A 210,793-nucleotide genomic window follows, 5' to 3' on the forward strand; every position below is an offset into this window, starting at 1 on the left:
CCTGGGCACGGGCCAGCCTGGGCAGCTGGGCCTTCAGCACGGGAAGTCCCAGTGGAAGGGCCTTTGGCTGTTAGTCCACCTGCCAGGGAGCTGCCTCACATGGTGCACACCATGCCTGCTCCCAGGCCCCAGCAATGCCAGTCTGGCCCTGCTCCTGTCCAGAACATGGCTCAGGACTGAGGGAGATGGGCGACACTCCAAAGTCCAGGTCATGGTGGGAAGGGCATGGTGCCCAAGCCTTGGGAAAGTCTTCCTGGTGCCGCCACCACGAGTGACCCCTTGACTTAAGCAAAGGCCTTCACCCCACTGGGCAGTTGCTATCCCCCAGTGCCTGGCTGGCCACATCCGACACTCCCCTTCTCCTCTTTCATGGTCTGTGCCAGCAACCTTTGGTCTTAACCTCCTGACTTATCTGATAGCCGGCTATCTACAGAGGGCAAACTTCTAGATGCTTTGTAAAAAGAAAAAAAAAAAAAAGCTAGTAGGAATGAAAAACTTCTACTTTTCTACAGTGTTCTCTGTATCACACTTCTGGGGAGCACCATGTGCTGAGCCGCCTGCCAAGTTCTGCCATGGTGAGAGGGCAAGCCGAGCCCCCTACCCAAGTCCCGCCATAGTGAAAGGCCAGGCCGAGCCCCCCACCCAAGTCCCACCATGGTGAGAGGCCAGGCCGAGCCCTCCACCCGAGTCCCGCCATGGTGAGAGGCCAGGCCGAGCCCCCCACCCGAGTCCCGCCATGGTGAAAGGCCAGGCCGAGCCCTCCACCCGAGTCCCGCCATGATGAGAGGCCAGGCCGAGCCCCCCACCCGAGTCCCGCCATGGTGAAAGGCCAAGCTGAGCCCCTCACCCGAGTCCCGCCATGGTGAGAGGCCAAGCTGAGCCCCTCACCCGAGTCCCGCCATGGTGAGAGGGCAGGCACAGGCCCGCAGCCTCTTGTGAGGGGGTGAGGAAGGCCCCAGGGCTGGTCCACACTGCTCTGACAGCCGCGGGCTTCCAGCCCAGAGGTGAACAGGAGACACCCAGGCCCAGAGCACAGTGTGGCTGCACCTCCCATGGGGTGCAACCCTGAGGACAGCCTGATGGAGCAGCACTTAGTCCTCCCAAAGACGAGGAGGCTGGACACCCAAAGTCCCGGGGCCCGTGAGGGCAGTGCAGGGGTGAGTGCCTCCCTGATAGGCAGGGCCACACCCAGACAGTCATGCCCAGCACCCTCAGGCTTCTGCTCAGCTCCTGTGCTGTCCCCAAACGCAGCTCCAGGGACTCCAGGGGGAACATGTGATGGAGACAGGGCCGTGCTGGGCCGGAGGTACCACTGCACTCCTCCACAACCCCTTCCTGCAGGGGCCCCGGGAGCACCTGCTTACTGAGACTCTGGCCCAGATGCTGCCTCATCCCACAGGTTTCTATGGCAACGCCTCCTGGACCAGAAGCGAGACACTCCCCAGCAGTTAAGGGCACCGTGGACAAGCAGTGGGCCTGGGACAGGGCAGGGATGGATGCTGATAAGCAGCACAGCCAGAAGGAGGCAGGAGGGGGCTGGGCAGGTGCATGAGGGGCAGATTGCCCACTCTGGGCAGGGGAGCCAGGAGAAGAGGTGGGTGCTAGGGCCAGGCCGCGCCAGGAGGGCACAGAGGATGGGCAGAGAGCGAGTCAATCAATGGGGCAATATGCCAAGAATCCTGCCCGGGTAATCCCACTCTGGAGTTTTCAGCACAGCTGCTTCTCATACAAAAGCTAGCAGAGGGCCCGGCGCGGTGGCACAGTGGTTAAGGTCCTCGCCTTGCACGCCCGGGATCCCATATGGGTGCCGGTTCTAGTCCTGGTGGCCCCGCTTCCCATCCAGCTCCCTGCCTGTGGCCTGGGAAAGCAGTTGAGGACGGCCCAAAGCTTTGGGACCCTGCACCCGCGTGGGAGACCCGGAAGAGGCTCCTGGCTTCGGATCGGCATAGCAGTGGCCGTTGCGCTCACTTGGGGAGTGAATCATCAGATGGAAGATCTTCCTCTCTGTCTATCCGCCTTTCCAATAAAAAAAATAATAAAAAATAAATCTTTAAAAAAACAGGGCCAGCCAGTGACTCCCAGCAACTCTGCGGGTGATACCAGCTGCTGGCATAGAGGGGCTGGCCCACATCTGGATGCCATCTGCTGGTGGCCCAGTGGCTCCACTGCCACATCCACTGTGGCCATGGGATGGCTCTGGGCACCAGCAGCCAACAGCACTCCAGCCCTGCCTGGCCACAGACAGGGCACAGGCCCGGCTTCTGCCGCCAGACACATGCCTCCTGGCAGCAGCTGGGAGTGCAGAACAAAGAGGGGCGGTGGAAGGGGCACACTCAGCCAGCACCTGTGGCCCTCCACAGCAGCCCCCGCCTCGCTACGTGCTAAATAGACCACATCGTTCCCATAGTTGCCAGGAGACACTGAGAGCCCACCCTTGGTACGGGGACGGGGAGGACACAGCAATGCCATACCATGCCCGTGCTGCCTGGCAAGGCGATGGTCTGAGTCCAGACACCACCTGGTCAGTGGCTGGGGTGTCTGTGCAGCTGAGGGTGTGGCCGGACACTTGGGGTAGAGGGCCTGGCAGGTGGCACAGAGCCTGGAAGGGCAGCTGGGATGGAGAGTCCAGAGTGTAAATGCTGGGAGAGGGCTGGTCACACACAGGCAGGCAAAGGCCAAGGGCATGCGGGCAACAGCCAGCACCCTGGGCCAGGTGGAGGCCACAGGAGCGCGGGTAACAACCACCACCTTGGGGGTGGGGAGGGGGCACAGGCGCATGGGTGAGAGCCACCATCCTGGGCCGGGAGGAGGCCGTGGGCACGTGGGTGATAGCCACCATCCTGGGCCGGGGAGGGGGCACAGGTGCACGGGTGACAGCCACCACCTTGGGCCAGGGAGCTGGCTCTGGGGCTGATGGGAGTGTGACTCCCTCAGGAGGAGAGAGCCAGGGAATGCCTCATCCCACCCACCAAGAGTCTCCATGACGTCAGTGGATATGCAGGGCAGATACCAGCCCATGTGCCACCGGGCCACACCCATTATTCCAGATTCTCTCCCAAATGCCTGCTAGGTCCCTGGCATGGCATGAAGTGTCACAGATATGCAAAGAAGGCCCCTGGCAACAGGAAAGCCGCACGAGCGGACAGTCACACCACTCCCAGCAGCCCCCTTGGCAGTGACTGCTCACATGGGGTCTGTAGCACTTCTGGGAGGCATGGGCCTGGTGTCCCACAGAAAGGCGCCTCGACCCCCTGAGGGGCACCAAGACAGTGTGGCAGAGCAGCACAGCCTGGCCATCCTTGCCTGGCGCACGTGGAAGGCAGACAGGAAGCAGCAGCCACCAGAGACACTGGGCCAGGGGACATGGCAGGGACAGAGCTGTCCTGTCAGAGGCCACTGCATGGACGCTTAACTTCCACAAGGGCTATTTGGGGAACATATCCCTGAAGTTCCACCCCCTGCCTGGGGCAGGGGCAGGTTAGGAAGACCCTGACAATGGGGCGGCCTCACTGACTTGTGTGGCCATGGCTGCCAGGCCTCGCCATCCCACCTGCTGCTCCTCCTCGCTCTCTTTTCTTCCTGGTCTAGCCCCTGGTCACCCTGCTCTCACTGTCTCTGAGATACTGGGCCCTGCCAGACCCTGCCTCCCTCTCTGTGCTGCCACCACGGGGGCCTTCATACAGCACGGGCCCCTGCCAGGTTGAAAATCCTCTTTTCTATCCCTTCCCACACACCTTGGTGCCCCAGGAGCCTATCTGTCCAGAGATGATGCAGCCATGGACCAGCCCAAGGCTCGACTCACCTCCCATCCCAGCAGGAAGCCAGCCTGCAGCTCACTTCTCTTCCTCATCCTCACACCAAACTGGCAATCACACCACCACCTTCTGGTGCCCAGTGTGCTGGTCCTCAGTGCCACCTGGCACGCCTCTCTGGCACGCCTGCCAGCACCCTCTCCAGTTCCCAGGGCTGGCTCACAGTTTCTCCCTTCCATTCCCCCTTAAGAAGGGCTGTAGAGTGGGTGTGCCCTCCTCTCCCCTCTGGCCAGCTCTTCATCTGCATCCCAGTGCCACTGTGGGCACAGGTGCTATGGACCCAAACTCGTTGTCCTGCCAACCATGGCCTGCCACTACAGACAGGTCAGAACACAGAAGTGCCGAGGCTCCGCTTGGGCACTGTCCTCCCTCCCAGGCAGGGGCTTGCGAGGGTGCTCGCCAGTCCCATGCGTGTGTCCCTCGCTCATACCCCCTGAAGCAGGGGTATGGATGCCACTCACTCCCTGCTAGCCTTACCTCTGGCAGAGCTGCTCCCCGACAGCCTGCTGGAGCCTACCCTCGTCCTGGCAGAGTATCCTCCATCCCCACCAGCAGCTGTCCACCTGTCTCCTGTGTGGGTGGCCTCAACCAACCCTGCCTGGCCCCACCTTTCATGACACAGCCCTGCCAGCAACAGCTTCAGGATTCCTTGCCACCAGGTACCAAAGGCAATGTACACGCCACACTCAGGGGTGGCCCTTACATCTCTGATCCAGTAGCTGCCCTGGGTGAACCCCCTGGAGCCACGCACCTTCTTAGTGCTCCCCTGCAGCAGTCCCTGCAGTGACCTGCTCATCCGCTTTTATCCCAGCCTCACTCTGTTCCTGCCCACACAGGTGGAGGCCCCAGGCAGGAGGAAACCTGAGCAGCAGACAGGCAGACGCTCAGAAAAATCCAACCACCAGGGACAGGGTGACACTTTAATTCTGAAGGCTTGCCAGGATGAGTGGCATGGCCAGCCTGCCCAGGCACACCGGGAGGTGAGGTGAGGAGTGTGCCACCTAAGCCTGGAAGCCGACCAGAGGGATTTTCCAAATGTCAGTGTCGGCCCGCATTCCACAGGGACACGCAGAGCCAGCTGCCAGGGAAGCCGATAGTGGGTGCAGACAAAGGCAGGCACGTGTCAGTGCGTCTGTCCCAGCGCCAGGGGCCAACTGGCTGGCCTGCCTGCCACCGCGTGCAAGTTCACGTGCACACCCAGGCCTAAGGCAGGATTCTGAGCTCGGCACCTCTGCCCCAGGCTGGTCCACACAGGCAGGGCTATACTCGGAACAGGCCTTGTTCAGCTCAGGAGCTTCCTCTTTCAGCTCCAGAGGTCCTGTCAGCAGTAGTCCTGGAAACATCCCCACCTCCCTGCACCCCAAGACAGGATGGGAATCCGGGCAGGGGTGCCCAGCCCACACTGGCAAGCACTGTGGCGGGGGTGGCTGGGAGGCCCCTCACACCCTCAGGGAGTTCTGGGCACAGAGTCATACGTGCTTGCTCATTTCAGGAGGCATCCCAGCCATGCACCCCACACACCAGGCATCAAACGTGGGGAGCACACAGATCTGTGGGAACCCCCATCTCAGGCCAGGAGTACAACCATGCCAAAGTAGGCACAGGTGCCATGGCTGAAAAGCATGGGGTTCCTCTGCTCAGGACAGGTGCCCCAGAGCCACTGACTGACTCAGAGGGAACCTGAAGTGGCCACAGTTTCATCAGCGGGCAGGGACAGACCATGGGAAGGCCGGGGCTAGCAGCGAGCACAGGCTGGGAGCACTCCTGAGGGCAAAGGCAGTTTTAGGTCCGGCCTCACAGGCTTCAAGGAGCCACAGGTACCAGAGACGGAGGCCAGGGGTCCAAGGCCCTGCCAAGAAGGGACAGAGTGGAGAGCAGGAGCGTCCTCAGCCCTCAGTTCTTCTAGGACCAAGGTGGAACAGGGTGTGGAGTTCAAGGCTGAAGGGACGTAGGTGGAGCTACACTTAGTCAAGGGCCTCTGCTGGCAACAGAATCACCTGACAGCAGATGACCTGGGGGAGAACGGGTGGTGCCAACTAAAACTGATAAGCAGATACACCCACGGCTCAGGCTGTGTGCCACCTCTGAAAGAAGACAGCACCCTGGGGTGAGACGAAGGGAGAGGTCCTCGCTGCCCATGCGCGACCTACAGCCATCTGGGAGGTTGGCAGCCATGTGTGCTCCAGGAAACACACAGAAGGACAGCTCACAGACCCGTCCAGAGGCTTGGCCAGCCCTGAGGGGCCCAGCTGGGGAGACGTGGGGGGCCCTTGGAGGAACTGGGGAGGGGGCCCTGCCACACTCTGGGCTTGTGCATCTCTTCAGTGTGGACGCTGACACTGCCCATCCGAGGGAGGGGCGGAGAAGACGGCCAGCGTTTTCTAGAAGCATAATCCTGGGAGACCAGCCCAGCATCTGGAGGTAAACGGGGTTCTCTGTGATGAACACCCAACTCAGGGAGTCCCCAGTAGGCACAGGGACCTGAGGGACAGGAGGCCCCCAGAGGACACCTGCGCTGTGTCTGACCCCCTGCATTCCAAGCAGAAAGCTGAGTCTGCCACAGACACGAAGAGGGCAATCCCTCTCCCCACCTCTAAGGCAGCGGGCTGCCACCCGGCCGGTCACCTCAGTTTCCTTGTTTTAAGGACTAAGTCAGGGGTCTACGGGGTCCGGCCTCTGTCCTAACGCATGTGCTCTCCAGGAAAGACCAGCCCACTCCCTGGCTTCAACGGCCCAGCCCGGAACACGACCCACAGCGTGCACCTGTAGCCAGGACACTGACCCCTCCCGCACCGTGGCCACCCCGCATTGGCACCCTGCAAGCAGTCCCCCCTGGCTGCCCCTCAGCAGACTGTCTGGGTCACTCACAAAACCAAGCCACAGGGACAGGGAGGGCTTTGCCACCACTACCAGAAGAAAAGTGAACCAGGGGCTGCCAGCGCAGCCCCGACTCCCACCTGTGCAAGCTCTCCCCTGCCCTCCCCACAAGGCCAGTGTGCGTGCAGGGAGCCACGTCCTCGTCACTCCACCCCGCGCTGGCACCGGCTCTGCCCAGCCTCACATGCTCATTCTGTCCCCGCTACACCATAAACTCCAGGGTAGAGACCAACTCTCATTCATGGGGGTGTCCACACAACACATAACCCCAAAACAAACCGAAAGACATACAAGCAACAATAGGCAAGCAGCTCGGTGCGTGGGAACGCCAGACGCCCTAATCGATCCCCAAGGTTCTCAGCAGCCCGGGGCTCTGCTGCCAAGGCCCCGCTGGCCGGCCGGGCCTCTGGCTGGAACGGGGGCTGTTCTGACTCCACCGCATTTTCACAACACAGAAGGTATGTTCAACAGGGTAAATGTTAAGTGCTTTTTCACAACCTGCCTTGTTGTCTTTACGCACTGTAAACCAGAAACTCCAGGCAAACACTTGAGTGTGTCTTCTCAGTTTGTCTCGGTCCGCACCACGGTGTTTCCAAGGTCACTCTGACTGCCAGGCATTCCTGGCAAGCGTGCTGGGCCAGGTGCACTGGGCCCACCTGCCAGGGGGTGAGAAGGTCACCCCTAGCCAGCTTACAGCATTCACAAAGAAGCCCTAGGTCCCGCAGCCCCAGCCGGGCAAAGGGGGAACAGGGATTCAGGACTGTGAGAGCTTTATCTGGATGTAGGGGAGCTTAGAGAGGGATCAGGGCTCAGGCCTCAAAACAGCAGGACTCTCATACCCAGCACCATTCTGGGGAAACTTCTCAGCCTTTTCTTGTCTGGGTCGATATCTTCCCATTGAAATGAAGGGACGGAGGGCACAGTGTGGTGGCCTAGCAGTTGAAGTCCTCACCTTGCATGCAACGGGATCCCATATGGGCGCCAGTTCTAATGCCCGCAGCTCCACTTCCCATCCAGCTCCCTGCTTGTGGCCTGGGAAAGCAGTGGAGGACGGCCCAAAGCCTTGGGCCCCTGCACCCACGTGGGAGACCTGGAAGAGCTCCTGGCTCCTGGCTTTGGATCGGCTCAGCTCCAGCTGTTGCGGTCACGTGGGGTGTGAGTCATCGGATGAAAGATCTTCCTCTCTGTCTTTCCTCCTCTCTGTATATCTGACTTTCCAATAAAAATAAAATAAATCTTCTTTAAAAATGAAGGGATGGAGCAGGCAGGTGCCCAGCTCGGGGGTAGGACAGGGACAGGACACTGTGGCCCCTGCCTGCCCTCGACAGGAGGAAATGATCACACAGACTATGCCAACTGTCAGGAAGTCACCTGCCAGCTGTGGGTGAGCAAAACCGCGTGCGGGGTGGGTGGGTGGAATGGCAGTTCCTACTTCATCACCACAGCCACCAGCCCACGGCCACAGCACTGCAGCTCCGGGGCCCGTTTCCGCACGAGCCTGGCTGCCCCGATGCCCGCCATGCCCGCTCTACTCTCCAGCTGCACCTGCTGGGAGCCCTGCAGCCTCCCTTTCCTGGGTGCGGTCTAGCTCCAGGGTTGGGGTGTGGGGGTGCGTGGAAGACCCCTAGGCGTCAGGGGACAGCTGTGCTGGGGACAAGTAACGGGCAGGGCGGGGTGGCGGCCTGCATGGACAGCTGCAGCACTTCCCACCCGGCAGGGGCGGAAAGCTCCCCGGGAAAGAGTGACACACACACAGCTCCCACAACGCCGCTCGGCCCTGGGCTGGCCCCGAGGGGCCCCGCCAGGCGGCCATCCCGGGCTGCAGCACCCGGGCGGCGGGCAGCGCCGAGCCCCCAGCCCTCCGCCTCGCGCCAGAGCCGGGGTCCCTGACGGCGACGAGGGATGACAGCCGCCGGCGCCCCCGCGCCCCACCGCGCCCGCCCCACCGCGCCCCTCACCGCGCCCCCCACCGCGCCCCACCGCGCCCGCCCCACCGCGCCCCTCACCGCGCCCCTCACCGCGCCCCACCGCGCCCGCCCCACCGCGCCCCTCACCGCGCCCCTCACCGCGCCCCTCACCGCGCCGCACACCGCGCCCCTCACCGCGCCGCACACCCACCTCCGCGAGCCGCGCCGCCTGCTCAGCTCGTCTCACCACGGCGCCCGGACTGTCTGCGCACGCGCGCGCGGCCCCGCCCCACGGAGCGCGCGCCCCGCCCCGCCGAGCGCGCGCGGGCCCAGCCTGGCGCGGCCCTGGACATGCGCATTGACGCCCGGCGGCCGGAGCATGCGCCGAGCGGGGTGCGGGGCGCGAGTGCGGAGGGCAGCGGGCAGGCCGGCGGGGCTGGGTGGCTGCCCGTCGCAGTTGACGGACAAGGGGTACAGGGGGCTCGTGGCGGAGAGAGGCGCGGAGGAGCCCCGAGGCAGAGGATCAGAAAGGGGTGACAAACGAACCAAACCCAGGGTCCGGGGCGCAGACAGAGGGAGACCCGTGCAGCTGGACAGAGGCAGCGGCCCCGGGGGCGGCGGGCAGTCCCTGGGCAGTGGAGCGGGGGACGCGTTCCCCACGGGGGCGGGGGACGGGGCTAGAGGGTCGGAGGACACAGGCATCTCATGGGGCTCACGGCTTTTGGGGATTCCTCGGTGCCCCTTGGCGAGGGCAGAGGCACGAGGTGGGGGCATGCAGGAGACCCGCGTCCCCACGCCCCTGTGCGGGGCAGGGTGTCCACGCGTCCACCGCCCGTCCTGGGAGCCCTTAGCACCCAGAGGGGCGACGGCTGTGACGCCCCGGGAGGCCGCGAGCCTCCGAGCCCCGGCTCAGGCCGCCCCGCAGCGCCCCCGCCGCTCTCGCCGCTGCAGTCTCCGCAGGCGCCGCGTCCACGCGTCCCTCCAGGGCAGCACGAGGCTTCCGCGGGCGGCGCTGAGCCCGGGACCCCGACCTCCGACGCTCCCCGCCGCGACCCCCGGCCCGCTCCCCAGCAACAGGTAGCGGCGGCCGGGCAGCAGGTGCGGGCAGCCGCAGGCCGCGTCCTGGGCGGGCACCCACAGCGCGCTGCTCCCGCGCCGCGCGCGCTCCTCGCCGCTCCGGAACACGGCGAGCACGGCCACCGGGAAGCGCGTCCACGCGCCGCGCGCCTCCCCGCGCGCGCTCACCGCCACCTGCACCGCTGCGGGGAAGGCGGGAGGGCGAGTCAGGCGGGGCGCCTCGGGGTGGGGGGCGCGGGCGCAGCGCCCGGGCGCGGCTTACCATAGTCCTTGCGGCAGAACTTCCTCAGGCTGATGCGGTAGCTGCCGCGCGCGGGTCTGCAGTGCGAGTCGCAGTCTGGGGGAGAGGGGACCAAGGCCCGGTCAGCACCGCTCCCTTCTGGACCCCGCAGGCCCGCCTCCCTGCCAAACTGGGCTCCTGCCCAGCGTCCACTTACCCAGGGGCTCCACAGGGATACTTTCTTGGGTTGGTCCAGGGACAGGAATCTCTGTGGAGACGGCGGCAAGGGGCCTGTGATGCCGGGCGCAGGGGCAGAGGGCGCGACCGGCCACCTGGGGTGGGGGCAGGGTCACTCACTGACACAGGGTGCCACCGGGGAGCGGCTCTGCTGGAAGCCAGGGGCGCAGCGGTTGCAGGTGAGGCCAGTCACACCATCCTTGCAGGGACACTGGCCCGTGGTCTGGTTGCAGGTCTTGCCGGCCGCACCAACAGGGTGACAGTCACAGGCTGAGAGCAGAGGTGGGGAAGGCCTGCTGAGGAGCCCCCTGGGGTCCTGGCCCAGCAGGGGTGCTGGGGGAAGGGGGCAGGCTCACCTCTGCAAGCCCGCCGGTCACTCAAGGCCCGGCCAGGGTCGCGGTAGAAGCCCTCGCGGCAGTAATGGCAGTGGCGGCCCGCAGTGTTGTGCCGGCAGTTGAGGCAGACGCCCCCGCTGCGGCGGCCCGAGAGTCGGTACAGCTCCATGTTGAAGCGGCAGCGGCGGGCATGACCGTTGCAGGAGCAAGCTGCGGGAAGGTATGGGTCAGGGGCCAGCGGGCCCCGGCTGGGGTCCCCAGGCCTCCCTCCAAGGCCTCACCGAGGCAGGCGTGGGCTTCCCGGGATGTAGCCCGCTGCCACGGCCTGTCGTAGTAGAAGGGCTTGCAGCGGCCACAGTCAGGCCCCTCTGTGCCGTGCCGACAGTCGCAGAGCAGCTGGCCCTGGGTGTCCAACAGGCACCGTGAGGCGTGCCCATTGCACTTGCAGCGCCCGCCCACCTGCAGCTCAGTGGCCGAATAGGAGTAAGGGGCGGTGGTCTCTGGCTCCGAGGTGGCTCCCGGCCCTGCAGGCCTGGTGAGCACGAGGCGGATGTCGGTGGCGGTCACCCAGTCTTGGAGCACTGGGCTGCTGTCCAGTTCCAGGCCTGGCGGGCTGCCATCTTGCACACTGAAGGCCAGGAGGCCACCCCCGTCCGGCTGCACCTGGGGGGCAGGGAAGCACAGGGCTTCTGGCCCGGGGCCAGCCGGGCTCTGGGCAGAGGCCGGTGGCCGGCCATAGTCCAGCCCACAGTGGGAAGAGAAGAAGCCCAGAGGCGCCCAGCTGCGGCCGTGGTCCTGCGACTTGAGAAGAGCCAGAGAGGCAGGTGGAGCGGAGCAGAAGCGTAGGCTCACGAAGACCAGCTCAAAAGCCTTGCCCAGGGGCACTGTGAGGCTCACGTTGAAGGGAGCCTGGGACAAGGAGTCCGAGCGCCAGCACGTAGGGCCTGCGGGGGCCCCCGGCGTGGTCAGGAGCGTCGCGGGGTGCGCCCGCCGCGGGTCCGAGGCGTCGCAGGCCCGAGTGGCCGGCTGCCCGCACGTGCTGGACGCCAGCACCTCGCGGCCCAAGGCTGCGTTCACCAGGCCCGGCACACACCCTCGGGGCGCACCCCCCTCGTCGTGGCAGGGGTCGGCAGGCGCCAGCGGCCCCGAGCCCAGCGCGATGGAGAGGGTGCCCACCGTGAGCAGCAGCCCCCAGGGCCAGCCGGGCATGGCCGGAGCCGCCGCGGGTCAGCCAGGTACGTCGCCCTCGGGGAGGAAAAAGCGCAGCGTGCTGGCTTCGCCGTGCCCAGTGAGCAGAGCCCCCCAAGCGGCCCCAGGCCGAGCCCGGAGGAGGGAGCGGCGGCGGGCGCGCCCCGGGCCGAGTGCAGCCGCGGGACGTTGGCGCGTCCTCCCCCTGGGCCTGGAGCGGTGACAGGCGACGCACCCGCTCCCGGTGCCTCCGCCTGCAGAGGCCCCACCCGCCGCCGTCCCCTCGCACTCACCCTCCGAGGGCCGGCCCAAGCGGGTCTCCCGGCCTCCCGGGAAGGGCCGTGGGCGGGCGGGGCCTGGGGTGCCCAGGACCGCCGCCTCCTCCCGGCTGCAGCGAGGGCGCGCGAGCTATGCCAAGAGGGGGTGGGGGGCGCAGCAGGAGTAAGCCTGGGCCCAGCCGGGGGCGGGGCTGCTCGGGCGGGTAGGAGGGAGAAGAGGGGAGGGGGGCCTCGTCCGCACAGCCGGAATCAGAAGCAGATTCAGAGTCGGGCTGGGGCCTGCGGGGGGAGGGGGGCTGGGAGGCCCCGGGGCCGAAGGAGGGGCCGCGGGGCGCTAGGAATGCGTTGGCGGGAGGGGTCTGGGGAGGGGCGGCTCAGCTCCTGCGGCTGGTGGAGGACCACCCAGCGGGGTCTGTTGCCCGAGCCAGGCCTGCACTGCTCTTGGGGCTCTGCCACGTGCTGGGCCTGGATCCGGTGGTCTTCTGCTGGACGCTCAGCAGGCAGCCAGCCCGGGACCTGCAGGCTGGGACCCTGGATTCTTTCCCTGCCGGCGAGGTGTCTCCAGGGCAGCCAGCAGCCAGCTGCAGCGGACCAGCCGAATCCCTCCCCAGGTCTGTGTGCTGAGGGAATGGCCTGGTTCCTGGGGGTGTTACGAGGAGGCCCCACCTGGGAGCCGGACACCGTGGAGTCTTCTTCCCCACTGGCTTCTCCCCGGGAGATGTCAGGTCAAACTTTTTGAAAACATATTTAACTAATTTGGATGGCAGAGAAAGCTGGTTCATCTTCCATGACAACAGGCAGGATTGGGCTAGGAGACTGGAGCTCCGTCAGTCTCCCACGCAGGTGGCAGAAGCTCAAGCTGTCTTCTCTGGGAAGCTGGCTGAGAAGTAGAGCAGCCAGGGCTTCACTGGCATTTGGCTTAGGGACGCTTGGTCCCGAGGTCAGCCTCTTACCTCTAAGTATATCAGGCCTCTGGGCATCTGTTCCCGGCGGACTCTGAGCCCAGGTCTTGGCATGTCCTTGTGGATCAACCCGTTGGGCCCAGCAGCTGGGGCAGGCAGGAAGGGAATGGAAAGGGGGGGGCGACACAGCACACTAGGTCGCCCTTGGGCTTACAGGGCTTGCCCTGCTGCGGAGGACTTTTGTGGAAGGGAGGGCCTGTGGTTTGATCTGTGGGAAGAGGCGGGCTACAGGTGGCTCCTGCCAGCAGGCATGTACAAGGAAAGTGAGGCAGAAGTCCAGTTGGGGGCCTGGGGTGACCTGGGAGTTGCTCTAGCCAAGAGGGACCAGAGAAAGCTCTGGATGTTGACAGCCAGTGCCTGACTCTCACTGACAGAGAGGCACACATCCAAGAGAGGGCTTGGGGTGGCAACCCTGGGCAGAAGGGCCAGGGCAGCCCAGAGGCTGCACGCTCTGTTTTGGCCCCCAGGCCGAGAGCTGGCTCAGGCCTCATGGGCAGGTCCATGCAGGCAGTGCTGCCAACCTGGATGGGGCCACAGATGCTGCAAGGACTGGTAGGAAGATGGAAGAGGCCAGGAGACAGAGGAGGGAACGGAGGCCAACTGGGCCAGCAGGAACAGCTGCGTGTGGGGCTCCCCCTTCAGCCAGGCTCGGGGTCGGTAGAAAAGAGTGACAACCACAAACACTGAGCCCAGAGCCCAGTCCCTCAGCTTCGTGGTGACCCAAATGGACGAGGGACCTGGCACAGGGCTGGGGGTGAGGCCAAGTCCAGAAACTGCCTTGCCAGGATGTGATGAGTTCTGGGAGGGGAGTGAGGTGGCTGAGAGTGGTTATTCTGGGATCCTGGAGAGAAGCCTGATGTATGATGTAGCTCTGGGTGTTCACTGGGCCTGAGACCAAGTCCAGGCTGCCAGCCCTGCAGGCTGTCGGGGTGCCTCCTCCACCTTGGTCCTTGGGAGTGGGTTTTGTGGCCCAGCTTCCCCATGAGCTGGGGTCTACTGAACATGAGGGGTGGGCAGAAGCAAGCACCTGGGGCTCAGTCCTACTTGGGGTCAGCTGGTAGGGGTCTCCATCCACTGCTCTCCAGGGAGGAGTCTGTGGCAGGAGCACTCTACTGCACACATTAGCCACGGGTCCCTATTGTTGGTCTCCAGATGGCGTGATGGGAGTTGGGGAGATCCTTCTCCACAGCCTCAGGCAAGGCCCCCTATCCCCAGGGAGCTCAGCCACCTGTGCCCAGTCCCGGACTGGCGGCCTCTCGCCCCTCCCACAGTTGTGGCACCTTGGGAAACAAAGAGGCTGCACCTCCCCACCCTCCCCCAACCGCCTGTTCCAGGGGGTGGGGAACCCAGAGTCATCTGCTGGTCTTTCAGGGATAGGGGAGCCAGAGGTTTTCCCCCTAAAAGCAGGGGCTCATAAATAATTCCCAGCCCAGCCCAGGACCTAGTGTCACCTGGAGACACTGGCAAGCCACCACTTGTTCATATGCTGCATTTATTGGGGCCTGCTGTGCTTTGAGGGGCTTCCAAATCAGTGTGGGAGGTGGACAGCTGGGGGGGCAGGGGACATAGCAAGCTTGCACCTCACCACTGGGGTGGTCACACAAGTCCAAGTCCCATCGCTGCACCTCCCTCAGTTCCCTGTCCTCCAGGCAGGCGGGGCACACAGGCTCCCTCCCATCTCTGCAGTCGTGACCAGCTCCTCACGCCAAAGGAACTCTGGGTGGGTGACGGGAGGGGGAGGCAAAGGCTGCTAGCACTGTCTGTTAAGGACAGGGGGATAAAATAGTTTAGGGCGGAGGCTTCCAGGACGGGTGTGCACCAGGCCTGCCAAGTCGTAGTGGGATGATGCCCTGTTGTTGGGAGGGGGCTTCGTGCCCGCGGGCTCAGGGCATCTCCAGCTCCCGCCGGCCGCCACCCCCCTCCCTCCGCCTGCGCCACCTCCGAGTGTGCCAGCACAGGCAGGCGGCGATCAGGAGCCCCAGGCCTCCGCCCAGTGCAGCCAGCGATGCGCTCTGGGCCAAGTCCAGGAGGGGTCCGCGCAGCGAGAAGGTGATGGCTGTGGCAGCTGCCCCAGCCAGCGTAGCCAGGGCGCCGAACGGCAGGACACAGCAAGGCCAGGAGCTCCCTGCGCCGCCGGTAGCCAGGAGCAGTGTGCGCAGGGTGCCCAGTGGCTCTGGGGGTATGCGTCCTGGCGGGGACGGCACAGGGTCCGAGGTGGCCTCCTCGGCCTGCGACCCGGGTGTGCTCATGCCGCTGCCGCTGAGTTCCGGTCGGGGTGGATGCCCACTGAAGCCCCTGCTCACGTCCACACCCGCGAAGTCACAGCCGATTGGCTCAAGACGCGGTGACGCAGGGGTTGGCTTGCCCCCTTCCTGACCCGGGGGACGGCCATCTGAATGGGTGTGAATTTGCACGGGAGTGTTCACAAATGGGAACCTATTTGGAATCCCCCTCTCCACCCCAGCAGGCTGTTGTGTCTGCAGGAACGTGAGGGGCGGCTGACTTCCGGTAGGGGTGGAAGGCAGAAAAGCAGGTGGACCAGCTGCAGCGGTCCTGGGCAGCCGGTCTGCTGTGGAAGCACAACCGAGTGGCGGGAGGTTTTCCCCAGGGAAAGCTGGACATGAGCTCTGGCTGCGGTGAAGGGAGGACCAGGAGGGTGTAGCTGGCCTGTGCTGGGAACGCATACGATGTGGTCCCAGGACCCACATCACTTTCATGACAAAGTTTAGTTTTATGTCCCAATTTGGTTCTGTTAGTATGGATCCCAGCAACCCTTATCAGAGCGCCGTAACCGTGTGCTGGGGCTGGGTAACTACCCCAAGCTGCACCATGCCATGCTGCTTTCCAGGGGTCACCGACCTCCTGCCTGGACACAGCTCTGAGGAATGCTGGCAATGCGGCAAGGCGGTCAGTACTTGTTCCCTGAAGCCCCAGCCCGCAGGCCAAGCACTGCCCTCGGTGGGGACATCTGGGCAATGCAGTTTCACATTCTGCTACAGGTGGCTGCTGGAGCCTTCTTGCCTTCGCAGGGAAGTGACACCTGCTTTGCCCAGGACAGGTGGAAGTGGGAAGAGAGCAGCCGTGCAGGAAAACCCGGACAGGCCCGTCCTTCCTGGGAAGGGCTCAGCGTGTTGGAGCAGATGTCCCCCTGGAGTGGCCTGGCCTTTAGGCTTCTACAGAACGGATATTCACATTGTTGATGACACTTGGTGATTGACAAAGCAAACAAACAAATCCCACTAAGCCTAGATCTGTGGTGGGTTTAAATTATATTTAAAGTCACACAAGGAACGTGGGTACCAAGGCTCCCCAAGGTCTTGGGCACATTCAGGAAGCAGCCCAGACCCCACGTGAGGGAGACCCTCCGTCACCACTGAGGGGCTTCATGTGTGGAAGACACCCTGGAGGCCCCGGGCTGTGCCCCGCTGGGAGGGAACTTGCTTCTGTGCCCAGGCCTCAGTCAGCAGGGCCGTCCACTGGGTCATCTCGCAGGATGGTGAGGAAGTGTTCGCCGCTCTCGCAGAGCAGGCTATGCAGGGCGCGGCACAGGCCCAGCCTGGGTGGTTCCTGGGAATCCACTAGCGGGAGCAGTTCTGCCATCAGGACCTGGGTGGGGGGCAGTGAGGCTTCAGGGGTCCTGTTCTGAGCAACTAAGCTGGGGCTCCTGACTGGTGGCTGAGGGGCAGGGTTCCAGCTGCCCATGCTCCAGCATCGCCTAGGGTACCTGCAGCCCCAGGCCCAGGGGGATGGGACAGGCTCTCCAGTCCAGGCCACACCCGGGCTGGGACTACCATTTCCCCACTCCCTACTGCAGCCCCACGGAAGGGGGACAGCCACAGTCCAGCGCATTGGCTGTTGCTTGCCCAGGCACCCGCTGTGCTGCAAGTACCTTCTGTAAGTGGATCTGCTGGTCCAGCATGGCCACCCGTAGGCTGCGGGCCGCCAGGGTCTGCAGTTCCTGGGTGCCAGAGTAGAGGAGAAGCTGGGGGTGCCCGGCAGGGCCTGCTCTGTCTTCATGGGGTACAGAGGGCTGGTGGTGCCATCTTGCAGGGTGTGGTCCTGGGGGTTGTTCCAGCACTGCTGAGAGGGCAGAGGAAGCACCCTGCCCAAGGCCCAGCCCTGGCTCTGCTGTGGGACCTCCCTTTAGGACTTCTTTGGGAACTGGCTCAGTCCTTCGCTCTCTAAGCTGCAAACCCTGGTCCTTGTCACTCACGAGGGAGACTCCTGACTGCTGGCTCTGGCCTGGCCCTTGCAGACATTTGGAGAATGAAGCCATGAATGGGAGCTCTCTAGGAGTCTCTGTCACTCTGCCTTCCAGGTAAATAAAGAGATGAGTCTTTGAAAAACAAAACCTCAAAGCGACTAAAAATCACAAAGGGTAGGAGCTGCTGGTCTGCAGACGGCCGATCCAGGTAACACGGGGCAAGTCACCTGCCAGCACATGACTCACATGGATGCAACGCCACCAGGGGTGGACAGATCAGTGCACTCAACAAAGATGGCATTTGTCCCAAGACATGGGGATAGAGGGCAGCTGGCTGGCCCCAAGGGACAACTGGAGAAGCCAGTGCACTGTGAAGCTGGCACCGTTACAGCCTGCCTGCCTCTGGTCTTCAGGCTGCTGGCCTTTCCATAGGGCTTGGGCAACACTGCCCAACGCATCCCGACAAGGGTGTGGACCTCAGCCAGGGGGCAGGGTAGGGCCTCACCTGCTCGCAGCTCCTGTAGCCTCCGCAGACACTGGCCCACCATGGCCTGCAGCCCCTCCAGGGTGAGCAGGCAGTGGTACTCTTGCATCCAGTCGGTGGGCACTGTGTGCAGGGCAGGGAGGGCAGGCTGGGTCTCGGGAAGCCCTGACCCCCTTCCTGCAAGCACCCCTCCAGTGCTCACCAGTCCCTCCCTGACCTGTGGCGAGCGCCTCCTGCATGTGCAGTCTCATCACTGAACAGGCCTTCCGCAGACAGCGCAAATGCAGCTGCACCTCGGCATCACTGAGCCCCGGGCTGGGCCAGCCAGACTGGACACAGGTCAAGGAAACCTCTGTGGCCAGGTTCTGCCCCTGCCATGCCCAAGACTGGAGAGTGACCCTTCAAACCTGCAAAGTTTAGAGCCAGAAGCCGGCCACGGCTCCCGTGGGCCTGCAAGGATACAGCCACCTGCAGCTTCTGCAGGAAGTGGGCTTTGGCCGCCGCTGCAGCAGCACCATCCAAGGAGTCACTGGTCTGCACAGAGCTGAGCTGGGCCCACAGGCTGGGACACACACACCAGGAACCACAGAGGGTCAGGTTATTCTAGCCCACTGGGCCGAACCTTGCCTGGAAGTCGGCCAGGGCCAGGGGAGGGGAACTCAGGCTGAGTGCTCGCCTGCAGGAGGGGCATCCAGAGGTCTCGGGGCACCAACAGGACACTGGACCAGGACCAGGGGCAGAACCGTCCTGCTATGGGAAACTCTAAGGGGATGTGTGGGAGGAAAGAAGGCCCACTCATGACTGACAATTGTGTCTGTCCTTGGGAGACTGTGTGTAAAAATCCACGTATGACGTCAACGCAACTCAGGTGGCCGTCACCTCCAGAGAGGGCCTGGTAGTCTGCGAGTGGCAGAGCTGGGGGCCCGCCATGCCCGCCCACTCCTAGCAGGCAGACCAGCAGGGGACCTCCTAGAAAGTCAGGCCTGCCTGCTCCCGCTCGGGTGGCACTCCTGTGGCTTTCTCTCCACCCCAGCTCAGGGAAAGACCCAGGCTCACCGGAAGTTCTGGGAAATTGCCTTCCTGAGGGCCGCAGGCAAATGCAACAGCCTCCTGTCACAAAAACCGGGGTTCAGGGTGGCCCTGGGGGACCACAGAGCCCAGTGCCGAGATGAGGCCGCTGGTGCTGTTCCCATCCCAGATCCTGGTCTGCTCGGTGTGGTGGCTGCAGGCAGCTGCTCCTTCCTGCCAGTTGGGTGTGCCCGAGGGTCTCATGGCCCACCTCCAGTTTCACGGCCGCTCTCCCTGGCACCCTAATCCTCTGCCTGCTGGGGCCAGCCAGGGCCGGGGCAGCTAAACACAGAAGGCAGTTTGTCCAGTGAGGGTCTGGGAGACTTACCCGTGCTCCTCGAGTGTGAAGGCTGCTAAGGCCTGAGCAGCACTGAACGGGGCTGCCTGCTGGTCTTCAAGGCTGTGTCCAGGCTTGGCAGGTAGGACCCCATCCCTTCCGCCTGGCGAAGGCCTGTGCTCAGGGCCGTCCTTGGCAGGCGCTGCGGCCTGGCGAATGCCCTTGGTGGGTCCTGGCCCTGACGGATGCAGGCCCCCTTGGCTGGACGCTGAGGCTGTGGTCCTGAGCGAGGCAGCAGCGGAGGACCCAGGCTGCCAGCCAGCGGCCTTCTTATCTCTTGCTGCGGCCCTAGAGACACTTTCACGCACCCGCACAGCCTTCTCCAGGGCCTGCGTCAGAAGTTCCAGCTCTTGCAGGTCTTGGGGGATGGGGGTGCACACTGTGGAAAAGAACCACGGCAGGCAGTGTCCCTCTTCTCTGGCCACTGGGAGAGACAGGCCTGGGGTGGCATGCGGAGAAGATGGGTGGCTGAGTTACCTAGAGTCGGGTCCTCCTCTTTGGTTTCTGGTCCGGGAGGAAGCTCTGGAGCCAAGGTCTTGGCTGGTTCCCTGCAAAGATGTGGGAAAGCCCAGCGTGGCCAGGAGGCAGGGCCCTGGGTGCCCTAGAGCGCTGGCTCGGGCAGCCCACCCGTCTCAGAGCCTGCGAGTTTGCAGAGCTCAATTCCCAAGGGGTCCCGGGACCTGCGTACCAGGCTCGCAGGAGCCGTCGGCAGACGCCAAGGTTCCGCTCCAGCTGCTGCTGTCTCTCGGCGCAGGCGTCCAGCGCGCCCTGCAGCTCGGCCAGCAGGCTGCGGGGTGGGGGGACAGCGACGGCTCAGCAGCCGGCCGGCCCGCGCCCTCCCGTCCCCCCGGCCCCCGCGCGCGGGCCTCACCGGCGGGAGCACTCAGCCGGCAGCATGGAGGCAGGAACCGCTCCGCGAGTTCGCTGTACTTTGGCGCCGCCGCCAGGCACCGCCCCTTCCGGGATTGAGGCCCGCCCCCCCGGTCAGGCCACCCAATCCGAGGCCGCGCTCACGGCCCCGCCCCCGAAGGGCAGCTGCGGGAGGCGACCCCCGGAGCAGGCCTGGCCAGCGGGAAAGCAGGGATGGATGCTGGGCAGGGGGTTGCAGCGGCACGGGGCCTGCTCTGGGGGTGGACCATCGCTGAGCGCAGCTGAGAGGCTACTGGGACACAGTGGTGAGCAGGAACATCACTGGAAGAGAAAGCAGCAGGGCCCAGGGAAACTGGACAAACTGATGGACAATTCGGTCAGACCCCAAGGCAGCCAGGAAGGCAGTAGGGGTGTGGGGCCCTGCCAAGGGGAAGGTCAGGAAGGTGTTTCAGGGGACCCCTGTCTGTGAAATGGGTTTGGGGAGTGTGCCCTCAGCCACAGCAGAGGCAGGAGACCCCACATGAGTCAGGCACCTCCAGGGTGCCCCCCCCAGTGGCCACAAGGGACACACACAGAGCCTGGCAACAGTCCTTGTCACATTTAATCCTCACAACAACCCTGTGAGGTAGGAATCTCTGGCCCCTGTGCAGACAGGAAGCAGGTTCACACACGTCCAGGGGGCAGTCAGGGTGGGCGGCCAGGGCCCTGTGGACAAGGGGGGCACCACAGAATCAACCCTGCCTTCTGGCTCAGAGCGTTCAGGGCGCGCTGCTGGCCGAGTGGAGAGGCTGCAGGATGGCCCAGGCCGGATGAGAAGTGGACAGGCTGCCCGGGCACATGGCCGGCCCTGGGCAGCCGACCTGCCTCAGTGGCAGCAAAACCGCAGCCATCAGCAGTCGGACTTCTGCTACCTCAGACCCCTCAGCTGCCTTTACAGTCCTATGTCTGGCTAAAGCCTGTTGGACCCAGAGTGTGAAGATGGCACGGGGATGGGTTTTTGTTTCTCAGTTGAGCCTAAACAACATTGGTGATCTTTTCTGTTTTCATCTTGGAAGAGTAAGGAAGCATAGAAATAAGAATTGGAAACATTGGTCCAGGAATTCAGTGCGCAAAAAAAAAAAAAAAAAAAAAAAGAGTTTCCTGTGGACACCTTGGGGAGCACACATCCTTCTGTGGGGCGGACAAGACAAGTTCTAAAACATGGGCTGAGGCACAGGAAGGAGGACCTGGGGCTGTCTTCAGGACCCCAGAGACTGTCATGGTCCGGCCCACAGCAGCCCTTAAACCAAGCAGCTGCAGCAGGGGGGGGTGCGCGACTGCTAGGGGTCTGCACTTTGCAGGTAATGAGCTCCAGCTTTCCACGCTGACACCTGCCTGACTGGTCACCCGGGGCTGGACCCCGTGCCTCACAGGCCACCTGCTCTGCTCCTGGTGCTGGCCCTGGGGCTCCAGCCTCCGCCTGCCGCTCTTGGCAGCCCTCCCTCAGCAGACAGGCATGGCGGCAGACACATTGGCATTTCACAGCTTCAGGAAGCTCAAGTTCATGTCCTCTTCCTCCTCCTCGGCCCCATCGTGTGCTGACAGGTTCTTCCGCTTCACCTGTGGCCTGGGAACACTGCTGTCTGGGGAGCTTAGGGGCCGACACTCCAGACATGACTTCCTGGCCTGATGGTGGCAAGGCTGTGTGTGGGAGGTGCTGCCTGTGGCTGGCACTGAGGTAGAGTGGGGAGGGCCCCCTGAGCCACTGTCCACTGAGCCAGAGGGACTTGCACTGCTGACAGAGGAGTATCCTGAGGTTGTGATGTCCTTGGCCAGCACGGTCCTGCTGTGGCTGGCAGGCTCAGGTCCCGGTGACCGGCGGTCCGTGCTGCTTGAACAGTCCTCGTCGTCGCTGGACTCCTGGCAGCAGTGCTGCTCGGGGTTCAGATACACGACCGTGACATCGAAGACACCACTGGGAGCTGTCACTGCAAGAACAGTCGAGCATACGGGCACCAGTCATACTGCAGCCAGGGAGGCCCTGGGCAGGTACCCGCCCCTGCCTTGTCACTCTCTTTTGGGTGCCTACTGACTGAGCATGGTGACAGATGATAACAAATAGTAACTGGACTGAGTCACCAGTGGACACAACAGCAAGAAACACCCAATCTGGGGCTTCCCTGGGAGGCCGAGGTGGACAGTGTAGTTTGCAAGGCAGTAGGGGAAGGAGCGCAAGTACCCATGAGCTCAGCTCCAAGAAGGTTCGCGAAAGATCGGACTAGGGCTAGAATCCTGGTCATCAGCCTAAGCTGCTGCCTTTGATGTGGCATTTCACACGGGTGGGGCACCAGTGAATTCTGGCTGCCCCATTGCCAATCCTGCTCTCTAACACATTTGGGAAAACATTAAAAATAGCCCAGGATCTCGTCAGGTGGAGCGGGCTGGGTCGGGTTCATGCTCCTGCTTCCGCCCGGCCCTTTGGTTATTTACAGTGAGCCAGTGGACGGAAGGTGTCCCTCTCTAGGACTTTTAACAAATGAATTTCTTCTTCCTCAGAAGGACCTTAGGAGCTCCAGCCAGTTCTGCCCCGTCCCAGGGGCCTTTCTGCTGCAGCTGAACACGGACAGTTTCTCCTCTGTCAGCGCACCCTCCCTTCTGTGGTGGAGACACCAGACACTCCAGAAACTGGCTATGTGGTGCATGGGTCCACCTTGGCGTGAGCCTCTGGCATACTCACCGTCTCCCTCCTTCTCGCCCTCACTTTCCTGGTCGCCTTCGTAGCCGGAGCAGCAGTCCAGGCTCCAGTCCAGGAAGCTGCCCAGCAGGGTGTCCTCCTGGCTGGACAGCTCTGCCGTGGGCGTGGTGACAAAGCTGCCCCTGTCCTCCTGCAGGCTGTTCTCCCGCTTCCTGCAGTGGTGAGAAGGACACACAGCCCGGGAGCCCTGGTCACAGGCGGCCGTGCTGCAGGCCATCCCAGTCCTGACACCTGCCTCTACCGCCTGTATAGCCTGGGTTCTCGCTGTAGATTCGAGAGAGGAAGTCAGGGCAGGAGGGGGCCTGGATAAGAGGCCAACTAGCTCACTCCATAGCAGGAGCCAAGGCAAAGCACTGGAATCTTCTGGGAACTGGTAGGACCAGGACACTCTTGGGGACACTGACTGAATGAGATGCCAGCTGTGCCGGACAGAGGTTGCACGGGGCAGCATTGACCCATCTACCCGCTTGGGGTCAGGTGTTACTTGGGAGTGCGGGCATATTCCTGACACTGCCAGCTATGGTAGGGGGGTGGGAAAGGCATGTCTGGACACAGCAAAGCTGTGCTCGTGGTAGGGGCTACAAGCCCCCGCCCCCCGAGTGTGTGTGTGTGTGTGTGTGTGTGTGTGTGTGTGTGTCAGAGTAGACGTGGTGCCCCCTCCCACCTGGCACAGGGAGGGACTCTGGCTTAGCTGTTTATGTGCCTGCTGCTTCCCCAGGGTTCCCCTAAAGGGCAGGAGTGTGCTACCAGGGCCTGTGCCCCAGAAAACACCTGTGGTAGCCTTGCCTGGACCTGTACCCCACTCAACGGTGCTAGCCCTCAGCAGACAGGGGAGGTGGGGGGCCCTGCTGGGTTATGCAGGCTCAGTGTGAGTTCTCCAGGTGGGTGAGGAGCAGGGCTGGGCAAAGGCGCTGAGGCTGGAGTGCACACTCACCGCTTGGTCCTCCTCCCAGACGGCGAGCTGAGGAAGGTGTGGATGTCTCCTGTACCGAGGAAGGACGGAGGCTCCGGGCTGTCCTGTGTCACTCCCAGTGCAGCACACAACTGGCCATAGCTCAGCACCTGCAGGGACAGGCAAGGTGATGAGGTGTGAGGGGCACCAAGTCAGGGATGGGCACCTAGCCAGGTGTGAGGGGCAGTGGGTCAGCAAGGAGCACCTGTAGGGACAGGTGAGGTGGGGAGGGGCACCCGGCCAGGTGCGGGAACAGGGGGCTGAAGGGGGTACCTCTTCCTGGCTGATTTCCTCATAGCGCTTGTCTTCAAACCGCTGCTTCACGGCTGTCAGGGACACCTGCCTATAGTCCTTGGGGGCGTCATCATGGAAGCTGGAAACATGGACACAGAGGGCACGTGTGAGGTACCCTGCACTGGCGCCAGCCCCTGTTGGCCATCCTGGCAATGAGATGGGGAAACAGCCTGGCAGGGCCTCGGACAGGCAAAGCCAGCAGCGGCCCGCCCCATGCTCGAGTGTGCACCCCAGAGGAAGGAAGAGGTGTGCACCTGGTGCCCTGCAGCTGTGGGTGAGTGGGAACCCAAAAGGTGATGTGGCACATCATGGGCACACTCCACACATGCCATGACAGATGACCTGGCAACACATAATGCCAAGGGGCCACAGACAGGCACGCCTTGATGCGGTGCGACCAGTGTGGGCAGACCCAGGGACTGGCAGCAGACTATGCATGATCGCCAAGGCTGAGGTGGCTGGAGATATCTGAGTGACAGTAAGGGGCCCGGGATTCTGTCGGTGGTGGCGAGAATGAACTAAAATGGACTGCTGCTGGCCACACAACCGTGAGGATATCATGTCAGACAGTTTCGATCTCTTTAAACACAGCCAAACGATGTTTTTTGGTATCCACTTGTGGCTAGGGGGAGCGGGGGTGGGTGATGGCCACACTGCCTCCTGACCATTCTCCTCCTCGCTATCTGTCCATCGGTTCAGGAGATCTCAGTGGGGAAAAGCCTGCGTCAGATTCCCAGGGTGCCAATGGGTTCCCATGATGGGGGTACGGTGAGAAGTGGGCTGCCCCGAGGAGAGGCTGCCCTGCGAGTCCTGGTTCATCCTGAAATCACAGAGAAGCCCCTCCACTGGAGTACAAGGGAGGTGCCCACAGCTGGGGCAGCTCCACTGGGAGGTTGTGTTTGTGTGAGTGTGAGTATGAATGTGTGTCACAGGCAGCTGTGTCCGAGCACCAGACCCCACTGTGAACCAGTGTGTCACACCACACGGCTGCCTGGCTGCAGGGGTGAAGGAGGCAAAGATGGGACGCCTGAGGTTCTGTCAGGACTGCGGCCACAGCAAATGTGACCCGGGGGAGAGGCAGCTGGTGAAGAGGGCATCTGCCAAGCACCTGGGCAGGTGCGCCAGGCTGGGTTGGAGCGGAAACCTAGACAGCAAATGAACTCCAGAAGCGGGCCAGACTCCCAAGAGGCAGGCGGAGTCTCAGGGCAAGAAGAGCAAGGCAGCTCCCTGGCCAAGGACCCCAGAGTGTGTGACGGGGCACCCCAGGCTGCTGGGAACAGAAAGTGGGAGGCGTAAGTCTGTCCGTGAGGCTGCAAGGGGCAAGCTGGAGCTGGCCATAGCCTGACACAAACCCTGGCCCCTGGCTGCCCCACCGCACTGTGTCCCTCCCAGCTCAGTCTGGTGGTTCACACTCAGGCTGATCGCAGCTCTTCCGCTGCCCAGGACACAGATGCTCTTGTCCTCTGGGTCCTGGCTTTGGCCTGGTCCAGCCCCGGCCCCTGTGGGCACTGGGGGCATCAACAGCAGATGGGAGATCCTTGTCCATGTCTGCCTTTCCAATAAATAAAGAAACATGGCTCTGAGGAAGACTTTTTGTACAAAACCCAGTAGGGCAGAGCTGCGTGTGTGGACCAACAGCTTCGCGGGGAGCGACACCCTCTGGCGCCCGGCAGGAGACTCACCATTTTTTATGAAGGCTCAGAACACAGGGCAAGAGGTCTTCGTGGGAGAATCCAGTGAGGTCCCACAACCGAGGGGTCCAGGGCTGTGCTGGGGAGGAGAGCAGGTGGGGATGGATGGGCCACTGTGATGGCCACCTGACCCTTGCCACCCCATAGATTTTAGGATCCTGCGCTGGAGACTCCTGGAGAGTTGTGGTCCCTTTGTAACAGCTCTGGAAAGACCCAGGCTCACCATCCAAAGCCTGAGGATACCTCACCCGCCCCTTCTGGAGTTGCCTTTCCTTCCATCCCTCCAGCCTTCCCCACCGGGGGCTGCTCCTTACTCTGCCCATGGGTCAGCCTGGCCAGGAGCAGGGCCGCGGCAGCTAGGTGAGCTGGGGCGTAGGTGGACAGGCTGGTATGCAGAAGGGACAGCTCACAAAGGAAGCTGCAAAGGTGTTGGGTCCTTGGCGCCACAGGGACCAGTGTCAGCAGGACCTCTTTGTAGTCGACCACAGTGGGGATCTGGGGAGAGGCAGCAGGCATGGAGTTCAGGAACCAGAGGGCTCCCCACGCGATGGATGTGGGGTCTGGGTCAGCCTGGGTGATGTCTATACCACAGTGACGACGGAGCACACCATGCCCTCTTGCTCCATGGCTTTGGATATGGCCATGAGAGCTGCTGTCAAAAGCCTCCTGGGGGAACCCCTGGGGGTCAATCCCAAGCTGGGGGCTAGAGGGCCCCAGCTCCTCCTGTCCTACCCACAGCCTCAAAGCCAGACAAGGAAAGGGAAGGAGGGCACTTACTCGAATCTTGCCCTCCAGGGTGGAGACGACCTCGCCCATCATGCGCACCAGGTCCTCGTACTTGTACGTGTTGTCTGTGAGCCACACGGCCTCCCGGATCGTCAGGATCTCCTTACTGATGAACCTGCAGTACACAGGTGGCCACTCAAACTGGAGCCCAGTTACAGATGGGCAGGGTTGAAACTTGGGGCCTTGGGGTAAGGAGGGACGACTTTGGTGACAGGTGGTTACAGTGGATGCTGGGGCCCACAGTGGGAGACAGTGCTGGACAGAGGATGAGAGCCACATCATATAGACGAAGGCAGGGTCAGGTAGACAATGACCACCAGCTAAGTGTAAGTGACTTAATTCCAGAGGATGGTAAGGTCTTTGAACCAGAAGACAGGGTACAGGGCTGCAAGGGTGTCAAAGTCTGTACCCAGCACGGTGCCTGCACATGGGCATCTGTCTGCCGGAGGCAGTGAACACTGTTCGGCCAGCAAGGAGCAGCTTGCCCCAGAGACCCTGAAGGCTCCTTTGCCAGTGCCTGTGGGCTGCAGCTGAGCCCAGCTGCCCTGTCCTGCAACTCCACAGTGCTCATGCTTGTCGTCAGTTTGACAGGCCTGGAAGCGCAAGGGCCACTCCCTGGGGCACAGGCCTGCACGAGGCAGTGGGGAGGGCAGGCACTGCTCTGAGACAAAGTGGTTATCACACCCCCGTGAGCCAGCTGGTAGCCTGTGACGCGGCCTTACAGTCTTAGGTGCTGTCAGACACTGTGTGAGGGCCAGGCAGAAGACCTATATTAGGATTCCGGTCCAAGAACTCAACATGGAGTCCTGTGGACAGATGTGGCCAGGTCTGCTGACCCCACGCCCACATTCTCCCAATCTGTTAAAGTGGCCCTCCTTTGGGTGTACACGGCCACCTGGAGACGACACTCGTCGGGTCCCATGTTGGCCATGTGACTGACCTCGGGGGAAGGTAGAGGAGTCACCTACAGGTGTCAGAGCAAGAAGGAGCCAGGTCCTGTCCCCTCTGCCTGGCTCACCGCGTCTCTAACTCACAGCATGGTTCCTCACCCAGCAGGCTGCGCAGGTAAGGATGCTGGAAGGCATGTCCTGGGCGAAATGGCCAGCTGCGCGAGGGGGCCAGGGCAGGACAACCAGCAAAGGCCAGATGCATCGTGAGCCTCCAAAACCAGCCAGAGGAAGGTGGCCCAAAGTGAGGTCACAGGGGTGCTGGCTGATGTGCGGCCGCACCCCAATCCTGAAAATGTCCCAAGTTGGGGAGGACACGAGACAGACACCATGCTTGAGGACTCGCCTCGAACATTTTTTACGTGTGAATTCTGAGAACCTAGCAGGGGTTGTGACTCAGGAAACGGCGGAAGCACACTACACACCCCATCCTGCCGGCGGGGGCGGCAGCTCCTCACCGGGTGCAGATGACCATGCAAGCGATGCCCAGCAGCTGCAGCCTGTATCGCGGCACCACTCTCCTGCGCAGGTAGCGGTCCACACACTCCACCGTCAGGTGCAGGCACAGACTAGTGAAGTCCTTCATGGTGGCCACTTCCACCAGCCAGTCGATGAGAATGTATCTGTGGACAGAGCGGCAGTGCTGCAGCCACACCAAGCGCCTGGAGGTACAAGCTGTGGCGTGCAGGGTCCTGGCTCATCACTGGCCCCGTGGGCCCTGTGCCTCCATCGTGCACTGTTCACAGAGGCAAACACCTCAGAGCACCAAGAGAGAGACGGACCCCAACTCCCAGGTGGGAGGCATGCAGCTGACGCAGTCTGTTTGGGGCTGGATCACTGGTCCTGGGACAGGAGAAAATTCTCAAAGGGGAAAAGGGACTTAAGGCCAACACGGGCTGCCCTCACCCTGCACCATGGGGTGCTTACTGCATGGCTCCACGGCAGCCTGGAGCTAGAAGGGCAGCGCCAGCAACGGCCTGCTGACACACACTGGGGTCTCATCTCATCCTCACCTGCGCCCCCCAAGAGTTGAGATGTGCCTTTTCCCCAGATGGCCCGAGCTGGGGTCCAGGGACACTGGAGAGAGTGAACCCCTTTCTGCAGGAGTACATCCTGAAGCAGGGAGGTCACTCAAGAGCAGCAGGGACGCAAACTGTGCCATGGACAGGAGGGCGGGGTAGGGCAGGGGGTACGGGGGGTGGGAGCTAAGGGTCTCCCTGTGCTCCTAGAACAATGGGCACAGGGTCAAGTGCCCAGGTGGTGAACAGTGCACTCATTGTGAGCAGGCCAGGGGTTCCCCAAGCGCATGGACTGTACTGGATTGACAATCATACTAGACAATGGAAACAGTTAAATGAGCAAGCTGCAAACAACTCCTCCATTGGTCTTGTGGCCTCCTAACACACCCTTCTCACAGCAGTCCAATGCTAAGGCATGTTATGGCCAACCTCAGAGCAAAAGGGGATCCTGGGCTGATGGTAGTCACACCCACATGCTCACAAGGCCAGGACACAGGCCAGGCTAGGCCCCAGCTGCAGAAGCTGCTCGCTCTAGAAGGATGCCACCCTGCAGCCCCAAGGGGCCCAGAGGGAGGACGGACGTGTCCAGGGAGCAGGAAGCTGGTGGGCTGGCTGCCACATCAAGTCGCGCGGCGGGAAGCCTCACCTCATCGTGTCGTTGAGTCCCTTTTGCACAGCAAAGACCTGCTGCTTGCTGACGGCCTGCGACGCCTGGAAGAGCTGGCTCACAATCTCGGCGGACGCCTTCGCATCCAGCCCCAGCTGCTGCCCGTTGGCACAGACTTTGGCTAAGGCCAGCTGAGGAAGGAAAGACACAAGTGTGAAGAGCAGTGGTGGCTTTGAGGTCTGTCCACACGCAAGGGCACACGGGACAGCTACAGTCACGAGCCGTCACCGCTGCCTCCCGGGGCCTGCATGAGCAGGAAGCTGGGGTGGGAGCAGAACAGGGTATCAAGGCTGGGCATTCCATGGGATGCCAAATGCCCCAGCACAGCTGAGCAGGGTTGAAGGGCTACAACCGCATGCCAGGTGCGTTCCCACCTCGGCACAGGTGCTCAGTCTTTTGATTGCATGGTTTAAGAAAAAAAAAAAACAAAAAAAAACTAAGCTTTTACCCGTCCATTCCCAGGTGTGAGTTACCTGCTCCAGGGGGGAGGCCACAAGCTGAATAGGGAGCCTCAAGAAGGCTTCCGTGTGAAGGTAAATGGCAGGGTAAGGGTGGCCTTGATTTCCTTGATGGCAGAGTGGCCTGTGGCACGTGCTCTGGCAGGTGGTCGTGAGGGCCGAAAATCCTACCCAGCATGCACTATGACCTCAGACTCAACCAGCTAATGGAATGTTCAGAAAAATGCCGTGTCTGCCCTGGGTGTACCAACTTTCCCAACAACCTAGCACAACTGCTCCCATGGCGCGCACACGTCTGTCTGCTCCTAGCAGCTAGCCCAGGCAGGTGCTGAGGCTGGACGTGGCGGTGAGCAGGGCACCCTGGGAGCAGCCTCAGCGAGTGCTGTGAGGGTAAGCCTACCCTGCACCCCAACTGTGGACAGTGCGTGGGGATGAATCTGGCTGCCTTATGGCCTGAGCTCCAGCCCCATCTCCCTGCACCCCTTGGTCTCCTGCAAGAAGCCCAGGCAGGGCTGTCCCAGGAGGCCACCAAGACAGAGGCTCCTGCACTCCACTTCCTGTTACCTGTGCCTCCCAGCAGCCCTTGGCAGCATAGTCCCTGAGTTTCCGAAAGCTGTGCAGGCATCGTCCGGGATCTGACATCTGTCAATGGGAAGAGGCACCAAACCTTAAATACAGTCTAAGGAAGAACCCAGAATCAACTCAATGGGTTCTTAAATGTCCCAATACCCACAGGAGGTACCTGGCTGTGCTAACCCCAAGTGACAGTGGTAACTGGGAGTTGCTAACAGCAGATTCCCCAGAGGCCAGGAACATCAACCCTGGTCCCAGGGCAGTGTCCAGACTGTGCCTTTGGCTGACACGATCCCTCCCTTTCCAGAGCCAGCCACTTACGTCCACTCTCCTGTCACTTTCCCAGAGGAGGTACGAGCTGGCCAGGCATCCCTGGTGAGCAGATTCTTCAAAAAGTGCTCGGGCCTGCTTCTTCTTCTCTTCGTCCTGGAGTGGGTCCGAGCAGAGTGGGTTCTTTTCTCGGTCTCTGCTCCATACTGCAGCACTCTCCAACTCCCACCCCCGCTGCTGCCGTCCACCCCATTCCCAAGACACACGCTGACAGAACAGACCCTAACTCCATCAGAGGAAAAGGGACTTTAACTCTAAACACACACTGCTGGAGGCCGACGGCAAAATGGATTCAGAGCCCCAGTCAGGCCCAGCGCCCTTTCTTCTGTGTGGATTTGGCTTGGCTCTGGAGCTCCAAAACACCTGCCTTCCCGTTTGTTCCCAAAGAAAGACAGAGGCAGTTTTCCTAAATCTGCAACAGCAGAGCTTCCAGATCCCAAAGGCGGCTCACGCAGCACCTGTGTACCCCACGGGCTCCCAAGGGTGCAGCAAGGTGAGCTTGGCCACACCACTCCCCTAGCCCCGAGAGTGGCCCAGGCACTGCCCACTAGGGATCTCCAGGGTTGGACCTTGGGCCTGGGTGCCCTCTCCTTCTGCATCCTGACCAGGGACAGATTAAACAAGGTCAAGCACACTTACCTCGAATAGACTCAGCACTCTTCCCACACAGTGCAGGATGGACGCCCGGCGAGTCTTAAAACAAGAGAGGCATGGTGGGTGTCAGGTCTGGCCATTAGGGTACCTGTGGACCCAATGGGGCAGCCTGGCCCTTCTCCTGATTCCTAGCTTCCCACAAATGCCATCCTGGGAGGCTTAAGGACCTGGGCCCTGCCATCCACGCAGGATACCTGGGTCGAGTTCCCTGCACCTGGCTTTGGCGGGTTCTAGGATTGATTACCATGGGCACTTGCAGGGTGAATAACCAAACAGTTGCCCAAAGAGAAGCAAGTCGGGGCCACCTTCCTAGGTCTGCAAGCTCAGGGTCCTGTGCTGTCCACCCCTCTGCCTCCTGCAACGGCTGCTGGTTTCAATTGTCCATCAGCGCCCACAACTCTCTCTGTTACCTGGCACCAAGACCAGGCGGGTTGGCAGCACCCCCCAACGCGTGTCCTCTGTGCTGCTGCATGGCCCCAGCCTCAGGCACCAGATGCCTGTGGTCCACGGGGTGTGCCAGGACTTACCCTGGGCAGCTGGCATTCTGCCCTGAGACTTTCATGAACCACGGCCTTGCAGCAGCTTCCAGACACCGACCATGGTGGGCGGATGAAGAGCCAGACAAAGGGTGTTGCGCTTGCATTGAGCCGCTCAGCCAGGCTGAAGAAGCGCGAGGCCTTCAGGCCGTTCACTTCCGCACGGGCCTCGTCAGACACAGACACTGCAGGGGGATAGAACCGAACGTGGTCACACCTCTCGGGGGCGGGAAGTGCTCCAGAGTTTGACCTTATGCCATCATGGCGCAAGGTGCCCTGTGTCCTGGGAAAGAAGGACCTGCCATGGGGCTCCTTCCTCCTCTGTGCTGCCAGAAGTCCAGATGCCAGGGCCTGAGGCCAAGGAAAAGCACCCCTTGCAGCCAGCACCCCATCATCCCTCCAGGAGCTGTGTTACTGCCACCCAGTGATCGAGGCTCACTGCCCTCTGTGTCCCAAGGCACCAGCAGAGCCTGGCACGGAGAGGGGTTGCCCACACATGCAGCCCTCAGTGTGGGCAGATGCAGGCTCACCCGAGTCGGCTTGGGGCCTCCTGCTTGACCAAACAACAGGATTGGCCACCACAACAGTCGACTCTTTCGGAACGCAGTCAGTATGCCTGTGTGTTCCTAGGCCAACCAGCTCTGGGCATGAGCTCCCAGGAAGACAAGGGAAGTGGTGACTCAGCTCTTGGGGGACCTGGGGCTCACACACACAGGAAGAGTCCCCAGGGGCCGGGGCAGCACTTACAGCCTTCATTGTAGAGGTAGGCTATGCCCAGCTTCACAGCAGCTTCAAAGTTGCCCCTGTCTGCAGCCCTGCAACACGAGGAACACGCAACGTGGCAGTTTCTTACCCCCTGGGTCATGGCTTACCACTGCACTGGCTGCCAGCATACCCATTTTCTGAATGAATTTCTCCTCCCACCCGCCATGAGTTCAATATCAAAGGCTGCTTTTGGGTTTACGATTGCATGGAGCTCAGGGGAGGACGCAGCAGGCGAGCTGTCAGGAGCAGCAGTCCAAGGCACAGCAGAGTGAATAAAGGTGGCCTGGGCTTCGGGTGACTGAGTGACCTGGCAGTGTCTGCTGCCAGACCACTGAGCAAGCCCAAGGTCAGACAGGAGTGATGCATGTGCAACTCGGACCACTAACCCGGCCAAGCTGAGCCCTGGGGCTGGGGGAGTTCCTTGGTGCACGGCTCCTCCTGGGGTCCTGACAACCCTGTGGGTGAGGGCTGGAGTGGACCCAACCCAAGCTGTGCTTTCTGAGTCTGTTGAAACAAGGAGGCATTGGCAGAGCTACATGGTCCCAGGGGTGGCCAATGGCACAGGTAGCCGGCGGTCCTGGCGCTGACCCTGGCTCATGGGCACAAGGGAGTGAATTTGGCAATGAGTGATGCTGAAGCCACAAAGCTTAGACCCAAGAAAGTCTACCCACGCAGGCCACCTGTGCCTGAATCACATGGGAATGAGTCAACAGACCAAGATGGACCCGGGAAGTACAGTAGGTGGGGCTGAGTGATGGGGGGCCTTGATGGATGACATGCACAGTCTTGGGTTGCCCCTTGTGTGGGAATATGAGGGAAAACAGAGAAGGGGAAACAGTTCCGAGTCAGACTCAGAGGCGCAAGGAAGGGAGTGAGCTCAGGGCGTACCTCTCAAAGAGCTGCAGGTTTTTTGGTGAAGGCCACAGCTCCTGGAAGCTGGTACAGGCCCACACGCTGGCATGGTTGTCCACCAGGTCCCTCAAGTGCGAGTGCACCTGCAGAACAGTGGAGGAAGGAAGGGTCATTGAGGGACAGCGCAAAAGCCTGGCTCCTGAGGCTCACTCTCTGACGCTTACATTTGAAACGTAGAGTTACAGGGAGAAGGGGACAGAGCAAGGCCGTCCACCTATTGGTTCACTTTCCAAATGGCTGCAAACGGCCAGAGCCAAGTTGATCTGAAACGAGGAGCTTCTGCTGGGTTTCCCACGCGGGTGCAGGGACCCAAGGCTTTGGGCTATCTTCCACTGCTTTCCCAGGCCACAAACAGGGAGCTGGATGGGAAGTGGAGCTGCCAGGACACGAACTGGTGCCCATATGGGATCTGGCACTGCAACTGGAGGTTTAACCTACTAAGCCACAGTGCCAGTCCCACCCCCTAAAGATTTATTTACTTATTTGAGAGTCAGATAAATAATAGTATGGGTGCGGAAGCTAGAGAGAGAGATCTTCCACCCACTGGTTCACTCCCTAAACGTCTAGAAAAGCCATTTGTGTCTCCCTTGTGGGTGGTAGGGGCCCAGAGGCCCGAGTCAGCACCTGCTGCCCCCCGAGACCACTGGCGGCGAGCTGGACGGGAAGCCGAGGAGCCAGCTGCTGACCAGGAAGCAGGTGCCCTAGGCAGGACTTGTTCTCCGCAGCACGAAGCCTGCCTTCTGGAGGCGCCCTCCTGATACGCGTGTACCTCACGGCTGCAGGAACAAAGAGCCCAGAGACCAGCTTTTTGGAGGCTTTCATGGGGAGGGACATAGGTCCTGCAAGGGCAGCCAGAAGGGCTCAGATGAGGGGTGTCGGCTACCTTGTCACAGGCTGTGGCTCAACTTGCTGGGCTATGCCACCACCACAAGACTACCATGGCCTGCTTTCTTGTTTCTTAGGCAATGTAAATATTACTGTCTGTGTTAATGTTACCACAGACAAGATAAGCCCCACGTGCGATTCCTGTCACTAGAACATTCCTCTCACAAGTATCTATTGATAACATCCTTGTTTTCTCTATGCTCCTTGGAAGGCCAAGGTTTCATTCTGATATTGAAAATGTAAGGCCCAGGCCTGGCCTGGTGCAGTAGCCTAACAGCTAAAATCCTCGCCTTGCATCTGCCAGGATCCCATTTGGGCATCAGTTCATGTCACAGCAGCTCCACTTCCCATCCAGCTCCCTGCTTGTGGCTTGGAAAAGCAGTCAAGGACGGCCCAAAGCCTTGGGACCTGCACCTACATGGGAGACCAGAAGAGCTCCTGGCTTTGGATCAGCTCAGCTCAGCTCCGGCCACTGCAGTCACTTTGGGAGTGAATCATCGGACGGAAGATCTTCTTGTCTGTCTTTCCTCCTCTCTGTATATCTGACTTTCCAATATTAAATAAATAAATCAGAAAAGAAAATGTGAGGCCCAAGGGTGGGAGGCTGATGCCTTCGCAGTCCAAATGTGGACATCCCTCCTCGGGGCGTCTGGGCTTTGTGCCCATCCCCCTACCCCAGACTCCTGTCAGTGCAGACCCCACACACAAGACAGAGTTGGAGTGCCAGTCCTGGCTACTGTGGGCATTTGTGAGGTGAACTAGAGGATGGGGGCTGGCCTTCTCGCCACGCCGAGTGCTGCTGCAGGCAGGAGGGCAGGACTTACAGCTCGGATGGCCAGGATGTCCCCAACAGGAAGCCACTTGAGGATGTGGAAGAGCACGTCTTCAGGTAGACCCAGGATGGAGAGGTTCCGAGCGCGCCTCCTTATCCTCCGCTTGCTGGGATAGCAGAAACACTTGGCACATCGACAGTGGATTACTGGAGGGAAGAAAAAACTCAAGTCTCAATTAATAGAAAAGTTGCACCGGAAGTTAGCGGTTACTATTCCCTGCTCCACAGCGGTGCCCAACTCCAGAACCACCCTCCTAGCCCCAATAATCAAATCAAATTAAAAAAATACAACGCAAGACAGCAGATTTGTTCAAACACCCATGCAGAACTGACAGCCAACAGCAGGTACACCATGACTCGGCTACTGGCAACCTGCTCCTGGGGCCACAGGCCAACCAGTGCTGGGGGACAAAGGCAGCTGGGCTGAGGGCATGGTCCACCCCCTGGCAACCCTCCGCTGGATAGCTAGGCTTCTATCTGCAGACTAGGGAGCCGCTTAAGGATCTTCCTCAGTCTCCTGGAGGGCTGCTTTCAGGGAAGCCAAGAACTTGGGAAGGGCAGGCCAAGTGTCAGCGAGGTGCTGAGCAACGGGGCAATGGGCCCTTCCACGGACAGCTGCTTCCTCTCTTAGGCGACACAGACCCTCTGCAGCACGCTGGGATACCACCTCGGGTCCTCCTCTGCAGCGACGCCTCCGGGTCTTCCTGTCAGCAAGCACTGTGGCCACCTCACCCGGAGTGACCAACTCCCGAAGAGCTCTCGGATTTCTCTTCTCCTTTACCACTCAGAAAGCTTTCACCCCCTTTCACTCGGGAAGGGTCGGCAACCACTGAAATAACCCAAAGAACCGCAGGCGCCAGACCCCGCGGCAGAGCCCAGCAGCGCAGCTGACCAGGAGCCGCCAGGTGTCCGCAGCGCGGCACCAGGTGAGCGGGCGAGCCCATCGCATCGCTTCGCCCCTCGGCTCGCGCCATCAGCCTCCCACGACGGACGACAGCGATCGCATTTGCTACACCACAACTAACCCGAACCTTTGCTTGCGGGAGAACTGGAACAGGGTCGGGGGTAGGACAGCAGCCGCGCGAGACCAGCCGCCTCCCGGGGCATTTAAACCGCGCGTCCCTGGGCGCCGGCGAGCAGGAGGCCCGGCGCGCCCGCGACTCCCCGTCCCGGGTCCCAGGGGTGCGAGCCCGCCCTGCACCCCAAGCTGCCAGGGGCCGCCCCGCACTCACCGCCGCCGCTCCCCATCGCTCCGCTCGCACCGCAGTCCCAGCCCGCCCGCGAGCGCCCGCGCTCGGACCCAGCGCGCCGGCCACCCGCGCAGGCGCACACCGCGCCGCGCCGCCCGCCCTAGTTTTCAAACGCGCCCGGCGCTCCTATTGGCCGGGCCGCGGGTCCCCGCTCGCCTCGCCCCATTGGCCGGGCCGGGACGCGAATTCGAACGCGGGCGGTTGATTGGCGGAGCCCGCGCGCCCGGCCCGCCTCCTCCATCTCGGGGCTGCGTGCAGGAGCCGGGGCGCCTCCGCCGTGGCTGGCTGCGGTCGCCCTCCCGGCCTGATGGCTCGTCCCTCCTGGGCCCTGCAGTCGAGGGGACCCACCTCGCAGGGGTCCAGCGGGCCGTCCCGAGCTCGGACGCAGGTGGTCGCGCCACGGGAAGCCCTAGCGCCCTTCGCGGGCCTCGCCACGGACGGGACATGCTGCGCCCGGTGCGACACGGTCCCCCAGCAAGCCTGACCCGTTCCTCCCCGAAACGGGGTCTCCTCTCGCCTCGATTTCCGTGCTCTCCCCCCGTGTCCTGTCCTGCTGCCCCCCTCCCCCAGTGTCCTGTCCTGCTGCTCCCGAGTCCTTTCGGGCACTTGGCCTTCGCCGGACACGGATGGTGCAACGCGGGGGTGTGTGTGTGATCAGCAGGTCCCGGTGGCCCCAAAGAGCTCAAGGTCCCTGGACAGGAAAGAGCCGCCCCCTGCCCAGAATCAGCAAGCCCACAGTCCTCGGTCCCCCGTCCCTTTGCCCTACTGTTGCCCATTTGGTTACTCTGTCATTGTCCATACCCCCCAACACTGGGCCGTGTTACTTTGTTGTACGTCCCTGAGCTGAGCACCTGTAGGGCTCAAATGGTAACAGTGTCCCCATTGACAGCCTGCCCGGCCCCTCACGCAGCCCAGGACCAGCTTTGCAGTGAGATGAGCCCGGCAGGGCAACTCTGGAGAAGGCTAGGCTGTTGGGAGGAGCTCAGGGACGTTCCTCCCCGAGTTGGATGGCAGGGCAGGGGCCTGGAGATGAGAACTGAAGACCCCGTGGCGATGCACCACCGGTGGGAGGCAGAAGTCCCACCCCCAGGACTCGGAGCCTTCAGAGGTGGGGGGTGGCCAGAGCTGGGGGCACCTCACGGAGCAGAGGGGCACAATGTCCTGATGGCTGGGACACTCGGGCCTCAGTGTGGAACATCCTCCACAGAGCCAACGACCACAGGAACTTCTGATGCGATAGGTGTGGGGTGGGGGGAGACACCCAGGAGTCCACACCTCCAGCAGCTGCCTGACATCGTTAGTGCCACTGTGTGGAGGTCTCCGTAGGCAACAGCCTGCCAGGGTCCCATCGTGGTGCTGTAAGCATTGTGTGCATCAGGTCACAGGGGCCTGGGAGGACGGAGAACACCCTGAGTCCTGGACATGCAGCCTGCCCTGGGCCAGCACACGTGCTCCGGAAGAACGCTGTCCTTGCAGCTTCCGACTCAAGGGCTCCCTCAAAGCACCCCTGGGATGCAATGTGAGCCCCACCATCTGTGAGTCGGGTCACCCACTCTGGCCCTCCCCTGCTTTCCAAGGGGCCTGTGGACATTTCCTCACAGCCATCTAAATGAAGTCTTGCCCATGCTTCTGCAGAGAGGTCCCTGCCTTGACACACCCTGAGGCTTGATGTGTGTGGGGGACACGGCCCACCCCATGCTAGTGGCCAACTGTCTGGGGTGTCAGGGGATGGGAGAAAAGGGACTGGGCCTGGTGGGAACCGTTACCACTCAGACTCCTCACCCCAAGAAGGGTACCAGCTGGAGGGCACCAGCCGGGGGGCACCTGCCAGAGGGTACCAGCCAAAGGGCACCAGCCGGGGGGCACCAGCCAGAGGGTACCAGCCGGAGGGTACCAGCCAAAGGGCACCAGCCGGGGTGCACCAGCCAGAGGGTACCAGCCAGAGGGCAGGCCAGGTGACAGGATGTAAACGGGGTGCTGACTTCAGAGCTGGTCCGCCAGTGGTAACCACTGCCTGAGTCACCTCCAGTCACTGCTCTGTGACAGGACAGCCCAGATGTTACTTGGGGCAGCCTCCACAGCCAGGTCTTCCAAGTGACTGGCCCCGCCTGCTAAATGAGCTGCTCTGGAGAGCCTCGGCGGTGCTGGTGGAGACGGACCACGCACACCTGGGCTGTCTGGCCATATGGGGTTGTCTTTATTGCTGCTGGGAAAGGTCTGAGGGGGCAGCTGTCGTAGCGGAGGGAGGCCGTGTCTGCCCACGCTGGCCATGCGCTTGTGCAGAGTACACGGGGTAGGTGAAGCTCAGGAAGACGTCCTCCAGGGAGACCTGGCTGACCGAGTAGTCATCCAGCTGGTACTTGTTCCTAGCTTGCTCCAGGATGCCAAACACCTAGGGGAAGGAAGGGGGCTGCGCGTGTGGAGCAGGGGTGGGGACGCAGAGGGAGAGTGGGGACTGGGTTGCTGGGATTGTCACAGAAACTCAGGGAAGGGCCTGACCCACAGACATAGGTGTCTGCTGTTTGGGAACAGACCTGACAGGGTCCCTGACTTGCTCTGTGACCCGGGCTTGTGCTAACCCTCTCTCCGAAATGAGGGGTCCAGGAGCATATCCTATCAGTCCTTCACAACTCAGACTCTGTGTTCCATGACAAATGTTTCTGAATATTGCCATGGAGACAGCCAAGCAGGGCAGCAGCAGAGCGTGAGGCTTCCACACAACAAAGGCAACAACTGAGTCCCCCTAGAAAGCCAGAGACGTGCCACGGGCCTGTGCTCACCTTCGCCCAGCCGAGGCCATGGCCAGGCAGGTGGTAATGGACCATCCCCTGGTGCTCATCTTCCAGGATGCTTCCTGCACACAGATCAGACCATGCTGCTGTGAGCTCCATGCTGGGCTAGGGCAGGGCGGCCTGGGCACAGGGACCCTCGCCCCAGTGGCTGGGGGGCGGAGGTTCAGGCAGGGCAGCACACACCTGGGAAGGTCAGCTCCACAAACACCTTGAACGCCTCCAGCGCCTCCTGCTGCCCCTTGCTCCTGACCTTGGCCTGTAGGGAGTAGCCGCTGCCAAACTTGCTCTTGAGGTGCTGCGGGCTGCCCAGGCACTTGAACTGACCCTGCACCATGATGGCCAGCCGGGTGCACAAGGCCTCGCATTCCTCCATGCTGGGGACAAGGGTGGAGGCCTGAGACACGGCTGGGGTGCCGCCACCCACCCTGACCGCCAGGGTCTTGTGTGGGCGGGAAGGTGGCGACGCCCAGGTCAGGGCATTCCAGAGTGTGGCCACGGCCAGGGGCCAGGGAGTCTGTGGTAGGCACAGGCCCTGCTGCCCACCCCGGAGCCTGCCCTCCCCGGCCTCGTCTGCTCTCTCACTGACCCACGGGGACCCCCGGCTCTACCTGTGGGAGGTGATGATGACGGCCTTGCCGGATTCGCGGGCGCGGGCCACGGTGTCCCAGAGCAGGCGCCGGGCCACAGGGTCCATGCCAGTGGACGGCTCGTCCAGGAAGATGACGGCGGGCTCTCCGATGAGGGCAATGGCCGTGCTCAGCTTGCGCTTGTTCCCCCCACTGCGGGAGGAAGAGAGGGATACTTGGGGGTGAAGGAGTCATTGCTATCCACACCTCCGCCGGCTCTGTCCACCTCTGTTCCTGAGTGCTGTTCTACATGGGGGTGGGGGGCTGGTTAGAAATGGCCCCCTCAGTGTCACCCAGGGTTGTACTGGGGTTAGAGTGCCCACACTGTCCACTTCCCCTGACACAGGATCAGGCCACAGCAGCACACGGCCGGGGAGTCCTAGACACAGGATCAGGCCACAGCAGCACACGGCCGGAGAGTCCTAGACACAGGATCAGGCCACAGCAGCACGCGGCCGGGGGGTCTTCTTTGAGGGTTCCTGCCACAGCAGCTCGCGGCCGGGGGGTCTTCTTTGAGGGTTCCTGCCACAGCAGCACACGGCCGGGGGGTCTTCTTTCAGGGTTCCTGCCACAGCAGCACGCGGCCGGGGGGTCTTCTTTGAGGGTTCCTGCCACAGCAGCACGCGGCCGGGGGTCTTTGAGGGTTCCTGCCACAGCAGCACGTGGCCAGGGGGGTCTTCTTTGAGGGTTCCTGCCACAGCAGCACGCGGCCGGGGGGTCTTTGAGGGTTCCTGCCACAGCAGCTCGCGGCCGGGGGGTCTTTGAGGTTCCTCTGGGAATTAGGGAGCATTTCTTCTCCATCAAGGGAGGGCACAGCAACATTTAATAAACTTTTTTAAGCTTAAGAGCATTTCCTGTAGGTAAGGCCCTGTTCTAAATTTTCCAAAAATCCATTTTGATTTTTTAAAGGAAGTTTTATTTGCAAAATGACCAGCTGAATATAGAAGGGGAAGGCACCTCCCGGGTAGAGCCAGGAGCTGGCGTGCATCTTGAAAGCAGAGAGGAAGAGACACCAAAGGTTTGAGGATTTTAAGTGTTCCCTGATCCTTCCTTGTGCTCCTTTGATTTTCAAAGGACATGAGATTCCTGTTAAGATGGAAGAGTCAAGACCATCATCATTTGACCCAAGCCTGCCTTGCTACAGGCCAGAGGTTCCAGGATTGCAGTACCACTTTCACACAGTCTGAGGGGCCCTGTAGGACCCTGACAACAGGAGCCCGTGGTCCACAGAGGTGTCCCACCAGACCACTTGCAGGGAGCTCAGGGGCCACTGATCCAGCAGAATGGGGAACCTGGGGGCTTACGAGATGCACCGATCAAACCCAGGAAGCCCTCCAGGAAGCGAAGGACGCTGTGTTACTACCCACCAGGTACACAGCGCAGTATAGTTTGTCCTCTACCCTCGAGTGACCCTGTCCCTGACAGAAGGCAGTGCTTTAGGAGAAGGTCCCAAACACCCTCTGCAGGGCTGTGGACCACACAGCCACCTCACCTGTGTGCGGAGACGAGGAGCTATCCCATACCTGGAAGCCTCAGATCTCACCTGTAGGTCTTCACCAGCTTGTCGGCGTCCATGTGCAACACTAAGTCCTCCAGGATCTGATTCACACAGGCAGCGATCTGGTGCTCAGGCACGCCCCGGATGCGGGCATACATGACTAGGGACTCACGGCCTGTCATGAAGTTCAGCAGAGCATCAAACTGGGGACAGTAGCCGACCCACTTCCGCACCTGGTGTCAGAACACAGGCAGAGAGAGAGGCCCCACAGGTAAACCAGGTGTGGGGAGGCTGCCTAGTGCCCAGTTGCCTTTTCTCTCTCTGGTCACTAATCAGGTTTGCCATAAGGACCTATGTGTGCAAGCCACCACAGGGGCCACGCACGGGCTTACGCCAGTGTCTGTGAGCCTGGGATGTGTGCTTGGCTTGTCCTGCTGATTTGCTTCCTTGCTGTTCCACACTCACCCTTGAAGTGTCCGTCAGTAGAAGAGGCTTACATCTTCCCCTCTAGAAATATTTTTTACTGGGCGCCAGTGCAGTAGCTCAGAAGGCTAATCCTCTGCCTTGTAGTGCTGGCATCCCATATGGGTGCCAGTTCTAGTCCTGGCTGCTCAGCTTACAATCCAGCCCCCTGCTTATGGCCTAGTAAAGCAGTGGGAGATGGCTCAGATTCTTGGGCTCCTGCACCCAAGTGGGGGACCTGGAGGAAGCTCCTGGCTTCGGATTAGCTCAGCTCTGGCTGTTGTGGACATCCGGGGAAAGAAACAGCAGATGGAAGATTTTTCTGTTTCTGCTTCTCTATGTAAATCTGCCATTCATAAATAAATAGATAAATAAAAGATTTTACATCAGACATGTGACCTGTAAATAGATTTTCTCTGTGAACTGTCACACAAAAGGGACGCCAGGTGCTGCTGGTGTCTCCTTGGCTGAGGGCCGTCCAGGGTCAAGCTAGCACCTGCTTCCCAGTCTCCTGACAGTACAGGCACCTGTGCTGTCCAGGGAGGGGCTGACTGTGTGGTGGCACGGGACAGTTCCCATCCCCTCACCTCCTGCTCTGCAATGCACATCACTAACGCAGAGCGTCTTCTGGCTCCTGGCTGCTTCAGCTGCTACTTCACTGTCCAGAGATACTTTTTGGATTTTATTCAACTATTCAGAAAATTCAGGGGTAGATGCTGTGACCCAGAGGGTTAAGCTGCTGCTTGGGGCACTTGCGCTCTATACTGGGCTGCTGGTTTGGGTCTCAGCTGTAAGGCTGTACCTCTGCTTTTTGTTTGTTTGTTTGTTTTGTTTTGCTTTGTTTTATACTTCTGGCTTTCAAGTATATATATATTCAGTAACACTTATTTGAAAGGCAAAGTGACTGATACAGAGAGATCTTCTACCCACTAGTCCACTCCCCAAATAGCCATGGCAGCCGCGGCTGGGCCAGGCGAAAGCCAGGAGCCAGGAATGTCTTCCAGGCTCCCGTGTGGCCACAGGGGTCCCAGCACTGGGGCCATCTTCCACAGTTTTCCCAAGTGCATTAGTAGGGAGAGGATAAGAAGTAGAGTGTCTATGTCTCCAATTGGTACCCGTGTGGAATACTGACCTCACAGACAGCAACTTAAACTGTGTGTTGGTCCAAGCATTGTTTTTTCAAGATTTATATTTTATTGGAAAGTCAGATACAAAGAGAAGAGACAGAGAGGAAGATCTCCAATCTGATGATTCACTCTCCAAGTGGCCACAACAGCCAGACCTGAGCCCATCCAAAGCCAGGAGTCAGGAGCTTTTTCTGGGGCTCCCACATGGGTGCAGGTCCCAAGGCCTTGGCTGGACTCCACTGCTTTCCCAGGCCACAAGCAGGGAGCTGGATGGGAAATGGAGCTGCTGGGATTAGAACTGATACCCATATGGGATCACTGCGTGTTCAAGGAGAGGACTTTAGCCCCTAGGCTACTGCACCAGGTCCCCAAGCATTTTTTGTTTGTTTGAATGCAGATTTACAGAGTGAAGGATAAACAGAGAGAAAGATGTTCCATCCACTAGTTCACTCTCCAATGGCTGCAACGGCTGATCTGAGGAGTCAAGAACCAAGAGTCCCTTCTGGGTCTCCCATGTGGACAGGGTATCAAGGACTTGTGCTGTCCTGCCTGCTTTCCCAGGCCGTAAGCAGAGAGCTGGATCAGAAGTGGAGCAGCCGGGACAAGCACCAGTGTCCATTTGAGATGCTGGTAGTTTAAGCTGGATGATTAGCCTGTTGAGCCATGGCACCACCCTCTCCCCCCCCCAATATTTTTAAAGTTTATTTATACGATTTATTTTCATTTGCTTGATAGGCAGAATTTCGAACACACACCCCTTCTATCCATTGTCTTACTCCTCCAAATGGCAACAAAAGACAAGGCTGACCCAGGCTGAAGCTGAGAGCCCAGAATTCTATCTAGAGTGCCTGCATGTGACAGAGTGGAAAAACCTCGGGTGGCCCCGGCACCCTGTATCAGCCCTGGTTTAAGCATTGGAAGCCAATATGTCTGGGAAGGCAGTGGAAGATGAGCCACGTACTTGGGCCCCTCCACTCCTGTGGATGATTCACAGGAGTCAGTGGCTCCTGGCTTTGACCTGTCCCAGACGTGGCTGTTGTGGGAACTAGGGAAGTGAAACAGCCAATGGAAGATTTCTGTTTCTTTGTCTTTCCCCTTCACTCTCTCTGTCACTCTGCCTTCAAGTTAATCAGTGCTGGGCCAGGCTGAAGCTGGGAGCTCGATCTCAAGCTGGGTTGCACCACATGAGCAATACTGCCTTTTTGAGTATACCAGGGAGCTGGAACGGAAGTAGAGCAGCCAGAACTTGAACTGGTGCCCATGGGGGATGCTGGTAACTGCTCAGCCCATTATCGCATCCCATATAGAGTACCAGCTGGAGTCCCATATCCTCCGCTTCCAAATCAGTTTCCTGCTAATGCATATGGGAAAGCAGTGGGCGCTCACTCCAGTGCTTGTGGCCCAGCCACCCGTGGACGCTCACTCCAGTGCCTGTGTCCCAGCCACCCATGCTTGAAAGTCAGATGGAGTTCTCAGCTCTGACTTGGGCCTGGCTCAGCCGTAACCATGGCAACCACTGGGCAGTGAACCAGCAGATAGATCTCTCCTCTCTCTGTCTCTCCCTGTCTCTGTCATTCTTTCAGTTAAATAAATACATTTTGAGAGATGATACTGAATAAGAGCTTGATGCCAGTGTGAGTAGAGTCCCAAAGGAGCAGCTTAGGATGGAGGTATGGTTAGAGGCCGAGGGGATGATGGCAGACTTTTCAGAGACAAGTCTCATTCTAGGCCCCTGCCCTGCACCCTGCCAGCACTCCCAGAGCTGTCTCCAGCTGCACTTACTTTGTCTAGGTCAGATCTGATGCTGATACCTCGGACAAAGGCATCTCCAGAAGTCATGGGCTTATCCCCAGTCAGCATCTTGAAAATGGAAGTCTTCCCAGCTCCATTGAGGCCAAGGAGGCCAAAGCATTCTTTTGCTTGAATGGTGAAGGACACCTTGTTCACTGCCACCAGGGGCACCTTGCTCTCATAGACCTGAGATGCATGAGACAGGAGAAATGGAGATCAAGTCCAGCTCAGTCCAGCAGCTGCACTGTGCTCACTGCACCTGGTCTAGGACAGGGCCCAGGGGCCCTCCTGTCCCCAGGCCGCCTGCTCTCCGTGGTGATACACGGCAGGGATGGTAGGGTTTTCTCCCTAGCTACTGTCCTTTTCTAAGATAAACTCTCTGACCCTGATGCCAACACAATTCTTTTTTGGGTATTGTGGAAGATTTTATTTAAATTTAAACCACCAGGAGCTAGCGGGAAGCAGTACGATGCATGAACTTGGAAGAAATGGTACCACGATATCCTGAGGGTGGGAGGGGCCCTGAGCCCATCAGGCTGACCAAGGAGGCCTCTTCCCAGGGCCTCCTCCACAACTGACCTAGGTCCTGAGGCCAGGCACTGGGTCCTAGCCGCCCTGCTAGCCTTCTTCCCTTCGAAGCGCTGGTGATCTGCTCCTGCTTCCACTCCCTCCCCAGGCACCCGTTCCGTCTGCAGGGATGCGGAAGAGAATGGACCTCTCCCTGAGTCAGGTAAATCATCTGTGACTCATCGCAGGGGAAGCCCACTGAGAGTCCACCTCCTCAGGCCCTTGCCAACAGGAAGGAGGGTCGTGTCATGGGCCTTTGAAGCCAGGTCTGACTTTACCTTTGACACTTCTTTAACAACCAGTGGGTTCTTCTTGCGCAGCTTTTCCAAATGGGTCGCTATGAGTTTTGCTTCCTGGACCACGTCTTGGTCTTCAGGTAATGATGATACCTCCAGCAGCTCTGCCTGTGTGACCGAAACAAGGATCAGGACCTGTTTCTGCAGGGCAGGAGGTAGCTGGAGGCAAGGACTGCGTTTCAGTAAACTCAGGGCCTTGTTTCCACACAGCTGAGGGGCAAGCCCTCGCAGGCCACAGACAGCTGGCACAGCAGGTAAGAGTCCCAGGGGCTCGGCCAGACACACTCACCACACTCTGCTTCCTGCACAGGCGGGCTAGCCGGGCTCTCAGGGTCCAGAACACATTGGTTTCAATGAGGAACAGCAGGACGATGTACACGGGGCCCGAGATGGCCAGTGCTGTGAGGTACTTCCCTACCCCCAGAGGCTCCCAGGCATAGATGTTCTTTTGGACCACATATTTCTCTGCTGAAACAGGGTAAGAAGACGTTCTGGAGCTTCCAGGGATTGTCAGACGAATCCCTCAACTGCACATCTAGCAGATAAATCCCGATCACACAAAGTGTCACTTGGAAGACGCTCTCTCGTCATCGTTGGGATTACCACATCCCAGGCAGTGGTAAATAAGGACATGTTGCTCTCTTTAAGACTATAAAAATGATGTGGTAAAATAAGAGACCTCTCATGTCATCCATAATAGCTCTGTATGATTTCTGTCAATAAAAAAATAAAAAATGAATAGGTGTTGTGGTTCAGGGGTCAAGTCACTGCTTGTAACCACCAGTATCTCAAACAGAGCAACACCTCAGGTTCTGGCCACTCCCTTTCCAAGCCAGCCTCCTGCCAGCGTGCCTGTGGAAGCAGCAAAGGTTATCCCAAGTGCTGGCCCTGCTGCCCATGTGGGCAACCTGCATGGAGTGCCAGCCCTGACTGCTGCAAGCATGTGGGGAGCGAGCCAGCAGCTGGATGGTCATTCCTTGTTTCTCCCCTCTGTCACTCTGTCTTTCAAATACATAAATAAGTAAATCTTTGGGGAATAAAAAAGAAGTATTTCTTCTTGTTCATGTGACAGTTGAAATACAAGCTACCTATATGTTTGAGTCTTTTTTTAATCCTTAATTACCCTAGGGGCCTCTATTCTCTTTTTAATCTGGTCTGCCATGACATTTTTATAGTATTTTAAAATTATACAGTGTATGTGGTGGTCCAACATCATGAATTAACTGCTTAATCCCCACCTTGCAAATGCTGGGATCACATATGGTGCTGGTTCATGTCCCAGCAGCTCCACTTCCCATCCAGCTCCCTGCCTGTGGCCTGGGAAAGCAGTAGAGGACGGCCCAAAGCCTTGGGACCCTGCACCTGCGTGGGAGACCCAGAGGAGCTCCTGGCTGGCTTCGGATGGGCGCAGCACCAGCCATTGTGTACACCTGGGAAGTGAATCAGATCTTCCTCTCTGTCTTTCCTCCTCTCTGTGTATCTGACTTTGTAATAAAAAAAAATAAATCTTTTTAAAAAGATTTTTTATTGGAAAAAATATATACATATATATATGTATATATGTATATTTCAGATACACAGAGAAGAGGAGAAACAGAGAGGAAGATCTTCTGTCCGATGATTCACTCCCCAAGTGAGCGCAACGGCCAAATGCTATGCCGATCCGAAGCCAGGATCCAGGAACTTATTCTAGGTCTCCCACGCGGGTGCAGGGTCCCAAAGCTTTGGGCCATCCTCCACTGCTTTCCCAGGCCACAATCAGAGAACTGGATGGGAAGTGGAGCTGCCGGGACCAATATGGGATCCCGGTGCTTACAAGCAAAGGGCTTTAGCCACTAGTACCTCACCAGGCCCTGTATTAGGTATTATAAATAAATTAGGCATGAATTAAAGTGTAGAGCAGCATAAAAATAGGTTAAATGCAAATATGCCATTTTACATAAAAGGATCAACTTTGTGTGGATTATATCTCAATAAAAATATACTGCTACTCACAAGCCTCATTGCACTCGACCTGGCTCAGGTTCTTGATGCTGCACAACTGCTGCAGTTCGAAGTTGTAGTACAAGTTGCAGAAAGCCATGCCCAGACAGTGGCCGGGGAATACCAGGAACGCATGGTCCAAGGACTCAGAGAATGCTTCGTAACCGAGCTCTGCAAGGGAGTCCAAGCAATACAGCAGTAAGTTAGAGCAAGGAAAAAGCACACCCTTGAATCTAGTGTTGTAACACGACGGGTTCAGCCATGGCCTCCCTGGATGCTCTGCTTCTGATGCAGCTCCCTGAAAACACACCGGGGAAAGCAGTGGAAGATGCCTCAAGTGCTTGGGCCATGCCACGTGGGAGTCCTGGATGGGCATGACCTTGGTAGTTGTGGTCACTTGGCGAGTGAATCAGCAGATGTTCCATCTCTGTCTTGCCCCACCCCGACATCTCCCTCTCTCTGTAATGATTCACTCCCCAAGTGACCGCAACAGTTGGTGCTATGCCGATCTGAAGCCAGGATCCCTCCAGGTCTCCGACATGGATGCAGGGTCCCAAGGCTTTGGGCTGTCCTCGACTGCTTTCCCAGGCCACAAGCAGGGAGGGAGCTGGATGGGAAGTGGAGCTGCCGGGATTAGAACCGGTGCCCATATGGGATGCCGGCACGTTCAAGGCAAGGACTTTATCTGCTAGGCCATCATGCTGGACCCAAAAAAACAATTTCAGAAAGATGTTTTTGGGGCTCACATTGGTTGTGGTGCAGCACCCCTAGCAGAGCTCTGGTCTGAGAGTACTGGCTACTCCACTTGTGCTCCACCGCTTGGGCCACTGCCACCCAAAGGGAGATGAGGACAGAACGCCTGGTTCTGGACTCCAGCCCGGTTCAGCCCACCCACTGCAGCAGGGCCTGCTGCTCTCCCAGGCCACTGGCAGGAAGCTGGATCCAAAATGGAGCAGCTGGGATACAAACCAGTGTCTATATGGGTAACCAGCACTGTAGGCAGAGACTTAACCCTATATACTACAACACTGGGCCCAAATCATTTTTTCATTTTTCTTTTCTTTTTTTTTTAAAGTAGAAATCTGATTAATTGTGACAAACGAATAAGCTTACAAAAACAACACCTCGCATCACGATAGAGGCTATCTCATCATTCTCCAAAGTTCCCCAGTATTTTTTGGGATCAATGCTCTTTCCGGATCCTTAGGCAATCCCTTTTCATATTCTGGGGGTGGATCAGGTGTCTGTCCCTGGACTTCACCGGTGTCCCCACACAGCTGTACAATCCTCCTTCGCTGCCCAGCAGTCCATTGGATGAATACAGCCAAACATTTCCCTCGCTTGCTAAAGGGTGTTTCTCAGAGCACAGCTGCCCTGAATGGCCTCTAAGAGGCACATCTTCTGCAGCTGTGGCAGGGACACTCAGCTGCCATGCGCTCACCCTGTTCTGCTGTGACTCTGACGAGCAGGATGGGCCCGATGCTCAGGAAGGTGAGCATGATGACCAGCTTCATGCAGGCGTGGCTGGCGCTTTCAAAGGAGAAGCTGACAATGTATATGAAGGGCACTGTGGCCCATCCGTACAGGAGCAACATGGAGACCAGGGCAGTGATGTTCTCATAGCGTGTGAACACGTCTTCTTTGTAGTATAAAAACACCACCTCAGGAAAGCGGAAGAATTGGGGAAAGTCCTTAGGAACCTATCCTCAGCACTGGAGAAAGAATGACGACACAGAGAGATCCTCCATCTACTGTTCATTCCCAAATGGCTCAACGGCCAGAGCTGAGCCAATCTGAAGCCAAGAGTCAGAAGTTTTCCCTGGCCTCCCTCACAGGCCGTCCTCGACTGCTTTCTCAGGCTATAGGCAGGGAGCTGGGTGGGAAGTGAAGCAGCTGGGACACAAACCAGCATTCATATGGGACGTTGATGCTTAAAGGTGGAAGGATGGCCTGTTGAGCCATCATGCTGGTCTGTAAGATTTTGGCCCTACCCCACAGGTACCTTCTTTCCCAACACCCACCATCAGCAGAAGTGTAGTGAGGTAGGAGGGTCAGACATGCCTGCAGAACACACAGACAGGGGGCTGGCTCAGTCTTGGCTACTCTGCTCCTGACCCAGCTTCCCGCTAGGACAATTTGGGAGGAAGATGATGGCTGCAGTAGGTGCCTGGGCCCTGACCCGTGGGAGACCCAGCCGGAGTTATGGGCTTCTCAGTCGGCTCAGCCTGGCTGCTGTAGGCATCTGGGGAGTGAGCCAGCAGATGGAAGATCTCTGTCTCTGTGTTATCCTGCCTTTCAAATAAATGAAAACAAAACAAAACAAAAAAACAAGAAACAGCCCCCCCCCCCCCTCAGGTGGAACAAAGAAGGCATCCAAGAAACCCTTAAATAGCTGAATTCAACCACCATCAAATAGTTGATGAGTATACTGGAGAGCTATTTCTGGATGGCCAGTCACATCCTCAAGGCTTCTGACAGCCAGCGGCAGTGACTGTGACGCCACGTGAAGAGCCTTGGGCAGGGGCGGGCCTTGTGCCACAGCCAGTGAAGCTGATGTTTAGAGCGCCCACATGACACTGCAGAGCTGCTGGGACCCAGTCTCGCCTCCACTCCCAATCCTAGTTTCCTGGGAATCTGTCCAGAAGGTGGCAGCAGATGGTCAAAGTACGTGGATCCCTGCCCCATGCGGGAGACACTGGAGCTCCTGCTAGCTCCGGCCTGGCCCAGTCCCAGCTTTTATGGACATTTAGGGAGTAAACCAGCGCCTGTCAGAGTCTCTCTCTGTTTCTCCCTTTCTCTCTTTATCTGTCACTGTCAAGGAAGTCAATACAACTAAGAAAAATTACAGAACCTTAAAACACAAAAAAACAGAGTAGGTCTGTCAGCTCACAGCCACGCCAAGACTCAGTGAGGAGTGGCTGAACTGCCAGCCGGAGATGCCAGCTGCTTCTGGTCCTGTGCCAGTGTCCTCAAGGCAACATTCCCTGCCATCTGCGGTGGTGGGGGGCACCCCAGCGTGATCCAGCACTCACCACCATCAGCAGTGTGGGGACAAGGAAGGAGATGAGGTCCCAGAGCAGGGCAGAGAGCCAGTAAGCTACCAAGTAAATGCCACTGACAAACTGGATGTGCTTGGCTTTGATCCGTCTCTCCCGCACAATCAAGATGGAAAAGGAGCTGGACAGAAAAGCGACTCCAAAGAGCAAGTTGACCACGAGGTAATGCCCTTTAGGGCCCCTGTGAGGAGAGAGGTACCAGTGCAAGTGGAACTGCCGAGAGTTGCCATCTCCACAAGAACAATTTGTTATAAATAAGAGATGAAGAAAGAAATGGGTTATGAAGAGACAGATGCTTTGAGTCAGAGAGGAGGGAGGGTGCACCCACTGGTATAGGACATTCTCGGATATCTCCATCTCCGACTGAGGCTGTGGGTAGTTGGACGTGCGTATGGAAGCCCCGGCACCGGAGAGCAGCTTGAAGAGGAAGTTGTCCACCATAGTCATGGCCAGAGCAGGGGAATGGTACGCCTGGTTGTTGAACAGTGCGGTCACGGTGGTGTGATTGCCCTCGTCCCTGAAGGAGGCTGCCACGAGGTAGAACTTATTAAAATCCTCAGGTTTCTCTTTGGCCTTTTTCAATAGGAATGTCTCTATAGAACCTGGAAGGGAGTAGGACATGCAGCAGGCAGTAAGCGTGACTGAGAGCGTGGGAGTCGAGCACCCTCCCCACCGGCCCCCCATCCTGCTGCTCCCTGGATGGATCACCACCCCTTGCCATATCCACTCTCTCCTGCTGCGTCCCACCGAGCATCCCAGGCCTCTCACCCTTTCAGCTCTGCCCTTGGCCTCTCATGAAGCACCTTGCTGCTCCCACAGAGCCCTTCCATTGTCTGCCATGGCCTGGCTGTGTGGCTTGTCCCCTCAGAACTCATACTGGAACCTGGTCTCCGGGGCAGCAGTGCGCAGCCGCACCGAGAGCCCTAAGAGCCCTCCTGGGAAGGGCCTCCTGGAGGCGGGGAGGGGTGGGCGCTAGGGCAGGCTCTGCTGCCTCGGCTTTCTCTCACTGCTCCCCTCACCTCCTGCCCTTCTATCAGGCTGCGATGCGAGAGGAGGCCCTCCCCAAAAGCTGAGCACAGACGCCAGGACTTCTCAGCCTCTGGAACATTCACAACACAAGCTTGTATTCTGTAAAAATGACCCAGTCAGTGGCCTGCTGATACAGCAGCAACAGTGTTAACACGCTACACAGCCTCCAGGCCTTGTGTCTGCTCTGGCCTCAGCAGAGGCCCTCCAGAGCAGACCAGGTCCCTGCTGTTCGGGAGGCTCCCTGGGCTGCCTTCCCTGTTCACTGTCACTTACTCAGGGAGTGTCCTCTGCCCTTGCAGGGCTCAGCCATGCCAGGAGACCTTGCACTGCAGGCACAGTGCCATCCCTGTGTTCTGATAACTCTGTCACCTGTCACCTTCTTCACTGAAGCCCCTGGCAGACATTGTGCACACAGGGTCACGCATGGGACACCTGTCACCGCAGCTGATGGCAGGGACCTTCAACCCCAAAGACGTCAAGGGACCATTGCCAGGGGGCACAAACTGTGCCAAGTGCTGCGTGGACGGTGTCTCCCTGGAACCGTCCCAATGATGCTACATGGCAAGGTTTCTCACTCTCATCGTCTGGCACATGAAACATGCTGACAGAGGGAAGTGTGACACCAGCCATTTTGTTCCACCATTTTCTACAACTGCTCTCCTTGATTTAAAAAAATCAGTATCCCAACATTTCACTGGATCAAAACAATAACGAATGTAATTTCAAAAGTCAAATGATTAGACAAGACGTGAGGCACAGCACTGCCCCCATCTCCCCTCAGCCCTTGCTCTCTGAGGCTTCTGTAAGCCAGAGCTTCTCCACGCGGTCAACCGCACTTTTTCTCTGTTGATGTCTTACCATGGAAGCAAAAATTTTGTTCTCTTGTCATTTTTGCCAACACCCCTAGACTTGCCATCCTAGCAGGGCTAAATCACACTTTTGGTTACTTCAATAGTCAGTTCTGACATTATTAGGACTAAATGAAGGCTTTTCCAAGCATGTTTCAACTTTGTACAGTTTCCCCTGTAACCATGTACTTGCTTTCTTACCAGCTCTTTTCTTCACATGCGCCATCAACTCTCCCCCCGACGAAAGTGCCGACCTTTACACTCACAGAGCTGACTTCCTGACCGCCTCCGGGGCTCCCATCAACCCCTAGAAGGACACATCCTCTGTCTCCTTCCTAAGAACCCTCCTCTTTCCTGTCATTTCGAACCTGAAAGGTGTTTTTGCTAAGGGGCCCTACGGGGCCAAGAGGGCAACCAGCAGCCTGTGGCACGGCCCATTCTCTGCCGGATGCTTACCTGGGACTTCCAGAGGGATCTGCCCCTCAGCCACAAGCATGCTTGCAAAGCGCTCTGAAAGCTGAGGATCCAACCTGGAATTCTGAGGAACAGAGAATGGGACCACGGTCTGACCGTACGTTTTCAGGCTGAGCTCCAGGGGGACGCTGGCCGCATTCATCACTCTCAGATTGAAGAAGAAGAGACTTAACATAATGATCACCAGCGGCACCAGGATCTGGATCGACAAAATCAGCATCCAGTTGCGCCAAGAATACAGCGCTTTCTTCAGGAACATGGCATAGAATTGCTGGCAGAGAAGAAAGAACTGCAACACATCAAGAGGGCACAGCAAAAACATGGTCACCAGGTAGACACAGGCAGACACAGGCAGAGAGCAGGCACACAGGCAGACACAGGCAGACAAGGCAGAGAGCAGGCAGAGAGCAGGCAGACACAGGCAGACACAGGCAGACAAGGCAGAGAGCACGCAGAGAGCAGGCAGACACAGGCAGAGAGCAGGCAGACAAGGCAGAGAGCAGGGAGACACAGACAGACACAGACACAGGCAGACACAGGCAGTCACAGGCAGACACAGGCAGTCACAGGCAGACACAGGCAGACACAGGCAGACACAGGCAGATACAGGCAGTCACAGGCAGACACAGGCAGACACAGACAGACAGCAGCAGACACAGGCAGACACAGGCAATCACAGGCAGACACAGGCAGTCACAGACAATCACAGGCAGACACAGGCAGACACAGGCAGTCACAGGCAATCACAGGCAGATACAGGTAGTCACAGACAGACAGCAGCAGCCACAGGCAGACACAGGCAGTCACAGGCAGACACAGACAGACACAGACACAGGCAGACACAGGCAGACAAGGCAGAGAGCAGGAAGACACAGACACAGGCAGACACAGGCAGACACAGGCAGTCACAGGCAGACACAGGCAGTCACAGGCAATCACAGGCAGACACAGGCAGACACAGCAGACACAGGCAGATACAGGCAGTCACAGGCAGACACAGGCAAACACAGGCAGACACAGGCAGACACAGGCAGACAGCAGCAGCCACAGGCAGACACAGGCAGTCACAGGCAGACACAGCAGACACAGGCAGATACAGGCAGTCACAGGCAGACACAGGCAGTCACAGGCAGACACAGGCAGACACAGGCAGACACAGGCAGTCACAGGCAGACACAGGCAATCACAGGCAGTCACAGGCAATCACAGGCAGATACAGGTAGTCACAGGCAATCACAGGCAGACAAGGCAGAGAGCAGGCACACAGACAGCAGCAGCCACAGGCAGTCACAGGCAGACACAGGCAATTCTTGGAGCACTGCCTGTTGTACCCCTCATTATAGGCCTACCTAACTTGTTATCTATGTTCAAATTACAAATGTTGAACTCATGATCTCTTTGATCTTTAATGGAAAAAGAAGAACAAGGTGGGAAGATGGGCCCAAATAGCTAGTAAAGGTAACGATTTCTCAAACGGACAAAGCTGACAAACTTCAAAGTGGATCAGAATGTGGGAAATGCCGATGTTGGTTGGTTTTAATTTTTTTCAGTGTTTTTTTTTTAATTTCACTTGAAAGGCAGAGTTAGAAGGCCACAGGGAAGAGAGACCGCGACACAGCTCAAGACAGCTTCTTTCTGTTTCACTCCAAAAAATGTCCTCAGTGGCCAGAGCTAGACCGATCTGAAGCCAGCAATGAGGAAGTTCCTCTGGGTCTTCCACATGTGTGCAGGGGTCCTAGGTACTTGGCCCGTTCTCCCCTAGGTGCACCCAGAAACCAACCTGGAATTGGATCAGTCAGGATGTGAGCTGGCACTCATATTGGGATGCTGGTACCTTGGGTGGCAGTTTTACCCACAATACCACAGTGCCAGCCCCAATGTGTCTTATAAAAAATTTCTTTCTTTCTTTACTTTATTGGAAAGTCAGATTTACAGAGAGGAGACACAGAGAGAAATATCTGTTCACTGGTACACACCCAAAATGGCCACAATGGCCAAAGCTGAGCTGATTTGAAGCCAGGAGCCAGGAGCTTTTTCCAGGTCACCCACGTGGGTGCAAGGTCCCAAGGCTTTGGCCCATCCTCCACTGCTTTCCCAGGACATAGGCAGGGAGCTGGACGGGAAGTAGAGTTGCCAGGCTGGGATTAGAATCAGCGCCCATATGCAGTCCTGATGCATTCAAGGTAAGGACTTTAGCTGCTAGGCTACTGTACCGGGCCCATAATATATATATATTTTAAATAAGAATTTTTACACTCAGCATTCTGAAGTTTACCTTTACCTCCTTCATCACAAGGCATTACTCTTCTCCTGTCCAAGGCTGCAGACAGAAAACGGTTCTCAAGAAGGCTCGGGAGCTGGCTTCCCAAACAACACATGCTCAAGGCTAGCCCTGCTAGAGCTCGCTGAGGCTGGAGAAGGCCCCTCACACAGGACAGGGGCTCCCAGTGTGGAGGCTCAAGCAGGCCAGCGTCCTCTCCAGTGTGTGATTCCAGACCACGAACAATGAAGCTAATCTCCAGCCCAGGGAAGTGAGTCTCATTTCACGTTAACACCTAATAGCAGTGCTCACTTTGGTAGCAGACAGGCTAAAAAACTGGGACAATACCACAGCAGCAAAAGCAAGACAATTGTATGAAATACACACCAATATCTTTTTTTCAATGAAAATGTTACACATTGTCCATGTAGCTCATACAGGTGTACTGTGAGAATTTAAACTCCAGCTTGTGTAACACAACACAGGGAAATAGAAAATACGGCTCCTGGCCAGTAGATTTGGTGTTTTTCCTTCTCGTTCTTACTAGCGAGAAGAAAAGTCCAGATCTTTCCTGTGACCTTATCTAATATCTTCTTGCACCGGGCTCATCTCCACCCAAAACACGGCACCTAAAATATGCACACTTTTTCTTAAGTACGTGTAAAAGTTTGGTTATACTTTTTGATAGAAATAGAAATGCTGTGGTCCTCAGAATTAAATCTGCGACTGTTCCGAATGCTTTGCTTACCCCGGTGTTTAGTCTCACTGGGAGGCCAGGGTGGATTGAGTAGATCCTGGAATGGATCTGTTTAATTCTGTCAACAGGAACTCTGCTCGTCATGGGGTGAGGACGGAGAGACGAACGCTTGCTGCTCAGGGCATTTATAGTGGAATCTGCCAAAGTACACACCCTAAACCAAATCAAAATGAAAAAAACAAATTCTCAAAGCACATTGCATCTGGATTAAAAGAATAAAAGCTATATATAACATTTAAAAAGAGTAAGACATTTAAGAATAATGAGAGGGAATCATACTTAGATTATGTACTATGTAAAACATATACTCTAAAGGTCTTAAATAAGTGCTAAACACTGTTAATTAGCCAATGCTCTTGTCAGAGAACTGTGGCAATAGTAACACTAGCGGGTACAGGGGCCCAAGGTCTTGGGCTATCCTTTGCTGCTTTCCCATGCGATTAGCAGGGAATTGGACTCTAAGTGGAGCAGCTGGTACTCAAACTGGCACCCATATGGGATGCAGGTGCAGGCGGATTAGCCCGCCTGGCCATGGCACTAGCCATTTCTGTTCAAGTCGTTGTTCCATTATTCTGCTACTGGGAAGTTACCGCTGCAGAGACATGCAGCATGTTGTGGCTTCTTTATTGCTCTTGGAAAAGTAGATTGATGCAAAGAAAGAGACACAGAGAGGACAATATTCTGTCCACTGTTTTATTTGCCAAGTGGCCGCAACGGCTGGAGCTGAGCCGATTTGACGCCGAGAGGCAGGAGCTTCTTCTGGGTATCCCACATGTGTGCAGGGCTCCAAGGCTTTGGTTCCAGGCCACAAACAGGGAGCTGGATAGGAAGTGGAGCAGCCAGGACACAGCCCGTGCCCACATGGGATCCCAGTGAATGCAAGGTGAAGATGAAGTCAACAGGCTACCACACCACACCCCCTGGCTCATTTTTCATTCCGTTACAGTTCCACAGAGGATGGTGTATTGGTTATGTGCTGTTAACACAGATTATCTTGAAGGTTAGCAGCTTTAAGTAGCCTAAATCATTTATTTTCTCACATAGTTTTTGTGGATGAGGAGTTTGGGAGTGACATGACTGGGCGATTCTCTCTCAGGTTTCCTCAAGTTGTTGGCCACAGGTGTGGTCGCACAGAGGCCTGACTGAGGCTGCAGGACTCACTTTCGAGGGCAGTGACTCACTTTCACCTCCACACCCAATTCCTTCACCTTTAGTCAGCATCTTGTACCACAGTTGATCAGCTGGCATGCCAGCAGACAGAGTGCCAGAGTGAGAAGAGAGGTCTTCTATTCCTGGGTCACTTCCCAAATGGATGTAACAGCCAGGTCTAGGTTGAGCTAATGCCAGGAGCCAGGAACTCCATCTGGGTCTCCCACATGGACCTGGGCCCAGTATTTTGGCTGCCTTTGGCTGCCTTCCTAGATGTGTTAGCAGGAAGCTGGACCTAAAGCAGAACAACTGGTACTTGAATCATCACTCCATATTGGATGCTGACTTCTTGAACAGTGCCTTACACTGCTGTGCCACGGTGTCCATCCCTAGGGAATTATTTTTCAGCGAAGTGATATTTTTAAACCAGAGTTGCCAGGTAGGCAAAAACATCCCAACTGATATAACACAGTGTTCCACCCATCTTTTGATTCCTACAAATTTCTTTCAAAATTGTTGAAAATTACAGTTAGCATTATCTCCATTATCCAACACGCCCATTACTGGAGTGCTAGTCTAAGGCTGGAAGACCACCGAGTTTGTAGCCATCACAGCATGGGCAACGCTTAGACAGACGGGCTTTAGGGAGCTTTACAAAGTGAGCTCTGCCCTCACCGAATGAACACCTCCTCCATGGTGGTGACCGAGGCCCCGAAGCTGGCGATGCCCAGCTCTGTCTGCCGTAGCTCCAAGCTGTTGAACAAAGATTCGAACCTGGAAGGAAAACACAGTTTTGTTACTGAAAGTTGGAAGGTGAATTCCTCACCAGCATGGTTAGCTTGCTAAATGAAAAATGTGTGAGCTTTGCGTGAGGACAATCCAAAGCTTTGGGATCCTGCACCCGTGTGGGAGACCCGGAAGAAGTTCCTGGATCCTGGCTTCGGATCGGCATAGTATCGGCCGTTGCGCTCACTTGGGGAGTAAATCATCAGACGGAAGATCTTCCTCTCTGTCTCTCCTCCTCTCTGTACATCTCACTTTCCAATAAATAAATAAATCTTTTAATTGGAAAATCAGATTTACAGAGAGAAGGAGAGATAAACAGAAAGATCTTCCATCTGCTGGTTCACTCGTCAAGTGGCTACAACGGTTGGAGCTGAGCTGATCCCAGGTCACAAGCAGGGAGCTAGAAGAAGAGTGGAAAGCTGGGATACAAACTGGTGCCCAAATGGGATCCTGGGATATGCAAGGTGAGGACTTTGGCCAGTAGGCTACTGTGCCAGGACTCAGATAATTTACCTGAAATAAAGAGAAATGGAAGTTGTGGAGGGAGACAGAGAGAGAGAGAGCTGCCAATCCCTGGCTCACTCCCCATATGCCTCCATGAGAGGCAGCAGGTGAGGTTGAAGACAGGAACCAGGAGCATCCAGGTGCCTAACCGGGTGCACCTAAGCCATGATTATTGCCTTCCAGGCTCTGAACTGGCAGGAAGCTGGAACCAGGAGCAGACAGTGCAGGTACGAGCATGCCAAGTGCCATGCCAAATGTCAGTCTTGAGGAGCTAGTTTGGTTTGCTTATTTGACTATTTGTTTGAAATATTATTTATTTCAAAGTCAGAGTCACAGAGAGGGAGTTGAGAGAGAGAGAGAGAGAGAGCGAAGATAACATTGAATGGCTCATACCTGTGCATACTCTCTTTCGGGAGTATGAATATTATTTCTTCACCAGCACTGGACTCTAACACAGCATTGGGTATATGATGATAAATCAGGTGAGAAAGTGCCTCCGTGTTACACTGTGGTGTCTTCAGTAAAGTGATATAATATCCTGAACCTGGAACACCATTGAAAAGATATGAAGCAACTTCGTTGTGTTAGGCTTCCCAGACCACACTTAGCATGGACGGCTCCCTGGGAGAGAAGCCGAGTGACCCACAACGTCACACTGAGGCCACACGGAACTTACCTGGGACGCTCTGTAGAGCCAGTCTTCAAAACGATGGGTTTTTTGCTTTATTTTATTTATTTAAAAGAGAGAGAAGTGGGGATCCTCTTCTGGTTCTCTCCCCAAATGCCTGCAACAACTGGGGGGGCAGGGCTTGGCTGGCCAAGAACATGGAGCCTGGAACTCATTCTGGGTCTCTCCCACGTGGGTGTCAGGGACCCAAGGGTGCGGCCTGCCCCTGCTTCCTCTAAGAGCATGAGTTAGCAGGACACTGGAATCAAAGTGCAGCTAGAACTTGGCATTCTATTTGCTTTTCCCTGCCACTTCACAGACCTGCTCCGGAGAGGCCATTGTTGAGTCTCCACTGCCACCCCAGGACAGGGAGGTGAGCAATGCTACACAGAAGGAAGAAGGCTACGCCCCAGTGTGTCCTTTCTGTGGTAACTAGGGCCTTGACAGCTCCAGTACAAGGATTCCCGTGTGACAATCACCTCACGCTCCGTGGAGGCCCGTCTCACGGTCTCACAAACACTTCAGAAGTCAGTAATGCTCATGACTGCTGTGCTGAGTGTGTATTCATTCAGTAAACATGGCTGAGGCCCTGGGATGTAACAGGTACTGCTCAAGGTACTGAGCATACAGCTATGGGTCAAACACCACTCTCCAGGCAGTGGGAGGCAAGCAAATCTGCCGCTTGGGTCACCCACATCCCACAGCAGAGTGCCTGGTTCCAGACCCGCCTTCCCTGTCCCCCAAAGCGAGAGGCACACATCGGGTGCCAGGATCTGAGCTTTGGCCTGGCCCAACGCCGCCGGCTGCAGCACTGACAGGACGCACCAGTAGATGCGTGATGCATGTCTGTCTCTGACTCTGCCTTTCAAATAAACAAAAATCAATAAATGCTAAGGATCCCAATTTCCGTGTCACTTTCACTACAGGAATGGGATCAGACAATGAACAAGATAGAGAGGGGACATGCCTGGGTTGTTAGTAACAAACACTCAGGGAAAAAGCAGAGGGGAAAAAGATTTATTATTTTTATTGGAAAGGAAGATTTACAGAGAAGGTGAGACAGAGAGAAAGATCTTCCCTGCACTGGTTCACTCCCTAAGTGTCTGCAATGACCAGAGTTGAGCTGATCCGAAGCCAGGAGCCTCCTCTGGGTCTCCCGCACGGGTGCAGGGTGCCAAGGCTTTGGGCCGTCCTCGACTGCTTTCCCAGGCCACAGGCAGGGAGCTGGATGGGAAGTAGAACAGCCCTGACACGAACTGATGTCCAAATGGGATCCCAGCAGATGCAAGGTGAGGATTTAGCCACCGAGCTATCACATCAGGCCCAGAAGTGTGGTTTTAAAGTGATGAAGGCAGCTCTCACTGTGAGCATGAGAGGTGTAGCCATGTAAGATCTAGAAACCTGTGTCAGCAAGCGGCCTTAGGGAGGGGCACAGCCTGAAGACAGGAGGGTCAGGGACACAGGACCAGGCCGATACAGTCCTACTGGCCACTCCTGACTTCACCATTTTTGTTTTTTTAAGATATATTTTTACTGGAAAGGCACGTTCACAGAGAGAAGGAGAGATAGAAAGATTTTTCATCCACTGGTTCCTTCCCCAAATGTTCACAATAGCTGGAGCTAAGCTGATCTGAATCCGAGCGCCAGGAGCCAATAGACTCCTCTGGGTGTTCCTTGCAGGTGCAGGGTCCGAAGGACTTGGGCAACCTTCTACTGCTCACCGAGGTCAGAATCAGGGAGCTGGGGGAAGAGGAGTAGCTGGGTCATGAACTAATGTCCATATGGGATCCCAACACTTATGGAGGATTAGCCAGTTGAACCATTAATCCAGATGCTCTGAGTAGGAGGGCAAGTCCCCGGAGGGTCTGTGCAGCCTCAGCAGAGTGGCACGTGCTGTCATGTGTGCATGGTGGGTTGGGAAAGAGGAATCAGGGCAATAACAGAGGCACCTGTGGGAGAAGAGGGCGGCCTGGGCCTGAGTGACTTGGAGGCTATGAGTCTGCAGGGGCAGACAAGGGCTAGGAGGAAATAGGACCCCGCTCCCCCACCTTGTCAACTAAGCATTAGAGGAAGGGGCTCCCTTTCCTGGGTGTCAGCTAAGCACCTGTGGAAGGAGCACAATGGGTACACAGCAAAGACTGGGGGCTTTGCAGGAGTCTGAGTGTCACTGCACTCAGTATTCAGCAGGCCCACACTGAGCTTTGGTGCCCAGTGTCACAGAGCCAGGAGGTGGCCCAGCCTTCATGGATCCATCAACGCCTTTCATGGAGGAGGGAGTGCTTGCATCATTCCCTGGAAGAGCAAGTCATTACAAAGCAGTCAGCTTCCCTAGCTCTTTTCCTCTTTCTTTTTTTTTTTTAAGTAGGATTTATTTGTTTATTGGGAAGTCAGATATACAGAGAGGAGGAGAGACAGAGAGGAAGATCTTCCGTCCGATGATTCACTCCCCAAGTGAGCGCAACGGCTGATGCAATGCCGATCCGAAGCCAGGATCCAGGAACTTCTTCCAGGACTCCCACACGGGTGCAGGGTCCCAAGGCTTTGGGCCGTCCTCCACTGCTTCCCCAGGCCACAAGCAGGGAGCTGGATGGGAAGTGGAGCTGCCGGGATTAGAACCGGCACCCATACGGGATGCCGGCGCGTTCAAGGCGTGAACTTTAGCCACTAGGCCACGCCGCTGGGCCCAGCTCTTTTCCTCTTAATGCACACACAACCTGCCCTGCTGCCAGTAGGGAAAGCTGCCCCAGGCCCTCAGCAGGTGGGGCCATAGCACGGAACTTCCCAGCCTGCAGACTTTTTTGTTTTTTAAAAAATATTTATTTTTATTGGAAATGCAAATCAGTTACCAGAGAGAAGGAAAGACAGAAAGAAAGATCTGTCTGTCCCCAAATGGTTGCAATAGCTGGTGCTTAGCCGATCCGAAGCCAGGAGCCAGGAGCTTCCTCCCAGTCTCCCATGCAGATGCAGGGTCCCAAGGCTTTGGGCCATCCTCAACTTTTCCAGGCCACAATCAGAGAGCTGGATGGGAAGTGGAGCAGTCAGAACACAAACCAGTGCCCATATGGGATCCTGGCTCTTGCAGAGAGGATTTAGCTATTGAACCATTGCACCAAGCTCAGGACAAACCTTTTCTTCTGATCAATTAGTCAGTTACAGATCCTGTTACAGGTTGTGCAGTCTGATGTACAGACATGGGACGCAGGCCAAGGGTTATTCAGGCATTTTTCATGAACATAAGAGAGTAGATTTAGTGGATAGATAAGACAACTGGGTCAGTAAGCAGAAAAAGGGGACAGAGGCTGGTGAGAGATAGGAATGATACTGAGCACAGCAGGCCAGCAGCACTGACCACATGGTAGGCGGCAAGAGGACTGCCCGCCCTCTCACTCATGCTCACCATATTTCTGCTTGAGGAACAGCGGGGACCCACAGCACTGCAGTTTCCCCTGGGCCATGATGGCAATGCGGTCCCCTAGCAGGTCAGCCTCATCCATGTAGTGGGTGGTCAGCAGGATGGTGCGGTCACTTTTCTGCTGCTGCAGCAGGTCCCAGACAGCCCTCCTGGAGATGGCGTCCATGCCCGAGGTGGGCTCGTCCAGAATCAGCACCTGAGGGTGAGTGGGGGAGACAGCCTTGGGATGACACCAGAGCCTCATCCGAAGGCTCGGGCTGGAGGCACAGAGTGTCAAAGATGACCCACAGCTGCCCGTGTCAGGCTGCTTAGTTAGGGCATCAAGGCCATCGCAAAAGCCAAGAAGAGCAACAGCCCGCTGTACCTGCGCCCTCCTGCCCGCTGCGCCTGCCCCCGAGGCCCCATACCTTGGAGCCCGCAATGAGGGCGATGCCGATGGACAGCTTGCGCTTCATGCCCCCACTCAGCAGCTTGCACCGGGTGTGGCGCTTGTCCTCCAGGCCGAGCACATGCAGTATCTGCTTGACCTCCTCGGGGCACTTGTGGCGCGACAAGCCTTTCAGCTGAGACCACAGCAACCAAAGAGAGTTGGGGCAGGCCGTGTGGTGGGAAATGGTTCCATGGAATCAACACTTGTGAATACACAAAATACAGCCCAGAAAGGTACAAGGGCAGGCATTAGGTGAGGCGGCTGGGATGCCGCCCTCCTTGTCGGAGCATGGGTTCAAGTTCCAGCCCCGTTTGGTTCCAGCTGCACACAGTTACGTGGGAGGGTGCCTGTCAACCAAGTGAGCCAGCACATGGAAAGAGTGTTCTGTTTCTGTCTCTCTGCCTTTCAAATAATAATAATTATAATGTCCAAAAAGTTAAAAAGGTTTTAGAAAATATAGACATTTGAAACTTACCCCCTTTAGAAAAGGGGATAGGCAAAAGGGTTTTACATTCTGAACCTTGAAAAGGAATCTATGGCTTGGTAAACGTGAGCACGAAGCAGCTGTTCAGAGAATCACACCTCAGGGCCAGGTGAGACATCCTCAAAAACTTAAAAAGAGCTAATAAACCATTTCAGCAAAGCTGCAAATACAAAATAAATACACGCATTTGAGTTGTGTATTGCTACACACCAGCAGTGAAATTACAGAAACAAGTGTGTTCATATCAGCCTCGCAGGGATGCAGTGTACAGACTTATTGCAGGACGAGGGATAACTGTACACTGAAAGCAAACAGGAAATAGTGAAAGAAAACAAGGCCTAAATTAATGGAAATATAGTTCTTGCTCTCAGTGGGTCCTTAAAATATTAAGAGTAGCATTACTGGAGACGTCCTAGTGCAATGGTGGGCCGACTGCTACCCACAGTGGAATGCCAGCGGCAGCCCTGCCTCTCTGCCAGTGCCGTCCAACAGCAGGAGCCTGTCCCCATGCGGGACCAGTGGGGGAGTTCCCGGCTCCGCCCGGGGTTCTGCCAGGCTCGCTCCTGGCTACGCTGCGGTCCTGGCTACGCTGCGCTCCTGGCTATGCTGCGGTCCTGGCTACGCTGCAGTCCTGGCTACGCTGCGGTCCTGGCTGTGTATCAACTATAACAAGTAAAGTCAAGCTGTAGACCTGTGGGTGACACAGCTTAGAAACCTGCCCCAAGGAGAAAAATCTGATAACCAGAAGTACAATGACCAAGAGCAAAAGAAGGGACAAAGGCACAATGAATATTACTGAATTCTCTTCTGCAAAGAAGCAAAAGCCTTTGCCAACCTCAGAGTTCACTGAGGAAGAAAATGGGGATACAGAATTCAAAACACTTGTCATAAAGCTTCTTGTCTACAATATGAAGTACATAAAGCAGGCTTTCAAGCAATTTAAGGAATATGTCACACTGGAAATGAATCAAATGAGAGTTGATATTTCAGAAATGAAGAATACAGTGGAGCAAATTAAAAGCAAAGTGAAGAGTCTACAAAATGGAATGAAGGAAGCAGAAAAAGACTCTCAGAATTGAAAGGTATTTCCTGTCACCAGGGGGAAACAAAGCAAAAGCTGAAAGCAGAGCTGAGGCAACCTGAAAAAAATATTCAAGAACTGAAGGAGTGCTCACTTCGGCAGCACATATACTAAAAAGAACACCACTAAAAGGCCAAATAAAGGAGTTATGGGAGTCCCAGAAGGTGCAGAAAGAGAAGCTGGGTTTAAAAACCATTTAATAAAACATTAAAGGAAAATTTCCAGAATCTAAGGAAAGAATTGGGAAACAACATGTAGGAAGGCACAGAACTCCCAACAGGCTTGACCAAAAGTGATCTTCACCATGACACATGATAATCAATCTCTCTTCGATTGAACGTAAGGAAAAGATCTTTAAATGTGCACATGAAAAAATCAACTGACAGACACATAAAGGAATGCCAATTAAATTCACAGGAGACCTCTCAGGAAACTCTACAGACCAGAAGAGAATGGAACGATATATTCCAGATTCTAAAAGCAAAAAATTGTCAGCCCAGGATAACATACCCAGCAAAGCTTCCCTTTGTCTTTGATAATGAAATAAAATTCTTCCACAGTAAAGAAAAGTTAAAAAAATATGCCTCTCCCAAACCTGCCCTACAAATGATGCTTAAAGATGTTCTCTTGACAGAGAAGAGGAATAGGGCCCACCAAAACCAAAGGCAAATGTGAAGAACATCCCAGTAAAATAACAGCAGAAGACTAAATAAATAAACAACCCATTGCTAAAATGACAGGAACAAATTACTACCCAATCATATCAACCCTGAATGTAAATGGCCTAAATTCATCAGTCAAACATCATAGATTAGTACACTGGATTAAAAGCACACAACTCATCTATTTGTTATTTACAGGAAACATACCTCACCAACAAAGATCAGCAGAAACTATATCTCATGGATTTTGATTTTTTAAAATTAGTTTCATTTCTTCAAAAACATTTTTTCATTAAATTCTTCATCACTGACTCATAGATCATACAGTAACATCATTTTCTTCAAGAAGGTTCTTTTCTTTCACATTTCTTCAGTGACACATTAGTCATTCAGCAGCATGTTATTTACTTTATGGTGTTTTTAATTTCTTCTTTTCTCCCTGTTGTTGATTTTGTATTGTGGTTTTTCATTTAAGGGATGTACAGTAACTGTGTAATGGAGCCTATCAAATCCAGATGGGAGCATGCAATGCAGTCTGCATCTCTACTTATACACCAAAGATGGACTCCCAATGAAACTGTTAATGAAGTCTTGAGTATAGGATGCTGAACTCTGCCACTGTCCATGCCCGCAACGATGGACATACGACTTTTTATGTTGGGGGAGGGAACTTGGGGAGGGATAAGGGAAATCCCAAGGTCTACAGAACTGTATCATAAAATGATAATAATAATTTAAAAAGTAAAAATGAATAAATAAATAACTCCATTAAAAAACGAACTAAGGACATGAATAGATGTTTGTTTGAAGATGTACACAAGTGGAAGGCACAAGCAAGATGGCCAGCACCGCTAGTCACTGGGGAAGTACAATCTGGTGTCACAGCAGTTACTCAAAAAGTTAAAAACAAAACAAAAAACTATAAAGACAACCAGAATTAACATACAACCCATGAACTTCACTCCTAGGTATATTCCCAAAAGTGAACATAGATGTTCAAATGAAAAACAGAATTCTAATGTTCACAGCAGTACTATATGTATTAGGCACAGCCAGGAAACAAGTCACATATCCATCAACTGTAAACAAAACGTGGCCTGCCTGTGCTCTGGCCTACTATTCAGCTGTAACAGGAGGGGAATATTGTGGCCGGTGTGTGGTGTGAGTGGGGTAAGTCACCACCTGTGATACTGGCATCCTATAGGGAGGATGCAATGACAGTATCCCTCAAGCTAGCTGGTGAGGATCCCAGTTGCCTCCTGCTGATATGGCTGAGAAAGCAGCACAAGACGGCCCAATGCCAGAGCAGTGCCACCCCAGGGGAGTGTAGGATGGGGTGCCAGGATCCTGGGTTCAACCTGTCCCAGCCTGACGGAGAGTGGTGTCACCCCGGGGGAGTACAGGACAGGGTGCCAGGCTCCTGGGCACAGCCTGTCCCAGCCCGACGGGAAGCTCCTCAGGAGATGGCATGTCTCTGCTTCTGCCTGCATCGCCGTAACTCTGCCTTTCACAGTAAGCACATCTTTTAAAAAGGGCACTAAGCTTGTAAGTGCTAAACCATTGAGAAATACTCCATGAAATAAGCCTAGCATATATGTAGACTCCATTTCTGTGAAACGTGCAAGGCAGGCGAAGCCACAGAGATGGAAAGCCGGGAGTGATTTTGGAGGGACAAAGGAGCGAGGCAGCAGGCCTGCTATGGTGCAGCTACTTTGGGATGATGGACACGTTCTGAAACTTTAATCACACGTTATTGTGAGAAAGCCAAAAACCATTAATCCAGACACTATAAAATGAGAAAACTAGTGAATTTTGTGTTATGTAAATTTCATCTAAATAAATAGCAAAAAAAAAAAAAAAGTGAAATTAAGATGCAATAGTTTTGGACATATTTGAACTGATAAGTCTGACAGCCACACTCTTGCGTGAAGGAACAGCATTCAAGAGAGGTCTCAGAACGGTAACAGAACAGAGAAACTTGCATTTGGCCTCCCCAGCTACTGCAGCGCAATCAGCCTCTTCCTCACGCCCCTCCCCCACCCTGCAGCTCTGCCTCTCAAATGAATAAACAGTCTAAAAAAAAATCTGTCTCTGTCCCGAGGACTGACATGGAACCCCTAAAGCCCTTGTCATTTCCTGAATGAGAGGATTCTAGAAACATCTTTCATTTTGATTTTTTAAACACTTGGTTTGGTTTATTGCATAGAACTCTGTTCTTAATGATTTATTTCTTTGAAAGACAGGCAGACACAGACACAGAGTCCCCATTCCTTGATTTACTCCCCAGATGGCCGCAACAGCCAGAGCTGGGTTAATCCTAAGCCAGGGGTCAGGAGCTCTTCTGGGTCTCCCACGCGGGTGCAGGGTCCCAAGGCTTTGGGGTGTCATCCACTGCTTTCCCAGGGCACAGGCAGGGAGCTGGATCAGAAGTGGAGCAGACAGGACTTGAATGGGTCATACACAATGCTGGCTCCACAGGGAGCAGCTTCACCCACAATGTCACAGCACTGGCCCTATGACATAGAACTCTTAAAACCTTTGCTTCCCAGGTGACTGGGTATCCTTCTCTCGGAGGAAGTGACCCTTGGAAAGGCCTTCAAGGTAGGAATCGGTGATCAGTGACCAGGAGACCAAGCTGCGATTATAAGTTAGAACATTCAGCCCCACTTCCTGTCCTCTACAGATTGAGTTAATAATTGGCTATGCTGGACCTGGCGTGGTAGCCTAGTAGCTAAAGTCCTCACCTTGAACACTCCAGGATTCCCCATAAACACCAGTTCTAATCCCAGTGGTCCTGCTTCCCATCCAGCTCCCTGCTTGTGACCTGGGAAAGCAGTTGAGGATGGCCCAAAGCCTTGGAACCCTGCACCCGCGTGGGAGCCTCGGAAGAAGCTCTTGCCTCCTGGTTTCAGATCGACGCAGTTCTGGCCGCTGTATCTGACCTTATGATAAAAAAATAAATCTTTAAAAAATATAAATAATTATTGGCTATGCCTTTGTGGAAACGCTTATAAAAAACCCTCTAACCTAGCTCTGGACTGGAGCCACAGGACGGGGGCTGACTTCCCATCCCTGCCCCTTGCTGTTGCCACAGCTACAACACCCTAAGCTATGGACTTGTCTGGGTTGCTGAACTTAAGTGCCCGCAACATGCTGCAAGAGAGCACGTGGAAGCGGCAGCTCCTCCCCTGGATCTACCGTTCACCTGCACCCATCATAACACCGCATTTCATAAATGCTTTCCACTTAAGAAAATTGCTGAACCTAAGGAGGAAGTTCATGGGAGACCTGATTGTGACACCCTCAGTGGGGGCATCCTTGTGGAACAGAGCCCTTCGCTGTGTGGTCTATTTCACTCCAGGAGGAGGGCATCACAGGGGACTGGCGGACATCCATCTAGTGTCTGCAGAGAATTAAAGAACTGGCTGGTATAAGAAAACCCCTCCTCTCTACAGTTGGTGTTGGAAGTGTTGAGATCAGATAAAAATGACCTTTGTGTTAAAAACAAACGAAAACATCCTCCCAGTTTGTCAGAGAGCTGCTGCATTCCCAGGAAGGGATGCAATGGCAACAAATCCTTGTCACCCACCGACTCACCTGAGCATAAAAAAAGAGATGCTCCTCCACTGTGAGGTTGTCAAACAGGATGTCATGTTGGGGGCACCAGCCCAGACTCCTCCTGATCTGAGCTATGTCTCTTGAAATTTCGTATCCATTGATATACGCCCGTCCACTGGAACAGGGAGTAAGACCTAGAGCCGGGAGGAAGAGGCATCAGAGTACACAGCCGAGTGAAGGCTTCCCGACATCCCGCCTCCGCCTGCTCATCTCACGCGCATCACCTGACTACTTCCGTTGGTGATACAGAAGCAGCACACAGCAGACGCGTGGCAGATTGACGGGAGCAAGCAGTGTCCTTGCTAAGACTAGTGATAAATGAGTAAAACACACATGGGCATTTGGAAAGCAAAGTCACAAAAAGAGGGAAACAGAAACACATGTTGCATCTACTGGTTCACTTCCAGAAGGGCCAGGGCTGAGTCAAGCCAAGCCAGGACCCTGCGACTCCATTCACATCTCCCACAGCCGCTTGGGCCTTCCTGTGCTGTTCTCCCAGGCAGGCTGACAGTGAGGTAGACCAGCAGTACAACAGCCAGGATTCAAACCAATATTCCCACGGATGCCTACACCACAGGCGGAGGCTTAAATCACTGCCCCTCAATGCCACCGGCCCCTGGTCCCTCAAGTCCTTAATGACTGTGTACTAGGGCTGCGCCTATGGTTCTAGCATCCCACATGGGAGGTGGTTTGGACACGACTGTTCTCCTTCCCATCCAGCTCCCTGCTTGTGGCCTGGGAAAGCAGTGGATGACAGTCAAAGGCCTTGGGACCCTGCACCCGTGTGGGAGCCTCGGAGGAAGTTCCTGGCTCATGGCTTCGGATCAGCTCAGCAGGAATGTGTTACTGATTGCTATGTGCCATCTACTGAGAACCTCCTGACCACAGGATTAGGCCGGCTGATATCCTGCCTCAAGGTGAGACAATCGGAAGAACTGTCCTTAGGAATGCCCGCATGACCAGGTGTGAAAGTAGGTGCCAGAGTTTGTGACTGCCTCTGTATAAATAAAGGGGACAGTTTTCTTGCATGGTCCATTATGATCCTGAAATCGTAGTGGTCCGTTTCTTTTCTCTCTACGCCTATTCCACGCACCCTTTTCGAGTTCCGAACTCTGCTGGAGCTGGGCTCGGGCACGTGGACCAAGGGAGGAACAGTCCTCCTCCTCCTGCAGCCTGGTAAAGTGGATGATCGGGCACTACGCAGAGCAGTGTCCGAGACCTCCAGCAAGGGAGCACACACTGCATGCTTGCTCGGGGCTCCCTGGGAGCGCTCTGCCGTGTACCTGTGAGCATCCAGCAGGTGATGGTCTTCCCCGCTCCGTTGTGTCCCAGCAGCACCGTGATCTGCCCTCTGTAGAGATTCATCGTGAGCCCTTTGACTGCTACGTGCTCGTCCCTTCCTTTGTGAAACACCTTGGAGAAGTTGAAACAAGACACGTACACCAGGCGGCATTTCACAGAGGCCCTGCGGGGCTGTGCGCCAAAATCAACCTCCCGCCCAGGCTCCTCAGTGGGAATCCGAGCACGCAGCTGTCTGGGGGCCATCACAGGGGCCTTTCCCTTGATCCCTGCAGCCTGGTAGTGGAGAACCTGAACCCAGAGGCCGGGCCAGCAGCCCTTGGAAGGTGAGCAGCAGGCATGCTCCTCCCTGCTTCTCGGTTCTGCCGAGCCTGTGCTCGTCCAGGGGTGCTGGGCTGCACAAGGAATCCTAGGAACAGCTGACTGTTTTCCAAGACAAATGTCTCCACTGTCTTAAATCCCGTGTACTTTTTTTCTTATTATATGAGTAATTCATACACAGGAGGATAAAGACATAAATAACAATCACCCACAGTGCCACCCTAAGGAAGGTGCTGCTTCTTTGTGTGTGCCTCAGTTTCTGTTCTGTCCAATGGATTTCGGGCTGCACTCGAGATCTGGCACCCACACGCACAGCCAGGTGGACTCGGTGCAATTCCTCACGATGCAGCTGATTATGCCAGCAAGCAGGGTGCTGCCAGAAAGAAGCTGGCAACGAAGGCAGAGCGTGGGAGCGAGGAAGGGAGTATCAGTATATTCTTAGAACTGCATCCAGGAATTATGTTGAATGTTAAAAACATTAAAAATGAAAATTGAAAGAAAGAAGAAAGAAAAGAAGGTGGCAAATGTTCTCTGCTCCCACACTCGTGTGGTCCTATTTTACGTCAACCCCCGTAAATCTGTTGCAAGTTCTCATTATCTCCGGCAGCGGAGATGGCTACATGACCATGACGACATTTTGAGAGGTCATCTGTGGAAGGGAAGGAGACAGGAAGGAAAGAACAAAGGGGGGCAGGAAGAAGGAAAGGTGGACAAGTCCTGCCCCCAAAGTCACTGTGTCCATGTTCCCCACGGCTGAGCTTGTCGCCATCTTGCAACCAAGAAGTGGGGAGCCCTGGGCAGTTGGGATGTCACAGAGGGGAGAGTCTGACCCAGCAGTGGGGACACCTACATTCCTTATTGGAGCACCCGGGCTCAGCTTCTGCATTCACTTAGCTCCGGCTTGCTGCTGGTGCACACCCTGGGAGGCAGCGGGTTCAGGTGCCTGGGTTCCTGTCACTGTGTGGGAGACCTGGCTTGAGTCTCCAGCTGCCAGCATCAGCCCTGGCCCAGTCCCACGTGTTGCAGGCATTTGGGGAGTGAAGCAGTGGATGAGAGCTGCCCCTCTCCCTGCCTGTTTTAACTAAATAAACATCTTTCAAAGAATACAGGAGAAGCACATCTGGACAAGTCCTTGCACTCTTGGAAGGAGGCTTGTGAGCTGATACCTTGTACAGATGTTGGATCTCGATCCCCTTCATCAGGTTGCTGGGCTCTTCTTGAAAGAACCTGTATGTCGGAGACTTTCCAGGAAGCTCCACAGGCAGCAGTGTCTGGGTAGCAGGTGCAGGCTTCCCAGTCCAGTAGGAGGGCTGGAGACAAAGCCAATGCATACGTTACTCGTTTGGGGAACTGGACTTTTTTTTTTTCTAGACAATAAGTATTTTGGTGATCTATATTTCACTGCCCTCACAGCACATTTGCATCAACTCCTTAATGGTGCCTGGAGAAGGTAAGTAACTTTCATAGGTACTCAAGCAAATCACCTGCATTCCATCCTGTAACCCCTGGTCCCAAGCACACAGGGACTCATGCAGCCAAGATCTGGACAAACACTGGAGTGAACCACCTGCCTGCTCTCTCACCGTGGTCCAGACTGAGCACTGCGACAGGAGCAGTCACCTGGGCAAGCCTGTGGTCAGAAAACAGCCACCATGCGGCAGTGACTCTGAGGCTCTCCCAGGGCTGCTGAGGAAAGCCATGCCCCTGCAGCACCTCCAGGAGCCAGTGAGCTCAGGGACACCCTGGGCTCTTCTGCGAGCGCAGCTCAGCGGAGAGAACGGGGCAGCACGAGGCTCTTGCAGGTTGGGACCTGAGGCTTACAGAGAATACGCGACCTGATGTTCGAGTGGACACATGTGGGACATCTGCAGGTACTCCTGGCTGGTGGGAGTGCATGCGGGACAAATTCTCCAAACCCAGCCCAGCAAGGTTCAGGGAAGCTGACACTCACTGTTCATTATACTGTACTGGCAACCACAAACCCAACATGGTTAGGATGCCCCAAGAGAGTTCTCAGGGTCAGCACATTCACAAGAGGCTAAGAATAGTGAAGGTCAAAAAAGCCTCACATCAATTTGTACAACAGCAGCATCAGAACTCACCTTGAGAAAGAAGTACCACGGCTTAGGTGTACCGAACTTCCCGGGGAAGACGGCCTCCACATACCAGGCCACCAAGCAGTAGAGGACAGAGTCCAGCAGGAGCATCAGCAGCACGTGGCTGAAGGTAAACTCTGCACGGACACTGCCCACGCTCTCCCACTGCAAACCTGCACCTGTTACAGAGGAAGGAAGTGCCCATGACATCAGCAGGAGAGAGGACTCAGGGCCCGGCCAGAGCCTGCACTGGGCGGGATACCTGGACTCAGGGCCCGGCCAGAGCTTGCACTGGGCGGGATACCTGGACTCAGGGCCCGGCCAGAGCCTGCACTGGGCGGGACACCTGGACTCAGGGCCCGGCCAGAGCCTGCACTGGGCGGGACACCTGGACTCAGGGCCCGGCCAGAGCCTGCACCGGGCTACTTGTGGCATCAAGGCTAGGAATGGGAAAGAGGAAAACTGAAGAGATACGCCTTTTATTTTATTGTTTGTTTTTAAAATTTTTAAGCCTTTTTTTTAATTGACAAAAAGTGGTAGTACTTCCACTGGCTCTGGAAGCAAGAACTGTGGCTGTCCACGACACTGTGCGTAGCTCCTGCACATGCTTTCGGGACTGTACCCACCTTGCTCAGCCCCCTCCTTCCTGCCTCAGAGCTCAGCACAGGCAGTGCCTCACCAGGAAACTAGTACGTCAGCTTTCCTTGTCTGGGTCGGAAGCCAAAGCCACGTGTGCTCAGAGCACCCTATTTTGATTCCCCAAGCTCCTACGTTGCAGTGTGAGTCTGTCACTTATTACTGTCACTACTCTGTATGAGGATTCTTGGACCAGGGGCTGTCTCTTATTTCAGCAACTCCAGCATTTGGTTCGGTCCATTATGAACCCCATCAAATGCTCATTCCAGCACTAGGGAAGACATGGAATAGAAGCTTAGGACCAGCTCCCAGGTGCACACGTGTCCTGTGTTAGCCAGGTGTCTAACTGGGACACACACTGATGGAGCTTTCCACTTAGAGCGTCCAAGATGCTGCACATTCACCGCCAGTCTGACTGGTTTAAGCAGGTGGGAAGCAGAGACAACAGGAGACTCAAGTTTGGTGAGCAGAGAGCCTGCATCCGGGTTCCTCAAGCATTAACGTGCTTACCAACCACCAGGCAAAATGCAAATTCTGCAGCTTCAGGCAGGGCAGGAGTGGCTGCTGTGATCACCCAACTGGCTAATATTCTTCTACCTGTGTCACCAACCCATACGGGTGCTAGCTCGTGTCTCGCGTGCTCCACTTCCCATCCAGCTCCCTGCCTGTGGCCTGGGAAAGCAGTCAAGGACGGCCCAAAGCCTTGGGACCCTGAATCTGTGTGGGAGACCCAGAAGAGGCTCCTGACTCCTGGCTTCAGATCAGCCCAGCTCTGGCCATTTCAGCTACTTGGAGAGTGAATCAGTAGATGGAAGATCTTTCTCAGTCTCTCCTCCTCTTTGTAAATCTGCCTTTTTAATACATAATAAACAAACAAACCAATAAATGACATGCAGATTCAGACCAGGTAAATGTGGACATATCAGAGACCAGGCTCTGTGTTTCTTTTTCTCTTTCCTCCTTCCTTCTTCCCTTTCTTGTTTTATTTTTTAGAATTTTTTGGGGGTAGATCTCTTTCCTCCACTGGTTTCCTCCCTTGATAGCTAACAGCCAGCGCTGGGCTAGGTAGAAGCTGGGGGCCAGGAGCTTCCTCCCAATCTCGCAGGTAGGCAGCAGAACACTTGGGCTTTCTTGCACTGACTTACCTGACCATCAGCAGGCATCTGGGCTGGACTCAAACAAAGCTCCAATGCTGACATCCACAGGGGACGTCAGCAGGACAGGGGTTGCTGGCAGCTCTGCCCAGTGCACTGGGATGCCAGCCCCCGGCCCTGCACTGGGCAGGCCGAAGCTTCTGGTTCACTGTGAGCCAAGCAAGGGTGAGGTCCTGGTTTACTGACTACTGAGAGCTCTGCTCTGTTCTGTCCTTTCCGCTCCAGGCACACAGCTCAGGGCTGATTCTGAAGTTGCAGCGCACCACAGTCAGAATACAGCTCTAACCAGCCAAGGCAAAATCCGCCATGTCCAAACACAAGAGAAAAAGCACCTCTCTCCACGGGCAGACATTACATGCATGAGCATTACAAGGCAAACATCTGTGAAAAACCTCTGCCCAAATTGGTCACCCCCAAAATGCTACAGGTACACCTCCCCATTGTAAACCCAGCCCTATAGTATGTCGATAAGCAGCATATACTTGAATTCTGTCATTTGGAGAAAAAGAAAGGACGGGGGAAGACAGACAGAAATATCTGCCACTGAAATGGATGTAGCAGCCAGGTCTGGGTGAGGCCAAAGGCAGAAACGGCAAGAATTCCACCCTCCTGGCCTCCATGAACAAGTGCCACCCTTCGCTGCCTCCCCAGGTGCCTCAGCAGGGAATTCCAAGTGGAGCATCTAGGACTAGAACCAGTGCCCACTTGGGGTTCTGGTACTGCAGGCAGAGGACTGGCCTGGTAGGCCATCACACCAGTCACCTGACGTGTTTTTTTAATTGCTATGCTTAAACTATCTACATATTATGCAAGTATTAATCTTACGGAAAATTCCATTGTGTCAGCTCTTCCCTGCATGTTCTTCCTCATTTCTTACTTTCTGCCCTTCTTGCATTAATGGAGAATTTTCTGATGATTCCACTTTTTTCCTGAAGTTTCTTTATTTGAGAAGCAGAGTGACAGCATACATGCACAAGAGGTATCCTCCATCTACTGGCTCGCTCACGTCCACCCTAGCCAGGCCCGGGTCAGGCTGAAGACGGCTCTGCCCAGGTCTGCCACACGGGCGGCAGGGACTTGAGCCATCACTTGCTGCCCCAGGGGCTGTGTTTGCAGGAAACGCTGCAGCTCAAAACTTAAGCACTTGGATAAATAGTGACCCAAGTGGCATAAGGGGAGAGCGCTGCTTGGGATGCCCGCGTCCCGTAGCAGGCTGCTAACTCTGGTCCTGACTGCTTCATTCATTTTCATTCTCTCTCTCTCTCATATATATATATATATATATATATATAATTTATATATATATATATATAATTTATTTTTATTGGGAAATCAGATTGACAGAGAAAAAGAGACAAAAATCTTTCATCCACTGGAAACCCAGAAGAAGCTCCCGACTCCTGGCTTCAGATCAGCGCAGCTCCAGCTGCTGCAGCCACTTGGGAAGGGGCCAGGGGATAGAGGATCCTTCTGTCTCTCCTTTCTGTACGTCAGCCTTTCCAGGAAAAATAAGTAAATCTCAAAAAGAAAGGAAGTAGACCCTTAAATATATAATTAGCACTGCCATTGTACCATGTATGTCCTTTGTGAATCTGTTCTACTCTCTTCTTTTTTGTTATTTTTTGGTTTTATTTATTTATTTGTTTTTCTTGGAAAGGCAGATACACAGAGAGATAGAGAGAAAGATCTTCTATCCGATGATTCACTCCCCAAGCGGCCGCAACGGCTAGAGCTGAGCCAGTCTGAAGCCAGGAGCCAGGAGTTCTTCCAGCCCTCCCATGCAGGTGCAGGATCCCACTTTCGGCCATCCTCGACTACTTTCCCAGGCCACAAGTCAAGAGCTGGATGGGAAGCAGGGCTACTGGGATTAGAACCGGCGGCCATATGGGATCCCGGCACGTTCAAGTCAAGGACTTTAACCACTATGCTATCACGCCGGGCCCCTTTTTTGGTTCTCATATATGATGTTTCGTTTCCTCTTGTCTTCAAGTACTTCTTTTCCTCTGTGTTGCTGCATCCATCACAGTGCAGGTGAAGGTGCCTCCCTGCAGAGAGCACATTGTCTCTTCCAGGCACCTAGGGAGGAGCTCAGTCTTTGCAGCAGCCTGAACCAGCGCACTGCGTGGTGCCAGGAGCAGGCGTTCAGCCTGGGTGCTGGGAACCCACACCCCATCAGTAGGCCCAGGTTCAATCCCCAGGTCCAGCTGCTGGTGCAGCCTCCTGTTAGGCATAGAGACGCTGGCATAGCCAGTGATAAAGGCTCCACCCACTGCATCCCTGCCACCCCTGGGACGGACCTGGACTGAATCCCCGGCTCTGTGGTTTCTAAAGGCATTTAGGGGAGAAAACCAGAAGCAGGAATTGCTCTGTTCCTCAGCATGCATGTATCTCTAACTGGCTCTCAAAAAATAAATAAATAAAATAAAATAATAAAAACCAAATAGCTGCCAGGACTCCTGCAGAACAAATCCAGCCCAGGCTCAGCAGGGTGGCCTAGGGGCTATAAAGTCTTTGCCTTACACGCCCATATTCCCATATGGATGCAGTTCTAATCCCGGCAGCCCCACTTCCCATCCAGCTCCCTGCTTGTGGCCTAGGAAAGCAGGACAACCGAAAGCCTTGGGACCCTGCACCAGCGTGGGAGACCTGGAAGAAGCTCCTGGCTCCTGGCTTCAGATTGGCTCAGCTCCAGCTGTTGCGGCCACTTGTGGAGTGAACCAGTGGAGGGAAGATATTCCTCTGTCTCTCCTCCTCTCTGTATATGTGACTTTACAATAAAAATAAAATCTTAAAAAAAAAAAAAAAAACAGCCCTAGACCACAACATCCCAAAGAGCTGACTTGAACAATTTCACAGGAGGTATTTTTTTGGTTTTAATTTCTTATTTAAACTTAATTAATTTTTTTCTGTTCTAGTTTCTTGATGGCCACCTTCCCTAAGGTCCTTTGTGGACACCGTGATGCAGCATGCTGTACACCAGCTGGGAGCCCCAGTGGCAGAGCAAACGCAGGCTGCCTGGGATGCAGGCATGCAGCCTGCTCTGTGCAGCTTTAGTGCACCACCCAGCTTTGCAAGGCGTCTGAGAAAGCTCCGGGTGTGGAGGGAACCGTGCCAGTTGAGCAGATTTGGCTTGCGCCGGGTGAGGCTCACCTTCTGCCTCCAAGGTAGCGATGAGTCGGACTCCCACCGCCATGGCTACATTGGAGAAGAGGCACAGGAGGATCTTCTGGAGAGGACTCCGCTGCAAGTAGTTGAAGCCGAGGTACAGGTACGGCAGGTAGGTGAGGAAGAAGACGATGCCTCCCACAGCAGTTCCAACATGGGCTGCAAGAGAAGGGGGCAATAGGGCACCACCCACTGTGGCTCAGGCGCCACTCTGGGTCAGTCAGGTTAGTGCTGTGAACTCAGCAGTTTCACAAGGAGGAGATTTTTGTAAGCGCTTTGATTGAGCCTGTGTTGGGGCACAACCTGCTACGCTGCGCCCGTGCTGCCAGCATCCCACTTGGAAGTGCTGCTCTGAGTGCGGCTTCTCCACTTCCAACAGCAGGAAGGCAGCAGACAGCTCCAGCACTTGGGCCCCTGCTGCCCACGCGAGAGCCCTTCCTGGACTTCCTACATCCAGTTCCTGGCTCCGGCTTGGCTCAGACACCTGGATGCTCTGGTCCTTTGGGAGGTGAACCAGCAGATGAGAGATCTTTTCCTTTCTGTTTCTGTCTCTTTTTCAGATAAATAAAACCTTTTATTGAGATATTTAACAAGGTTGCAGAAAACAACAAGTTTGTTTTGGTACAAGTAATTTTTAAAAAATGATTTATTTTCATTGGAAAGGCAGATATACAGAGGAGAGACAGAGAGAAAGACCTTCCTTCTGATGATTTACTCCCAAGCGACCACAATGGCTGCAGCTGAGCTGATCTGAAGCCAGGAACCTCTTCGAGGTCTCCCAAGTGGGTGCAGGGTCCCAACGCTTAGGGCCGTGTTGACTGCTTTCCCAGGCCATAAGCAGGGAGCTGGATGGGAAGCAGGGAAGCTAGGATACACACTGGCACCCCCACAGGACTCCCTACTTGGAGGCGGAGGATTAATCAGTTGAGAAAATGCTCTAGGTCAAGCACAAGTAATTTTTGAAATTCATCCACAGTTTTTTCCAATAATATTAAATTCCTATGAACTTTCTGAAGGCCTTTCATAGTTAAGACTCTTACCAGTGAAAGATAAAAAAGCAGATCCTCAAGAAAAGGTACAACACCACCCAAAACATTTTCCCTCCAAAACCACAGCAGAGCCCCGTGGAGTAGTCTAGTGGCCGGGATCCCATAGGGGTGCCAGTTCATGTCCCGGCGGCTCCATTTCCACCTGGCTCCCTGCATGTGGCCTGGGAAAGCAGTCGAGGACAGCCCAGGGCCTTGGGACCCTGCACCCACCTGGAAGACTCAGAAGAATTTCCAGGCTCCTGGCTTCAACCTGGCCCATTTCCGGCCATTGTGGCTATCTAGAGAGTGGACCAGCAGATGGAACAGTCTTTTTCTATCTTACCTTCTCTCTGTAAATCTGGTGTTCAAATAAAAATAAATCTTTTAAAAAAAATCTAAATCTTAAGATAAAACCCAAAACATATTATTGCTACCTTTTCGTCAGGAAAGTAGTGGCTTTATGTGGCATTTACTAAGTGGGGCCTGACTGAGAAGCATTTTGTAGACACCACCTTATCTCGTCCTCCAAACCTCCCGCTGGCAGAGGAGGAAGCTGAAGCGGGGCTGCATTGCACAGATTTGCTCAACCTGGGCCAGCAGCACGTGAGGGGGTAGCACGCCGGGGGAAGCGCCAATCCTAGATGCTCCGTGCTAATGTGCTTTGGGAAGCAGCAGCAGACAGCCTAGACCTGCATCAGCACATGGGGGATCCCGCAGAGCTCCAGGCCCGCTTTGATTCTGCTCAGATCCGGCCTTTGTGGCCATCTAGGGAATGACCCAGGAAGCGCCCGCTCTCTTTCTCTCCCTCTCTGTAACTACCTTCCAAATAAGTGAAGAAATAAATATATATTTTTTAAATTTCTGCTAACACCAGGGAACCTGATAATTATTACGGAGTCAAGGTTTTCCAGGCCCTACAGAGTAGCTTCAGATTTGGAGATAAACCCAAATTTTTCATTGAAATTTGGGGACTAAATTAAAGTTTGCAAATGTTTTAACTTCTAAAAAGTTACAACCAATGCTGGTGCCGCAAACATAGTAGGCTAATCCTCTGTGGCACCAGAATCTCACTCAGGTGCCAATTCTAGTCCCAGCTGCTCCACTTCCCATCAAACTTCCTGTAAACGGCCTGAAAGAGTAGTGAGAGATGTTCCAAAGCCTTGGGCCCTGCATTCACATGGAGGACCCCGAGAAAGCGCCTGGCTCCTGGTTTTGGAATAGCTCAACTCAGCAACCCAATGGATAGAAGACCTCTTTCTGTGTCTCTCCTTCTCTCTGTGTAATTCTGCCTTTCAAATAAAAATAAAAGCAAATTTTCAAAAAATAAATTGATAATAATGATGGAAATGTGAGGACTGTGTATGTAGAAGAAACAGCCACAGTTAAGCCTCGAGGCCGTCCTGGGCTAAGCATGCCTCATGCAGCACTGACAGGGTTTCTGTCATTTTCTGCATTTGCACTGTTTCTTTTGTAAAAGTTGTCAATATTTATGAAGCTCCTACAACATAACAGGTACTGTTTTCAGCGTTGTATATGCAGTATCACATTTAATCTTTCACACTGAATTATAAGAGCCGTCATTCTCACAATTTTACGGAAGGCAAATGACAGGCTTGACTTTAGTGAGACAGGCGCCACACCTGGATGCAAACACAGCACGCTGAAGCCCTAGGGAGGAAGGGACAAAGGTCCCTGTCCACTTGAGGAGTGGGAGGAGGGGAAATGGTTGCCCTCAGACAGACAGGGTCAGGGTAAAGAGAGAATGTGCCTAATCTGAAGCAGCCCATGAGCACTTCGCAAGGGGCAGAGCCATTGGGCAGCACGATGGGCAGCATGGCGCGCTCCTGCCCTCACCTGCTCTCCACTCATCTCATTGTTCTTTGTGTTTTATTTCTAGCCCTCTGCTTCTCTGTATAAGATTTGTTTGTTTAGTTTTAATCAACGTTAGTTACAAAGAGAGAATAAGAGGCAGATCAAACTGGCATCTGTATGTGATGTCAGTGCCACAGGAGCCACAGAGCTGGTTTCTTACACTTGACCACAGTTTAAATTTTCAGTTTTCAACCACTTGTATCCTGTAAGTCGTATGACACAGGCACTCTTAGATGCTGCTCATGCTCCAAGTTCACTTCATACCCGTTACCTCCTCCAAGCTCACCCTTATACCAGAGCAGTGTGTGTGAGAGTATGTGTGAGTATGTGTGAGTAAGTGTGAGTGTGTGTGAGTGTGTGTGAGTGTGTGTGAGAGTATGTGTGAGTGTGTGTGAGTGTGTGTGAGAGTATGTGAGAGTGTGTGTGAGAGTGTGCGTGAGTGTGTGAGAGTGTGTCAGTGTGTATGAGTGTGTGTGAGTGTGCGTGAGTGTGAGTATGTGTGAGTGTGTGAGAGTATGTGTATGTGTGTGTGAGTGTGTGTATGTGTGAGTATGTGTGAGTGTGTGTGTGTGAGAGTGTGTGTGAGTGTGTGTGAGTATGTGTGAGTGTGTGTGTGAGTATGTGTGAGTATGTGTGAGTGTGTGTGAGTATGTGAGAGTGTGTGTGAGTGTGTGTGAGTATGTGTGAGTGTGTGTGAGAGTATGTGTGAGTGTGTGTGAGTGTGTGAGAGTATGTGTGAGTGTGTGTGAGAGTATGTGTGAGTGTGTGTGAGTGTGTGAGTGTGTGTGAGTGTGTGTGAGAGTATGTGAGAGTGTGTGTGAGAGTATGTGTGAGTGTGTGTAAGTGTGAGAGTGTATGTGAGTGTGAGTATGAGTATGTGTGAGTGTGTGAGAGTATGTGTATGTGTGTGTGTGTGAGTGTGTGTATGTGTGAGAGTATGTGTGAGTGTGAGAGTGTGTGTGTGTGTGAGTATGTGAGTGTGTGTGAGAGTATGTGAGAGTGTGTAAGTGTGAGTGTGTGAGAGTATGTGTATGTGTGAGTGTGTGTGAGAGTGTGTGTATGTGTGAGTATGTGTGAGTGTGAGTATGTGTCAGAGTGTGTGAGAGTATGTGTGAGTGTGAATGAGAGTGTGTGTGAGTGTGTGTGAGTGTGTGTGAGAGTATGTGTGAGTGTGAGTGTGTGTGAGAGTGTGAGTGTGTGTGAGAGTATGTGTGTGTGTGAGAGTGTGAGTGTGACTATGTGTGAGTGTGTGCTAATCTTCAAAGTGAACACTCGGCACTGAAGCAGTAACTGCTGAGGCTGGAGCTCATGGGAACTGCAAAGCTGGGAGAAAGGAAATGCAGAAGCCCTGCCTGGCAGAAAGTGAAACACGACTCACCTCGTTGGAAGAACGTGCTGATCATGAATGCAAAGAAAATTGTAGCAGTGGCAAAACACATTAGAAAAATGAATATCAAAGTGGGTTCACTATTCCTGAACACTGCGACACCATTCACCTGCAAACCAATCACAAAGGGCAAACTTTACAAACAACGAGGCAAAAGCGTGAGGCGCCTTAGTCAACGCACTGAAGCTTGACAGTACCTTCAAACAAACAACTAGCAGAGATTTTTAAACATTTTTAAAGATTTATTTTATTTTTATTACAAAGTCAGATATACAGAGAGAAGGAAACAGATAGGAAGATCTTCCACCCACTGGTTCACTCCCTAAATGAGCGCAATGGCCAGAGCTGAGCCAATCCGAAGCCAGGAGCCAGGAACTTCCTCCAGGTCTCCTACACAGGAGCAGGGTCCCAAGGCTTTGGGCCGTCCTCCACTGCTTTCCCAGGTCACAAGCAGGGAGCTGGATAAGAAGTGGAGCTGCTGGGATTAGAACCGGCGCCCATATGGGATGCCGGCGTGTTCAAGGCGAGGACTTTATCTGCTAGGCCATGGTGCCGGGCCCAACTCACACGGAAGGCAAAACTTCAGTTTAGCATCCACTGCCATTTATATATTATGTTCTATACATAATATATATATATATATAGAGAGAGAGAGCCTATGTTTGGATTTAGTTTTTGGCCCAATCTGAATGTTTTATTTTTTAAGAGATTGACTTGTTTATTTGAAAGTCCTACTGATGGACAGCATGGGGGAGAGGGAAGCAGAGACAGAGAACTCTCCTGCTCTGTGCTCACTTCCACACGGCCGCAGAGCCACCGCGGGCCAGAGCCGCCCAGGCCCCATCTGGGCAGCAGGGCAGCCGGGTGCCCGGCCTGCACTCAACACACGATACTGGCATTGCAAGCAGTTGCTTAACGCACGCACTGTCTCCACTCACTTTAACAAGTGACTTTATCCCATGTCATCTTCAGATCAAAACTTTGATACCCCTTCTGATAGATCTTCCCTTTTTAATATTTCCTGGACGTTTCCTTTACTTTATATATTGTATTATTATTTTGCTTTATTTTGTCCAAACTATCACAATTTGGATAATTCAGAGGACAGGTTTCCATATACTCAAACAATAGCGGGTTATAATTCAGTCATTCATTGAAAGATGACATACTGGGCCAGGTACTGCCCCAGTGGATAAAGTCCTCACCTTGAATGTGCCGGCATCCCATATGGGTGCAGGATCTAATCCCTGCACCTCCACTTTCCCTCCAGCTCCCCGCCTGTGGCCTGGGAAAGCAGTCGAGGACGGCCCAAAGCCTTGGGACCCTGCACCCACGTGGGAGACCCAGAGGAAGTTCCTGGCTCCTGACTTCAGATCGGTGCAGCACTGGCCGTTACGATCACTTGGGGAGTGAATCATCAAATGGAAGATCTTCCTCTCTGTCTCTCCTCCTCTCTGTATATCTCACTTTATAATAAAAATAATAAATAAATCTTAAAAAAAAAAGATGACACACTATCAAATTGAAAAAAAAAGGTATCAGTTCTCCAGCAAATTAACCTACAAATAAAAATCAATTCAAATGAAATTGTGAATGATAAAATGTTTCCACAATAATCTCACTTAAATGGGGGGAACTATCCAAGCCACTTGGCCAGAACCCTTGGAATATGAACACAAGGAGACTCTGGGTTGATGTGAGGGGGCGGTTTCTCATCCCTGGGTACTGAGGCGTGTGGAAAGTCGTGAGTGGCTTTCCCCTTTGTTTCTCCCCTCCCCCCAGGAACAACAAGAAGAACTAGTTAATTTGGAAGCAATGAATTCACCCAGTTTTCCCTAACCCTCAATCTTTCCCATCCTGATCAACCATGTAATCATTATTCAAAAAAAAAAAAGTATCCCACTCATAGTCCCTACTTGAAGGAAGGTGAGGATGGGCAGCCGCTGCCCCCAGTCCTGAGGGCCAAAGGCTGACTGCCCAGTCTCAGTGGAAATTAATCACTGTGCTTCCATCCCCTTCTAGATATCTGCACCCGCCCCCACTGGATCACATGTATTTTTCACTGCTAGCTTGGCACACCATGAAGGAAGAAAGAGACACATACCTCTACACAGAACAGAATGGTCATGACAAGAACTGCAACGGAGACGGAAACGAAGAACAAGATGAACCAAGCAACCCAGTGCAGCCAGTTGTCCAGTCCCATCATGCACATATACTCCTGACAGGAGAGAAAGAATCTGACATTACACTTCTAACTGGTTTGGCTCATCAGTCTGTTCCTGAGATCCCAGCACACTGGGATGAGAACTGGCTCACAGAGAGACTGAGTCAGCTGGAAAGAAGAGTACAAACCAGTGAGTGCCATTTAGACAGTTTAGGTGTGAGAGAAATAGACCTTGTATTACAATGACTCTTCATGGGCCCAGCGCAATGGCTCAGTGGCTAAATCCTTGCCTTGAATGCTGCCAGGATCCCATGTGGGTGCTGGTTCATGTCTTGGTTGCTCTACTTCCCATCCAGCTCCCTGATTGTGGCCTGGGAAAGCAGTCGAGGACGGCCCAAAGCCTTGGGACCCTGCACCCACATGGAAGACCCAGAAGAAGCTCCTGGCTTCGGATTGGCTCAGCTCCAATCATTGTGGCCACCTGGGGAGTGAACCAGTGAATGGAAGATCTTTCTTTCTGTCTCTCTTTCTCTCTGTAAAGAATCTGCCTTTCCAATTAAAAATAAATTACTCTTTATTTATAACAGCAAGTCGACTGCCAACACATTCATTGTTTGAATACTGCATGACTCCAGTGGTTCTGAGGATAAAAATAAACATCTTGGGACTGGCATCACAGTATGAAGGGTGAAGCCACTGCTGTGACACCCAAGTCCCACATGGGTGCCAGTTCAGGCCCCCGTGGCTCCACTTCTGATCCAGCTCCCTGCTGATACACCCTGGGGGAGCAACGGGAGAGCGCCACAGTGCTCGAGCCCCTGCACACCTGGGGAGATTCGCTTCAGCCTGGCCATTGTAGACACTTGGGGAGTGAACCGGTGGATGAAGATCTGTTTCTGTCTCTCCCTCCCTCTCTCTCAGTGACTCTGTCTTTCAAATAAATCATTTTAAAAACTGAACCTAAACACTTATTGGGTTCTCATTTAAATTCTATTGATGGTTAGAATTGAAATTTTTCTTTTAAAAGTGGTCTGTTCTCTACAGAACAGACTAAAGGATAAAATAGAAAACATGATCAATTTGATGAAAAAAGTCAAGCATGTCAGCACTAGTTTGTTAGGTAATCTCCAGTCAAATCTGAAAACTGAAAGGAAAGTCCAGGAACACAATGGAAAATCCTGGTTTCCTGAGGTTTTTCCATAAGTGTCCCGGTGAGCACAGGGTCTCACTACGTCTATCATTACAGCAGGGCCGCTGCATCCCACCACCGACAGCCTCCTCGTGCCACCGCCATGTGCCTGCTCACCACCCACAAGCCTTTCCTTTACATCTGCCCTCGGAGGGCAGTGCCCTTCCCGGTGGGGGGACAGTACTCTTGCCATCCAGGGAGAGTGGGGCTGGACAGTTCCAGTCCATAAGCAAAGCGAAGGTGCTTCAAGTTCAAATTCAACCTGGAGCTCATTCCTACTTGCGTGATTTTTCACGAGTAGTGTCTGCACCGCTCTGGGACAGGAGCCAGAATTACCTTCAGTTTTCTCTCTTTCTCCAGTGAAATGGAATTGATGATAATGAGCTCGAAACAGATGAAGCTGAGCATGAGGAGCAGCGGGAAATCATTCTGGAGAACCAGGAAGAACTTGTCTTGGATAAAGGGTCCGTAAGGGAATCTCTTCAGGAGCACGCTGAGGCTGTCCAACAGGCTGACTGCCGCGGTCTGGGCATGGTGCCACATGATGGCTTTATCCACGGCATGCTGTATGGCCAGGAAGCCTTCTCTGTTGTATCCTGTAAGAAAATAGCACATCTCAAGCACAAGAAACTCTTTAAAAAGGCACAAGACACAAAACTAATGACTCAGATGGAGGCCAGCTAAGTCATTCTGACGGACAAGGCGGCATAAGGAAAGGCATTCCCTATAGATCAGACACCCACTGGGAGAAGGCCACAACACAGAGCCATGGGTCTGAGGGACATCTGCAGGGTAAGAACTGCCCTTCAGGGCTCAGGCTTTGGGCAGAGTGTACACTGGAAGCAGCTAAATGACCTGTCTCTGAGTCGGCACTGCTGCCGTGCTAAACACTGCATCACAGGGGACCTGCACTTCCACAGAATAACTGGCTTTTCAAAAAGACCAAGATCCCTGCTCTGGGAGTTTTATAAGAGATGTTGACTCCACCTCCAAGCAGGCTGGCCAGTCCCCAATGTGGGCAGAGTCGGGGTGAAGTACTACTGGAGCAGAGATGACCATGGCCTTTGGATGGCCTTGATCCTGGTGGACCTCTGACTCACACTGCTGGAAATAAGCAGCTCTGGAAACTACTGCCGGTTCTTGTTGGTGGGGGTACTGTGAATCTTTTCTGGGACAGTTAGTTGTCTGGAGGCTGTACCCTTAAGTCCCTCACAAAGAGGGGTACCAAACACCTAACGTGAGTTGCCGAGCATGTCTGTCATGAGAAGATGAACTTAGGGATGTTCAGTCAGGCATAGGACCCTCACTGTAGAGGACAGAGGAGCAGCTATGCCTGGTGCTGAGCCTCTGCTTCTCCAGAAGCCACAATAGAGGGCAGCAGCGATGCAGGACGCATGCCCCTGACACACACAGGTGTCTGCTCCGTCAGATCCATCCAGACCCCTGTCCATGGCAGGGAAGGGGCTGCTGCGAGAGAACCATGGTCAAGCCTATCTTTCACATTCAGAGAAGGATGCAGGAGCAGAAGGAACAGCTATTCTACGGGACAGCATGAAAGAGGCCAGAGCACCGGCCTTGAGACCAACTCCATGTGCCAGAATCATTCCATGTCCAGGACCACACTCCATGTCCAGGACCGCACTCCATGTCCAGGACCGCACTCCATGTCCAGGACCACTCCATGTCCTAGGGCCAGTTTATGACTCAGGACCGCACTGGACAATGGAAATCCCATTTCCCTTCATGGAGAAATCCCAACCCTCTGGGTAAGTGGATTTTTATTTGACAGAGTAAATATATGTTCTATATTCTCAATCTATATTCTATATTCTCTAAATCTATTCTAAATCTATATTCTCTATTGGGAGAAAGCGATACAGAAAGAGAACATATGTTGGTTCACTCCCCAAATGTCCACAACTGCTGGAGCTTAGTTGATCTAAAGGCAGTTACAATCTGTGTATGTGTGTGCATGTCTGTGCACATGTGTGTGTGTTTGTGTATGTGTGTTATGATGGTAAGCAGGGGAGACAGAGACTGGTTCATTTCTAAATGGTCACAGCAGCCTGAGCTGAGTACAAGAGCCTGGGGCTGTGTTTGGGTGTCCCATTGGGAAGGAACCCAGGCACTTGGATGATCTTCTGCTGCCTTCCCAGACACATGAATATGGAGCTGGAATTAGAGTAGCCAGGACTCAAACCGGCACTCACATGGGATGCCAACATTCTAGGAATAGCTTAACCCAGTACACCAACACTGGCCCATCAGTACATTTCTCAACAAACGGAGTTCTTTTTCAATGCTTTTTCTGTTGATTTATTTGAAATCCAGAGTTAGAGAGAGAGAGAGAGAGGAAGGGAGGGAGACAGGAAGAGAAAGAAAGATACTTTCTACCTGCTGGTTCACTCCCCAGATGGCTGCAATGACCAGGGCTGGGTCAGGAGCAAAGAGCCAGGAGCTTCTTCTGGTCTCACCCATTGGTGGCAGAGGCCCAAACGTTGGTGTAAATTTCAGGAAACTGGAACCCACCAGTGAGTGAGCCCACCAGAGGGTAGAGACGTGAACCCTAGACCGCTGACACAGGTCGTGGGCATCACAAATGACATTTTAACCACTAAGCTAACCACCTGTTCGTCATATACTTTTCTATAAACAGAAGTTCCTATACACATTAGCCTAGAGAAGGGGTTCATAGTTTTTGTTCCTGTAGAACGCTCCTACCCTTCCTTCAAGCAAAATTTTTACAGTCAGATCTACTTTAGCTCACTTCATAGCACAAGTGTTTTACTGAAGGTCACTTTTGGAAATGCTATTTCTTCAGCCTCCTGTGAAACATGAGTTCAGCAAGTACCCAGGCAGGAAAAACAACAACAGAATATCAGCAGAGACACGCAGCCGGACCAAGTGGTGGGATAAAGGGGCAGGGGCCCTTACCAGGGTTTCCTCCATCTTCCTGCGTGAATGCCCTTGGTTCTTGGCGTGGGTTTGGAGGATAAAGGAAGGATGTACACCAGCCTTCAGGGTTATCACGCAAAACAAACAAATTCTTGACTGGTAACAAATTCCTCTGGATGTAACTGAAGCGCAAGGTGTACTTCACCTATGAAGAAGAAGGAGAGGCTCATTCCATCCCAAGGTCCTGGGATGCAGCGATCCTAAAGCACAGCAGAGCCGTGCCTGGGTCAGGGCTTACACTGGCAGGGGCCATGTTGGGGGATTCTTCCTGTGACTGTTCTGAGAAAGCCGCAGGAGAGACAGCTGCAGGGATGAGATCTGGGATGAGGCACGGAGAGCTGCAGCAAACGACAGCTGGGACTCTGCATCCAAACAACCTGTCTAAGCCCATAACTGCCCACTGGAGTCCCATGTCACCTTGGCAAAGTTAACTTTATCTTTGTGCCTCTATTTGCCCTTCAATGAACTGGGGATAATAACAACAGCACTTGCCTCAGACTGTCGTAGAAGTAAATGAGACAGTCCCTACAGTGGGCCAGGCATTATTAAGTCCTTGAAAAATATTGGTGTCTATTCTATTAACCTCTTTCTTCACCTACCCACATTACATCCAAATTCTCACAAGTAATCATCAGACCAACACAGCGGCGTGATGGCTCCGTGGCTAAATTCTCTCCCTGCAACTGCCGGGATCCCATGTGGGCACTGTTTCATGTCCCAGCTGCTCTACTTCCCGTCCAGCATCCTGCTTATGGACTGGGAAAGCAGTCGAGTATGGCAGAAAACCTTGGGATCTTGTACCCGTGTTGGAGACCCAAAACAAGCTCCTGGCTTCTGGCTTTGGATTAGCTCAGCTCTGGTCGTTGTGGCCATTTAGGGAATGAAGCAGCAGACAGAAGATCTTTCTGCCTCTCCTTCTCTCTGTGAATCTGCCCTTCTAATAAAACTTAGGAAAATAAATACTAAAAAAAATAGATCATCTACACAGTACAAAAACTATGTGCGAGGGGTTTTCTCATCTCCAAACATAAATCAAATATTCTTGGGTTCTGATTTTTCTTTGAATAAACACCGAGATCCGCTATCTTTGAAGTCTGTGACGTTAGTAATAATGACCACAAGAACTAATTTCTCTGGAAAATTCCTCTAAGTATTTTTATAGGCATAAGCTCTTTTGCTCCTCCTAACAGCTCCATCAGCTGGGGAAAAACACCCACCATAGCACCCCACTGTGGACACTGAGGCTCAGAGCTATAACTTCTCCAGGGTTGCACAGCTAGTGCGTTGTAGAGTCCAGACTTAGACAAGACAGGTGTCGGAGTCCTGATCTCTCATGATGGATGCTTGTTCTTGTCAAGACTCTGAAAACTAGTGTAGGCTATAAGCCACAACAGGGGCCCATCCTCTTATCCCCTCTGGAAGTGAGATGGCTGAAGCGCCGCAAAGGGAAACGGGGGGACGTGTCAGATGCATGGACAGCAATGGTGGGTGTCTCAAGGAGACTGTTAGCAGTAACATGTTCTTACCACAAGTGGCAAAGGTTCGCTGCTGTTAATGAATCTATGGTCAAAAACGATTCCTGTCAAAATGTAGAAAGCCTTTTGTTCCTTAATTATGAAATTTTCAAACACAGGCACCGAAGAGAAACCTAGAACTACAGAGAAAAATCTGATTCGTGTGCGGTTAGTCCGAAATCAAACCTGCTCCAATGCTTGCTCTCTGCCCGGGAAGTGCCAGCTCACTCCTGCACTCAGTCACCCAGCTTACCCTGCACTCACAGCAGGAGAGAGGGTGTGAGTCAACAGAGGGGAAGGCGCACAGGCTGAGAGACAGAACTCCAACTGGGAAGTCCAGGCTCCCAGGAACTGCAGTTAAGGAAGTCACGTGAAGGAAGAAAAGAATTTAAGTCCCACTTCACATAGGTTTGAAACACAGAAAAAGCTTTGTGGTTTCTTTTCCTTCAACACTGAGCTCAGGGGCATCGTGGCACAGCTGGTGAAGCCACCAATTCTGACGTCAGCATCCCATGTGGAGGTTCACTGGTGTCCCAGCTGCTCCACTTCTGATCCAGACCTCTGATAACGACCCGGGAGGCAGAGCAACATAGCCAAGTGCTTGGGCCCCTGTGTCTGTGGGGGAGACCCAGATGAAGTTTCTTGTGCCTGGCTTGTCCACTGCAGCCACTGGGAGTGTGAACCAGCAGACAGAAATCCTCTTTTTGTCTAAAACTGCTTAGAAGTAGGCATTTGGCACAGGCTTTAAACTGCCGCCTGGGTTCCCACAGTGGAGTGTGTAGGTTTAAACCTTGGCCACTGTGCCTTTATCCTGCAGATGTGCACACTGGGAGAAGGCAGGCCGCTCCTCCCCTGGGCTCCTGCCTGTGGCCTGGGCTGTCCAGCTGCAGCAGGCATTGAGGGAGTAAACCTGTGCATGGGAAAAATCTCTCTTCCTCCCTCCCCCTCACCTCTGTGTCTCTCAAATAGAGAAATAAAAACTAAAAACAATGATTAAAATAAGTAATCTTTGAAAGGTAATGTAGAGGCTAGCTGTGTGACACAGGATTAGCCTGCCATCTGTGATGCCAGCACTGTGATGTGAGCCCTGCATGGAGCCCTAGCTGACCCTCTTCTGATCTAGTCAGTTAATGTGCCTAAGAAAGCAGAAGACAACTCACGTGCTCCCAGAACCCACATGGACGTGGAACTGAAAATAAATGAGGCAGCGTGGATTGGGGCGTCCCAGGCGCTGACACCAAATACCCAGTCCTTGACTCATCACTTGCAACCCCAAAACCCATCTTTAATCCTGCTGTGTCTCTCCATTTCCCTTGTTCATCTTTGTCCTCCTAAATTTTTAGATACTACTTCCTCCTAGTTACAGTTGCAGAGCTATGTCTTACAGAACATGCAACAGGAGTAGGTGCCCCAAGTGGTAGTCTAGTTACAGTTCCAGAGCTATGTCTTACAGAACATGCAACAGGAGTAGGTGCCCCAAGTGGTAGTCTAGTTACAGTTCCAGAGCTATGTCTTACAGAACATGCAACAGGAGTAGGTGCCCCAAGTGGTAGTCTAGTTACAGTTCCAGAGCTATGTCTTACAGAACATGCAACAGGAGTAGGTGCCCCAAGTGGTAGTCTAGTTACAGTTCCAGAGCTATGTCTTACAGAACATGCAACAGGAGTAGGTGCCCCAAGTGGTAGTCTAGTTACAGTTCCAGAGCTATGTCTTACAGAACATGCAACAGGAGTAGGTGCCCCAAGTGGTAGTCTAGTTACAGTTCCAGAGCTATGTCTTACAGAACATGCAACAGGAGTAGGTGCCCCAAGTGGTAGTCTAGTTACAGTTCCAGAGCTATGTCTTACAGAACATGCAACAGGAGTAGGTGCCCCAAGTGGTAGTCTAGTTACAGTTCCAGAGCTATGTCTTACAGAACATGCAACAGGAGTAGGTGCCCCAAGTGGTAGTTTAGAGACCTGCACCCCACGCTGAAGGGCTAGACTTCAGCCTCGGACTCCAGCTCTCTGTTGGGTGCACATCCTGAGGAGGAGCAGCAGCCGTTTCTCCAAAAATGGGGCCTCTGGGGTCCCTGGGGTCCCTGTGGCAGACTCGGACTGTGTCCTGCTCCTGCCAGGCCAGCCCTGACTGTTGGGAGCATCTGAGAAGTGAACCAGAGGTGGCAGCACTCTCTCTGTGGATCTCAAATAAATAATAAATTAAACTGCATAACTTTTTCCCCCTAAAATCTGTTTGATGGACAGCCTTTTGCATTAAGAAGAAATAAAAGTGTTTTAACAAGGCTCGAGGCTCTCGATAACGTTGCTGCTCCCAGCTCTCGAGCCCCGTCTCCAAGGCACTTCAGTCTGGCTTGCGGACTTTAAGCTCTTCAAGGCCTGGTCACCTGAGGGCTTCCCGACCCCAAGAGCCTGGAGAGCCCTTTACCCCTGAAACCTAACACTTTTCCATTTCTTTTTTTTTTTATATTTATTTTTTATTGCAAAATCAGATATACAGAGAGGAGGAGAGACAGAGAGAAAGATCTTCCATCCGATGATTCACTCCCCAAGTGATCCCAACGGCCAGTGCTACGCTGATCTGAAGCCAGGAGCCAGGAACTTCGGGTCTCCCATGCAGGTGCAGGGTCCCAAGGCTTTGGGCCATCCTCCACTGCTTTCCCAGGCCACAGGCAGGGAGCTGGATGGGAAGTGGAGCTGCTGGGATTAGAACTGGCGCCCATATGGGATCCTGGTGTGCTCAAGGTGAGGACTTTTTCCGCTGGGCCAATGTGCCAGGTTCACACCTTTCCATTTCAAAGTGCTTGTTCAGCAACTTTCATATCTCAACTCTCTTATCAGTTTTCTAGTGAAGATCTTTCTGTGTTTTTTGGTTTTTTAATGTGGTAATCCCTCCCAAGGTAACTAAATCAGAACAGTATTCCAGGATTTCAGGGAGGCCCTTTCAACACATTGTCCCCATTGAGTGGTGCTAAGGTGGGAAAAGAGAATTTTCTTTTCTACTTTATAGCCACATAAAGGAACTTCAATATGCTCATGGTAAGTGCTTATTATTAAGAAAATTCACAAATTTCAAAATTTCTTTCAGTAAAATAAACTTATCCTTTAATTCTATTTTTCATGATCCTTCTGGAGCATTCTTATATTATTAGACCCCTTTTACAATCGCATATAATAATTGTAGTAATTTTTTAAAAGTCTGCATCTGGCTTACACGCAGGCACACGGGAGGATAGGCCAGAGCACCTGTAGGAGAATACCTAAATCCTGCCAAGCTTTCCAAGATCCCGGCAGCTCCACTTCCCATCCAGCTCCCTGCCTGTGGCCTGGGAAAGCAGTGGAGGATGGCCCGAAGCCTTGGGACCCTGCACCCACATGGAAGACCAGAAGAGGCTCCTGGCTTTGGTTCAGCTCAGCTCTGGGTGTTGTGCTCACTTGCGGAGTGAATCAGTGGATGAAAGATTTTCTTCTCTGTCTCTCCTCCTCTGTATATATCTGACTTTCCAATACAAATAAAGTAAATCTTTATTTAAAAAAAGTATGTGTGCTAGTTTGTATCCTGGCTGTTTCACTTCCCATCCAGCTCCCTGCCTGTGACCTGGGAAAGCAGTTGAGGACAGCCCAAAGCCTTGGGATCCTGCACCCATGTGGGAGACCTGGAAGAAGCTCATGGCTCCTGACTTTGGATGGAGCTCAGCTCCAGCCACTGCCAGCCACTTGGGAAGTGAACTACCGGATGGAAAATCTGTCTCTCTCTAACTCCTTCTCTATGTAAATCTGCCCTTCTAATAAAAATAGGTAAATCTTTAAAACACACACACACACACACACAACAAACATTTAATAGTTAACATTGTTCTGCAAAGAAATGTCTCCAGTGTGTTGCTTGAAAAACTAAAAATGCCACATGGACGGATCTGCTAACTTCTAACTCCAGGACTTGAGAGTGTGGAAAGCCCAGACTCAGAATCATTACCGCAAGAATCCATAGGGAAAAAAAGACAACTTTGAACTTCACACTGCTCCCCGTCCCTCCCTGCCCTGTCTCACCTTCCAAGTCCACATCGAAGGACTGCCTCACCCTCTCGGTGATTGTCCTCAGCGTCTCACTCTGGGAAGGGATGTAGGCCAGCTGAAGTACACCTTTCTGAGGGTAACTGTAGAAGAATTCTGGCAGCACGCTGATATCAAAGGCACTGTAGTTAGACGGAGGCCTTTTTCTTGCGACACTGTTGCAACGAACATACAGTATGATTCCAGAGAACAGAAACGGCATCAAGATTTCAAGGATTGAGACCAGGGTCTTCCTCTTCTGGAACAAACACAAAAGTTACACGTTAGATACAAACACCAGTGAAAACCACCCTTCTACTGGGAACCCTGAGGTCTCCGGCTTCCTTGTGTAACAGGTGAAGGGGTAGAGGGCGCCCAGAAGGAGAAGTAGCTACAAAGCATCTACAGTCAGCATTTCTAACACCTGCAGCACATCAACAACAACGATGTCATCTTTCAAAATGCAGGCTGATAAAAGTACTATGGAAACATGCTTTGACCACAGGAAACAGCTCTCTATTCACCAGAGGCCAAATCACCTCGAGCATCCAGTGCTTTCCGAGGAGCTGCCTGGCCCCCAGCCCCTTGTACCCACCTTTAAGATGAAATTCTTCCACAGAAGCAGTTTTAACTTCTTGAACGCTGCCATTTTTTCAGGTGAGGAGGTGGGCTCAGCTCACTAGCTAGGAAACAAAGAGGGGAATATAACACGAGACAGTAATGACAAGGAAACCTTGTCATTCTAAAATTCCTTCTACTTGTGTGACAAACATTCTGCTTGTCCACGCTTCCTCAGTCAGCTGCTGCGTTCTTTGCCTCCAACCCTTCCACCTTCCTCGCCCACCAAACGTCAAGTGCCCAGGGCACAGTCTGCGCAGATTCCCCGCTTCCAGAAGCTCTGAGGTGACCTCACCCCGCTCACTCAGGTTGCAATCCAGCCATATGCTGATGGTTCCAAAAGTCTTCACTACCAGCCTGGAGCCTTAACCCATCCCTACAGCATTGCATCTCAATCTTTTTTTTTTTTTTTTTTAAGATTTATTCTAGGTCCCGGTGCAGAACGGTGCCCCTATGGGACGAGCAGCTGGAGGCTGAGCCTCCAATAACATGGTGTTTGTCCCTCATCTCAATCTTGACATGACCAGATTGACCTAGTCACATTGCTCAAAATGCACATTATTCTCTGGTCTCCCTCGCCTCAGCTAACATCACCTCTGCTCTGTAAGTTGGACAGACATGTGAATGAGCATAATTCCCGATGCAGAAAGTTTGAAAAGCCTGAAAAGCACACTACGGGATCTTGTAGCTATGAGCTAACTGAGGCCTACATGAGTGCAGAGGCCCAGGCACTCAGGCATTCTTTTTTATGATTTATTTTATTTTTATTGCAAAGTCAAATATACAGAGAGGAGGAAAGGCAGAGAGGAAGATCCTCCATCCGTTGATTCACTCCCCAAACGGCCAAAATGGCCAGAGCTGCACCAATTCAAAGCCAGAAGCCTCTTCCTCTTCGAAGTCTCCCACGCAGGTGCAGCATCCCAAGTACTTGGGCGATCCTCTGCTGCTTTCCCAAATCATTAGCAGGGAGCTGAATCAGAAGTGGAGTAGCTGGGATTAGAACCAGTGCCTATATGGGATGCCAGCACTGCCAGTGGAAGATTGGTCTGTTGAGACACCACAACAGGCCCCATATATAAGCTTTTTTTTTAATTGGGTCAACACCGTGGCTCAACAAACTAAACATTTTGCAATGCCAGCATCCAATATGGGCATTAGTTCATGTCCTGCTCCACTTCTGACCTAGCTCCCTGTTTGTGGCCTGGGAAAGCAGCAGAGGCTGACTCAACGCCTTGGACCCTGTACCTTCATGGGAGACCCGGAAGAAGCTCCTGGCTCCTGGCTTCAGGTTGCCTCTGCTCCAGCCACTGCAGCCACTTGGGGAGTGAAACAACAAATACAACACCTTCCTCTCTCTTTCTCCTTCTCTCTGTAAGTCTGCCTTTCCAATAAAAATAAAAATAAATCTTTAAAAAATACGCCTTTCCAATAACAATATATATAAAAATCTTAAAGAAAAAAGTAATTAAAAATGGATGACAGACGTAAATGCAAAACTAACCACTATGATAAAACTTCTTAAAGAAAACGCATGAGAATGGCCCTGTGAATATTCCTTAAACACAGCATCACAGCTTACAGGAAAAAATGGTGAACTGGATTGACCAAAATTAAAACCCTTTGCTTGGTAAAACATACTCCTTAAGGAACAAAGACAAGCCTCTGACTGTCAAAAAATATTTACAAACAATTATCTGACAAAGTCAAACCACAATACAGAATTGTCAAAACTCAACAACATGAAAGCGAAGAACCAATTTTTTAAAACTCAGAAAAAGTTCTGAAGATGTTTTACCAAAAAGGATATATCCAAACAAGGTCACAGAAAGACACTCAATATCATTAGTCACTAGAGATATGCATATTTAAACCACCCCTTGGCTATCAGAATTAATGAGTAATTTTGGCTTAAGGTACAGAGTACGGTGCCAACGGGAATGTAAAAGCTCTCCACCATAGACAACACTTAGCAGTTTCTTATCAAGCTAAACGTATGTTTATCATACAACTCAACAATCCCAATCTTAAGCTTTTGCCCAAGAGAAGTGAAAACTTTTTTTTTTCACAAGAATCTGGACACAATTACAGAAAACTTGTAATTACTACAAACGTGCTCAATCTAGGAATAAATCACAAGCTGACACGCTACTTCCAATGAATTCTGCTCCTTTAGAGGAGGAACATACTATTGGTCTACAATTACTTTTACCTTCCTCATAGGTTTAAGGCATTATCCATGACCTTAGTTTACGAAGACTACATGATCTAGTCTATGAAATATTCTGGAAAATACAAAGCTGTAGGACTACAGGAGGAAATCAGTGGTTGCTAGGAGGTGGCAGGAAAGGCTGACGACAAGCAGACATTACAAGTAAACTTTCGGAGGGTTGTGTCTGGATTTGGTTGTGGTAGTAGTTACATAATACTGTGTCGGTCAAAATTTACAGAACTAAAAATAACCACGAAGAATGGAGTTTAATATATGCAAACTGAAATTTTAACGATTAGTTTTTGTATTGAGAAACGATAATGATAGTTTTAGTATTAAGAAAATTGGTTAGCTCATGTCAGCAAATAATACCAGATATATAAATGTGTAAACACATAAAAATTTAATTATGAAGGCAGTGAAAGACAACCTGAGTAATATTTTTATATCCTCAGGGTTAGTTCTTTTAATAAGCCTGGCTATGACCCAGAAACCACAATGAAACTAATAAATCAAATTACATAAACAGCAATAAATTCCCTTTGAAAAAAAACCAAGGGAGCCCAAGGCAGACACCTGCAGCGCACCTGTAAAGCCCTCTGGCCCCTCCCAGCCGGAATCCCGCCCTCCACGCAAAATCCTCTGTCCCGGAGCCGGGGTTACAACCATCCATCTTACACAGCTAAAAAGAAAACTTCAAAATAACATCTACAGAATACCATTTATGGGAAAAACATGAAATAATGCTACATATATCAACAGGCCAATTTATATAAGGGTACGTCAAAAGTCCGTGGATGATTGAATCAAAACAATTTCAATTAAGTTGAAAATTAAAAGAATTTCATTTGCTGCTGGCGGGTCCTAGCTTTGGGAAGGGCATCTGCTTGGTGGCCATGGCCTCTGTCCTGGGACATGGTGTGCTCCCAGTGAAGGCAGGGGAACTGAGCCCAAGCCATGGCCAGTACAAGGGTAGCAGTTGGACTGACCATTACTGCTGCAGGATTTGTAGGCCCTTCTATGTCGCAAGCTATCAAGCAAATGGAACCTCAAGCAAAACAAGTTTTCCAAAGTCTTCTAAAATCCACCTTCAGTGCTGGTGTTACAGAGGTAGACTTGAACCCAAGATGATGAAATGAGAAGCACCATTAATATTTAGGTGTAAGCCCAACTGCCAATAAAGGAAAAGTAAGAAATGCACACCGACAAATTATGCTCTTAAATGACCCAGAGAAGAAAGGATCTCTTCACATCACAGTCAAAATCAATGAAGCTAAAGATTGACTAGAAGGTCAAGCTAAAAAGTAAACATGAATTTTCAGTTCACATCAGCATGCGTGTACATGGGCAACAGCTTTTCATAATCAAATAACTGTTACACAAAAAACATTCATGGACGTGCATGACATGAAAAAGATAGGCATGGATTTCAAAAAATTTTACATCAAAATAAAACGACTTTCATTTTGCTTTTCCACTGATGTGTTCAAGTACCTCTCATACATGTGCAAATGCAGAGGAAAACCTTAAGACGTGTATTTAATCCATGCCCACAGAGACTCAAGGAAGGGGATGGTGGGCATCACAAAAAAGCTGGTTCGTCTTGTGCTTTGAATTCTTCAACAGGCAGTTTCTTTGGCACATCTGAGTATCTCTACTACGTGAAGGTGATCCAGCATCTGACCTGAAGTCCCGCTACAGCCCTGCGGGGTGACTGTCACACAACGCACACACCCAGCCTCCGGCTGGAGAGGCAGCCTCTGGCCCTGCTGGGTACTTTTGTCAGCAGTGGGCATCGAACACAATGTGATGACTTCTTATTGACTGTCGGACAGCATCAAAAGCATCCAGCTCCTTACAAGCAACAATTCCCAGTCTGGAATCTGTGCACGGCACACTTCCTTTGCCTCGACGCTTATGAGTATAATAATAATTCCAACAGCGGGCATGTTGGCAGAGTTAAGAAAAAAGACGCCGCATCTGTACTCTGCCACTGTTAGTCTACTTTCACTCTCCCCCTTCTAAGGGAATCCTGCGGCAGACTGCAGACCAGGAAGGGGTCTAGCCACGACGGACGCCGGGGCGGGGTGGGTTAGATGAAGAGCAAAGCCAGCGAGCAGATTCACAGGCTACACTGCCACGTCCCTCTCACCAGGCAGCGCGCCACACACAGCCACCCTCAAACACACACCTCTAAGCTTTCATTATTACTACTGTTCTCATTGCAACTTCAGGGATAGGGAAACTGAGGTTCACAAAGATAAGACGACACCTGTACACCAGCAAAGACGCCGGACCAGTATCTGAAGCCAGGCGGTGTCAGGAATACAGGGACGCGGCCGGGGAGCCTGGGAGCCGGGAGCCGGGAGCCGGGAGCCGGGAGCCTGGGAGCCGGGAGCCGGGGAGCCGGGAGCCGGGAGCCGGGAGCCTGGGAGCCGGGAGCCGGGAGCCGGGAGCCGGGGGCCGGGAGCCTGGGAGCCGGGAGCCGGGAGCCGGGGAGCCGGGGAGCCGGGAGCCGGGGAGCTGACGCCGGGAGCAGGGGAGCCGGGAGCCGGGAGCCGGGAGCCGGGGGCCGGGAGCCTGGGAGCCGGGAGCCGGGAGCCGGGGAGCCGGGAGCCGGGAGCCGGGAGCCGGGAGCCTGGGAGCCGGGAGCCGGGGAGCCGGGAGCCGGGAGCCGGGAGCCGGGAGCCGGGAGCCGGGGGCCGGGAGCCTGGGAGCCGGGAGCCGGGAGCCGGGGAGCCGGGGAGCCGGGGAGCCGGGAGCCGGGGAGCTGACGCCGGGAGCAGGGGAGCCGGGAGCCGGGAGCCGGGAGCCGGGGAGCTGACGCCGGGAGCCGGGGAGCCGAGGAGCTGACGCCGGGAGCCGGGGAGCTGACGCCGGGCCTCGGCGCCCCTCGGAGCACACAGACCACCCGGGATGGGGCGCCCAGCGGCCCACCGGTCCGGCCGCGGAGACTGTTGGCCGCGAGCCCCCCGGCCCGCCCCGTGCCCCCGGACCCCGACTCCCCAAGCCCCTCGGAGGAGCCCCCTCCCTGCCTGAAGGGACCCCCAGCTCCTCTCTCTGGGGCGCTCCTGTCTGAGGTGGCTCTGCCCCATCCTCCTTCTCAAGGCATGACCCTGACCACTACAGACCATCCTACTTGCAGGTGTCCCCCCCCATTCCCTCTTCTGGGACTCTCAACCCTGAGGTGACCCCCGCCTCCCACCCTTCTGCCTGAGGTGACCCCGAATTCCCTCCTGAGTATACCCCGACCCTCTGGGACCCTCTCGGCCTGGGGTGGCCTCACCTTGGGGACCCCCTTGACCACATGGCCATAACTAATAGTGTCGGGCCTCCCTGAACTCAAGGCCCCCATGAGGGCTGGTTTCCAGAAGGTTTCTCTCTGTCCTAGGTGACGAGAATTAAGAGCCAGGCCAAACAAGAGGTCTAGGAAAGACAGCGAGGAAAGGGAAATGGAAAAACTACCAAGAGATGTCAAATGTGCCGAAGTGACTGCTTCCACTGCTCAGAAAAACATATGGACCAAAGGATTCTTGGCAGTGCGGGAATCGCGTCCTTCCTCACGCGGGAACCCGGCCGCGCGCCCCCTGCCGGACACGCCACGGGCGCGGCCACTGCGCAGGCGCGGCCGAGTGGGCGGGCGGCAGCGGTGTGCCTGCAGGAGCGGCCGGCTGCGCACGCGCCGTGCAGCACGCTCCCAGTCGGACGGCGAGCAGGCACGCAGCACTGCGCAGGCGCAGATCCCGCGGGGCTGAGCCCGCCGGGGTGGCGGTGCACCTGCAGGGGCGACGGTCTGCGCACGCGCGAGCCGGGCCGCCTCCTGCAGGAGAGGGCGCCGCCCCGCGCGTCTGGCCGGTCTCCGGTGGCAGGTGCCTCGTCTCCGCCAGGGCGGCCTAGCAGCTGTCCCCGCCGGCCGTCGCAGCCTCCGAAGGGCTGGAGCGGAACCAGGGGTGCCGAGGGAAGGGACGCTGCGAAAGGCGCGCGTGCCGGCCGCCGCCCCGGCGCTGAGCGTCGGTGAGTGCCGCCGGGACCCCTGTTCGCGCGCTCGCTCCCGGGCTGGCTCGCGGCTCCGGGGCCGCCTCCCCGCCCGGCCGGCTCTGCCCGCTCTGATCCTTTCCCGCAGCCTTGCACACCTCAGCCCCGCCAGCCCGCACGGAGTCTTTGCGGGTTGCATCTCGCAGCCCCCCGCCGCCGGGCTGTTCAGATTCGGGGAGCTTTGGGTGTGTCCGCCTCACTGCGGACAGGAGCAGCCGCAGAAACTTGTGCTGCCGGGGACTGAAGCCCTGAGGGGCCCTTTGTGCGGGGCCAGGAGGCTGACCGACAGCCTTGTCGCAGAAGGGCGCTGGCTTTGGTGCGGCGGCGCCTGGCATGGCGCCGGCGTCCCCGGCCGGGGCGAGGCAGGGCCAGGGCGGCCAGCTTCACCTCGGCACAGGTTCCTGAATGAGGGGAAGGGAGGCCTCCAGGTGTTCCACTGGCTCCTCCGTTGTGCCCTCAGTGGTGTGAGTTTCCGAGACGCTCCCCCCGGCCCCCGGGTGGGACTGGGAGCCGCCGGTGCAGCCGGCAGAGTCCTCAGGTCTGCTTGTTCTGTGCTCATGGTCAGTGCAGGCACCTGTCCCCTGGCTGCTTCCTAGGGGCAGCCCAGGCGCCTCCCCCATGGATGCTGGGGTGAGCGGCCCTCTGCACCTCCTGGTGGATGACACACAGTAGAAGCTGCTCCCTCAGGGCTTGCAGGTTTTGCCCCTGAAGATGTGGGTTTGGTCTGGTGCGGGGCACATGACAGGGGCTGGAGGGATCCTGAAGGGTCAACCGACAGGTGACTGTGCAGGCCAGGCACTGTGCAAGGGCTTGCCCTCCACTCTGCCTAAGAACTGTTGCATTTTTTCCCCAAAAGCTGATGCACTTTTTAACATTTTATCTTTATTTGAAAGGCATAATTAAAGAGGAGGAGAAGCAGAAAGAGATCTTCCTTTTGCTGGTTCACTCCCCAAATGGCACAGAGCTGGGTCAGTCCAAAGCAGGAACCAGGAACTTCTTCTGGGTCTCCCACGCTGGGTGCAGGGGCCCAAGGACTTGAGCAGTCTTCTGTGTTCCCAGGCATGTTAGCAGAGAGCTGGATCAGCAGTGGGACAGCCAGGCCTTGAACTGGTGCCTGTATAGGATGCCAGCATCACAGATGGAGGCTTAGTCCAGTATACCAGGGCACCAGCCCCTGTGAATGCCTGTTATAAACTTCGGAAGACAAAGACTGTTCTAGAAAGTCTGTCTCCTAGAGATACAAGAGGAAGGGAAACAGGTGGGAAGCTGCCCCCTCACCCCACATGCTCATGAACTAATAGAGAAGTCTGAGTCCCGCGCTTGCTTGATCTGACAGGCAGAATGACACTGTTGCCTCTCAAATCTGTTGTCCTGCTGCCCTGACAAGCAACCCACAGGACCGAAGCAGCATGGTGCCAGCCCTTTCCAAGGCGACCGTTGGCCTCAGGTGGCGTGTGAACCAGGCTGGCTCATGGTAGCAGATCTGACCCAGGTTGGACTCCCACCAGCCAGCCCTGCCCCCCAGGAGGAGCACACTTGCCTGTTCTGCCAGGGGAGGCCTGCTCCCTGCCTGTAGGCAGCCTGTGTGCGTGGAAATGGTCCTTAGGGACCTCAGGGTGAGGTACAGGGATGGGTCCTCTCTAGACTATTGACGTGCAGTGAGCGCAGTGTCCCACTGGCCCAGGTGTCCAGGCAGGATGAGAGTGGCTCGAGCCCAGGCTGCATGCTGCGTAACCTGTGGACAGGTGTCTGCAGGCACCCAGAGCCCACGATCTCTGGGGACCTCGGGCATGGGCCGTTGTTGTCTTCCTCCTCATTTACCGAATTCCATTTTGTTTGAAAGGCAGAGAGAGACCTCCAGGAGGAAATCTTCCAGGGACTAGCAGTAGGGCGTGGTGGGCAAAGCTCCCACCTGCAGTGCCAGCCTCCCATAGGGAGCCTGAGGAAGCAGTGAAAGATGGCTCAGAACTTGGGCCGCTGCCAGACACAGATGTGCTGTTCAGGCTATTCGGGGAAATGAACAGATAGTAGACAGTGCTGTAATTCTGCCTTTCAAATAAATAACAAATAAATCTTTAAAAAAGAGTTTCCATTTTCTGCTTCACTCCCCAAATATCCACAGTAGGCAGGAGGTGGCCAGGCCACGGCCTGGAATGTGGGACTCCAGCTCTTCCACGTGGGTAGCAGGCCTGAGCGTTTCGGTTGCCATCTGCTGTGTCAGCCAGAAACCGGGATTGGAAGTGGAGCCAGGACTCAGTTGAGGCCCTCTGATAGGGGGGATTGTGCAGCCAAGAGTTCCCTGAAATCAAGCTTAGTGCCCAGGGGGTGGCCCTGGGAGTGACAAGCAGCTGTGTGACCTGGGCAGACAGATACACTGAAGGCCCACACTTCATGGGAGGGAGGCAGGCCTGGCTAGCTGGCGAGTGTTTATGACGGGGAAGGCCTCCCCAGGAGCCCGTCGTGAGCTACAGGAGCCATGGTAACTTCTCCTGGGACCTGTGCCGCCTCGCTCCCTCCTGCCCTGCGCCTCAAAGTGCTGAGCAGCCAGCGGGTGGCAGTGGGACTGAGGCTACAGCCACAGGTAGGCTGGTGGGCAGTAGCCTGCATCCCACGCCCCCTGCTGGACCTGGACCTTTCCACCCCCTGCCGGTAACCCCAGAGCCGTGGGGTCCTAACAAGGTGACACTTCCTGGCGTGAGTAGATCTCCACCCGGGCCTGCCCTGGTCTTATGGACACAGAAATTCACACCGCTGTGGGCCTTTGAGAGAGATCCAAGGAGAAAACCATGTGAAAGGATTTCCCAGCATGTTAGTGAGACCAAAGCTGTCCCACACACCTGCCTATCCAAAATGATCCATCAGGTCCCACATTCCTTTAATAAACTTTGAAGAACCTAATTTATTTGAAAGGCGGGAGATACAGAGGTCTTCCATCCACTAGTTCATTTCCCACATGCCCACAGCAGCCAGACCGATGCCAGGAGACAAACTGGATACACCTTGCAACACCACGTGCACTGTGGGGGACTCGGCTGTCCCCTGAGCATGGCAGCGTGAGCTGGGTCCGCTCTTTCTGGCTCATTCCCCGCTCAGCAGCACTTCAATCCATGTCCCTCTCTTCCACTTAGTTCTCCATGATCCTCTGGTGCCCTTCCTGGCCAACTGCGAGTAGCTGGGCCTGGCTTCCTGAGTCAACAACGGGGCTGCCACCTTCCAGGATCACACGTCATTCCTGTCTCCAGACTTGCGACACTGAACTTACATCACAGCAGTCCCAGGGCGCCCGATGTCCCTGGGGACCACTCACTCCTTGAAGTGAAAACACCACCTCTGCAGCAGTACACTTGGGAAATGTTTGTGGCATGAATACATTTTGTGTCATGTGTCCTTAAAGATCACGGTGGCTACTGACAAATGGTGATAGGCTTTCTTGAGGTCAACCCTCAGCCTGGCCAGTGCCTCCTGATAGCCTTCCCTGAGGTCCTCAGTTTAGCCAACACCTCCTACTAGGCCATCTGTGTTTTTACACCTGTGGCAATAAGCAGGGTGGCATCGGGATGTCTGTCTGTGGCTCCATACATGCCATCCCCCAGGCCTTGCTGCTGGTGTCTCTGGTGGAAGGGGTGCCTGGGCTTGGGGCACACCTGACATGACCCTGCTCTCTTCTCGTCTCCATTGCCAGGGACCCCAGGGGGGCATGACCACCCCCTGGCACCAGGTGTCCAGAGGTAACAGCTGTGTTTGAATGGGCACAGAGGAGTGGGCCACTGACACAGCAGCTAAGATACCACTTGAGACACCCCTCTCCCATCTGGGGGTACCTGGAGTTGAGGCCCACCACTGTCCCGCATCCAGCTTTTGGCAAACATGGATCCTTGGTGCAGGGGTTCTTGGCTCCCTGCCGCGGAGAACCCGGTGTTGGCTGTTGCAGGTACTCAGGAACAAAACCACCAGGTGGACAATCTCTCCCTCTGTCTCCCTACCTTTCAAGTAAAATGAAAATAAACAGATTTTAATTACCATGGACACATAGAAATTGGGCGTCAAATTCAAGCTTGTGATGGAAGAAATACTAGGAGGAGCACACATTTGAAGTGCTGGTTTCAGGGCTTCTCCACGGGGTGCAGTACCCAGACTCACAGGTGCCCACGAGCTGGCAGGACTGTGGCTCTGGAGGAATTCTGGGACCCAAGCAGAGCCTTCTCAGAGATTGGCAGCCCACAACCTGTGCACACTCTGTGCCCAGTGGATTGCTCACCTAAACATCAACCCGTGAACTACTCAAGGACTTGTGTAATATTTAATGTCTCAGCCGCAAGCAAACAGGCTCTTTGGCGGGAGGAGGGAGCGCCTGCAGTCCCCTTCCGGCCTGTGGCCCTGGGAGGCGGGAAGCCAGCCCTCTCCAGCAGGAGTTCTCGGAGGCTCTTGAGGTGCCTGGGGGGCGGTGGCAGGCGTCTCCGTCCTGTTGGCCTTGGCGCTGCAGGCGACAGCTCTGGATCCTGGCCATGGCCACTCTGACGACCTCGCATGCCTGTGTGGAGTGTCTGAAGAAACTTTACTTCCTCTGCGTGTACATGTTCTTTCATAACCAGAGAGCTTTCCAGATTTTGTAATTCCGGGATTTCCTCTTTTGGATCTTTTTTTTTTTTTTTTTTTTTTCTCAAACAACAGGTTTCAAGTCTAGCTTGGGGTGAGGCCTAGATAAAGCCTCATGAGGTGGTAGGCTGAGGGCTGCATGTGTCCTTGGGGTTTGCTGGTGTTCTGGGAGCCCCACGTGGGTCTGCAGGGACAGATGCTGTCTGCAGTGATGCGGTGATGAAGAGCGCGGATTTAACAGCCAAGGTTCAGATCCCAGCCCCGGGCTTCCCTCTGTGCGGCTGTGAGTCATGCTTCCGTTTGGTGAAGGCGGAGCATGCCAGAAACCAGAGCCAAATTCGGAGGCTGGCAAAGTTGCAGTGCTCGCCCAGAAGTGTCTCCCAGGTGCCCACCGAGAGCTGCCACGGGGGCGTCTGTTCCAGCCATGTCCATTGCGTGGCTCCTGGCTGCTCTGAATGCCAGCACCCTGGCTGGCCTGCTCTTTTGTTCCCTAACTTGGGTAAGAGATGCTTTATGATCATTTCCAAGTCACATCAGTGCCCTGCGTCTTCCCACAGGTGCCGGAGAGTCATGCCCTGGAGGTTGCGGTCCCTCCAGATGTCCCTGGAGACGTCAGCTGTCCCACACCACAGAGCCACCCTGTCACCCTCAAGAGACTCGCTGGCCCCGCCCCGCAGCCCTCTGTGCAGGGCCACCGCCTTCCAGCCAGTCCTGCCGTAGCCCTGTGGGGACACTGGCTGTCGGAGCCCCTCAGGATTCAGGTCAGTGAAGCTGTGTCACAGCCTGGGTGGGAAGGTGGGTGGCCTGGCCGTGTGCCCGCCCCTCTCGGTCTGGCCCTAGTCAGCACCGGGGAGCCTGCTGTTACGGGAAAGGAAGTCACCTTTTCTGAGCAGAAGACCTTGTTTGAGCAGTGACCCCTCTTTCCAGCACGCTCCTGGTAGAGGGAGAGGGCTCATCTTGGCTAATTCAGCTGCCTGCCTCTGGACAGCTCTTGCTGCAGGTGGCTGGTCCCCAGGCGCTGCCCCATTCCCTTCTCTGCCTAGACCAGTTCAGGAGCTGTTCATGAGCCACAGGCCTCTGCGTGGTTCATGGGTTGCCGCTGCTTTATCAGCAGTCTGGTGACTTTCAAGACAGAGTTCACCCCGTTGATTTTAAAACAGACGGGGCAGTTGATTAAAGCTGCCACTGTGTACTGCTGCCTACTGTGTTAGCTTTAATTTCTTTTGAGCTGGGTGGTTCGTTAAAATTCATATTTTAAATTAATCTGAAATAATTTTTTTCAATTGTGACTTCTCCCAGCATAGAGAGGGAACTCCCATCTGCTGGCTGCGTCCCACCTGCCTACAAGGCCCTGGAGTCAGGGAGCTGAGAGCTCCGAGTCCTCACTGCCACCTGGGCTCTGCATGGGCAGGGTGCAGGGGAGAGGAGTGGGAGGCGTCTCTGGACTGGGGTGCAGGCATGGGAGATCTGCGTGGTCCAGCTGACACCAAACCTGCCAGCCGACTGCCCACCCTGAGGGAGACGATACCCACGCCTGAAGCCGCCAGAAGAAGGCTCACTTTTAGGGACCGGCCGGCCATGCCTGGGCTCTGGGCCCCCAGCTCGTGTCTGTGCCTGTTAGTGAGAGAGGCTTCCCTGAGGCCATGCACGCCGCAGCTGACTGAGGTGGCCTTAGGTCAGGGTTTGCATGGATGCAGAGCTGAATAACCAGACCCAAAACCCTTTCACAGTGAGTTGCCGAGCCTTTCTCCACTTGAAGGAGGCCAGACGGGGAAGGGCTCTGCTCTGCCTGTGGCCCCGTCACAGACAGCGCCCCGAGCATGGTCCATGCCAGGACTCCTGCCAGGGCTCCTCCCATGGCCCCATCGCAGACAGCGCCCCGAGCAGGGTCCACCCCAGGGCTCTTCCCTGACCACCTCCGCTCCCTCTCCTAGCCTGCCACCTGCCTCTGCTCCCTCAGCTTTGGTTTCCTGGGTTCTGACACCCTCTCTGGCAGGTTCACCTCTGACTAACTCCCAGTTCAAAGCTCTGTGTCCCGGGTGTGAACTGTGGTGAGGAGGATCTGCAGACGAATGATAGCTGTGTGAATCTAAATGCCGCCATCACTCGTCTGGGCATCTCTGAGCTCCCCTACATGATGCTCCAATTTACATGTATGTGCTTTGTGGTTTGGAGGGAATGCATTTGCTCCGGCAAGTGGTAGAGGAAAGATGAGCTTGGCTCTTAGTCCGGTGGAGGTGGCCAGTCCTCCACTTCCTCTGCCTCGTCCTTGTCCAGGGCCCCCCATCGCAGGCCTGAGCATCTGTCTCCCCCACAGCAAGGACACCCAGTGGGCTGTTCGTCCCCTGGTTCTCTGTGAGCTGAGCGTAGACTGGTCAGGAAGAGCACTTGTCCCCCCAAGTGGGGTGTTTGCTGGTAGCAAGTTCTCTGTGGCTCAGAGAGTAAATGTGCTGTCTTTGGCTCCAGTGCCCACCACCCCCTGCCCCGCCCCCTGGAGAAGATGGCTGCGCTCCGACAGCTGGCACTGCTGCTCTGGAAGAACTACACCCTGCAGGTGGGTCTGGCCCCACGGAGGGCGGGGGTGGTGCTGGGCCAGGAGCGCTCGGCCGCATCACCCTCGGCTCTGCTTTCGCTTGCAGAAGCGGAAGGTTCTGGTGACGGCCCTGGAGCTCCTCCTGCCGTTGCTCTTTTCCGGGATCCTGATTTGGCTGCGCTTGAAGATCCAGTCAGAAAACGTGCCCAATGCCACCGTCTACCCGGAGCAGTCCATCCAGGAGCTGCCCCTCTTCTTCACTTTCCCTCTGCCAGGGGACACCTGGGAGCTCGCCTACGTGCCTTCCCACAGCGATGCCGCCAGGACCATCACCGAGTCGGCCAGGGGAGCGCTGGTGATCAACATGAGAGGTGAGCCTGCAGGCCGGGGGCTCCAGTGGGACCTGAGCCAGGAGCTCCCCTGCCGGCTGTGTCACCGAGGACTGCCAGGCCCCCGAGTGTGCCACACTTGGTTGTAACAAGTTGTGGGTGCAGGCCAGCCCCTGCCTGGAGCTGGTGGGGCCCAGTAAAGTAATATGTGGGACAGTATGAGCAGTGCCTAGTTTGGGGACCCAGCTGACAAGAGCTTCAGGGACTGTGCCCACCACCTGCTGGCCCGGGAAAGCTGCTGCATTGCAAAGCCTCTTCCTGGGGTGTCTGGTGGCTTTGAGGAGGGTTCGGGTTCAGAGGTCGCCTGTCCTCCTGCCCTAGATGCAGGCCATTTCCTGTCTCAGGAGAGGCTTACAGGGCCCTAGCGAGTCTTTGTGTGCAGGTGACCGGGTCTCCCAGGTTCCCTGTGTGGGTGGGGCGGGGCTGAAGGACCACGGGCTCCCACGCTGTCTCTGCAGTTCGCGGCTTTCCCTCGGAGAAGCACTTCGAGGACTACATCCGGTACGACAACCGCTCCTCCAACGTGCTGGCCGCCGTGGTGTTCGAGCACAAGTTCAGTCACAGCACGGACCCCCTGCCCCTGGCGGTGAGCCTGGCACCGCCGCCCCTTGCTGCGCTGGCCGCTGAGGCTGCCCGCTTCGCCTCTTCCTCCCTGGCGGCTCAGCGTAACCCCTAAAGGCCGTTGGCTTCCGCCCACCCCTGTGCACATGGTGCATGCGGGGATCTCGCCCGAGGGGAGCTGCTCGGCCTGGAGGGGCTGCCCTGCACACAGCTCTCTGCGTCCCTGAGGTGTTTCTGGGGTGAGGGAGTGGTGAGGTGGGGCAGTGACCACGTGGTCACCCTGGGTGACGCTCCCCATCCCCATCACGTGCGAACTGTCTCCACAGGTGAAATACCACCTGCGCTTCAGTTACACACGGAGAAACTACATTTGGACCCAGTCGGACTCCTTCCTCCTCAAGCAGACGGAGGGCTGGCATACCACCTCCCTTTTTCCACTCTTCCCGAACCCAGGACCAAGGGAGCCTTCGTCCCCCGACGGCGGGGAGCCCGGTGAGGAGCCCCCTGTGGCCGCTGGGAGGGTCGTGGGTCTGGCACCGCTCTGAAGTAGTTGTCAGGCGCATGTGTCTTCCTGTTTGGAGGAGGAGGGCAAAATATCACAAACGCAGAGTCCTGGCTATCCCCTGGAGTAAGACATTTTAAGGGTGCTTTTTTTTTAAGGTTTATTTATTTTTATTAGAAGGGCAGATATACAGAGAGGAGGAGAGACAGAAAGGAAGATTTTCCATCCAGTGATTCATTCCCAAACCAGCCACAATGGCTGGAGCTGAGCCAATCCAAAGCCAGGAGCCAGGAGCTTCTTCCAGGTCTCCCATGTGAGTGCAGGGTCCCAAGGCTTTGGGCCATCCTCCGACTGCTTTCCCAGGCCACAAGCAGGGAGCTGGACGGGAAGAGGGGCCCCCAGGATTAGAACCAGCACCCATATGGGATCCTGGTACATTCAAGGCGAGGACGTTAGCTGCTAGGCTATAGTGCTGGGCCCTCAGGGGCTTTTTGTTTTGCTTTTTATGATTTACTCATTTGAAAGTTGCCATTACAGAGAGAGGGTGAGACAGAGATCCTCCAACCACCCATTCATTCCCCAGACGGCCACAGTGAACACAACTGGGTCAGTCGGATCCCAGGAGCCAAGGAGTTCTGCTGAGTCTACCATGTGGGTACAGGGGCTCAAACCCTGGAGCCCTCTTCTGCTGTCTTCCCCAGCACATTAACAGGGAGCTGGATCAGAAGTGGAGCAGCAGCCAGGCCTTGAACCTGTGTCCATGTGGAATGCTGGCATTGCAGGTGCAGGCTTGAGTTGCTGCACCACAGTGCCAGCCCCCCACATCTGCTGTTCTAAAACACTTGAGCCTACACTGAGTCTTGTGGGCTTGGCTTTGCATTTCTGTCCGCTCAGCCTCCTCCGTAGGGCTTCATGGGCTTTTGAAGCTCCGTAATCCATGGCTTAATCCATTGAGCACACCTTGTATAGAGGCTGGATCTTGGCTTGTCACATACCCTGCCAGTGATTGTCTTGGCTGCCTCTGAAGCGTGGGTGTGTCTGGCAGCCAAGCTTGGCAGAGCCAGGAAGACACGGCCCGAGGGGGCCAGGCCAGCTGCAGGACACACTGGAGAGCGGCAGGGCGTCCCACGGGTCTGGCAGCACAAGAGCCCACCCATTCAGGTGTCAGTGGAGAAGCACAGATGCCAGCAGAGCCCGGGATGCTGAAACCGTGAGCAGCGGGCGGGGGAGGGGGGGAGGGGACAGCGTTCGGACAGGTCTGTCCCAGAGTAGGAGCCTGTTGGCAAGATCCTGCATCCTGAGGAGGACCTGGGGCGGTCCAGGCCCGGTGGCAGGAGTGAGCTGGCTCTGGACAGTTCCCCAAAGCTGGGGCTCAGGAGAAAGGGTAGTGGCTGACAGTGGGATGCACTGGCTCCCGAGCCCAGCAGGGCTGGAGCTCCTCCGTGCCCTCCCGTGGCTCCGAGGACAGTGTCCCCAGCTTAGAAGCCGCAGGGAAGATCTCCAAGCAAGGCGAAGACACAGGTTTCAGTGGCCTGCCAGATGAGAGCAAGGCCTCACTCACCACGATTTCTGCAGCAAACAGGATGGCAGTGACAGCAGGTGGGCAGGTGTCTGGTGGGGAGGAGGACTCTGGTGTGGCAGCAGGCACCCATTCAAATCCAGGCCTATTCTTGCCCTGCCTGCCCCACCTCCCCGTCCACATCTCAGACCCCATGTCTCTGCTGTGAATGCAGCCCTCAGCGGGATAGTTGGAAAGGAGGGGAGCCCTCAGCAGGGTAGTTGGAAAGGAGGGGAGCCCTCAGCAGGGTAGTTGGAAAGGAGGGGAGCCCTCAGCGGGGTAGTCGGAAAGGAGGAGAGCCCTCAGCGGGGTAGTCGGAAAGGAGGGGAGCCCTCAGCAGGGTAGTTGGAAAGGAGGGGAGCCCTCAGCGAGGTAGTCGGAAAGGAGGGGAGCCCTCAGCGGGGTAGTCGGAAAGGAGGAGAGCCCTCAGCGGGGTAGTTGGAAAGGAGGGGAGCCCTCAGCGGGGTAGTCGGAAAGGAGGGGAGCCCTCAGCGGGGTAGTCGGAAAGAAGGGGAGATCCCTGGCACAGAGATGCTCCCTGTGGCTTCTCTTGATGCCACAGACACCTCCGCAGGGGGCCGGGCTGACCACATCCCCACTGCCTCCTGAGAGTGGCATGGGAGCCTGTGGCAGCCAGGCTGCATCCAGGAGGGCCCCAGGCTCGGCACAGCCCTCCTCCACTGTGCTACAACTTTCTGGGCCACAGCGCCCCCTCTGCCCAATGGCGATGTCACCAGCCTGGCCCTCACAAGCACTCAGTAGGTGCTACTGCGATTGCAGATTCAGGAGACTGAGCCTAAGTGGGCAGAAAGGTGCACCCATGGGAGCCCCCAGCCAGCGGAGTGGGCCTTGTGGCTCTCCTCTTTCCTGAAGGTTGGGACTTAGATTATTCTGAGTGTTTCCGTGCTTGGTAACAGAGGGTCCCGTGCCACCCACTCCTGAGGCCTTATGGCTGGGCCCAGAAGCAGGCCTGGGGGGATGGGGTGTTGCTGCCAAGTTAACTTTGCCTGAGCCAAGGGCTGGGCAGCCTCTGAGCGGATCCTGCCCTGTCCTGCCGGAGGGACGAAGCCTTGCAGCCAGCCTGAGTGTGACTCTGTATTCTCTGAGGGACCCCAGCCTCTGGGATAAGTACAGAGTGCCTGCTGATAGCACCTGCTGTGGGTGGGGCCTTGTCACAGCAGCAGGAAGCTCATGGACTCCCGACTCCTCAGCTTTGCAAAGTGCTTCTGTGCCCCTGGCTACTGACTGTTTTTTCTTTGAGCACTCAGACTTTTATGGGGTGCTAGGGATTGGCTGCTTCTCAGGCCCATCTCTTGTCTCTCTCTTCCCTAACTCAACTTACCACCTCCTTCCTGGTGTATTTTTGGCCTCATTCCTGTTTGCTTGTTTAAATCCCACCCATTTTGGTTAGGCCGTCCCAGTTTCTCTGAAGGCATTGTTAAAGCGTGATCAGGCGTGTGACTTCTGTGTAGTGTGTGGATCACAGCCCCCTCTCAGTTGCTACGGGTGTGTGGGTGTGTGATGCGTCTGCTCCCTCCTCCCATGAGGCCCTGGGCAGCCCAGAGCGCCCCTGGGCACAGTGGGTGGCAGCGGGTGAAGTCCTCCAGGGCTCCCAGGAGGCCCAGTCCAGCTGGGTGCTAGCAGCTCTCCTAATGCCAGTGTCATCTGCTCTGTCCCCAGGGTACATCCGGGAGGGCTTCCTGGCTGTCCAGCACGCAGTGGACCGAGCCATCATGCAGTATCACGCCAACGCATCTGCACACCAGCTCTTCCAGAAGCTCACGGTGGTTGTCAAGAGGTTTCCATACCCACCGTTCATCCAGGACCCCTTCCTGGTGGCCATCCAGTACCAGCTGCCCCTGCTGCTCATGCTCAGCTTCACCTACGCCTCCCTCACCATCGTCCGGGCGGTGGTGCAGGAGAAGGAGCACAGGCTGAAGGTGACCTGGGCCCGGGCTTCGTGGGGCAAGGCCGGCACGGGAGGCAGGTGGTTGTGTCCTCGTGCCCCTGGAAGAAGCGGTGCGTGTTTCAAGGCTGCCCTGTTGTTGGCCCACGCCCACAGCTTCGTGGCACCCAGCTCGTCTTGGGGCTTCTCTGAAGTCAGCCTGGTGCCTTGATTTTCAAATCTGGACAAGGCGTCCAGTTTGGTATGCCGTGCACCCGGGGGGAGATGGCCATTGGGCCATGTTGTGCAACATGAGGGACTCTGTACGCTTGCAGGAGGCCTGGCCCAGCTGAGATGTCCCAAAGGGACAGCAGGCACGTGGCAAACGTTACTGTGGACAGCCCGGCCCTCGGCGTTAGCAGTGCGTGCTGGCGCGGAATAGGGAGTAGCTAGCATTGTGTGTAGCTTGAGCACTCCGGGGTCACCGGGAGTGACATTGTGTGACGGGTCGCCACGAAGTCACACGGGACGTCAGATGCGTGTGGTGAAAAATCCAGCCAGGAGCTTCAAGAGTCTTTGTGCCAAAATAAGGTCACTTCCATTGTCTGCCTTCCTCCTCTCCAAGTTCCCAGCGAGGTGACCTTGAGAATATCATCAGTCGTGCTGCTTCGTCAGTCAGGCATGAGGCTGAGCGAGTGGCAGGGAAGGGGGGACCTGCTGGAATCCCTTACAGAGCTGCGCTGAGTTAGCCCAGCATTGAGCTAGGTAGGACAGACCGCGGTGACTCCAGGAGGGGCCCACAGGTGAGCCCAGCGGGGCAGGCTGTCGTGGGGCAGTCAGGTCTGTCTGGCGTGGGGCAGGGCAGGCTGTATGGGGCAGTCAGGTCTGTCTGGCGTGGGGCAGGGCAGGCTGTATGGGGCAGTCAGGTCTGTCTGGCGTGGGGCAGGGCAGGCTGTCGTGGGGCAGTCAGGTCTGTCTGGCATAGGACAGGGCAGGCAGTGGGGCAGTCAGGTCTGTCTGGCATGGGACAGGGCAGGCTGTCGTGGGGCAGGGCAGGCTGTCGTGGGCAGTCAGGTCTGTCTGGCGTGGGGCAGGGCAGGCTGTCGTGGGGCAGTCAGGTCTGTCTGGCATAGGACAGGGCAGGCTGTCGTGGGGCAGTCAGGTCTGTCTGGCATGGGACAGGGCAGGCTGTCGTGGGGCAGTCAGGTCTGTCTGGCATGGGACAGGGCAGGCTGTCGTGGGGCAGTCAGGTCTGTCTGGCATGGGACAGGGCAGGCTGTCGTGGGGCAGTCAGGTCTGTCTGGCATGGGACAGGGCAGGCTGTCGTGGGGCAGTCAGGTCTGTCTGGCATAGGACAGGGCAGGCTGTCGTGGAGCAGTCAGGTCTGTCTGGCATGGGACAGGGCAGGCTGTCGTGGGGCAGGGCAGGCTGTCGTGGGCAGTCAGGTCTGTCTGGCGTGGGGCAGGGCAGGCTGTCGTGGGCAGTCAGGTCTGTCTGGCGTGGGGCAGGGCAGGCTGTATGGGGCAGTCAGGTCTGTCTGGCATGGGACAGGGCAGGCTGTCGTGGGGCAGTCAGGTCTGTCTGGCATGGGGCAGGGCAGGCTGTCGTGGGGCAATGATTGTGTGAGAAGCCGTTGACATCTTTCCGTCAATCCCAGCAGACATGGGCAGCCGGTGGGAGCGGGAGGGTGGGGGGGTGAGGCCGGGTTCCTTCCATGGGAGCTGAGAGTTGCCTGACGGGCAGACCCCAGTCTCAGCCTTGCTGCCCAGTGCCCTGCAGCCTGCAGTACAGGTGTGCAGGACCCAGCTGTGCAGGTGCGATGTGAGGCTCTCCCTTCAGGAGTACATGCGCATGCTGGGGCTGGAGAGCTGGCTGCACTGGAGCGCATGGTTCCTCATGTTCTTCCTCGTCCTGCTTGTCGTGGTCTCCCTCATGACCCTACTCTTCTGCGTCAGGGTGAGTGTGCCCTGCCCGGGGCTGTTCCCGTCAGCAGCAGTCTGTGGTGGGTAAGCTGGTGTGGTCATCGTGGCAGGACGCCTGCCCGGGCCCAGTGTGGCATCCTGTGGCCCCCAGTTCAGGCTTGGGGAGGGACTGGGGCTTCCCACAGGTCCTCAGCTCCGAGCGGCACCCTCCATCCTGGGGCTCCTCCTGGTCCACACCCCTTTCCTGCCCTCCGCACACTGACAGCCGGCTGGCCTCTGCAGGTGAAGGAGGGTGTGGCCGTGCTGACCAGCAGCGACCCTTCACTGGTGCTGGCCTTCCTGCTGTGCTTCGCCATCTCCTCCATCTCCTTCAGCTTCATGGTCAGCACCTTCTTCAGTAAAGGTGAGTGGGCGGGTGTGCTCAGGCCCCCAGCACTGAGTGTGTGGGACTTAGAGGGGCAGGCCGGCGATGGAGCCTCTGGAGCCTGAGAAGCAGGAGGAAGACACAGAGCCCACAACCTGGCGGGAGTGCAGGGTCGGGGTGCAGGGCACCTGTGTGCTGGCTGTGCTGGCCCAGGAGCTCATCTGTCCTGTGGTGACTCCCAGTTTACCAGTGCTGTGTGTGCAGGCCCCCTGCCCTTCCAGGCCTGAAGGACAGCCCACGTTGCCTGGCTATCCGTGAGTCAGCTGCTGTGAGCCATGCTCCGTGAACACGCCCATGGGGAGGCCTGTCCGGCCCCTGCTTTGAGCTCGCTGGGTCCGTCTTGGCTCTTTTCCGTTCATGCTGATCCCCATGGATTGCCCCGTGCTTACTGATGTCCCTACAAGGTTCAGGCTGCAGCTGAGCCTGCCGGCGCGGCAGTCAGACACTCGGCCAGCAGAGCCTCCCTCCCATGTGGATACGTCTGCCCCAGAGGGCCTGTCACTAAACCCTAGTTCTTAGACTGTTTCCCTCTCTGCCCCCATGTCTGTGGCCCTGTCATCCTCCCTGGACTCGTCCCTGCCAAGTGGCCAGTCACTGGAGCAAGAGGGACAGACTATATTCCAGCTGCATGCCCGGACCCTGTGGTTCTAAGTTCCTTCGTGTCCTTAAAAAAGCAAGGATGCCACAGCATCTCTCCATCTGTCTGGAAGTCAGAGTTAGAGAGAAATGCAGAGACAGATTTTCCATCTGGTTTACTCCCCAGATGACCCCGACAGCCAGAGCGAGGCTGGGCCCAAGCCAGGGAGTAGGATTCCATCCATGGTTGGCGGGAGCCCGGGCATTTGGGCCGCCCTCTGCCGCTTCCCAGGCAGCTTAGATGTGGAACAGCCAGGACTTGAACCCATACCTTCATGGGAGGCCAGCTTTGCAAGGAGGTAGCTCAAACTGCTAAGCCACAGTGCTGGTCTCGAAGGGTTTTTCTTACATGAATTTTACAGACACGTGGATCTGTGTGTATTTAATCTGTGATAGCTGAATATAAGCAAACCTAAGATGCTTTGAATCTAAGGAGTAACCACCACATGCCTGCTGTGTTTCCCATGTGTTAGCAGCAAGCATGAAATGTCACATTCTCCCCAGCTTCTCACTGAGCAGTGGGCCCAGCTGGGCCCTCCCTGTGTCCAGGGTGTCCCGTGACACACACCTGATGCATATGTGCAGCTGGGCAGGGGACTCCCGAATGCCCAGCCTGGTACTTGGCCCAGGTGGGTGCTCAGTGCGCGAGTAGAAGCCATGAGGCCAGATGAGAGGCGAAGGAGGAGCCCTCGGACGTGTGGTGATGACAGGGAGGCAGCAGGTGCCCCTGAGGCCTCTGCGCAGCTCCAGGCAGCTGTGTGCAGGAGGCTGCAGGCTGATCCTCGATCTCCCGGAGCGAAGCTTGGGTCATGCACCCTCTGGCCGTGAGCACCCACGCTGCACCCTGCCCTGCGAGCCGTGCACAGCGCCTGCCTCCTCTCACCCACAGCCAATATGGCGGCCGCCGTGGGAGGCTTCCTCTACTTCTTCACTTACACCCCCTACTTCTTTGTGGCTCCTCGGTACAACTGGATGACGCTGAGCCAGAAGCTGCTCTCCTGCCTCCTGTCCAACGTGGCCATGGCCATGGGAGCCCAGCTCATAGGCAAATTTGAAGCCAAAGGTGAGTGTCATCTGCTGCGTTCCCTTGGGGGCAGTGCCACTAGCAGTGGCCAGTGGAGACAGCCGACGTCAGGGACTAAGCCGGTGCAAGGGCGCTGTGCGGGCCAGTGGCAGGAGCTCTGGTCCTGGGTGGTCCCGGAGGCTGCAGAAGCCGAGGGGTGTGGGTCAAAGACCCTGAGCTCAGAGGGCAAAGGGTGACTGTGTGGTAGCAACTGTGTCCACCGATCTGTTTTTAGATTTATTTATTGGTTTGAGAGATAGAGAGGGGAGAGAGGTAGGTCTTCGACTTTGTGCTTCACTCCCCAAGTGGCCAGACGGACAGAGCTGAGCTGATCCAAAGCCAGGAGCCAGGAGCTTCTTGTGGGCTCCCACACTGCTGCAGGGTCCCAAGAACTGGAGCCATCCCCCGCTGCCTTCCCAGGCCACAAGCAGGGAGCTGGATCAGAGGTGGAGCACCTGGGACTTGAACCAGCACCACAGACAGTGACTGCCCACTAGGCCACAGCATTGGTGCCTTAAATACTTTTTTAAAAGCTATTTCCGGGCCCGGCGCGGTGGCGCAGTGGTTAAGGTCCTCGCCTTGCACGCCCGAGATCCCATATGGGCGCTGGTTCTAATCCCGGCAGCCCCGCTTCCCTTCCAGCTCCCTGCTTGTGGCCTGGGAAAGCAGTCGAGGACGGCCCAAAGCTTTGGGAACCTGCACCCGCGTGGGAGACCCGGAAGAGGCTCCTGGCTTCGGATCGGCATAGCACCGGCCGCTGTGCTCACTTGGGGAGTGAACCATCGGACGGAAGATCTTCCTCTCTGTCTCTCCTCTCTGTATATCCGCCTTTCCAATAAAAAAAAATAATAAAAATAAATCTTTAAAAAAAAAAAAAAGCTATTTCCAAAGAGGACTGTTCCTCTACACTCCAAAGTTCTGCCGTGAGTTTCCTTAAGCAGACGAACTCATTGTCTGAACGTAGACACTGACATGACTGGAGAGCCACCATTTCCCTCAGGGTCCAGGGTCCTCGAGCCGGCCAGGATGGGCGGGACACACCAATCCCAGACACCTTGGGGCTGCCACCGCGGCACGCTCCATTAGGTCGCACTTTTTACATGTGTGCGTGGGTTCCTGCGTGTGGTTTTGTGTATCTGCGTACATATTGGTTGTATGCTGTGTGTATGTCTTTCCACACACACGTGTTTATGCTATGTGTGTATGTGTGATATCAATTAAGTTTGCATGTGTCTCATCAGTAATGAGCTTCGGCTGGCAGGGAACTTGGGATTTTTTGTTGTCCTAAAGATGTGGAGAAAGTTCCCAGACTTGTTAGGAAGCTGTCGGGCCAGAGTCGGCTGCCTTCGCAGTGCCGGGGGCGGGGAGAGGAGACGCCTGGGACGTCAGGTCGTGTAGGGCTTTTCTTCCTGGTACTCTCCAGGCACGGGCATCCAGTGGCGAGACCTCCTGAGCCCAGTCAATGTGGACGACGACTTCTGCTTTGGGCAAGTGCTGGGGATGCTGCTGCTGGACTCCATGCTGTACGGCCTGGTCACCTGGTACGTGGAGGCCGTCTTCCCTGGGCAGTTCGGCATGCCCCAGCCATGGTACTTCTTCGTCATGGTGAGTGCCTGTGTCCGTCCAGGCTGAGGTTTGCCTGGACCCCCTGCGAGCCCCTGCCATGTGGTACCTACATGGGCTGGGAGAGAAAGCCCTGCCCTGCTTCCAGGTGCCCAAGGAGAGGATTCACAGCAGGAGACCGCAGACTGACGTTCATGGCGTCTGCTGCCCCATCCCGTCTCCTTGCCCAGGAGGCGTATTTCACAGGGTTTTCCACCCACAAAACCATGCAGGTTTAAATGGCTGCCTATGGCTGGAGCACGGAGGGCCTCCCGTCCTGAGGGGTGACTCTGCGGGCACCTGGGTGCCACATGGGCCTGGGCTGCATTCATTTTACAAAGGTGGGGTTGTAACAAAAAATGCTTGACATACACCTGAAGCTAATAACACTTCTTAAATGCTTTAAATATATGTATGAGTATTTATACTATGGCTTTAGGGTTTTGTCTAAGCATACATATGAATGCTGTTCTATTTATATATTTAAGATCGGTTTGGGGCCCAGCACGATAGCCTAGCAGCTAAAGTCCTTGCCTTGAACGCACCGGGATCCCATTTGGGCGCCAGTTCTAATCCCGGCAGCCCTGCTTCCCATCCAGCTCCCTGCTTGTGGCCTGGGAAAGCAGTGGAGGACGGCCCAAAGCTTTGGGACCCTGCACCCAAAGAGGCTCCTGGCTCCTGACTTCGGATCGGCACAGCACCGGCCGTTGCGGCCGCCTGGGGAATGACTCAGTCCTCGGAAGATCCTCCTCTCTGTCTATCTGCCTTTCCAATAAAAATAAATAAATCTTTAAAACAAATGAACAAAAAAAGATTGTTTTTATTTGTTTGAAAGGCAGAGTGGCAGAGAGGGTGAGGCAGAACCGGATCTTCCAACTGCTGGTTCACTCTCCAGGTGACCTCAACAGTCAGGGCCGAGGCTGAGGCCTCCAGGTCGGCTGTGGGTGCAGGGCCCTGGCGTCCCCCGCCTTCCCAGGAGCGCCGTGGGAAGCCGCGCCAGCAGACAGCCGCCTGTCATTGAGGCCATTTGGAGAATGTGCCGGCGGACGATCTCATTCCTTTTGATCTCTAACTCTGCCTTTCAAATAAGTCAGATCCACCCGTTTGTGCTGGGACTGGGTCCAGCTTTTCGGAAGGCAGTTTAGCTTGCTGCATGGCAGCACCAGTCCCCGGTTGTTTTGTTTTTTAACATCTGCTTTTAAGTAGGTTTGTGTATCTAAGTGTACACCTTTTGGGGGATCCAGTTCATTATGGTGGCTTCCAGTCGTCCCTCCCAGGTGTGCACCCCAGTGTGTTCAACTCCTGCCCTTTCACTCCCTTCATGCTTGGGTTGGACAGACAGCATCGCACTGGTGCCTCAACCCCGGGTGGCCAGAGGCACCCATTTCTTTACTATTCGGAAAAATGTCGCAGCCGAACCATGGTGTTTGGTAACGTGAAGCACACTCTGAATTCAGGGTCGCTGTGTGTGGGACCGTGTTCCTCCAGCGGAATGCAGTGATCTGGGCACAGCGACAGGGCTGGATATGCCAGGCGGCCCCCACCCCCTGCCCCAGCTCACCCGCCACCATGCACCACCCCTGTGGAGGGACGCCTTGTACCTCTGCCCCAAGGCAGAGGCCTCTCCCTGATCTTCGGGGTTCACGTGCAGCTTGAGCGGTGAGGCATGTGGGATGCACTGAGACTGGGCTGCTCTCCTGGGCACCCCTTTTCCTCGGTGTCACATGCAAGCCTGCAAGTGACTCTTGCATCAACCTTCCAGCCCGGAAATGTGAGGCTCCAAATTGGGAGTGGGCTGGGCTGGGCTCCCGCTCTGCTTCCCCAGCAGGCAAGGACACGGTGGGCACCCCGCATGTGTCTACTCGTTGGCTTGTTCATCACCTGGAAAGTGACACACCTGTCCCCACGCAGCCCTCCTACTGGTGCGGGAGCCCCAGGACAGCCAGGGGGAAGGAAGAGGACGCCGACCCCCAGAAGGCCATCCCCACGGAGTACTGTGAGGCTGAGCCCGAGGCCCTGCTGGCTGGCATCAAGATCAAGCATCTGTCCAAGGTACCATGTGCCTGTGAGGCCAGGCCGCTTGCAGGTGCCCTGCTTGCTCCCCAGTGCCGGAGGAGGAAGGGCAGTGCCCCCAGCTGCTCTCTGCCTGGTTCTCTGGGCACAGCCCCCGTGTCCCTGTCGGCTGTGCCTAGTGTGGGTCAGCACACGTAGCTCGTCCTGCTTAGCTGTCCTGGACACCTTGTCGTCGTGCGTCCCCAGTCCCCCCCCCCACACCAGGACACTCACATGGGAGCAGGGAGTGGCCGGAGATAGCAGTAAGACGTAGAGGCCACTGCACCCCAGGGCCCTGGGCATCCAGGGCAACCTCTGCCTTTCCCACAGGTGTTTCAGGTGGGGCACAAGGACAGAGCAGCTGTCAGAGACCTGAGCCTGAACCTGTACGAGGGGCAAATCACTGTCCTACTGGGCCACAATGGTGCGGGCAAGACCACCACCTTGTCCATGCTCACAGGTGAGGGGCAGCTTTGTGCACCCTTGCTCGGCACCAGCCCGATCTCTGCCACAGCTCCCAGCCCTCCAGGGGTGAGCCCCAGTCCCTGAGCCCAGAGGGCTACATGGCGACCTTCAATCCCCCTTCCTTGGTGAATACTCCAGCCCAGTGGGGTCAGTAAAAGACCACCAGGCCACCTGAAGCCAGACGAGAGCAGGCGCACTCCATGTCGGTCTCATCCTGGCCAGTGCCCTGGCCTGTCACACGGTCCTCCCCGTCAAGGCTTCCACATCACCGCAAGTGCCAGAGCCCTCAGCCAGCAGCCCTGGCTCAGCTCTGGGGCCTGGGCTGCACATTTGAGATAGCTGACACTCTGGGCTTCTCGTCCTTAGCAAGCTGGGATACCCTGGTCATGGCTGCGTCCCTCTCCCTCAGCAGGCCCCCGGCAGCCCAACCTGGTGGACAGCGGGGGAGGGGGGTCACCCATGAGTCAAACAGGGAGACCAAGTGGCGTGACTGGGGCAGGCCCTGCCGGCTCTGATACTTAGGATTCTCACGCCGCTGGGGCACCTTCTGCTTGGTCCAGGTCTCTTTCCCCCCACCAGTGGACAGGCATACATCCGCGGCTACGAGATCTCCCAGGACATGGCTCGCATCCGCAAGAGCCTGGGCCTGTGCCCCCAGCACGACATCCTGTTTGACAACCTCACGGTGGCCGAACATCTTTCCTTTTATGCTCAGGTGAGCTGTAGGGGCAGGGGCCCCTTGGCTGGTGGACTCGGCTTTCCTGGGCGGGGGGCCTCCGGGGCCTGCCGTGAGCTTTCAGGAGCTGGGACAATAGGGGCGTGAGACAGACTCCATCGGCCGGGAGCCTGCTGGGGTGGGGCTGGCCTCACCACACGGCCTGCCCCATCTCTCTTTGGTTGCTGTGGTCTCAGCTGAAAGGCTTGTCGCGCCACAAGTGCCCCGAGGAGGTCAAGCAGATACTGCATGTGCTCGGCCTGGAGGACAAGCGCCACACCCGGTGCAAGCTGCTGAGTGGGGGCATGAAGCGCAAGCTGTCCATCGGCATCGCCCTCATCGCGGGCTCCAAGGTACGGGGCCTCGGGGGCAGGCGCAGCGGGCAGGAGGGCGCAGGCGCAGCGGGCAGGAGGGCGCAGGCGCAGCGGGCAGGAGGGCGCAGGCGCAGCGGGCAGGAGGGTGCAGGCGCAGCGGGCTGGAGGGCGCAGGCGCAGCGGGCAGGAGGGCGCAGGCGCAGCGGGCTGGAGGGCGCAGGCGCAGCGGGCTGGAGGGCGCAGGCGCAGCGGGCAGGAGGGCGCAGGCGCAGCGGGCTGTAGCTCTTCTTGGCTTTCGCGATGACTCAGGTATCTCAGCCATAGATACCCTCATCGCGGGCTCCAAGGGACAGGGCTCCACATGTACAGGATGCCAACCAAGTCTAGCTCAAGGAACCGGCCGGCCAACCTGGGCCTAGGGTGTCTGCACCTGCTTCCCATGCCCAGGTGCTGATGCTGGACGAGCCCACCTCGGGCATGGACGCCATCTCCAGGAGGGCTGTCTGGGACCTGCTGCAGCAGCAGAAAAGTGACCGCACCATCCTGCTGACCACCCACTTCATGGACGAGGCTGACCTGCTAGGGGACCGCATTGCCATCATGGCCAAGGGGGAGCTGCAGTGCTGTGGGTCCCCGCTGTTCCTCAAGCAGAAATATGGTGAGCATGAGTGAGAGGGTGGGCAGTCCTCTTGCCGCCTACCATGTGGTCAGTGCTGCTGGCCTGCTGTGCTCAGGCCAATGCTCCTTGCTTGTGTTCAGGAAAGGCCCTGAGCTCAGACTGCGAGAGGCCTCCCCCAGGCTCCCTGCTCCGATGCCCTCCACCCCTGACTGGCCAGCCTCTTTTCCCTGCACCTACCGAGACCCCAGTGTGTCTGGGAGGAGTAGGGGCACCCCCAAAGCCTCACGCCAGCCACATGTCCTAGGCGCTGGGTACCACATGACGTTGGTGAAGGAGCCGCACTGCAACCCTGCCAGCGTCGTGCAGTTGGTGTGTCATCACATCCCCAATGCCACACTGGAGAGCAACGTGGGCGCCGAGCTCTCCTTCATCCTCCCCAAGGAGAGCACACACAGGTACCCCCCAGGAAGGCTCCCGGCCACCCACCCGCCTCTGTCAGGCCAGACACTCAGCCCCGCCCTGGGCCCCACAGTCAGCTTCCTTGCTGGGGCCCAGCGTGCCCGGCCTCCTGGGCAGAGCTGGCTCATTCGGAGGCGCCCAGAGCTCACCAGGTCTGGCTGCTGCCTTTCCATGCCCATGCTGCATTGGGGGAGCCGCTCGTCTGTGTCGTCTGCCGGGGTGCGGACAAGGCCTGCGCTGTCCTGTCCGTGTCTGCTCTCCACAAGCACCCGCAGTGTCCCCCAGGAGGTTACAAAGAAAGGGGGTGTCCGTTCCTGTGCCAGTCAGTGTGACGCTAAAGTAGCAATAAAAAAAAACACAGAGGGAGCCGAGCCGTTTGAGCTGGACTTTCTGTAATTGTCTTTCAATGGCATTTTAGGGCCTTGGCTGTCCTTCACCCCTCCCCACACCTACAAGAAGAGGGTTCTCCAGGCGGACCGCCCAGGAGGCAGACCGCCCAGGAGGCGGACCACCCAGGAGGCGGACCACCCAACAGGCGGACCGCCCAGGAGGCCTCAGAGAGACCCTCCTCACTCTGGGTCCCTTCTCCAGGTTTGAAAGTCTCTTTGGCAAGTTGGAGAAGCAGCAGAAGGAGCTGGGCATCGCCAGCTTCGGGGCCTCCGTCACCACCATGGAAGAGGTCTTCCTCCGGTCGGTACAACCAGCTTTGGGTCACTTGGACTTGGCACTGGGGGTGAAGGTTCAGAAGCAGTGAGCTGCTGCCCAGTTGTTCATGGGTCCACTGGATGGGCAGTAACCTCAGAAAGTCCATCTGCTCCGGCAAGCAAGATCCCAGGAGAGGTGGCCCCGTGGAGGCTGTCCCCAAGAACCTTGTAATCTCAGGGGCAGCCTGCATAACCAGGGCATGGCATGGGCCGCCCCAGGAAAGCCCTGACTGTGGGGACCAAGGCTCAGGGGTTCTCGGGCTTCCGTGTGGCACCAACCTGGCACCTACTGTCCTGCCACCTCAGTGCCTGCTCCTGCTGTCACCCTGCCTTTGGCAGTGAGTGCTCCAGACCACATCTCCCACCACCAGGGCTGGCTGAGTGATGAGCCCTCCACAGTGCCGCCCCATGCCCTACGCCCCCTCCCTCCCCAGGCTCGTCCAGCTGTGCCCAGCTGGTGTTCCTGCTGAATGAGTGGGCAGCCAGGCTCACAGATGGACAGACAAGCCCATGAGTCCACTGGTGGTCTCCTTCAGGCCCTCTGACCTCAGCCCTGCCCCTGCCTGGGCAGAGGGGCTGGACTAGAGCGGTGCCCGTGTGTGCCCATCGCAGGGTCGGCAAGCTGGTAGACAGCAGCATGGACATCCAGGCCGTCCAGCTTCCTGCCCTGCAGTACCAGCACGAGAGGAGGGCCAGTGACTGGGCTCTGGACAGCAACCTGTGTGGACTCTTGGACCCAACGGACGGCGTTGGCAGCCTCATCGAGGAGGAGCCCACCATGCTCAAGCTCAACAGTGGGGTAGGAGCTCCGTGCCGGGCTGCATGGGGCTGGTGCGAGGAGCTCCGACTTCCCCAGCTGCTCATGGCCAGGAGGGATCCTTGAAAGGAGATGTGGGTTTCAGAAGAGTGCCTGCCAGCAGCAGAGGGGGACCCCCTCCCCTTCCCCTGCCCCTGTGCAAGGGTGTATTCCCTGCCCCCTGCAGGCTCGGGTTCTAGCAGAGCCGTTGATATTCCCCAGGGCCCTGACGTGGGCGCTCAGGTTGGATAGAACCTTTGCTTCTGAGGTCAGCCCGTGCCCAGCCCTGTGCAACCTCGGCAGCTCAGCCAACTGGCAGGTGGTCCAGTTTTTGCTTCATGGGCAGGAGACTGAGGCCCCTGGCCAAAGTCAAGTGGTCTTCCTGTGGCATCACTGGGGTCTACTCGCCAGATAGCCTGACCCTAGGCACCAGTGATCCTGGGCACCCGACCCTGGGCCCCAAGGCCATTTAGGGGTCTGTTCGCCAGGTGGCCTGACCCTGGGCACCCAACCCCGACCCCGATGCTACCCAGGCTTACAAACTGTAAAGGTTCCGGAAAGGTGGCTGGGGAGGTTGGTCCACCTGGGGTCTGCAGCCAGCAGCAAGGGGAAGGGAGAGCGTCTTAGGCGCTCCCCCAGCCACCCTGGGAGCCCATGTCTGCCATAACTCCCCCGCCGTGCTGAGTTCCAGAAGCCCGAGTGCCAGCTGCTGAGCTTCTCTAGACCCCTTCTGGGGACCCCGATGATTCTCAGTGTGGCTGGGGGTGCCACGTGGGGCAGGTGAGCTCAGATACTGGGTTCTGTCTTCCACACAGCTGGCTCTGCACTGGCAGCAGTTCTGGGCCATGTTCCTGAAGAAAGCCACCTACAGCTGGCGGGAGTGGAAGATGCTGGCCGCCCAGGTCCTTGTGCCCCTGACGGTTGTCACCTTGGCCCTTCTGGCCATTAACTACTCTTCCGAGATGTTGGATGACCCCCTGCTGCAGCTGACCCTCAGCGAGTACGGCCGCACCGCCGTGCCCTTCTCTGCCCCTGGGGCCTCCAGGCTGGGCCAGCAGCTGTCGGAGCATCTGAAGGACATGCTGCAGGCTGAAGGACAGGAGCCCCGAGAGGTGCTGGGTAAGGCGCGGGGGACAGACAGTGCACAGGCTCCGGATGCTGCAGATGTCCCCCCTGGGAAAGGGGAGTGGCACCCTAAGTTAAAGGATGTGCTCTGGCAGGGCCTCCCCGGGGATGTTCACTCCTTCAAGTGTGACTTTTGGGATGACAGCAAGACATTCCATGGTCATGGTCTTGATTGCTTGCTGTGCCCTTCCTGGCCACAGCCTCCTCCGGGAGGCAGCTTGCCCACCGGCAGCTGGGCTCAGAGGTGCCCCAGGTCTGAGAACAAGCCGGGCTCTGATGGAACGGGATGGAAGTTCCACAGCTCACCATCTACCTCTTGAGCAGTACGGTGGACGTTCAGCAGACACTGAGACCTTGGCAGAGCTCAGAATGTCCTGAGCTGCCCGCTGGCATTGCTGCAGGCACCGCTGACCAGGGAAGAGCCCCAGCTGGACCTTGCCCGCAGCGGCCCCCTGACCCACGCACTGAGGTGGCACTGTGCCCTAACTGGACCCTGCCCACACTAGGCCCTCGAGCCGCACAGTGAGGTGGCACTGTGCCCTTGCTGGTCCCTGCCCGCAGCGACCCCCTGACCCACGCACTGAGGTGGCACTGTGCGCTAACTGGACCCTGCCCACACTAGGCCCTCGAGCCGCACAGTGAGGTGGCACTTTGCCCTTGTTGGCCCCTGCATCTCCTGACTTGGCTGTCGCTCCCCAGGTGACCTGGAGGAGTTCCTTATTTTCAGGGCCTCAGTGGAGGGGGGCGGCTTTAACGAGCGGTGCCTGGTGGCCACGTCATTCAGAGATGTGGGTGAGAAGATGGTGGTCACCGCCTTGTTCAACAACCAGGCGTACCACTCTCCTGCCACTGCTCTGACCGTCGCAGACAACCTGCTGTTCCGGCTTCTGTGCGGCCCCCGGGCCTCCATCGTGGTCTCCAACTACCCCCAGCCCCGGAGCGCCCTGCAGGTCGCCAAGGACCAGTTCAGCGAGTATGTGCAGTCCACACTCCCTCCCTGGGATTGCCTGCCCACCTGGCTGGCACTGCCAGGTGTCTACACGCACAAGGGTTTCTGTCCCCCAAAGCCCTGCAGTATCTGGGTCCCCTGTCAACCTGCCCCTCTTGAGCGGCCCTTTTCACCTGTCTCCAGGGGTTTTGGTGAGTCCAAGCTTCCAGCAGGGTCAGCCTCGGGGTGGAGCTGGCAGGGCACAGTGTGAGCTATAGGGTCAGCCTCAGGTGGAGCTGGCAGGGCAGTGTGAGCTGTAGGGTCAGCCTCAGGTGGAGCTAGCAGGGCACAGTGAGCCAGCGCAAAGACTGGTTAATTTTGCTGGGTGGCTTTAGTGGCTTTAGCAGATATGAGTGAGTTAGTGTGGAACTTGCCCCCTTACCATCTCGCTCAGGGGCTGATGGGCATATTCAGTGAACATTCTGGAAGTGGAGCTCAGGACCTGCTGGGCTCAGTCTCTGTGGCTATTCAGGAGTGCCCTGGCGGGTCTGGCCATGGGATGCAGCTGCGGGGAGTCAGTGGGGACCCGAAGTGCCCAGGAAAAGCCTTCCCAGGTTCCTGGCTCCAGCTTTGCCTCCTCAGCCCCCTCTAGTGGTGCGGCCGCTGCACTGCAGGCTTGAACCATCGCGGGATTTGGGGTGAGGGCGGCCCTGGCCTTGACCCAGCCGTCCTGTGCTCTGTACCCCTAGGGGCCGGAAGGGCTTTGACATCGCTCTCAATCTGCTCTTTGCCATGGCCTTCCTGACCAGCACATTCTCCATCCTGGCGGTCAGTGAGAGGGCTGTGCAGGCCAAGCACGTCCAGTTCGTGAGCGGCGTCCATGTGGCTACCTACTGGCTCTCAGCTCTGCTGTGGGACCTCATTTCCTTCCTGGTCCCGAGCCTGCTGCTGCTTGTGAGTCAGGAAGTCCCTCCCGCAGGTCTCGGGGTGGGGGTTCACCCTAAGGAGACCTGCACAGACCTGGAGCCAGATGGGACATCTGAGCTAGGGCTCCGTCAGGAGCCAGGGCCAAGAGGGGCCGACGGGGCAGGGCCCAACGGGGCAGGGCCCGATGGGGTAGAGCCCAATGGGCGGCCCCTTCCCTGACCGCTGTGTGCCATGGGCAGGCGGTGTTCCGGGCCTTTGATGTGCGCGCCTTCGCGTGGGAGGGCCGGGCGGCTGACACGCTGCTGCTGCTGTTGCTGTACGGCTGGGCCATCATCCCCCTCATGTATCTGCTGAGCTGCCTCTTCTCCAGTGCGGCCACTGCCTACACCCGCTTGACCATCGTCAACATCCTGTCGGGCGTCGCCACCTTCCTCATGGTTACCATCATGCGCATCCCAGGTGGGAGCACGCAGCCCTCCCCAGGGCACCCCTGCCTGGCCAGCCACAGCAGGCCTCTGCAGTGTCCCTGCCGTGTGCAGTGACGACAGAGCCAGCCAGGGCCCCCTGGGAGCTGCCGCCTCGCTAGGCCTGCTAGTGGGGACCAGGCCCTAGCCCGGGAGGTCCCTGACTGGCGCTTTGCTGCCTGTGCCTGTGTCTCCTCACCACAGCGGTAAAGCTAGAAGAACTTTCCAGAACGCTGGATCATGTTTTCCTGGTGCTGCCCAACCACTGCCTGGGGATGGCGGTCAGCAACTTCTACGAGAACTACGAGACCCAGCGCTACTGCACATCCTCAGAGATCGCTGCCCGCTACTGCAAAAAGTACAGTGAGTGTCCCACGCTGGCCACAGCGGCCACAGCCCAGGGTTCCTCTGCTGGCCTTCCAAGCGGCCGGCTTTCCATGCTGTGCCCCGGTGTGGCTTCTGCTCTGTCCAGCCGTCCCTGTGTCCTGAGGCATTCAGGGGTCCAGGCTCAAGGGCGAATCAGGGGCGGGCCCGTTGCCCCCTCAGGGAGCTCCGGACCACCCCGACAGGTGGCCGTGTCCCTTCTGTCTTCATGTGACCCCTTCCTCAGGTCTGCGTCTCCAATCTCGCTCTGTTCCCCTAAGAGTATCAGTTGACCGTACAAGTCGCAGATGAGGGGGTGGGACTTGGCCCTGCACAGGTTTGACCAAGTCTCCACGGCATGTCAGATGGGAACGCTGTGGCCACCTGCAGACCCCTGGGCACCCTCGGCTGGCCCAGTCCTGTGTCTGTCACTCCAAGGACTGGGCCAGCCGTTGCTGTTTGTGTGCTGTCCCCTACTCGAAGCCATTGCTGCACACAGTGCCCAGCCGGAGGAAGCGGGTGTGTGAGTGGACGCAGCGTGCTGAGACGCACCTCACATGGTGGGAGGCCGGATGGACACAGGGTGTAGAGTGGGGCCCACGTCTCCCCTGTTCCCCACAGACATCGTGTACCAGGAGAACTTCTACGCGTGGAGCGCCCCCGGGGTCGGCAGGTTCGTGACCTCCATGGCCGCCTCAGGGTGTGTCTACCTCAGCCTGCTCTTCCTCATCCAGACCAACCTGCTGTGGAGGCTGAGGAACGCCGTGTGTGCCTTGCGGAGAAGGCGGACACTAGTGAGTGGCCGCCAGGAGCTCGGGACGCTAGCCACAAGCCCCATGTGCTTCGTCTGAGCGTCCCCATCCCCGACCAGGTCCCGGGGACTGCCTCCTTTCCCCCAGACCCGTCACTGCAGTCAGCCTTGGGGGCCTGAGTTAGTACTCTGTAGGACCCAATGAGACGTCTGTGTCCCTGCCCTCCTCCTTGCTTCCTGCCTGCAGGGCCTGAGCTGGGGCGAGGATCTCCATTCCAGCAACCCACCCCAGGTCGACCCCCAGCCCTGCCCCATCTCCCTCCAAAGAGGGGCCTAGGCTGGGATTCACCAGTGCCGTCTGGGTCTCGAACCTCCAGGCAGAGCTGTGCGCCCAGACAGCGCTGCTTCCCGAGGACCAAGACGTGGCTGATGAGAGGGACCGGGTCCTGGCCCCCAGCCCAGACCGCCTGCTGGACGCACCACTTGTCATCAAGGAGCTGTCCAAGGTGACGCAAGGCCCGTCCTGCCCCTTCCTGTCCCCGCCTGACCCCGGGGTCTCTTCACCGCAGGCTGACCACGGGCATTCTTGCAGGTGTATGACCAGCGGACGCCCCTTCTCGCCGTGGACAGGATCTCTCTTGCGGTCCAGAGGGGGGAGTGCTTCGGCCTGCTTGGCTTCAATGGGGCTGGGAAAACCACCACGTTCAAGATGCTGACCGGGGAGGAGTCCATCACTGCTGGGGACGCCTTTGTCGGGGGTCACAGCATCCGCTCTGCCATTGGGAAGGTGGGGAACAAGGCGGGGGACAGGGCTGTCTCTGGCTCCTGGTAGGCATAGTCAGCAGTGTTGGCTGGTGGGACTCACCCCAGCAGGTGGGAAGAACAGAAGAGGCTGGCCCAAAAGGAAAGCATGTCCAGTTCTGGTGCAGTGGACACCTTGCATCCAGACAGGATGAGTGAGTGTGGTGAAGAGGCCACACAGGAGACTGGGGCTCAGCACAGGGTCCCCACACTGGGCTGAGCACGCAGGCTGAGGGTAGCCTGGGAAGGCATCCTGCCGCTTAGCCCAGCGTACACCAGGGAGAAGGGACAGCAAGGTTCCTGTGACCAGGAGGTGGCTGCCAGGTCCCCCCTGGTGTGCACACACGTTCAGGCCCAGGCCTCCCAGGGTCTCCAGGACTGGGCTCTGAGCCTGCAGGCAGGGTCATATTTCCACACAGGAGATTCACAGCCCCTGAAGGGAACCATCCCACAGGCTGATAGGAAGCAGTTAGAACATGCAAAAGGCCAAGAGCCACTGTTGCTGGGATCAGTGGGGCGGCTAGCCACAGCACCCCTGGGTTCCGGAAGGGAGAGAGAATGGGAACTGACTATAACCTGAGCAAGGAGTGGCCAAGCAAGCTGGGTTTGAAGCAAGTGCTGGAGGCCTCAGTGGGCAGCTCTGCTCGCTGGCCCCCTCTGCTGGCGGAGAGCCTCCCTGCACCAGCCGGGTCTTGGTGTCCAGGCCCTCTGCCTGGCTCTCCCACCAGCAACCCTAGACACATGAGAAACATCCTCCAAAGGATGGCTTCCTTCTGACCCGCTCCCTCCGGGGCTGTGTCCTAACCCCAGGTGCGGCAACGGATTGGCTACTGCCCCCAGTTTGATGCCCTGCTAGACCACATGACCGGCCGGGAGATGCTGGTCATGTACGCTCGACTCCGTGGCATCCCCGAGCGCCATATCGAGGCCTGTGTGGAAAACACTCTGCGGGGCCTGCTTCTGGAGCCACATGCTGACAAGCTGGTCAGGACGTACAGGTGCGACCCTCGTCAGCCTCATCCCTGGCCCTGGGCCACCTGGCTGAAGCCAGGGTCCCCCTCAGCCGCCCTGGCCCATCCAGCTAGAGCTGGCCTGCCCCTCGGCCTCCCTGACCCACCCAGCCGGGTCCCCCTCGGCCTCCCTGACCCACCCAGCCGGGTCCCCCTTGGCCTCCCTGACCCACCCAGCCGGGTGCCCCTCGGCCTCCCTGACCCACCAAGCTGGGTGCCCCTCGGCCTCCCTGACCCACCCAGCCGGGTCCCCCTCAGCCGCCTTGACCATGTCTGGGTTCTGCTCAGCACAGAGCTAGGAGTGACTACAGCAGGCCAGTTGCCTGAGCCCACAGCCCTAGGACTGGGCAGGGATTGGGCAGCATGGTCCAGGCAAGGCCAACATTCAGAGCCTGTCCCGACACCAGAGGCAAGGCCAGTGTATATGGGGGCACTCCTGCTCTGCATGTGGTCCGGGACCCTGCTCCCGCCAGAGCCTCTCCCCTGGCTGTCACTGGGCAGTGGGGCCTGGGCTGCTTCCCCTGGCCCAGTCACTGGGCAGCGGGGCCTGGGGAGTCTCTTGCTGTCAGTCTGACCCTGTACCTGTCACACGCCACCCCAGTGGGGGGAACAAGCGCAAGCTGAGCACGGCCATTGCCCTCATCGGAGAGCCCGCCGTCATCTTCCTGGACGAGCCGTCCACTGGCATGGACCCTGTGGCCCGGCGCCTGCTCTGGGACACCGTGGCCCGCGCCCGCGAATCCGGCAAGGCCGTCATCATCACCTCCCACAGGTAGAGCCGGGGGTCCCCGTGGGTCAGTGAGAGAGCAGACGAGGCCGGGGAGGGCAGGCTCCGGGGTGGGCAGCAGGGCCTGTGCCTACCACAGACTCCCCGGCCCCTGGCCGTGGCCACACTCTGGAATGCCCTGACCTGGGCGTCGCCACCTTCCCGCCCACACAAGACCCCGGCGGTCAGGGTGGGTGGCGGCACCCCAGCCGTGTCTCAGGCCTCCACCCTTGTCCCCAGCATGGAGGAATGCGAGGCCTTGTGCACCCGGCTGGCCATCATGGTGCAGGGTCAGTTCAAGTGCCTGGGCAGCCCGCAGCACCTCAAGAGCAAGTTTGGCAGCGGCTACTCCCTACAGGCCAAGGTCAGGAGCAAGGGGCAGCAGGAGGCGCTGGAGGCGTTCAAGGCGTTTGTGGAGCTGACCTTCCCAGGTGTGTGCTGCCCTGCCTGAACCCCCGCCCCCAGCCACCGGGGCGAGGGTCCCTGTGCCCAGGCCGCCCTGCCCTAGCCCAGCATGGAGCTCACAGCAGCATGGTCTGATCTGTGTGCAGGAAGCATCCTGGAAGATGAGCACCAGGGGATGGTCCATTACCACCTGCCTGGCCATGGCCTCGGCTGGGCGAAGGTGAGCACAGGCCCGGGCCCTCGCTCTGACTGATGCCAGTGGGGACGGGGCGTGTCCCAGCCATCTCTCCAGGTTGAGTCTAGACTCTTTCCAGAATAAATCGCCTGATTTCCCCCTAAAACTCACCAGCAGACCTGCCAGCTCCTAAGTTTTATGCCTAGAACATTTGAGTGGAAAAGAATTGAATGCAATAGGAAAACTGACCAGGGAAGATGCAGCTGGCCCAAGGTCACACTCTGTGCTTGGAACAGAGCAGTAGCTTCTCCTGGGGGGCAGGACTGACCCCTTGGGCTCACTCCGGGGTGGGGGACTCTGGAGCCAGGCTGACAACGATCAAATCTTGGCAGGAGTGGCAGGCTGCCTGGTCCTGTTGCCAGGGAATTTGTAGAGCTGGGCCCCCGGTCCTCTGGCCAGTGACTGCTGTCCTCCACAGGTTTTTGGCATCCTGGAGAAAGCCAAGGAGAAATACGGCGTGGACGACTATTCTGTGAGCCAGATCTCATTGGAGCAGGTCTTCCTGAGCTTTGCACACCTGCAGCCACCCACCTCCGAGGAGGGGCGATGAGGGGGGCATGGTGGGAGGGACAGGAGCCAGGGCCTGTGCCACTGGTGTGCATCTGTCCCAGGGAGTCCTCCCGTCTTTCACTTTCACTCACTGTCTCCTGTGGTGGCTCTGAAGAGAAGCGAGACAGTCTGCACAGAACAGACTCAACGCACTGGCACCCTCCAGGGCAAGGCAGCCGGCAGGCCTCAGCTTCCCAGGCCCAGCCGCCGGGACTCACGCTGCCAGCCCAGACTTGGGTCTCCCAGGTGTGGGCAGGCAGGCATCCCCAGCGGAGCCTGGCAACTGGGTCTCTATAGGAGCTCACGCAGGGAAGGGGCCCGGCAGGCAGCATGGAGGAAGCGAGACCCCAGCAGGGATGAGGAGCAACCAGGCCCCCAGGCTGCTGGCAACGGGAGGCCACAGAGACAAGATGGCAGCATGGCTCGGGGCTGAGACTGCCCTCCAGGCACTGCCACCGCCAGCGTCCTGAAGTGGCTGACCCAGACCGGCAGCACTGTCCACCGCTCCCTTTAGGACAGTGGGGACCAGGGGTACCGAGCACACACTAAGCACATTGTCCAGAAAATAAAGGCTGTCTGTTTCAGACATGTCATGAGCTCCATCACTCACCCACCAATCCCAGCAGGAACCCCACTTTCCCCATGGCTGAGGGGGACAGCCACCAAACAGTGAACAGGTGGGTCCCTGTAGCGGGGGAGCAGCTGGCCCCTGGACACAAAGTTCTCTTCTAGAAGATTCTTCCTCAGTATTAGCTCCCTTATGTGTGCAGTGTCCTGAGGTTTTTCACAGCTTTATTTTGACTTAAGTCCCTGCATTTGGCATTACCTTACAATTCACCATTTTAGGAAAATTTCTTCTCCCTGTGGCCCTAGGGCACTTCTTATTTATACTTTTCTCAGTTTCTCAAACTTTTTTTTAAAAAGATTTATTTATTTTTATTACAAAGTCAGATTTATATAGAGAGGAGGAGAGACAGAGAAAAAGATCTTCTGTCTGACAATTTACTCCCCAAGTGACCGCAGTGGACGGTGCTGCGCCGACCTGAAGCCAGGAGCCAGGAACCTCCTCCAGGTCTCCACACAGGTGCAGGGTCCCAAGGCTTTGGGCCATCTTCAACTGCCCTCCCGGGCCACAGGCAGGGAGCTGGATGGGAAGCAGGTATTAGAACCGGCGCCCATTCGGGATCCTGGTGCTTTCAAGGCAAGGACTTTAGCCACTAGGCCACGCTGCTGGGCCAGTTTCTCAAACTTGATGAAAGTACAGGGAGCTTTCAGTAGCTTCCAACAGACAGATGTACAAAGAAGAGACACAGAGAGAAAGATCTTACATCCACTGGTTCACTCTCCAAGTGGTTGCAATGGCTGGAGCTGAGCTGACCTGCAGCCAGGAGCCAGGAGCCTCTTCTGGGTCTCCAGGATGGGTACAGGGTCATAAGGCTTTGGCCCATGGTGTACTGCTTTCCCAGGTCACAGGCAGGGAGCTGGATGGGAAGTGGAGCAGCTGGGACATGAGCTGGCGCCCACAGGAGGTAAATACAGAGATGGCTGGGAGGGAGCCCCATTGTGGATGCTCAGCTTGGCCTGAGTCACTTCCTCCAACACTCAAGGCACTGTCCCTCACTAGGCCCCAGGGCAGGCGGGCTGGGCAGCTCAACCAGAGCACCTGTTTCCTGTTGTCCCACCTGAGTGGCACTGTCCCCGTGACCGTACTGCTCACCTGGGCCAGCACAGCACTCACTGCACAGGCAGCTGTGCCCTCTGTATCCCCTGCCCCAACAAGGACCAGCCAGTGCCACCTGAGCCTGCGCTGCAAGTGGAGTTGTAAGGAGAGCTCTTGGGGTAGGTGGCCTGGCCCCACTGGAGCCCCAAGGGGCTGCCCTCCGTCCACGCCCCCACGGAGAAGACAGCCCACACACCCTCCTCCCCACGGCTATCATGAAAACCCCAGGACCTGGGCAGCCCTTGTCCTTCTCCCAAAAGAACCCTTAAAAGAGGGGGCCTCGGGGCTGGGGAGCAGGAGTCTGAGAGGGGGCAGCAAGCCTGGCCCTAGGCTTCCACAGGCCTCCCTCACACCCAGGAGGCAGGACAGCACTGGGGGGCCCCTCCTCACCGGCTGGGCCCTCCAGGCCTGGGCAGGCTGCAGCTGTGGGGTTGGCCCTGGGGAAGGGAGGACCCTGTCTCAATAGTTGCTCAGGCCCCCACACTGCCAGCATGGGGTGCCCCACCTAGTTGGCCTGTCCTGTGACACTGCAATGAAGTGCAACTAGCTGTCACTACCTCAGAAGTACATAAGAGGCTCCAGGGGTGCTCGGACCCCCACGTCCACTGCTCCAACCCTGGGACCCTCCAGAGGGCAGCCTGTGCTGCTGTCTAGGATAGTCTGGGGTGGCTGCTGTAGGAACCTCAGTCCCTGGCAACACCCGGGGGGACCCCATGAATCCAATCTGTCTAGGGCAAGATCACCCCAAACTGTGGGACTTCCCCTGCAGTCTGGTTAACCCAGGAGACCTCCGTTCCTCCTCAGACGGGCACCAGGCCTCAGAGACCATATGCTACCCAGGCCCCAGCCCCAAGGCTCCACCCTGCCTGCCACCCCTGCCCATCCAAAGCTGCTGGAGTTCACTGCCCTTTGCAGCACACCACAGGCTACCTGTGTGTGCAGAGGCAGAGGCAGCCCTTTCCTAAGGGTGCCCACGCTGCTGCGCCCCAGACTGCCGCTAGGGAAGGGGGCTGAAGACACTGGCCACAGCCTCAGCCCAGGCAGGACCCTCCAGCGTCAACCTTAGCAGGCTGGCACCAGGGCTGGGAGCACAGCGGAGTGGGTTCCCACCACTGAACCTCTGCCAGTCTCCAAGCGCCACAAGCCAGGCCGCTCAGTTTGTAGCTGCAAAGCTGGTGGCACATTTGATAACAGAATTAGTGATATTCAGAAACAAATCTCTCACCTCCCTGTGTGCCTGAATAAATCACGCTTTTAGATTTAATATAAAATGTGTTATTTTTGCTGTGCCAAATTATTAAAGAGCATTAAAAAAAATTTTTTTTTAGATTTTTTTATTGGAAAGTCAGATATACAGAGAGAAAGGCAGATTTCCAGAGAGGAGAGACAGAGATTCACTCCCCAAGTGGCTACAATGGCCAGAGCTCAGCCAATCCGAAGCCAGGAGCCTCCTCCAAATCTCCCACTTGGGTGCAGGTCCTAAGGCTTTGGGCCATCCTCGACTGCTTTCCCAGGACACGAGCAGGGAGCTGGATGGAAAGAGGGGCCACTGGGACACAAACCAGCGACCAGATGGGATCCCAGTGTGTGCCAACGTGAGGACCTTAGCCACTAGGCTGCCGCGCCAGGCACAATGCAAGGGAGAGCCTGCCCTCTCCCCACACCGGGGTCTGGGGCCTCTTTGGCCAGGCGCTTCAGGTGCTCCCCAAGTCGCCTTCAAGGCCCACCAAAGCCATCAACAAGCTGGGGACAGCAGCCTCGCACCAGACCTGCTTGTCCTCCTCCTCCTGCTCTGAGGGTTCCTCCCATGGGCGGGCCCCAGCAGGCAGGCTGCCCAGCTCCCCTGCCCCCCGGGGTGACGGGAGAAGGGCACCAGTGCCACGCCTGGATGGGGGAGGCAGTCAGCATGAGCCTGCTGGACGGCAACCCTGGCCCCAGGAGCGGGGAAGGGGACGCGAGGACACCGCTGGGCTCAGTCTGCCCTGTGTCCCTGAGGCCTGCCTCGCCTCTCCAGCCCCCTCCCGCCCTTTACCCAACCTCACACCCCGTCTCTTGTCCTCTCGTCTAACAGCCCACAGGTCAGGGAGGGCTGTGGTCTCCTTTCTCCAAAACCCCGGCTCGGAGCTGCCATCTGGGGCCGAGCACCCCCCCCCCGCCCTTCCACAAACTGTCACAGGACAAGGACTCCAGGAAGGTGGCCGGGGCTCAGCGGGGCCCCTCGGTGTGACCCGTCCCTCCCGGGCCTTCCTTCAGGGGCGGTCGGGGTGGCATGGCCTTCCGTGCACTCCGCCACCCCCGGCCCTTGCACCCAGATTCCAGCGCCCCTTTGGGCCTGCTCCCGGCTGCGACGCCATCTTCCCGCCCTCGGCTCCTTCCCTTCCTCCCCGCCTTGAGCTCCAGACTTCTCCGCCCCGCCGCGATCACAGTTCGAGTCCCGCGTGTACGGGGTCACCCCGTCCCTGCCGGGTCCACGGCACCCCTGGGGTTCGTCCCGCCCGCGCCGTGCCCAGCGGCCCATCCCGCCCCGTTCCCGCCCCGTTCCCGCCCAGCCAGAGGACGCCCAGGGCTCCTCCACCTGGGCGACGCCGCCTGCCCTTTGACCCTCCCCAGGCTCGCGCCCATTGGCCGAGGCGCTGCGTCATCGCCGCGCGCCGCCCGGCGGCCCCTTCCCGCGCTCGGGCGCTGACGACAGAAGGGCGCCGGCCTCGGCGGCTGCGGACGCAGGAGGCGGAGGGAAGATGTAAGTGGCGGGGCCGAATCCGACCGCATCCGAGCGGCGGGGGCCGCCCGCCAGCCCCGGAGGGCCTGCTCCTGGCGTGGGCCGGCTGCCGCGCCCCGCCAGGCCCCCGCGGGCCGGCTGCGCGGCCCCGAGCGCTCAGGAGAGGCGCTGTGGCCGCGGCGGCGAGGGGCGGCGTCGCGGCCCGGAAGTGGCGGGCGGGCGGCGGGGCCGGGGGGCGCGCGGCCTTGCGGGAGGGGTCTGCTGCTCGCGTGTGACTAACTCTTCTCTCCTCTCTCTGCTGGCCGCGCACCCTCCGGAGGACGGGGACGTCCCCGAGGCCCTGGACTGGTGTGGACAGAGGAGCTCAGCCTTTGCTTTCTAGCTCGCGACCGCACCCAGCGAGGCGTTCGCTCTCCCCGTGGCTCTTGATTTTTTCCTGTCTAGTCTGAAGCCGGTGGGACCCGTTCCCCGCAGAATGCAGGGGTGGGAGGGCCCGCCCTGTCCAGCAGGGTGGCCGTTGGGCCCTTGAGAGGCCCGGAGCCGACCGTGAGGAAACAGGACCCTGCTAGCCTCTCTTCCGTTGGGAAGGTGAAATTTTGGATATGGCGTGTTGAGCATGTGATGCAAAATTAATTTCGTCTATTTTTGCGATGAGGCTGCAAGAAAATTTGAGGTGGTGCTCGGGGCGCGCCTCGTTTCCCCTTGAGAATTCAGAAACTGCGTGTGACTGTGCACACAGGTGTTATGGCAGTTTGACAAGTTAATGCAAAAGTGAAAAGACAAGTTTAGGTGCAAACAGTCTGAAACCGTGCGTATTTTCATGACGTGTGCCTCCCGTGCCCTCTGAGGAGCCCTGCTAGGGTCGCCACACCAGGTGTGTTCCATGGCTCACCGCGCTGATGGCGGTGAAGGGGGCCGTCCTTGTCACCGGAGAAGGGACGAGTGGCCGGCACAGGGCCTGTGCGGCTGCACCGCCGGCCGCCCTCGCTGTCTGCTGGCAGGTGTCGCTGGGGGGGTGACAGGACTGCTGTGCGCCCGCCCCTGGCTGCAAGGCACCCAGTGCAAGCATTGCAGGCCGTGCTCCTGGAAAGCAGCCATGAGGAATCTGACTCTGAGTAGTGACTTGTTAGCATGCGTTAACCAGTCCTCGAGTCCACTTTTTATTTATTTATTTAATTGAGCCCTTGCATGAAATGTGTTGCTTTACACAATTTCAAATGTCAGTCCTCCCTCCTGTTTTTGAAAACCAGTCACCAAGCGCAGTTGGAGCGGTTGTAAGCGCTCTGGTGAGGCCCGCCTACGCTCTCCCACCTGTCGTGTTCCTTGTCAGATATCTAGCCACCTGTCAGCCTCCTTTAAATCACAGACTTCTTTAACAAGCTTTTGTTACTTTTAAGTGTTTGCGTAGTAAATTCTTCAGTACTGCTACCACTCACTTTTTTTTTTTAAAGATTTATTTTTATTATTTTTTTATTGGAAAGGCGGATATACAGAGAGGAGAGACAGAGAGGAAGATCTTCCGTCCGATGATTCACTCCCCAAGTGAGCGCAACGGGCCGATGCTATGCCGATCCGAAGCCAGGAGCCTCTTCCGGGTCTCCCACGCGGGTGCAGGGTCCCAAAGCTTTGGGCCGTCCTCGACTGCCTTCCCGGGCCACAGGCGGGGAGCTGGAAGGGAAGCGGGGCTGCCGGGATTAGAACTGGCGCCCATATGGGATGCCGGGCGTGCAAGGCGAGGATCTTAACCACTGCGCCACCGCGCCGGGCCCTACCATTCACTTTAGAAATGACTTTTGCTGTGGTCTTATGATGTAGTGCATCCTGAAAGGAAGCCTGGACTGGGGTAGGGCTGACCCCGTCCAGAGTGCCGCACTGGATGCGTGTGGCGTCATCACCTTTGCGGGGGCCTGGCAGTGAGCCCTCGTGCCACCCCGCTGCCTCCTGCGCATCTGCCCAGCAGGTGGTCCTGCCGCATGCCCTGCTTCCTGTGCCGCCTTGTCTGTTGAGCTTTGTTTCTGCAAAGTGAACTTGTTGCCTTGCCGATTCATTCATCTTGAACTCCTTTTATCTTGTTATTAGGCTGCTCTTTGGCGTAAATTGCAATCGATTAGGGATCGTTTCTCAGAATCGAGTTAGAAGTGAGAGTTCAGATAAGTGAGGCCGCCACTGCTGCTTTGAACACCTCAGAAGGGGAGAATGGATTTATCAGGAGTGAAAAAGAAGAGCTTGCTAGGAGTCAAAGAAAATAATAAAAAGTCCAGCACTAGGTAATCCTTCCCTAAGATTTTTCTAGTGCTACATTGGGGGTGCGCAACTGCTAGGACCCTCAGGAAGTGCGTCCCACAGTGCGTGTCCCGTGCCACAGTCAACTCTGTGGGCACTGGGGTCTCCGGCCTTTCTGGGTCCCCTCTTCCGGGCTGTGCTGTTAGGGCCTGGCCGGAGGCGCAAGCGCTCTCACACTCTTCCTCACCGCGCAGGGCTCCTTCTCCTACCAAGCGCAAAGATCGCTCTGATGAGAAGCCTAAGGATCGCTCTAAAGATAAAGGGGCCGCCAAGGAGTCGGGGGAGAAGGACCGCGGCCGCGACAAGGCACGGAAGCGGCGCAGCGCTTCTAGCGGCAGCAGCAGCACCAGGTGGGCTGGCTGGCCGGCAGCAGCCCGGCCTCTTCCTCAGCTAGCCACCAAGCACGCATGCCTGGCCGCCGGCCGTGGGAAGAGGGTGCCCCTTCTCTGCATGTTCAGGAGTGGGCTCGGGGTGTGTGCTCAGAGTCCTGGGTCAAGCGATGTGGCGGCCTCGGCCCTGTGGAAGCCCAAAGCAGGAAAGGTTTCTTTGCAGGAACGAAGTGGCGGGACTGGGGAGGAAGCAGAGGCTTGAAGCGGGGGTCCACGCTCGTGCCCATTACAGGGTCGCCTTCCTGTCCTGTCTCAGGTCTCGCTCCAGCTCCAGCTCCAGCTCGGGCTCCAGTACCAGCACGGGCTCGAGCAGCGGCTCCAGCTCCTCCTCGGCCTCCAGCCGCTCCGGCAGCTCCAGCTCCTCGCGCAGCTCCAGCTCCAGCAGTTCCTCAGGCTCCCCAAGCCCCTCTCGGCGCAGGCATGACAACCGGCGACGTTCCCGCTCCAAGTGAGCACCCGCTCCCACGGGGGGACGGGAGTGGCATAAACAGACCAGAGGCTCTAGGCTTTGTAGGCTGCATTGTGCACCTAGACTGGTAGGGAATTCTTCCCTCTGAAAACTTGGGCACACAGCTAATTTTGCACTGAGAGTCCAGTACGTTTTGATTTGACAGAAGGTGTTGCAGGCGTTTCATTTTGTTTTCCCAATCAGATCCAAGCCACCTAAGAGAGACGAAAAGGAAAGGAAACGACGGAGCCCGTCCCCAAAACCCACCAAAGTACACATTGGGAGGCTAACCAGAAATGTGACCAAGGTGAGGGGCAGGGAGCTGCCCGTGCCTGCCAGAGCTGGCCTGGTGGTGGACCATGAGTCCAGGAGCTTCTTGGCAGGCTGGGAGGCTTGTCCCAGTTAGGTGGCAGTACACCAGTGTCAGTCATGGGGTGCTGAATGCTCTGTTACCTGCTTTTGTAGGACCACATCATGGAGATATTTTCCACCTATGGGAAGATTAAAATGATTGACATGCCTGTCGACAGAATGCATCCACATCTCTCCAAAGGCTACGCCTATGTGGAGTTTGAGAATCCCGACGAGGCGGAGAAGGCCCTGAAGCACATGGATGGAGGTGGGCTCTGGGGGCTCTGGGACGCTGGTGTGAAGGGGAACATCCGTGGCTGAGAACTAGGGTATCGGGTTGTAAGATTGTCTTTATCTGAAAGGCAGATTCAGACAGAAACCTTCCAACCACTGGTTCACTTCCTGAATGGCTGAACCAGGAGCCCGGAACTTCCGCTCAGTCTCCTGTGCAGGTGCAGGGTCTTAAGGAGTTAAGCATCTTCCGCTGCCTTCCCAAGCCACTAACAGAGTCAGATCAGATGTGAAACCGTTCCCAAGTGGGATGCCAGAGCTGAAGTGAAGGGTTAGCTTACTGCACCAGCCCCCGTTATTATGTTCGTGTAAGACAGAAATGACAGCATCTTCCTTCCGTCCGCCTCTGTCACAGCAACCAGGTTAGGCCAAGGTAAGACCAGGAGCCTGGGGCTTCATCCTCTCCTCCACGCCGACTGCTGCCTTCTCAGGCCTGTGGGCAGAGAAGTGAACAGACCCGACGTGACCCGGGCTGGAACGTGGCACTGAAGCAGTACTTTGGCAGACCTCCCTGCCACAGCCCGCTGCTGCGAGGCTTTGGTTTCTGGTCTTGCATTTCTAGGGTTGATTTAGTGAGTGGTAGGCTTGCTAGTTACTTTTTCCACCTACTTGTGTCCCTTGGACTGCTTATGACGTGTAAGTATATAGTTCTCTGTAGTTTTTGATGACCATTTTGTCTTTCGATCAGCGTCCTGGCTGCATTAGTTGAGTGGGCAAGGGCTGGGTGCGCAGCCACAGCCGCAGGAGCACTCTGGGTCCCTCAGCACTTAGGCAGCTTCTCTCCGTTGACTTAGATCTGTGGGAAGTGTTTGCTCAGCACCAGCTGTCACTCACTAAGAGCCTGGGGACGTGTGTGACTGGGGTTTCCCGGGCAGCCCCTCCACTGGCAGCTGCCGGGAAGGTGGATTTGTCCGTGACTGTGTAGTCGATTCCCTGTGGCCCCCAGTTGGGTCTGGTCTGGTCTGGTCTGGCAGTGAACTAGGGAAGCCTCGGGCTGTTTGCTAAGTTAAGCCTAGTTGGGTATGTATAACAAGAGTCCAGTATCTCAGGTAACCCAGGTGCTTCTGAGGTGGCCTGGGAGGTTGAAGTTAAAAAGACAAAGCAGGACCTGGAGTGGAGCGGGGCCTCAAACACCCACAGCCGCGTGCACAGTCTCCTGTGGTGGACAGAGTTGCACCTCCATTTCCTTTGTACCTAGGCTGCCTGTGGCCCTGCGGGTTACCCCTGGCTTCTTGCAGTCGCAACCCCCACCCCCTTCATTTGGTGCCACGCTTCCGCACTGCGCCTTGTACCTCGCCCTCGGCCCTGCCCTGTCTGCCCCCGCCTCCTGGCGTAGGTGCCGGTTCACTGAGCCTTGCTTGTTCCAGCAGGGCAGATTGATGGCCAGGAAATCACTGCGACCGCCGTGCTGGCCCCCTGGCCCAGGCCGCCCCCGAGGCGCTTCAGTCCCCCCAGGAGGATGCTGCCGCCGCCTCCCATGTGGCGCAGGTCACCACCCCGCATGAGGAGGAGGTAATTCAGAGCTGGTCCGGGCCTGCTGTGCCTGCAGAGTACGGGGGCGGGGAGGCCTTTCAGTGGCAGCGGGCAGCAGGGTCCCCCCAGAGATGCTGGGTCCTTCCAGCACTGCCATCTTGAGCTCTCTGGGAAGCTTCAGCAGTGGAGAGGGGTCAGGATCCCAGGAGGGGGCCGGGCTCCATGCTTCCAGGGCTAACTTGTTTTCTGCTCCCCTCAGGTCCCGCTCACCGCGCCGCAGGTCCCCCGTCCGCAGGCGGTCCCGCTCTCCCGGCCGCCGGCGTCACAGGAGCCGCTCGAGCTCCAACTCTTCCCGATAAGCAGCCACCAGAATTCCTTCCCCTGTAACTTTATGCCCTGTCCAACTCAGTTTTGTCACCCTGCTAGCCGGGATCAGATCCGTAGGAAAGGAATTCCCTGCTCGGACAGCCTTCGGAGGGGACGGTCACGACATTGGCTGTGCGGGTCACGTTCCAGAAACCGTGCGGGTTGGGGTCATGCCCTTGCAGGTTCCGTAGCTGGAAAGGTCCCTTTTGTGGTGCCCTCGGGGACAGCAGGGTGCCTGGGGCCGGGCTGGAGCCTGCCTGTGTGTCCCTGAGAGCCAGCTCTGCAGGGCATCACAGTGCACTGTCCCCACCCCCTTGGCATCTGCCACTCACGGTGGCGTCACTGGTTACCTTGACAACATGTACATTGCGTGCTTGTTTTGTTTTGTTTCTGCTTTGCTTTTATTGTACAGTCAGTACTATCAAATTCTTAAGTTGAGTTTTATAACTTTGCAGCATTTTAGATAATGTGTTTGTACTTTGTTGTGTAGAGTGGAAGAATTGTGTTGAATAAACTTAGGATTAGAGTGCAGAGTGCTGCGGCTTTTGTTGTGTGTTCTGGGCCTGTGCTGGGGAAAGCTCAGCCAGGCCTGAGCGGGGACGCAGACTGGCCACCTCCTGCCCGGCCCACCTGGCACAGGTGTCCGTTCACACCACTTCCGCTTCAGGGTCCCTGCTGCCCACGCAAGGCCCACTCACCTTTAACCCCTTGTCTAGCCTGGACAGGTGGCTTGTGGGGCAGAAATGCTCCCAGGATCCTCTAGTACTGAGATGCCCGAGTGTGCGGACCTGCCTCTCTGAGGGACAAGGGCCCGAGGCTGTGCCCCCTCCACTTCTGTTCCCCACAAGGACGCAGCGCGGCCAGGGCTGGGCCCTTTGCCCTCCCTGCTGCAGAGCCTAAGCCTTGGGGCGCGGCCGGAACGCCAGGGCCACTTCCTGACAAGGGGCACAGGCCAGAACAACCCCCCTTTCCTCCTGGAGCTCTGGGGACAGCACCTGTGGCTGGGGGTCCCGCAGCATGTCCTGGGGGCGGGGTCCTGCAGCATGTCCTGGGGGCGGGGTCCCGCAGCATGTCCTCCTGGGGACGGGGTCCCGCAGCATGACCTCCTGGGGACGGGGTCCCGCAGCATGACCTCCTGGGGACGGGGTCCCGCAGCATGTCCTGGGGGCGGGGCCCGGCTCCCTCCCTGCGGCCCCGCCCCTGGCGGCCAGGCTGGCCAAGATGGCGCTGGCGGCGGCCTTGCGCGTCCCCTTGCGCGTCCCCTTGCGCGTCCCCTCGCGCGCCCTGCTCTTCGCGGGTACGTGGAATGGCCGGGGGCCGCGGAGCTGGCGCGTGGCGGGGCGCCGGGCTGGGACCCACGCGCCTTCCTCCTCTCTCCCGTGTGGCAGGAGTCCGAGCCGGGCGCGGGCGGCCGGCGGCCGGCGGCGGGGACGGCGCGCGGCGCTTCGCGAGCCACAAGGTGCTGGTGGAGCCGGGCCCGGCCGCAGGTGAGCGGGCAGGGGCCTCGGAGAGGGGTGGGAGAGCTCGGGGGTCCACCCGAGCTGTCGGGGTGTGGGGGTGTGGGGCTGGCTCGGTGCTGCCCGCGGGCACGGCGCTGCCCGGCCGCCTCCCCCGGGACAAGGCCGAACCCCGGGTTTAGAACCAACCGGGTCCGGCGAGAACTTGTGTTTCTGAAAGGCTCCTGTCTGTGAGGAAGTTGCATGTTATCAAAGTGCGGGGAAGGAAAAAAATTTTTAACGGCGGGGAGGGTTAACTTTATCAGGTGTTACAATACAGAGCTTTTGGGGGAAAATGTGTCATGAACAGCATGCATGGGTTTGGAAAAACGCCCAGGGCCACAGCAGCTCCTGCTTTGAATCCTGCGTTTTCAGCAGCCTGTTGTACGGGGAGTTTGCCCCCGCCAGCTGGGATCTAGTGCTGGCCCTAGAACCGAGGACCCCCGGCGGCGCCCCCGCCGAGTGTGTGGATCCCTCCATGTGGTCCTTGAGGAAACCTTTACCCAGAGTCCACCCTGTCTAGCTCCTCCTGCAGTTAGCTCATGTTCACCTTTAAACCTTGTGACCTTCCCCACCACCTGGGCAGCTTGTTTCTGGAACTGTGGATCTCACACTATTTCAAAAAACAACAACAGCAACAACTACATTTAATATTTATTGCCATCCACTGATCCACTTTCCCAAATGTCCACACCACAGCCAGGACCAAGCTGATTCCAAAGTACTCTTGTAGCTCCCCTGCGAGCGGCAGGGGTCCCGCTGCCCAGGCAACCCCAGAGCCACCTGGAGCAAGAAGTCGGAGCCAAGCGCTGAAGCTAGGCAGCTGAACTCAGTCCCTCCAGAACCCAGAACGGGAAGCTGCCAAGTCACTGTTAGACCAGATCCACCTGACTGTCCGTTTCCCACGGTTTTGCCTGGGTAGACTTGGAGCCAGCAGCTATGTTCTCTGAGGACTTGGTCATCACTCCAGGGAAGGACTTGTGTGGACCACAGAGTCACCGGCAGGCATGGGCCATGTCCCTGCAGCCCACGGTGGTGCGGTTGGGGCACAAGGCGGGCACAGGCGTGGGCAGCCCAGGACTGTGTCCATGTATTTTTAGTCCCTCCCTTCCAGCACACCTGAGCCAGAGCCCCACTAGGTGTGTCCTGGCACAACTTTTTTTGTCTGAGATTTTTCTCCTGGAGAAAAGAGAGAATCCTGTTCCCACGAGGGCCCAGGAGTTGGCTTTCAGAGCACAGGAAGACCAGCTGGTCGGGGGCTGGAAGCACTGCCTCAGACACTGCCAGCTGGCCTCAGTCCAAGCTGCTGTCCTTGGGGCTGAGTGGATGCACACAGGCTGCAGCTCAGCCCAGGACACAGCAGGTTACAGGGCCGGCCTGCTACCCCTGAGGTCAGCTGGATGTCAGCTTGAGGCCAGACTGGCCAGAGAGCCGGTGTGTCCCTCCACCAATGCTGTGCTGAGGTCTCTGAGATGAGCATGCCCGAAGACAGGTCTCTTCCTCTGTCTCTCCTCGTCTCTAGATATCTGACTTTCCAGTAAAAATAAATAAAATCTTAAAAAAAAAAAAAAAAGGCCTGCCTCTCCTTTGTGCAATAGATAGCAAGGAGGCAGCAGCAGGCAAGTTTAGAGAGGAGGAGAGACAGATCTGTCCACTGAGTCTCTCCCCAAGTGACCACAATGGCCGGTGCTGAGCCAATACAAACCAGGAGCTCCTCCGGGTCTCTCACATGGGTGCAGGGTCCCAAAGCCTTGGGCCGTCCTCAACTGCTCTCCCAGGCCACAAACAGGGAACTGGATGGGAAGTAGAGCTGCTGAGATTAGAACCGGTGCCCATATGGGATTCCGGTGTGTTCAAGGTAAGGACTTTAGCCACTAGGCCACCATGCTGGGCCCAAAAATAAATGTTTTATAGCGAAAAACCTTATAGGGCTCAGCATGTTGCCTGAGCCTGAGGCTGCAACGGTGGAGGGGAGCGCCCCTGGGGCAGTGGTGTCCTGCTGAATGTGCTTAAGGAAGGAAGTTGCTCACTTTAAAAAGAGCTCATCTACAGCCTGAGCCTCACCCATCAGCAGCCTCACACCAGAGCCAGCGCTAGGACACAGCGCACTCAGCCACTACCTGGGCCCCACATGCCCATCAGAGTGTGCGGGACACTGTATGCTCCTGTTTTGGGCTGCTCTGGTTTCCAACGCAACTTCCTGCTAATGTGCCTGGGCAGGCAGGAGCAGGACCCCTGTGCTTGGGAGACCAGGCTGGGATTCTTGGCTGTCGTCCTCTGGGGAGCAAGCCAACAGGTGGGATGTGCTGGACACCAGTGTCCCGTTCCTTGTTTTTGACTCAGGGGTCGCCGTGATGAAACTCGGGAGCCCCCCAGTGAACAGCCTCAGCCTGGAGCTTCTGACAGAGTTCGTCATCAGCCTGGAGAAGCTTGAGAATGATAAGAGCTTCCGGGGCGTCCTCCTCACCTCGGTGGGTGGCCCCTATCACCCTGGGGGCCCCCATCTGGGCCTCAGTGGGTCCTCAGCCCTGAGGCAGGTCTGGCACAGGCCACATCTGCCCACCCTGCGGTCCCTGTCCAAAGCCGCCTGCCCGTGAGCCCTATGTTACCTGGGGCTTCCTGACAACTTTTCAGAGGCCAGTCATGGCCAGCAGGTCACCAGCATGGGCTGAGCAGGTGCACACTTCACCCACAGCCTGCTCTGCTGTGTCTCCCACGGGCCTGATGGCTCAATTGTCAGTGTCGTTAGCTTGGCCCGCGTGGACAGGGAGGCACAGAGGGGGCGAGCTCAGGAAGCTGTCAGGGGGTGGAGTAGACTCTGGCACCCCTGTCTTCCCCTTCCAGGCAGCATGGTGAGCGAATCTGCCAACCCCCACAAGGACCTCCCAGGCTGTGCTCTCAGGAGCCGTGGGGGCTTGTGCTGACCCCGATGAGCCTGTCCTGGCCGAGCCCTTTGCCCTGGCTGTCTCTTTTCACCCCTGCACATCTTTGGTAGTTGTGTGGCAACCTGGGTCATCAGAGCATGCCTCCCAGATGCTGCCCCTGCAGGGATCTGCAGCTTGCCTGGCCCTTCGGGGCAAAATCAGATCCTGGAGCCAACTGCGCACCTGAGCTGTCAGCTGCACTTGTCCTCCGAGCAGTCAGAAGCTGTGGAGGGGACAGCAGCTTGAGGGCGACGAGATCCCAGGAGGTCAGACCCAAGGCCCCAGGCACCACAGCTTCGGGCTCCTTGGGGCAGCCCCTGGCTCTAACCCCACTGTCCCTTGGGCACCTCAACCCTGGTGACACAGGGCCAGTCTGGAGGTGGACTGGCAGGCACCTGACCGCGGCCACATCCCCTAGGACTGCCCTGGCATCTTCTCTGCCGGCCTGGACCTGACAGAAATGTGCGGGAGAAGCCCTGCCCACTACGCCGAGTACTGGAAGGCCGTGCAGGAGCTATGGCTGCGGCTCTACCTGTCCAACCTGGTGCTGGTTGCCGCCATCAATGTGAGCGTCCCCACCCCCAGGCGGCCTCAGGCCCTCGAGCAGCCCAACGGGGGGTTGTGAGGGGCGTAAGTGCTTATGCTGTGTAGCAACTGGCCTGAAGGACGTGGGCAAACATTTTAGAGCCCTTGTTCTGCCCAGCCTGAAGGAGCAGGGCAGGGCTGGCTGTGCACAGCAGCGGAGGCTACTTACCCTGGCCCGTGGACTGGGGCAGCTCCAGTCCCCTTGGTGCAGGGCTCGGCACACCAGGCCTGCTTCCTCACAGGGAGCCAGTCCCGCCGGCGGCTGTCTCATGGCTCTCAGCTGCGACTACCGCGTCATGGCTGACAACCCCAAGTACGTCATGGGGCTCAACGAGACGCAGCTGGGCATTGTTGCCCCCTTCTGGTAAGGCTGCTACTGCACCTGCTTGAGCCCCTGGGAGTTGGGCAGACCCTCCTGGGAGTACACCCATGTCCAGCGAGTGGACATGTGTCCTAGGTTCAAAGACACCCTCGTGAACACCATTGGGCACCGGGCTGCAGAGCAGGCTCTGCAGCTGGGGCTGCTCCTCCCACCGGCAGAGGCCCTCAAGGTGGGCATGGTGGACCAAGTGGTGCCCGAAGACCAAGTGCAGAGCACAGCGCTGTCGGTGCTGGCCCGGTGGATGGCCATCCCAGGTGAGCAAGGCAGCCATGGGTCGCCAGCAAATGGGCCCTTCCTCACCTTTCCCCTCCCCAACCTGGTCCTGTGAGGCAAGACTACATTTCTCAGAGTGGCTGTATTGAGGTCCCCAGTCAAGGACTGGCAGCTTGATTAAAACCAGGAAAATGGGTCCTCAGGCGTGAGGATCCCACAACCCTTGGGGCCACTCTGGGGGTGGCTGGGAAGCTGAGTGCTTGTTGATGGAGACCAAGGAGGTCTTGCTGGCAGAGAGGATGAGCAGGCTTATGCATAAAGAGCCAGGTGGCTCGCCTGCTCTGTGGGCCTGAGCCCTCGCATAGGATGGCAGGCAGAGAGCACAGAAACCAGCGTGCACATGGCTGGGCATTTGGGCTCAATACCATCCCCCCCCCTTTTTTTTAAGATTATTCATTATTTGGAAGGCAGTTACAGAGAGAGGGAGAGACAGATCTTCCCATCACTGGGCCTCGCTCCAGATGGCCACATTGGCCAGGGTCGGGACAAGCCACATCCAGGAGCTCCATGCTGCCCTCGGGGGTGCAGGGCCCAAGCATGTGAGCCATACCATGCTGCCTTCCCAGGCATGCCAGCAGTGAGCAGGACCACAAGTAGGGCAGATGGGACTCGAACCAGCACTGTCATGTGACATGCCAGCATTGCAAGCAGCAGCTTCATCTGGTCTGCTTCTCAAGTCTTTAAAAATGAAAATACCTAAAGGGTTTGGGAAGCTGCGCTTTCCTGCCGTTCTGCTGGACAAATTGTTGAATGGCGTGCTGCCCTTTTTTCTAGCCGGGAATGCTCTAGGGGCCTGTGCGGCAGGCTCAGCTGCCCATGGTGCTGGTCTCTGTGTGTGGGTTTGAGTCCTGGATGCTCCACTTGTGGGGCTGTTCCCTGCGAATGTGCCTGGGAAAGCTAGAGCAGATGGCTCAAGGGCGTGGCCTCTGACCCACATGGGGGCCCCTGGATGAAGCACTTGACTCTTGACTTCAGCCTAGCCCAGCCCTGGCCATCCTAGCTGGGGAGTGAACCAGTGGATGGAAGATCTCTCTCTCTCTGCCTTTCTCCCTCTTTGTGTTTCAAATAAATAAATCTTTAAAAATATTGGGAAGGAATGTTCTCAGTAACATGATTCCATAGACACGGCACATTAGCAAAGTGCTTTTCTGAAGGGATCGGCAGGCAGTGGGGCCACGCCTCTGAGGGCTCCTGTGGGAGGGTGGGGCCCCGCCATTCTGCAGGTGGGTTTCCCCAGGTGGACCCCTTTTCTTCAGACCACGCGCGGCAGCTGACCAAGAGCATGATGCGGAAGGCCACAGCAGAGCGCCTGGTGAAGCAGCGGGACGCCGACATCCAGAACTTCGTCGGCTTCGTGTCCCGGGACTCCATCCAGAAGTCGTTGCAGGCATACTTACAGAAACTCCGACAGAAGGGCGGCTGAAGGCCCGGCTGCCGGGGACGGGGAGGAGGGGAGCCACTGTGCCCTGCGGCAGCTGCCCAGCCCAGGGGGTTTCAACAAGGTATTTTCCAGTTTTCAGTTCCTTTTGGTTCTTTATTTTGCTAGTCCGCCCATTACCCCCTGCCAAGCCTGCCCTGGGACTGGGACCCTGTGAGCAAGCAGTGCCGACACACTGGATGAGACAGGCTTCAGGGACACAAGTCCAAAACTCGCGATGGTCCAGGAAGCCGACCTGCCACGCCCAGCAGCTTCTGCCCCAGGAAGGAGGTGGGCAGGCCGGCCCATCCCCAAAGGGATTGGGCACACCCACATGCTGGGCTGCACCTCAGCTTGTGCCTGCCCCAAGAGGCCCAGGAGGCCTGACTGGCACTGGCCCTGAGTGCTCCTCTTGGCCCTCATGGTGGGCATGGTAGACCATTCCCAGCCACCCTGGGAGGCAGGTGCCCATGAATGAGGAGCTCAGAGATCCTCATGGTCCTGTAGCCTTCCACACCCAACTGCCCTTGCCCCCCATGGCCAGAGTCTACAGGGGGCATGCCCTGGCCAGGCCTAGAGCTCTCAGTGGAACTTGAGGGTCACCTCCACAGGAAAGTGGTCACTGACGGCCAGAGCCTGGAAGGAGAGCAGCATGGAGCCTCAGGGATCGTGGCCAGTAGCCTCGTGCCCGCTCCCCATCCCTGGCTCCACCCACAAGAGGAGCTGGGCCCCCGTGGAGGACAGGACTCCACACTCAGGGACAGCTCCCTGGGCTTGAACGGAGGCCACAGAGGAGAGGCCGGGGCCTCCTTCCAACCCACATCCCCGGAGGCATGGGGGATACCTGAGTCTGGTCCAGGCCGAACTCCTCCTGGAAGTCGTGCACGGCAGCCGACTGGGGCTTGATGCTCCTGCGCAGGCGCGTGCCACACACCACAATGCGGTCGTAGGCGCAGTCCGAGTTGCCCACGGTGGTGTCAGCGCTGTCCGGGATGAGCCACTTGAAGACCTCGCTGCTGCGCAGCCGGATGGAGGCCCAGTCCTGCGCCCGCACGTAGCTGCAGTCGGCATTGAAGTCGCCCAGGAACAGCATGTCCTGCGGGCACCAGTCACTGAGCCCACGCTGCCCCACGGCTCGGCTCCCTAACCCACCCAGGTGTGTGCAGAGCCACTTCCCCAACTCCCTGCCCCACCCCACCCCCACTTACGTCAGTGCCCCACTTGTCAATCACATCTAGATACACGTCGTAGAGAGCATCGATCTCGGCCACGGCCTGGTGTGGTGCAGCGTGCAGTGGGATCAGTACCAACTCCCGGGCAGCTGTGGGGAGTGGGGCTGTCAGCGGGGGCTGGGGTAGGGCCCGGGGCGTCAGCTGCTTGCCCCAAGTCAGAAGGCGGGAGGCCTCACCAGAGTGGGGTGTAGAGAACTTGACCACGAAGGGTTCCCGGCTGAAGGCATCCTCTGGGTCTGGGTACTGGTATGTGTCCACTACAGACACCGCGTCTTTCCTGGGAGTAGAGAAGGGTGGGCGGGCTGGCGCTGAGCCAGGCCACGCCCCCTCGCTGGGACCCACCCCTCACCTGTAGACAAACAGGTACATCTCCCTGTACTGGTCCCGACCCAGGGGCTTGCTGCTCACGAAGTCATACTCATGCTTGGACACACTGTGGAAACAGGGTAGGCCCTGTCAAGGCCCCAGGAGATGCCTGGGAACTGGGGTGGGGCCCCCCACGGGGCCCTGCCCGCCACACCTGTTAATCTGCTCCATGAGCACGGACACGGCGCTCAAGTCCGGGTCTCGCACCTCCTGCACCAGCACCACATCGTACCCAGCCAGGATCTGCAGGAGGTGGCAGGTGTGGGGTTAAGCGCAACCAGTCATGGTACCCGCCCTGGGAGCCCAGCTGCATCCCGAAACCCCGCCCTGGCTCACCTGTGCAATGACGCTGCCGCAGGCCGGGTCAGACACTTTGCTGTCCCCGAAACTCTGGATGTTGAAGGCCCCGATGCGCAGAGCCGCAGCTTGGACAGACCCCAGTGCCCAGAGCAGGGCCAGCAGGGTCATGGCCCTGCCCATAACCCAGACAAGTGGACCAGGAGTAGGAGGGAGGCAGCCAGGGAGCTGGCACCTGGGGTCAGAGCCGCCAGCAAGCCCAGGCGCCCACCCTGTCTGGATTGTGGATTCTCCCCTGCACTCTCCTGGGAGCGTGGCCCAGCTCTCAGTCCCCTGACCTTGCCCAACTGCTAACAGAAGGTCTCCTGGCCTGACCCTACCCAACTCACCTGGCTTGCTGATGAGGTGGTGCCAAGCCTCGGGGCTTCTGGTCCCACTAGGGTCTCAGCCTTCGGGGCTGGGAATCTGTTGTGGTGACACAGCCAGGACTACACTGACCCGACTGGGGCGAACAGTTCTGACATCAGAGCCCGGCTGGTATTTGAGGCCTTGGCCCTGGCACAGGGCGGAGCCAGGCTGGCCTTGACCCGCCTCCTACACGCAGATGGTGCTAACTCCTGTCCCCCATTCCCATGGAGAACCCCCAAGGGTAAGAGGCAGGTCCATCCTGGGCCAGTTTGAATGCCCTATCTTGGAACCTAATGAAAGAACCCTACTGGCTTTCCAAAGACAGTCTGGCAGCCCTGCCCACCATCTACCTGCCAGAAAACCAGGTCAGCAAGGACCAGACACCTTCCTGGCCTGGCCGAGACTGCCATCTCCTCACCACAGCCCCCACCTGTGGCAGCCCCAGGGTTAGAGGCTGGGACGAAGCTCCCCCTTCCACCCACTCCAGCAGGCCTGGAAGGCTGGGGTCACAGCTGTGGCAGGGCAGGGCAGCCAGAGGTTGCCTGTCAGCGTGCCAGCAACACCCACACGCCGCCGAGGCGCCGCCTGGGCTGGCAGGAGCCCCTAAGCAGGGTGGCCCAGGCAGGCAGGCACTCCCGGGATCTATGGGAGCAGTGGCGCCAGCCCCTGAGGCACCCACTGAGTAACATCACAAGCCACAGGCTTCCATATTTTATTGTAAAGGAAAAAAAAAAAAAAAAAAACCAACTATTTACACTCCTCCGCTGCCTCTGGGTGCCTGAATTCAGGCTGTTTTCTCTTCCCCAGGTCTAGTAGGTGTGGGAGGGCTCAGCCCGTTCCCCCACCGGGTCCCCACACTAGACAATGACCGTCTGCACCTCCAGCTGGCCCTCTGGCGAGGCAATAACCAACTCGCCACCATGCTCCAGGATCTCGATGTCTTCTGAGGACACCATGGTCACGGTGGCCTGTTCGGAGCCAGTGGCACCCGTGCGGGCCGCAAGCACAGTGCCCTCGCTGATGGCCGAAGCCAGTGTCATGGCCACCTGCTCCGTCAGGCTCTCGGGAGTGGCGATGGTGATGGTGTCGGTGGCAGCCGCGTCCGGGCCCAGCCCTGCCTCCTGGTCCACGCTCACGTTCTGCACAATGATCTGGTGCCCAGCACTGGCCTGGTGCACGATCTGCTGCACGACCTTCATGATGTGGCTGTCCACCTGCGGGCAGCAGCTCAGCAAGGGGCTGCCCAGGGAGCTCACCACCCCTCGCCCCTCGCCCGGCCCCTCACCTCCGTCTGGGCGCCCTCAATGATCTCGGCAGCCTCGCTGGTCTCTGCGTCATCTCCTGTGGCCTGTGCAGGGTCAGAGTTCAACTTTGGCTGCCCCAGACCCCGGCCCAACCCCCTGGCCCCACACCTACTTCAATGATGTACTCCTGGGTGTCGGCCACCACAGAGGAGAACTCCACCAGCACAGTGTGGGGGTCCTCAGCCAGGACAGTGGCCGCGGCGGGACTCTCCTGGGACACCAGCAGCTCCTCCACTTCCAGCAGGCAGCCCCCTGTGTAGGCAGCTCGGTCAGGGCTTGGAAGCGCCTGGCCCTACTCCTTGCCCTTCCCACCACTGCACGGCACCCGGACCTTTGGTGCGCAGGTGTCGGTTGAGCGTGCCATGCTCGGCAAAGCCGCGGCCACACTTGTAGCACTTGAAGGGCTTCTCGCCCGTGTGGTGCCGGACATGCCTCACCAGAGAGCCCTTTTCCCGGAAGCCTCGGCTACAGAACTGGCACACGTGTGGCTTGTCCTCCAGGTGTGTCCGGAAGTGTACCTGCTGGGCATTCTGTGGAGACCCAGTCAGTGGCTGCTGGCTGCATCCAGGACAGACTGCAGCTGTGCCCACCCACCCCAGGCTCAGTGAGGGGCTGGGATAACCTGCCAGGGACAAGAGGAGCCCAAGGAGGCTGGGAGCCTGAGCACGGGGGTCCAGCACCACGGCCCTGGGACCAGGGGCCCACCTTGGTCTTATAGCGCTTGCCACACTCAGGACAAGGGTAGGGCCGCTCATCCGAGTGCACGCGCCGGTGGCCCCGCACGTGGGCGATGGTCTTGTAGAGCTTCCCGCAGTCCCCGCAGCGGAAGCGGCGCTCATGCACATGTACCTCCTGGTGCTTCTTGAGCAGGTACGCCTTGGGGAAGGCCTTGCCGCACTGCATGCAGGGGAATGGCCTCGGCCCTGGGGCCACAGGGACATCAGGTCGCATATCTCACTCCAGGCCCCCCGTGTTCCCCCGCCACCCATGAGCCTAACCACCCACCTGCATGGCCCCTCTTGTGAGCCTCCAGAGTGGCTGCTGTCGGGAAGGTTTCACTGCACTGAGGGCATGGGTGTGTCTTGGGCGCAGCTGAGGCCTCACCGGCCACCTGCTGGGACAGCACGGGCAGGCCTGCAGGACCCAATGCAGGCCACGGGATCCTGGGCCCCATCACAGCAAGCATGCAGACCCGTGGATGCAGTGACTGTGACCCAGCCCGCCCTCCCCCCACGAGGACACAAGCAGCCCAGCACCTACTGTCTGTACCTGCTCCACTTGCAGCAGCGGCAGTCCCGGGGGGCCGTCTCCTAAGGGCTGGGGACTGGACCGGGCAGCAGGGGCCGGGTCAAGGGGCCCTTCCTCCCCAGCACCCCGCTCGAGAACAATGCCTGAATTCTGCATGGCCTGGTGCAGGAGGTTCTCGCGGCTGCCCTCGCCCGAACAGGGAAGTTCCTCAGGGGCCGAAGGCTACAGGGGAGATGGGCACAGGCTGACATGCTGCCCATCCCCCGCCCACAGGGTGAACCCGTGCCAGGCCCTGCCTGCCCCACCTGCTCCCTCCCCTTCCTTGCTCACTGGCTGGAAGGATTTTTTCACCACCACAACCACCACAACCACACTGATGGCCAGGTCTGTACTGTTCCTACCAGGCCCCCTGCCCAAAGCAAGACCTGGCCTGGCCTGGCCCTGCGGGGGCTTGCCAGAATGCCCCACCTCTGGGGCCAAGGCCTTCATGCCCAGGGGCAGTTCCTGCATCTGTACGTGGACTTCATGGATGACAGTGCCCTTGGCGTCCGTCACCAGATGAATCACAGGTGACGTCTCCATGGGCTCTTCTGTCCCTGCTGAGGACGCACCTGTGCCCACACTGGACCCTGCAAAGCATAACCCCGTGAGCGGTGCAAGACCACTGCTCCAGTGCACGCACCAAGCCCCTGGGGCCCCTGTGCTGACCCGCATGCGTGTCCTCACTGCTGACCGCTGTGTCCTTGCCCATGCTGAAGCGGATCTTCTCTGTGCATGGGGTGAGGGACTTGAGGTGCCGGGTCAGCGCCCCCGACTCCCGGAAGCTCTTCCCACACTTAGCACACTTATAGGGACGCTCATCTGTGGAGAGAGTGGAGACAGCCTGAGCGGAAGCCAGACAGACACCTCTGCCTCCTTGGGTGGCCAGAGCCCAGCCAGAGCCCCTCACCCGTGTGCCGGCGGTGGTGCCGGATGAGCGAGCCCTTGGTCCGGAAGGAAGCCCCGCAGAGCTTGCACTCATGGTCCTTGCGGCTGCTGTGGGTGACCATGTGGGCCTTGAGGATGCTGCCCTGCGGGGGAGGAGCAGCGAGGCTCAGGGCACCTGCCCAGGAGGGAACAGGCCCAGCCAGCCCACAGCCCAGGGCTCACCGTCTTGAAGGTCTTGTGGCAGAGCATACACACGTAGCGGCCATCCTTGTCCACCAGCAGCCTCACCGGGGCCTGCTCGCCCTCTCCAGTGAGCCCAAGCCCCTGACGGCTCAGACTGCCGGGGGCCTCTGCCACCTCGGTGTCCCCCGGCTCAGCCGCAGCCACAATGACCTCTTTGATGTGCTCACCACCTGGGAAGAGGCCCCATCAGGTCAGGATGTGCCAGGGAGCCCAGGGAGCTGGGGCTGCCTGGATGCCCTCCCCTGGCACTCAGCAGCCATGGGGCAAGGGCTGGGGGAAGGGGGTACAGCCTCTCCACAGCCCACAGGAAGGAAGGAAAACACACACACCCCGACCCTGTGCGCAGGGGAGCTGCAGGGGACCCAGCCTGAGCAGGCACCCCAACCCATGTGCCAAGGGAGCAGGCAGGCCCAGTCACACTTTGTGCCCTTAACAATGACAAGAAGGAAGCAGCTGTGGCGCTGAGCTGGCACCGTGTTGACAGCTGTACTCCTCACGCGGCAGGAAGGCAGCTGTGACTCAGCAGCTCACGCGTGCCCAGCCAGTGCCCACGCCAGAGTCGCCTTCCCAGAGGACGCGGACCTCTGAGGATGAGGCTCCTTAGGAGGCGCAGAGACAAGGGGACACGGCCCAGACAGGATACACAGGCTTGTCTACAGAGTCGAGGCGGGCAGGCCTGCTGGCGGCTCAGGCCTGCCCCAAGGCAGGCACAAGCTCGGCCCACCTCCCGCCGCCCCGGGTGAGCACCAGGCCAGCAGGAGCAGTGGCCAGAGCCTGTCGAACCAGCCAGATGGCCCAGGTACAGACTCAGGGCACTCAAGGTATCGCCAAAGCAAGATCACAAGGCAAAAGACAGGGTGCCCAAGAGGAACCCTAAGGCCCAGGGAGGGGCTGGGCACCCCTACAGGGAAGGGCGACCCACAGGGCCAGCAGTCTGCTGCCCTAGCACATACAGATCCTGCCAGCACCCAGAGGACTCAATCCCACCAGGGTTGGGCACAGCCCCACCTCCACAGGAATTATTCCTGTCCCTGGGTGGTAACGGGGCGTCTATCCCAGGGACACAGGGAAAGGGCCCAGAGCCAGTGCACAGCTCCCTTCCCAGGCCCCAGGTTGGCCTCAACCGCCTCTTCCGGGAATCACTCCCCAGGCTTTCCCAAGGCCCAGTCCTCCCTGTTGCCCAAACCTACTTCCTGTCCAGCTGCCCAAACACCCACCTGCCTTGGCTCCTTCCCAGCAGCCACCCCCAGGACGACATTCCCTTCCCAACTTCTTGCCACATAAAGCCCCGGCCAGCCTTCCCAGTGTGACGGCTACACACCTAAGTCCCGTTCCACCGGTCCTCCCCTGCCCACACCCCAGGCTGCCCTTTCCACACCCCCTGCCCGTGTGTGTTTATCCGTCCCAGTTAACGAGAGCTTGACCCAACCTAGTGCACGTCACATCGGCCCTGCTACTGAGAGCGGGCTTCAAAAAGGCCCAGTGACAGTGCACGCTCATAAAGACGATCAGCCAGCAAGCATCCCTCCCACACCAGAGGGAGCGGTGCCCAGGGAGGTGATGGGCACATTGGACAGCCAGTCGTGCCAGCAGCTGCAGTGCCAAGCACCTGTCTGCCTCAGGTGCTTGCCACCCCACAGCCAGCTGCTGAGGCTGGCCCAGGTGGCTGCTGCCAGAAGGAACCACAAAGATCCTGGCAGGAAGTAAAACAGCCCCAGGCCTGATGCCATTGGCTTACCCACGAGATCGGGTGCATGTCTGATGTCTGCCGCCTCTACCACGATGTGGGCCACGGTGACGGGCTCTTCAGGGCCTGCCGCTGCCGGCACCACCTAGGGAGGTGGAGAGGACAAGCCATGGGCTCCAGAGCACCCAGGGGAGAGGCTGGCCCTCAAGGGAGTACAGGCTCAGGGCTGTGCCTGCAGGACCGCTGAAGTTGCCTGCCCAGACACTCCACTGCAACTCCCCTGGCCGCCAGGGCAGGAGACAGAGCCATGAGCATGGGCACAGCAGCTCTGGCCTGAGGTCCACTGCTTACGAGAACAAAGGCCTGGACAGCACTCAGAAAAGGGCCGCACAATGAGGGGTCGAGGCCTTGCTGCGGGAGGCCCAGGTCAAGAGCCCGAGGTCAGGTGCGTGTTGACAGGGCCCTCTGCTGGTGGCCTGAGGCCAGTGCCTTCCCAGGTCCCCTTGCTGCCTGCCCAGTCTCAGGCAGTGTGGACAGCCACAAGCACATTATGAGCCCAGCCAAATGGGCCACTCCATTGACAAGGCAACAGGACCCACAGGGCCACACTTTGGAACCCAGAAGATCACTTAGGAGACAAGTGCTACCAGAATGCCCTCGAGCCAAAGGGGAAGGGCCCTGAGACCCCAAGAAAGGAGAGGCCCCCAACTGTGCAGGCTTCAGCCAGAGGCTGCTGAGAAGATCAGGCCACCCCACCAGACTCCCCTCACCATGGCCAGAGGCCTGTCCTGGCCCGCAGCTCCTGGTCCGGGGAAGAGGTTTACCTCTTGGCCCAGCAGGGCTGCAGCAGCAGGACCAGCAGGCAAGGCCTCCTGGGGTGCCCGCTGGCAGACCTTCTGGATCTTGTGCTGGACAAAGTCCTCCAAGGCCGTGAACTCGGCCTGACAGCGACCACATCTGTGCACGTCATCTTCATCTGCAATGAGATGGCATCAGCAGGACCTGTCCAGCTTCCCTCCAGCCCAAGACCCAACTCACCTGAGGATGCCAGGGGAAACGGAGCTCTCCCTCCCCCCGCCCTGCAGGTGCACCCTGGGGAGCCCAGCACCCACCAGGAGGGCATGGGGGAAGACCTGTCACACACACTTCAGGTGCCAAGGTCTGCTATGGCCGTCTAACCCAAAGCTTGATTTTAGCCAATAGGGAAAAGGTAGCCAGAAGGGCAGGAGCCGGAGGTGTGCCCACATTGGTTTGGGGACAACAGAGGACTAGGAGGCCTAAATGTGCCCCTGGGGACCAGTGGAGTCACTGCCTCCTGTCATGGGTGCTGGCCCGGGGCGCATGCTGGACAACAGGACCCAGCTCGTGTGTCAATGCCAAGAGGGCCTTCCCATCACGCCCTGCCCCCGGTCCTGGCCCTGCTGTCCCTCAGCTCCCGCCAGCACCCTAGGGAAGCCCATGCTGGACAAGGGGGTCAGCCACGAGACCACGAGAGGAGGAATCTGAGCCCAGTCCTGACACCCACTGTCTGTGCAAAGTGGGGGCTGGCCCTTGCGCTGCCTCAAATGTACCAGCCCTCAGGCCAAGTCAGACCTGGGTCTGCTGCCTGGCATGTTTGCTGGATTAACACGCCCTCAAAGGGCCAGACTGCTGCCACCACCCACCTGCAGCCTGCTCAGGATGGCCAGTCGGGAGCTGAGCGCCTGGGGCTCTGGCAGGCCACTCAGGGAGTTGGCTCCAAGGTGTTGCCACTGAAGCAGACCCCCTGCCTAAGGCCTAGCACAGGGACACACCCTGAGGCAGGCACCGCCCCTTGGGGTACTGCCCCTCTCCCCGCTGCCAGGAATCAAGAGACAACCCTGTACCACTCAGAACCCGTAGGGACAGGGGAATGGAAAGATCCCTTCCACTGGTCACTGCCAGCCGCCCCTTCCCGTCCTAGCCAAGGCAGTCTTCCAGGAAAACCTCGGACAGTACAGCCCAAAGTTGTGTCCCCTACAGCCGTGAGTACCCCTAAATGGGCCCTCGGAGTGTCCCTGTACCGAGCTGCAATGCACCTGCCATCTGAGCCCCCCGGAGTGACAGGGGCTAGATCGGGGCGTGCGGGAGGCGAGGACCAAGTGCTCCCAGCTCAGGGGCTGCGGCAGCCGCTCCTCCGGGGCTCAGGCGGCTGGGGTCACCTGCCCCATCCGCGCCGGGAAGTGACAGGCCCGGCTCCGCCCCCGGCCCCGAGTGGGCTGTCAGGTGCAGCGGGGCCCAGGCCCGGGGCTGCGGCGTCCGCCCGGGCGCGCCTGCGAGCGCGCGGCGATCGGAGGCCGTGCGGGGCCCGGGGCTCCGCGAGCGTCCGCCGCGTCCACAGCTCAGCTCCGGCCACCCAGGCCTCCGCCGGCCCAGGCTGCGCGGCCCCCACCCCGGCCGCACCCTGCCCCGTCCGGCGCCGTTACCTTCCTCACTGAAGGGCGCCGGGAGGCCCAGGAAGCCGCCGGGGGCCAAGGCCTCCGCCGCCGCGACCCCGCCCTCACCCACTTCCCTCCCGGCTTCGGCCCGGGCTGCTGCCGTATGAGCGGCCGTCACCCGCACTGCCATCGCGCCCTCCATGTCGCAACGCGCCGCAGGAAGATGGCGGATTTACGACCGTGTCGTCATAACAACGGGCCGCTCCGAGGTCGGCGTGCAGGAACGGGAGGCGGGCGGGGTGCGGTTGACGGACAGGCAGGGGGTGGGGCCACATGTGGGTGTGGCTGCCGGCCTCGCAGAGGTGGAGTCTCGTTGGTAGAGAGCCGTGATGGAACGGAACCGCGGCGTATGGGTGGGCGGGGGCGTGTCCAGCAGAAGGACCGCCCCGTGGGCGTGAGCTGGCGCTTCGGGGCGTGTCCAGATCGGAAGAACCCGGGGCTGGCTTTGCACCCGCCGGGGCTGTCAACCGCTTGGAGCCGGAGCGAAGTAGCTTGCTGGTCCTGCGTGATTCCTCTCTGAGCTCAAAGGGCCGACACGGAGCTGCGGCGCTCGCTACGCTGCCGTCCCTGCGTGATCACCCCGGGCCAAGTGCGGGCGGCCTTGGAGGAATACTTCATCCTTTTGCATATGTTTAGACTGCGTTAGATCCCCGCAGAGTTCGCCCTTCTAGTACACTCATTCAGCGCCCCTGCAGCCACGCACCTGCGCTGTGTGGCTTTGCCGGCTCTGCCTTTGGTCCCGCAGGCTGGCCCGGTTCGTCTGTGGGTCGGAGGCACGTCCCACCGTGTGGATGAGTCCCACATCTTGTTGGTTTCCAGACGCTGTGAACCTGGCAGCCCTGACATTGCTGTGCTCGCTCTTTCTTTCTTTTACCATTTTTTTTTTAATTGGAAAGTCAGATCTACAGAGAGGAGGAAAGACGGAAAGATCTTCTGTGCCATGATTTACTCCCCAGATGACCACAACGCCTGGAGCTGAGCCGATCGAAAGCATGAACCAGCGTCCATATGGGACCCCAGCGTGTGCAAGCCGAGGACTTTAGCTGCTAGGCCCTCCTTTTTTTTTTTTTTTTAAGCTCACATTTAATTAGTTGTTTGGAATAAAGCCCTTGATGGGACTAGCTTGCAATACCCATCATTCCCATTTTAAAGATGAAATAAGGGAGGCTGATGGGCCACTTGCCAGGGGACTGTCCTGGAGACCAGCTATGGGGACGCACCCGCTCTCCTCTCCCAGCCAGCTGCTTGCCCACAGATGAGGCGCCAGGGCCAGGAAGGCTGGCTCCACCCTGGGAAGGGAGACAGCGGAACCTGCCAGAAGCTAGGATGTGTCAGTTTAAGATGTACTTGAAAGTCAGAGCTACAGAAAAGGGTCTTTCCACTCATCCACTCCCCAGAGGGCCACAGCGGCCAGGACTGAAGCCAGGAGCTTCTCCAGGTCTCCCGTGTGGGTGCAGGGGCTAGGCACCAGAGCCATCCTGCACTGCTTTCTCAAGCCCTAAGCAGGGAGCCGGATGGGAAGTGGAGCAGCCGGCACAGGTGTCACTGCCCGTGTGGGATGCCGCTGTGGCAGGCAGAGGTCACTGCCTTGGGCAGATAATACGGAACAGCTTATTAAAAGAGATTTATCTGGGTTTATAGTCCTGGCCCAGGGTCAAGGGGTGAAGAACCTAGGCGTTTTCTGTTTTTGTGATTCTGCCTTAATAGCTTGGCTGGGGGCTGTGTGAATTCCAGGCCTGATAGTCTACGTGACACCCAGCAGGACACCTGGCAGGTCACGTAGGCAGACCACTCCCCAGGAAAGAGGTACCTGGTATTTGATAAGATCCACCGCCCTATAGCTCATCAGGTTGTACTTTTTGAAAGTTGCTTGCTTCAAACCCACCAATAGAAGCCTGCTATGTCATGACTGTATAATTAAGAGCCTGAAATGTACAAGAACGCTAGGCTGTTGAACTGGGGGCTCTCTGGCTGTGCTCCCCTTCTCTATATCCCTCCCTGCTGATCCTGCAGCAGCCTGGGCTGTGGCTGTCCCTCCCCCGCCCAGCCCTGCTGGGGGAGGTGGCTGGGAGACCTAGGCGAAGCTGAATAAACCACCTTTATGCCTTAGCACAGACTTCAGACTGGATGATTATCTGGGTACAACGGGCGCATCTGGTGACAGCCTTCCTGAGGTCAGACAGGGCACCCGCAGCTGAGGCAGGGAGTCCGTGCGTGTGTGCTCTGGTCCCTCTAGTCCCGCACAAGCCTCCCTACGGACTTTATGTAACACTAATCAGCTCCCTAAAGCCCGGCCCGTAAACACCATAGTCGGATTAGGGGGTTAAACTCCAACCTGAGTGGCAGGGTAAGCTGGCACTCGTGGCCACAGCATCCCATATGGGGATGCAAGCTCAGCTCCCAGCTGCTGCGCTTCCGACCTGCACCTCCCCACAGGACACCCCTGGAGTGTGGCTTCAGTGGTCCGCGGTCTTGCCCAGAGGCCTTGGGTGGTCTTCTGGGGCCTTCCGGGGTGCACTGGCAGGGAGCTGGATTGGGAACTGGCGCGGGGGACACCAGCGTGCAGTTCTGGGCTGGACCACACCACACGGTACGATCCACCGAGGAAGGACATGGCCCCAGGGTGGAAATCCTACAGCGGTGGTGCCTAGGGACTGTCGTTCCGGGTGGGTTGTGCTCCTGTGGGCGCCCCACTCGGTGCACTCTGTAGGACGCCTCTGCCCGCGCCAGTCCCTGTGACCGACAAAGGTGACCAGAGTGACGGCTGGCGCGCCGCAGGTCGGCTCCTCCGACCCCGTGACTCCTGCTTCTGACGAGCCAAGGCCGGGGCGCGGGCGACGGGAGGGTCGGCTCCGGGGAGCAGCCGGGACGTGCCGACGACGTGTGCCGCGTGGGGGGACACCCGCCGCAGCGCTGCGGACGTGACCCGGGCCCGCCCACCGAGCCGCAGCCAATCCGCGGCCGGCTGACCACGCCTCCAATGGCCGCGCCGTCCCGCGGCCGCCAATCAGCAGTCTCCCGCCGCCCTGAGCAGGCCGGCGGCGCGTCCTCAGCCGGCGCTCGGCTGCCAGTGCCGGTGGGCGTCCCGCCAGCCAATCACCGGTGGAGACCCGAGCCCGCCGCCAATGGCCGCCAGCTTGCCCCCTCCTGGCCGAGGCGATTGGCGGACGGTCCTGTGGGCTCCCGCGGGAGGCCCGGGCGGATTGGCGCAGGCAGGAGCCAATGAGCGGCGCCCGCGAGGCGGCGGGCCAATGAGCGCGCCGGGGGCGGGGCGGGCGCCGCGGCGGGCGGCTGTAAGGAGCGGCCGGTGACGGCGCGGGCGGCTGAGGCCGGTGGCTGCGGACAGGCGAGCATGGCGGAAGCGGCGGAGGCCGGCGATGCCGACGGCCGCTGCGTGCGGCTGAGCGCCGAGCGGGCCCGGGCGCTGCTGGCCGACGTGGACACGCTGCTGTTCGACTGCGACGGCGTCCTGTGGCGCGGCGAGACGGCCGTGCCCGGCGCGCCCGAGGCCCTGCAGGCGCTGCGGGCCCAGGGCAAGCGCCTGGGCTTCATCACCAACAACAGCAGCAAGACCCGCCAGGCCTACGCCGAGAAGCTGCGGCGCCTGGGCTTCGGCGGCCCCGCGGAGCCCGACGCCGGCCCCGAGGTCTTCGGCACGGCCTACTGCACCGCGCTCTACCTGCGCCAGCGCCTGGCGGGCACGCCGGCCCCGAAAGCCTACGTGCTGGGCAGCCCGGCCCTGGCCGCCGAGCTCGAGGCCGTGGGCGTCGCCAGCGTGGGCGTGGGGCCCGAGCCGCTGCGGGGAGACGGCCCCGGCGACTGGCTGTCGGCGCCGCTGGAGCCCGGCGTGGGCGCCGTGGTGGTGGGCTTCGACCCGCACTTCAGCTACATGAAGCTCACCACCGCCCTGCGCTACCTGCAGCAGCCCGGCTGCCTGCTCGTGGGCACCAACATGGACAACCGGCTGCCCCTGGAGAACGGCCTCTTCATCGCCGGTCCGTGCGCGCCGGGGACGGGAGGCCGGGGGCGGGCGGCGACCCCCACCCCGACCCCGGCTCTGACCGCGGGCGCGCTCGTGTCCGTCCCCCCTCCCTCCCTTCCCTGTCCGCCGCACAGGTACCGGCTGCCTCGTCCAAGCCGTGGAGATGGCGGCCCAGCGCCAGGCTGACATCATAGGCAAGCCCAGCCGCTTCATCTTCGACTGCGTGTCCCAGGAGTACGGCATCGACCCCGCGCGCACCGTCATGGTGGGTGACCGCCTGGACACCGACATCCTGCTGGGCGCCACCTGCGGCCTCAAGACCATCCTCACCCTCACGGGCGTGTCCACACTCGGGGACGTGCGGCGCAATCGGGAAAGTGACTGCGTGTCCAAGAAGAAGATGGTCCCGGACTTCTACGTGGACAGCATCGCCGACCTCCTGCCCGCCCTCCGGGGTTAAAGGTCGGGGCTTTTTCACTCACAGAATAAAAGAGTTGAAAACCAGTTCCCCCAATTCCTAGCTGGGGGCTTGGCCCCGCAGGTGAGCGTGTGGCCTGCCACGTGTCCGCAGCAAGCAGCTCCAGGCGCGGTGGGCACCTTGGGCCGGGTCCTGGACTGGCTCATTGAGTTCAGGATTCTGGTGACCCCGGGGCCTGACCAGGGCATTGAGGCCGGCAAGTTTAGAGGGAGGTCGTGTCTCTTACAGAAACCTTCATTCAGGGCCCCGAACTCCTGCAGGAGGGGCTGGGGCTGAGGACCATCCGGCCGGTGGCCCGCGGTGGACCAGAAGGGGGCAGCCGGCGTGGTCACTGTGTCCCTGCAGGGCTGCCCCACCTGCTGTGTGTTCCCTGTCCCTTGGAGCGCTGGCCTTTCCCAGCAGCCACATGGCCCCCAGAAGGGAGGCCGGTCCTCTGCTGAGCATGGGCTCTTTGGGTGGCTTTGTCCTGTGGTGGAAGAAAGTCTGAACCCTGCAGAGGAAGAGCTGTGCTCTGTCCTGTGGGGAAATCCCACTGACGGGCCGCAGGGCTGAAGGCGTGTGCTGGCCAGAGCAGCCTCTGGGAGGGAGGGCACGGGAGCCCCAGGGACAGCAAGTGCAACCTCGTGCAGTCCCTGGTCCCTGGTTGGGGCGCTTAGTCCAGCAGTCCCCAAGGCCGTCTGTGGGTCCTGGTCAGTGGCTGCTGCGGGGATGGGCAGGAGTCCCTGTCCAGCCAAGGTGCTGATGCCCAAGTCGGCTGACCTTTAGCAGGACTGCAGCTACTTCTCGAAGAGAGCCTGGGAAGCCGTTCCCTTGGGTTGACTCCTGCCCAGCCCTGTGCCAGTAGCAACCCTCTGCTTATCCACCACATCTGAGGGAAGCAATAAAGGGAGTGCCAGCCTGCATACCTCCCGGCCTGTACTGTGATGTGGGGCACCGTGCGGGTGGCAGTGCCTGCAAGGTCGGCTCAAGGTACATCGACGCTGAGCAGGCCCAGGGTGCTGACACCCACACCAGGAGCACGTGGCAGCCACTGGTGGGGGGTGGCTGGGAACCCCATATTCCCTCCCCGGCCTGCAGGGGCCTGCACTGTGAGCCTGGATGCACATTAAACCTGCCATCTCTATTGCCTCCGTGTCCTTGTCTTTTCATCCTCCCATCACGGAGGCCAAGGGGGGATGGGCGCTAAAAGTGGAAGGCACGGCAGGGTTCCAGCTCCGGAACTGGAATGCTGGCTGCCGTGAGCCTGGGAAAGCAAGATGAAACCCGAAGCCACCTGAGGCCATGGGGTGAAGCTAGCAGACACGCTGGCCAGCACAGTGAGCAGCAGGGTCAAGCAAGCTGGCAGGAACGGCATCTAACCGTCCAGGCCCCGCGTGGCCTGTGCACACTTATCACCCCACACTGTTAAGAGCCGGGGCAACGCACAGTCCCAAACTGCTCACAGATTTCCACTTTAACAGTTCACTCTCCAGGGTCAGGAGCTTCTCCAGGCTACCTGTGTGGGTGAAGGGTCTAGGCACCGTTTGCTGTTGCCTTTCCCAGGCCATTCGCTGGATTAGATGTTGGGGTCTGCAGTGGATGTGGGGGACGCGAAGGTGTGAAGGGTATTGTTCCATTGCAGGCACTGCATGGCAGGGCCAGAACCTGTGCAGCCACCTGAATGCAGCTCCACCTTCCCTTGCAGGGACGCGGCCCACCCTGCCGGGGAATTCTAACCCATCCAGGCATTGTTTGCTGCTGTGAGGCTGACCTTTTCCTCAGTGACAGCTTGGAGGTTAATGTAAATAATAATGCCTTGCAAAAGGGCCTTCTATTATTCCTACTGTTTTGGCTGTCCGCATTGACCTTATGCTAATCAAGGGATCTGTATTTAGGGTTTCATTCTTTAGATTCTTTTCTTTGTGGTACAAGATTAGATTGTAGAATAAGAATTGTAGCAGGAACTTCTATTGTTTTTAGGTAAAACAAATGCCAGAATTATCCTTAGAAACACCCCCTTGACCAGAGTTTGACTGGTTCGGACAGCTTTCCCACATTGTCCATTATGATCATGGAATCCTAGTGGTCCGTCTTGCCTCTATGCCTCCTCGCATCCTTCCGAACTCAGCTGGAGCTGGACTCCGGCAATTACAAGTGGAGCAGCCGAGACAAGAGCCAGTGTCCTTACAGGACACTGAAATGTCACAGGCATTTCTACCCACTGCACCTCAGGTCAGCCTGGATCCTGGCTCTTGGGGTCCAGAGGGAAGCAGAACACTCTGGCCAGCCGGAGCTGCAGCCTGTCCATCAGCTGGTCCTGCCTTGCTGCAGTGGAGGTGCAGCCAGCCCTCCCACTCGCGCTCCTCTGCCCTGGCCAGGTGCCTGCTGACTGGCACACCCCGGCAGGGCAGCGCAGGCCATCTTGGCTCTGCCCTGGACATGAGATACGGAGTAGGGAGGAAGCAGTGGAATCATGAGGGGAGGGGTACCCTCGCTTGGCGACTCCTCCAAGGGGCTGCAGACAATCGGTGCATTGTCAGCAGGGAGGCAGGCCTGCTGGAGCGTCTCCTGCCACTCCTGGGGCAAGGACTGTGGGGATGCCCAGTACCCACTGCCCCCTAAGCAAGCCTATCTGCTGGTCTCTAACCCCAATGTGCCCTCGGGTGAAGACCAAGCCCCACCTGGGCTGGAGAGCTGCTGGCCTCCTGCTGCTGCTGCTAGCTCTGGCCACAGTCGGCGCTGTGGCTGGGGGGCTGCTGGGCTTTGCTCGGACCCCTGAGGTAAGCCTTCTTGGGAACCGGAACCGGGGCCGGGGTGGCGTGACGGGGAGGTCAGGCCCAGAGTGGCTGTAAGATGGGCTGGCTGGAAGGACCCCCTAGGGTGACTCCAGGCACCCTGCAGCCCAGGGCCAGGGGATGTAGGAGCTGCCTGGGCTCAAGCCAGCTGGTCAACTCCGGCTTCCAACAGACACAGCAGCAAGTTCTCCGGCTGACCCTCCCGAGCCACCGGCTGCCCAGGGCCAACCAAACCACCCTGGTCGATGAGGCCCGAAATTTAGCGACCATAATGGTGACGCCGCCTCATAGCAACCGGAGCTGGGCCGTGCTATTTGACGGGCAGAGCGTGAGTGGGCAGGGAGGGGGCTGTGCTGCCTGCATGGGTGGGGGAGGCCCGGCCTCACCCACCCACCTCTCCAGGGCTGTATCTGTTACCGCCCCTCGGAACACCAGGCCTGCTTCCTCCGCCGAATGGAGGCCCAGGACCAGGAGGCCCTGCAGCTACTGCTCAACAGCTCCAGGGTGAGCAAAGGGCACTGTGTGCACTGAGCCCCCCCATGCCTGGGGTGGGGGTGTGAAGCTCCGGTTTCAGGGAACTGAAAGCTCTTTCTGGGCCGAGGCTGTCAACAAGGGCTGGAGGTAGGGCCGGCCTGGGCAGAGAGAGTGCTCCCACCCAGCCTACCAAAGCCTTCTCCCCAGGCCCAGGAGCCCTGCTGCCCCAGCCCCACTGCCCCCCATGCCCAGGAGCTGCTAGCAGTGCTTGGGAGCCGTGCACTGGACCCTGCTCAGGTCGGGCCTTCCGTGCGGCACCTCTGTGCTAAGACCCCCATCTACTGGGCCCGTCGAGCTGACAGTGAGTTGGGATGCACCATGCGAGGAGTCTGGGGCGGTGGTGGGGTCTCCAGAGCCGGGGGTGCCCCCTCAGGGATTCACAAGCCCTCCCCCCCAGGGCCCCCGAGGCAGCGGCTCATCTACCTCTGCATTGACATCTGCTTCCCAAGCCACATCTGTGTGTCCGTCTGCTTTTATTACCTCCCGGACTGAGCCCCCGACCCAGGGCCCCGGCACCACCCGCTGGAACACGCCGAATAAACCTTCCACTTGGCCATGCTGCTCTTCTCTGTGGCCCCGGGACTTGCAGTGGGGGCACAGCAGAAGCCGCGGGGAGGAGAGGACGGGCTGGGGGTGGGCACCAGCCTCAGAGCCCCTTAGTGGTTCCAGCTCCCATGGGCCCAGCCGTCCTGCACACCAGACTATGCAGCTCCTGAGCCTGGGATGGCTAGGAGGGACCTGGCCTGGCCACAGCCTCCCCTCCGCAGGCCCAGGGAGGTTTGCCGATCTGGCCAAGCGAAGGTGAACCTGGGGGTCTCCCTGCGATCGGGGTGTTGTCCCCAGGGAGGCAGGCTAGCTCAGCACACTGTCATTGAAGGCCAGGCAGACGACTGCTTTCTGGTGACCACCATACTCCCTCTTGATCTCGCCAGTCTCCACACACCAGAGCCGGGCCAGGTTGTCCGAAGAAGCTGCAGGGACAGACGGAGCAGGACGGGGCTCACGGCCCAAGTCCAGACTGGCCACCCTGGGTGGAGGCCCGGCAGTGGGGGCGGCTCACCGGTGACAATGTACTGGGAGTCCCCAGAGAAGGCGCAGCCCCACATCCAGCCACGGGACGACTCCCCAGGGTTGCCGCTCTTAATGCTCAGCTCCGTCATGAGCGAGAAGTTTGACGTCCTCCAGATCTTGCAGGTCTGGTCAGCCGAGCAGGTGGCAAGGAGCCTGGGGGAAGGAGAGAGGAGTGTGGGGAGCAGGGTGCCCAGCAGCCACTGCCACAGGCACCCCGGCCATGCGCCCACGGGCCCCCACGCCAGCAGCTGAGACGCACGTGGAGTCTGGGCTGAAGCGACACTGCAGGGCGTAGCGTGTGTGGGCAGGGATCTTGGTCTTGGGAATGAGCTGGGTGACTTCGTCCCCGATCCCCCCGGTGAGGTTCCAGACGAAGCAGTTTCCCTGCAGACAAAGTCCCAGGACAGGTCACCGAGGCTCTGAGGCTGCAGCGACAAAGGGTTCACCTGCGTCCAGGGCCCGGTTGAGCACCTCCTGCTGTGCCCCCAGGAAGCCTAGTCAAGGATCACGCCTGGCCAGCTGAGAGCAGGAGGCTGTGCCTGCCCACAGGCTCATGTGCAACTTCCTCAAGGATGTCCCCGGCCAATGCATAGAACGGAAGGGGAACTGCACAGGCCGGGGGAGGGCACACAGGATGGCAGGCAGGAATTGGGGGACGTCCAAGAGGGAAGGGGAGGCTGCAGGAGACAGCAGGGCCGGCCCACCCATGGCTTCCTGCAGGCCAGGGTCAAGACACCTCAGGAAGAGGTAATCCAGGCAGGGTGACCAACAGGTCAGCAGCCAGACTAAGAGACCCTGGGCCCTGGTGGCCAAGTAGCTGTCAGGAGTTGGGGGCCGTGGGAACTGTCCCGTGCAAAGGAGGTGAGCGGCTGAGCCCGCAGGACTCACGGTGCTATTGACCGCAGCCATGTAGCTGGCGTCCGGGTCGATGTGGGTGGACGTGATGGAGACCTCCGGCTCCGGGATCAGCTGCTCGTTGTGGTCAGTTTTCAGGTCCCAAATGTGGATCGCGCCGCTCTGGTCGCCTACGATGAGCTCTGCCTGCAGGGCCGGCGTGGGGGAGGTGAGGCAGGGCAGCACCCTGGCTTCCTGAGCCCTGGGGTGCCCTGCTCTGGGGGCGCGGCTCACCTGATTGGGGTGCAGGCAGACACAGTTAATAGGCGCATTAACCTGGAAGATGCGCTGGCACTGCAGGTTCCGGGACCTGGGGGCAGGGTTGGGGTGTACACACAGACCCTGGTGGGTACTGCCCCAGCTCCCCCAAGCCCAGCCCCTGGCCTGGCCGCCTAGGCCTCCTGCTGGTGGTGGCTGGCTGCCTGTGATGCCATCCCGGGCCTGGCTGCTCCGCTCTCCCACCTGGGAACTGCCTGGCCACTGGGGGCCACGTGGGAGACCCAGCTCTGGGCCTAAGGTTTCCGGGGTCCAGCTGTGGCCATGTAGGGAAAGAACCACGGGACGGAAGCTCTCTCCCTCTCTGTGCCTGGCCCTTGCAGACCAAGGCAGTGATGCGATCTGCCAGTTCCGACTTTTCAACCTCCCTCGGTAACCCGCCCAGGCACAGCATGCCCACACGGACGCAGCCACGGCCTGGGGTGCGCCCTCCCGCCCCACACCTGAGGTCCCAGATCCTGGCTGTGCAGTCCTCGCCGCCTGTGTACATCCAGCGGCCGTCCTCGTGGAAGCCCACGGACGCGATGTTCTTGCTCACCCCGTCATAGCTGATGACGGGGTTAGGGTTGTTGGAGTTGAGGTCGTACATACGGATGTGTTGGTAACCTAGGGGCACGAGGCGGGACTGAAGCCTTCCCGCGTCCCCCAGGCCAGAACTGGCAAAAGTCAGGGTCAGAAGTCAAGGGTTGCAGGTACCTGCAGCTGCGATCATGCTGCGGTCAGGCGTGATCTCCAGAGCGTTTACCTGCTGAGCCTGTTAAGGAGGGCGACCGGCCGCGGGCGGGGAGAGGGTCTGGTGCCTCCAGCGCCGGCCAGAGCTGAGCCATGCTCCCACCCTCAGCCTCTCCCATCCCTCACCCCACTCCCTGCCCCGGGGCTGGCTGGGGGGATGGTGCAGGGGATACGGAGTCTTGGTGCTGCACAGTGCGGGTGCAGATCCCGCTGTGGGCCTGCCAGAACCGCACGGTATGGTCATAGCCGGCGGTGGCCAAGATGACAGGGTCGCTGCCCACTGTGCCAGGGTTGGTGTTCATTGGTGCGGCTGCGTGCACGCCGGGGGGCCTGCACAGGGCCCGAGCGCTGGACAAGGGTGTCCGAAGTCACCGCATCTGGGAGGAGACGACGACCAGACGATGGTTTCCACGCACCCCGCGGACGGCGCGCCCACACCGGCGCGCTCTGCAGCTCGGGGCGCCAGGGCGCGTGCGCCGCCGCCCGCTCCTCGCCCACGCCATCCCGCCACGGGCCGGCAGGGGGCAGTCACGCCCAGGGCGTCGCCTGCCGCAGCGGCGGGCTGCGCGTGCGCACGGCGGAGGGCGCGCCGCTCCTGCGCGTGCGCACAGGCCGGCGGCCGGTGTCGGCGGGAGGGCGAGTGCCGCGGTGGGACCCCCGGCCCTGCCGAGCGCGCGCGGCGCCCCCGGGCCCGTCCCGCCGCGCCCCGGTGCCCGCTCCCCGGGCCGCCCTCGGCCGGCCCCCCAGAAGCCGCCCCAGCCCTCGCCGGCGGCCTGCGCACCTCCCGCGGCTCCGCGCTCCTCCGCGCTCCAGGACGGCCAGGCGAGCTGGAGCGAGTCGATAGGAGCGAGGCTGAGCGTAGAGCTATCGATGAGCACTTCAGGCGAGACCACGGAGCGGCGCGGGGGGGAGGACGAGACCAAAACCCCGGCGGGGGCTGCGTGCGAGGAGCGGACCGGGGGCTGGACGGAGGCCGCGGCCTCTGCCCGAGACGCAGCACTTGACGTAAGCCTCGAATGTGCATCCTCATTTAGTATCAACATCCCAAGCGTTGCTTGAGGCTTCTATGCTAAAGCATTACGTGGGAAATTCACCTGGAGCTGGGCAGCCTCTGCTCTCATGGCCGCATCTGAGAACCCTTGCCCAGGGACCCCCCCAGACCCGCTCCTGTCGAGCTCCCGCCGGTCCTCTCCTTTTAAAATGTCCAGTAGGTGAATGTCGAAAGTGTAGGGAGCAAGGACCCCCATCTGCAAAGGCCTTGGGGGTGGGCTGGGCTGGGAGACGGCTCACCCAAACCCTGCTGCCTTCCAGGTGTGCGCGGCAGGCACAGGTGTCGCCGGACACAGGCTCGCGACCACTGTCGTAGGGACAGGCCGTGGGACCCTGCACCGCAGGGAAGACCCAGAAGCCCCTGGCTCCTGGCTTGAGACCGGCCCAGTGTCTGCCGTCGCAGCCCTTTGGGGATGGAAGACCTCTGACTCTCCCTTTCTCTGTATAACTTTATAAGATTTAACTTCTTATTGGAAAGGCAGGTTTATAGAGAGAAGAACAGAATGGTCCATTCTTTGGTTCACTCCTCAAGTGGCTGCAATGGCCAAAATTGAGCCAATCCAAAGCCAGCAGCCAGCAGATTCTCCCAGGTCTCCCACATTAAGTGCAGGGCTCAAGGCTTTTGGCCATTGTGACTGCTTTCCCAAGGCCACAGGCAGGGAGCTGGATGGGAAGTAGAGCAGCCGGGACACAATCCGGCACCCATATGGGATCCTGGACCGTGCGAGGCAAGGATTTAGCCATTGAACCATCGTAGTGCGCCCAGCAATTAGAGAACTTTTTAGGGCCCAGCGCTGTGGCCTGTCAGCTGAAGTTCTCGCCTTGAATGTGCTGGGATCCCATATGGGCGCCAGTTCTAGTCCCAGTAGCTCCACATCCCATCCAGCTTCCCATCCAGGCCAGGCTTGTGGCCTGGGAAAGCAGTTGAGGACCCTGCACCCGTGTGGGAGACCTGGAGGCAGTTCCTGGCTCCTGGCTTCAGATGGTGCTGCACCGGCCATTGCAGTCACTTGGGTAGTGAATCACTATATGGCAGATCATCTTCTCTGTCTCTCCTCCTCTCTGTATATCTGACTTTCCAATAGAAATAAATATTTAAGAAAAATAATAAAACAGGGCCCAGCAAGGTAGCTAGTGGCTGAGGTCCTTGCATGTGCCGGGATCCCATATGGGCGCCGGTTCTAATCCCGGCAGCTCCACTTCCCATCCAGCTCCCTGCTTGTGGCCTGGGAAAGCAGTCGAGGACGGCCTAAAGCCTTCGGACCTTGCACCCGTGTGGGAGCCTCAGAGAGGTTCCTGGCTCCTGGCTTCGGGTCGGCGCAGCTCCAGCTGTTGTGCTGATTTGGGGAGAAAACCAGGAGATGAAGAATCTGTGTGTGTGTTGCTCCTTTTCTCTCACTTTGCAATACAAAAATAAATCTAAGAAAACAGGAGACCTGAGCAGTCCTTATCTGTGAGAAGTGGCTGAGGCCCTGTCACGCACTGGCTCCTTCCTGCCTTTGTCTTCAGGACAAAGTGGTCAGAGTGGTCCCCGTCGACCCGGCCTGCCCCTCCGTGGGATGTTCATGCACGTGTTCCTTTGTTCCGGGCGTTTCTAGGCGTGGAGTTGCCAGCACCACGTGTGGGGGTGAGGAAAGGGGGTCCCCTGGCCCTAAGCCTGTACTGCTGTCTCCCTGCGGCCCAGGAGACGCTGACCCCCACCGTGCCATGAGGAAGCAGTTGGAGGACGCCCTGGCAGGTGTGTGCAGCAGGAGAGGAGCTGGCCCGAGGGAGGGCTCCACCAGATGCTGGGGGCTGTGCCCTGAGGTGTCTCCTGTGGAGAAGCTCAGCTTGGCATGAGGGGGCTGGGGACACCCCTCTTGAGGCTGGGGGTGGAGCAGGGGCGCTGACCAAGTGGACGGGCTCCCTGCACCCCCTTTGGTCAGGAGATGGGGGGCAGCAGTTCAAGGTGGGCCTCTGCTTTACACCAGCTCAGCACGGGACAGAGACGGCATCCCAAGAGTGACAGGACCGTGTGAAGACGCGGGGTACTGCACAGGTGCACTGCCGAGGGGCGGGACGGCCAGGACGGCAGCCGGCCTGGGCTGCAGTGGGGCCCTGCGGCCGTGGTCATTGCTCCTCCAGGCGGAGCCCAGGCAATCCGCTGACTCAGCGGCTCCTCCCTGCTCATCCTGAGGCCGACTCCCTGGCCAACAGCCAGTCCCTCGGAGCTGGGTCCACACAGACACAGCGCATACGCTGAGCAGCTGCCTGCTGCGCTTAGCCCCCAGCCTGGGGCACCCTAGACCAACGTCCACCTATCTTTAAGGCACCTCTATTTCACAGCTATAGTAGCCAACCGGCTGCAATGTTCCACCGGTTCCACCTCCTTGTACACCTCACCTTCAGGGGGACCCAGAGGGGACAGTCGTGGGGTCCCTGCCAGACCGCACTCAGCTCCATCCCTGGGGCCAGGGCCACCACCCCAACAGCCCGGACTTCGCTCAGGCCTGTCTTGGGTGCCTATTGGCTGCTCCCCTGTGGGTGGGGGGCGGCTCAGGAGCCCAGCTGCACGGATTCCGGCCTTGAAGGGCACAGGGAAGGTGTACCAGTCGAGGCAGGAGGCTGGGATGGGATTCCCACAGCGGCTTGTTACTGGGGTATGACCTACAAGTGATGTCCGGCATCCGGCACAGGGGCCTTGTGGGTGTTAGGCCCAGGTCAGGGAGGCCCACTCACCCTGTGGCCACACTCACCCTGTGGCCGGCTTCTACTGTATTTCACTGTGGGCCTGGCTCCCTGCAGTGTGGTCATGGTGGTCCTACATTCCCACCAAGCCACCCCTGCACCCTAGGTGCAGACCCCAGGCTGTGTGGCCCCCGTGGCAGCTCCTGGGAAGAGCTGTTTAGACTGGCCCCGAGAAACACCCCTGCTGGCCTCACTCACGCTCCAAGAGACAAAGCCTGGAGCCAGTGCTGAGGCCAGCGTGTGCTCCAGGCCCAGCCTGGACGCCGCGGGCCACGGGCCTCCGTGCTGTCTTCCCCGGTGAGGGCAGCACGGGGCTTGGCCCGGCAGGTACCTGGGAGTGGGGGTCGCTGTAGAGGGGAGGGCCCAGCCCGCGGTGGGAGATCCAGGCTCCCTCTGGCCTTACAGCGAGGTGGGAGACCAGGGCAGCCACAGGACCCTACCTCCAACCTGCTTGGGGCCAGAGGGAGTTGTGTCCAGTCCTAGACTGGACAGAGGCATCCTCAGCAGATCCCCCAACAGCCTCAACCAGCTGGGGTGCTCATCTGCTAATCCGGAGCCTGAGGCCGGACAGACTGACCCCGCCTTGCTGGACTGGCCCAGCCTAGGGAGGCGAGGAAGGGGAGCAGTTAGGCTCGGTCCCCCCACCCAGGAATGTCCAGCGTAAGGGGCAGGAGTTGCCACCTGGGAGTAGCAGGTTTGAGGAAGGCATCCAGCCGCTGGCTGGGCTGTGCCCCCATTTGCGGGGCTGGGGTAGCGTGGCCCCCCTTGGTAGCAGAGCCAGAGTTCCGGCTGACCTTCCCTACGCAGGGGAGGACGGGGGCCACAGGCAGGAGCTGGGGGGTCGCCCTCCTGGGCGGAGAGGGCTCACAGGCTGCAGGGAAAGAGGGAATAATGGGGTGCAGCGGGAGGGGGTGCGGGTTTCCCCGACACCGAATTCATTATTGGGAGATTCCTCTTCGCAGTCCCTGACACCTCCCACGGGAAGGAACCACGGGCCAGAAATGTGTGAGCCCGGGCGCCCGGGTCCCCGTGCCGGTCCCCTCCCGCCCCGCCGCCTCCGAGCTCGCCCCTCCCCGCTCGGCGGGTCCCGCAGCCTCGCCCGGGCGCAGCGCGGCAGGGTCGGGGCTCGCCGTGCCCAGCCCCCGGCGGCCGCCGCGCTCAGCCCCGGCCCGTGAGGAGGGGGCGTCGGGGAAGGGGCCGCCGGAGGGGCGGAGCCACGGGCGCGCGGGCGCGGGCTGACGGAGGTCGGCGGCCGGCGCGGCGGACCCAGGCGTCCGGGAGGCGGTGCCAGGTGCCGCGCCCCCGCCCCGCGCCCGCCGCCGCCGGCCGCCCCCCGCCCGTGACGCGCTCCCCGCCCCCTCCGCGCCGAGCCCGAGCGGGGCGAAGGGGCGGCGGGCGGCGGAGGATGCGGGACGGCCGCCGCCGCTGAGCCGCGGATCCGCCGAGCGCAGCCGCGTCGCTGCGGCCCCGCCGCGCCATGGGGAAGGAGCAGGAGCTGGTGCAGGCGGTGAAGGCGGAGGACGTGGGCACCGCGCAGCGCCTGCTGCAGAGGCCGCGGCCCGGCAAGGCCAGTGAGTGCGGGGGGCGCGCCGCGGCCGCTCGTCTCCGGCGTCCGGCCCCCCACCCGTGCCGGCGCCGGGCGGGGAGGCGAGGTGGCCGGGTCCCCTGGGACGGGGCGGGGCCAGCGGCGCCGGGGACCCCGAGTCTGCGCCCCCCACCCCGCACCGAGCCCCCAGCGCTGGCGAAGGCGCACCACCCGAGCGCCCGCCAGCCGCGGGCATTCGCATCCCTGCCTCCCGGCCTACGGCTGACAGCTGAGGTCTCTGTTGGGGCGAGGCGGATGCGCCCCCCTCCACCTTGAAAAGCGGGATGGAGCCCTTGCGGTGAGGGCGCCAAGGAGGCTGATACCTACCCCCCCCCCCCCCGGTGTTTAGAAACACGTTTTGGGGGAAAGGGGGGGCAGGACCATGCTGGGGGTGTGGCTGCCCAGGCATGGCCGCAGGGGGCCATTTACGGCTGGGACAGTAGAGGCCCAAGGTCGCCCAGCTCAGGACGCCCTGGCTCCTTGCACGGCGGGGTGGGGGGAGGCGAAGACTGGGGGCCCGAGGGTCCCATGGGTATCTGCAGATGCTGGTTCTCCCTGTGTAACATACTGGAAAAGGGGTCGGAGAGGGAGTGGGCCCCACCGCCCATCCCTAGCGTGCGCACTGTAGGGGCCCAAACGGTAGCCTCTCTGGGCGGATGGGCGTGTGTGGCTGCGCACGTATGTGGCCATGTCAGTGTATCAGGCACCTGTGTGGGCCCCAGCGGGCCGGCACTCGAGGTCTGGGTGCCCCGGAGGGGGCAGGGGCGTGCTGTGATAAGGCAGGGAGACCCCCATACCCTCCCCTCATGGGCACTGGAAAGTGGGACTGCCTCCTGGGTGGGTGGAGGCAGTCCCAACGCCTCAGGGGATCCCCTGGGCTCCTGCGTGGTCAGGCGAGGGCAGCAGTGCCTTGCGGGCACAGGCACGAGCTAACCCTGCCCTACCCGGCCCTGCCCCCCCCCCCGTGGGGGGCAGGCAGTCAGGGCCCTGAAGATGGTAGGGAGCTGACAGGGTTGGGGGGTTGCAACCTGCGATCATGTGACCTTGGGTCCCAGTCTGGTCATCTGTAGGAACGGAGGAGGTACATGGCAGGCCCTGGGCACCCGGAGCCCTGGGCAGGGTGCCAGGGAAGCAGGGCTGGGGATGTGATGGTTCTGGCCACCAGGGGGAGGCACGGCTGCCAGGAGCCCCCATCACCTTTACCTGGTTCCCTGATTCCTCCTGTAAACTGGTGTGGCCTCTGGGGCCAGAGAGACACCTGCCCCAGCTCCACGCACCCCCTGCCGCCCGCACGCACTCTGACTCACAGGGGCGGACGAAACAAATCAGAGAGAAATCCCTCCAGGAATTAGCTCTGTTGTCATGGCAACGCTGGCCTGCTTTGGAGTAAGATGTGTTTTGATTCCGCAAAGTGCTGCTGGAGTTTGGACCATGGGGAGGCTGTCCAGCAGTGTCCTCTGAGCCACTCACCTCCACAGCCACCTCTTGCTGCGTGGGTCTCTTCCCTCACTTACAGTGTCAGTTCAGGCTCCAGCAGCCCCCCGTGCACCTCGCCCTGCAGGGACCCTCCTCTTGTGCATCTACAGCTGACTTTGGTGGAGATCCCTGGGAGAAGCCGCCAGGGCGGGGGGCCGACCTGACTCAGGCCGGCTGTGTGTGCCCTGTCGTGGTGTCCCCACCTTGAATGTTGCGGTCAGCCTGGTCCTAGTAGCTGGGGCTAGGAGGTGAAGTGGGGGTGCCACTCCTTGTGAGCAAGCCCTGCATTCCTCCAGGACCCCACAGAGCTGGGGGCACCTTGGGCTTACCACGCCCTCCGACCTATTTCCTGACAAGCCTCATGAGCAGGCAGGGCTTGCTACCCCCTAGTGGCACCCAGCTTGTAGGGGTAGTCCCCCTCCTGGTGGGGTCACCCCTCCCTCACTGGTGTCTGCCTCATTTTCTGGATACTGCTTCTTTGTCAGCCCCTGCAGGTGTGGCCAGATAAGCAGGCAGATCTGGCTGTGAGCAGGGCTCCAGCCAGAAAATGCCCCAAGCTGGTGGCCAGGAGGGAGAGGCGGGGCTGGCCCTGAGAAGTGGCTGTGGAGAACAGGCTGGATAGGCCTTGGAGCAGGACAGAGGCAGGGCGCCACCCAAAGGCTGACCCCACAGTGGACAGAGCATGTGGCTCGAGGATACCCTCTCCATCGCCACCTGGCCAAGCACCTAGCCTGGGGCTGGCGCCACTGCAGCCACCAAGAGCATGGTGGAGCCAGAAGCACACCTCTTCTGCAGGGTCCAGCTAGACAATGAGCAAATAGGACAGACACACTGGACACAGGCTAGGAAGGGAGTTGCCTTGAGAGAGAGGAAGACTGAGCAGGGCACAGCCAGGCGAGGACAGGGGTGAGGGAGGCGAGTGGTGGCTGTGGAGAATGGTGGGTGGGTCAGACCTGAGCCAGGGCGTGGCCATGGGGTGAGGTCCAGTGTGCTGTGCTGGCATCTTGAAGGGAGGGGACCTAATATTTGCTAACAGACAAGACAGAAGATGCAAGAAAGACCACCAATGGGAAGGGGGGCTAAGTGGCTCTGTGTTGGGGAGGCGACAGGGAGGCTGGCAGCTTTAGTCCTCAAAAATTGTCCAGGCTGGTGCAGGGTGGGGGCAGTGGGGATGACCAGTGGCTGGGCTTTCCTGAGCCTGCCCCCTGCTGGCAAGGCCGAACACCCAGAAACGGAGTATTTCTGGGATGTACAGTTGGGACCCGTGCTGTACCTACAAATACCTGTGTACAGTGGCCACACCATGGCAAGATACGGATTCGAATTTGAGTCTGCTTGACCTCATGAGTTTAAGGGGTTGTTACGACTGACACTGAGGCCACAGTAGCTGGGGCTCTGGGACACCCACCTCAGCGGCCCTGCCCCCAGCCCGTCCCAGGGCCCAGACAAAGGGGTTTCTGTCCTGCCAGACGCCCCCTCAAGGAGGAGCGGCTGACCCACAAATGGGTTATGTAACCACAGCCTGCACTGACGGGCTTGGCCCAAGTCCGTGTGGACTCGGGCCCACTGGGAAGCCATTGGCGGATGGAGAGGGCTGAGGCCCTGAATGGAAGGCCCTGGGGTCTGAGTGTGGCCCCGTGGACCAGTGGCTATTCCTGGGGCATCTCAGGGGCACTGACCCAACTGCCTCCCTCTCCCTCTGCCCCACATCTGTCTACACCGCCAGGGCAAAACTTGGCGACTACACCTCCGAGGGGTAGCTCTCTCCCCGGAAATACCCCTTTTCTGGGTGTTCAGTCTTGCCACCACCCCCGGCCCCATCTGGGTCCCTGAGAGACAGATTGGGCAGAGCTCTCCCACCCTGGGCAGGTTCCCAGCCATCCTCCCCGAGGGGTGGGGGTGTGGGCGCACGTGTGTGCCATGTAGGTGCCAGCACCCTGCTCCCGTCTGTCCCCGCATCTCCTGGCTCAGAGGATGCTGCAGGGCCCCGTGGCAGGTGATTGGTGCTGAGTGAATGAGCAAACAGAACCCTAGCCTTGGGCCCAGCCCGGAGGGAGAAGGAAGCACCTGTACTTGCTGAGGTGGTCAGGACGGGGAGTGGGAGAGGGCTGGCAGGGCTGCCGCTAACCCTGCTTCCCCCACATCCCAGAGCTGCTCGGCTCCACCAAGAAAATCAACGTCAACTTCCAGGATCCAGATGGGTGAGCCTTCTGTCATGTTGCCAACCAGAACTGGGGTGGGCAGGCCGGGGCCCTGGGTCCCCCGTGAGACGGGTCCTCCACATCTCCTGCCCTTAGTTTCTCTGCCTTGCACCACGCGGCTCTGAACGGCAACACAGAACTCATCACGTTGCTGCTGGAGGCGCAGGCTGCTGTGGACATCAAGGACAATAAAGGCAAGGCTGGCCTGGGGGCCCGGAGGCGGTGCTGAGGGTGGCAGCAGGTCCTTGCGTGGTCAGCGTAAGGATGGTAGGGCTGCAGGAGGGTAGCTCCCATGGACCCCGCCTGCCCCCAGGCATGCGGCCCTTGCACTACGCGGCCTGGCAGGGCCGGAAGGAGCCCATGAAGCTGGTGTTGAAGGCCGGCTCGGCGGTGAACATCCCATCCGACGAGGGCCACATTCCCTTGCACCTGGCGGCCCAGCATGGCCACTACGACGTGGTGAGGACCACACGGGGCCGTAGAGCGGGCGGGGCTGCGGGGCTCAGGGTGCCCTGGGACCTGACCAGATGCCACGGTCCCCCAATCCTGGCCAGTCGGAGATGCTGCTGCAGCATCAGTCCAACCCCTGCATGGTGGACAACTCTGGGAAGACGCCCCTTGACCTGGCTTGTGAGTTCGGCCGAGTTGGGGTAAGTCTTCCCTTAGGAACTTGGGAGGCACTGCCACCCTGCCTACCTCCTCACCCGGGGTAGCCCCAGGCCAGGCCTTCCCCTTTCACCTCGCCCACCCTGACCCCCTCCTTCAAGGTGGTCCAGCTGCTTCTGAGCAGCAACATGTGTGCGGCCCTGCTGGAGCCCCGGCCGGGGGATGCCACTGACCCCAATGGCACCAGCCCCCTGCACCTGGCAGCCAAGAACGGCCACATTGACATCATCAGGTATGACCAGTGGCAGGAGGGGGCCTGATCTTGGGGCCTGCCCCCAGCCTAGGGGGCGGACAGCAGCCGCCAGCCACAGGAGACCCGAGGAGCCCCTCGATCTCCCATCCTGTAAAGTGGGGGTACACTGGAACGGAGGGTCAGCACAGAGTGCAGGGCACGGGGGTGGTGGGAGGCGCTGGGTGAGGCTCCCTCCCCACCCCCCAGGCTCCTCCTCCAAGCCGGCATCGACATCAACCGCCAGACCAAGGCAGGCACGGCCCTGCACGAGGCCGCCCTCTGCGGGAAGACAGAAGTGGTTCGATTGCTGTTGGACGTGAGTCCAAGGGGCTGGGCAGTGGGCTGGGGGGACCCGGGGCCCTTCTGTGGGAAGATGGAAGTGGTGCGGCTGCTGCTGGACGTGAGTCTGGGGGCTGGGGAGAGTTGGGGCCAGGCCCTGACCCGACAGGCACGGTGCCTGCCCGCCCCTGCAGAGCGGAATCAACGCCCACGTGAGGAACACCTACAGCCAGACGGCCCTGGACATTGTACACCAGTTCACCACGTCCCAGGCCAGCAAGGAGATCAAGCAGCTGCTGAGGGGTGGGTAGGCCGGGCAGGCCAGGTGCTGGGGGCTATACGGGTGGGCTGTCAGGCCTGGCTGGGCAGCGTGCAGAACTGGGGGTCTACCTCTTGTGTCCCCAGAGGCTTCGGCAGCCTTGCAGGTGCGGGCCACTAAGGATTACTGCAACAATTATGACCTGACCAGCCTCAACGTGAAGGCAGGGGACATCATCACGGTAAGGACATGGGGGCGACCGCAGCGGGGCCAGACCGGCACATGTGCCTGGCCACAGCAACTTCCAGTCTGGGCGCCCCCGAGCCATACGCCCCATGCCCCGCCAGGTCCTGGAGCAGCATGCGGATGGCCGGTGGAAGGGCTGTATCCATGACAACCGGACAGGCCATGACCGTGTGGGCTACTTCCCATCCTCCCTGGGCGAGGCCATCGTCAAGCGAGCAGGCAAGTCCTAACCAGGTCCCGGGAGGAGGGTGGCAGGCTGAATACCAGGGTACAGTGACCAGGCAGGTGTCTGTGTGCCCATCCCCCATGTGGTCTCCACACCACACTCTGCCCACTGCCCTGTTCCCACTCAGAATGGCAGCTGGGGACATCAGGGTTCCTTGCCCTCAAGGAGCTAGCCATGGGAGTGGAGACACAGAGACCAGCTTGATGTGACTGAAGACTGTGGGCAGAGGCCAGTGTGGTCAGTGCAAAGGCCAGGAGAAGGGCACAGGCCAGGTCATGGAGCCTTGGGGTGGCACTGCGTGGGTGGCGAGGGGAGTCATATGCTGCGTCCTTGGGATATGGAGATGGCCAGGTGGTGAGAGCAGGCAGAGGGCCAGGCGGTGCAGTTTCCCAGTGCCTATGAGACCCCCGGTCCCTGTAAAGAAGGCCACACTGAGTGGCCACACCCTCAGGGACCCTAAGAACCCTGTCCACAGACCTGCGACCCCTGGTAGGAGGCTGATCTTAGGCCCCCGGGCCTAAGGGAAAGGGAAGTTTCTCTCTCTTGCTAAAGATTTGTTTATTTATTTCAAAATCAGAGTTAGAGAGAGACAGAGATCTTCCATCTGCTGATTCACTCCCCAAATGGCCACAATAACCAGGGCAGGGCCAGTTGGACACCAGGAGTCCAGAGCTTTTTTGCTTTTGGGGCCCAAGCACTTGGGCAAGCCTTCACTGCTCTCCCAGGCACATGCCCAGGGAGCTGGATCAAAAGTGGAGTAGTCAGGACATGCCAGTCCATATTGGATTGGCAGCATAACTTGGTACACCACTGTCGCTAGCCCTGGGAAGTCTCTACTTTCTGGAAATGGCCATGGCAGGAGGAGGAGGCTGTGGTGTAACCCTTGGTGGAACACCCTGACCTCATGGAGTCTGTGCTGGGCTTGCAGGGTCCCGGGCAGGTGGTGAACCAAGCCCACCCCAGGGAGGCGCCTCATCGGGTCCTGCTGCACCCCCAGAGGAGATCTGGGTGCTACGGAAGCCTCTCACAGGTAGGCTGGGGGCCTCAGAGGGCTGGGTCAGTGGCAGCCCTGCAAAGGATGAGCCTTTTGTGCCTGTAGGTGGGGACCGCAGCGGCAGTGTGAGCAGTGCGGCCGGGAGCCGGGGCAGCGGTGGCCACGCCCTGCACGCGGGCTCAGAGGGGGTCAAGGTGGGTAGGGTTGGGGACCCAGGCCAGGGTGGCTGAGTGTGGGGGCCCAGAGCACACCCTGACCCGGGTCCCTGGGTTCCAGCTCCTGGCCACGGTGCTTTCCCAGAAGCCAGTCTCTGAATCCAGTCCGGGAGACAGTCCCGCCAAGCTCGCCGAGGGCTCTGCAGGTGAGGGCAAAGGCACAGCCGCCCTGGCTGCAGGGGGCGCTGTTCTTGATTCCCCCAACCCCGCACCTAGTACTGCTCTCACCTACCTAGGTGCAGCCCGACCCCAGCCCCCAGTGGCTCACACAGGGCCAGTATACGCGGAGCAGCCGCCCAAGAAGCTAGAACCTGCATCAGAAGGCAAGGTACGGGCCCTGAGCCGGCCCCAGGGCAGGCTCTGGGAGAGGCCGGGGCCGCTGTCTGATGGGTGCCCAGGTGCCACCTGGGGGCCCTGATAGGCTGGACCCCATCCTCGTGTCTGTCAGTGTGTGTACGTGTGTTGTGCGTGCCCGTGCCCGTGTGTAACGATGTCATCTGTGTAAGCTAGGATGTGAGAGGCGGTGGTGGTGTGGAGCTGTGGATGGAGTGGCTGTGGCTGTGCCAGTGTGTGCGACGAAGTGATTGAGCTGGGCAGGCGTGTGTGTGTGTTGCAGGTGAAGGGGGATGGGTGTGAGGTGATCAGGGGCGTGTGTGCACCCGTGTGCCAGGAGGCAGGAGCTGCTGGCTGAGTCCTGCGTGGCGGAGGGGTACATGGCACACCTTCCTGGGAGCCTGGCCCAGGGCCCCTTCCCCCCAGCGCTCTGTCACGTGAGAGGCCACACAGCACTGGCATGGGTGGTTGTCCAAGGTGTCGGAGGGGAGGTCAGGAGGCCAGGACCCAAACCAAGCCGGACCCTCCTGGTGGAGCTCACAGAAGAGGAGGAAGACATATGAGGAAGAGGCACGTGGGACGGCGTCCGAGGAGCGCCTTGGCCGGGCTCGCCAGGGGCGCTACTGCAGACGGAGGACCAGCGGACAGCGGACCTGCGCCCTGGGCCTGCCGGCCAGCAGAGAAGGAGGCGCCTGGTGGCTGGGTGTGGGCTGGCTGGCGGCGGGTTGCAGCACGTGCCTTGCTGTCTTGCAGAGCGCAGAGGCAGTCAGCCAGTGGCTCGCCACATTCCAGCTGCAGCTCTACGCCCCCAATTTCACGGGAGCAGGTTATGACCTGCCCACCATCAGCCGCATGACCCCCGAGGTGAGCCACACCCCCTGGGTGGTTATCCCCTCACCTTGTCCTCGAGCCTCGCCCTGACAGCCGTCTCCGCTGCCCAGGACCTCACGGCCATCGGCGTCACCAAGCCAGGCCACCGCAAGAAGATCACGGCAGAGATCAGTGGGCTGAGCCTTCCCGACTGGCTCCCGGAGCACAAGCCCGTAAGGCCTCCCCACCTTCTGGCGGCCAGGACGGGCACACGAGGTGGACAGGTGCCTGCCTGGCTGGCTACGGCGGGGCTTCACAGGGAACACAGGGCTGATGCTGGCTGGCTGGGAGCTGTCTGTGCAAGCTCCCCTCCCACCTGTCTGCTTCCAAAGGGACCCCCATGCGCCCACATGGTGTGACCCTGTCTGCCAGGCCACAGAGGGCTTGCACCCCTAGACACTGTGGGTGCACACCCAGGCATATACCTGGGAGCTGTGCACTAGACACACTTAGGGTACACACACACCGGCCTACATCCGGGGGCCCTTACTGTTCCTTTTGCAACTTGTGAGCCACAGCTCAGGGTCACATGCTGAGTTCTGGGCTCCTGTCTGCTGGCAGGAGGGGTGCGGGGCTGTCCCCAGGACCCAGGGTGTGTGGACAGGTAGTCTGCACCCACCCACCCCACCCCCCGCCACCTTGCGACACTCAGTCAGCCGCTCAGTAGCCCTGCCGGGAGCACACGGAGCCCCGTGGCCTTGCCTCGTGTCCGTGGGGCATCTCAGGGTGCAGAGTGTTGGCACGACTGACATCCAGCTGGGAGTGCAGATGCTAGAATGGTGTTCGGGGAGTGATTGTGAGGTTCTGAGTGAAGACAACGGGTGCTGCCTGAGTGCACAGTGTGGCTGTGCAGGCGGGAAAGCGTGAGCGTGACGCAGGACGGGCATCAGGCCCAGGTTTGGCTGGGAACGCAGTGTGTGCGTCTACCCATATCGTACGTGGTGGTGCTGTGTGTCTGTCCATGGGCGTGTGTGGAAGGAGTGTCTCCCTGGGCTGTGCCCCTGGCCATGTGGCCTAGCTGAGGAAGATCCTTCGGCACCTGCCCTGCCCGGGGTCCTGAGGCCAGGGCCCCCACGTGTGTGTCTGCTCCTGCGTGCTCTCCAGCCCCCGGCAGCCGTGCCGAGGAGTTATCCTCTAGGGCTCCTGCCAAGGTTGTGTCCACTCCGTCTCCACCACTGACCCCTGGCCTGTCTGTCTGTCCCATCTGTCTGTGACCCTTCTGACAGCCCCGGCCAGGTGGGCAGGGCATGGGGCTTCAGGCTGCAGGCTGCCCCTCTATGTCCCCACTCCATAGGCTAACCTGGCCGTGTGGCTGTCCATGATTGGCCTGGCCCAGTACCACAAGGTCCTGGTGGACAACGGCTACGAAAACATTGACTTCATCACCGACATTACCTGGGAGGACCTGCAGGAGATTGGGATCACGAAGCTGGGTGAGTCATGCCCCTCCTGTGCCCCACTGAGCCTACCTCAGCATCCTCCTGACCTGCGCCGGTGACCCTGCCCCCAGGACACCAGAAGAAACTGATGCTGGCAGTGAGGAGGCTCGCAGAGCTGCAGAAGGCTGAGTACGCCAAATACGAGGGGGGCCCCTTGCGCCGGAAGGCGCCTCAGTCGCTTGACGTGATGGCCATGGAGTCGCCGCCACCAGCTGAGCCTGCACCGGCCGATGTCCAGTCTCCCAAGATGACCACCTTCCAGGACAGTGAGCTCAGCGGCGAGCTGCAGGCAGCCATGACTGGCCCAGCCGAGGCAGGGGCCGCTGCTCCTGCCAAGCCTTCCAGCCACCTGCCACTCACCCCCAGGGCCAGCGTGCGCCCGGAGCCTGGCCTGGGGGGACGGGCCCGGCACATGAGCAGCTCTCAGGAGCTGCTGGGTGATGTGCCCCCGGGCCCCCGCAGTCCAATGTCGCGCAGCCAGGAGTACCTGCTGGATGAGGGCCCAGGCCCCAGCCCCCCGCCCAAGGAAGCCCGGTCAGGCCGCCATGGCCAGAGCGTCAAGAGGGCCAGTGTGCCCCCAGTGCCTGGGAAGCCACGGCAGGTCCTCCCAGCAGGCACCAGCCCCTTCACGCCCCCACAGACACCCAGCAAAGCCCGGCCAGGCTCCCCCCAGGCTCTCGGGGGACCCCATAGTCCATCCCCAGCCACGGCCAAGGTGAAACCCACCCCACAGCTGCTGCCACCCACAGAGCGCCCCATGTCACCCCGCTCGCTGCCTCAGTCCCCCACACACCGTGGCTTTGCCTATGTGCTGCCCCAACCTGTGGAAGGCGAGGCGGGGGCGATGGCTCCTGGGCCCGTGCCCCCACCCGTGCCAGCCACAGTGCCCACACTATGCCTGCCCCCTGAGGCTGACGCAGAGCCAGGGCGCCCCAAGAAGCGTGCCCACAGCCTGAACCGCTATGCGACATCCGACGGCGAGCCAGAGCGGGACGAGCTTCTCGTGCCGGCTGCGGCGGGGCCGTATGCCACGGTGCAGCGGCGTGTGGGCCGCAGCCACTCGGTGAGGGCGCCCACCGGCGCCGACAAGAACGTCAATCGCAGCCAGTCATTTGCCGTGCGGCCTCGCAAGAAAGGTCCCCCCCCACCTCCCCCCAAGCGTTCCAGCTCGGCCCTGGCTAGCGCCAACCTGGCTGACGAGCCAGAGCCAACCCTGGAGGTTGAGCCCAAGGACGGCCGGCTGGGGGTCCGGGCACAACGACGGCGGGCCAGCGATCTGGCCAGCAGCGTGGACACTGGCAGCGCAGGCAGTGTGAAGAGCATTGCGGCCATGCTCGAGCTCTCCTCCATCGGAGGGGGCGGCCGGGCTGCCCGCCGACCACCCGAGGGCCACCACACCCCTCGCCCAGCCAGTCCTGAGCCAGGCCAGGTGGCTACAGTGCTGGCCTTGGTGAAGCACAAAGATGCCATCGGGCCTGACGGTGAGGTGGTAAACCGGCGCCGCACACTCAGCGGGCCGGTCACGGGACTGCTGGCTGCCCGCCGCGGGCCTGCGGAGCCTATAGCTCAAGGCCACCCTGTGGAGGATGGAGCTGCTCGGCAGCGGCCCCAAGGGCCGACCAAGGCTGAGCCGAGTGCCGAGGGTCCGCCCCTGGCCAGGGTGGAGGCCAGCGCCACGCTCAAGAGGCGCATCCGAGCTAAACAGAGCCAGCAGGAGAATGTCAAGTTCATCCTGACCGAGTCTGACACAGTCAAGCGCCGGCCCAAGGCTAAGGAGCGGGAGACTGCGCCTGAGCCGCCCCCGCCCCCGCTGTCGGTGTACCAGAACGGAGTGGGCACCGCGCGGCGCAGGCCGGCCTCGGAGCAAGCAGGGGCCCCAGAGCTGCCCCCGCCACCCCCACCTGCTGAACCGCCACCCACAGACTTGGCGCAGCTTCCCCCTCTGCCCCCTCCGGACGGTGACGCTCGGAAGCTGGCCAAGCCGCCTGTCTCGCCCAAGCCCGTCCTGGCGCAGCCCGTACCCAAGATTCAGGGCTCACCCACACCCGCCTCTAAGAAGGTGCCGCTGCCAGGCCCTGGCAGCCCAGGTAAGTGCCAGAGCCAGCGTCTCGCCCCTCTTCTTTCGAGTTTGAGAAAGGTCAGGTGGCGTGGGAACGTCCCCCGCCCCTGCCCTGTCAGCCACGCGCAACGCCGTACCCGGCCTGGGCCGGGAGCAAGGTGGACGCGGGCCCTCCCCTTTTGGCACCTGTTCGCAGGCCCCAGAGGGAGGGGAGGCCTCGAGGCAGGGTGCTCCCAGGCGCCCAGGCCCCGAGGCCTGAAGACACCCCCCACCCCCCAGTCCTGGGCCCTTGGGCAGGCACCTGGAGGGGCCGGGGACAGGGGGTGGGTTCGGAGGCTGAGGTTGAAGGCTCGCGCGCCTCCTCGCGGCAGCCGGGAAGCCGGGCCGGAGCGGTGGGTTTGCTCCGCCCGGGTGCCAGCGGTGTCCTTCCCGCAGAGGTGAAGCGCGCCCACGGCACGCCGCCGCCGGTGTCGCCCAAGCCGCCGCCGCCACCCACGGCGCCCAAGCCGGCCAAAGCTGCGGCGGGACTGCCGTCAAGCAGCGGAAGCCCGTCGCCCGCGCCCTCGCCGGCGCGCCAGCCGCCCGGCGCCCTCGCCAAGCCGCCCGGCACGCCGCCCTCGCTGGGCGCAGGGCCCCCGTCCCCCGGCGCGCCCGCGCTGCACGTGCCCGCCAAGCCCCCGCGCGCCGCCGCCGCAGCCGTGGTCGTGGCGGGGACGCCTGACGGGGTCGCGCCCGCGGACAGCGCTCGGCAGAAGCTGGAGGAGACGAGCGCGTGCCTGGCCGCGGCGCTGCAGGCGGTGGAGGAGAAGATCCGGCAGGAGGACGGGCAGGGTCCGCGGTAAGTGAGGCCGTCCACAGGGGCGCCCGGCGGGGCGGGGGCAGCGGGGGCGCAGGCAGCAGGGGCGCCCGGCGGGGCGAGGGCAGCGGGGGCGCAGGCAGCAGGGGCGCCCGGCGGGGCGAGGGCAGCAGGGGCACACGGCGGGGCGAGGGCAGCGGGGACGCCCGGCGGGGCGAGGGCAGCAGGGGCGCCCGGCGGGGCGAGGGCAGCAGGGGCACACGGCGGGGTGAGGGCAGCGGGGACGCCCGGCGGGGCGAGGGCAGCAGGGGCGCGGGCAGCAGGGGCACACGGCGGGGCGAGGGCAGCGGGGGCGCCCGGCTGGCACCGCCGTCCTGACCCCGGTCCGCCTCCAGCCCCGCGGCGGCCGAGGGCAAGAGCACGGGCAGCATTCTGGACGACATCGGCAGCATGTTCGACGACCTGGCCGACCAGCTGGACGCCATGCTGGAGTGACGCGGCCGCGCACGGCCACGTCGGGCCCGCCCCGCACTGACCTTTACCTCAGGGTGGGCTCCTCCGGGCGGCGGGGCGGCCCTGCGGGCGGCGGGCGCTGCTCGCCGGCGCGCACAAGCACAAGGCGCCCGGGCCCTGGCTGCGCGCCAGCCGGGAGGCTCCAAGGGCTCTGGAGACGCTGCTGTCCCCGCGGGTGCCCGCCCCGTCTGCTGCTCCCTGTGCAATAACTGGGCACCCGCCCACCTGCGCAGGCCCCGACCCGGCCCCGTCCTGGCGCTTGCGGGCACCGGGAGGCCCAGTCGGCGGCAAGCACAGGCTTTTGCCCAGCACAGAGCTGCCCGTTGGGGAACCTCTGCCCGCCTCCGGCACCGCACAGGGGACAGAGGACCGAGGTCGGGACGCAGCGCCCCAGCTCCCCCGCCCCACTGCACCCCAGAATATAAGCTATCAAGAGTATTAATTTATTGGAAATGAGCTGAAGCGAATTTCCCCAGAGAAACAAAAAAGGTATAACTTTAACAAATATATATTTAAAGAAAGAAATATTATTGATTCTATAGAAAACCATTTTACCAGCTGGAAGGACACTGGAGTCCTGGCCCAGTCCAGGTATCTGTCCCTCTGCCCGGGAGTGGCCAGGTCCCCGTGACCACTTGCACATGCAGGGGCTGGCGTCCCCCAGGGGGCATCCTCCCCTCCCCTCTGCGTCCCCAGAACTCCAAGGGTGTGCCTTGCTCACTAATGGGCTTGTCCTGTTGGCCACGGGGAGTGTGAGGAAGGGGCTGGTCCCGGGTGCAGCACCTGTGACTCGGTGGTGCCAGCATGGTGGCCAGGGGACAGTCAGAGGAGTGGACACTTGTGTCAGGGTGTGCCTGGCCTTCCCATCCCCGTGGACGCTTCTGCCGCGGCCCGAGGCTGTGTGTGTCGTTCTTGCCCTACTCCCCTCCTCCCCACGACTAGACGGGTCTCCTGTTGCGTTTGCTGGTTCACAAGTATTGGGCACAACTTTGACATTTCGTAAAAACAAACAAAAAAAACCCCGAAAAAAATACCCCAAATTTTTAAAAATGTCGAATTCGCAGTTGTGGTGTGGGGCTGACGGAGGGACCAGGCAGACGCCGGGGTGGGGGTGGGGGCAGGGCCCTTGTATCCATCCTGCCTGCGGGTGTCCACTGGCCTCTCCTGGGCGGGGAGGGTGGCCCAGGCCGGGCCTCCCGCAGTGGGCAGGGAGGGCTGGGCCGGCAATAAACAGAAAATGGAGCTGCCTGGCTCAGTCTGTGAAGGCGTGGCTTGTCTGGGGGTGCACGTGTTGGGCAGAGGGAGCACTAGAGGCCGGGAATTGGGGTGGCAGGGAGGCTGAGAGGTGCCGGCGACGCCCTCACCCACACACAGCCACCGTGGGTGCAGCGTTTATTCCATCAGGAGTAATCAAATCTATGTACAGCCTAAAAACAGTAGAAAAGGGTAATAAAAAGGCCCGCGGGCCGGCACAGGGCAGAGCAGGGCTGCGGGCGGCGTACCTGGCGCCCAGGGAGAGGGGCCTGGCTACTGTCTGGGCAACAGGAAGGACCAGGCCGAGGGAGTGAGGCTGAGTGTGGGGCAGGGAAGGCACTGCCGACCACCTGAGCCCGTCCACCCATCCCCCAGGGCAGGCAGAAGACCCCGAGACCTTGTCACGTGGCTAGCCTGGCCTGGCTTCGGCTAGCAAGTCCAAACCTGCGAAGAAGGGGGCTGTTTGAGGGGGGGCCCGTGCAGCCCCTCCCTAGGGTGGCCATGCCACAGGCACCGACCTTCACAGTGCTGTCCACGGCCCCTGAGAAGAGCCGGCCCCGGGACACGGCCAGCGCCGTCACGCTGCCCTGGTGGCGCAGCAGGGTCTGTGTGCAGATCATGTTGTCCATGCTCCAGACCTGGGGACACACAAGGTATGAGGACCAGCCCCAGCCCGGCCGGCGCCCAGCCCCAGCCCGGGCCTCCTGCAGCACCCAGCCCAGGCCTCCTGCAGCACCCAGCCCGGGCCTCCTGCAGCACCCAGCCCGGGCCTCCTGCAGCCCCAGCCAGCACTCACCCTCAGGGATCGGTCGTAGGATGCACTGAAGACTTTGGTCTGGTCTGGCGTTGAGATGACCGCCAGGGCATACACTGTACCCACGTGGCCCGTCAGGGTCCGCACCTGCTCCTTGGACTCAATGTCCCACACCTGGTGGACACAGGGGGTCAGACCCATGGGACGCAGTGGTGGCAGACGCCCCTGCCCGGGGCTGGCACTTACATGGATGAGGTTCTCGTAGGTGCCACACACGATGTGATGATTCGTCACCGCGATTGAGTAGACACTTCCGCCAGACGTCTGTAGGACGTGGATGCAGTCGAGGGTCCGAATGTCCCAGATCTGAGGGCAGACACAGCTGCTTAGGGTCGGGGGGCAGGCAGAGGGCACCCCCAGAGCAGGGTCCTTAGGGTGTTTCGGGGGGCCAGAGGGCGCCCCCAGAGCAGGGTCCTTAGGGTGTGTCGGGGGGCCAGGCAGAGGGCGCCCCCAGAGCAGGGTCCTTGCACTGGGGCAGTGGCGCACCTTGATTGTCTGGTAGGAGCCGCTGTACAGGTAGCTCTGAGCAGCCACCAGAGCCCGTACCCAGTGGTTGAGGCCCGTGAGCTCCTTCTTCAGCTTCAGCTCAGTGCCCACGATATCCCAGACCTGTGGGGGTGCCAGTGAGCCTGGGCCGTGTGCACACCGCGCCCCAGGCACCCCCAGCCCCCAAACCGTGCCTGTACCTTGATGGCCTTCAGGGAGCCACTAAAGAGCATGTTGTGGGAGGACACCAGAGTGCACACGGGGTTGTCGTGGGCCCGAATGGTGTTCACCTTCTGCAGGTTCTGGATGTCCCACACCTGGGGCAGCAGAAGCCATGACTAACCCCACAGCCCAGAGCCCCAGCGCAGCCCCGAGCCCCGGCACAACCCTGAGCCCCGCAGCCCCAAGCCCCGGCATAGCTCCGAGCCCCGGCGCAGCCCCGGCACAGTCCCCAGCCCTGCAGCCCCAAGCCCCGGCGCAGCCCTGGGCTGCTGCTGCCCACCCACTACAGACCCCACTCACAATGATGGTGCAGTCTGCTGAGCCACTGTAGAGTTTGCACCTGTGGGCAGGATTGGGGAAGCACTGCTTGCAAAGCCACTGCCCCAACTGGCACCATGGCTAGCAATATGACCATCTCTCTCAGCCAGTCTCAGGGTGGGAGCCTTGGGAGTCATGCCTGCCCAGAAAGCGTCTGACGGCTGAGCTGGGAGGTGATGACCAGCTCACAAGCACTGAGCCAACTCCGAGCTGCCGGATGGCAGACCGGCAGGTGGGCGGGCAGCTGTTCCCTAGGAGCTGGCCTCTGCTTCTCTGGACCCCGCCTCCCAGCGCTACATACATGGAGGGTCTAGGGCCCAGGCCACCCTGCAGTGGGTGGAGGTGGCTGGACTAGGGGCTCAGGCCACGATAACCTTGATTCTGAGCTCCTGGGTCCTTCCCGGCCCACCCTCCCTCAGGACCCAGGGCCGGTGTCCCATGCCTGGACCCACCCCTGGATGCAGAGTGCCAGCACAATGCCATCGTGGCCCTCCAGTGTCTTCTGGCACTTGTAGGTAGTACATGTGTCCCACACCTGTAGGAGCCAGCAGGATAGGAGTGAGGAGGTGCCAGTCACCCTGGGGGCGTAGGGGCGGCTGGCAGAGGCACTTCTGGCCACACCCCACCTTGATGGTCTTGTCAGAGGAGCCGCTGAAGAGCAGGTCTCCCATGGAGTAGACACAGAGACACCAGACTGGGCCCTGGTGGCCCACGAAGGTCCCTTTGCACTTGAAAATTTGCTGAGGGTCGTAAGCTACGGGACACAGGAGATGCGGGTGAGGTGTGAGAGACCCAGGAAGGCAGGAGACTGCAGTCCGGGGATGAGGAGGGAGACCCGGGCAGGCGCCGTGGGGTGGGCTGAGGGTGTGGGCAGGTGCAGCAGTCATGGTAGGTACTTACACCCCAGGATGCCCATGTTCAGCCGCGCATTGATGTGGGACAGCTCGTCCTGTAAGGCCAAGGACAGAGCAGGTAGGTGGGGCTGCCAACGCGCCTCCTGCTCTGGGCCTGGGGCCTCATAGGGTGGGCAGGGGCCAACAGCCCTCCCCAGATAGAGACCCATAACCCTGACTAGTGGGGACACGGGAGGGGCCTGCCCACACCCTCCCGTCTGCGGCCCAGCCCACACACGTTCAGCATGGATGCGTCCCTTCGGAACTCCATGAGGTCCTCACTGAGCTTGCTCTGGTTCTCGTCCAGCACGTCTGTCGGGGAGAGCAGAGTGTCACAGCAGGCCAGGCGCAGCAGTGTGCCTGGGCCCCAGCCGGCTCTCACCGAACTTGAGTTCCAGGCTCTTCTCCAGCTGGTCGACCCTTTCGGAGAGCTTGCCCAGCATGGAGCGCAGGAAGCCGATCTCCTGCTCCTTCTGCGCCAGCGCCACGTGCATCTCATGGAAGCGGTCGTCCGTCTGCTGCAGGAACTCCTTCAGACCCTCGAAGCGGCAAGTCTCCAGATGTGTCTCATATGTGTCCTGGTTCCCGACGAATGTGCACCTGGGGGACACGACAGCTGTCCCCCGACCACCTGACCCTTGACCTGGCCAGCAGGCCCTGCTGCTCGGCTGCCCACACCCCCAGCTGCCTGGCAGGCACCCAATGCTGCCCAGCCCCCCACCCTGACTGAAAGCCCTCAGCTGCTTGACTCCTGGCCTGGCCAGCATCCCCCGCCGCCCAGCCCCGACGGCCGACACCCCCTGCCCCTGGCCTGGTTGCTGCGCCATGGAGACTTGCCACAAGGTTCAATGGGACTGCAGCCACTGACTAGGCCATGTCCATCCCAGGATGGGGCCCTTCCTGTCCTCCCCAATCAGCCCCCACCCCCACCCACTCACCCGTACTTGGAGTGAGGACACTTGATGTGCTCGCACTCTTTGAGGTGCGCCTCCAGGTTCATGGTGAGGAGCGGGGGACAGCCGGGGTTGTTGGGGCACCGCACGGGTCTGTAGTCACAACTGCTCTCGTGCTCCCTGTGGGAGGCCCAACGTGGGGCTGAACTTGGGAAGGCCGCAGGGGTGGAGAATGGGGGCCCAGAGGGGCCCAGTACCCTGGGGAAGGGCCTGGGGGACTTACTTCCGGGCGCTGAGCTTGATGGTGAAGGGGCACCCGCGGGGGTCCACTTCGAACACGGGGGGCTTCCCGGCGCCCGCCACCCGGCAGCCGTGCCTGCAGTGGATGAAGAGCTCCCCGATCTGCTCGGCTACCGCAATGTTGTTCACCACCACCGTCAGCTTGGCGTGGTCCACGGGGCACTTCTCTGTGGGGGGAGGCCAGGCTGACCCTGTGGCCCGCCCAGCTCCCCGTCCTCCCGTGCCTCTGTCCAGCCTGGCGGGGCAGAGGAGGAAGCCTCCCGGGGTGCCCGACTCAAGGTCTGGCTGCTCCCCTGAGGCACCAACATAGATGAGCAGGGGATGGGGAAGGCTTAGAGAGGCAGCTGTCCCCAGGGCCCAGCAGGGGCATGGGGCAGGAGGACAGGCGCAATTGCTGGGACCACTCGGATCTGGATGCTGCAGGCCCCGGCAGTGCCCCGGGGCTCAAGGGTGCTGGGCCTGCGCCACGAGGCAGCACATACCCGACTTCAAAGCGCATCTTCTACAGAACGTGTGCTGTGGGGACACAGGGCGACCTTGAGGCGGCAGCAGAGCCCACGGCCCCCGTCCCACACTGCTGCAGGGCCAGCCTCCCACCGCCAGGGCCAATCCACCTGGGTGCTTGCCTCACCCCACACGTGGTGATCACAGGGTCCTTGAAGACGCTGCAGCAGAGCTGGCAGCACAGCTTCACCGAGGGCTGCTCAGCGAACACCAGCGGCTCCTGGGAATGGGAAGCAGCAGGTCCAGCTGTGCACCACGTCCCCAGGCACCGTCCCCTGCCCGTCTTCCTGGGAGGAAGGCTACAGAGGGCTCACTGAGCCCACATCATTGTTTGTCCCGAGGTAGGTCAGAGATGGGGAATGACCTTGCCGTAGCACCCTAGCAGAGTGACAGCCCCCCAAGACCCTTCCAGCCTGGCTGGGCTACACCTACCAGCTCCTCCTCCTCCTCGGCCAGGGAGAACGTCGAGCGCAGGGACATGCTGGACTCGGAGTGCAGGGAGCGGACGGAGATGGCCGAGTCAGAGCGGCGGGGCGTGCTGATGGGGGGCTATGCGGAGAGAGAGGCGGCTAGCCAAAGGGCTTCACATGGGCTCCTGGACCTGGGCAGGGCACCGAGTCCTATAGTGGCCACAGCAGCTGGGTCCCCGGCCGGCCAGTCGGCCGGCCCTTAACACTGGGCTGCCCGCTCGCTCTTGTCTGCCAACTTTCCTTTGTGTAAATGGAGAGACTTCCTGCTATTCAATTCTACCAGGACACACTTGGGCTGCTTCCTGCTTCCCGTGAGGGAATGTGGGCTGCAGAGGGGGCACCTCCACCAGCCAATCCTGAGCCTGGTGAGGCCCCCGGGCTGCTGGCTGGGCTCAGCTGCCTGCGGCCTCCATGGTCACTGGCCCCCACATTTGGGGGCCCCCGGGGAAGGTGGGGACAGCCTCCATCCACCCACGGCTGGGCCTCTTGAGAGGGAGAGCAGGGCCACAAGAGTTGGATAGGCAAACAGAGGGTGCCAGGTTGTGGGGGCACCTTTGGGAGAAAGGCACCTTGTACCTCCCTCCTTCCTTGAACCTGTGACCTCCAAAAGAAGTATCCAGAGGGCTCAGCGTGGTAGCCTAGCAGCCAAAGTTCTTGCCTTGCAACCACCAGGATCCCATATGGATGCCGGTTCTAATTCCAGCAGCCCTGCTTCCCATCCAGCTTCCTGGGAAAGCAGTCAAGGACGGCCCAAAGCCTTGGGACCCTGCACCTGTATGGGAGACCTGGAAGAAGCTCCAGACCCCTGGCTTTGGATGGGCTCAGCTCTGATTGTTGTGGCTACTTGTGGAGTGAATCAGTGGACAGAGATCTTCCTGTCTCTTCTCTCTGTGTATCTGACTTTCCAGTAAAAATAAGTCAAAATCTTAAAAAAAAAAAAGTGTCCAGAAACTAGTGGCCCACGGTCCCGCCCTTGGTGCCTGTGTGTCACTCTGATGTCGACCAGGAGGTCGGGGCAGACCCCACCCCTGTGGGAAGGCAGAAGCGTGTATGGGACCGGCCTCCCCCACTGCCCAGGGGCTGTGTGCCTGCAAGGAGCTGAGCCAAAGTTGGAGGAAGTGAGTCCAGCATCCCCACGGGAGTGACACAAGCCGGCCAGAGCTCGCCTCTCCACCTGGCTCCCCCTGGGGCTTCTGCAACTAGGGCTGAGGTTGCCAGGCCTGGGCTGCCCACAAGCCAGCCACCAGTGGGAAGGGGACCACTCATCACCAAAACCATCATTATCAGTAGCCATCAGACTCTGTAATTCCATGGCACTGGAGGCCACGCAGGTGAAGGGGGCCTTGTCCGGTGAGGGCACAGGAGGGCTGGGGTGTCCTCAGGACCTGGCAATGTCTGCTCATGTGGCCTTCCCTCTATGGCATGGCCATCTCGCCTCCTCAGGACCTCTGCCCAACAACCTGCTTGTTTTCCACTCAGGAGACACTCCCACAACTTGATACATCTTCAAAGTCTCGTTGTCATCCAGAACGAACCTTCTGGAACTCCCACATCCTTCAGTTGGCCTGCAGGTGCTGTGGCCAACACCCAGGAACCCTTACTCTGTCCAGCCACAAGGGCCTTTGTGGTTGTGTGGACTGGCCACATGTGCTCAAGCCTTGAGGTGTCCATGGTTCCCTCTCCTGGCCCCGCCTCCCCAGCCTGGTGAGCTCCACTGGACTCCCATGGGGACCTACCATGCTATCCTCATCATCCCGCGGCGAGTAGGCCAGGGTGCTGGAGGAGGAGGGCGACCTGCGGTGCTGTTTGTACGTGCCAGTTCCGTCAGCTGTGAGGGAAAAGGCCAGGGCTGCAGTGGACGGCTGTGGGGAATACCAAGCATCGGCCAGGACCCTCCCCAGGGCTACGTTGCTCCCCAAGGTGAAGCCAGTGCCAGCAGTGTAGCTGCCCTGCCAGGCAGATCCAGGATGCCCTGGGTCCTCAGTCTTGTCCCTCTGCAGGGAACACTTCCCCTGCCCCCCGCCGGCTGTGATTGGCCCTTAGTGTCCCCACCATCAACAGAAGGGTCACGTGAGGCCACCATGGGGGGACCTGGCTCTGACTCATCTCTGCTGAGGGACATTGGGGTGCCAGGGCCTCATCATTCAGTCTAGGCACTTCCGGCAGCCCGGTGACTTCTGAAGGAAGGCGTGAAGTGAAGGAATAGTTCCTTGGGTGGCTGAACTAGAGGTGATATTTTACTTTTTCTTTTTTCTTTCAGAAGAAAAGAGGACATTTTGAGAGTCACTGTGGGGGATGGTGGGGTCTCTAGTGGCAAAGAGCCTCTGTGAGGGGCTCCATAGCACCTGCAACCCTGCAGCCAGGTCTATGCAGAGACCATGGAAAGCAATTAAAAAGCTAGTCAGCACCTGGCATACTCCTCCAAGGACAAAGTGAGCAGATGCTGCTGCAGGGCCAGAGGCAGAGTGTCCTGCCCTCATGCCTGGGGAGCAGCCGGGCCCTTGCGGCCTGCCTGGGCAAGGGCTCTGAAGCCAGTGGCACTCACACACTCTCAGGCCGGCAGCAGCCTGCAGCCAGGGGTCTCTGTGACCACTGTGGCCAGGGCACATGGTGCTGCTGAGGTAGTCCGGGTAGGGGCCAGGGAGGAGGGCGGCAGCAGAGGCTGAAGCCCAGACTGGACAGCCCAGCTGCCTATCCCATAGAAGTGCCCCCGGGCTCTGGCAGGCCTAGACACCACCATCTCCGCCTGGCTGCCCAACTAGCCTGGACTCCCAGGCTCACCTTTTGTGACGGTGGTGACAGCTGAAAAAGCAGGCCCAAAGGTGGTTTCCATTCTGGTCTGGAGAGAGAATGGAGGCAGCTTGGCCCTGTCCTGGGCAAGAAGGTGAGCAGCGCAAGGACGCACCTTGGGCCCACTGGTGTGGTGGAGGTGAGCCCACTCCCTCCAGGAGGCAACCTTCGCCCTAGTGGGGTCTCCTTACCCCAGCAGCAGCGTCAGGGGTGGGCAGGTTGGCAGGCCCCCCGGAGAAGCGGCTGTAGCGGGCGTTCTTGCCCGAGCTCATGCTCTAGGGAGGCATCTAGGGTCTGCGGACGGCGGCCCCTGTGAGAAGCACGAGGCATGAGGCCAGCTGCCCACCCTGGGCCTTGGGCATGCCAGCCAGGTCTGGGGGGGCTCCCTGCCAGCGTACTGGGCAAGCCACAGATGTGGGCTGCAGCTCCATGGAAGCAGCCAACAGCTGCCACGGCCCCCGCATTCCCAGAGGAGCAGGATGGCAGGCCTGGGGCATATCCCTCGGTGGCCCTGGGAGTGCCAGTCAGGCCTGGGGTGCCTGCAGGACAAAGGGAGTATGAAGGAGACCTGGCCGACAGCCACACATGGCACTGGCCCAGGGTTGGAGCTTCACAGCTGTGACAGCGTCTACTTCTTGAACCCAGCTGTGTGACCCACGGGATGCCACCTAGCAATCTGCGCCTCGCTCAGGCACGTGACCACGTCTAGGTCCCCTGGGCCGGAGAAGGGACGTGAGAGCAAGCTGCCACAGAAAGGTCCAGGGTAAAGGCAGATGTCATTTATGTTCTGGGCTGTGCCAGAAGGTGACAGTCACTGTGAAGAAGGGTCCTGGTGCCGTGTCCCCCAGGTTCTCTGGACACGGTCTCTCTGCCGCTGTCCTTGGGCTTGAGAGGCCTGGTCATCAGTGTGATACCACTCTGGGAAGGGGTGGGGACAGCAGCTGCGAGACACTGACCTGGCTCTCTCCCTCTGAACTTCTAGGGCCTCAAGGGCAGCTCACAGTTCCAAGCAGTGACCGCCGAGTGGGCAGCCAGGACCCCAGTCGACCTGCAGCTGTGTAGGGAGCTTCTGCCCAGGGCTGAGGTGGGCAAAGCAGAAAGGCAGATGGTCCAGAAGTGAGGGGCACAGCAGCCCTGGGGGGCGCGGCGGGGACCAGCTGAGCTCCACTGAGAGTGAGGAGGGAGGGGCCGGCTCAGTTTGGGAAACCGTTTCCCGGTTCACACCGGTTCAGGGCTCAGCCCCAGCCAGGGATGGGTGGGTGGGACGCTGGGCTGGAGGGTGAGGGGGTGGGGGCCAAGCCTTCCCCAACAGCTCAGAATTGAGCAAGATGGTCCAGGCCTCCTCAGGGCCCAGGCCCCAGGGGCTGGATTTCGCAACAACAGCCTTATTGGGGCGTTGGGGCTCCAGGCAGTTGGCCCAGGAACTGGCAAGGACAGCTGAGAGTGCAGCAGCTCTGCTGGCTTTCTGGGGTTCTCCCAGCCCCCCAGAGAAGGGTGCCTGCCCTCCCACCTGCGCTGCATGGTCTGGCTGAGGGAAATGGGCTTTCACGCTCAGTGCCTTTGCCCCAAACCCAAGCAGCCACGGGATGGCGAGGCGGGTGGGAAAGGGCCCCTGTCAGCTCCTGTCTGGGCCACCTGCTGGACGGAGCAAGGCAGCTGCAATCAGCAGCCAGCCAATAGCACCCAGTGTCCTCACCATCCCCCCACCAAGGCTGGGGAGAAGCTGGGGGGCTTTTTTCACCGTGTCCCCTTCCAAGAGGTCCCCAGAGCCCCTGGGAGATGGTCTACCACCCTTCTCTGGCGACTCCCTCAGGTGGGAGCCTGGACACAGGCCACACCCCTCGCTCTTGGACACACTAAGTGGTTCAGGTCAAGTGTGACCAGGGCCTCTGCCCACGTGGACCTCACGGGTCAGTGGGGCAGTGGGCAGCCCATGGAAAGGGTTCTGGAAGTGGCTGGTATAGTCTGTAAGCACCCCAGGAGGGGCCTTGGCTCTGCAGTTCGAACTCATGGGAGGTCAGCTGGCTGGGCTGCAGTTCGTAGTATCCTTGCCAAGAGCCAGCCCGAGGGGATCTGCCCGCTGCCCAGCCCTGGATCCGCCCCTGGACCCAGCCCAGGCCTGCCTGCCAAACCCTATAGAAACAGGCCGGGTTGCCACAGCAAAGCTGCATGCGCTTCCCCCCTCTGCGGGTCCCTGATGTCCCCTACCACGGGTTTTTCCATCCCCAAACAGGCAGGGAGTGGCGTGGGAGCCCCTGCTGGCTGCCCTGGCCTAGGGCCTGCTTGGCCTCCCCCTCCCTGCAGCCCCCGCCCCCAGCCTCCCCTGCTTTCCTCCGGGGCGCCCAGGGCTCCCTCTGCTGGAAGAAAGGAGGCTGTTTCTCCTGGAGCCAGCTGGAACCCCAAGGCCTGGCCCAGGACCCCTGGAGGCTAGCCTTTCCCGACTGTGAGGCTTTCCCCTAGGCTAGGGAGAGGTGGGAAGCCTCCTTGGTCAGAACACTAGGTATGGCACCTGTCCTCAGCTGGGAAGCCCGCTGCCGGACTCTGGGGACAGCTGGGCAGTGCCCTGAGGTCCCCTAGGATGGTCTCCTCAAAGTTTCCTCCTGCCTGTGCCCCTGAAGAGCTGGGCAGCACGCAAATGTCGCAGGCTACAGTTGAGCCTGCAGAAGGAGGATGGAGACCTGCCCCAGCCCCGTGCCAACCTGGGCCCAGGACGCCCAGTGCCCCTCACTGTCTCTCCCAGGACCTCTCGGTGGCGGCAGCTTCCTCCTGGGTGTCCTGCCCAGGGTGCTCTGGCGACTGGCCTCCCTTCAGCACACTGGGGGTTTCTCATGGTGAGGCGTTCATGATACAGGGGCTGCCCACCCCTCAGAGGAGGGGTCCGGGGAAGGCCCAGAGTTAAAGAATGAAGGAGGCAGCCACGGCTGGGGCCAGGGTGGGCCAGGGAGGCAGCAAGTGCAGGCGTGACTCCTCCCGAGGACCCCAGGCTGCCCGTGAGCCCTGTGGAAGCCCTGTGGAGCCGCCTCTGCTCTGGGGCTGTCCTGCCCGCACCCTGCTGCCGGCGATCGTGGCCATCGGGCTGGCTCCGTCGTCCCGTCGGTGGCCGCCTGCGGCCCCCACCCTCCCACTCTCACTTCTCAGAACCTTATCTCGTCCTTTCCTAATGCCGTCACAACTCTCCCAGATTGTGTGTAGTGTCCACACCAGCGGTTGGGAGGGGGCGGCCGAGACAGCTGTCAGTCAACCTGGAGACACTTGGTGTGTGTGTGGTGGGGGGCGCCAGGGCTGCTGCCCACCAGGACACAGGACACAGGCTGGTCCGGCCCGATGAGCGCGCTCATGGAGCCCCGCACCTCAGGGCCAGCTCAGAGTCGGGGGCCCGTCCTCCGCGGCCCCTGCCCCCGGCGCCCACCACAGCGCCCCGCACGCGGGCGGCGCTCGCTGGACGCAGGAAGACGGCAAGAGTGCAGACCGAGAGAACGACGGCACACGTCGAGTGACGGACAAACTGACAGGCAAGTGGACGGTGGCACCCCGCGGCCTTGCTCAGCCCCGCCCCCTCCCGGGCCGGACAGTCGCCCTTGCGCCGGGCGAGTCCGATGCCGCCTCGCCGCGCGGCCCCGAGGCCCGAGCGCCGGACCGGACGCGCCGCGCGACACTCACCCACCCGCAGCTGCCGGAGAACAGCGGTGCAGCCCTCTCGCTCCATCGTGCCCCCTCGGCCGCCGGCCGGGAAAGGGACAGGACGCGCGAGCCGGAAGCGCTCAGCCCCGGTGGCCGTCGGGACTTGTAGTTCTCTGACTCTCGAAGCGCAGGAGGCGGCCTGACGTGCGGCGATCCCCAGCTACGACTTCCGGCGGGGCGGGATTGGCAGGTTCGGAATCACTCTATGTTGCAGATGGAAGTCTAACTGGCTGATGCATCCATCGCTCACAGTGAGGGCGGAGCTTGAGGGGGGGTTGGCCCTAGACACCGCTTGCTTCAACGCCACGCCAGGATCGCTGAGAATCAGAGCGCAGCGTATCAGCGATGAGAGGGGCGGGCGTTTCCGCCCAGATTACCCAATCACAGAGGCGAGAGCGGTTTGTATAAAAGCTTGCACCCAGCGCGCGGCCGCTCTTTCGGGGTCGAGCAGCGAGGCTGGGCCCGCTCCGTGCGTGTCCAGTCCAGTCCGGCGTGGCCTCGGCGGGCGGCCTCCGCGAGGTAAGGCTGGGCGGGCCCACGGGGGGCGGCGCGGGGACCAGCCTGTGATGAGTCGCTCTTTCTGACACCTCGTATGACAGCTGCACCTGCAGCCTGATTACTCTGCGAAGCTGAGGCTTGGGGTGCACGGCCGGGGCGGGCGTGGGGGCGGCCCCGGGCTGGAGCGCGGAGGTCCGGGGCTGCTGTCTCCATGTTCGCCGCTGTTTGACTTCCAGGGTCGTGCGGAAAGGAAGCCGTCCCGTGGACGCGGCGGTAAGTAGGGGGGAGTGGGGTGCTGTGTGTCTGGATTTCCCGTTAATAAAGCGGAGTGGCGGCCTTCTCCCCAGGTATCGTTCTTTCGCCGGGATAGTTGGGGAACGGGGACTTGGCCAGCCGTGGGGAGTTCATAACAATTCCTGCGGTGGGGACCGACCTGATTCTAGAACGGAAGACGCGTGGGCATCGAGAAGGGGGCGCCGGGGTTGGGCCCACCTGACCAGAATGGAAGACGCACACGCTCCGGAAAAGAGCTTTATTCGCTGCACTGAGGGTCACGTGAGGTGGAGCGTGCTTGGCTGCATCCTCCCTCCTGCTGGCCCGGTCAGCCTTCACAGGACCCTTTAGGGACTGGCGGGTGGGCCCGACACGGGTGGTCGAGGGCACGCGGGACGTGTCCAGGAGGGGGCGGCGGGAATGGCAGACCTTGGCATCCTCCTGGACAAGAGTTGTTGTTTGCTGGAAATGAGGGCCGATGGGACTGCCGGGTGCAGACAGGCCGGGGCGGCCACCTTCAGGGCCGGCAGCAGGAGCCCCCCTGTCCCTCCCTGCGAACGTAGTCGTGTAGCCGGAAGCGCGGCTCGCTGGGCGTCTCCAAGGAGCGCTGCCTCAGCTCCCTGGAGCAGGGCAAGGTGGGCAGCTGCCTGCAGGCCCTCGGGAACCTGCACCTTGGGCAGAGGGTGCCGAGCGGCCCACCCCCACTTACTTTGCGATGGCCGTGAAGGCCAGTTCCACGTTGAGGCCGGTCTTGGCGCTGGTCTCCATGAACGGCAACCCGTACTCCTGCAAGCACATACTGCCGGTCCCGTGGTGTCCTGGCAGGTGGCCAACCCCGGCCCCTACTGCGCAGCCTCACCTTAGCCAACTTCTCGCCATCCTCCCTCTTGACCACGCGCTCCTGTGTAGAGTCCACCTAACCCGGGCACAGGGGGCTGGTGACAACTGCCCAGCTTGCCCAGCTGCCCCATTGCCTGCCCGCTGGGCTGCCCACCTTGTTGCCCAGCAGCATGAGCACCACGTTGTGTTGGGCGTGCTCCTGGATCTCCGTCAGCCAGGCCTGGGGTGGACAAGGCATGGCCAGGCTGCAGACGCACTCCAGAGCCCTCCCAGCCCCGACACTGGCATCGTGGCACAGACCTGAATGTTGTCGAACGAGAGCCTGTTGGTGACGTCGTAGAGCAGAAGCAGCGCTGGAAGCAGAGGGGCAGTGAGGACGGCCGGGCCAGCGGCTCCTGCTCAGCCGTGTGCTGCCCTCCCGCCTCAGGCTCACCGTGAGCGTCCCGGTAGTAGGCGTGAGTCACACTGCGGAACCGCTCTTGGCCAGCTGTGTCCCAGAGCTGCAGCGACACGGCGGTCAGGACGCACCCCTGCCCTGCAGCCCCTCCCCCGCAGTGCCCAGCTGCCTCACCTGCAGCTTCACCTTGGTACCGTCCACGTCCAGGGCTTTGTTCTGCAACGGAGGGCCAGTCCAGGTGGCTTGCTCCTGGCTGAGTGCTGGCTCGCCTGCACACTACCCCCACCCAGGTGCTGCAGGCTGAGGGCTGGGTTGTCCCCTCTGGACTGGGTCCTCCAGATGGGAGCAGCTGGGTGGGGGTGGGGTCTCCCACAGGCCCTGGGCAGCTGTAATGTGCTTCCCCCACCCACACTCCTGCTGCCGGGTGCTTCTAGGTCTCCAGGGAACCAGCCATCTGCTGTGCAGGGGACACCACTCCTTCCCTGGCACCTTCCAGTGCCTGCAAACCCAGGGGCCTTGCCTCCTACACACCTGCCCCAGAGCCAAGAGAGGGCTGGGGAAGGGAGGCTCTGGCCCCCACCTGGGCTACAGGACCCGCACTGGGAGGAACTCCTTCCTGTTAGTGGGCCTAATTCAAGGGTGAGAAAAATGCAAATCCGGCTGCACTGAGATCACCAGCACCTCAGCCTGCGGGTGTGCACTGCGCACAGGGTGGGGTTCTCCCCCCCCCCCCGCAGGCCTCCTCACCCACCTCCCAGGTATTGGGGTCCATCCCCAGGGCCACACTTGCACCCTGTGCCCCCTCACCCGGAAGTCGATGCCCACAGTGGAGATGAAGGTCCCTGCCAGGAAGGCTCCATCCTTAAAGCGCACAAGCAGGCAGGTCTTTCCAACACCTGAGTCCCCCACCAGCATGACCTGGGCAGGTGGTTGAGCCCCAGTCAAGAGAATGGTGGGGACTTCCCCACCAGCAGGATGGGTGGGGCCACAGTCAGGCCTGAAGTCTCCACAGGACTTGGTGAGCCAGCAGCTAGGGGTCACCCCCCAAACCAAGGTCCGATGAGTAGTACTAGAAACACAGACGCTGTCTTGTCCACCCACCACGCTAAGGCTGCTGCCAAGTCCCCAGACCCGATGGGCCTGCCCATCCTTGCCAGTGCCACATCACTGCCTCCTTGGTGTGTGTGGGTACTCGGTGCCCCCCAGTGCCCAGCCTCAATGGGTTGGGGTCGGGAACACCTGGGTGAGGGAAGGCAGCATATGTGGAATGCTCAGGTGCCAGCTGAGAGGTGGCAGCTGCCAGACTTTGGTGGCGCTGAGGTTCATTACCTGCAGTTAGGGGGCAGGCCTGACAGCTGTTCAGTACCGGCAGTGCACCTCTGGGAAACGCCTCGCGCCAAGGGTCCGCAAGGCCCCTGGGTCATCTCCCCGGCTGGGTGCCACCTGCTGCGTTTGGGGTGGGGATGCTTGGCTCACCTTGAAGGCCACGTCGTAGAAGTCGCCACTGTTTCCGAGAGAGGGCCAGCCGGGCTGCCGGGGTCCATTGGGAGGCACCTCTGGGCCGGGGCGTGCAGTCCCGAGGCGACCGGGCCGCTGCCCATTGCCAGCAGGCACCACAGAGGCAGTAGGCACATTGGCCCCCTTGCTTTTGGAGGTCTTCTTCCTGGACATGGTGTGCAGGCGCTCATGCAGAGGCCACCGCGCTTCCGGCCGTCCCGCACCCCACCCGCACCCAGCCAAACCAGGACGCGAACCCGTCCGGCGGCGGTGGCATCCCGGGCGCTCGGCTCCCGCGCCGCCCCAGGGACCGTGTGGCCACTCAGGCCCGGCCCCTGCCACCGCAGCCAATGAGCGTGCGGGTGCCACCTCGGGGGTGGATCCGGAGGCCGGGCCCTGCCTCGCGCTTCCCCCGCTGGCCAGCACCTGCGTGATGTGGCCCCCGCGGAGCCTGGAGCGGGCTGGCACGCAGGATGCCCGTAGCCTGTTCCGCGGCCTCTGACGCCCCTCCCCGTGCCGGTCAGGTGGGTTCAGCAAGCTCCAATGCTTGAACTTGGCAAACACTCCGAGCTTGGCTGACAGCTGGTTAATCAGAGAGCCTGGCGCTGCACCTCCCCCACCCGCAGCAAAAGTGGGGTGTCGGCAAGAACAGACCCTCACCGGGGTCCCACCCCTGTCTGGGAGGCAGGCGGGAGTAGGGGTAAGTGGAACTCTTCCTGACTGCCTCAGCTCAGTCTCCGGCTGGAAGGTGACCCTTGCTGACTCCCCAAACCCTATGTGGATCCCTTCCCTCGTGTCCCTCATTTGTATGTCCTCCAGCCCTGGGCCTGGATTTTTTGAGTGAGACAGCAGTGGTCAGCGCTGGGTCAGGAGTATGGGGACAAGGGCTGTCCCTGCGTGATTCTCCTCAGATGGAGGGAGACCATGGCTTAGGGTGCCTGGCTCAGCCCTGCGTGGTGGGGGTGGGGAGTGCCACCCCAGACAGGGCCATTGGGCAGCAGCACCCGGTGCGGGTGTGCAGTGGTCTCCAGTGGGCAGGCGGGCAAGCTGAGGCCCAGAAGGCAGGAGGAGCTGGCAGAATCAGTGGTCATGGGGGTGGTCCAGCTGGAGTGTGTCCCGGTGGACCTTAGCTCCAGGGCACAGCCCTTACTCCCTCAGTGACCTGCGGCCAGCACAAACCTGGGGACCCCCGCAGGAACCTATTCCATACCCGTCCAGGCCTGCCTGCCTTTCTGGCTTCTCTGCCCGACTTCCTCCTGGCCCTATCCCCAGGTGTGGGTGTAACCCAGCATTGGGGCCCTTGGGCTTCCTACTGCTGGGACCCTGGGGTTTCCCAGTGTCCCACTTCTATCAGGCCAGGGCTCAGCAGGGGGGCTCAAAAGTGGGTGTGCACCACCCCCAGCCCTGGATGGTGGGCTGCTGCTCAGAGCATACCTAGTCCGTGGGAAGCAGGAGTGGGGGGGGCACAAGAAGGGCATCTCAGGCTGGCGTCGGGTGGGGGTGGGGGCTGAAGAGGGGAGTAGGCTGAAGATCGTGGGAAGCTGGGAGAAGGGGAGCTGCAAGGAGACAGCCTTGTCCTAGAAACTTCAAAATTGAGTTTCCATAAGGAATTGAGGCCTTTGGCTTCTCTTGAGAATGGGGAGCACCTGTGTGCCATCCCCCCTCCCAGCTCTGCCACCTCCCCCCTCCCAGCTCCCCTTCCCTGTCTTTCCCAGCTCCCCTTCCCCACAGTTTGCCATCTGCTTCTCCCTCTAGCACGGAAGCCGTCTGGGCACAGGAAGCCGCTTGTCTTGGCCACAGCCACATGCTTGAATACTGGGCAGTAAAGGAAATCTGCCCAGCGGGGGGGTGGCAGTCCTGGGGTGGCACAGTGGGTGATTTGGGAGCTTGAGGAAGGCAGACCTCTGCCACACCTCCCAGGCTTGGACCGAGAGATGTGGACGAAAGTGCCCAAGTCTGTTCCTGGATCCCTGTTCCCTGGATCCCAGCTGGCTTGCTGGGAGGAAAACCCAGGGGGTCAGGAGGGGAGCTGAGGTGACCATGGGACCCCAGAAGGCAGCCTTGGGGCCTCTGACACAGGTGCTGCCACAGCCTCCTGACGGTGCAGGCCTTGGAGTAGGGTGGGGGACAGCAGCAGCACTGGCTTCAATCATTTAGACTGAGTGTCTGTCTCCTGGCTGGGCCCTAGCCCGATCCCAGCTCATTCAGGGCGTGGGCCAGAGGGTGGGACCCCACACCATATGTCTCTCACACCAATCAATTGACAGCAGTTGTGAGTGAAGGCTGGCCAGTGGATGGCCCACCCCAAGCAGTGCCACCATGCATGTTACGAACGACAGATGGTCAGTATTTGGTGTTTTATCTGGCCAGGGTCAATCAGCAGGTTTGGTGGGAAAGGCGAGGTGTGGCCTTGGCTGGGCTTGGGGGTGTCCAGGTCTGGTCCCTGGGATAGGCTCGAGTTCAGCCAAGCTCTGGGGCAGCGACCTTGCTGGCCGGGGCATGTTCACAGATGTCCTTATTCCCAAGGGCCCAGGGCCACTCCAGGCTACTCCAGCCTTCTGGAGGCCTCACCCTGGATCTTCACTCTAGCTGCTCCCTGACAGGCTGGCTTCTGCTCCAAACGTCCAAGGGCTCTGGCTGCACACACTGGGCCCAGGGGTCCATCCTGCCTTGTGCCCGAGTCGGAGAGAACTAGGTGGAGCTTAGGGAGCAAGGATGAAGCATAGCCCGTGTCCAGGCCGCCTCTCAGGGCTGTCCTGCTGCATGGCCCTAGGTCTGGAGCATCCCCTCTGCGTGTCCCTGTGAAATGAGGGGGCAGAGGAGCTGATCTCTCGAGTCCCTTCCAGCACAAGCACCTTATGTGCTGTGAAGTGCGCGTGAGCGTTGCCATGGCAACCGCAGAGGCACCCTGGAAGCTGAGCAGGGCAAGCCGCTTCCTCCCGGAGGACTGAGTCACCTCAGTGAGTGTTGACATCATGGGGAAGGGGGCTAATCCCCCATGCCCAGGTGTGAGGAAGGAAGGGCTTTCGGCTCCAGGGAGGCCGCCCCTGCAGTCCCTGCGTGGCCCCGAGGCTCTGCTGGCAGGTGGCTACAGGCGGGCATCCATGCCTGCCTAAAGCAGAGAGCCTTTCCCTGGATGATCAGGACCCTGTGGGAGCGTTGGCCCCTCAGTGCTCCACATGCCACCAGCTTGTCTTTAGCTTTAACCACCAGAGAAGGCGGACTCCGCCAAGTGGCCTGTGGCAGCTTCAGGACCAGCACAGAATGCAAGGACAGACCCCCACGGGACCATCACAGCGGGTACCCCCACGGGACCATCACAGCAGGCACCCCCAGGGGGCCATCACAGCAGGCACCCCCAGGGGGCCATCACAGCGGGTACCCCCAGGGGGGCCAGATCAAGTGTTCACTGGTTTATATTTCTTTCCTTCATGATTTTTCAAAAAATATTTATTTTTATTGCAAAGTCAGATATACAGAGAGGAGGAGAGACAGAGAGGAAGATCTTCCATCTATGAGGGACTTCCATCAGTCCCCAAGTGAGTGCAACAGTTGGTGCTGCGCCGATCTGAAGCCAGGAGCCAGGAACTTCTTCCAGGTCTCCCACACGGGTGCAGGGTCCCAAGGCTTTGAGCCGTCTTCAACTGCTTTCCCAGGCCACAAGCAGAGAGCTGGATGGGAAGTGGAGCTGCAGGGCTCAAACCAGCGCCTATATAGGGTGCTGACATCACGGGGTTTGGCTAATCTGCTGGGTTACAATGCCAGGCCTATAAGACGACACTGAAAATATCTACATTCAATATTCACTGAACCGCATATGTAAACTGTCATCCAGGAATTTATTGTGTCTAGATGTAGGCATTTTGGATAGGCGGCATCCCAGTTTTGTTGTATAATCAGGAGTCTGCATGAATAATAAGGTCTGGTAATGAGGTAAGTAGGCAAAGAACAGAGAAAGAAAACCACTGGCAAACCTTGAAGTACATTTAGTCGTAATAAAGAAATGCAGCAGTATTGATTGGACAGACATGCCCTGGCCACACCCCCTGACCACACCCCTTGGCCACACGCCCTGGCCACACGCCCTGGTCACACTCCCTGGCCACATGCCCTGGCCACACTGGAAGTTTGGACCTTTGCTTGCTTTTTCAGTGCTGCAATAATCTCCAGCCTTGGTCCTGGTGTGGTGGCCTAGCGGCTAAAGTCCTCCCCTTGAACGCCCTGGGATCCCATATAGTCGCCGGTTCTAATCCCGGCAGCTCCACTTCCCATCTAGCTCCCTGCTTGTGGTCTGGGAAAGCAGTCAAGGACGGCCCAAAGCCTTGGGACCCTGCACTCGTGTGGGAGACCTGGAAGAAGTTCCTGGCTCCTGGCTTCAGATCGGCACAACACCGACCCTTGCGCTCACTTGGGGAGTGAATCTGGACAGAAGATCTTCCTCTCTGTCCTCCTCTCTGTATATCTGACTTTGCAATTAAAAATAGATAAATTCTTTTTTAAGATTTATTTTACTTTTATTGGAAAGGCGGATATACAGAGAGGAGAGACAGAGAGGAAGATCTTCTGTCCGATGATTCACTCCCCAAGTGAGCACAACGGCCAATGCTATGCTGATCCGAAGCCAGGAGCCGCTTCCGGGTCTCCCACATAGGTGCAGGGTCCCAAAGCTTTGGGCCGTCCTTGACTGTTTTCCCGGGCCACAGGCAGGGAGCTGGAAGGGAAGCGGGGCTGCCGGGATTAGAACCGGCGCCCATATTGGATCCCGGTGCAAGGCGAGGACCTTAACCACTGTGCCATCGCGCCGGGCCCAAAAATAGATAAATCTAAAAAAAAAAGAAGAAGAAGAAGAAAAGGCGTCTCCAACCTTGTCCTCAGACCCCCTGTGGGCAGCTGGTCCGGCCTCTGCATTAACATGGGGTACCTGGCATTAGCTCCTGGGGGTTGGATTCAGAGGTGGCACCACAAGGCCCTGGGGAACCTCTAGGGGGCGGTGTTATCTAAGAGCCCACTTTGATCCCTCTGAGATATCGGTGTTATCAAAACATCTGACCCCTCCAAGTGTTGAGAACATGAGGGGTGCATGCTGTGTCCTACACTGACTGTCCTATCATTATTGTTTATTTAAAGGTTCCTTACATTTTTTAAAGATTTATTTTTTTTTTATTGCATTGGTCAGCAGTGCAGGTGGCAGGGTCTGCACTCGCGGGCAGCAGGAGCCTGGCCAGCGTGGTCACTGGCGGGCAGAATGCCTGCACAAATCATTTCCTTATCCCCTTTGCTTTGATGCTAGCAGTTGTACTTCCATGTTAATGAGCCAGACCTCACAGAGTATTCAGCCATGGACTTTGGGGTTGAGTGGCTCAGTGTGGGACCCTGAATCCCCTGCTGGAGTACCTGGGCTGAGACCTGTGAGAGACCTGCCTGGAGCCCGAGCTCCTGGCTTCAGGATGGTTTCATCCTGGTGGAGGCGGGCATTTGGGAAGTGGTCCATTGGTTGGGAGACCTCTTTCAGCAAAATGAAGATCATTTCACATACATTTTTGAAAAGTGAATTCAGCTCCCTCCAATGTCTCCTTGCCAGAATCAGACTCCCGGGCACATCCTGCTTCCTGCTTACCACAGCCTGTGTTGAAGTAGTCTGGGATTTCATTTCCTGATTATAAACTTTGCTTCTCAAACACGTCTTCGGTTCCCAAACAATGGCCGTGTCCTCCACGGTTTCTCATGGCCCACTCATGTTGCCACTGCTGTTTCCAGTGGGTGTATCTGTGGGCAGACTGTCCACCGCTCATCGCCAGCCTGGCATGCAGTTACAAGGTTGAGGTTGGGATCTAATCCTAGTCCTGTCATTGGCTGCTGTGGGACTTGGCAGATCTTCTACCCTCCTGGCACCTCCATGATCTCACTCGGTCGAGGTTGATGCTATAGGTACTGAGAATGCAAGGGGGTGTGAGTGCTTCTGGCTGCCGCTCACACTCAATGCCTTTCCTCCCATTGCTAGTACACCCCCCAGCCCAGAGGAGACCTGAGTGGGTTAGTGGGTAATTAACAGGGGAGCTTCCCTGAGGTCCTGGGCCTTCTCTAGCCCATGCCCCCTTGCTTTATTGCATGCCTGTAACCGCTGGCTAAGTCCTAAAGGGTGGGGTTAGGTCATGAGT

General features: G+C 58.7%; 15 protein-coding genes, 1 non-coding gene and 1 pseudogene across 30 annotated transcripts; 8 read left to right on the forward strand and 9 right to left on the reverse strand.

Moving 5' to 3' along the window:
• Positions 1-9,505: 9,505 nt before the first annotated feature.
• On the reverse strand, positions 9,506-11,674 carry LOC121151754 (netrin-3). Its single transcript, XM_040973540.1, has 6 exons — positions 10,747-11,674; positions 10,487-10,675; positions 10,251-10,400; positions 10,111-10,161; positions 9,936-10,010; positions 9,506-9,855 (listed from the first exon to the last, which is right to left on the reverse strand). The coding sequence occupies exons 1-6, from the start codon at positions 11,672-11,674 to the stop codon at positions 9,506-9,508; spliced, it is 1,743 nt and encodes a 580-aa protein (XP_040829474.1).
• Positions 11,675-15,367: 3,693 nt separating this feature from the next.
• On the reverse strand, positions 15,368-19,927 carry LOC121151755 (tubulin epsilon and delta complex protein 2-like). Of its 2 annotated transcripts, none has more exons than XM_040973542.1 (10): positions 19,858-19,927; positions 19,675-19,773; positions 19,464-19,534; positions 18,978-19,365; positions 18,638-18,691; positions 18,044-18,143; positions 17,799-17,910; positions 17,603-17,704; positions 16,783-16,952; positions 15,368-16,499 (listed from the first exon to the last, which is right to left on the reverse strand). In XM_040973542.1, exons 1-10 carry the CDS (start codon positions 19,881-19,883, stop codon positions 16,350-16,352), a joined length of 1,272 nt encoding a protein of 423 aa, XP_040829476.1. In that variant the 5' UTR covers positions 19,884-19,927; the 3' UTR covers positions 15,368-16,349. The 2 variants fall into 2 exon arrangements, with proteins under 2 accessions (XP_040829476.1, XP_040829475.1); XM_040973541.1 differs by having other exon boundaries at positions 16,783-16,973.
• A 513-nt stretch (positions 19,928-20,440) lies between these two features.
• Positions 20,441-36,139, reverse strand: LOC121151746 (cyclin-F-like). 2 transcript variants are annotated; one of them, XM_040973528.1, is made up of 17 exons: positions 36,124-36,139; positions 34,884-35,038; positions 33,151-33,257; positions 32,245-32,312; positions 31,489-31,682; positions 30,947-31,000; positions 30,305-30,403; positions 29,969-30,046; positions 28,926-29,077; positions 27,719-27,883; positions 26,305-26,428; positions 25,842-26,022; positions 25,519-25,606; positions 23,816-23,915; positions 23,525-23,652; positions 22,573-22,742; positions 20,441-21,823 (listed from the first exon to the last, which is right to left on the reverse strand). In XM_040973528.1, the coding sequence occupies exons 1-17, from the start codon at positions 36,137-36,139 to the stop codon at positions 21,375-21,377; spliced, it is 2,328 nt and encodes a 775-aa protein (XP_040829462.1). In that variant the 3' UTR covers positions 20,441-21,374. The 2 variants fall into 2 exon arrangements, with proteins under 2 accessions (XP_040829462.1, XP_040829461.1); XM_040973527.1 differs by having other exon boundaries at positions 30,299-30,403.
• A 1,764-nt stretch (positions 36,140-37,903) lies between these two features.
• LOC121151897 (ATP-binding cassette sub-family A member 17-like) lies at positions 37,904-94,011 on the reverse strand. The gene is made up of 31 exons (XM_040973750.1): positions 93,928-94,011; positions 93,330-93,591; positions 89,296-89,423; positions 87,749-87,914; positions 85,151-85,410; positions 83,563-83,679; positions 81,450-81,567; positions 77,157-77,330; positions 72,223-72,395; positions 71,287-71,430; positions 69,784-70,075; positions 68,480-68,634; positions 62,633-62,788; positions 62,211-62,421; positions 58,540-58,690; positions 57,532-57,630; positions 55,699-55,861; positions 52,673-52,979; positions 50,668-50,941; positions 50,316-50,520; positions 48,725-48,944; positions 47,296-47,454; positions 45,590-45,768; positions 45,283-45,408; positions 44,429-44,623; positions 41,103-41,290; positions 39,542-39,712; positions 39,117-39,307; positions 38,922-38,995; positions 38,404-38,533; positions 37,904-37,965 (listed from the first exon to the last, which is right to left on the reverse strand). Exons 1-31 carry the CDS (start codon positions 93,979-93,981, stop codon positions 37,904-37,906), a joined length of 5,304 nt encoding a protein of 1,767 aa, XP_040829684.1. The 5' UTR covers positions 93,982-94,011.
• A 3,105-nt stretch (positions 94,012-97,116) lies between these two features.
• On the forward strand, positions 97,117-97,467 carry LOC121151766 (annotated as a pseudogene).
• Positions 97,468-100,041: 2,574 nt separating this feature from the next.
• On the forward strand, positions 100,042-132,897 carry LOC121151742 (phospholipid-transporting ATPase ABCA3). 5 transcript variants are annotated; one of them, XM_040973517.1, is made up of 33 exons: positions 100,042-100,173; positions 101,531-101,668; positions 105,348-105,551; positions 107,257-107,344; positions 107,430-107,694; positions 108,171-108,298; positions 108,600-108,765; positions 112,014-112,273; positions 114,058-114,174; positions 114,423-114,543; positions 116,090-116,263; positions 117,687-117,868; positions 119,777-119,917; positions 120,248-120,377; positions 120,943-121,097; positions 121,295-121,450; positions 121,859-122,069; positions 122,335-122,485; positions 123,081-123,179; positions 123,806-123,992; positions 124,805-125,108; positions 125,814-126,087; positions 126,792-126,996; positions 127,209-127,428; positions 127,638-127,796; positions 128,418-128,590; positions 128,925-129,053; positions 129,140-129,334; positions 130,159-130,346; positions 130,960-131,130; positions 131,365-131,555; positions 131,676-131,749; positions 132,183-132,897. In XM_040973517.1, exons 4-33 carry the CDS (start codon positions 107,291-107,293, stop codon positions 132,312-132,314), a joined length of 5,112 nt encoding a protein of 1,703 aa, XP_040829451.1. In that variant the 5' UTR covers positions 100,042-100,173; positions 101,531-101,668; positions 105,348-105,551; positions 107,257-107,290; the 3' UTR covers positions 132,315-132,897. The 5 variants fall into 5 exon arrangements, with proteins under 5 accessions (XP_040829451.1, XP_040829452.1, XP_040829450.1 ...); XM_040973518.1 differs by lacking the exon at positions 101,531-101,668; XM_040973516.1 differs by lacking the exon at positions 100,042-100,173 and having other exon boundaries at positions 101,275-101,668.
• A 3,795-nt stretch (positions 132,898-136,692) lies between these two features.
• On the forward strand, positions 136,693-142,884 carry LOC121151759 (RNA-binding protein with serine-rich domain 1). 2 transcript variants are annotated; one of them, XM_040973548.1, is made up of 8 exons: positions 136,693-136,773; positions 138,832-139,019; positions 139,230-139,385; positions 139,681-139,872; positions 140,077-140,179; positions 140,338-140,491; positions 141,885-142,026; positions 142,247-142,884. In XM_040973548.1, exons 2-8 carry the CDS (start codon positions 138,949-138,951, stop codon positions 142,344-142,346), a joined length of 918 nt encoding a protein of 305 aa, XP_040829482.1. In that variant the 5' UTR covers positions 136,693-136,773; positions 138,832-138,948; the 3' UTR covers positions 142,347-142,884. The 2 variants fall into 2 exon arrangements, with proteins under 2 accessions (XP_040829482.1, XP_040829483.1); XM_040973549.1 differs by lacking the exon at positions 138,832-139,019 and having other exon boundaries at positions 136,712-136,773.
• A 690-nt stretch (positions 142,885-143,574) lies between these two features.
• On the forward strand, positions 143,575-149,529 carry LOC121151760 (enoyl-CoA delta isomerase 1, mitochondrial-like). Its single transcript, XM_040973550.1, has 7 exons — positions 143,575-143,650; positions 143,751-143,840; positions 146,193-146,320; positions 147,192-147,338; positions 147,601-147,722; positions 147,816-147,994; positions 149,270-149,529. The coding sequence occupies exons 1-7, from the start codon at positions 143,575-143,577 to the stop codon at positions 149,434-149,436; spliced, it is 909 nt and encodes a 302-aa protein (XP_040829484.1). The 3' UTR covers positions 149,437-149,529.
• Positions 149,530-149,650: 121 nt separating this feature from the next.
• Positions 149,651-152,332, reverse strand: LOC121151758 (deoxyribonuclease-1-like 2). 2 transcript variants are annotated; one of them, XM_040973547.1, is made up of 7 exons: positions 151,365-152,332; positions 151,183-151,271; positions 151,012-151,095; positions 150,839-150,939; positions 150,639-150,751; positions 150,275-150,526; positions 149,651-150,066 (listed from the first exon to the last, which is right to left on the reverse strand). In XM_040973547.1, the coding sequence occupies exons 1-7, from the start codon at positions 151,506-151,508 to the stop codon at positions 150,013-150,015; spliced, it is 837 nt and encodes a 278-aa protein (XP_040829481.1). In that variant the 5' UTR covers positions 151,509-152,332; the 3' UTR covers positions 149,651-150,012. The 2 variants fall into 2 exon arrangements, with proteins under 2 accessions (XP_040829481.1, XP_040829480.1); XM_040973546.1 differs by having other exon boundaries at positions 150,639-150,939.
• Positions 152,333-152,431: 99 nt separating this feature from the next.
• LOC121151745 (transcription factor E4F1) lies at positions 152,432-159,740 on the reverse strand. Of its 3 annotated transcripts, none has more exons than XM_040973525.1 (14): positions 159,587-159,740; positions 157,967-158,118; positions 157,194-157,287; positions 155,435-155,625; positions 155,235-155,355; positions 154,964-155,146; positions 154,754-154,896; positions 154,298-154,507; positions 154,043-154,148; positions 153,743-153,960; positions 153,369-153,567; positions 153,150-153,289; positions 153,019-153,081; positions 152,432-152,947 (listed from the first exon to the last, which is right to left on the reverse strand). In XM_040973525.1, the coding sequence occupies exons 1-14, from the start codon at positions 159,738-159,740 to the stop codon at positions 152,591-152,593; spliced, it is 2,331 nt and encodes a 776-aa protein (XP_040829459.1). In that variant the 3' UTR covers positions 152,432-152,590. The 3 variants fall into 3 exon arrangements, with proteins under 3 accessions (XP_040829459.1, XP_040829458.1, XP_040829460.1); XM_040973524.1 differs by having other exon boundaries at positions 154,043-154,151; XM_040973526.1 differs by lacking the exons at positions 153,743-153,960; positions 154,043-154,148 and having other exon boundaries at positions 153,369-153,510; positions 154,445-154,507.
• A 3,203-nt stretch (positions 159,741-162,943) lies between these two features.
• LOC121151757 (glycerol-3-phosphate phosphatase) lies at positions 162,944-164,084 on the forward strand. Its single transcript, XM_040973545.1, has 2 exons — positions 162,944-163,593; positions 163,715-164,084. Exons 1-2 carry the CDS (start codon positions 162,951-162,953, stop codon positions 164,038-164,040), a joined length of 969 nt encoding a protein of 322 aa, XP_040829479.1. The 5' UTR covers positions 162,944-162,950; the 3' UTR covers positions 164,041-164,084.
• A 2,604-nt stretch (positions 164,085-166,688) lies between these two features.
• On the forward strand, positions 166,689-167,858 carry LOC121151898 (BRICHOS domain-containing protein 5-like). The gene is made up of 5 exons (XM_040973751.1): positions 166,689-166,817; positions 167,005-167,160; positions 167,235-167,336; positions 167,514-167,667; positions 167,764-167,858. The coding sequence occupies exons 1-5, from the start codon at positions 166,689-166,691 to the stop codon at positions 167,856-167,858; spliced, it is 636 nt and encodes a 211-aa protein (XP_040829685.1).
• Positions 167,859-168,109: 251 nt separating this feature from the next.
• On the reverse strand, positions 168,110-171,187 carry LOC121151756 (target of rapamycin complex subunit LST8-like). The gene is made up of 9 exons (XM_040973543.1): positions 171,121-171,187; positions 170,513-170,716; positions 170,304-170,352; positions 170,051-170,213; positions 169,566-169,641; positions 169,326-169,478; positions 168,697-168,821; positions 168,427-168,590; positions 168,110-168,337 (listed from the first exon to the last, which is right to left on the reverse strand). The coding sequence occupies exons 2-9, from the start codon at positions 170,639-170,641 to the stop codon at positions 168,219-168,221; spliced, it is 978 nt and encodes a 325-aa protein (XP_040829477.1). The 5' UTR covers positions 170,642-170,716; positions 171,121-171,187; the 3' UTR covers positions 168,110-168,218.
• Positions 171,188-175,593: 4,406 nt separating this feature from the next.
• LOC121151744 (caskin-1) lies at positions 175,594-188,487 on the forward strand. Of its 2 annotated transcripts, XM_040973521.1 has the most exons (20): positions 175,594-175,687; positions 179,327-179,378; positions 179,475-179,572; positions 179,692-179,837; positions 179,933-180,028; positions 180,146-180,276; positions 180,484-180,592; positions 180,750-180,858; positions 180,961-181,055; positions 181,162-181,279; positions 182,215-182,316; positions 182,386-182,474; positions 182,557-182,641; positions 182,732-182,823; positions 183,582-183,692; positions 183,770-183,871; positions 184,993-185,131; positions 185,209-187,224; positions 187,632-188,034; positions 188,388-188,487. In XM_040973521.1, exons 1-20 carry the CDS (start codon positions 175,594-175,596, stop codon positions 188,485-188,487), a joined length of 4,287 nt encoding a protein of 1,428 aa, XP_040829455.1. The 2 variants fall into 2 exon arrangements, with proteins under 2 accessions (XP_040829455.1, XP_040829457.1); XM_040973523.1 differs by lacking the exons at positions 183,582-183,692; positions 183,770-183,871.
• Positions 188,488-188,997: 510 nt separating this feature from the next.
• On the reverse strand, positions 188,998-201,198 carry LOC121151748 (E3 ubiquitin-protein ligase TRAF7). 3 transcript variants are annotated; one of them, XM_040973533.1, is made up of 21 exons: positions 201,114-201,198; positions 197,641-197,759; positions 197,441-197,498; positions 196,396-196,487; positions 194,622-194,738; positions 194,317-194,409; positions 194,168-194,201; positions 193,669-193,852; positions 193,431-193,565; positions 192,875-193,092; positions 192,731-192,804; positions 192,500-192,548; positions 192,226-192,353; positions 192,052-192,134; positions 191,582-191,621; positions 191,260-191,376; positions 191,060-191,182; positions 190,760-190,879; positions 190,556-190,687; positions 190,278-190,397; positions 188,998-190,203 (listed from the first exon to the last, which is right to left on the reverse strand). In XM_040973533.1, exons 2-21 carry the CDS (start codon positions 197,719-197,721, stop codon positions 190,189-190,191), a joined length of 2,013 nt encoding a protein of 670 aa, XP_040829467.1. In that variant the 5' UTR covers positions 197,722-197,759; positions 201,114-201,198; the 3' UTR covers positions 188,998-190,188. The 3 variants fall into 3 exon arrangements, with proteins under 3 accessions (XP_040829467.1, XP_040829468.1, XP_040829466.1); XM_040973534.1 differs by having other exon boundaries at positions 193,437-193,565; positions 201,110-201,193; XM_040973532.1 differs by having other exon boundaries at positions 201,110-201,193.
• Positions 201,199-201,688: 490 nt separating this feature from the next.
• LOC121152102 lies at positions 201,689-201,768 on the forward strand. Its single transcript, XR_005883233.1, has one exon. It is a non-coding gene; the product is annotated as a small nucleolar RNA SNORD60 (small nucleolar RNA).
• Positions 201,769-202,350: 582 nt separating this feature from the next.
• On the reverse strand, positions 202,351-204,911 carry LOC121151761 (ras-related protein Rab-26). Of its 2 annotated transcripts, XM_040973551.1 has the most exons (9): positions 204,615-204,911; positions 203,946-204,056; positions 203,313-203,354; positions 203,175-203,241; positions 203,042-203,094; positions 202,896-202,961; positions 202,761-202,817; positions 202,611-202,687; positions 202,351-202,521 (listed from the first exon to the last, which is right to left on the reverse strand). In XM_040973551.1, exons 1-9 carry the CDS (start codon positions 204,807-204,809, stop codon positions 202,419-202,421), a joined length of 771 nt encoding a protein of 256 aa, XP_040829485.1. In that variant the 5' UTR covers positions 204,810-204,911; the 3' UTR covers positions 202,351-202,418. The 2 variants fall into 2 exon arrangements, with proteins under 2 accessions (XP_040829485.1, XP_040829487.1); XM_040973553.1 differs by lacking the exons at positions 203,042-203,094; positions 203,175-203,241.
• Positions 204,912-210,793: the final 5,882 nt, after the last annotated feature.

The sequence above is a fragment of the Ochotona curzoniae genome, unplaced genomic scaffold, assembly GCF_017591425.1.
Source record: "Ochotona curzoniae isolate NIBS_2020 unplaced genomic scaffold, NIBS_Ocur_1.0 contig_2321, whole genome shotgun sequence".
NCBI lineage: Eukaryota > Metazoa > Chordata > Mammalia > Lagomorpha > Ochotonidae > Ochotona > Ochotona curzoniae.

Excerpts from the sequence above, each read along its gene's own strand:
- LOC121151754 (XM_040973540.1), bottom strand. The coding sequence starts at position 11,674 with ATGCCCGGCTGGCCCTGGGGGCTGCTGCTCACGGTGGGCACCCTCTCC. Across the intron at positions 10,676-10,746 it reads GGAAGCCCACGCCTGCCTCG|CTTGCTCCTGCAACGGTCAT; the intron begins GTGAGGCCTTGG and ends ACCTTCCCGCAG. Across the intron at positions 10,401-10,486 it reads TGACCGGCGGGCTTGCAGAG|CCTGTGACTGTCACCCTGTT; the intron begins GTGAGCCTGCCC and ends CTCTGCTCTCAG.
- LOC121151755 (XM_040973541.1), bottom strand. The coding sequence starts at position 19,883 with ATGCTGCCGGCTGAGTGCTCCCGCCG. Across the intron at positions 19,535-19,674 it reads CGACGGCTCCTGCGAGCCTG|GGAACCAGCCAAGACCTTGG; the intron begins GTACGCAGGTCC and ends ACATCTTTGCAG. Across the intron at positions 18,144-18,637 it reads GCAATTTCCCAGAACTTCCG|CCTGTGGGCCCAGCTCAGCT; the intron begins GTGAGCCTGGGT and ends TGTGTGTCCCAG.
- LOC121151746 (XM_040973527.1), bottom strand. Across the intron at positions 31,001-31,488 it reads CAGAATGCCAGCTGCCCAGG|ACTCGCCGGGCGTCCATCCT; the intron begins GTAAGTCCTGGC and ends TCTTGTTTTAAG. Across the intron at positions 22,743-23,524 it reads TCTGGGAGGAGGACCAAGCG|GAAGCGGGAGAACAGCCTGC; the intron begins GTGAGTGTGCAC and ends TCACCACTGCAG.
- LOC121151897 (XM_040973750.1), bottom strand. The coding sequence starts at position 93,981 with ATGGCAGCGTTCAAGAAGTTAAAACTGCTTCTGTGGAAGAATTTCATC. Across the intron at positions 45,409-45,589 it reads TGTGCAGGAAGCAGAGTGTG|GCAGAGCTGCTGGAGGTATC; the intron begins GTGAGTGTGTCT and ends TCGGTCACACAG. Across the intron at positions 37,966-38,403 it reads TGCACAAGCGCATGGCCAGC|GTGCCCCCCGGCTGGTGCCC; the intron begins GTGGGCAGACAC and ends ACCCTCTGGCAG.
- LOC121151742 (XM_040973517.1), top strand. The coding sequence starts at position 107,291 with ATGGCTGCGCTCCGACAGCTGGCACTGCTGCTCTGGAAGAACTACACC. Across the intron at positions 114,544-116,089 it reads CAGCACCTTCTTCAGTAAAG|CCAATATGGCGGCCGCCGTG; the intron begins GTGAGTGGGCGG and ends TCTCACCCACAG. Across the intron at positions 122,486-123,080 it reads CCCAAGGAGAGCACACACAG|GTTTGAAAGTCTCTTTGGCA; the intron begins GTACCCCCCAGG and ends TCCCTTCTCCAG.
- LOC121151759 (XM_040973548.1), top strand. The coding sequence starts at position 138,949 with ATGGATTTATCAGGAGTGAAAAAGAAGAGCTTGCTAGGAGTCAAAGAA. Across the intron at positions 139,873-140,076 it reads CGGCGACGTTCCCGCTCCAA|ATCCAAGCCACCTAAGAGAG; the intron begins GTGAGCACCCGC and ends TTTCCCAATCAG. Across the intron at positions 140,180-140,337 it reads TAACCAGAAATGTGACCAAG|GACCACATCATGGAGATATT; the intron begins GTGAGGGGCAGG and ends CTGCTTTTGTAG.
- LOC121151760 (XM_040973550.1), top strand. The coding sequence starts at position 143,575 with ATGGCGCTGGCGGCGGCCTTGCGCGTCCCCTTGCGCGTCCCCTTGCGC. Across the intron at positions 143,651-143,750 it reads GCGCGCCCTGCTCTTCGCGG|CCGGGCGCGGGCGGCCGGCG; the intron begins GTACGTGGAATG and ends CAGGAGTCCGAG. Across the intron at positions 146,321-147,191 it reads GGGGCGTCCTCCTCACCTCG|GACTGCCCTGGCATCTTCTC; the intron begins GTGGGTGGCCCC and ends CACATCCCCTAG.
- LOC121151758 (XM_040973546.1), bottom strand. The coding sequence starts at position 151,508 with ATGGGCAGGGCCATGACCCTGCTGGCCCTGCTCTGGGCACTGGGGTCT. Across the intron at positions 151,096-151,182 it reads CTCATGGAGCAGATTAACAG|TGTGTCCAAGCATGAGTATG; the intron begins GTGTGGCGGGCA and ends CTGTTTCCACAG. Across the intron at positions 150,527-150,638 it reads TTGACAAGTGGGGCACTGAC|GACATGCTGTTCCTGGGCGA; the intron begins GTAAGTGGGGGT and ends TGGTGCCCGCAG.
- LOC121151745 (XM_040973524.1), bottom strand. The coding sequence starts at position 159,740 with ATGGAGGGCGCGATGGCAGTGCGGGTGACGGCCGCTCATACGGCAGCA. Across the intron at positions 155,626-157,193 it reads ACATGCACCCGATCTCGTGG|GTGGTGAGCACATCAAAGAG; the intron begins GTAAGCCAATGG and ends GCCTCTTCCCAG. Across the intron at positions 154,897-154,963 it reads GGGCCCCAGGGGCTTGGTGC|GTGCGTCCTCAGCAGGGACA; the intron begins GTGCACTGGAGC and ends GTGTGGGCACAG.
- LOC121151757 (XM_040973545.1), top strand. The coding sequence starts at position 162,951 with ATGGCGGAAGCGGCGGAGGCCGGCGATGCCGACGGCCGCTGCGTGCGG. Across the intron at positions 163,594-163,714 it reads GAACGGCCTCTTCATCGCCG|GTACCGGCTGCCTCGTCCAA; the intron begins GTCCGTGCGCGC and ends TCCGCCGCACAG.
- LOC121151898 (XM_040973751.1), top strand. The coding sequence starts at position 166,689 with ATGTGCCCTCGGGTGAAGACCAAGCCCCACCTGGGCTGGAGAGCTGCT. Across the intron at positions 167,161-167,234 it reads TGCTATTTGACGGGCAGAGC|GGCTGTATCTGTTACCGCCC; the intron begins GTGAGTGGGCAG and ends CCACCTCTCCAG. Across the intron at positions 167,337-167,513 it reads TACTGCTCAACAGCTCCAGG|GCCCAGGAGCCCTGCTGCCC; the intron begins GTGAGCAAAGGG and ends CCTTCTCCCCAG.
- LOC121151756 (XM_040973543.1), bottom strand. The coding sequence starts at position 170,641 with ATGAACACCAACCCTGGCACAGTGGGCAGCGACCCTGTCATCTTGGCC. Across the intron at positions 169,642-170,050 it reads GCCAGGATCTGGGACCTCAG|GTCCCGGAACCTGCAGTGCC; the intron begins GTGTGGGGCGGG and ends CCCTGCCCCCAG. Across the intron at positions 168,822-169,325 it reads TGGCTGCGGTCAATAGCACC|GGAAACTGCTTCGTCTGGAA; the intron begins GTGAGTCCTGCG and ends CTTTGTCTGCAG.
- LOC121151744 (XM_040973521.1), top strand. The coding sequence starts at position 175,594 with ATGGGGAAGGAGCAGGAGCTGGTGCAGGCGGTGAAGGCGGAGGACGTG. Across the intron at positions 179,838-179,932 it reads AGCATGGCCACTACGACGTG|TCGGAGATGCTGCTGCAGCA; the intron begins GTGAGGACCACA and ends AATCCTGGCCAG. Across the intron at positions 181,056-181,161 it reads AGGCAGGGGACATCATCACG|GTCCTGGAGCAGCATGCGGA; the intron begins GTAAGGACATGG and ends ATGCCCCGCCAG.
- LOC121151748 (XM_040973533.1), bottom strand. The coding sequence starts at position 197,721 with ATGAGCTCGGGCAAGAACGCCCGCTACAGCCGCTTCTCCGGGGGGCCT. Across the intron at positions 193,566-193,668 it reads ATCAAGCTCAGCGCCCGGAA|GGAGCACGAGAGCAGTTGTG; the intron begins GTAAGTCCCCCA and ends GGCCTCCCACAG. Across the intron at positions 193,093-193,430 it reads TGTCCTCACTCCAAGTACGG|GTGCACATTCGTCGGGAACC; the intron begins GTGAGTGGGTGG and ends CGTGTCCCCCAG.
- LOC121151761 (XM_040973551.1), bottom strand. The coding sequence starts at position 204,809 with ATGTCCAGGAAGAAGACCTCCAAAAGCAAGGGGGCCAATGTGCCTACT. Across the intron at positions 203,355-203,945 it reads CTGTGGGCATCGACTTCCGG|AACAAAGCCCTGGACGTGGA; the intron begins GTGAGGGGGCAC and ends CCTCCGTTGCAG. Across the intron at positions 203,242-203,312 it reads GTACCAAGGTGAAGCTGCAG|CTCTGGGACACAGCTGGCCA; the intron begins GTGAGGCAGCTG and ends GTGTCGCTGCAG.